Source organism: Dipodomys spectabilis, unplaced genomic scaffold (assembly GCF_019054845.1).
Source record: "Dipodomys spectabilis isolate Male_0828 unplaced genomic scaffold, ASM1905484v1 ptg000147l, whole genome shotgun sequence".
Classification (NCBI taxonomy): Eukaryota; Metazoa; Chordata; class Mammalia; order Rodentia; family Heteromyidae; genus Dipodomys; species Dipodomys spectabilis.
This window is the reverse complement of record NW_024870824.1, coordinates 9,390,781-9,679,138: the sequence shown is the minus strand read 5'-3', so window position 1 is coordinate 9,679,138 and position 288,358 is coordinate 9,390,781. Positions and strand designations below refer to the sequence as shown.

The window sequence follows — 288,358 nt, the reverse complement described above, 5'->3', positions numbered from 1 at the left end:
CTGAGCTTCTTTTGCTCAGGGTTAACACTCTATCACTTGAACCACAGCACCACTTCCAATTTTTCTGCTAGTGTGGTACTGAGGAACTGAACCCAGGGCTTTATGCATGGAAGGCAAGCACTCTACCACTAAGCCACATTGCCAGCACCAAATTTAGTATTTTTATAAAATTACTCTGTTTCTTAAGGTAAGCCAGCATTACCATTGCACGTGTCTTAACTGTCTTATTGCTCAAACTTTCTGTATCTATTTTTAAACTCAATGTATAACGCATAAAGCAGTGACCTTAAACACAGTGAACAGATGAAAAGCTACTCCTTTCTTTATTTCCTTTTTCTTTCCTTTTTTATTCTGCTGTGCTGAATTAAGTCCAAAGCTTCACACATGCTGGGCAAGTCCTCTCAGCTGAGCTCTACTCCCCTGCTCTACTCCTTTCTTAAAAGCAAGCATTTATTTTATAATCCCTCTCCTGACTCATTTTTACTACATCACTGGCCAGTCCTCTACGGTTTCAAGTCAGATCCTTTCAAAAGTGTTTATACTGACTATAGGCCAATCTACTGCAAATAGAAAAATTATTTTGTTTTTCTTCTAGACAAAGACTTATTATGCTGCCAAGGGTAGCCTTGAACTTGTGATCCTTTTGTCTCTTAGGTAGCTGAGATTACACTTGTATACTATCTTTCCTAGCTGAATTAGAAAAATACTACTATTGACATGTTAGCTTCTTGTCACTATAACAAAATCCCTGATATAATAACTTAGAAAAAAAGAAAATGTTTTTTCCCCGGCACTTGGTTCAAGATGTTCCAGTCCATATCTAATTGGGCATTTTAAGTGTCTGGCAGGGATGCTAAGTGGCAATGATAGGAGCTCATGGCAGACAAAACTGCTCATTTCATGGCCAGAAAGAAGAGAGATGGTTTGCAGTCTCATAATGCCCTTTTTGGGCACAATCCCAGTGACCTAAGGACCGCCCACTAAACACTGATTCTTAGAGATCCCCATCATTTCCCAGCAGACCCACCCATAACACATGGGCTTTTGGGAATGATTCATCCAAATTATACCAAGTAAGAAGAGGACCTTCCTAAAGTTAACTGACATGCTGGAGTTATTGGAACATGGGCAGCAGTCTACAAGAATCAAAATATGATCAGTGACATTGATTTGAACATGCAGTGGAAGAAAAAAAGTAATATTTTGTTGTTCTAAGCCACTGAAATCTTAGGGTTGTTTCTGCAGCAGAGCTTATCCTACCATGACTGATATACAGCAAAAGATAAAAAGTTTGGATGTGTTAACAGATACACTGGTGGCACTATGCCTAAATCCTTTCATCATGGTCTATAATTAACTTGTGAAAGCCATTGATTTAATAAAATAGTAAAATAAAGATACGAATCACAGTCAACATCAGAATAGCTTTAACAAATGGACAGACAGATTCAAAGAAATCTCTCCTCTATGCCATCATGAGAGTTTGTAAATCTGTATCCTAATTGGACTTCTCATTTGTCAATCCATCATCTCCAGCTCTCCCTCCTCCCCGGGCAATCTGCACATGAGTTGGAGAATTGGGGCTAACCTCAAACTGAGAACACCTTAAGAAATATCACCACCAACACCAAGAGTCCTGACCTGGAGGAGTTGATTATCTGTATCTCCATCTCCATAGAGGGAGGGCTCAAGGCCCACACCCAGCTTCTACACATCATCCATGTCTGACCAGCTTCTCCATAGAGGAATCAGTAGTGGATCATTCAGACATTTCTTTCTCACAGCTTGAATGGAATGTTATTCATTATTTTGATAAAGAACATGCCATCTAAATCCTATCAGTGCTCAGCTCCTGTAATACTAGCAACTCAGGAGGCTGAGATCTAAGGATCATAGTTCAAAGCCAGCCTAGACAGAAAGTCTGTGAGAATTTTATCTCCAACGAACCACCAGAAAACCAAAAGTGGAGCCATGGCTCAAAATGGTAGAGCACTAGCCTTGAGCAAAAAGAGCTCAGGGACAGCTCCCAGGCCCTGAGTTCAAGTCCCACAACCAAATAAATAAATAAATCCTATTAGTAAGAGTAATAATGATCATTTGTTGAAATTTGAATCTTTGACCTGAACTTTAAACACATCATTTTATTCAGTCCGTATACAATCTGAAGAGAGAGTGCATAAGTTCAAGTTCTCCAGAGAAACAGAGCCAACATGATCTAGATTGGTGCACAGGAGGGGATTTTTAGGATTTGGTATACATGATTGTAGAAGGTAAGAGGTCTCATGCTATGTGGTCTACAGCATAGAAACAGGAATGCTTGTGGTGCAGTATGGGTTTGGAGGTCTTAGGAACAGGGGAAAACATGGCATAGCTCTCAGTTCAAAGCCAACATCTGATAGAAGCAGAAGGTGGGGGTCCTAACTCTGGCAGAGGGCAAATTTATCCTACCTCCACCTTTGTGTTCTTTTTTTTTGGGGGGTCCAGTCATGGGGCCTGAACTCTAGGCCTGGACGCTGTCCCTCAGCTCTTCAGCTCAAGGCTAGCACTCTACCACTTGAGCCACAGCGCCACTTCCGGCTTTTTTTTTTTTCTTATGTGGTGCTGGAGAATCGAACCCAGGGCCTCAGGCATGCAAGGCAAGTGCTCTACCACTGAGCCAACTTCCCAGCTCCCACCTTTGTGTTCTGTTTATACCTCAATGCACTGGATGGTGTCTGCTCACATTGGTGAGAGTTAATTCTTACTGTTTATGGACTTAACTGTTAACATCTTCTGGAACACTCATCTTGGGCACATCCAGAAACAATACCAACTATTTGAGCATCCTTAGCTCAGTTAAGCTGACACAAAATTAACTATCACTGGCGGGATCTATTAGCCCCTTTTTATGGATTAAGAAAAACTGTGCTGAGTGCACAATCTACTCAAAAGGCTGAGATCTGGAGGCTTGAGACTTGAGACTAGTCCAGGCAGAAATGTTCATTAGACTCCCTCTCCAAATAATGAACAAAACCAGAGCTGAAGCATGGAGCACCAATCAGCAAGGGCAGGGGCCTGAGTTCAAACCCTAGTACTGAAACAACAACAACAACAACAACAACAAAACACTTCTTCAATGTTTAATGAGGTCAAAGAACTCACCTAAGGCCATCCAGCCTGGAAGTAGAAAGAATGATGCAAACATTTATGGCTCACACCTGCAATCCCTTAGCAGGTGAGAATGGAGGACTGCTGTTCAAGGTTAGGCTATGCAAAAACAAAGTTAGTGAGACCACTATCTCAAAAACAAGCCAATGTGCTGGATGCCAGTGGCTCATCCCTGTAAACCTAGCTACTCAGGAAGCTAAGATCTGAGGATTGAGGTTCAAAGCCAGCCCAGCTAGGAAAGTCCATGAGACTGTTATCTCAACCACCAGAAAACCAGAAGTGGAGCTGTGGTTCAAAGGGGTAGAATGCTAGCCTTGAGCCCAAAAGCTCAGGGACAGTTTCCAGGCCCTAAATTCAAGCCCCACAACCCAACAACTAACCGGAAAACAACAACAACAACAAAACTATCTGTGGTGATATACACCTGCAATTCTTGATACACGGGAGACACAGGTAGAAGAACTGTAGTCCAAGACCAGGACCAGCAAAAACAACAACAAAAAACAACAACAACAACAACAAAACACACAGATCCAATTGGAAAAAAAAAGAACTGGGAATATGGCTCAAGTGGTAAATCGTTTGCCTAGCAAAGCTCAAGACTCTTGATTCAAACCACAGTATGCTCCCCCAGCTACCCCCCCCACAAATTTGTTGCCTTTCCTTAGAAGAGACAACACACACACATACACAATTTTACTCCCGGTCCCAGCCACAGTGCCATAGCTCAGCTCCCACCCAAGATATAAGTATCAAGTTTTCCCTGTCTTCCTTTTGTTGCTAGTGACTCAATGACATCATTTCTGGGCTGACACTAACACTGCTCCACGTACTCCCTCGGAGACCCAGGCCTCTAGCACCTGCTTATTTCTTCCTGCCTCTGCAGAGAAAAGCCTGGGAAATGAACCCAAGTGAAACAGAAGAAAGTGCTCCAAGGAGAAAACCGCCCCTGGGAGAATCCGAAGTGATCTTCCTCTGATAATTCTGAGTGACCGACTAGTATCTCTGGGCTCTTTAGAAACTCTGGGGCCAAGGCAGAAATAGACACTGTGAAACCAAGATGGGGTGGGATCAGGGGCTCCCGCCAGGAAACAAAGGACAGGAAACAGGATTTCTTTTTTTCCAATGTCCAGAACAAAGCTGACGAGAAGTTTGGCAGGAAGGACCACCATTCCACAATGCAGTGGAAAAAGTAGTAAGAGCTCGAAAGTAAAGATAGGTGGGAAGGGATGAGTCACGAGGAGGGGAGGGGCGGCAGATAACAAACATTCACTTTCTGAGAACACTCACTTCCTATTCCTGCTCAACATTCCTGTAGTATTTGCCTGCAACAAGCCAAGAAGGGGCCAGAATTATGCTCTTTCACCCTCCTTCCCTCAGTCCATACACCATTGCTCTCTCTTTCTGGATACTCCTGACTGCCCTTGGGCAGGTGTTTTGTTTTCTATTGTTTTCTTAGTGTTTTTACATTGTTTTTATTTTGTTTTGTTTAAAACAAAGTTCACGATACTGTCTAGGGTGGCTTTGAACTATAGGTTCCTGCCCTAGTAGCCTATCATCCTACACCATCATATACCAGTTGTCTGTATTCCCTCTCTCTCCCTCCCTTCCTCCCTCCTTCCCTCCTTCCCTCCTTCCTTCCTTCCTTCCTTCCTTCTTTCCTTCATTCCTTCCTTCTTTTCTTCTTTCTTTCTTTTTTTCTTGTGTCCATATTGTGTTTGGGTCTATCCCTCTCGCTTGAAATTTTTGCTCTACCACTTGAGCCACAACCCCACTTCCAGATCTTTACTGGTTAATTGGAGGTAAGTCTCATGAACTTTTCTGCCTGGGCTGGCTTTGAATCATGATCCTCAGGTCTCGGGCCTCCTGAGTAGCTAAGATTTTAGGTGTGAGTTACAGTGCTTGGCTTGTGCTCTCTGTCACTGTCTGTCTGTCTGCCTGCTTGCCTGCCTACCTGTCTCTCCTTCCCTCCAATGCTTTTGGCATACTTAATTCTTTTTTTTTTCTTTTTGCTTATGTGGTGCTGAGGAATCGAACCCAAGGCCTCATGCATGCAAGGCAAGCGCTCTACCACTGAGCCACCTTCCCAGCCCAGCATACATAATTCTTTATGTGTAGATCTTATCTTAGATCTCACTTCCCAAAGTACTTTTCTATGGCAGAGTTGTTTACCTAGTATCCATTCTCCTCTCTGACTTTGGTGGTACCAGAACATACTACATTTTCCAGCCTCTCTTGCATCTAAAGGATGTCACATAACATAGTTTCTGACATGTACAGAAGTCATTAAATTGTACTTCTGGATGGCCATAAGAGGATGGCCAGTTCAATAGACAAACTAGCTGTTTGTATTTGGCCCTTCTTCCTTGTCCCTCAATAGATGGAACTCTAGCAGCCTTCTTATAAGCATGAGGTAATGGGTCATATTCTAACAATGGCAGATTTGATGTTGAGGAATTTTTACTACAACACTGCTCTGCTGCCTTCAAACTTTACATTCTCCAAGGGGAAGATATTATTTAATGAATTATTTAAACTACTGTTTCTTGGTTTCTGTTCCTCCAAGCCGAACTCCAGTTAAATAGCCCCCATCCAAATATGTAAGTATTTCATTGATTTCTCTCTCAGAACACAAAATCCCCTTTCTTTATAGATTTCTTGCTTTGTAACTTTTTTTTATATAAATGGCTTACTATTCTATAAGCTCAGGACTGGGAGTTGGTCTCCTTTGCTACTGCTACATTCCCAGCACCTAGAAAGGCAATTAATTTGTGACAGCCAAGGAATTCCCACCAATAGCTGAAAAAAAAGCCCTGTATGAATATAAAATGAGCAGGTAGGTATCTAAAGTCACTAACACCAGCATATCTGAAGAGACAAAGTGGAAAAATAAGTAGAACATGGAGAACAATTGGGCTGTCATCTCAAGTTATTTTGCTATTCTTCTACTCCCTGACTGAATTTGTATAAGAGATAAAAGCATATTTTTTTGGTTAGTCCTAGGTTTTGGGTTTCTTTTTGTTTTGTTTTGTCTTGTTAACTCAAGGCTTTAGACTTGCAAAACACGCACACACACACACACACACACACACACACACACACACACACACACACAACCCCACTATCTCTTGCGCTATAATTTACAGCCTCCCTACACTGTTGTTTTGTTTTTGTTTATGTTTTTAACAGGATCTCATGCTTTTTTGCCCATGAATAGCCTCCAATCAACAATTCTCCTATCTATGGACTGCTGGGTAGCTGAGATGACAAGCATGTACCTCCATATCCAGATTATTGATAGATATGGGGTTCACTAACTTTCTGGACTTGAACTATAATATTCTCAATCTCTTCCTTCCAGGTAGCTGGGATCACATGTATATTTTATGCCACTACATTTAACCAGTTAAAAGTATTGTTTTTTTTTTTAAAATATAGATGACCTAATTAAATAAGATAAAAGATAAACTAGGGTTTATTTTATTTTATTTTTTTATTGTAAAGATACTATACAGAGGGTTACAGTTACATGAACAAGGTAATGAGTACACTTCCTATTGAGCATTGTTACCCCCTCCGTTGTTTTCCCCCTACCATCCCTTCCCTCCCTACCTTCCCCGAGGTTCTTTTTTTTTTAAAATTTAAACTAGGGTTTTTGAATAATTAACTAGGGTCACTATTAGAGTGATAATGATTCTTGACTAATTCCTCATTCAAATAAGCAACTTCCCCAAGCTTGAAGCTTGTCCCTGGAAGACATTATGCAAATAAAATTCTCGCCTGATTTACTTATGTGGATAGGAAAATCATTACTATTGGAAATTGGACTTAATTCAAAAGCGGTTATCCTGGGACATATTTTCAAATTGTTATTTCTGTGGGAAAACATCACATGGATAAAATCTGTTTCAAAATGTGATTGCACTTATTCCCACGTCTCACAATAAATTTGTACAGACTGTGCATAATGCTCAAAGCCCACATCATGCACAGTTGGGCAGTGAGTGCAACAGTGGCCACATACCACTGCTCTGCAAGGGGACAATGCTTCATTTGGAAGGTGTGAGAACCCAGGGAAAGGGCTGACAGAGCTGGGACTGTGGTCTAGTGCCCATTACTTGCTGGTTGAAGCTACTCTCAAGCTTGCTAATGCCCTTGAAGCCTACAGGGTAGAAAGAGGAGCTACAATTGTGGCTTCCCAGAAAGCCTACAGGCCCAGAGATGCACAGTGTAGCTTTCAGGAATCCAGCCCAACACCAAGCAGGAAGTTCTGAAGAGCACAGAAGCCTTTACTGCAGCCCTTATGAGTCAAGGTCAACTAGTAAGGTCAGAGCAGATTTTAGATGATACATACTCATACTTATTTTTTTTCTAATTTTATAGTAACAAGCCAGGCTTTAAAGTTCCCTTCTATTTAGTGTTTAAGATGCTGGCTTCTAGTTGGTGGCGATACTATATAAATTATAGAATACATCAATTTTAATAACAGGTGATCACTGATTATACAGTACATTGAATAAGATAACTGTACAGATGGCATGCCAGGTGTACAAAAGAATGGGGAAATGACTGGAGTTTCAGAAACATGATGAACATTTCTACTTTGTGAATGTGTGTGTGTGTGTGTGTGTGTGTGTCTTGCTGGGAATTGAACCAGAGCCTTGTACATACTGGGCAAGCCTTCTATTCTGTACCCAGCCTTCTTTTTAGGCACCAATAGGAAAGTAGGAAATGGAGAAGGTGTGAACCCCACGCCAAGCACCTCACTAAGCCCAGATGTAGCGATGCTGCATACAGTGGGAGCTTGCACTAACCTTCCCCTAACTTGTCTGCCTCAAGAAGCAACACCAGCCTTCACAGAACATATTCCACAGTGGAGGGCTGCTGTGTAGACATCACAAAGAACAGGTTCCAGAAAGGACGCCTTTGCAGCAGTAGGAGCCAAAGCAAAGAGGAGGGCATAACTGTGCAGTCTGCCAGGATTCACTACTGGAGACCAAGAAAGCCACAGCATTAGACTCTCCCCTCCACCCCTATCTCCAACTCTACTTAGTTCACCACACTTCCGGAAGCACCCGGGAGCAGGAAGGATGGAGAGGAAGCAAACAGCTACAGAACGCTGCCAAGCTGCCCCCAAAACATGCTGTCTGGAGAGTCTGTCTTATTGTGAAAGAAGATAGAAAATCCAGATGGCTAATTTTTGGATTTTCAGCTTCCTCTACAGAAGTCACATTTTCCAGTTCATCCTAATCCTGTTAAGAGACAGATAGACAGACTAGTCAGATAGACCTCATTAACAAAGGTCAGCCAGGCAACTAAAGAATAGGAGTGACAACGGCTCTGAATTCTTGGAGTAGCACTGAGCTGTAGTGCTACTCCAAGTCCTGGGCTGCATCCAACTGTCCTACAGTCTCCAGGGACCTTCCACATCTGTAAGCACTAATCCGGATTGACAATGACATCACATTCAATTAAGGCCCAGTCTTAACTTCAGGAGCCACAGACCTGTGACAGGAAATGCTTGAGTGGTTGCTTAGAGAGCCAATTTCATTCAGACTTGAATGTGCATGTTGTTTACTTCTCTTAGATGCACAGAATATAACTGCAGTCTCTGCTCATGTTCTACTGTCTTCACACTGGGTTAGCCAAGCCTGAAAACTCAACCAGACAGTAACGGGCGAGGTGGTTAATCAGAAACACACTGTGGACTCAAGGGGCATGATGGATCCTGTGCTGGCTCTGCCATTCACTCTAACAAGAGACTTGGTTTAATTTCTATTGTGAAATAGCACTATAGAAGACAGGTGTGGCAGTGCATATCTGTAGTCTCAACTACCTGTAAGGTGGAGACAGGAGGATGTTGGTTCAAGTCCAGTCCCAACAAAAGTTAAGGAGATGCTCCTATCACACAATCTGGTTACAGTGGTTCACTTATGAAGAGGAAGTAGGAGGACAAGGTCAAAGCCAGACTAGACAGCATGAGGATCTGTAAAATAAAAAAAGAAAAGAAAAACTAAAATTCAAAAGGATTAGGAGTATAGTTAAGTGTTAGAACATTTGTCTAGCTAGTGCAAAATTCCTAAATTCAATTCCATTTCCATACTAGGGAGAAAAAAAACAACAGTCATACTCATTTCATGAAATTTCCATGAAAAATAAATAAGACAAAACTTTCAGCTTGGTGCTTGACACATGGTAGGGGCTTAAGCAATGTATGATTACCATAAGAGGTAGCTAGCTTTTTTTTTTTTTTTTTTTTTGTCTGGTCCTGGGGCCTGAACTCTGGGCCTGGGGCGCTGTCCCTCAGCTCTTCAGCTCAAGGCTAGCGCTCTACCACTTGAGCCGCAGAGCCACTTCCGGCTTTTTTCTTTTTGCTTATGTGGTACTGAGGAATCGAACCCAGGGCCTCATGCATGCAAGGCAAGCGCTCTACCACTGAGCCACCTTCCCAGCCCCAAGAGGTAGCTATCTTTATTTAGCCTGTGATGCCCTTCCTCACTAAGTATCAGCAGAGAGTATGATGAGGAAGTACCACAGAAGCCGAGACAGAGGCAGGAGTCAGCCAAATCTTACAAGGAGATAAAGAAAGATAGAAGGGTGCATTATAAGTGCTCTCTAGAAAACCAGAACTAATAGAATATGAAGAGAATAGAATATGAAGAAGAGGCTTATGGGAATTGGTCACATGATCCTGGAAAGCAGAAAGTCTTGCTATCTGGAGGACTTAGATAAGCTCAAGCCAAAGGCTGGAAGCTAGATGACTAAGTGGTCTAGTCTACTGCTGAAGATGTGAATTGGGGATGGGGAGAGGTGATGTTAATATAAGTTTTGCATTAGGAAAACAAGCAGGAAAAAAAAAAAACCATTAAAAAGTAATCTTTTTCCGCATTTTTGTTCTATCTGGGCCTGTTCTAGTTTGGATCTGAATTTTTCCCCAAAGGCTCAGCGAAGTTTTGTAAGTGTTAAAGACGTGGTCCCCGGCACTAGGGAGAAATGATGAAAACCTTAGGAGGTGGGACCGATTTAGAGAAAGTGGGTCACTAGGGGCATGTCTGAAAGGCCTTGGTTCTCTTCCTTTCTGCTTTTCACACTGTGTTTCTATCAGTGTTGGAAAGCAAATATAGGGCTTTCAACACATTGGAAGAAGTCCATCCACAGTGGGGAGGGTAATCTGCTTTCCTCAGTCTACTTACACAAACGTAAACACCCTCACAGACATACAGAGAAACAAAATTTCAACAGCATTCTGTGCCTCCCTTAGCTCAGGCAAGTTGACACACAATTCACCATCATAAATGGTAAAGAATAAGCCAGTTCACAGTATGGCTTTGAAAAAATCAGGTAATAATTAAGACAGGAAAAACCAAAGAACCCATCATAAAACATATACTTCTATTCCGGGACCCAGTGGCTCAGGCTTATAATCTCAGCTACTCAGGAGGCTGAGATCTGAGGATTATGGTTTGAAGCCAGCCCAGGCAGAAAAATCCATGAGACTCTTCTCTCCAATAAAGTATTCAGAAAAATCTGGAAGTATTGCTATGGCTCAAGCAGTACTTGAGTACAAGTGGTAGAAAGCAAGCCTTAAGCAACAAAGCTAAAGGACAATGCTTAGGTCATGAGTTCAAGCTCCAGTACTGGCACACATGCATGTATACATGCATGCGCAAGCATGCACACACACACACACACACACACTATTTACTTATCTGTGATAGATCTTTCTGTCTCTCTCTCTCTCTGTGTCTCTGTCTGTCTGTCTGTCTCTCTCTGTCTCTCTTTCTCTCTCTCTCTGGATTCAAGGAACAGCTCAAGTGTTAGAGAACCACCCAAGAGCAATGAAGCAGAGTAAGAGCTCAAGGCTTTGAGTTCAGGCCTCAGTACAAGAAAAAAATGTCAGAAGCCCCAGAAGCAAATAGTTAGTAGGCACAGGCCCTATCATCTCCAGAGGGTCATGGTGTTTGGGCACCACACCTGTAGTATAGGATTCAGCTTCTAGGACCTGCCTCCTGGCTATATGTATTGGTTACCAGGTGAGACTTAGAACCCTAAAAAAAGGCCTACTGAGTAACAGGACTTCCACAGCCTCCTCTTCCCCTCAGGGAGGGGACCTGCTGGGAAGAACCTGAAAGCTACTTCTGGAAACTACTTCTGGTGGGTGTGTGCTGCCAGAGAGGACTGAAGGCCCAAATCCAGACCCTCTGAATCACCAGACTTCCACACTCTCCTCACATACATAGGGAGATGAGCTGCTATATAATCTGTAAGTACTGGAACCAACAGGAAGAGGTCCTAGTTTCCTCCGTTCTCCCCCCTGCTAGTGCAAAACTCAGTGCTCTGTTTGCTCTCCACATGCCGATGTACTCAGTGGTTATCCTCATCTTGGATGCCTACCGCTTCTGGCAACCAAAATTGGGAACCCGCCTGGCCCACAGGCTCTGTGCAGTCAGAAGTGGCTCCCTATACAACAAAGGTTGGTGAAAGCACCATTCTATGGTGCCAACACCCCAGAACTATAGAACAAAAGATTCCAACTAGGTTTACTTGTTCTGAGCAGTGCTAGGGATCAAGTCTAATGCCCTAAGCAGGCTTGCTTACTAAGCTACACTTCCTTCAATCCAATGGTGATAAATAGCACCACATCTGGCCACTTCACTGTCCTGCCTGAACATTGAGAATCCCTCAACTGAAAGCTACAAGTGATTAAAACTTCCAACCAATGATTTTGCCTCAGAAGTGCAATTCAAAGCAGAAACATAAAAAATATAAAAAAATAAGGTAATGAACTCCTCCCATATACTCAATAACTACACATTAGTGATATGGATGAAATCCCAAACAATATATATTTTTAAAATTGGCTATAAGAATGATCAGTGAAGCTAAGGAAGACACAAATAAATGCCTAGATGGATTTCAAGAAAACTCAAAGAGCTGAATAAAATAAGATGATGCAGAACATAAACAGAATTCAATAAAAATAGAGAAATTCTGAAACAAAAATAAAATGGAAATTCTGGAAATGAAAATGGCAATAAGGAAGTAAAACTCAAAAAACAAGATATTGTATGCTTTGCTCATATGTGGAAGATAGATCTAAGTGATGTATGTATTCACAGACATGAACATATGAAAGCATACCTTTATACTAATTATGCATATGGATAAAGAGAATATGAGTCGGAAGGAGAAAGTGAAAAAGAAAGATAGAGGGTGAATAATTTGGAGATTCACTGCAACTGTATATGAAAGCAGCATAAAGAATCTCATTGGAAACTTTTGATCAATATGGGATGGGGGAGGGGAAAGAGAACCAGGCTCTGTTGGGGGAGGTGGACACTAGTGGGAAGGGACTGCGCTAACAAGGATGAAAGAGAATGAATGTGGCTGAAATAGATTGTTGGCATATATTAAAGTAGAACAATAAAATTTACTGAAATTGTATTAGGAAGAAAGGATGGGTCAGTAATGGATAGTAATGGAGGAGAACAGAATAAATGGAATACATTTTACACATGTGTGGAAATGTCACAGTGAACCCCCCTTGTATAGTTAATGTATGCTAATAAAGGGAAAAAAAGAACAAGATAGATCACAAGAAACATACCTGACTGGCAAAGGCAAGTACAGGCTTAGACTAAAAGGGTAGAAACAGAATTTCCAAGGAAGTAGAGTCTGGAAGCAAGCAGGCACAGCTGTGCTCATCTCTGATAATGCAGACTTTAAGCCAAAATTAGTCAAAAGAGAATAAGAAGGTCATTTCATATTGCTTAGGGGAGCTATCCATTTAACAAGAGAAGATAACTGAAAACATATACACACCCAATTTCTTGAAGCAAACACTACTAGACATAAAAATACAGCTAGATCCCAACACAATATCAGTGGTTGACCTTAATATTCTACTTTTGCCAAGAAAAGTCATCCAGACCCCCCAAAAAATAATCAAGCAGGAAACTTCAAAATTAAGTGACATTATAGACTAAATGGACTTAGCAGACATCTACAGAATATTCCACTCCACAGCTGCAGAATACACATTTTTCTCAGCAACCTATGGACATTCTTCTCAAGTAAATCTTAATAAATACAAGAAAATAGAAATCATTTCCTGTACGTTTTTCAGACCAAAATGGAATAAAACTAGAAACCAATAAAAAGAAAACTATAGAAAATATTCAAACACATGGAGACACTTGAATGATTCAAATATAAATGATCAATGGGTCATTACAGATGTAAGAGGGGAGGGTAAAATTCTGAGAATCAAATGAAAATAAAAATACAATTCACCAGAACCTTTGAGACACAGAAAAGGCAGTACTAAGAGGAAAGTTCATAGCTGCAAGTGCCTACATTAATAAAATAAGAGTAACCACATATAAACAACCTAACAAAGTACCTCAAGCTTCGAAAGAAACAAAAGCAAGCCAAACTCAAAACCAATAAATATGAAGAAATAGATAAAGGGAGAAATTGATGAATTAATGAATCAATAAAAACAAAAAATCTTCAAGGAGTACATTTTTTTAAAGTTACATTATAATAACCTGGAAAATCTAGAGGGAAAAGATAAATTTCTAGCCACATTTAACCTACCAAAATTGAACCATGAGGATATAAGCCATCTAAACATATCTATAATAAGAAATGAAGTTGAAGCTGTAATAAAAATATCCCAACAGATTCAGGGCTGAATTCTACCAGACCCTTAAAAAAGAACACCAATGTTCCCCAACCTATTCCATAAAATAGAAAGGAACAGAACACTACCAGACTCATGCTATGAGCCATTATTACCCTGACACCAAAACCAGATAAAGACATTACAAAAAAAGAAAATGATAGGCCAATTTCCTTGATTAACATACATGCAAAAATTCTTAATAAAACACTTGCATAGAAAATTCAGCAATGCATTAAATAAATTATATTGCCATGATCAAGTTAGTTTCAACCAAAAAATTTAATACAGTACATAAATAAAGGAAAAATGTAATACAGCACATAAATAAAAGGAAAACAGTAACACATGATCACATCAACAGATCCAGAAAAAGCCTTCCTTATGCAGAACCAATACAGTTTCCAGACAGCATGAGTCTCCATGGTCCATGGCCAGTCAACTATTGCTACCTCTGAACATTCAACTGGAAAACAACAAAGACCAGCCCTAAAGCAGTACTATGGTTTGAACCATTTCCCCTCTCATCCTCATTAACAAATTCAAATGCTGAAGTAAGTCCAAACCCCCATACCTTGGGATTGGACTGCATTTGGGGACAGATTCTTTAAAAAGGCAATTACATTTAAAGGAGATCATCAGGGTAGGCTGAAATCCAATTTGATTAGCATCCAAACAAAGACAAGGTGATCTGGATATAGACACAAACATAGGGAAGACAATGGGAAGACATGGGAGATGACAGCTATCTCCAAGCCAAGGAGTGAGCCTAGAAGAGATTTGTCCTTCTTGGTCCTGAAGAGAAACCAACTCTCCTGATCCCTTTGTTCTTGGACTTCTAGACTTCAGAACCATAAGAACCACTGCTGTTTATATCACCTGATCTGTGGTGGCTGAAACCAGGAACATTTTCCAGGAGTTTATAGAACAACCATTGTATTCAACATCACATCTGGCATGGGGACCTTTCACAGCAAAGGTACTGCAGGTGTGAGTCCATTAACATGGGACGCGCTGCCTGTATCAGACAAAAGCTCCAGACAGAGGTAGTGAGCCTCAGGGTTTGGGACTGGCCTTTCTAGAGGCACAGCTTAAGAATGGATGCCATATATCAGGATCCATTTTAAGCACCAAATCAAAGATCTCCTATGTCATCCCCAATAGAATGGATACACTGGTCAGAAAGCTGTGGGATAATGCAGGAATGATTTCATTTACAACTGTTCCTAATGACCCACTGAAGAACTTTATGTTTTCTCACCCCACAACTCTGGGTTCTACAAAGTGAGAAGTCAAGGTTCTCAAACAGGGTATACTCTTGTCCATTGACAGGAAGGGCTTCACTAAATGACAAGCCATGGCTGCTGTCAGGAACTCTGTGCCTAAGGCTCAGTAAACAAGGTGTCACCATCTTGGAAGAGGTAATAGACGTTGACCAGCTGGGGTTGCTTGTACACATGGAAGTGTGGAGGTGCCTGTGGACCCCTAGTGCCATGTGTTCAGGTGAAGTAACCCCTACATGGAACACTAAGGCTCTGATCTCGCAAAAATAAGGATTTGAGTCTCATCACCAGGCAAGCTGTGAAGATCTGTAGTGGTGACAACCAAAGGGTAGGGGAGAGGTGGGGGGAGGTGATTGGAATGTACAATAAGGAGGGGAGGGATATGTCACCATGGGTACCCTGAAAGCTATTGAAGCCCTGGGGGCTGTTGTCTGCGGGTTCTAACTTCCTTTTGGCACTCACCCCCAACCAGAGAAACTCATGGAAACTCTGGAAGAGCTGCTTCCTGAATATGTACAAACAGGCCAAGTTGTGGGCAAGTAGATTGGTTGTTGAAGCTGTGGGGATCCACAACTCAGGCATCTCTTCTAGAAAGAATCTTCTAGAAGGTCTGCCACTAGCTGCTCATCTCCATCTGCAGCATGTTCACGACTCCCCATAGTGATTCCTTGAGTCCATGTTATCCCCAAGATGCTTTGAGCCAGTGACAAGGCATGGCAGAACTGGAACCAGGCCATCTGACAAGCTTTATGGGTAAGCGCTGTGCTTACCTGCTCTGCCAGATGCAATAGGTTCCCAGAGCTGCACTTAGCTGGGATTTCTTCCTACCCAGTCCTCCCTCCATTTCCCTCTCTTGTCACAAGCACCGTAGCCCCCAAGGCAGTTTGAGGCTCTCTCTGACTACTCCCACATCCCTCCCTTCCTGCTTGTCTTTCCTGTTACAGCCAATAAATCTCTGGTGCTTCCAACACCATTTTGTCACCTGCTTCCTTGAAGGATCTGAATGGACCCTGTAGCCTTCTTCAATGGAATGGACAATGCTTCTGGAATATGCATGGCCTTGAAGGACAGAAATGAACTGAACACACCAGGCACTGGTGGTTCATACCTCTAATCCTAGCTACTCAGGAGGCTGAGATCTAAGGATCCTGATTCAAAGCTAGCCTGGGCAGAAAAGTTGGTAACTCTTAACTCTAAATACACACACACACACACACACACACACACACACACACACACACACACACACACACACACACACTTTTTAAAAAGCCAGAAGTGGAGCTATGGATCAAATAGAGCTATGTTTCAGAGAGCAAAAAAGCCTTGAGCAAAAAAGCTAGGGGACAGCACCCAGGCCCTGAGTTCAAGCCCCAGTACTGGCAGAAAAAGAAAAAAAAAGACAGGAAGGAAGGAGGGAAGGAGAGGGCAGGGAAGGGAAGGGGAAAGTAGACATGAATGAGAACTTTGAATTTTTGGTTGGTTCTCTGCAAAAGGATATGCACTCCAGCCAGGCACCAGTGGCTCATGCGTGTAATCCTAACTACTCAGGAGACTGAGATTTAAGGATCAAAGTTTGAAGCCAGCTGGGGCTTAGAGTCTATGGGACTCTTATCTCCAATAAAGTACCCCCCAAAATGCTGAAAGTAGAGCTGTGGCTCAAGTGATAGTATGCTAGCCTTAAGCAAAAGACTCTCAGGGTCAGTGCCCAGGCCCTGAGTTCAAGCCCCAGGAGTGGCACAACTGTACACACGCACCCGCGCGCGCACACACACACACACACACACACACACACACACACACTTACTTTTTTTTTTAAGCCAGAAGTGGAGCTATGGATCAAGTAGTAAAGTGCTATCCTTGGGTGTAAAGCTAAGGGACAGCTCCAGACTCAAGCCTCACTACTGGCACAAAAAGAAAAAGAAGGGCTAGGCACCGAAGACTAATGCCTGTAATCCTAGCTACTCAGGAGGCTAAGATTTGAGGGTGGTGGTGGTTCAAAGCCAGCTGGGGCAGAAAGGTCCATGAGACTCTTATCTCCAATAAACCACCAGAAAACCAGAAGTGGCGCTGTGGCTCAAGTGGTAGAGTGATTGCCTTGAGCTGAAGAGCTCAGGGACAGCACCCAGGTCCTTAGATCAAGCCTCACAACCAACAGAAGAAGAAAAGGAGGAGGAAGAGGAGGAGGAGGAGGAGGAGGAGGAAAAGGAGGAGGAGGAGGAGGAAGAAGGGAGAGAGGAGGACTGGGGAGGGCTGAGGAAGGGAGGGGAGGGGAGGAGAATGAGAACTTTTTATTAGTTCTCTTCAAATGGATACACACTCCAGCCAGTGGTTCATGCCTGTAATCCTAACTTCTCAGGAGGCTGAGGATTTAAGGACCACAGTTTGAAGCCAGCCAGAGCATAAAGTCTATGGGACTCTTATCTCCAATAAAGTACCCACAAAAATGCTGAACATGTTGCTGTGGCTGGTAGTATGCTAGCCTGAAGAAATAGAAGCTCAGAGACAGTGCCCAGGCCCTGAGTTCAAGCCCTGGGAATCTCTCTCTCTCTCTCTCTTACACACACACACACACACACACACACACACACACACACACAGACTAGCAGTAGCCCAAAACAGAGAGAAAAGAAAAAGAGAGAAGAGCACTTCACAGACTCTGTGAGTGTTATCTTCCCACATCTTGGAGTTCTGAGTGATGAGCAATAGGTTCAGTCTACAGGCACTTCCATAGTCTTTACTTCCTGTAGATCTTACAGAGAGTCTTGTAGCTTAAAATAGCGCTGATTTGCTGATGACTCTGAAGTTTACATGGCAAGTCACCCAAATGAGAAGGTGTGCTTCACAGACACAATTGAAAAACAAAAGATAAATCCACAGAATAGGAGAAAGCATTTGTGACTCAGATATCAATAAGGGACTTATATCCAGAATCTACAAAGAACTCTTCAACTTAACAATAAAGAGACAAATAACAAGCAGTCAAAGAAGTTGAACAGATACTGTTCTCCCAAGTAGACATGCAAGTGGCTGGATACGCATGTGAAAATGTTCACCTTCATTAGCCATCCAGGATGTGAAAATCAAAACCATCCTGTGGTACAGTTCCCACTTCCCGGGAAGGTTATAACACGAGATAGATAAGGGCGATGCTGCCTGAGTATCTGGTCAAACTGAAACTCTCATCCACTGCTGGTGAGAATGTAAAATGCCACATCTGTTTTAGAAAACAGTTTGGAAGTTCCTGAAAATGTGAGACACAGACTTACCCTATGACCCAGCGTCCCACTCATAAATATATCCAAGAAAACTGAAAACCTGTGTTCACATAAAAACTTGTACATGGATAATCAACACAGCGTTACTTATAATAACCCTAAGTGGAAATAACCCAAAAGTCTATTGACTAATGAATAGATACACAAAGATGGTTCATTCATAAAATGAAATATTGTTCAGCCATGAAAATGAATCAAGTACTCCAAAAAGATGGCACATACCTGTTATATGAGCACTTGGGAGGCTGAGGCAGAAGGATCGTGAGACTCTATCTCCAAAAAGGAATGAAGTACTGCTGCTTACTCATAGAATTCTCAGTGAAAGAAGCCGGAAACAAAAGGCTGTGCGCCATCTCATCCCACTTTTATGAAATGGTCACAAGAGGCAATGAATACAGAAGGAAAGTAGGCTGACAGCAGGGGAATCAGGGCAAAAAATCTGGGGAGTAACTGCAGTTGGTGTAAGATGTCTCTTGGGGTGATGGAAGCTTTCTGAAATCAGATAGTGGTGATTACAGCACAATCTCATAGATATACTTTATAAGGGAAATCGATGCTATGAGAATTATGTCTTCATAAAATTTTATGTAAAAGAAATAAATCACAGGCATGAGAAAAGACATTTCTATGTGGGCACACCATGCCTGCTCCCCTCAATTCCACATGGGCAAGCCAACTGGCTACTTGAAAATTCTATTTTGCATGCTGAAGAGGCATAAAAACTTTGCCATATCAGAAGCTGAACTCCTTGAGCTCTGCCTCCCCTGCCTGACTGAATCTCCTCCTCCTATAGGTTCCCATCCCAATAAATGTCAGCTTCATGCCTCCAGTTATATAGGTCAAAAACCATTGCAGGCATCCTTGACTTTCTCTGTGGCCTACATCCAATCCACCAACATGTCAATCCTTCTTATAAGATATTCACAAGTCTGGCCACCCCCACGTTCACATTTATCACCCAGATAGGAGCCACCATAGCCTCTTGCCTGGATTATGGCATTCACCTGCTAACCAACCTCCCTGCTTCTATCACTGTCTTGTTGACTCAACTATGTTTCTTAAAATGCCTATGTTGAGCCGACTCTACTGGTTCACTCCTGTAATACTACTTACTTGGGATGCTGAGGATGGGACGATAATGGTTCAAGGTGAGCCTGAGCAGAAAAGTTCATGAGGCTCCATCTCAACCCATAGCTTGTTACCCCAAGCTACAAAAGATGCTGAGATCAGGGAGACTCAAGTTCCAGCTCAGCCTGGAACACACACAATTCCATCCACCTCAACAGAAGAAGCTAGATATGGTTGTACAAGCCTGTCATCCAGCTATAAAGAGAAACATAAGCCTTCTGACCCTAATGTGTGCTGAGCAGAAAATGAGACTCTACCTCAAAAAAATGAAAAGCTAGAGGTGTGGCTCAGCAGCAGAGTGCCTGACAAGCAGATGTGAAGCTCTAAGTTCAAACTCCAGTTCTCCCAAGGGGGAAAAATAATTTGTTAAAATTCCAATCTCTAGTATCATAGAATTGTGACTATATTTGGAGAGGGGGGTGGGCTTTAAAGAAGTCATGAATGGCTCACACTTAATAATCCCAGATACTTGGGAGGTATAGACTGGGGTAATCATGATTGGAAGCCAGCTCAGGCCAAAAGTTATTTGAGATTCCTGTCTCAACAAACAAGCCAGGCACAGTGATTCATCTCTGTAATCCAGCTAGATAGGAAGCTGAAGGTAGGAAGAATGTAATCTGAAAACAGGCCTGGGCAAAAATGTAAGAAAAAAGTAACTAAAAGCAAAAAAGGGCGGGAAGTGTGACTCAAACAGGAGAGCTACTGAGCTCTAGTAGAAAGCACAAGGCCCTGAGTTGAAACTTCAGAGCAGTAAAACAACAACAACAAAGAAAAAAAATAGGCTAAAGCAATATAATTAGAGCCCTAAAGCAATCTGACTGGCATCTTTATAAAAGAAGGGAACTCGTGCAGAGACACGAGGAAAGACCCTGTGGGGACAGATGCGAAAGTGATCACCAGAAACCACGGAGAGGGGCAGCTCAGCGGCACAGCACTTGTCTAGCATGCTCAAAGCCCAAGTCTGATCCCTAGCACCATAGAAACAGACAATCACAACAAACAAACAAACAGAGAGACGCTTCAGAACAACCAAACCGGCAAGCAGCCTGGTCTCTGATTTGTCCCCTGCAGAAGTGTATTCTCACTTCTAAGCCTGTGAAAGCCATGCAGTCTGTGGTATATTGCTGTGGCCAGGTAAGCTAACTGAACCACTCCCAGTCTATTTCCACACAGCATTGAGAGTGATCTGCAGAGATCCATGGCCTCTGCTCCATGCTGTGGCTCCCATCTCCTCTAACCTTTCCAACCATCTCCACCCACACGGCTCAGCCTCAGAAGATGTGAATGCCTTTCCCTCCCTGCACTTCAGCCACACTGACCCTTTGGGAATCTCCTTCATAGCCACCATGCCCCTACTTCCCCCAGGCCACATGGCCTCTGCTCACACTGAACAACCATTCTCTCCCACACACCCCGGCTCACTTCCTCCCTCTCCAGCCGCTGCTCAAGTGTCACTGCTAAGCGATCACACCTGTCCTCTGTCCTTGGGTGACTTTCTGTACCAGGGGTACCATTTTGTTTTTCACTCAGCATTTACCAACCCCTGACATGCTATTGTCATACATGTTATTCATTACTTCTGTGTTGTTCCTCTCCTCTGGCTGCAGAGTTGCGTTCACAAATACAGTTCACTCTGTCTGTGGCTGGGACCTTATGTCTGGCATACAGTAGCTCAATACATGTGGATCACTTTTAATAAAGGTGATTAAAAAGGAATTGAATGCCACACTTCCAGCTTTTTTTCTGTGGTACTGAGGAATTGAACCCAAGGCTTCATGCATGCTAGGGAAGCACTCTACCACTAAACCACATTCCCAGGCTGTATGTTGTCTTCAATAGGTAGGTAGGGAAATTTATGCCTAAGCTTTGACTTGGTTTTGTTGGCCTTTGTGCCTCAATTTCCCCCTTTGTTTCTATTCATTTTATTAAGTAACTTTATATATATATATATAAAAGAGCTTATATATATTATATATATAAAGGCTCTTTTAATTGTGTGTTCCTGTTCTGGTCTTCCGGAGCGCTGGCTGATGTCTAGCTGTTGTGGAGATGGGAGAAATAACTGTGCATGCCTCCAGCCCATTTTGCTGAGTGGGTGGAGTTCCTGGGGGGGAATTCTTCAGAAGATTATAAACTCTCCTGAGGGTCTTCCCTCTGGAAGACCCCATGGTCACAGAGCATGGGAAATCCAGGCACTGGGGGAGACACATGTTATCTTCTTAGCCTGTAAAATGTCAGGCCAAAGTTGAAGGGAGTCCTTTAAAACATGCCTGCCCTGAAGGACACAGGGCGCTTTCTGGGTTAACTGCCTGGTGCCAGCAAATATGTGAACAGAGTGGCCATTGTCTGGCTGGCTGGGCCCAGGGAGAGAGAATGGCTCTGCCTCTCTCTTCACAGGGAAGAAAGGCTCTATGGGGGCTGGCATCACAGCCTGCCCTGAGCCCCCTCACAGAAACTCACCCCTGCTCCCTGTAGGCTGGGACCCTGCAGGCTGAGGCCTGGGCCCAGAGCCTGGCCATGGGAATGGGAGTTTCCAACTTTTGCTCAGCCAGCCACTGCCCTAAGGCTGGCAGCAAGAGAAGAGCAGCCTGGAAGGCTTCTGTGAGAGGAGAGTGCTTGCAGTAGCACATCTTTGCCATCACTGTAGGTCAGCCCCCAAGGCTGGGTGGAGTCAAGGTGAGAAGTTCTGTGTTTTTCCACTTTTTTTTATTGTTTTTATTGTTTTTGTTTTTGATCACCCGTGGCCTCAGATGGCATCACTTTCCAACTTCCTTTGCTTCTTTGTGTTAGGTTAGCTGGCACATCTCTCAAGTTCAGTTGAGGCAGGAAAACAGATCTCATGTCTGCAAGACAGAAATTCAAGCCTGCTCGTTCTAGTGCAGCAGCTTTCCAAGCATCACGCGTGGTATATCTATCTCGTTCATATGCAGCAATTCTTGAACTGGAGCTGCAGTAAAGGTCATCTGGTAAAAATGAAGCTTCCCCCGCCCAGGGCTCTATGTGTAGCATAGTGAGTCTAGGATGAGCCATTAGGCCTCATCGTCTTCTGTTTCTTGGCATTCTTGGGTTTGAACTCAGTTTGCTCATGATCGCTCAACTGGTGGTCTGCCCCTTGAGTCGTGCCTGCAGATTGGCTTTTGGATGTTTAATTGGAGATTTCCTGCTTGGGCTGATTTTGAACCATGATCCTCTAGGTGTCAGCTTCCACAGATGCTAGGATTATAGGTGTGAGCCAAGCCTGCATCTTTAACAAGTACTGGCAGGGAACGGGATGCAGATGGCCCGAAGACGGCAGTGTGCGAAACAATGACACAGAGGGATCCTGACTTAACAAGGGTCCGACCTGTGGATTATTTCTTCCTTCTTACCTTCCTTCCTTCCTTCCCATAGCTTCACTTACAGATTTTCTGGTGCTTAATTGGACATAAGAGTTTCTAGACTTTCCTGCCTGGGCTGGCTTGGAACCACGATCCTCAGATCTCAGACTCTTGAGTAGTTAAGATCAGAGGCATGAGCACCAGCACCCAGCTGACTTGCGGATTTTTAACTGGCTAGTAATAGCTAAGGTGCTACCCTTAAGATGTTTTTCAGGAGCCATAAACCACAGCTTTTAGCCAGCCATGAGAAGATAAGAGCTCAGCACTCTGCGGTGTGCTGTGTTGCTAAGTTGGGGTGTTCCATGTTCACGCTAAGGATATACATCACATTTTTGATGGCATTTCTGATTTGTAATAGGCTTAGGAGAATGTGGCCCTATTCTGATTCAGGGAATATCTGGGCAGGTATTTGGGTCTGGCCATGTATTTACTGAGAATTTTCAGTACAGTACATATGGTATTCACAAAAGAATCCCCCCCCCCCACACACACACACTCAGCTAAGCTTGGGACCCACTGCTGCACAAATGACATCGTGTGGAAACATATCAGCCCAACTTTCACTTTTGAGGGCCCCTCCCTTCCAGTTATCATCACTGCCAGGAATCAAGGCACACAGTCTGGCAAAGAAACTTTGGTGCAACACTTGCATGTGGCCTGGCAGCTGACGTGCTTTGAAAGGACTACAGCAATGGAAAGCATGCAATTATTTACACAGCTCTGCTCTCTCCCTGTGTCTCATAGGAGCCCTTCAGGTGGCCATCTGGAGCTCCCTACCTGCCTGGGGGAAGGCTGTTTGCTCTGAGTTCTTTGGGAGGAAGTAAAGGCAACAATGACAGCTGGCTCTGCCAGTCACCCCAGGGCCAGCATGGCTGGCCTACAGCATCACCACCAGATGGGCCCTCTGTGTGCTGTGGCTGAGTCCGCATGCACCTGCACACCATGATGTAATCACAGGATTCCCTGGAGCGCAGACACACTTTCAGGAAAAGTTACCAGTGTCAGTCTCCAACTCTGGCTGACTCAACTACAGGATCTGTGGTCACAATCACCTGTGGCTTGTCCCAAAGCCAGCCAGCCAGCCAGAGCTGCTCACCAGATGGCCTTCTACTTGAGAGCTGGGCTATATTGAAACCACAGAGAGCCTTCTCATCTACCCACTCTGCAAACACCAAACCTTGCTCTCACAGTGGGGTCACCTTACACTCTCCAGCTGCCACGGCTTGGTCCTTTTTTTCCCCCTCCTCTCTATTGGCCCATCTTAGGCAGCTTCCCGCCTATCCCATCCCCTGCCCTCCTGCCCACCGTGTGCTCATCAGACTCTTTCTTCCTCTGCCCCCCACTAGCCCCAGCAGCCTCTGACAGTGGCCTGGAACCTGTGAAATATGTGAAATACACACCTGCATAGTGGCTCAGCACCCTGCCCCTGGCCAGGTAGAGCCCAGATGTGCAAGGTGTCCTCAGGTAAACGACCAGAAGATGACGCTGGGCATAAAGGAGGCTCCTTTTGCCTCCTGGCAGAAGCTCAAGAGATCAGATGCCATGGTGGTTTCGAATTGAGTCAACAGGAAGGAACTCTGGAGGCTGCAATGAGCTCACCTGGAAGGGATGGCAACTGTTAATATAGATGGCATAGTCATTCTCAGCACCCTGGGGTGAGGCAGGAGGATGCTGGGTTTGAGGCCAATCTGGAGCATACATTGAATCTGTTTCCAAACAAATGAATAATAAACAGAGATCATGGACTGCACTCCCAGGGCTTCCAATCCTGTGGACAGGGGTAGTGACTGAAAACTTTTCTAATCATAGGAGGGGAGAAGACAACCACACGTTGAGAAACTTGGCTCTAACGTTCAGGGCTACCCTATACCTCATTCACATCAACCTGCCATTCCACAGAAGGAAAAATGGGGATCCCCTCTGGTGGGACTATCTAGCTGGTGGTTCAACCTTCCTTTTCTAAGCCTTTGTGAAGAACAGAGATACTCATGGATGAGTGGAGGGTGCCCCCTGGTGGTCCAAATGGAAAGCTGTCTGAGTTTGAATGCACTAGCCTTCCCCCTTAACAGTGCTGCCAGACTTTCAATTGGCCCCTGCCTGGACATTGGAGATGTTCATCATTCACTAGATGTGATCCAGGCATAGAGGAGGGGCTGAGAAGGTCCATGCAGCACGTGAGAGGTCAAACACTTGGCTCACACCTGTCCCAGTAGAGCAGAAATGACTTGTTCTCATGGCTTTGGGTGAGGAATGTTCTAGTGAACAGTCTAAGCCAGACATTCCTGTTAGAGAACACGCCTTTGTAATATAAACCAGAAGCAAATAATTTCACATGTTAGCAATGTTTGGTTTCCCCCCTCTGGCCTAGAATTAGAAAGCTGCCCAATTCATTGTGGGTCTGTGCAATATCAGTCTAGACCAGTTGTCACCAGCTGTCACCACCTGGTTGGCATGAAGCCTCAACCTCTTAGCTTGAGGTATCCAATTTGGGACAATATTGCTGTGGGACTCGCTGCCACCTACCTCCTGTGCTGGGAGTTGGTGAGCATGAGATAGGACAGGCTAAGTGTGGAGTATGTTAAGAGCACCTAGAAAGCTTGGGGAAGCCCTGAGCCTGAGCTCTGTCCCCTGAGGAGACTCAGCAGGCTTGGGTGGGCTCCAAGGATTTGTTCCTCCATTAACTTCCTACGGGGGGGAACGCCTTCTGTACCATACAGGTTTAGAGAGCTGTCAAAACTCAAGAGCCTCTAATTTACAGTGCTTCAACTTGAATGCTATTGATATTTTGACTTGAGAGTGTGTGTGTGTATGTGTGTGTGTGTGTGTGTGTGTGTGTGTGTGTGTGTGTGTGTGTGTGGTGTTGTAGAAGGCTGATTGTTCATTGTAGGACATTTCACAGCAGCTTCCCTGGCCTCTACCCACCCAGATGCTAGAAACAGCCTCCCCCTAAGATTGGTTTGGTTTTAGTTACTGGTGGATTCTTTTTCTTTTCCTTCCTTCCTTCCTTCCTTCCTTCCTTCCTTCCTTCCTTCCTTCCTTCCTTCCTTCCTTCCTTCCTTCCTTCCTTCCTTCCTTCCTTCCTCTCTCTCTCCTTCCCTCCCTCCCTCTCTTCCTTCCTTCCTTCCTTTTCTTTTATTTTGCCAGCTGTGAGACTTGTATCCAGGGCCTGTCTCTGAGCTTCTTCACTCAAGACTTGTACTCTACCACTTTGAGCCTCAGGAAACAGCACCAGTTTTCTGGTGGTTAATTGGAGATAAAGAGTCCCAGGCCTTCCCAGGCTAGCTAGCTTCAAACTGTGATCCTCAGATATCAGCCTCCTGAGTTCTAGTGGTAGATTTCTTGAGATAAGGTCTTGCTATGTAGCTATGTAGTGACCTCAAATTTCAAGGCTCCTGCCTTGGCCTCCTGAATGCCAGAATTACAGGCCTGCAATACCACACCTAACTTTCTCCCCCAGATTTTGATAATCTCATTATCAGATAGCCTTAGGAGGCAAGACTGCTAGTTTTAGAGAACCACTGCTCTAATAGTTGGGGCTGTTTTCCCTTTCCCACTTGGTAGACTGTGTCAGTATCTTCAGATGTGATACCATCTTGCTCTATTTTCTGTTGCTAATAGCAAGATAACTAAGGCTAGCTAAGTTATAAGCACATAGACTTACTTGACTCACAGTTTTGAAAGTCTAAGAGTAGGTGGTCCCAGCTTGTCTGGTACTAGGAAGGACCTCAGGTTACACCCTAACATGAGGGATGGCATCACAGAGTGGGAGCGCATGCATAGCTGATCACACGGCAAGAGAGGAAGCAGACAGAGCCAGGAACACCAAATGTCCTGTAACAACTCAGTCCTGTGACAATGAATCCAATCCTGTAGGAAAACACCCCTTGTGCCCCATGACTTTCTACTAGGCCATGCTTCTTAAAGGTCCCACCTGCCAGCACACCTCTGGAAAGCAAGCCTCAGCATGACTTTGGAACTTTGGATAAGAATAAAATACATTCAGGGCATCCTATTGCCATACAATATACTCTTAGCTCTTTGAATTAAAAAAAAAAAAAGGAGCCAGGCGCCAGTGGCTCACTCCTGTAATCCTACTTACTCAGGAAGCTGAGATCTGAGGATTGTGGTTCAAAGCCAGCCTGGGCAGGAAAGTCCATGAGACTCTTATCTCCAATAAACCAGTCAGAAAACTGGAAGTGGTGCTATGGCTCAAGTGGGACTGAAGAGCTGAAGAGCTGAGGGACAACTTCAGGCCCAGAGTTCAAACCCCATGACCGACAAAAAAAAAAAAAAGTAGGTAGCTTGCTTTTCTTGAGGGCCTACTATGTACAAGTCACTCTGTTAAAGGTGTGTGTGTGTGTGTGTGTGTGTGTGTTACTCAGGTTTGTACTCAGGGTCTTGTACTGGCTATGTAAGTGCTCTACTACTGAGCCACAGCCCTAGTCCTAAAAAGTTTCTTTTTAAATTTTGAGATGGGAAGTGAGACTGTGGCTCAAGTGGTAGAGCACTAGCTTTGAGGTGAAGAGCTGAGGGACAGCGCCCAAGCCCAGAGTTCAAGCCCCATGACCAACAAAACAAACAAATAAACATAAAAATAAAGCCTTGACATTTGAGATATGGACTTACTATATAGCCAGGCTGGCCTCAAACTTCTGGGTTCTAGCCATTCTCCTAGGCCAGTCTCCAGAGTGGCTGAGACTGTAGGTGTAAACAATGATCCCGCACCTATTGTAGGAGTTATGTGGCAGAGATCCCATGATAGGTGAAGATCCACGAAGTAGCAGCGTTAAAGTTGTTCTGTGCTATTATGGTTACTTACAGCTGCGTGGTAGATTTTCACCTATGGTGGGGTCTCTAGAGTATAACTCACGCAACAGATGAGGGATCACTATTTAAAAAACCCAAAAAACCCACGACACAGTGAAGTTGCAATAAGTGAACCACCATGTAGCCAGGAACAACTGAACTACTATAACTGGCTTCTGCTAACATTTTGTAAAATGTGTAATTGATTTTTTTTAAATTGTAGGCATATTTTTAATCCTTGATTTTGCACTTAGTAGTTTCCCCTTGCAGCAGATCTTAATTCACAGCAGCCTCATTTCAAGCACTCCAGAGCTGCCGGTGCTGCTGATGGTCACAGGCTGTACTTGAACCCAGCCTCTGCTGAGTCCAGCTGCTGCCTCTGGCCTTAATGTATAACAATGCTCGATACGAAATGGATTCATTACCTTGCTCATGTAACTGTAACCCCTCGGTACAGTATCTGTACTATATATATATATATATATATATATATATATATATATATATATATATGGAGAGAGAGAGAGAGAGAACAAAAAAAGACAACATGGCCAAGTTTTCCCCAATGTCCTTCCATTTCTGGCCACAAGTGGCCCCACAAACTGTCCTTGGAATAGTTCTATTTATGTTAGGATGAGGCCTACAGTTTTATAAAATTTGTCAAACAGAAGCACACCTCATCTGGTGGCCAGACGGTGTTGACTATTATTGTCTTTTAGTTCTGATGGCTTTTCCAGAACTTTCCAGCACAGCCTGTGTTTGTATGTGTACAACACAGTGCTTTCATCCTATCAGTGCTAATCACCAATGGGCACTGGGCCTCCATCACCCTCTTGTGCTGTGGGGTTTCCCTAGTGTTCACCCCCATCTGGGAATTATTCCACATGTACATTGCTCTCTGGGATTTCTCGCGCTGTCCCTAGTAAATGTTTCATGTCACTTAGGATCCCAGTTATTCTCTGAACAATTCTACTTTTCTCCACTTGAGTTTGGGTTTAGTGCTTGCTAGGCAGTAGTTCTACCACTTGAGCCATGGCCTCAGCCTTTATGTGTTTGTTATTTTTCTAAGAGGGCTCACTTTTTCCCTTGGGCTTGTCTGGCTGGTGATCTGTTTGTGCTAAATGAGATGACAGGCACACACTACCACTCTCAGCTTCTTATAGGTTGAGATGAGGGTCTCATGAACTTCTGCCCAGGTTAGCCTCCAACAGGATCCTCACAATCACTGACTGCTGAGCAGCTAGGATTAAAGGCAGGAGCTACTGCATCCAACTTCTAAGCAATTTTTCAATAAACCTTTAAGTCTGACAATGTTTCTTCATTCAAATTGTACAGGTATAAAAAATCAAGATAGACAAATACCAAACTCAACTTACTAAGAATTAACGACAGCTAACACTTTAACACCCCCACCTTCCCGCCCCCCCCCCCCAGCCGCTGTGAACAATTCACTAGGCACAGCACTAAATATACATTGTTTATCTCTTCTAGCAGGTGTGCTAAGTAGCTGCTGCATAGTCAAGGTTAGGCAACCACAGGGAATTTAAGTAACTCACTCAAGGTCACCTAGCTAGCAACTAGCAGAGCTAAAAACAGTTTGGAGGTCAGAGTTAACCTCTTTACCTCTACACGTTGCTGTCAGAAACATGTTTACACAAATCTTTGTTTCTGAATTTGTACAACTGTAGCTCCATGGTTAATACACCAAGCCCAGGACACCACAGGCTCCTCTTGCTTCCGAAGCAAGATGCCAGAGCCTCTCAGAATGTAGGGCTCTACTCCATCAGAAAGAATGACATTGCCCCATTTGTTAGGAAATGGAAAGGCTTGGAAAAAATTATATTAAGTGAAGTAAGCCAGGCCCAAAGAAACATAGGTCCCATGGTTTCCCTTATTTGCAATAACTAGTATATGTCTGAGTAAAGCAGAAAAGGTCAGATAAGTTGAGGTTAGGGAAATGAACCCTAAGATATGAATTCAAATGTTTTTTTCTTTCATGCGATTGTTTCTAACTTATTTATAAGATGATTTCTTTGTTGCTTTGTATGTCCCTCCCCCACAGTATAAGCCCTGCTTTCACTGTATTTGATGTTGGTATAATTTGTGGAGGGGAAGGGCAAAAACAAATCGTTTAAATAGGGATACATGTGGACCCATTGCAACAATGAGATGTACAAGTTGTTATGTCAAAAATGAACTTTACAACTTTGGTGTGGTGGTGGTGGGGGTAGGGGGAATGGGAAGGGATGGGAAGGGGAAACAAAGGAGGAGGCTACAATGCTTGCTAAGAAATGTACTCATTATCTTGCCCATGTAATTGTAACCCCTCTGTACAGTATTTTCACAATTAAAAAAAAAAAAGAATGTAGGGCTCTAGCCTTGATCTGTGGCTGATCAGAGATCAGTGCCAGCCGAGAGCAGAAGGAGAGGGCTGGAACCAAAGCTTCAGTGAATGGAGCTGGGAGGTAGAAGATTGTGTCTGGAGGGGAGGAGGGGGCAGGAGGAGAGCTTGCTTTTACTTACTGGTTTTGTTTTAAGGGTCAGGAGAGAATTAGGAGCTGAAGATCTAGGAGATCCCTGGGAGGGGCAGATGCTGAAGTAGCCAGGACTACAAAGGGTCAGGAGCTGTTTGAAGCCCCTGTTGGGTCAACAGTGTTTGCGGGCCCAATAGCAAAGTCTGCTGTAGCTGACTCCATTGCCTGTCAGTAACCTACAGCCATGAAAGATCCCCAGAGTCAGGCAGCTAGGAACACTGTTTATAGTCAGAAGCATCTTCCTTCCTTCCACACCGGAAAAGGGTTCTGACAATAAAAATTAAGGGTACTGTCCTTAATTCAGCTGGAGGGCCCCTTGTAAAAAGCATAACTTCCTATGCTATTTCCTGAGGAAATACAAAGCACATGCTTCCAGAATGTGTATTCTGAGCAGAGCGTTATGTGATGTGGTTTGATGCAAGGGACCCTAAGTCTGCTTCTATATTCAATTGTCTGTTCTGAGGCCTTGAACTATCCAATCACTTGCACTCCCTCCGGAGTCTAGTTAAAATGCCAAGAAGCAAAACAATTTCAACACCCAGACAACACCTGGGAGGCTGAGGCAGGATTGTGAGTTTGAGGCCAACCTAGGTTACATACTTTGACTTAGAACAAAAAAGAGAGGAAAAATAGAGGAGAGGGTGAGGTGAGACAAGGAAAGGGAGGAGGAGAAAGAGGAGGAGGGGGAGGAAGAAAAAGAAGAGGAGGAGGAGAAGGCAGAGAAAGAAGAGGAGGAGAAGGAGGAGCAGGAGAAAGGAGGAGGAGGAGGAGGAGGGGAAGGAAGAAAAATAAGAGGAAGAGAAAGAGGAGGAGGAGAAGAAAGAGGAGGAGGAGAAGAAAGAGGAGGAGGAGAAAGAGGGGCAGGAGAAAGAGAAGCAGGAAGAGGAGGAAGAGGAGCAGGAGGAGGAAGAACAGGAGGAGGAAGACGAAAAGCTAACATTCATTTTTATGGCAGCATTGATTCCATCCTCTGGCTGGATCAGTAGAAAAACAGAATGTTGTAGATCTACACAATGGACTATTATTCAGCCTGAAAAAGGAAGAAAATCGCAACCCTTGTCACTGGATAAACCTGGAAGAGATTAAGCTGGGTGAAATGAGCCAGACACTGAAGGAGAAATGCTGCATGATTTCATTTCTGTGAAAGGTCCTAAAGCCGTCCAATTTAGAGACACGAAGTGGGAAGATGGCACGTAGAACAGGAAGGGAGGGCTAGAGATGGAGGTGGGGAGACTAGAAATGACGAGTTTCCAGTTTGAGATGATGAGAAAGCCCCATAGTTTACACAACTATGTGAATGGGCTTCTCGCCACGGAACTGTACTTTGAAAACGGATTAAAATGCTAATTGTTTTCATTATATGGCTTCCAATCAATCAACCAATCATCCAACAAAACCCAAGTCCTTCAAAGGGAACTTTGCGTCCCTCCTCCCTATGGTCGTTTGTCCGGCTCTGTTTTGCAGTGAAGGGTATTTGCTGGGACAAGACTAAGGAGCTGGTATCACCCAGGGCTGGAGCAGGACAGTCCTGAGGTGCTGCCTTTTATTCTGCCCCAGCCTCCACCATCAGACCTGGAGCTAGGAGCCAGGTGAGTGGCAGAAGGCAGTATTCACACTCCCTTTTATTACTGAGAGGGATTGACTCATTATACTAGCATGGGAACACTCAAGGCAGGAAGGAATGACATTTTCCTGCTTCGCCAACTTGAATCCCAAGCTGAACCAATGCTATTTTTGTCCAATACGTTCTATTCTGTGACATGCTTTGTCAATGTTCTATTATTAGACAAAACTAGAAGAGTCTGCATTTTGTTTCTCTCCCTGCCAGCTCTCTCTCCCACCTTCCCAGGGGCTGGGTTGCTTTGGGCAGAAGTTGAATGTTAGCAGCTGAAGTTAAGGGACAGGGATATTACAGCTACCTGACTACCCACCTCTGTGCCAAAGGATCCCCAAAGTCAGTTCTCCCTCATTTGGAATGACATTTCTGCTGGCTTCATCCCATCCCAGATGGCATAGCTTTCACAGCTTCATTTCTCCCGCCTCCATTTCCTGTAAAGGAAGATTGAGTCTTGGCCAGCTACATTCTGGAAAGTTCTCCTGCAGAACATGGACACATGTGACATGACCACACGTGGGAAGGGATCTTGAATGACACTGTCCTATGGGTAGAGGTGGGATCAAACCTCCCAAAGAAAACGGACTATGCCAGAAGGGGAGAGGCTGGATAAGACCCAAGAGCCAGGATATGTTGAAATGGGGGCAGGCAGTTCAAGAGCCAAAGGAGATGTTGGAAATGAACTTTACAACTTCGGGGGGTGGAGAGGAGGTGGGGAAGGGAAGGGATCATGGGAGAACAACAAAGGAGGGGTACCAATGCTCATTAAGAAGTATACTCATTACCTTACTGATGTAACTGTAACCCCTCTGTGCAACATCTTTACAATAAATTAATTTTTTTAAAGCCAAAGGAGGAAGTTTGGAAGAGCTGCTGGGGGTCACTGGAGGACCTGGGAAAGAGACAAGAAGAGATCTTTCAGAAATGTAGTTGGTGCTCCAGATGGAATCCATCCCTGATCCTTTGGCATTTTTAAGAGCTCTCCATAAAGACATAAACTGGCTTCTAAACTATGTTTATTTGGTTTTTGTCCAAGATCGTGACACAAACTGGGTATCTAACACTTGCTCTCACTGGCTGGGGCTGTAAGACCTGAGCCATGGCTCCAGCCTCAAAACTATGCTTTTGTAGGAGGGACTGGAGTTTATTCAAAGCTTTGCAGATGACAGGGAGGCTAGAGGTGAGTAGAACAGTTCCACGGTCCCCCACTTCTGCCAGAAGCATCAACTGAGGGTCAGCTATTTTAAAACTACTATCCGGAATTGGGTGTGGACCCTACGTGTATTTCATTTGGCTAGTTGAGAGTTAATATTTTTTTTGGCTCAATATTGAAAATGGAGATTTCACATTTCAAAAGCCTACATTTCCTTGCCTACATGTCTTCAAAACATGGGGTGTCTGGCAACAGAAAGCCTATCCCACCAGGCCGACAGCAGCCCCATTTTCTAGTTAACCAGGACCCACCACTCCCATAAGGGCTGCACATGCGCAGACACATTTCTTTCCATCTGGAAATGGCTCACTACATGATTAAGACCTGTGCTCTGGCTGAAGACATTAGAAAAGCAGGAATAAAATAAAATAAAATCAGAGTCCGCTTGAAAACAGCAGAGTTAAAAGAAATAATGAAGATTCAACAGAGCAGTATCAGAGCATCAACCAAGGGAGGCAAGCCTGTCAATGGGCATTTGCTGCTCTTGAAAACCAAGGTGAATCATCACTTCACAGCTGGCCTACCTGGGAAGAGGTTGAAATCCACTGTCTACCAAAGGAGGGGGATGGGCAACCCTCCACCAGCTACTCAGGAGTGAACCTAAGGATTGAATGACTTGAAGCAGATGGGATTTTGTAAAGCCTCAGTCTAGATTAAATGAATTCAGTTCTTTAAATTAGATTAAGGTGATCGCCGGTTGCTAATATCCCCAGGTGCCGTGTAGCATCAATGTAAATGCTCTCTGGAGGAATGTAATAGCATATGGTAACATCCTACTAAATCTCACACTGCTTCTACTAGCAATCACTCACATACAATCTGAACACATAGGAAAATAACCAGGCACATATGGAAATAAGACAACATGAAAGAGATTCAGTAGAAACGACTGTAATAGAAAAAGTCCAGTTTTCTGCTGCTAGAGGCTAAAAGTAATTAAAATCTACTAAAAAGTGTATATTAGGAAGTGGAATTAAAATGTTACAAGGCTCTTGTATCATTACAGAAGAAATACTTATTAACATTAGACACTCATATTGTATTGTCTAGGATCACCTCTAAAAATACTAAGAAATATAACTTTGAACACAACAGAATTAAAAACTAAAATATTCAGCTACTCTAAAAGCAGACAATAAAAGAGAACAAAAGGGTATAGAGTACACAGGATACATGAAACTCATCGGGCAGAGGCAGGAAGATCTCAAGTTCAAGGCCAACCTGGATTACATAGAAACCTATCTCCAAAATAAATGCAAAAAACCCACAAAATTTCAGAAAAGATAATAGGCTTAAATTAAAATAGATTAATTACATTAACTATAAATGAACTACTTTGATTAAAAGTCAAAGGTAATTGAACTTGATAAAAATCCATACAATTTATAAAAAACAGTTATACAATTTATTAAAAAATCTACACAATTTAGTACAAAATCAAAAACAGTGTTAAAGTGTTGCAATTAAAGAGTAGATAAAAAATATTGACAAAAATTATTAGTATGTACATTGCTATCAAGGCAGACTTTGAGGCACCTAACGGAGAATGATGATGATAAAAGCTTTAACTCACTGGAGAGAAATGACTACAAAACTCACACACGCCTTACAATGTCCTTTCAAAATCATAAAGCTGACACTGACAAAACCACAAGAAGTAAATAGATAAATGAGTAAGGATAGATAGTATTTAACAAGATCAGCAAACTTTACTCTGTGGATCTATTTATACCATTTCCCCCAGTAATTGTAGAACTTTGTTTCCCAAATATTTATGAATTCCCATCTTCTTTTTTGGGGGGGGGGGTCCGGTCGTGGGGCCTGAACTCTGGGCCTGGCCGCCGTCCCTCAGCTCTTCAGCCCAACCACTTCCGGCTTTTTTCTTTTTGCTCACGTGGTGCTGAGGAATCGAATCCAGGGCCTCAGGCATGCAAGGCAAGCGCTCTACCACTGAGCCACCTTCCCAGCCTCTGACTTCCCATCTTCTATGAAAGTAATAGGAGTGTGGAAGATGGCGACGGGGCAGTAGGGAAACGCCACAGCTCTCTCCAACCAAAAAGAGAGTTCGAGTTCCAACCTTTAATCTCCCCAAGAGACCGACAACAACAAAAAGACGAACACTCAGAGAAAAACCAGAGGTGGAAAATAACAAAAAAAGAAAGAGAGGAAAAGAAGAATTTCAGAACAGAGAAGAGCGAAGACCCCTCCCCCAACCTTTACTGGCCGCGCGGCAGTGCGCCAAGCCGCCGGCCAGCCGGCCCGGCAGGGGCTGCCGGAGCCACAGAGACACAGGGGGCTGCTTGCAGATCACCAGGTACCGGATTGCAGAACAGCGGATCGCCAGGAACAGAGAAACCTACCAGCCGGGAGTCTCCAGGAGGATCCCACCCCACCCATCACTCTCCACCGGAGCGGAGAGGCTCCATCCCGCCAAAGCCGCCCGGCACCAGCAGCGCCACAAAGGGACCTGTCGCGATCGCAACGACCCGGCGGGGGGCCGCCCAACCCAGCCCGCAACCACCCCAACTGAACTCGGACTGCAACAACAACTGACGGACTGCAACAACAACTGACGGACTGCAACAACAACTGACGACCTACAGGGTGAGTACCCATCAGGGGACAGGGAATCCATCAAGGGAGACCAGAGCTGGAGGGAATCCCCAGACCCTGACCTAGACTCCCTACCCCAACACCCGGACCACAGGACCCACTAAAACTGGGAACTGTTCGAGAGCCCCACCAGCCGGTGGAGCACACTCTGCTGGCAAGGCCAGAGCAAGAGCGCCCCGGGAAGGGAGCTTAAATGCTCAAGCCAGGAACAGTGCCCCTGGGTCAAGACTACCAACAGTAGAAGAAATTTGAACTGTGTCCTCCAGGCTGCATAACCAAGGTGGTATACACATTAGCACAGGCCTAACGAGCGCGCTCCAGGCTGGGGCCGGAACCAGGCCAGGGGACCGGCGCCTGAACAAAGCAAAAAGGGTCAGAAGTGGGGCTGTGGCTCAAATGGTAGGGTGCCAGCCCTGAGCTGAAGAGCTGAGGGACAGCACCCAAACCTAGAGTTCAAGCCCACAACCAGCCCAAAACAAACAAAAACACATCAGGAGCCCATAGCAGACTCCAGTATTTGGGAGAGTGCATCCAGAGCATCTGATCTTCCCAAGAGCACCCGCAGGAGCAAACACAAGCAGTCTAGGCTGCTCAACCCTTCCAAAGGCGGGAATTGCTACAGCAGAGAGCTGAGAATCCTAAGTGAATAGCAGCTGGAAATAGGCTCCCAACAGAATCCAGATCAGACACAGACTCTCTCTACCAATAGAGAATCAGCAACCAAGCAAAGACAGACACACCAAAACAAGATTGAAGAGCAGTCTCCTGAACCCCCATGCGAAAATCACAGAGAAAAATCACAAGGTTTACCACTACCCAGGACAGCAAGCTCACCTCAAAAGCCAGCAGCCACGCAGGGGAGAGCCCCAGTGGGAGCAAAGCAGGAATGGAAGACAAAAACTACATCCAAGGGTTGCTGGAGGCAATGACTCAAGAAATAAAGCGAGAAATGGATCAGAAATTGAAAGAGCACAAGGATGAACTATCAAAAGATATACAGGATATCAAACAAAAATTGGATGCAAAAATAGAAGCTGCACAAACCTCAGTAAGAAGTGAGATAAACGCCAAATTAGAGGTAATGCATACTGATATCACCTCATTGAGAGGTGAGATCAGTACTCTGAGAACCAACATTGAATCCATAAAGGGATCCATTTCCATCATGCAAACCACAATAGAAGCCACGGTCAACAGAGTGAATGAAATGGAAGGTAGAGTGTCAGATACAGAAGACAGAATACACCAACTGGACCAAAAAGTGACAGATATGGAAAAATCACTCAAATTAAACCAAAGGGAAATTCAAGAGCAAGCAGATAATGCTAAAAAATTTAACCTTCGCATAATCGGAGTGGACGAAGGTGAGGAATTCCAGAGCAAGGGAATGCAACACCTATTTAACAAGATAGTCAATGAAAATTTTCCCCACCTCAAAAACGACCATCTTAACTACATCACAAAAGCTTATCGAACACCCAACAAGCAAGATCCCAGGAGAAACACTTCTAGGCACATAATAGTAACAATGATGGATCTGAATAATAAGGAAACAATCCTGCATGCAGCAAAAATGAAGAAGGAGCTATACTACAACGGGAAAAAAATTAGAATCACTGCAGATCTCTCCACACAAACAATGAATGCAAGAAAAGCCTGGGAAAGCACCATACGAGCCCTGAGAGCCAATAACTGCCAACCCAGACTGATATACCCGGCAAAGCTAGCATTCACATTCGATGGAGAACTGAAAACTTTTAATAGCAAAGAAAAACTAAATGAATACATAAACATTAAGCCAGCATTACAAAGAATTCTAAGAGGGGGGACACAACCTGAAGAAAGCAACCAGGAACTGGGACCTGCCCCAAACAGGCATTACTCAAAGTCTAACTGAGCAAGCACAGGAGGAAAGGAAAGAAGAAAAACTTAGGAAAACGGAATGGCAGGGACAACAATGCATCTCTCTATACTTTCTCTTAATATAAATGGGCTGAATTCGCCAATTAAAAGAAAACGAACTGAGGACTGGATCAGAAAACAAGACCCAATCATCTGTTGCCTTCAGGAGACCCACCTCTCAGCCAAACATACAAACAAACTCAGAGTGAAGGGGTGGAAAAGGATCTACCAATCAAATTCCCCCAATAAGAAAGCAGGTGTAGCTATCCTGATATCTGACAAAATAAACTTTTCATTAAAATCAGTACAGAAAGACAAGGACGGACATTACATATTAATAAAGGGAACAATCCAAGAGGAGGATATAACCATCATCAACTTATATGCCCCAAATATCGGTGCACCCAGATATGTTAAACAAATGCTCTCAAACTTACAGAATAAAATAGATCCCAATACGATAATACTAGGAGACTTTAACACGCCACTCTCACCAAAGGACAGGTCTACCAACCAGAGGATTGGCAAAGAAGCTACCGAATTAAGTGAGGCCATACTTCAAGCGGAATTAACTGACACCTACCGAGTATTTCACCCTAAAACAACACAGTACACATTCTTCTCAGCAGCTCATGGAACTTTCTCCAAAATAGACCATATCATAGTTCATTCAAGGAACTTAAGCAAATACAAAGGGATCGACATAATCCCCTGTATCCTATCTGACCACAGTGGAATCAAGCTAGCTCTCAATAACAAAGCATACCGCAGAAATTTCTCTAATACATGGAAATTGAACAGCACACTCCTTAACAAGGCCTGGGTAACAGAAGAGATCAGAGAAGAAATAAAGCATTTCCTAGAACTCAATGAAAATGAAAACACCTCACAAAGAAACTTGTGGGACACAGCAAAAGCAGTCCTGAGGGGCAAATTTATTGCCCTCAGTGCCCACATCAAGAGAATGGAGACAGACCAAGTAAATAATCTCATGTTGCAACTAAAACAGCTAGAAAAACAAGAAAAAATGGGACCTAAAGCTACTAGACGAAGCCAGATAACCAAATTGAGAGCAGAGATTAACCAATTAGAAAATCAGAAAACCATAACCAAAATAAACCAAACAAAAAGCTGGTTCTTTGAAAAAATAAACAAAATTGATGGCCCGTTGGCAAGATTAATTAAAAAAAGAAGAGAGGAAACCCATATTAATAGGATTAGGGATGCCACGGGAAACATCACAACACGTACCCAAGATATCCAAACAATTCTAACAGACTACTTTCAAAAGCTATACTCTCTAAAGGAAGAAAATCTGGCGGAAATGGATGCATTTTTAGAGAAATACAAGTTACCCAAACTGAGCAAAGAAGAAGTTAACCAATTAAATAAGCCAATATCCTATAATGAGATACAGGAAGCTATCAAAAGTCTTCCAACAAAAAAAAGCCCAGGACCAGATGGATTCACAGCAGAATTCTATAAGACCTTTAAAGAAGAACTAATACCCATACTCCTCAAGCTCTTCAGAGAAACAGAGAAGGAGGGAGCTATCCCAAACTCATTCTACGAAGCCAATATCACACTCATCCCCAAACCAGGCAAAGACCCAACCAAAAAGGAGAATTACAGGCCAATCTCCTTGATGAACACAGATGCAAAGATCCTTAACAAGATTCTAGCTAACAGAATCCAGAAACACATAAAAAAAATAATACACTATGATCAGGTAGGCTTCATCCCAGAGACACAGGGATGGTTTAACATACGTAAGTCAATAAATGTAATCCAGCATATCAACAGAGCCAAGGTCAAGAATCACATGATTATCGCCACAGATGCAGAAAAGGCCTTTGATAAAATTCAACATTCATTCATGCTAAAAGCTCTGGAGAAAATAGGAATAGAAGGAACATTTCTAAAAACAATAAAAGCCATTTATGACAGACCAATAGCCAATATTATACTTAATGGGGAAAAGCTACAACCAATCCTCCTAAAAACAGGAACAAGGCAAGGATGTCCACTGTCTCCACTCCTCTTCAACATAGTCCTAGAACCCTTAGCCAGGGCAATAAGGCAAGAAAAAGACATTAAAGGGATCCGCATAGGGAAAGAAGAAGTGAAACTATCCCTTTTTGCAGACGACATGATACTATACCTCCACGATCCCAAAAACTCCATCCCCAAACTTTTAGAAATCATAAGTCACTTCGGCAAAATAGCAGGATACAAAATAAACCCACAAAAATCAGTTGCCTTCCTATACACTGATAACGCACAGGAAGACAGGGAAATAAAGGGAGCAACCCCATTCACAATAACCTCCCAAAAAATAAAATATTTAGGAATTAACCTAACCAAAGATGTAAAAGAACTATTTAATGAGAACTATAAAAAGTTAAAGAAAGAAATTGCAGAAGACACTAGGAAATGGAAAGACCTCCCATGCTCCTGGATAGGCCGACTTAATATAGTAAAGATGGTGATACTTCCAAAATTAATATACAAATTCAATGCAATTCCTATTAAAATCCCAATGACGTACATCACTGAAATACAGAAAACAGTCCAAAAATTTATATGGAACAACAAAAGACCTAGAATAGCCAAAACAATTCTAGGGGATAAAGACAATATGGGAGGGCTATCCATGCCGAACTTCAAACTCTACTACAGAGCTATAATCACAAAGACAGCATGGTACTGGCACAAAAACAGACCCGAAGACCAATGGAACAGAATAGAAGATCCAGATATAAATCCACAGGCCTACAGCCAGCTGATATTCGACAAAGGAGCCAAAGACATACAATGGAAGAAACACAGCCTCTTCAACCGCTGGTGCTGGGAAAACTGGGCAGCCACATGCAGAAAACTAAAAGTGGACCCCAGCCTATCACCATGCACCAACATCAACTCAAAATGGATTAAAGACCTTAACATTAAACCTGAATCTCTGAAACTACTGCAGGACAGAGTAGGAGAGACACTTGAACTAATAGGCACAGGAAGGAACTTCCTGAACAGAGTCCCAGGGTCACAACAAGTTGGAGAGAGACTCGACAAATGGGACTACCTTAAAATAAAAAGCTTCTGCACAGCTAAATCTATCGCAACTAAGCTAGAAAGACAACCAACTAATTGGGAAAAAATATTTACCAGCAATATATCAGACAAGGGGTTAACATCCTGTATATACAGGGAACTCAAGAAACTAATCCCTCCCAAACCTAACAAACCAATTACTAAATGGGCAAGGGAACTAAAGAGGGACTTCTCAAATGAAGAAATAAAAATGGCAAAGAAACACATGAGGAAATGTTCATCATCCCTGGTGGTGAAGGAAATGCAAATAAAGACAACCCTGAGATACCACCTTACCCCAGTCAGAATGTCCCACATCCACAAATCAGCCAACGACAAATGCTGGAGGGGATGTGGAGAAAGAGGAACCCTATTACACTGCTGGTGGGAATGTACACTTATACAACCACTTTGGAAAGCAGTCTGGAGGGTCCTTAGAAAGCTAAAGATTGACCTCCCTTACGACCCAGTCATACCACTTCTAGGCATCTACCCTGAACAACAGGAACCAATATACAAGGACACGTGCACCTCCATGTTTATTGCAGCACTGTTCGCAATAGCTAGGATATGGAAACAACCTAGGTGCCCCACCACAGATGAATGGATCCAAAAATTGTGGTATCTATACACAATGGAATATTATGCAGCCATTAGAAATGACAAAATAATGGCATTTGCAGGGAAATGGATGGAGCTAGAAGGAATCATGTTGAGCGAGGTAAGCCAAGAACGAAGAGACAAACGGTACATGGTCTCCCTCATAAGTGGATGCTAAATCCAAAAGGTTAGTGATACGACAAAACTAACAGGACTTAAGAAACAAAGAACTCCCGCTCATCTGGTTGAACCACTACTAAATATCCTCATGCTGCTGATCACAAATATGGTATATAACATGTGAACACTGTTATATATTACAGACTGTGGTAGACAATTTGCTCCAGGGAAGTTAGAATGAACTTGTGACTTTGAAATTATGTAATCATTTAATCACAATCAAAAAAAAAAAAAAAAAAAGAACCTCGGGGAAGGGAGGGAGGGAGGGGATGGTAGGGGGAAAACAATGGAGGGGGTAACAATGTTCAAGAGGAAGTGTACTCATAACCTCACTCATGTAACTGTGACCCTCTGTATAGTAGCTTTACAATAAAAAAAAAAAAAAAAAAAAAAAAGAAAGTAATAGAACTACAATTCCCAACTTCTTTTAAGTATAGCCACATGACTTGTTTTGGCCAATGTAATGTGACTAAAAGTTACTTCCAGGTTTCCTGTTTCCTTCCTATTCAAACGTCCTTCATTGCCGGTCAAGATGGTTTACAGCCCAGCTTTCTAGCCAACCTTCTAATGGATGTGTCCATGTTGGTGAGGGAGGGATGAACCTTTGTGATTTTATGTCACTGAAACTTAGAAGTTATTTATAACTACACTGTAACTTAGCCTGTCCTGACTAAATACAAGTAAACACAGAGAAGACTTTGTTTCCAGGTGAAGAGGCAAGCTTGCTTTGAAAAAGTAAGTAGTGCTGAAGTCCCATTGAGTTCACCGTGTTCAGCTCCAGAAAGGTGGGTTGGGAAGTAGCGATGAGAGAAGCAGATTCCAGAAAGAGCTTATGAAGATTGAAAACTGGCTACAGCTAAGTTGTTGTTGGTTTTTGGGGTTTTTTTGGTTTGTGTATGTGTGTGTGTGTGCGCGTGCGCACCAGTCCTGCGGCTTGAACTCAGGGCCTAGGCACTGTTCCTTGAGCTCTTTTGCTCAAGGCTAGCACTCTACCACTTGAACCACAGCTCTACTTCTGGCTTTTTAATGATTAATTCGAGATAAGAGTCTCAAACTTTCCTGCCAGGGCTGGCTTCGAATCATGATCCTCGAATCTCAGCCTCCTAAGTAGCTAGGATTACAGGCCTGAGCCACCTGCACCTGGCTACAGCTAAGTTTTGAAGGGCCTTAGACTTAACAAAGCAATGGATGTTGCCCTGGAAGTTGAAGATCTCAAATCTGATGACTGGTTAAATAGTGATAGAGAATATTGGGAGAGAAACTAAGTGAAAGGAGGGAATTAGATAGAGAGCTATTGCCAAGAAACATAGCATAGCTTTGTTTGATTTCACTCCTTAGAGAAAGCAATTGTTAGACATTTGGTGAGTTTTTTTCTCTCCAGCAATTAAACATACAGGCACACACACACACACACACACACACACACACACACACACACACACACGCACACACACACACACACACACACACACACACACAAATTTCTTTTGTTTTCTTTTTTGGCCTAAGACCAGGACTTGAACTCAGTACTTGACACTGTCCTTCATTGGCTGGTACACTATCAACTGACCCACACCTCCAATCCCAACATAAAACAAATTTAAGACCACAAATAAGATTAGTCATACTCTACCTACTATTTTGAAATGCTTTTCCAATTAATAATATTTTCATAGTCATCTTGAAGAGATTTGCCTCTTTTTTTTTACTTGCTTGTATGCCATTGAACAATATTCCTTAACTATATAACCATTTCTCTATGGACATGAAGTTCTTTTCTTGTATGCCATTGAATAATATACCTTAATTATATAACCACTTCTCTATGGCCATGAAGTTCTTTTCATGATTAAAATAATGCTTTGGTAATATTAATACCTTTGAATAGCTTCCTTCTGCAGACATCAAGACTAGTTTTTCTATCCTTCCAATAGTGAAAATGTTAGACAGAAGAACAAAAGAACACAATCAGGCAGGCTGTTTGAGGTAATGATTTGGGGTAAGGTGTGCCTGATATGCAACAATTATGCTCAGAATGGTGTCTTGAACATAATGAACTTTCAGTATTTGTCCAATGAATGAGGGAATGAGGGAATGAATAAATGCACTATGAATTTTTATCCACTGGCCATATTTAGGCACCATAAATATGGCGATCCCTCATGGATCACAAGCTTTCTCAACCGCAGGGCATGGGGGTGGGGCAGATAATCCTTTGCCATAGGGTATCCTGTGCACTGTATGATACCAAGCAGAACTCCTGGCCTCACCTACTAGATGCGCCACGAACACAATTCTAGTTGCAAGAAGAAAAAAAAGTGGTCTTTGGAAATTGTGGTGTTTCCCTTGGGGGGAAAGTCACTTCTGGCTTAGATCCATTCGTTTATAAGTTGAATTTACAGAAGGACAAAAGCCCTTTCTAAAACCAACTCTATGAACATTGATTCTTGTTTTCCTTTATCTTCCCAAATCCAGTGGCCTTTCCTCTTAGGGTTTCTTGTCATTTCATAGAACTTCTTGGGTATTTTAGATTTGGTTTAGATTTTCTTCTTTTAGGGCCATTTTTCCTGACTTCCCCTCCAAGTTTAGGTGAGTTCTACTGCACACTGTTATAGAATATTCTCTATTCATCAGATAGTTTTCCACGATGGGGCTAATCAAACTGAATTATCCCATTGAATTGAATCATTATTCAATTAATCTGTTTCCTTCAGACAATTTCTTTTTTCTTTCTTTTCTTTCTTTCTTTTTTTTTTTTTTTCCAGTTGTGGGGCCTGAACTCTGGGCCTGGGTGCTGTCCCTCAGCTCTTCAGCTCAAGGCTAGCGCTCTACTGCTTGAGCCACAGTGCCACTTCTGGCTTTTTCTGCTTATGTGGTACTGAAGAATCAAACTCAGGGCTTCATGCATGCAAGGCAAGCACTCTACCACTGAGCCACCTTCCCAGTCCCTCCTTCAGACAGTTTCTGAGAAGAAAGTTAGGTAGGTTCTTCTATCGAGTACCCCAAACAAGATCTGACACATGGGCAGACACTCAATGAGTAGTTGGAGGGTAGCGGTATCACAACGCCTTAATTTTAACCAATACCCAACGTGGGCTTCAGCTTTCATTAATATTTGCTCTGTCCCTCCTGAAACAATTTTGAAAGACAATGTTACTTGTACACACATTTTAAAATCAGTATGTTAATTTTCATCATTAAGTTCATATAGTTTGAAGACGATGAATTCCAGCATGCTACAGATATTGGAATTTAAAAATCAAACTGCGCTGGTTACAGGTGACTTCAGGAGGCTGAGGTCAAGGTTCAAAACCAGCCCAAGCAGGAAAGTACAGGAGACTCATCTGCAATTAACCACCAAAAAGCCAGAAATGGAGCTGTGGCTCAAAATGATAATGCCAAGCTTGAGCAAAAATGCTAAGTGTCTTGAATTCAGGCTCCAGTATGCATATGCATACATGTACATACACACACACACACACACACACACACACACACACACACATACACCCCAAAACAACCAAAAAAACTATGACATTATTCTTTAAGAGTAACTATTATTCTAGAAAAATAAGGAATAGTGTGGTTTGGGAGGGATGGGTGAGAATGTTCAAAGGGGAGACATTGATCAAGATGTATTATATTCATAAACTTTTGTTGTTTTTGTTTTGTAGGTCATCGGGCTTGAACTCTAGGCCTGGGAGCTGTCCCTCAGGTCTTCAGCTCAAGGCTGCATTCTACTACTTGAGCCACAGTGCTCAAGTAGTACTGTTTATGTGGTACTGAGGAATCCAGGGCTTCATGCATGTGAGACCAGCACTCTACCACTGAGCCACCTTCCCAGCCCATAAACTGCTTGGTTGAATGACAAATTCCTTTGTACAAATATTTAAAGATAAAAAAATTAAGTAGCTATTATTCTGTTATAATTATTTCCAAAATTCTCTTTGATTTGTTTTCTACTACTGTTCAAGGTAAACATTAGAAAGATGTCAAATTTTTAAAGATGTTTAATGAGCTATTAGAGAAAGTTGAATTAAATGATCAACGGAAGCTATCAGTTTAGAAAATGAGATGTTTTTTACACTTGGGGGAAAGGCACCTTAAGAATTACAGGGTGGTAGGTAGACTCTCCTTTTATACTCTAGCGGAAGAATTATTAGGAACATAGATATGTTCTCAAACAAACCAGTTTTAGGAAAGAGTATTTGCAGGAAGGGAGTACCTGAAAATTAATTCTCTAATAATCTTGGTGTGCTGCTTGGAAACCCACTACTGGGTGTGATCTGACATAATCACCTGCAGAGGGCAGTGTTGGACAAGCAATTGGATTCCATCTTTGGCTCTTCCTCAGGGAAGCTTCAGAAAGGGCAATTCAGTTTGAATACAGTGCTACCCCAGCCCTCTCTGGCATGTGTATTTACATAGTGAATTATTCATAGAAAAATGGCTAATGAGAAAAGAGACCAGTCTCTATCCTGTACCTAAAAATCAAGACCAGGACCTATGAACATATGAAAACTTTTTGCTCAGCTGGTGGCTCATGCATGTAAATCTAGCTATTCAGGAAGCTGAGATCTGAGGATCACAGTTCAAAGCCAGCTGGGCAGGAAAGTCCATGAGACTCTTATCTCCAATTAACCACCTAAAAACTAGAAGTGGAGCTGTGGATCAAAATGGTATCAGGCTAGCCTTGAACAAAATAGTTTAGGGACAGTGCCTAGGCCCGGAGTTCAAGCCCTACCACTGACCAAAAAAAAAAAAAAGAACTTTTTCCTTTCTCCTCTTCTAGAACTGCATTTGAGAATGAAACTGAATGAAATGTGCATAAGAATGTTGCTTTTTCTCTTGGAAGAAAAAAAAAGTGAAATATCAACCATTTACAGTTCTAGGCTGAGAACTCAGCTCTGGAATGTTCAGGTCTCTTTGTAGCACTTTTGAAGGTGAGGATGGATGTGGGACATCTCCATACCCCAGCTTCCCTGGCTGTGAGGCAGGTGTGATGTCATCTTTATGGTAGGAAGGAGGGAGGATTCAATGAGGTTAGGAAAGAGGTCCAGCACGAGGAGCATTTAACAAGCATCTAGTAATCAGTAATTGTAAGGATGGTAGTAAAGACAAAAACATTGACTTGACAGTTGGTCAGCATGACTGTTTCTACTCTTATCATTCATGTCCACTGGGAGAATCAGAGTGAAAAAGAAATCAAGCCACTGCAATGTAGAAAAATGTACAAGCATAGGACTAGAAGCAGAAAGAGCGAAAGCAGAAAGGCATAACCATGTATTCCATATGAGACTCACCTGACTCCTCACCATTACTGGTACTTCCAGGGCTGAAATGTTGATGAGAATGCATGTATCTAAAACAGTACATGCGTGACTCTAACCTGGCAGCAGGTGCAGTGGCACATGCAATCATCTCAGCTACTTAGGCAGTAGACATTGGGATGCTCCCTGGCTCAAGGTCAGCCCAAGGTAAAAGGTAGCAAGACCTTGTCCCAACAAATAAGCTGGGCATTTTGTGTGCATCTATAATCCCAGCTATAAAGCAAGGATATGGGTGGAGGTTTGTGGACCCAGCTGCCTTGGGCAAAAATGTGAGGGCGTATTTGAAAAAAAAAATAACCTACCAAAAAAGGGAGGCGCATAGCTCAATTGTTGGACCCCAATACCACACGAAAACCTGTCTGCCTCGGGCACCACACCGAAGTCATTACTCTCTCCAGGACGTTCTGTCCTCTGTGAAACTTCAAAGGGCAGAGGATGAAGCAGTCGGACAAAGTCTGATGGGTGAGTGGCACTCAGAGCTTGCAGCCAGCCCCATCCCTCTGTCTCCATGGAGCCCGGGGGCCCCCCGGACTGGGTCAGAGCAAGGCCAAGGAGAGCTTGGATGAGATGCGTATCCTTTCACCTGGCCGTTGTCCAGCCCCCAAATAGCTCCTGTGTCTGGTCCAAAAACAAGATCACATGACAGGAGGAGAAGTTCGTCTGCAGCCGCTTGTCCTTGGACTCTCAGTGGGCACAGTAGTGTCCGCTGCCCTGTCCCCAGGTTCCCAAAGCCGGAAGGCCACCTGCCATGCTGCCCGGCTGGGGCGAGTCTGGTTTCACCCAGTCCTTCTCCTAGGGCTGCCTGGACTCCATTCGCAGTAGCAAGGCAGCAGGAGAGCTAGACCAGGGTCCTGGCTGCCTCGTGAGGATCAGAGTACCTCCGCTTCTGCCCTGCCTAGGGCGGTGAATGGGAGTTCCTTCCCCCGCAGCCCCCTGCCAGCTGCCCCCCCTTCCTGCCCCACAGCGCAGTGTGAGCACGGGAGCCGCAGCCCCACCCAGCCGGACCCCAACGCGCCCAGAGCCCAGGTGAGTGCTGGGTGTATCAGGTTGTTGCACCCTTCAAGCCTATGCTCTGTCAGAACGGCCTGTCCCCGGCAGGATCCTGCTACCCTCCCGGATTGGTGAGTGGCCGGCTTGAGTACAGTGGTGGAGGCTGGGGTTAAGGATTTCCTGGACTCCTTTCTCTCATTCAGAGGCTGGTGGGCTCCCAGAGAGAGAACGAGGTAGGTCTGGAGCTCAGCTGGGAAGCAGGAAATGAGGCTTAGCAAGTGAATTCTCTTTGCTGAGATCTAAGTGAATTCATTAGTCAGATCCCACTGCGGGAAAGTTAAGGCTTCATTTTTTTTTTAAAGAGCTCTGTATGCATAGGGAAGAAAAGGATTATAAATCCTGCAGGGTTTTCTTTTGCCATCTCTTCCTTCTTGGAGCCTTGCAAGCATACTGAAAGGTCCAAGAGCTTCTTATTTTGGTTGTGAATAAGAGGAATACAATCAAGGGTTTGGAAAGAGTTGCTCTGTGAGCAGAGCCAAAGGACAAACAAGTTTTGTGTCTTGATCTCTGCAAGCCAAGCCCATCCTATTCAGGATGTGTAAAGGGACCATGGTGCTTTTGCACATGCGCAGTTATCCCAGACACTGCTCCTGGGTTATGAATCACACATATCTATGCTACGAAAAAGTCTGTACTGTTCTGGTGCGAGCAAAGTCATCACTCAACTAAGTCTGCATTGTTTAGTGATCATAGGCCGAAGTTCAGTTTGAAGAGTTGTTTTTTGATCAGGTGTGCAGACATGTCCCACCTTGAATCTCTTCCCCCATCTGCTGCCAGGAAGACTTGCTGTTGTGGTAGCAATATGGCTGCCAGCAGCTCAGGGGACATCTCCCAACACCCAGCACAGAACAGGTGCATCTCCTTCCCAATGGTCCTCCATCAGTTCCTCTCAAAGTGAGTGTGGGCACCGTGCCCACTGCTGACATGGGATGTGATTATCATATCCAGTGTGGCAGAGACTGGGAGCAATGAATGGTGGCTGGCTCCCCAAAGGTACCAAGGTGCTTGCCTCAGGAGAAAGGGGCAGATGCAGGACAACTAAGGCCAGAAGTCACCTTGGCATTGCTGTTGATGTGATGGTAATGTAACTCCTCCCTTCCCCCTCTCCCCTCCTCCACCCCACGAGTATGTATTCATGACAGATAGTTTCCTGGGAAGGATAATTATTGGTGAAACAGGGGACTAAAGGAGCCTGAGGCTTGCCGATCCTGATGGTGGGAAGGATGCTTGTCACTGGCCCGGTCTCTGCACCACCCACCTGTCCCCAGCCCAGACCTCTGGGTGGCCTGTCTCATGTGGGTCTCCCTTCCCCTCATCTGCCCTCACTCAGTCTGTCTTCCTCCCTACTATCTTTGTGAACTCATCCTACTGGTCTTAGTCTGGTCTTCCCAGGCCTTTCTGTTGCTTCTCTCTGAATATGAATAGGCTTAACCATCAGGGTTACCTCTTACTTACTTTTTCTTTAAGAACTTTGTGATTCTCAAATTCTTCCCCAAAGTGAGGCATATATCCATGGGGAAAAGTAAGTTTTATCCTCAGCTCTCTCTGTGCTATGGTATGTAATAAATAGTAGCTGCCAAATAGGAGGGTTCAATTAATTGTCCAGTAGAAAATTTAGCTTTCTAAATAGCTTAAGGTGATGGTTAGATTACCCAAAGTCTTTAATCCTACCTTTAAAAGTAATTCAGTAACCATGGCACTGTGGTTAGGTTCCTGTGGGTGGGTACCTGGAAAATATCTCCATTGGTATCATCTTACTTATGGGGGGGGGGTGAATATGTTCAACACTTATCCTAGATCATATAGCAATTGAGTGTTGGTGTTGGGGTCTGAGTCTAGGCCTGCCTGACATTGCATTTCTTACGTCATTCATCATATGCATGCTTATCATGGCTGGGTTGGGATCCAAGCTTGCCTCTCTGAGCATCAATCACTACACATAGCTTGCCCTGCCTGCTGTCCAAACAGGGTGGCCACAGTGCCATGTTGGGAGCTCTCTTCCTAGGAAGGTAACTAGAAAATTCTCACCTCAGAGAAAACCAAACTCTTGAGCAAATGGTGCATATTTTTTTTATGCTATCTGTGTTCCCTGGTTACAAGCATGGGCCTCTCAGTGGATACAGTCCTCTGTATGATGTCAAAATCCTTGGTGCAAGCCCATCTTGCTGACTAGACTTGTTAATTTGCCTGTCTATCTGATTGGTGTCTTCAGAAGAGCAGATGCCATCTGACTTCTCTCATTTTATTCATCTTCATGACATTCTGATAGAGGGCCAGGAAGCTAGGTTTTTCTCCTTCTTTGTATTGGTGGCCTCACAGAGGCAAAAGAGACTGTTCTATCCCCAGATTACATAGAAGGTTCCAGATGAGATAGAAGCCAACTTGCTTTGCTATGAGATTATAATGGGTATATACATATATATATATATATATATATATATATATACACACACACACACACACAAATATATGTATATATACACATACATATGCATGCCTAAATAATATGCATATGTAAATACGCACACTAAGAATTGTTTAGGTAAATCTTTCAGAGAAAATCCACTGTAAGAGTTAAGAGAAGTGAAAACATAGATCTACAAAAAAAAAATCTGCACATGAATATCCATAACATATCCCAATCAGAGGCCAGCCTGGGCAAAAGTTAGTGAGCTGGGCATAGTGGTATGCACCACTTGTCCTGTCTATATGAGGAACATAAATAGGAGGATTACAGTCCAGACAAAAATATGAATCCTACTCAAAAAATCATTTAAAGCAAAAAGAACTCGGGACATGGCTCAAACAGGAGATCCCAAATCCAAACCATTATACAAAATAAAGTAAATAAATATCCCTCTGCAAACAGAATAAACAAACAACCCCTGCCCCAAACCCACTGCTACTGGAATCATTAATCTATCAACAAGTTGCTAAGGGATGTGGTACCACTCTGTCTACTCTGAGAAATTCATACCTTGTCTCAAGAGCATGGCCATAGTTTGCCAACATAATTCTAGGGGAGAGCCTATAGATGGAAACAAAAGAGGGCCCATCAATTCCTCCCCAGAGCCTAGACCAAGAAGATTCTCTTCCCATTGTCCTGAATAGACCATTTTTAAATATATGCTGTCAATTTCACCCTTCTAGGTCTTCAGAATTCCAACTTGCGCTTCAAAACCTGACTCCCATCGCAAGATGCTAAATCTCATGAACCAGTGTGTTGCTACCATGACTTTTCTCTTACTTTTCACCCTTAAAGCTCAGCAGGAATTTGAATAATAAGCTAGTGATCCAGATTGGCTCTGCTTGTTTTGCCAAATAGTGAGCTAATTTTTAAACTGGGCATGCTTAAACTGGAGTTAAATGGGATTGAGGCATCCTGAAATTAAACATGAGAAAAGTGTTTGCACATGTGTGCCCATGCATGTAACACACATTTACCTTTCTGGACTACAGGGTTACAAATCTCGCTAGATTTTTATGGGGTGTGTGTGACTCATTGCATGAGTCACTGGGCTTTCTACATATCATCGCCTACCTGGGGTCTGATCAAGTACATTCCAGTGTACCGAGGCTGAGTGGGACCAACAGCAGAGCCAGGCTGCAACAGGGAAGCCTGATTAATAATGCAGGGACCAGCAAGAGCGGTGCCACCTTTCAGCTTGAAGATCTGCAGACAGAGCAGTAGCTGTCACCAGCTCCCCATGGGCCTATAAAGCTTCAACACTTTAACAGCAGCTCTCAAGCCCATGAAGCTGATAAACCATTTTAGCTGACCATACTTGAGCCTTCCTGTCACAGACTGGGAGGTCCAGTATATAAATGCTAGCTGAAAAGAAAACTGCCAATACCAAGAAGAGTGGCCGGAAAAATGTAAAGATACATGCATTTGTGGCCTACGGGTGTCAGGTCTTGTTGAGACAGGGGGAGCTCAAAGTACTGCCACTGAGCCCACAGTATTAGCTGGAAACTTGCTGGAAACTTGTTAGACCTAATTAGATAGGTCTACCCATACCTGCTACACGAGAAAGCCAGCAACCCATCTGAACAAATCATTTAGGTGGTTCCAAACTACTGGACGTGCAACAATGAAGAAGACAGGCAAAGTTCAGTTTGCAAAGAAGACAGGCAAAGTTTCAGTGTGCATGGTGAGGGAGACAAAACAAATTAAGTACACATTTTGTGAAGATCAATTTCAGGCAGCAATAAGTTCTGTCAGGAAAGAAAGCACCAGGGGACAGTGTAGGCAGGAAGGAGGGGTTGATTTTGAACAGGTGGCCCAGGAGTCAGGGAGGAGGTGGTCTGAGCTGAAACCAAGACAAGAACAAGCCATAAATAAAAGTGTACATTCTGAGCAGATGGAACAGTGAATGCAAAGGCCCTGAGGTAGGTCAAAGGCCCTGAGGAGCAGTGTGCTTGTAGCATACTGAGGAAGAGGAGAACTTGGTGGTAAGCTGAGCTTTTGCTCTTAAAATAAAGCAATGTGATCTACCTGTTAGCAAGATTCTTCTAGAATGAACTACGGAGACTCAGAGGAGGGCAAAGAGGCCAGTCAGGAGAATGTGGTCACAATAATCCAAGCAAGAAATATTGGTGCTTGAATTGGAGCAGACCAATGTGCAAAGATTGGTTCCTCAGTGAAAAGCAAATAATGACATAGGTTGCATTGCTTAATAAACTCTCTTAAGCATACACATGTCCAGAAGTATAAAGACGTTTCCACTAATCCTCCTCTCTTAGAGAAGAAGGCTAACGAGGAGCATTTTCTACCTTTCTGTTTGTTGTGCTTTTCTATCACCAGCATAAGTATTCCTTTCATTTAAATACTAAGCGACTTAACAATGAAAATTTAGGACAAACAGGAATTGGAACAGCAATGGGCTGTCAACGTCAGAAGTGGCAGCCACCTTTGGCCTCTGCTGAGCTGTGCCCTCCCTAAAGCTTCTGGCCTGCAGGGCCCCACAAGCTGGACTGAGCTCGTAGTTATGAGTGACAGCAGAACAAGCCCCGCCTCCCTGCCAAGCCCCACTGGCCCAAGTTTCCATCCTGCAGCTCTCTTTGGGCAGCAAATGCAATTTCCGGCCAGTGTCTGCCTTACTTCCCAGTCCTCTTGGCAGCTGGTTCCCCAGGAGGCCAGGAGCCTCAGTGAGCTGCCTGATTAGGCATAAACAGAAGGAAATGCTTGGCTGGGGCAGACAGGGGCCGCAGATTTTGTTTCTCCTGTCAGCTGATTAGGGTTTGTGATGCCTGAAGGAGGTCAAATGTGATTAAGGAGAAGACTCAGTGTGCCTGCTGTGTGGTTCTCAGAACAGCACCATTTCTGTAAACAGGATGAATGAGGTGGAGGTTTTAAAGCTAATGTTGAATATCACAAGATTCAAGGTCAAGAAGCTGGGGCTTCTGTTATTTACACATTGCTTCTTTCATGTTAAAAAGTGAGATTTTTGTCACACACATGCCTGTAATCCTACTCAGGAGGTTGAAGTCTAAGGATTATGGTTAAAAGCCAGCGCAGACAAACAAATCTAAGACACCCTTATCTTCAACTGACCAGCAAAAAGCCAAAAGTGGAGGTGTGGTTCAAGTGGTAGGAAAGCAGCCTTAAGTTCAAGCCTTAGTACTAGCTCTTGTACACACACACACACACACACACACACACACACACACACACACACACACACACACACACACACAGAGTGAGTTTTGTGTGTGGTTTTTGGAGGCCTTGAGGGCAGAGTATTAAAACCACAGAAATTATGCCATCTGCTTTGTCACCTTCTAGAACATTTTTTTGTTTTTTTTTATTTTGATAGATTATATATATATATATATATTTATTTTATTTGTGAACATACTGTACAGAGGGGTTACAATTACATGGGCAAGATAATGAGTACATTTCTTATCAAGCATTGCAGCCTCCTCCTTTGTTTACCCTTCACATCCCTTCCCTGCCTCCCCCTACCCCCCCAACCTTCTAGAACTTTCTTAAGACATTTGTTTCTACTTTCTGGCACAGCTACTGCTTACATACCCTGCATGGAGTCTGTCTTTCAGGATGGGGAAGGAAAATGTCACCTCCAGCAGCAACCCCAGCATCCTGGGTTGTGGAGAGGGGCTCTGGGTGAGCCCGGGTGAGCCTCTGTGATATACACACCTACTAGAATTTTTCTTGGCCCTCAAAATCCATCATTTCCTTCCTTCTCAGATGTCCTATGCACCATGGTGGTACAGCTGTCAGAAGGCAGGAAGGAATTTAAAGTGGTCTCAACATGGCAGGAAGAAAGGATTTCTGTGGCATTAGCTGAATGGGTCCTATTACAGTGTGGGGGCTTCATGAGGGGCTTGGCTAGCTCTTTCTCTTTCCCAGAGACTCCTTCTGTGCACAGAGCTGGAGCAGGTGACTTCCCAGCAGTGATCTGAGTCCCTTCTCTAAACAACAGTACCGCCATCAGACAGCCATGTTAATTACCATGCTGTAGTACTTAATAAACTCAATGTGTATTATTTGAAAGATGAATCTAGATATTTGGCACAGAAGTTGGAATGCAGAATTTAAGGGATGTTAAAGTAAAATAGCAAAAGAAAAAGAAAGAATCTTGACATGAAGGGGAGTTAAATTTGGGGTGTGCACACCAATACTGGGACTTAATGCCAAGGACTGGTACACTCACTTGTTTTTCGTTGTTATTTGTGGGGGTTCTGGAGTTAAACTCAAGGCCTGGGTACTATCTCTAAGCTCTTTTGCTCAAGTCTAACACTCTACCACTTCAAGCCACAGCTCTACTTCTGTCTTTTTGGTACTTAATTGGGGTAAGAGTCTCACAGACTTTCCTGCCTGGGTTGGCTTTGAATTGTGATTCTCAGATCTCAGCCTCTGATAGCTAGAATTACAAGTGTGAGCCACAAGAACCTGGCCTCTCACTTGGCTTTTATACTCAAGGCTGATGTGTCACCACTTGAGCCACATTTATACTTCTGGCTTTTTGCTAGTTAACTTAAGAGTCTAGAGCTGGCTTTGAGCTACAATCCCCAGATCCTGAGCTACCAGCACCTAGATGTATTACAATAACTATCTTAATTAAAGAACTGGAATATTCCTTATTTTCCAATACTTAGACAATAACATTGCCAAACACTCAATATGCAGTAGTGCATTACAATGATTATTATATCACAATTAGTATATGCCAGTAGCTAGGATTATATTTGCTTAAAAGCCAAGTGTGTGTGTCTGTCTATGTCCACAGCTGGGAATAAAGGAGAAATGGAGTGCAATAGTAATATGCCCTTGGATTCCTGGTGCTCAGGTGCTGGTACACACGGGGACACATATGGTTGTCATGGTTCTGTGAGGATGCAGGGATATTGGGAGTTGGAGAGCCTGATTCCAGAGGAGCCCAGATCTACACTGTCAGGAATGGCTATGTTATGGTGTGGTCTGGGCAGATTAGAGAGCATCAATTTGAATAGAGAAAACCTGTTTTTAGTCACCTGGGTCTTTTTTTTTTTAATTTAATTTAATTTTATTTGTGAACATACTGTACAGAGGAGTTACAGTTACATGGGCAGGATAATGCGTACATTTCTTACCAAGCATTGCAGCCTCCTCCTTTGTTTACCCTTCACATCCCTTCCCAGCCTCCCCCCTCCCCCACTAATCCCAATCCTTCTCCTCCCCGCCCCACCCTACACCAACGTTGTAAAGCTCGTTTTGGACATGACAACTTGTACTTCTCATTGTTGCAACAGGTCCACCTGTATCCTTAAACAACTGGTTTTTCCCCATCTCCTCCACAAGTTATACTGACATCAAATATAGTGAAAGCAGGAGTTATACTGTGGGGGAGGGACATACAAAGCAACAAAGAGATAATCTTATAAATGTGTTAGAAACACATGCATGAAAGAAAAAAAACATTAAAATACACATCTAAGGGTTCATTTTCCTGACATCACATTATCTGACCTTTTCTGCTTGACTCATACATATACTAGATATTACAAATAAGGGAAACCATGGGACCTACGTTTCTTTGGGGCTGGCTTACTTCACTTAATATAATTTTTTCCAAGTTTTTCCATTTCCTAACAAATGGGGCAATGTCATTCTTTCTGATGGAGGCATAGAATTCCATTGTGTATATATACCACATTTTCTTGATCCATTCATCTACTGAGGGGCATCTGGGTTGGTTCCAGATCTTAGCTATGGTAAATAATGCTGCAATAAACATAGTTGTGCTGGTAGCTTTAGTGTGGTCTTGTTTGTAAACATTAGGGTAAATGCCCAAAAGTGGGATTGCTGGGTCATAGGGGAGCTCTATGTGAAGTCTTTTGAGGAACCTCCATACTGCTTTCCAAAGTGGTTGAACAAGTTTACATTCCCACCAACAATGAAGTAAGGTTCCTTTCTGTCCACATCCCCTCCAGCATCTGTTGTTGTTAGAGTTCTTGATTTTTGCCGTTCTAACTGGAGTGAGGTGATATCTCAATGTTGTTTTGATTTGCATTTCTTTTATGGCTAGGGATGTTGAACATTTCTTCATGTGTCTATTGGCCATCCTTCTTTCTTCTTCAGAGAAGTTTCTCTTTAAGTCTTTCACCCACTTATTTATTGGGCAGTTGTTTCCTTGAGGATTTGTTGTTGGGGGGTTTAATTTTTTGAGTTCCAAGTATATTTTAGATATGAGACCCTTGTCCGTTGTATGGCTAGTAAAGATCTTCTCCCAATCCGTGGGCTTTCTATTGATCTTGCTAGCTATGTCATTTGCCCTGCAGAAGCTCTGCAACTTTATGCAATCCCATTTGTCCAACCTTTCTTTGATTTGTTGTGTTTCTGGGTCTCTATTCAGAAAATTTCGGCCTGAGCCAAGGAGACCCTCACCTGGGTCTTTTGCTAGTAGTGCAGACTTGGGTGAACCTGGGCTTGCTTCTTTTGTTCAACAGGTCTTTTAACATCCTCAAAATGTCACAAACCAGCCTTATAATAAGAGAACATCTTGTTTCCAAAGCTGGATAACTTTCAGGTCTTATCTATCCATTGGCCAGCTGCACTATCTCTTTGTCAGAGACAAGGATGCCTCCCATACATCTTCTGATGGCCTTCATTTGAACTGCTGTGGCTTACTGAATCAAAGCAGCCAAATTCAGATCAAGTTCATTGTTGTTTCCTTGATGCATTAACTTTCTGAACTTAACATAGCAAACAAACAGCTCCTGGCTTTATCTCGTAAATGTCCATACATTTTCCACCCAAGAAATTCTATATTTCAACAAGAGATCCTTCCTCCCAACTAATGACATTGTAGTAGCCAAAGGGGCAGGTCCTGCACAGGACTGCAGGCAGTGCTAGCAAAGCCAGTTCCTTTCTATCCTCTCCTCACTGTCAGCCTGAGCCTCTTCTTTTCTTTCAACAGAGGAGGGGTGTTGTGTCTTCTAACTTTCAAAACTGCCCTTCCATGTTGTTATAAAGAGTCCTACATAAGGCATAATAATTCTTCCAGTGCATAGAAGACAAGAGGCCCTATAGAATCTTGCACACACAGGACTGTTGTTATGTTTTAAAGCAAAAGGATCAATCTCTTGAATATGTGGAAGGGCAGGCAGTTCATAAGGTTCCAGATGACAGGTTTGGGGAAGTCAGCTTTTTCTGTACCTATGTCCCTTCTGAGAGGTGCATGGTCAGAGTCAGGAGATGGCTCCGCCCTTCTAAAGATGCAAGAGTGCCCCCTAGGGGCTCTATCAGGAAATGATCAACCCTACCCTTCCTGTACCAACAACTTCCCCGTGGGAGAGATAGGAGCTTATTTCTTCCTTGGACAGGTCAGCGTCCAGCCCTCTATCTGAATCATCAGGGCAGCAGGCTGGTGACCACATACATTTACAACCCATTTGTACTTTCCAGGCTCAAGCTGCTGGGTAAGGAGGAACTCCACCAATGATAGGAAATTATTCATCATATTTCCATTATTCTCTTCAAAGACACCCCATCCTCACCCCACCTTCATTCTCCACCTTATAGCCAGAGGTATCTGTAAAGATAGCCTCCTTTCTTCCTGCTTCCATCCTGGCTAAGGTATGAAAACGACACCTAGGGCTCCCTGAAGAAATCCCCAGCCTTGATGCTAGCCCCAGCTGAGGACTCACCTGGTCCAGCAGAGACAGGCTCAAACAGTGAGTGGAATGTCAGGAATATTCTCCAGCATGCCCCTCCCCTGGCCTGGCAGCCACTGCCCTGACTGGCTTTGAAAAATGCCCTTTGAAGGGATGGGTTCTGGGAATGGCACAGACAGACAGACACCCTGCCCCATTCATGCAGACACCTACATCCTTATGGGAATGCCAGATGAGAGCACAGAAAAGGGCCCCTTTTTTTCCCTTGCAGCTTCTAAAGTCCACAGGAGCCACAACCTGCTGTTTCCCTGGCAACAAAGGCCTCAAAATAAACAGGATCCTGCTCAGACTGGCCAATAGTCCACCGGGCACAGGCATGTGCCCCTAGACAAACCACGTTAGAATAACACCAGGGGAGTTACTGCCACAGTCTGCTGTCTCTGCCTTACTCTCTGCTGGCCCAAGGCTCTGCCTTTCTGTATTGTACAGTTAGGAGCATGGACGGCCCTGGGGGCAGGGCCGTGGTGGTGGGGCATGGCACTGTGTCTAGGCAGGTCCCCTAGGCTGCTAAACAAGGCCAGAATCAGACCTAGAGCCCCGACATTCAGCTCCTTCTAACCTCCGCCTCCCTGCTCCCTCGAGCCCCCAGAGACTGCCAGCGGATCTGTGGCATGGTGCTTGGCGTCTGGCCAGCAACCTGATGTGCATGCCACGGCCCGTCCCTCTCCCCACACAGCGCTGCTGAAACGCAGAGCTTCAGAGAGCCGGCTTGGGGCTGCTGGAGAGGCAGCCTCCTCAGGGTGACAAGGATCCACACAGCGAAGGACAGCAGCTGGGTTCAGTTTCAGCCCAGAGCGAATGAGAAGCGAGGACGGCCCTGGCCTGCAAGCGCTTCAGGTGACAACCATGGGGTCTATGCTGGGGAGAAGAGCCAGAATGGAGGCCCTGTGTGCATGTGGGCACACATATGAAGCTAGTTGACCAGGAAAGGGAAAAGGGACATGGGCACCACAGGGTGTTTGAAGTAGGACATGGAACAGCTCCCCTGTGGCTGGATTGAGCCTGGTGTGGCTGGCGCTGCGGGCAGGGCTTGCTGATGGTGCAGACATGTAAAAATAGCACTTACACAGAGAGGCTGCAGAAACAATCATGGGCCATGCCACCCCGGTATCTTAACCACCCCACCGCCGGCCCCCTGGGATGGGAGGGACAGAAGTGCTCTGGGTTACTGAAGTGCTGGATGCTACTCTGGTGTTCGGTGGAAGCTGGAAGCTGTGGTTACGGAGGGTCAGGCTGGCACCATCTTGCTGTGTCACTCAGCCACCCCGGCTGCGTGGAAACGCAGCTGCACTGGAAAACCTGTCCACATAGTGGGAAGCTGAGATTTGGTCACCTCTTTGATATAAAAGTCAGGCTGGAATACCATTAGCTGGGTGTGTGCGCTCCAGGTTTCCATAGGGTTGTATTCTGATGTGCCTTGCATTTCCCTGCCCATTTGTTTGTTTGTTTGTTTGTCACAGTACTGAGGTTTGAACTTAGGGCCTTGGGCTTGCTAACAAGTGCTCTATCCCTTGAGCCATGCTTCTAATCCTCTTTGCTTTCATTACTCTTCTGAATGAGATCGCACTTTCTGCCTGGGCTAACCTGTACCAGAACCCTGTTTATGCTTCCCACATAGCTGGCATGACAGGTGCATACCACTTTCCAGGAGGCTGGGATGACAGATGTGAACCACCCCATACCTTCTGATTCTCTTTGATAATCACATCTCACCTCAGAACCCCTCCCACAGGCACTAGAGTGGCCAACCACTGAGCTCCCCACACCCACGTCACAGTACATACCAAAGGTAGGCCCAGTGCCCACACAGTAGCCTTGGAGAATTTCAGGCCTCTAGAAGCTAAGACAGGAATTTCAGGCATTTGGTCAAGTACCATTTTGTAGTGACCTCACCTCCCACCTCTGGTTCAAGAACTTCCTGTGTCTCAGCAATCTGAGCTTTCTCCAGCTGCTTTACATCCTCTCTCCCCCATTCTCTCCCTGCCTTTCTGTATTGGTGATCAACACCCTTCCTTTCCTTCTCTATAAAAAAGAATGCAGTTGGTGGTAGTATTAGCTTCCACTCAGAGGACAAGCCAGATTGTCTCCCTAATAGCTTTGAGTTTAAATGAGCCAGGCTGACTCTGACAGCCTGGGTGGGTAACTGGGGGGGGAGGGGGGATGGGATAGACTTCCTTTGGGAAGTGGTGTCCAGGAAGAGCTAGCTGCTGCTTGTCAGGGCTTTCTGTGAATAAGTGTGGATTTTGGTGGAGAATCTGATTCAAAGCCACAAACTCGCTTTGTTTTCCTTTGTGTGGGTCACTGAGAACTCCCAGGAAAGTCCCCTTTGGAGATTGTCTCCCTGAAGGCAAGAGCACCAGTTTGCTGGTGGAGGCTGCAGGGGAGACTGATTTGTATTGCTCTTGCCTTTTTTTAAATAAGAATGAATGGATATGCAAATGAAGTCCTGAACCAGAGGACGGTTAATATACAAAACTTCCCGTAAGAAAGCAATGAGGTTCCTGTCAACCCTCTCTCCCTGGCTCCAGAAAAGGGTTTAAAAGCAGGATCTGGTTAAGTGGGTTTGGGTTACAGGCTAGTGGTACCAACCATGATGCCAAAAGTTTCAGGGGTGGACATCATAAACGTCATCCCATACTACCAAGGAGATGGTGATGCCCATCCCTGCAGGCTGACACGCCTCCAGTGGGACTGGCTAGGCCATTAAGGGTGATTGATGGGTGATGGAGTTACAGAAGCAGCAGCTCCTGTCACTGCTTGGTGGGTACAGTATCCTCTCCCTTAGGCTGCTGTTGTCATAGCCATTTGCACCACAGATGGGCCCCACTTTAGGCCAAGCTAACATCTATTCGTGGCACATAGCTTGTGAGTGAATGAATATGCTCCTCAGGGAATGCATTCATTAATCAGCAAGTTTTCATCCAGCACCAATGACTGACTGGGTATCCTAATTCCCTGGCAACTGGATCCAATCAGCCAGAGAAGGGAGGGGACCTTCTGGGTGGGCAGGTAACATCGTGGATTGGGCTGAAAGAAGATAAAGGTCCTCAAGGCACAGCACAAGAACAGTCATCGGGGAAGTGATCTGACAGGAGAGAAAAGAAGGGAATAGCAATTATTACCATCCCTAAATCATGCTACTAAAGAGGAAATGTAACATGGTTACCTAAGTACGTAGATTCTGCCTGACATCTGGATCTGGACTCTGCCCTTGCTGGTTCTGTCACCTTGTGCCTCAGTTTTCTTATCTGTAAAGTGGGCTCATAGAGTACTAACCTTGTGGAAATGATCCAATGACTACCCTAGTGTAGTGCCTAGCTTACTGCAAACACTAGATGAGCCTTTGCTATTATCTACAGTCAAAGGCAAGATCTAAAGAGGCTGCTCACAAGTTCATTCATTCCAAAGACCAAAGTGACACTCTAGGAATGAGCACTAGTGCCACTTTCTGGTGCTTTTGCCTTGGCGTGGAGTTCTGTCTGGATTTGTGAACATTTGGAAGCAGGGAACTTCTGGTCTGGTCACCAGTGTTGCTCTTTCTTACTGTGTCCAGGCACTGGTCTGGGCTTTAACTGCACAATCCCCCTAAACAGTGATGCTGTTACAGGGGTGGGGACTGAGGCTTGGTGATGAGTCCTTGCCTATAGTCTGTCAGGTGGAAGAGCAGGTTTCACATCTGTGCTGTACATGAACTCTGTGCCCCTGATTGGGAGACTATAGTTCTCATGGGGGGCCTCAGACAACATGTCCTGAGAGGCAGGTGGAATGTGGTGACAGGAATTCAGCAACTGATAGATAGATAGCTAATAACTATAGGTGTTTTTTTTTTTTAAATATAGTAACTGGGGTTTATTGAACTCAGGGCTTTGTGCTTGGTAGGCAGGTGCTCTACCACTTGAGCCAAACCTCTAGTCCTTTTGGTTCTGACTATTTTTGAGATAAGGTCTTAATGCCTGCTCCAACCTAGACTGTGATCCTCCTATGAATATTTCCTGCCACAGGCATGTGTCATTTAGCCAGCTATTGATTGAGATGGAAGGCTTGTAAACTTTCCCCCCCAGGATTGGCACCCAAATCTGATCCTCCCACTCCTCCACCTCTGCAGTGGCAAGGATTACAAGAATGAGCTATTGTGTCCGGGGACAAGTGGTGATATTTGAAGACCCTAGAAAATAGGCCAGGATTTGGAAGCACTAAGGGCTAGTAAGATCCTAGCTTGTGTTATGGGCAGAATCCCAACCTTGAAGACCTACAGCCTTGGGAATGGGTTCTTTCAAACAAGACAAAAATATGGGCAATGAAGGACAAGGTGAACCTCCAGTTTCCCTGAGCCAGGCAATGGTTGGTCCCCAAGTACAGAAGAAATGAGGTCTGACAGTAGAGACATATGCATGGTGAGCACATTGGTTATCAGGACTCCTGACAACCCCTCAGGTTGAAGGTCAGTGTCACCTTGAACTAAGCCTGAGGTTAGCATGGTGTGACCCAGGTGGTAGAGACAGGAGGAATAGATGATCCAAAGTGAAGTGTCTCAGCACAGTGCAATTTACTGTATCATAAGAGACCCCACCCCTCTGAAGAGCACATGTAACATGAGCTGCAGAGATGAGGTTAAAGAGCAGCAGCTGGACTCCACCTATCCATGTGAAAAGGTGTGAGGGCCTGACTCAGGACGTGACTCATCTGCTCCTGCACAGACTGTGCTCTGGTCTACAGGTTCCAAGCTTTAATGTGAATAGAATCAACCATGGGAAAGCTTGTTTAAAAACCAGGCTCCAGGGCTGGGAAGGTGGCTCAGTGGTAGAGCGCTTGCCTCGCATGCATGAGGCCCTGGGTTCGATTCCTCAGCACCACATAAGCAGAAAAAGCTGGAAGTGTCACTGTGGCTCAAGTGATAAGCGCTAGTCTTGAGCTGAAGAGCTGAGGGACAGTGACCATGCCCAGAGTCCAGGCCTTATGACCATCAAAAAAAATAATAAATAAATAAATTAAAAAAAACAAGTTCCAGAGTGTCCTATGAGGAGTGACTCCAGGCTTCTGGATTTCCTGGGTACAGCCAGGGGATCTGGATGGCTTTAGTCCAGTCTGGCTCTCACTCTGACAGAGCTGTGTGACCTGTATCGGTGGCAGGTAGCCTTTTCTTGGTCATCACCTGCTTCTGAGCTACCCGTCTAGATGTTCATTTCATATACGAGCAACAATGCCACATTCACTGCTCACAGAGTTATTATATGCTAGGCACCATGATAAGCCATTGGTGCACCTTATTCTCTCACTAATCCTTCACAACATTAGATAGATCATGGTTAGAGACATTACAACCACATTTCACAAGTGAGGGAAAAGGTCACATTGCCTTGAACTGGGATTTGAACTCAGGACTAGAAGGGACTAGAAGGACTAACAGTATTTTCCTTCAGCCTCTTAAGCTTCATTCTTGTCTGTCTCATTCTCAGACTCCTAGGAAAGCTGTTCAGAAGATGGTATATCCTGCACTTCCCTACTTTATCTTAGGCAGTGAATTAAAGGTTGGAGAGGTGAGGGTTGAAAACAGGGTGTCACAGGTTAAATTCATATGATAAATGCACCCCTAGTCCCCAGAACCTAAGAATGTGACCTTCTTTGGAGAGAGGGTCTTTTCAGAGATAAACAAATTAAAATGAGATCATCAAGGAGGTCTTAATGATTCACAGTGACAGGTGCCCTAACATAAAGGGAGTTATTTATTATTATTATTATCATTATTACTATTATTATTCAGTCTGTGCACATTTGTAATGTGAGAGTGTTTCACCATGCACGGAGCATACTTAGAACAAATTTACCTCCTCCACCATTTTCCCACCCCTCCTTTTCCTTCTTCTCTACCAAAAGCAGCGTTAAATATATATGGCGAGAAGGGCACATGAAGATCCACAGGCCCAAGAGAGCAGCCCCAGAGTGGCTCCTTCCCTCAAGCTTCCTTGAATGAACCAACCCTGCTGACATCTTCAGTCTGCATGTCTAGCCTCCAGCCATAAGAGACAGGCTCCTGGCTTCATCCAACAAGAGGCCAGATTTTTAGGCTGCCCCACTAAGTCCTGGCTAGGTAATGCAGTTGAAGGTCAATACATTATACTAAAATTGTAGCAAATATATATATATTCTTAAACTTCTTGGGTGATTTTCTGTTAACTTAAATGGTGTTCTTGGGAGCTACGAGTATGCCTAAGGTCTAGATTACACAGAAACCATGAAGAGGGAGCTAGTAGTGCTGGTGGCTCATATCTGTAATCCCAGCTACTACAAACTCAGACCTGGGGGAATCATCGATGATAGTCACTTCAGACAGAAAAGTCCACTAAACTCCATCTAATTGCATTGATTAATAAATGAGCATAGGTGCTATTTATCAAGGCCTCTGGGACTGAAAGGGCATCAAGAGAATGTTCCTTCTTGTCCTTCTGATGAATTCCTGTCAGAATCTGACAAGGAAAGAGGGTAAGAGATGGGGACAGAGGTTGTGGGGGTGAGAAAGAATAGTCTAGAGCTGGGACCTGGGGTCCCACTGCAGGCTCACAGGCCCATAGGAGAGCATTTCCCCATCTTCTGAGAGCCTCACCCTTGTGGGCTTTGCTTCGTGGCCTTAGGGGTAATATTTCAGTCCTAGAGGAGCAAAGTACTCCTCTTCAGCTCTGGATCTCTGTGCAATCCAGGGCAGTGCAATGAAGAACAGCACCTTTCAAAGGATGTTTTTCCCCAAAAGGTGAACTCGGGCTGGGAAGGTGGCTCAGTGGTAGAGTGCTTGCCTAGCATGCATGAAGCCCTGGGTACCATTCCTCAGTGCCACATACACAGAAAAAGCTGGAAGTGGTGCTGTGGCTCAAGTGATAGAGTACTAGCCTTGAGCAAAAGAAGCTCAGGGACAGTGCCCAGACCTTGAGTTCAAGTCCCAGGAATGGCACAAAAAAAGAAAAAAAAACCCTAAGGGTGAACTCTCCATGTAGTTTGTCACACAAAACCTGTTACCAGTCAGGTGCCAGTGGCTTATGCCTCTAATCCTAGCTCCAGAGGACAGTGGTACAAAGCCAGCCCAATCTCAACCAGCAGAAAGCCAGACTGGAGGTGTGGCTTAAATGGCAGCGTGCCAACTGTGAGCAAGAAAGCCAATCAAGCAGAAGGCCCTGAATTCAAAACCCCCAACAACTGCGAACAAATGCTACTGGTTGCCAGTCTCTCCTGGCTAGTCTTGGAATATCTTTGCTGAGTACTGGAGAAGGAGAGTCCTCAGCTAGCTACCAGGAATGCTGATAGCTCCGGTTCCGACCCATCTCCCCTTGCCTTCCTGTTACTCCAGACAGCCCTATAGTGCTATAGTAGTGCCGCAAATTGCTCAAGAACAAGGGACTCTGTTGTAAGACTGTTTGGGTTTGAATTCTGGCACTCAGTGGCCATGTGACTCGAGTCACAGTTACATAACCTCTGTGTTCTGATCAGATTAATGTAATAGTGGCACCTGGGTCTTAGTACCATTGACAAGAATAATAAGTTAATGCAGGTAAAATCTCTACTATCTTTCAGAGCTATGTCAGTGTTAACTGTTTGTATCACACAGGGTTAATGTGTATTTGGAAACATAACGTATGTGAACCCCAAATGTTTTAATATTCTGTCAGTTGATAGCACATAGTATTTGCCCCACACAATATGAATTACTATTCAAACTTTGCAATAGGCTAAGGTTTTCAGAAGTCTTTATACAAATGAATTTGAACTAAAATAGAATCATGGCCACGGAGGTAACATGCTGCTGTTCCCGTTAGCCACTTTTTGTTCCAGCCCGAATTTTATCAGCACATGAATTCCTCATGTCAGGAACCTTGAACCAACTAGCCAAGAAAGCAATAGTCTTTGAAAGAGGGTTTAAGTGAGCAAGGTTTGGTGGCTCATGCCTGTAGTCCTAGCTACTCAAAAAACTAAGATCAGTAGGGTAATGGTTTGAGGCCAGCCCAGGCAGAAAACTTCTTGAGAACTTAACAGAAAAAAAAGCCACTTCCAGTGTTATGCACCTATTCAGGAAGCCTGAATAGAAGGATCATGGTTCAGGCAGGCCTAGGGCAAAAACCAAGACCCCATCTCTAAAATAGTCAAAGTAAGCCACAGTGGTAGCTTGGTAGGTAGGACTGTAATCCTACCTACTCAGGAGGCTGAGATCTGAGGATCACAATTTGAAGCCAGCCCAGGCAGTGAAGTTCATGAAACTTTTATCTCCAATTAATTAGCTACCAAAAAAGTGGAAGTGGAGTTCTGGCTCAAGTAGAGTAGAGTACTAGCCTTGAGCAAATGAAGCTCAGGGGCAGTACGCTAGCCCTGAGTTCAAGCCCCAGGACTGGCACATGAGTGCGAGCACACACACACACACATACACACACACACACACACACCAATAGTCAAACCAAAAGGGCTAAGGGAATAGCTCAAGTGATAGAGTGCATGCCTACAAAGCACGAGACCCAGCATTTAAAATCCCAGTACCACAAAAAAAAAATGTTTTTAATGATTAAAACCTTATGTCTTGCCGGACACTGGTGGTTCACGCCTGTAATCCTAGCTACTCAGGAGGCTGAGATCTGAGGATCACAGTTCAAAGCCAGCAGGGGTAGGAAAGTCGGTGAGACTCTTATCTCCAATAAACCACTAGAAAACTGGAAGTGGTGCTGTGGCTCAAGCAGTAGAGTGCTCACCTTGAGCTGAAGAGCGCGACAGTGCCCAAGCCCAGAGTTCAAGCCCTACCACTGACAAAAACAAACAAACAAAACAAACTTATGCCTCGACCAGACAGACACTTGTTGACCTTAGATATTCTTAACAAATGCTTTAAGAATACCCATCTTTTATTTCTTTTGCTCAGTACACACAAAAACTTTGGGATGGGACTGGAAATATGGCTTAGTGGTAGATTGTTTGCCTAGCAAGCATGAAACCCTGGGTTCAATTCCTCAGTACCACATATACAGAAAAAGCCAGAAGGGGTGCTATGGCTCAAGTGGTAGAGCGTTAGCCTTGAGCAAAAGAAGCTCAGGGACAGTGCCCAGGCCCTGAGTGCAGGCCCCAGGACTGGCAAAAATAAAACAAAAAACATAAGAAAAAACTTTGGGACTCCGACCTGGCCAGGAAGTGTGTGGTCTTTCGTTCATGGATTTCCTAAAGTTGTGCTCAATATCCCTGGGAACAGGGCTTTGGGCTTTGATCATTTGGAGACTGACTGCAGGGGTTCAAGAACTGCCTCACAGGTGACAAGCTACACCGCCATTTTGCACATCAGCTGCCTGATACCCTTGGGTAAGGAACTTGTCCTTGTCATCTTCCTTTTCCTTGTGTTGGGGGATGTGTGTAGGTGCAGTTAAGTTAGAAGTGATGCATAAAAGCTCAGATCATAGCTGATTCTCTTCCTACTTCCCTTCCTGTCCTTTCCACCATGGCCTCCTAATTGTCTCACCACCATGGGTGTGGAAACACCCAGTGGTGGTGGGTGTCTGCAGGGGCTGTGACTATTTCCTTGCACGAGGTGACCATGAGCACATCACTTGGCTCCTGAAGCAGCACAGAGCGGTGCATTCTGGGAAGGGGCCCAGCTTGTGGTCTGGAGGAGGGGTTGCTGGCAGCCTTTGCACTGGGCTTCATAGCTGGCGGCTCTCCTGGGACTTCAGACTGCTCACGAAGGCCTGAAGATTGATCTAGAAAGGAGGTGGACCCCTTCCAGTTCCACTCTGACCCTTCCTAATGCCTGCCTCCTCCCACAGAGGCCTGAGGGCTTAACACACAGCTGCTTTGGGGTGGATCCAGATGTACACAGTGCATGATGGGGGGGGGGGGATGTTTCCAAGGCAACGGTCCAATTGTTTCTAGTGACCCATTGGCCTGACCCTCCCCGCCTTGACATCCCAGAGCCAAGCCAAGCCTTTGGAAGTCATCTTTACCTTGGGAAGCTGGCTGGAGCCCTGTATGGTGGGAGGTTGGGATCCCACGCTGGATGGGCCCTGTGGGAGGTCAGGGGAAGGGTGGGCCAAATACAGCTTCATCTACAGCTTCATCGCCTCTGTTACCTCCAGGCCTTCCCTGCTCTTCTCCTTGCCAGAAGTCAAAAGAGATCTGTGGAGGTCCTTGTTCTAGGAATTGCCTAGGAAAAAAAAAGTCTCTCACCACAGCTGGCCCTAGAATAGATGCATAACCTATACTGGTTGCTTTTTAAGTCTTTTTGCCAGGTGTGGTGATGTACACCTGTAATCTCAATCACCGAGAGGCTGAAGCAGGAAGAGGTCAAGTTGAAAGCCAGCGTGGGTAGTAGTGCATGCCTGTAATCTTAGCACTTCAAGTTCAGGGGCAGCCTGGGCTACCTAGTAAACCCTGTTTCAGGGGGACAAGAAGCAGATTTCCATAGGGTGCAATGAGAGACTAAGTTCCGGTGAGTAATGGGGACTGTATGTGGGTCGAATGGTGGTCTGCACACACTCAGTATTTTCCTGGAGTCCAGATCCTTGTCGCCAGGCCAGACACACATCCTGTAGGCCGCCCAGGCCGGCTCATGTTTTTCATTATCTCTCCCCATCCTCATGAAAGGCTTCTCACCCCACCCAGGAGTTATTTTTAACCTGCACCGTAATGCTAGGGCTGCACCGGACACACTTGGCCTCAGCCCGCAGGCACTGGGCCCGGGAAGGGTCACCTTTCACAGGATGGTCTCCCCCTCTCCCTGCCTCCTCTCCTCTAGCATATATGAAGGATCTCCCCCACGAGGGGCCTGGGACACAGCAGTGCAGTGCTGGTCCCACACTTTACCTTCTAATGAGATAGAGTAAGGTTGACAGAGCGAAAAAACCAAGTGAGCCAACGAAGAAGGAAGTGAAATGCACAGGGATTGGGGCAAGATTCATGCTGCAAAGAGAGCAGACAAGGCCTGGCACCAAGTTACGATAAATGCCAGGGACAGGGGAAACTTGAACGTGGAGACCAGGAAGGGCATGAAATGCAAGAAGCAGGTGCAGACTCTCCCTCAGAGAACAAAAAGCATATGACAAGGCCCTGAGGTAGACCAAGAGCCTGGTATATTCTAGAAGGCCAAAAGCCCAGGAGACCAAGGAGTAATGGGGAAATGAAGATGCCAACATGCCCAGGGGAGGCAATACCCACAGGGCAGGCAACAACCCCGGGAGCAGAGCCCTGGAGCCACACGTTTATTTTGGCTTTATCCTGAGCACAATAAGACACAGGGCAAGCTGGAAGTAGGAGTTGGCATGTGATAATGGCATTTTAAGCCATCAAGGCATTTTAAGCTGGCTCTGGAGAGAAGGACTTACTCCAAACAAGGGGCAGGAGGGAAGGTGGGCCCATGGGTTAGGAGATGCACATGGGCAGAGTAGAGGTGCTGGTGGCTGGGGCTCTGGGAACTGTCCCAACTAAAACTAGGCTGGAGCATCCAGGAATTCACCTGCCACTGAACATTGTTCTCCCAATGAATACACAGATCTATGTCCCCTAATTTTAAGGCAGAATACAAGCCAAGGTCCCAAGTGGCAGGGCTGATCAGTAAAATCTACAGAGTTGAGATATATCTTGTTCCCTACAAATTTGTATTTATTTGCTTGTTTTCTTTTTTCTTTTTGTGCCGGTACTGGGGCTTAAACTCAGGCCTAGGAGCTGTCTCTTAGCATTTTTGATCAAAGCTGGTTCTCTACCATTTGAGCCACAACTGTACTTCTGGCTTTTTGTGTAGATCAGAATCTCTCAGTCTTACTTTAGTTTTGAACTGTGATCCTCAGATCTTAGCCTTCCAAGTATCTAGGATTACAGGCATGTGCAACCAGAACCTGGCTTATTTGCTTTCTAAACAATTAAGTAACTCTTTGTTCAATGTTTGCCTTCTTTGATTTTTTGAGATGCCTAAATACTCTCCCTCTCTCTGTCTCTCTGTCTCTGAGCACACACACTCTCTCAGCACACTCTCTCAGTGCATGCTCTCTCTCTCATATACCTTTACATTTTTTGCCTAGGAGATGAGGCCACTTGGATGAGTCTACTATTCTTAAGGGACTTTTTGGTCAACCACAAAATTCATTACTGCAGTAGAACTTGCTCTGACTGAATGAGCTCACTCATCTGCCAGACTCCAAGGTAACAGTGTGTGCCTAGCAGTGGCCCGGGCTCCCAGGAGAAGCACAGCTATGCTGCTGCTCTTTAGAGACAGGCAGATAGATCATGAAACAGAAAGACCAGAAAGATCCCACTGAGAGCCCCAGTACATGCTGGGAGTTGTGCTCTTTGGGTACTTCATTTGTGCCAACTTATGTAGTCCTCCAAAAGGTTAAGGAAGCTGCTGCCAGTCTTTGTTAATAATGAGGTTTGAACTCAGGGATTTGCCCTTGCTAGGTAGGCTTTGCCTCTGGCCAATTTCTGTTGTTGTTGTTGTGGCTCTTTTTGAAATAGGGTCTTCATCTTGCCTATGCACATGCCTCATAGCTGGACTGATAGGCATATACAATCATGCCTAGAATTTTTCCATTGAGATGGAGTCTAGGAGACTTTTCTGTGTAGGCTGGCCTGGAACCACTATCCTCCCAATCTCAGCCTCCAATGTAGTTTAGAATGACTGGCACACACCACTGCCTTTAGCTATGTGTTGAGAAATGATCCCACAAACTTTACTATCCTGGGCTGGCCTTGAACTGAGATCTTCTTGCTTTCAGCCTCCCAGGTATTAGCCATCTGGACCTGACTGGTTTTCCTCCTATTCTTCACTGATGATGGAGCTCAGGCTGGGAGAGCAGTGACAAGAGGTCATGTGGTAGAAGTGGTGGTGCTGGGTTTGGAGGCTGGCCGAAATCCTTACTACATGCAAAAGCTCCACTGCTGTCTGGCTCCGTTGCTACTGCGTGGGTTTTTGTTGTTGTTTTATTTGTTTCTGTGGTGCTATGGATTGAACCAAGGGCCTTACGCTAGTCAGGCTACATTCCCCTCCTTGCTGCACAGAAAAGACCAAAGGAAATGATCCCGAATATTAGCAGAGCAGGAGTGTGGGTAAATGTGTTGTCTTTTTCATTTGTAGCTCTTTCTACAATTGTTTTCAAAACACAGTGCCTGGTATATGAGAAATACTTGAAATCTAATGAAATTGATGACTTCATGAGTATATATATAACTGAAAACACTTTTTACAATAATTAAATTAGTAGACCTCATGATAGAACGATAAAATAAAAATTTAAGCATTTGTGTTTGTGTGTATGCCAGTCCTGGGGCTTAAGCTCAAGCCCTTGGAGACTGTCCCTGATTTTTTGTGCTCAAAGCTAGTGCTCTACCACTCTGAGCCAGTTACACTTCCAGCTCTTTGGGTAGTTAATTGAAGATCAGAGTCTCACAGACTTTCCCACCTGGGCTGGCTTTGAACTGTGATCCTCAGATCTCAGACCCCTAAGTAGGTAGGTGTGAGTCACTAGTGCCTGGCAATTTAAGAAATTTTAAGAAAATAAAATTTTACCCATCATCCAGTAGCAATCATTGTTAAAATATTGGTTAATATTGACTTAGACCTTTCCAGTTGTTTCCCTATGTTTCTGCCTATCTCTCTTTATCTACCCATCTATCAATCTGCACACCTATAATGTACATGTGTCTGCGCATAACAAAAATAATATTATATTATACTATACTATATAATTTGAGGGCTTGAACTTGGGGCCTCATGCTTGCTAGGCAAGTGCTCTACCACTTGAATCATACCTCTGGCACATTTTGCTTCCATTATTTTTCAGATAGAAACTCCATTTTTTTTTTTTTTTGGCCAGGCTAGCCTAAACTGTGATCCTCCTACTTACCTCTCTCTCACAGATGGGAATACACGTGTAAAGCACCATGCCCAGCCTTGCATTTACAGGCTTTAAACATACTTTTACACTTATCAATATATTGATAGCATTCCCAATTCCACTTAATATTCTTCTAAAGTAGAACTTCTAGGGGTGGCAGCACAGAATCCCTTAGTGCTGGATATACAGTTTATGGTTATCATTATGGATTAAAAAAATACGTATGCATAAGCGCCACCTTAGTATGTTTGAGTTGCTGTAACGAAGTACTATAGACTGGGTAACTTATAAAGGACAGAAAATTACTTCTTCCACTTCTAGAAGATCAAGGAGCCAGAATGAAGATTTAGTGGCTGCTGAGGGAGGGGCCTGTTCCCTGGAAGGAGCACCACCTAGTGGAAGGGTTGAAGGATCTCTCTGGGACCTCCTTTGTTTTTTTTTTTTTTTTTTTTTTTTAAATTTTATTTTATTTTATTTGAGAACATACTGTACAGAGGGGTTACAATTACATGGGCAGGATAATGCATACATTTCTTACCAAGCATTGCAGCCTCCTCCTTTGTTTACCCTTCACCTCCCTTCCCAGCCTCCCCCCTCCCTCCCACCCAATCATACCCCCCCTCCCCCCCCACCGACATTGTAAAGCTGGTTTTGACATGACTTTTTGTACTTCTCATTGTTGCAACAGGTCCACCTGAATCCTTAAACGACTTGTTTGTCCCCATCTCCTCCACATGTTATACTGACATCAAATATAGTGAAAGCGGGGGTTACACTGTGGGGGAGGGACATACAAAGCAACAAAGAAATAATCTTATAAATGCGTTAGAAACACATGCATGAAAGAAACAAAAACATTAAAATACATATTTGAGGTTTCGTTTTCCTAACATCACATTATCTGACTTTTTCCGCTTGACTAATACCTATACTAGATATTGCAAATAAGGGAAACCATGGGACCTATGTTTCTTTGGGCCTGGCTTACTTCACTTAATATAATTTTTTCCAAGTTTTTCCATTTCCTAACAAATGGGGAAATGTCATTCTTTCTGATGGAGGCATAGAATTCCATTGTGTATATATACCACATCTTCTTGATCCATTCATCTACTGAGGGGCATCTGGGTTGGTTCCATGTCTTAGCTATGGTAAATAATGCTGCAATAAACATAGTTGTGCTGGTAGCTTTAGTGTGGCCTTGTTTGTGATCATTTGGGTAAATGCCCAAAAGTGGGATTGCTGGGTCATTGGGAAGCTCTATGTGGAGTCTTTTGAGGAACCTCCATACTGCTTTCCAAAGTGGTTGAACAAGTTTACATTCCCACCAACAATGAAGTAAGGTTCCTTTCTGTCCACATCCCCTCCAGCATCTGTTGTTGTTAGAGTTCTTGATTTTTGCTGTTCTAACTGGAGTGAGGTGATATCTCAATGTTGTTTTGATTTGCATTTCTTTTATGGCTAGGGATGTTGAACATTTCTTCATGTGTCTATTGGCCATCCTTCTTTCTTCTTCAGAGAAGCTTCTCTTTAAGTCTTTCGCCCACTTACTTATTGGGCAGTTGTTTCTTTGAGGATTTGTTGTTGGGTGGTTAGAACACTGCTGGAGGAATATCAATACCAAATTTCAAACTCTACTATAAAGCCATAGTAATCAAAACAGCTTGGTATTGGCATAAGAACAGACCTCAGGACCAATGGAATAGAATTGAAAACCCAGAAATGAACCTACAGACCTATAGCCATCTAATCTTCGATAAGGGAGCTAAAACAATAGAATGGAAGACAGACAGCCTCTTCAGTAAATGGTGCTGGCAAAACTGGTTAACTACATGTAGAAAACTAAAGCTAGATCCTTATATATCACCCTGCACCAGAATCAACTCCAAATGGATCAAAGACCTTGAACTCAAAGCAGACACTCTGAAAACATTACAGGATGGAATAGGAGAAACCCTGGGTCTCCTTGGCTCAGGCCGAAATTTTCTGAATAGAGACCCAGAAACACAACAAATCAAAAAAAGGCTGGACAAATGGGATTGTATAAGATTGCAGAGCTTCTGCAGGGCAAATGACATAGCTAGCAAGATCAATAGAAAGCCCACGGACTGGGAGAAGATCTTTACTAGCCATACAACGGACAAGGGTCTCATATCTAAAATATACTGGGACCTCCTTTGTAAGGCCAGTCATCTCCCGTATGAGGATCCACCCTCATGATCTAATCACTCCCTAGAGCCCCCCTCTGGGGAGGCTGAAAGAATATGAATTTGGGAGTAGAGCTACAAACAGACGGCAGCAGCTACATTACTAATAATAAAGAAAAAATATATATGTACTCAGATACATAAGGGAAATCACACTTCGTTTTAGGGCCTGCTGGACATGGCAAATGGCGTGTTTCTTGTCTCTGTCCTTAAGAATCCCTGAAAGCTGAGGAGATGTCGCTGAAGTCCTTCCCACTGTGCAGGGCTGGGCATGGCTCACCTCCCAGCTATGCTCTTGGTGTCATTCTGCCACAGAGGGGCTTGGTTAGGAAAGAATTTCAGTTGTGACTACAATGTGGGTCTTGAAGTTAGACAACTGGGTGTCAATCCTTGTTCTGCCTCTTCCCAGCTGCATGACCACAGGCAAGTTTGTTTCTCTGAGCCTCAGTTTCCCCATGTAATGACACCCCTGAAGCAGGGTATAATGAAGAAAGTTGAGGCAACTCCCCTGGGCATTCTACCTCGTGGGGAACAATGTTTCAGGAAGTGTTTATTATTATCATTATAATGAAGATGAAAGAAGCTTTTTATCAGTCCTTTGAAAAATACCTACTCTGCAAGATCCAAGGAAAAATGAACTTAAACATCACTCAGAGTTCCCTCTGCCTATGTTACTTTTTTTTTCTGCTGCTGTTTTTGAAGAGTGGGCGTGTCAAGGTCTAAAATAGAGAAGACAATCTTTCTTTTCCTTTCTTACCAAGAACCAGGTTTGTTGGATTAAAGATAGGTTTAGACAATCCTGCTGGTCACAGCTGCCCAAGGAATGCAGCCTTCTTTTCCACCCAGCCAGCTGTGTTTTATAACTGTCTATCCTAAAATACAAACAAAGCAAGAAAAAAAAGAAGAAAGGAAGGAAAAGAACAAAGCAGGACCGTCTAGTCTTAAAGCTCTCGCTTTATTGAACAATACACAAGATGTCTAAGCTCTGTCAACCAGCCATGAGAAGAGCTGTCCTGACTCCTATATGTCCAGTTTGTTACTGTAGAGCCACTATGGCTGCACAGTGCTGATTGGCCAGCGCTGGGGATCAGCCACGAGGAGACATTTGCCTTACAAACCAGTGTGCTGGTAAGGGAAGAAACTGTAAACTCAATTCATCTCAACTGTATTGGAACCCGCAGGGAGGATCAGCGATGATAGATGATTAAATGAACAGATGAGTGTTGAAAAAACTTTTTCCTTCAGACTTAGCACGTTTGGAATGTGTATGGTCCTGATGGAACCATGGTGGGATTTCTTTTTTTTCTTTTTTTTTACAGGAGTGTTTTTTTTTTTTTAACTTTCTTTTTTTTTTTTATTGTGAAAATACTGTACAGAGGGGTTACAATTACATGGGCAAGATAGTGAGTACATTTCTTATCAAGCATTGTAGCCTCCTCCTTTGTTTACCCTTCCCATCCCTTCCCATCCTCCCTCACCCTCCCCACCCAATCCCCCCCCCCAAGTTGTAAAGTTCGTTTTTGACATGACAACTTGTACTTCTCATTGTTGCAACAGGTCCACCTGTATCCTTATTTAAACGACTTGTTTTTCCCCTTCCCCTCCACAAATTATACCGACATCAAATACAGTGAAAGCAGGGCTTATACTGTGGGGGAGGGACATACAAAGCAACGAAGAAATAATCTTATAAATGCATTAGAAACAAATGCATGAAAGAAAAAAAAACATTTAAAGCCGGGCGCTGGTGGCTCACGCCTGTAATCCTAGCAACTCAGGAGGCTGAGATCTGAGGATCGCGGTTCAAAGCCAGCCCGGGCAGGAGAGACCGTGAGACTCCTATCTCCAATAAACCACCAAAAAACCGGAAGTGGCGCTGTAGCTCAAGTGGTAGAGCGCTCGCCTTGAGCTGAAGAGCTGAGGGACAGCACCCAGGCCCAGAGTTCAAGCCCCACGACCGACAAAAAAAAAACCAAAAAACATTTAAATACATATCTTAGGGTTCATTTTCCTAACATCACTTTATCTGACCTTTTCTGCTTGACTCATACATATACTAGATATTGCAAATAAGGGAAATCATGGGACCTATGTTTCTTTGGGCTTGGCTTACTTCACTTAATATAATTTTTTCCAAGTCTTTCCATTTCACAACAAATCCTCAAAGAAACAACTGCCCAATAAATAAGTGGGCTAATGACTTAAAGAGAAACTTCTCTGAAGAAGAAAGAAGGATGGCCAATAGATACATGAAGAAATGCTCAACCTCCCTAGCCATAAAAGAAATGCAAATCAAAACAACATTGAGATACCACCTCACCCCAGTTAGAATGGCTAAAATCAAGAACTCTAATAACAACAGATGCTGGAGGGGATGTGGACAGAAGGGAACCTTACTTCATTGTTGGTGGGAGTGTAAACTTGTTCAACCACTTTGGAAAGTAGTATGGAGGTTCCTCAAAAGACTCCACATAGAGCTCCCCTATGACCCAGCAGTCCCACTTTGGGGCATTTACCCAAATGTTTACAAACAAGACCACACTAAAGCTACCAGCACAACTATGTTTATTGCAGCATTATTTACCATAGCTAAGATCTGGAACCAACCCAGATGCCCCTCAGTAGATGAATGGATCAAGAAAATGTGGTATATATACACAATGGAATTCTATGCCTCCATCAGAAAGAATGACATTGCCCCATTTGTTAGGAAAAGGAAAGACTTGGTGGGATTTCTTTAACATGTGAAAAAGCAGTTTTGGTGGCCGGGCTAACCTTGTCTGTTTCTAACAATAGGGAAAGTTCAGAAGTCTGTGTGTCTGTACAGTGTCTGTACATACTCAATATTTAAACAGCCCTAGAGGTCATAGGTGACACAGAGTATAAGGCATTCCAACACTGGGAATGTGCTTTGCTGTCATTGATCGAGTGCCTCCTGTGTATAAAAACCCTACACAATAAAAAAGTTGAAGGTAAAACATGTTTTCTCTCCTGTCAGAAGTTCAGCAAGGGGAGAGACAAGCCAACAGGAAGGAATGATATAATTGCCAAGCAAAACATGCCTTATGTGTCCAGGAAGGAAGGAAGGAAGGAAGGAAGGAAGGAAGGAAGGAAGGAAGGAAGGAAGGAAGGAAGGAAGGAAACAAGGAATGTAAGGAGGGAGGAAGGGAGGGAGGGAAAGAGGGGTTGGCTTTAGTGTAGAGGTGACATTTAACATAGGCCCAGGAGGATGAGGAGAATTTTAATAAGAAGATGATAAAGGCCTTCCAGACTCAGGGAACATCATAAGCCAGCGTGGGAAGACATGGAGTTCTTGTTGCACAACTAGGAAGTGGGACAGGCTAGAGTGGGAGATGACTCCTTTCACCCAGCTTTGGGGTGATTTAGATGTTTGGCTAAGGTTTTTAGAAAGTGAGACTTGAAGGCAGCCCTCAGGGTGAGGGGGGGTACACTGGGCTGGAGCTGCACTGCTGGGGGATAGGAAGCCGGCCATGGAGCTCTAGCATCAGGCTTGCTTTTTGTAGCTTAGGAAAGTGTGACCCTGTCCTGACTCCCCCGTGCTGAGATTCTCTACCCTTTCTTTCTCCTCCTGGTCTTCCTCTTCCTCCTCCTCCTCCTCTTCCTCCTCCTCCTCCTCCTCTCTCCTCCTCTTCCTCTCTCTCTCTCTCTCTCTCTCTCTCTCTCTCTCTCTCTCTCTCTCTCTTCCTTGAGTTAATCAGCTGCTTTGGGGGGGGAGTCCTCTAGGTACTGTGGGTTATGCTCCATGGTGCTGCTCTGTCCATTTCTCTCTTCAGGTTCATTCTTCTCCTCAAAGAGACTCCTTTCCTTACGCCCCCCCCCCCACACTCTTCTGTAGGGCCACACAGTCTAGCTTCTCTCCAGAGCTGCCAGGCAGTCAGTGGATGGGTGACTTCTCTTACTTGTCACACTGAGCTCAGCATTTGCTCTGCTTTGAGCTTCTTCATTCTCTCAGCTAATAGCACTCCATTCCTTCCTCCTCTGCCCCTGAATTAGGTCAGATTGTTCCTACACCAAATTTCCTTCATCCTCCTTTTCACATGACTTTAGAGCCATCCTTCCCAGTCTACTGCCATAGCCCAAGCTTAGCATCTTTTGTCTATCGAAAGACAGACATCACTGGGCATTGGTGGCTCATACCTGTAATCCCAGCTACTCAGGAAGCTGATATCTGAGCTCTCCTGGTAAGGAAAGTCCATGAGACTCTTATCTCCAATGATCCCCCCAAAAGCTAGAAGTGGAACTGGGGCTCAGAGCATGAGCATTGAGCAAAAAAAGCTAAGAGATAGCACTGAGGCCCTGAGTTCAAGCCTCAAAACTGTAATAAACTATAGTAAAAAGCTAGACACGTGTGAGGACAGGGACTGGCTAGGATAGAGGGTTGGGAAGGAAGCCAGCAGACCCTGGCTGAATTAGCATGGATATTAAGCAAGGTCCTAAAGACGAGCGAACTTTTCAGAGACAGAAATACAGTGCTCTTGGGTCTCTGCCCATCCCTACCAGACACCAAGATTTTCATATAAAATGTTTCCACAGTATTTTCCAAATTCCCCTTCTCAAAAGCTCTGCCCCAGTTCCACTCTTACTTGCATGCAGATAGAAGTCTGACTCTTTTGAAATGGAAACAGCATCCTTTAAGGTCCTCCACGAGCCAACTTCAGATCAACTTTTGCTAACCCACAGATCCACACAAACTCCTTTGTGTAAGATCCCAGGCCACTCCTGCCAGGGAAGGTGCCCTCTGCTTGCCCATCCTGGGCCTCCATTCATCTGATTCCATTATTCAGTGCCCACCTGGCTCCCTCTCCTTCCTCTTCCACCCCCAGTGCCTGGCACTTCCTTCCCAGCACTCTGTAGAATCTGATGTGGTTTTCTCATTTAGCTCAGATGCTCAGAGAGCATCTTCTTCCTCTAGAATAAGCCTAACAATAAAAATAGGGCTCAAGTTAGGGCTGAAATTAGGAGATGCTATGGAATATATATATAGTGCTTGGTTCTGGGGCTTAAATTCAGGGTCTTGGCACTGTCCCTGAGCTTTTGTTCTCAAGACTAGTGCTAGTGCCCTACCACTTGAGCCACAGTTCCACTTCTGGCTTTCTGGTGGTTAATTGGAGGTAAGAGTCTCACAGACTTTCCTACCTGTGCTGGCTTTGAACCTCGATCCTCAGATTTCAGCTTTCTGAGTAGCTAGGATTACTGGTGAAAGCCACCAGTGCTTGACTTTGGTGAATATTTTATTATTGTATACCCAGGTGCTATGCTGTGTCCTTTGTATGTGTTATCCCATTGCATCCAGGTCCCAGACTCTAGGCTAGGAAGTATCAGTTGCTTGCTTTCATAGACGAATAAACCAAAGTTCAGAAAGCAGAATTCACTTTCTGGATTCAAATCCAGAAAGCTTTACTTTATTCTCTTATTATATTTGTCCATGTTCATTCAGGGGGCAGGAGCCTAATGAAGAGAAACAGGAAAACCCAGGGCAGAACTGTCCCCAGCCAGGCTACAAATCAGTCACGGAGACCTGACAAATGCAGATCACTAGTGGCCACATCTCTCGCTTATTAACATGCATGTGGAGGCCAGAGTTTCCTAAGGAAAAGTAAACATCTTTGGCTTTCAGTAGCAAATGATTGGATGGCAGTTTGTTGAGTTGAAACTGGTTGGCTCTGTTTTGAGTAGCCTGCCTTATCACAGGGCCCAGGTGGATCTGGCCTCTCACCACTAAGTGCTTGCCTTCTACGCAGTGGCCACTGTCTCTGAGAGGTGTTACAAGGCACATCCTTAGGCTAGACTTTCCTTAGGTCCCCCCACATCCCTTCCCCACAGGCAGCCCTGGTGGGCTGCAGACAGACCTTTGTGAACATAAGTACAGGCAGGCGACATCCCAAGTCAGCAGGAACAGGGCTGGATGGGAAAATTGGGAAACAGAAAGGGAAGAAGAGCTGGATTCAGACAGGCCAGTAGGGTTCTCCCTCCATTCCTTCCTGAAGACATACAGGAGAGAGATGGGAATCGAGCCCTCAGAAATCCTGGAGGAATGGCGCACAGAGTCTGAGCCTCTCAAGCCTGTCAGGACTGTAATATGGGCCAGTAGCAGTAGGTGGGCAGCCTGCTCCTCTCTCCATACTCTGGGAGGGAGTAAGAGGTTGGTGGCAGCTGTGGTTTGATGAGCTCCACCAAAACTCATGGTGGAATATCAGCCTCACCAACCCCACCCCCCCAACCAGGAGGTATTCAGAGGTGAGACCAGGCAGGACCTGCAGGGGTGACTGGTTCATGGGGGCCTGGATGTGAATGATGGGTGTGTTGTCTCTAAGGCAGGTCAGTTCTAAACACCACTTTGGCTCCTTCTCCAGTACACTTCCATCTCCCCAGGTGATTCCCTGTACCACCTTCAGACTCTGACAAGACCAAGCCCTCCCTAGATGTGGCTGCTCAACCACCATCTCTCCAACCTCCAGAACCCTGGGCCAAAGAAACCCAGTCAGTGGTACTCAGTTATCACAACAGAATACAGACTCAGACAGTGGCCTACCCTGGCCTTATTTCTTTACTTGGTTTAGCATGTGTATAGTGCAGATACGTTTGCATGCCATGTTGTTCTCCATATCTTGGCTTAATCTCCATATTTTAGGGCACATGCCAGAGGATACACAGACAGACAGACCAATGAGTGAGTAATGTGTGTCTGGCACACCATGCTTTCTAGACTGATTGAACAATGCCCCACTGCTGCTGGACCTTATGAAACCCTATACCACCCCCATCCACCCCCAGCCACTACACTGTGCTAGGTAGGATATGAATTTTTTTAAGGGGCAGAAACAAATTTTGAGAAACTGGGACTTATTTGACTTGAACATCAAAGATAGATTCCTATTCCACAGCTCCCCAGGAGACCTTGGATGCTGGACCTACAGATCCAGCCCTATGGTAACAGGACTTCAAGGTTAAGTTCCATTTGACAAAGGCTGAGACCACTATCAAACTGAACTAAGGCTAGAGTGGCTTGTGAGACAGTGGCACTCCATTGGTAGTCAAAAGTTGCCGACCCAAGACTGCATTTTCCTAGCCTTGGGTTTAGTGCAGGGAGGTGGGCCAGGCAGAAAAGACAGACTGCAGAAGTGGGGGTAGAAAAGGGTTTGCAGACAGCCAAACTGGAAAAAACATTGCTCCATCTTCATCATAAGAAATGACAAGAAAGACCAGGAGGTAAGAAAAGAGCAGGTGAAGCTGTCTACTTGGGCTCCTCTCCCAGACTCTAGAAGAGAAGTTCATGGCAAGGCTGGGGAGAAAGCCCGAGCAGTACTTTGCGCCCTGGAGGACTGTGGGTGAGAAGGGTCTGCCAGTGTCTGAGGACACAGGAGGCTCAGAGAGCGTGAGTTCCCACCTCTATTGGCAGTGCTAAAGACCACCTCGAGAGAGGTGAGAGGCGTTGAGGGGAATCAACCCATTCTTCTCTTTAGACTTTAGCGTGTTCAGAAAGTTCTGACCAAGACAGGGATATTTGCTGGAGGAGATGAGCAAGAGTACAAAAGGAGACAGGAAGATGAGACAATGAAGGAGGCTCTGTTGGGGGAGACCTTGGGACAATCATTACCAGAGAAAATGCCAGCCAAGATTTGTGGTAGGCTTTTCCAAGGTGGAATGAGCCAGCCCTCTTTCCAAGGTAAACATTTCCTCAAGTAATACATCCACTAGGGAGCTGGCCTGGGAAGGGAGGATGGTGGGACAGAAGGGGGAGGGGAGGGGTGAAGGGAGGAGTGAGCCAGGGGTGGGGGAGGGGAGGGGTGTGGAGCTGGAGGAGCTGTGTCCCAGGTACTATGGCATCACATAAGGGCTGATTTGGTTCTGAGGGTGCTTCTCATGAGAGCCCAGGCTGTGTGGTAGGGCTTTGAAAGTCCTTTTGAAATAATAATAGTAAACACTTATCATAGGTAATAAGCACAATTTTTTTTGGTTGGTTGTGGGGCTTGAACGCTGGGCCTGGACACTGTCCCTCAGCTCTTCAGCTCAAGGCTAGAGCTCTACCACTTGAGCCACAGCACCACTTCCAGTTTTCTGGTGACTTATTGGAGATAAGAGTTTCACAGACTTTCCTGCCCAGGCTGGCTTTGAACCATGATCCTCAGATCTCAGCCTCCTGAGTAGCTAGGATTGCAAGTGTAAGCCACTCGCGCCAGACAAGCACAATTTTTTTAGATAATTTGTATCGGCATCACGATTGAACACTTACGCAAGCACCTCTGTGCTAAGCATTTTTTAATAACTGAGATGAGATCGGATTGTTGTTCCTATTGTAGAAAAGAGGAGACTAAGGTCCAGAGAGGTAAAATCATCCAACCCAGGTGTCCCAGAAAGTAATAGCAAAAGCAAGACCTGCCTTCAGCAGGGCTGATCCCAGGGCCTTGGCTCCTACCCTTCAGGGAAAAGGCTTAACCAGTCACCACTCACTGGATGCTATCCACTATATTTTATCAAACCTAAGGTACTACGTATATTGTGAGAAATGCCATCTTTTGTGAGCTTTGCCATTGTTTTTTGTGTGCTGTCCAGCCTAACGTGGGAGATGCCAGCCACAACAACACAGGTGTCTGAAGTAATGAAATGTTTTAGGTGTCATTCTGGGCTAGGAGCTCTGAATCTTAGTGACAGTTCATGCCTGCAGTAGCCCTCATTGTCATCTGACTTGTGCAGAAGAGGATAAAGTGGAGGTCTTAACACAGTGGAGTCTGCACTCATGATTACCTGGGCCTGTGCTGTGCAGAAACTCTCTGTCCTTAACCAGGCTACACTGCCACTGGGTCATCTGTTATTTGTTCTTCCTGCTAGCTGTCCCAAACATAAACACCAGAGTCCAAGAAAAAGGAAATCTTCCCCCAGGCCCCTGCCTCACAGAGCCCGGCCTCTCAATCTCCACACTAAGACTCAGGCATGTGTCCTTGCTTGTGAAGCCAGGCGACCCTTTCAGGCACATCTCAGAGGTCCGTTCCATAAGCTTCCTCCATCAAGGTCTTTCTCTGACCCAAGTCTCCCTTATCCCAAGCTCCATGGGTGATCTGTGCCAGGTTTGTCAGCATCATCCTTGACCTTGAACTTTACTCTTCCCACATTTCCCTTGCCTCTGCCCATATGTCCAGCCTCCTAACCCTTCCGTGTCACCACGCCTTCTTCAAAAGCCTTATTCACAGCTTAATCATTTCCTAGCACTGCTCATGCCCCTTTCTCAGGAAAGATTTCCTAGATGCCCTACACTTTAAGAGAAAGTATGGGGCAAGCACAGAGGTAAAGCACAGAGATCACCATGTAGGAAAAAGTCAATTGGCCACGTTCTCCTTTTGAGCCCAGGGCCTCCACCATCCACTGTAGTCTGGGGCATGGACGAGCTGCCTCTTGGCTGCTTACTGGCGTTGTCATGGTCTATCTCCTTGCCCTCTGCCCTCCTGGCTGGTCTCCTACAGTTTTCCATAATGAAGGAGGCAGTCATAGTCGATTAAATCTTCCCCATCTCTCAGACACCCCTGCTCTCTCCCCTCCCAGCCCCTGAGTCACTGTTTCCCGCCACACCTCTTCTGAAAGCCGAGAGATGAAGGATGGGACTTGGCACTCTCGTCTCTTGATTTTACTCCCTGTTTCAAGGAGACTTTCATATCACAACTTGGGAACGCTTCCTAACTGGCAAAGGCAGCCCATTGGAAATGCCTGTTTTCTGCCTGACCTCCTCCTCCTGGTCCACTCTCTTCAGAAACTCCTCTTGTGTCCTTCACATGGCCGTCTAAACTCAACCCATCTTCTCCCAAAAGCCAAGAGGAATTTTAAAACCACTTGTAGTTTATACACGTATATCTATGTCATACTGAATGTTAGATTCTGCTTGCTTCAGCATTCAAAGCATGAGATATGCTCAGTAGAGCTTTCCTTGGTTCTAAGATCCCTCTGGGGCTCATGCCTGTAATCCTAGCTACTCAGGAGGCTGAGATCTGAGGAGCTCAGTGCAAAGCCATTCCAGACAAATTCAAGAGACTCTTACCTCCAATTAACCATCAAAGAGCTGGAAGCAGAGGTATGGCTTAAGTGGTAGAGTGCCAACCATGAGAAAAAAAAGCTAAGCAAAAGGCTTGGAGTTCAAGTCCTAGCACGAGTGTGCATGTGCCCATGCATGCATGCATGCACACACACACACACACACACTGCCCTGATCCAGATATGTCAGCTGTATTCACTCACATTCTCAACACATGGACAAGGCTGAAGAAAATATGTGCCAAGGTCTGGGGTACAGATCATAGTAGAACTTTCCTAGTATGACCAAGGTTCCTTCCAGCACCGCAAAGAGATAAGAAAAGAAGACATTATGTGCTGAGTGAGTAAACAAGTAACTGGCAGTCATCCCTGAGTTATGTGTCTATTTAGGATGGGAGCTCCATGAGAGTATCTATTGGTTCAACAAATACTTACTAAGGCCTTATGATACATTCAGTTCCATAATAAGTATGATGGATATAACAAAATAAAAATACCCTAGCCTCTTGGAGCAAATCCTCTAATGGAAAATGCCATTAAAAATCATTATATTGTTGTCTAACAATATACTGGAGACAATCTTGAAATGACAGAAAGCCAAGCATTTGGGAAAGGGCTGGGAATGTGGCTTAGTGGTAGAGTGCTTGCCTACCATGCATAAAGCCCTTGGTTCAATTCCTCAGTACCACATACACAGAAAAAGCTGAAAGTGGTGCTGTGGCTCAAGTGGTGGAGTGCTAGCCTTAAGCAAAAGAAGCTCAGGGACAGCGCCCAGGCTCTGAGTCCAAGCCCCAAGACTGGCAAAAAAGAATTTGAGAAAGAGAGAGGCAATTACAGAATGAGATCAGCATTTCACAGCTCTACTGAAATATAACTCAAAGACTATACAGATCATCCATTAACACACATAATCTAATAGCACTGAGTTCTGCACAGAACCAGGCAATTATTTCCACTGTTCAATTTCAGGACATTTTCAACAACTTTAAAGAAAGCATTTACTACTTCCTTCCTACCTCTAGCTTCTGGCAACAGGGAGTCTGGGTGTCTATGGATTTGCCTGTTTTGGACATTTTATATACCTGGGACCATGTGATGGGATGCCTTTGTGACTGGCTTCTTGCTCATCACCTAATATTTTCAAGGCCTATCATGTTGCAACCTGTATTTCTCCCCTTTCCACGTTGACTAATCCACTGCATGAATGTACCACATTTAGCCATTCATCACTGGTGGATGCTCAGGTTGTTTCTGCTTTTTGGCTGTATGAGTAATGCTATAAACATTTTATATGACATGTGCTTTCCTTTCTCTTGGCTATATACTTAGGTGTGGGCTTCTTGGCTCATATAACTCTGAGCTGTACCATTTGAGGACTTTTCTTAAGTGGCTATGACATTTTATCTTCTCACCAACAATGGATGGATGGCCCAGTTTCTCCATATCCTTGCCAACACTTGCTACTATCTGCCTTTTTCATTAAAGCCATCTTATTGGATATGATGTAATAGAGTGTGCTCCTGATTTGCATTTCCCTGGTGGCTAAAGATGTTGAACATCTTTTCATGATAGATGAGAGCAAGTGTATTCTACTCATGAGGCAGCTATTGACTGGGTTCCCGGCACAGGGCCTACATGCCTTAGCGGGTCTGCGTGGTTTTTAACTCCCATTTTTGTTTGTGCTGGTCTTTCAACTTGAACTCAGGGCCTTGGCACTTTTCCTTAGCTTTTTTGCTCAAGGCTGATTCTCTATCACTAGAGCCACAGATCCATTTCTGGCTTTTTTGCTGGTTAGTTAGAGATAAGAGTCTCACAGACTTCCTTGTCTGGACTGACTTTAAGCTGCAATCATCAGATCTCAACCTCTTGAATAGGCAGGATTACAAGTATGAACCACCAGTGCCCAGCTAAGTTTATTTTATTTGTTCTTCTTGTTATTGTTGTTTTGTTTGTTTGGATTTTTTTTTTTGAGACAAGATCTCATTGTGTAGTCTAGGCTGGCCTCAAACTGGTGATCCTCTTACCTCAGTCTCCTAAGTACTGGGATTGAAGTTGTGCACCACTAAGCCTGTCTTTGTTGAATGACCATCACTCAGGTGGAACAAAAAAGTATGAGAAGGACACTAATTCCATTAGCGGTGGCAGGCCTGCAAGAGGAATGGTTGTATGCAGGAAACATTTTGCAAATGTGGAACAACGTATCTTCTCCCACCTGTGCTGCTTGTAAACCGTGTTCCCTTGCCAATCCCCTTCTTAAAGCAGGACCAAGAAGCCTATCACTAAAGCCAGAGTAGAGAGGATACAGAATAGACAAGACAGTTAGCCTTTATGATCAAGACTTGTGGAGAGAAGATTAGAACAATGGCTTGCAGCCCCATGTGAAATAGGGAGGGCATGGCCCGGAGACAGGTGCTGGAGCCTCTGACACCTGAGGGAGTGGAGGCTTTGCCCCAAGGATGGGGCTGACAATGGAGATAGGATGCTGTGGTGGCGGTGGCGGTGGTGGTTGAGGGTGGGGGAGGCTCGAGTCCTTGGATTGGCCAGGAGAGCCAAGATTGAACGGGTGCTCGCATGGTGCGTGGGTACGCACTGCAGCAGTTCCCACGTGATGCTGATGCTGAGTGGGAGCCAGACGCCCCTATAGGGTGACCCTAGAGTGCAGTCAGGGGCAGACCTCCTTGTGGAGAAACAAGAGCCCACAGCCAGCAAAAGCCAGTCAGCCAAGGAACCGCCCTGGGGCCCAGCCCATGCAGGAGAAACCAGCAGCCCTAACTTGAGTCAGAAAGAGTCAAGGGTGGGCAGATGACGGCAGGAACGAGGGCCTCCATGGAGCCTGTGCAGTGGATGCCAGTTCTTCTCTTCTGGGGAGAAGCTGAGTGACCCCCCCCCCCACCGACTTCTCTAGCAGATGCTGCTCAGTGGGCCAAAACTGGAGGAAGCAGAGGTGAGTAGAGTGTGGGAATCCTCACGTGAAGGAGAAGGTGTCTGCAGCAAAGTCTTGTAAGGAAGTTCTGACAGATGAGAAACTAAAAGGACTAGCAGCCATGTTGGCAGGGGAAGCTGGTGCCCCCCCCCCACCCCCCCCCGCGGCCTGGCTCGCACTGGTGCCTCAGCAGTGAGCCAACTTACCCAGGCCAGGGAGACTAGGTCAGATTCATATTGCAGTCTGTGGCTTTTAGAACTGGCCCTCGAGTCAAGGAGCGTGGGGTATGGAGTGGCAAGCGGCTCTCCTTTGACTAGAAAAGGAGTCCAAAGTGCATGTCCTCTGTCGTCTTTGTCTGGGATTCTTTCAATCATGTTAGGCATCGGATGAGATGGGCTAAAGCAACGATGCCACTGGTAGCCCCAGACTTCTGAGCCTGCACGGGTCCTGAATCTTCCCAGCATCCCACTGATGGGGAGGTGGTAAGGTTCCTCAGGATCTGGTGAGTAGCTGGACCAGCATTTGTCTGATCTAAGGGCAGAACTGGACACTTACCACTGAGGGACATGCCATGTGCTCTGCTCAAAAGTGGCCCTTAGCCTAGAGCTCAAGCCCCACGACTGACAAAAAAAACAGAAAAGAGAGAGAGATCGAGAGAGAGATCTTTCATGCTATTGTTTTTAACATATTTATAAGATTATGTCTTTGTTGCCTTGTCCCTCCCCCATGGTACAACCCCTGCTTTCACTATATATGATGTTGGTATATGTGGAAGGGAAGGGAAAAAAACAAATTGTTAAAACAGGGATACAGGAGGACCCATTGCAACAATGAGATGTACAAGTCGTTATGTCGTAAAACGAACTTTACAACTTTGGTGGGGGGTCGGGGGGGGGGGGGATATGAAGGGGTGGGAAGGGTAAACAAAGCAGGAGGCTACAATGCTTGATAAGAAATGTGCTCATTATCTTACCCATGTAATCGTAACCCCTCTGTACAGCATTTTCACAATAAAAATATATTTTAAAAAAAGTGGCCCTTAGAAGTCAGGGGTTCTTGGCTTATGTCTAGCTACTCAGGAGGCTGAGATCTGAGGATTGTGGTTCAAAGCCAGCCTGGGCAGAAAAGTCCACAAGACTCTTTATCTCCAATAAACTACTCAGAAAAAGCCAGAAGTGGTGCTGTGATTCAAGTAGTAGAGTTCTAGCTGAGCAAAGGGAGCTCCAGGAACAGTACTCAGGTCCTGAGTTCAAGCCTGAGGACCAGCACCCCCCACCCCCCCAAAAAAAATTGCCCTTAGAAGTGAGGTGAGATCTGGTTAAGAAATTAAGAACTGTGATTGAAAACAAAAAAAAATCCAAAAGGTGTTTTTTATTTGTAAAAGAAAAATACACACCCATTGCTCAACAGTGAACATGGCTAAGTAGAAAGCTGGCTTGTGCTCAAGGCTCAGGAACGGACCCCAGCCATACTCCCAATAGCACGCGCAAATGCCAACAAACTCAAGGCTACCAGCATTGATGGTTAGGGACAGGACTGTCCTGAATCATTACACTCAGCTCAGCTCAAACAGCACATGCTTCCATCCACCCATCCACCAGCCACCCAGTCCTGCACTTCACAGCTTGTGTGTGAGGAACCACGAACCCAGAAGACCAGGAAACTCTCTCTCTCTGAGGAGCATCCCCAGGGCACAATGCATGCAGATATCAGGACAAGGTTCTCAGCATCCTGCCACTCCCCTTCCTTCAGCACTCAGCTTACATGAGCTCCTCAAGGAGTCTCAACTATTGGCCTTTATTCTCTTCCTGGGCCCCTTTATAGTATACAAGTACAAAGTGTGTGTGTGTGTGTGTGTGTGTGTGTGTGTGTGTGTGTGTGTGTGTGTAGTCTGTGGAACCCTGCTACCATGTAGTACCATTCACAGAGGGACTGCAAGCTAAGAAGTTCAGACTTTGACCTGTACAATGTGTGTGTGTGTGTGTGTGTGTGTGTGTGTGTGTGTGTGTGTGTGTGTGTGTGTGTGTGTAGTCTGTGGAACCCTGCTACCATGTAGTCCCATTCACAGAGGGACTGCAAGCTAAGAAGTTCAGACTTTGGCCTGAAGGCAGTGAAAAATAAGAAAACTATTTTTTTTTTTAAATCAAAGGCAAGGCATAATCAGATCCGTGTCTGGGAGCACATGGCTGGAAATAGTGTAGCCAAGAGAAAAGAACTAAAGTATCAAGAGGAAAAGAAGCAGCAATGGCCATAGAAAGAGTTGAGGATTTGTTGCCCTGCATCAAAACATTGATAGCTAGGAAAGTATAATGGATATGCAGGTGCCGAGGAAGGTGGGTACTGAGGCAAAGATGCTTTGTACCACTGCCCTGTGAGAACACCTGCCACCCTCCTTGGGCGTGCACTTGCAAATGTCTAAGGAGCTTTGGGGAAGTGGTGGGAGCTGCAAATCTGCCAATTGGAGCAGAGGTCCAGGACAGGATTGGGAACAACTGTAGACCTTGTGGCAGACAAGGACCCTCGGGGAGAACATGGACGTTAAGAGAGAATAGGGAGAACAATGGAAGGGTAACACTGATCAAGATGCATCATGCTCATAATCTGACTTGTTGAACTGAAAACTACTTAAAAGTTTTTAAAAATATCAATCTAGTCTGTGCAACACTCTTACAATAAAATAAAGTTTAAAAAATCAATCTAGAGAGAGAGTGAGGAGACAGAGACAGAGAGACAGAGAGAGAGAGGACCCAGCAAAGGCTTTCCAAGGGTGGCAGAAGGAAAGAGAGCGGGCAAACACTAGGAAAGTGCAGGGAAAGAGGCAGAAGGGTTGGGGAAGCAAAGAGAGCGGGCAAACACTAGGAAAGTGCAGGGAAAGAGGCAGAAGGGCTGGAAGCAGTGTTGGTGAAATGAGAGAGATTAAAATCCTGGGCCCACTGGGTCTAAGACTCCACGACTCTCTGGCTGATACTCAGCTTCTGCTGTGCAGCATAGCCAAAGCCAGAGTCTGGACCTGTGGTGGTTAAAAGGGAACCAAAGATGGGAGTTTGAGGATAAATTTCCCAATTGGTACAATCAACTCGATGAAGAGCAACATCCAAACTGGACATGGTAGCGCATGTCTGTAAATCCCAGCTACGAGAGAGCCCCAGGAACAGGTAAGGAGGATGCAGTCAGAGGCCAGTCTTGGATAAAAGCAGGGCCTTAATTGTAAAGGTCTGGGGGTGTGGTTCAAGCAGGAGAGTGTGTGCCTAGCAAGTGCAAAGTCCTAAATTCAAACCTCACTACCACCAAAAGAAAAGAAAATCTCTACAACCTACCTCACAACTTTAGGCCATTATAACCCGTTATGGGAAGAGGTTGTGGGCTGGCTTGTCTATGAAAACCCCAGTGGGAGTTGGGAGAAAGGGTGCCCCAGAAGGCTGGGGCTGAGAGACTGAGAGTCAGGCAGGGCAAGAGAGCCTCAGAAAGGTACGAAGGATTCTTATAGTTGAGGGGACTTAGAGAGGAAGGAAAACAATAGATATTTAAGGAGAATGACAAGATCCCCAAGTAGTCAGCAAATACATTCTTGCCTCATTTCCAGAAGCTTCAAAAGCGTTTTTTATCTAAATAAAAACAATACTACAGTAATGAAATTAACCTTGAGTTCCTCCTGACATAGCTTATCCATTTTCTGGGAGGAAGTATTTATATCTACATGGTCATCTGTGATTCTCAAATTCAGCTAGGAGATAATTCCTTGCATATGGTCCTAGGGCTTCCTCTTTTTCGTCTCATAAATGTACACATCTGTCTAGTCACGGCTTGTCATTTGCATGGCTGTATAATTTATTTTATTACTCCATTACTGATGTGTCAGTGCTTCCAAATGTTTGCTATGACAAATGGTACTGTGGTAAATCTCACACACTTGTCTCGGGGCACTTAGACCTGAGTCTTTCTGCAGGACAAGTTCTGGACTACTGGTCTTACAAGCCACAGGTTCTGCAAATAGTGTGCTGTTGTTAAACCAGCCTGACTTCCTGTAACAGACTGGTATGGAAGTGTGAAGAAGAAAGCTTGTACACCAAAAACACTTTTTAAGTATTCCAACCCGAGGACCACATCACCTTCATCACAATCAAGATGTTGTGGGTGACATATCTATGCTTAAGTAGCTCTTAAAGAAATGAGGTAACACTCCACCACTCTGGGCCTGACTACCTCCTACATCCACAGTCAAAATCTGAAGATGCTGATTCCCATGGACAAATTTCATCTGTTAAAAGGGAAAATCATTAACAGATGTGAGGGAGAGCCAAAGTTGAAATCCATTCCATGTTTTTAGACATGATTATATTCCTGGGATTTTGTATTTGATATGTGAAATCAACAATTTAATTGTATTTCCAGAAGGCCACTTTTTGGTAGAGTTGGGGAAAGTATACCTCTTTCCTGCAGAGAATAGATAAGGCACCACACTGCTTCCACAGCGCCCTCTTCTGTCCATGGGCTGCACTGCACCAGTCCCAGTCAAGTCTACTGGGACAGTCTGATTTCCAGTGTTTGGAAGGTGGATCTAGTTCTTCAACACTAACATCAATGAACCTTTGATTTCTTCTGCTGTAGCCACTGAAACCCCATGATGGTCTCTGTCAGCATTTACATTATGCTTTCAAGTGACTCAGGACTATGCATCCTTTTTAGGAATGATTCCTTGGTGACTAGAGTATTTTTTCCCAATACCTTTCTTAGATCTTAGTTAAGCCATTGGCATTCTGATTACATTCATTAACTGTTGGCAACAACATAATTTTGGATTAAATGGAAAAGCTAATTTTGAAGAAGCCAACAAAGGACAAAAAAATTTATGCATCATTACCTAATACATTTGAGCAAAATATAGCTAAGTTGAGGTTTTCTGTCTTCTAGAAAGTTGTCAGCCTCATTTTACCTGTATCCATTTAGTGATACTTGCTGAGGACCTACTGGGTGCCAAGCAGTGTGTTAGGAGCAAGTTTGTAGTGAATGAGGCTTTCATCATATGGGATTCTGAGGTGAGGTTTGATTTTGTTCTACTCTTGGGGCTTGAACTCAGGGCCTCATGCACTTGCTTGGCCTTTTGGCTGGTGTTCTATCACCTGGGCCACAGCTCCACTGTTAGCTTTTCACTAGCTAATTAGAAACAAGTAGTCTCATGGACTTTTCCTTTCCAGGCTGGCTTCTCACCTTAACCCTCATATCTCAGCCTCTCGAGTAACTAGGATTATAGGTATGAGCCACCAGCACCTGGCTGGGTGGGGTTTTTAATGGCTAGGATTTTGGAAATCTCAGAGCCTCATGGTGGCTCCCTCGAGCCTCAGGGGTGGTCTTTAGAATGACCTGTTCATCTTCCCTGCTCTGCTATGCTACTGTTAAATTCACCAAGGTTAATCCTTCCAGCTCAGTTATGACTACTTCCTACTGTCTTACTTAATCCTCTGAGAACTTGTTCTCAGTCTGTTAGGTTGGGGAAGAGGAGACAGCATGAAAGAAAGTAACTTCCAAGTAACTTCTAGGAGGGCAGAGCTGAGGTCAGGCTCCACTTACATAGAGGGGCCTGGAGTTTCCTGACACTACCGCCCCAAACCCCGCTGGCTGAAGAACAAGCCTGTCCCAGTACCTGCCCCTCACCCTGTCCCTTCTCTCCAAGCAAAAGAAAAGCCCCTTCTTCTCTCTCTCTCATTCAAGGGCCTGTCTGCCAGAGAGATGGAGCCCCCAAAAGGTGAGGGAGGGACAGGAGTCCCTTCTAGGCAGGCCACAGCATTTAAAGAGTCAATAATGGCACTGGTGATGAGCAAGGCACGTCACGCAAGAAAGATAGGAAAATGATGCAAGGAGCCCCACCTTGGTGTCTTATGCCTGTAATCCTAGCTACTCAGGAGGCTGAGATCTAAGGATCACAGTTTGAAGCCAGCCCAGGCAGGAAAGTCTGTGAGACTCTTATAAAGTAGAGCTGTGGCTCAATGTGCTAGAGTGTTAGCCTTGAATAAACAGAGCTTAGGGACAGCACACAAGCCCTGAGTTCAAACCCCATGACCAACAAAAAAGAAGAAGAAAGAGGAGCAGGGGAGGAGGAGGAAGAGGAGGAGGTGGTGATAGAAGAGGAGGAAGAGAAGGAGGAGGAGGAGGAGAAGAAGGAGAAGGAGAAGAAGGAGGAGGAGGAAGAGCAGGAGGAGAAAGGAGAGGAGGAGGAGAAGGAGGAGGAAGGGAAGAAGAAGGAGGAGGAGGAAGAGAAGGAGGAGGAAGAGAAGAAGGAGAAGGAGAAGGAGGAGGAGGAAGAAGAGGAGGAGAAAGGAGAGGAGGAGGAGAACGAGGAGGAAGGGAAGAAGGAGGAGGAGGAAGAAAAGCAGGAGGAAGAGGAAGAAGAGGAAGAGGAGGACGACGAGGAGAAGGAGGAGGAAGAGGAGGAGGAGGAGGAGGAGGAAGCCACTGCAGCAGAAGCAGCAGCTGCCACTACAAGGCCAATGGCCATCCAATGCAGGGCCATTAGTTACTGATGCCTCGACTTACATTAAGCTTAAAGGGGCCTCACCTCTCTGGAATTCTCAGCTATAATATGAAGCTCCATCGGGCAGGCCACATGTCCTTCCAGTCTACTGTCTCTAGCTCTGTGAACCATTTATTCATTCTTCATACTACTTAGCTTTTCAAAACAAACAACAACAAAGCTACCATTCCAACTTCCAAAGGCAGCGGCCACCAACAGGATGTATTTTGTGAACTTGCTCCATCAGAAGTTCCAAAATGTCAGATGGCCCTTCCCAGATCACACTGGTCAACGAAATCCAGGTCCTTCACCAAATATTTATTGAGCTGAGCACTGTGTTACTCAAAGACCTGGAACGACACTCAGGAAATTCACAGACCCAGGGATGAGACAGATGATAAACAGACCGGCAAGCGTGGTAAGATGGACCCACAGGCTGCGTGCCCAGGCCTCTGCCTTCATGCAGTTATGTTCTGATGTTCTGGAGGGAGAGCCAGACAAAAATTGGAAAATTGTACAAATCAAAGTAGAAGTTAACTCCAACCAGTGCCACAGCAGATGCAGGAAATGCTTCAGTGTGGCTTCTGGGTGGAGGGTATGCGTGTGTGCAGCAGAGTCTAAGAGATAGAGCTGGGTGAATAAGCTGTATGGCATAGTGGGACAGTGGTCCAGGCATAGGGATGCATGTGCAAAGGAACTGTGGCAGGGCTGTACATAGTTCTTTTTCAAGGAACTAAACCAAGACTGGCTGGAGCACAGGGCCTCTGAGGTGAGCAGCACCTCCCACAGGAGCTGGCTGACCCAGGCCTTTTCTCCCCTTTGCTCATTTCCCTTCTGCACAAAGCGGGGTACAAAGAGTACTTGCCCAGTGGGGCGTGAGCGAGCCCCCTGCTTGCAAGCTCAGAGGAGCTGTGCTCTGCTGCGTTATCTGTCCTCATCTTTCTTCCCAGCCTGTGGGTGAGGCCTGCAGGCCGGCAGTTCACACTGCATCAGAGGGCTCAGAAGCCACGGAAATTAGCCTCAACTTCTGTAAAAGTTAACCACTGGTTTCTGGAGACATTCTGAATGAATGCCCGGCTGGCCAGCTGACCACAGTGCTCAAAACAACCACCAAAAGTGTATCCCAAAAGCCCATGAAGAAGAAGAAGAAAAAAAAAAACAACAACACCAAGACGGAGGAGGAAGGACAGAACCTTCCAAGAGAAGGCCATCTATAAATGGAAAATTACACCGAAGACAAACAAATCGTATTTGATGTGAGCCCATTTTTGACTCTGTCTGGAAATGCGGGGCAGAAGGAAGTGGAAAGGACAGGGAGTGAGCAGCTGTGCCTGGCAGAGGCTGCCTGCCGGGACAGGGCAGACACACACGCGTGTGTGCTGTGACAGAGCACGAGGAAGCCACAGCCAGCGGCCCAGGCGCCCACACCGCTGGCAGGATGCGCCCCGCAGACCCGGGCGCGCCTGGGGCAGCTAATGTGAGGTGACCCATGTCCAGCCGTGAATGCTGAGGAGAGCAAGGCCCAGAGGAAACCTGGGCAGCACTGTGGGCACCCAAGGGCACCTTGGCTTCCTCCAGTGGGGCCTTCAGGGTCATCCGAGAGTCAGATGGGATCGCAAGCCACCCATATCAATATTCTCTACGGAGCAGCCCCTACCCCAGCCTTCAGACCCAAGGCCAATATTGCTGTTCTACCACTCATGGCTGCAGAGAACTAGGGGATTTCAGAGCCTCTTGGTGCCTCATATTTCTCACTAGAGCAGAGGTACAACCTTATAAAGGCTCTACTCCACAATATTAACAATAGTAAGAGATAACATCTTTAGTGATGTTTTTACAGTGTGCAAACACTGTTAAGAAACTTCCTGGAGCCAGGTATTCTGGCTCACACCTATAATCCCAGCCTGTAATTAGGAGGCTAAAATCAAGAGATTTGTGATTTGAGGCTAATCAGGACAACGAGATAAGACCCTATCTCAACCCAAGAAAGCTGGGCACTGTGGTATGTGTTTGTCATCCCAGCTATGTGGGAAATGTAAACAAGAAGATCACAGTCCAAGGCCAAAAGCAAGACTCTCTTCAAAAAAATAATAGAAGCTAAAAGGTCTAGGGCAGTTTTCAAGAGCTTTCCTGGGAGATTATAATTCAAATATAGTCCTACAGCACGTAATGGCAACCACAGACCACGTGTACAATCTTATGGGATCTTACAGTTCCATAGATTATAAAGCCTAGTGACATGGTAGCCATCTTTGCCTGTGCAAATACATTACATGGTGTCTGCATGGCACTGTGGCCTAGTTGATCCTGGTTGTAGAACAATACATGTAGGTGCTAAGTCCTGAAGTCAAAATGTCTGGGTCCAAATCCCAGCACAGATCCCTTTCTGGGTACATGGTCTTGAGCAAGTACTGGGGTGGTTTGTTCACTGATGATCTTTATGTAACAGGGCTCCAGAAGGACCAAGTGCAGGAAGACATACTTAGCACTGAGCACTTAGAACCCAGCACTGAGCACTTAGGCAATGTTTTTGTTTGTCATTCTGATTGCCTCAGTGTATGCTTTCTATCTCTTCTCAAGTATAGCCCCGAAAATTGAATTAAAAAAAAGAGGTAAAGGGTCCACAGAATGGAATATTACTTGGTACTCGAAAGGAATGAGCAATGAGACTATGAGAAAGCTTTGAAACATCTTAGAAACACATCACTAAGTGAAAGAGGCAATCGGAAAAAGGTGGTACGCTGTTGACTTCCATATGACTTTCTGGGAGAGACAGAGCTCTGGAGGTGGAAGGGGGGGTTAATCTGGGAATTCAAGAGAATTATTAGGGAAAAACACCTATCTGAAGGATAAAGTATACCCTCTTGTCATTACATTTGTCAAAAACCAGAGAAGGTAGCCTGGCAGACACGGTGGCTCACATCTGTAATCCCAGCATCTTAGGAGGCAGAGGGAGGAGGATTGAGGTCTGAGGCTGCCTAGCCAGAGCATTTAACCTGATTTTTTTTAATGAACTAAAATTTAAAAAGAGTCAGAAGTGTGGCTCAAGTGGTAAAGAACCTGTGTAGCAAGTGTGAGGCCCTGAGTTCAAACCCCAGTACTGTCAAAGAAAAGTATGGACCTGGGGCAATAGGAGTTTCATGGATTGTAACTGCTATGCCTCTCTAGGGGGTGAGGAGTGGAGGAGGCTATTTTGGGGCCTAGAACTTGCTATTGTTTCTGCTCAATTTGCAGTGACCCTAAAACTTTCTCTCTCTCCCTTTCTCTCTCTCTCTCTTGCTCTCTCTCTCTCTCTTGCTCTTGCTCTCTCTCAAGCTATTGATTAAAAGAAAAAGAAATAAAATGTTAAACAATGCTGATCTTAAGAGACTCAAATTGTAGGCTCCTAGGGACTGTAGGATCCAGGAAGAAGGGGGTGAGGCTCAAGGGGAAAGGTCAGCAGGAACTCAGGGTATCTACCACTGTGTTTCTTGTTCCTCAGGAAGAACCCCCAGCCCTTACAGAGGCGTCCCTTCTTCTGCCCAGCCCCAGAAACTAACAGAAGGAAGTACGGAAGCCAGCATGAATCCACCCATCCATTAACACACTCTTGGCTCCTCAGTGTGTGTGTGTGGGGGGGGGGGGGGAGTCTGTATGCAACCCGTAGGGAGGGTGGGTGGGTGTTCAGCCACAGTGCAGGCTGGTTCGCCTTCTGACCTGACCTGGCAACACAGGAGATCCCCACTTTCCATTTTAATGCATTTCTAGAATTGGCATCTCTCAGCAAAGTTGATCCTATTTTCCCATGCGCACAGTAGCGCCCAGGCATTGGATATTAATCTGTGAGGAGAACGGACAGCCATCTCCAGCTCTTATGAGCCTCTGCTATAGCTTCAGCCTACAAAATGCACACCTATTGATCATAAAGGAATCAAACAGTAATGGTTTCGGGCATCTTTCTCACTGCCACCCTTACCATTTATTGGCTATGTAAGAAATCTGGAATAAGTAGGTTATAGGCCTTCCATGGCTGGCTCCTCACAGAATCCCTCCACAGAACATGCCATTCACACCATCATTTAGCAGATGAAGACATTGAAGGTCAGAGAAGTTACGTGGCTTCCCCAGGTTCACAAAGACACTGAAGGAAGAAGCCAGCAATTGAGGACATCGGAATCCCCAGGTCCTGGTTTAGACTGTTGTGTTTGCCTTTCTGCCTTCAGGAATTTTTTGACATATGTGTTGTTGTTGTTTGTCTTGAGTGGTAATGGATTTGAACTTAGGGCTTCAGCGTCCTACTGCTTGAACCATGCCCCCAGTCCTAGCCACATTATCTTGATTAATGCATAGACACCCTCTGTCCTGTGTTTTACCAGCACAATGTCACACACTGACACTGTGGCTGGCATAGAGAAGCTGTCAATCAATGTTGCTCTCCACTCCTCCCACCCATACACTCTTCAGTGATTGGCTGTTCCCTTTCTCAAGACGCCATGGGTCTGCCCAATGCCTTCCAAACTGTAGGTACCTAGTAATCATGTGAAGGTGTATCACAATATAGATTTCCAGGCCTGAGCTTGGAAGTTCTGCTTCTGATTTTTGCTTTTCATTAGTAACTCCGAGACATGGTAATCTGTATGTTTCCAAAGGCAATTGATTTTACTTGTTCATAAATGCCTGTGAAAATATTTACGTAAAAGTAAAAATGTCACCTAGTGCTGGTGGCTCACGCCTATAATCCTAGCTACTCAGAAGGCTGGGATCTGAAAATCAAGGTTTGAAGCTAGCTTGGGCTAGAGAAATCTGTGAAAGTCATGTCCATTTAACCAGCAAAAAGCCAGAAGCAGAGATGTAGTTCAAGTGGTAGAGCACTAGCTTTGAGGGAAAAAGCTAAGGGATAGCACCCAGGTCCCGAGTTCAAGCCCCTGTACCAGGAAAATAAACTATTTTGATGTCCAAAAGTATTTCTGTGTACAAAGATGCCCATGGCAACAGTGTTGGCAATGGGAAAAATTAAAAAGAGAATCAATGTTCAGGTCTAGAAATCACATGTAAGTGCAATTCTGGCTGTTTGGAATTTTCTTATAGTAACACAAGTTGTTACAAATGATAGACAACGATAAGCATTCGCTGCATTACAGGCAATTCTCCTCACTCCTCATCTGTCCATCTCTGAAGGCAGATGCATGGCCATTGCTTGGTCTTTCTGTTCCTTGATTTGTGCTGACAGTGTTCCTGACCTTGCTCCCTCCTCTGATGGTGGACCTGTGCTTTGTCCAAGTCTCCCCATGCTCAGAGGCCCTACCTTCTCTGCTCTCTTGCTTCTCCAAGCTGAGCTGCCACCCCCTGGACTCTGATCACCAAGGAGCACCCTGGGAAGATGCTTGATGCTTCTCACGACCTATATAAGCAGAAGCACTGCCTTCCTCTCGCTTGAGGGTCGCCCCAGACAGAGCAAGCTCAACCTGCTATCTCCAACACCACTGTTGGGAACAGAAGTTCTCTGAGGAGTCTAAGAGTCAGGTACCACCCTCTGTAGTGGCTCCTGAATGGACTTATGAGCAATGAGGACGGATAATCAGGGACCTAAGGAGGGGGGGCATTTCAGGCTGAGGGAATAACATGTGCAAAGCTGCTATGCAGATCCCTGCTTAGTGAGTACCAGGAAGAGAACAGAAGTCTTATGTGGGTACTGCATGATGGGTGTGGAAGGGGAGGAAAGTGATGAGAATAGGGAAAGACAAGAGCCTGCCTGTGTCTATGCCCAGGCATCCCACTACCAAAGCACACCTCCAGCCCTCTCAGGGGGTTTTAGCAAGCAAAGGAATGAGCTGACCTAAGCAACTTGCTCTAGAAGAAGCACAGTTGAAATGAGGAGGCAGGTAAGAAACAGCAGCAGCTCTGTATTCAACCATAATACTTAAATAAAGGAAGGAATAATTTATCAATTAAAAAAAAAAAGAAACAGCAGCAGCTCAGAGCATGGAGGAAGTCATGGAAGTCAGACCTGTGATCTACTGGGGAGACACTGCTGATAGAAGTTGGTTCTATGCCCAACGTATCCCCAATGCTGCGTAACCACTATATGAATTGACTTGACTGTTGAGCTCAGGAAGGTGAAAGATGCCTCCTAGAAGGAGCAGGGGTATTGAGGCTAGGAGACTTAACCAAGGGAAAGGAAACAGGAAGGATGGGGAAGCAACGGAAGGATGTGGAGGAAGATGCCTAGCCAAGAGCAGCAGCAGCTCCAGGCTATGATGAGGCTTTTATACACTGTATTGTTTACTTATCCTAATCACTCTGGAGTAGGTACTATTGTCCGTTGATTTTGCTCTGCCTCACAGAGCTAGTAACTTGAACAGCTGGGATTCTAATCCAGTTTTGTGCAATGCCAAGGCCCACATTCAGCCCCCTTCTGATATGGATTTGATAGCCTCCCTCTATGCCTGCTATGAGCCAAGGAATGGAATACCTCTCAACAGCCAAAGAATGAGATGCTAGGTAATGAGCTAATTTGGAGGTGTAGCTCCCAAGCCCTGGAGCTGAGCTATAAGAGAGTTCTCACTCTAAGCTGGAGCTGTCTGCAGAGCTGTGAATGCTGGGAGCCTGGAGGTATTCTCCATCCTCAGAGAATGCGCACTCCATTGTGTCAGTGCCACCTACATGGTTTTATTGTTTTTTGTTGTTTTTTTATTGTCTGCCTTTGCCATGAGTAACCACTTTCCATTTTAAGCCTGGAGCTTCAGGAGATGACCACATTACAGGCCAGGATTTAAAAGCTAAGCGCTGCCTGCTGGATTACTCACTGGCTGTGAGGCCCAGGCCAGCACTCAGGGTGCTGCTTCCACACAGAAGCCTGCAGGCAGTCTGCTGTATGGAGGAGTCAGACCAGGGGTGGCACCAGAATAGCAGAATACAGAAATTTCACTTCCTTTCCATGTGAAGCCCTGTGCTCTCCCGGGGTCCCCTCCTGTGTGCTAAGGTGGTGTGACTTGTTCATTCATTTGGCACTAGCTGAAGGGCCTACTATGTGCAGGTGTAGCCAAGAGCTATATAGCTTTAATTGTTGTGTACAGAAACCTAGGGGAATAAGCAGGAGATAATCATAAAACAGCATACTTAATAGATAAGAGAACCCAGAAACTTAGGGAGATTTGGAAAGTGACAGCAGACAGGACTCATGGCACAGCAGGTAGGCAAAAACAAGGAGGAGCTAGCTAGGTTTCTTAATTGTAAGCAACCAAAATTTACTCAAGAGATGGGAAAATCTAGGGTTGCTCACAGAGTCACTGGGGAAGGCATGGGGACCCCAAGTCATACAGCAGGAACAGTGCTTCCAGAACAATGTATCGTGTGTGTGTGTGTGTGTGTGTGTGTGTGTGTGTGTGTATGCGCGCGCACACGTGTGCATGTGCACTTCCTGGGATGAGGGGTGGGGTGGGGCTGCAGATGCTGGGCAGTCAGAAATAATGACAAATGTCCAACATAGCAGGTAGAAGGTGGGGAGGAGAAGGCTGTCTTAGAATGACCTAAGACATTCTGAGTCAGAAAAAGCAAGAGCCAGCTTAAAGAGAGCACAGACATACCAGGACTAGCAGGCTGGGACACAAGAGATTCCAATAGGAGAGGAGTTTACAATTTCAGGAGGGATTGTGTGCCATCTCTGCAGGGACCCAGCTGAACCAGCAGGTAAGTAGCAAAATGCGTTTTAAGTCTTTCCTTCTCAAAAGAGTGCTCCGGGGCTCTTCAGAAAGGGCACAATTCTCACTGCATGGATGAAGATTAGAGAGCCCAGCTAAGCCAGGGCAATGTTCTCCACCTGGTAGCTGGAATAGACAATCAAACAAGCCAATGATAATGGTAACAGTGAACCTTTAGTGCTTGTGCTAATGGGAGCTTACAGGCATTCTGCCATTCCAACCTCATAACAAGCTGCCTAGTTGCTGGCAGATGAACAGCCAGAAGCACAAATATGTTAAGGACTTGGCTAAGAACTGAGGTTGGCTAATGGTGGAGCTGGGATGCAAATATAGATCTGCTTTATTATAACTAAGAGCTGTTGACAGAGACATAAGAAAGTAAAGGTCAGATGAAAAAAATGGCCATCTGAGAAAGAGAAAGCAATGTTCTTCTATGTTAAGTGCATAACTAAGAAACTAGAAAGCCAGGTGCTGGTGGCTCAAACCTGCAATCCTAGCCACTCAAGAGGCTGGGACATAGAAGATCATGATTTTGAAGTCAGCCCAGACAGAACAGTTGGGGAGACTCTATCTCCAATTACTCAGTAAAAATGCTGGGTTGGAAGGCATGGCTCAAGTGGTAGAGTGACAACCCTAGAGCAAGAAAGCTGAGTTCAAACCTTGATACTGGCACAAAACAAAGGGACTAGAAGTCTAGTCCTTCAGCTGTCCCCTATCTCATAGCTCATCTTCAGATCAGCTATGAGAAACTGCCAAATTTATCTCAGAGAGAAAAGCCCTGTTTTCCTAGAGTGACTCGAGTGAGGAACTGTCTTAACTCAAGGTATTATTTATTCCTAGACTATCACAACAGGTATAGGTGGGTAGACAAATGGACAGATAGAAGGTAGATTGAAAAGATGATAGACATAGATAGACCTTTGATATATCTATGTGACATAGATACAGATGGACATAGATGATAGATATAAATGTAGATAGTATAGACAGACAGACATAGATAATAGATGATAGATATAGATGATAGGAGAGATGATAAGTAGATAAAATATAGGTTTATATGGGTAGTATTTTAAAGTTGCTTATTGAAATAAGATATTCTCTGGAAAGATGTAGAAAACATAAAGAAAACAAAAAAAATACTTAAAATCTTACCACGCAATGATGGATATGATAGTAGTTTGGGAGGTGTGTGTACTGGATGTGGGGGCAGGAAGGCCTGCATGCATGTGTGCCATTTGTCATCTCTTTTTCGAATCAGATACACTGGTATTGTCCTTTAAAAATCACAGTTCTTCATATCTGAAATTGTTATTGCCTCAATTGAGTTCTTTGGCTCAAGGGAAAATTGCATCATAATATTCAAGTTTACCAATTCCTAAATGAGTATCAGTGAGCTGAGCAGAGCATGATCTGGTACACAAGCCAGTTTATTCACATGAGTGGCAGAAGCCATTGAGGTTTCCTGGGTACACTGGATACCATGGGTGAGACGGTGCCCGGTCCTTTAGGAAGGACTTGACACCTTTCCTTATTAATATTTCTAGCCGATAAGAATTGTCTGTAAGATGTTTAGCATGATGAGCCTAATCGGGCAACCACTTATTTATGAGGAGCAAATTATTACCCAACTTATTCACTGATGAGAATCCTTTATGTACAACACTCAATAATGCCATCTAGACAAAAGAGCCGAAGAGCAGGTCTAGGGCTGCATTCCAGGTGCAATCTTCCTTCTGATTTCCCTTTCCCTAGTGTAGGGGTCCCCACCTCTTCCCACAACTGGGTCAGAGGCAATGAAAACTCCCTCCAGAAGCATTCAGCACTGGTTCTCCTGGGCATCTCCCCACACCATCCACGAGGCTCAACCAACACAAAGCTATGTCTTGTTCTGTTGCTGCCATTGTCAATTCTTGGCATACCAAGTACTACCAACCTCTTGTCTTTTCCCTAAGTCAGCAAGACAAAGCATTCCCAGCTTAGGGAGGCCTGTGGCTTCCCTCTTAGCAGCCCAGACATCTGCTTGGTGTTGGGAGTCAGGGGTGGGTCAAGACCTCTGGTGATGCAGCTGGATTTGCTAGTAGCAAGAACTCTACTTGCCTGTATGTGTCTGACCTCACAGAGCTGTTCCTAGTGTCCTTAAGCTGTTCCTCAGTCCAAGGGGGCAATGAAAATAATCTTTGCTTCAGCCAATGAGTTACAGCCATGAGGGACACAGATCACCTGGTTCTTTCCCTTCCTTCTCTGGCCCCAAGTAACCAAACCTTTTCCTACTGGACCATTCTCTGTCCTGAAGCTGGATGATGTCACATCAAACATACCCATTGGGTAAAGTCCCTTGAATGTCCAAGGGTCCTCTGAGAAAGGAGATGCTAGTCTTGCTCTTCCCAGAAAAGATCTTCTGTCTTCAGTTTTGTTAGTGGTCTGTCATGGGGCTTGAACTCAAGGCCTAAGCACTGTCCCTGAGCAATTTCCCTCAAGGCTGATGCTCTAATGCTTTGAGCCACAGCGCCACTTCCAGTTTTCTGGTGGTTAATTGGAGACAAGAGTCTTACTGACTTTCCTGCCCAGGCTGGCTTTGAACTGTGATCCCCAGATCTCAACCTCCTGAGTAGCTAGGATTACACATGAAAGCCACCAGCACCTGGCTACTTATATCTTATTCAAGCAGTTTTAAAAAAATTTTTTTTAATTAAGTTTTTTGTGTGAAAATACTGTACAGAGGGGTTACAGTTACATGAGCAAGGTAATGAGTACATTTCTTATCCAGCATTATTGCCTCCTCCTTTGTTTCCCCCCTACCATCCCGTCCCTCCCACTGCTCAGCTACACTCCCCCCACCCCTCCCATCCCCCCATCCCCTGCCTAAATTGTAAAGTTCGTTTTTCAACATAGTGTCTTGTACATCTCATTGTTGCAATGGGTCAATCTGTATCCCTGTATAAGCAATTTGTTTTTTCTCTTCCCCTCCCCAAATTATACCAACATCAAATACAGTGAAAACGGGGGTTATACTGTGGGGGAGGGATATACAAAGCAACAAAAAAAAAATCACATGGTACATTATAAATACGTTAGAAACAATAGCGAGGAAGAAAAAACCACTTGTGCCTCTATCTTGGGGTTCATTTTGCTTAACATCATCTTATCTGACCTTTTCTGCTTGTCTTAGACATATACTAGTTATTGCAAATAAGGGAAATCATGGGACTTATGTTTCTTTGGGCCTGGCTTACTTCACTTAATATAATTTTTTCTAAGTTCAAGCAGTTTTTGTTTTGTTTTTCCATACTTCCTTAGAGTTCTTATTTCCTTGCAAAAGTAAGTAGTTAATAATACTTGGGTCTGTTCCAAATATCAATTACTGCAACATACTTCTGTTCTAACTTTTTCCTTCTTGAAATTAATATGATTCCTTTATCTGCTCCATTTGCCAACAGAATGTCAATGGTAGTTTGGTTGCTTAAATAAAAAATGGCAATAACACTATGAAAGCCCTGGCATTTGTGTGGTAGATAAATCATAAGATTACATATATGAAATAATTAACAGGGTATAAAGTATAAATTAATTTAATTTTTTACATTATGTTTAATTCTACTTACTTGTATAAGGACCATACAGAAAATAACACTAGTTTTATATTTGTAGTAGTGATATCCAGTTTCCACTTAAAATGAATTTCGGTGTAATGCTAAATTCAGTTTCAAAAATATTAATAACACTGAGAGCCAGTGGTTCATGCCTATAATCATAGTTACTTAGGAGACTGAGAACAGTACTGTGGCTCAAGGCCAGGCTTGGTAGAAAAACTCTCAAGGCCTTATTTAAAAACAGCCTGCCAAAAAACAGAGAAGGAGTCTCTCAAGTTCAAGGTCTTGAATTTAAACCTCAGTCCTTAAAAAAACACAAACTGATAATGTTAAAAAGCCAGCTTATGCAGGAAAGTCTATGAGACTCTTATCTCTAATTAAATCACAAATAAAGCTGGAGGTGACCACGTGGCTCTAAGAGTAGCCTTGAGCAAAAGTGCTAGTAGTAGTAGCCTTGTAGTAGTAGCCTAGTAGTAGTGCTAGCCTTGAGCAAAAGGAACTCAGGGACAGTGCCCAGACCCAGGACAGTGCCCAGCCTCAGGACTGGCAAAAAACAAAACAAAACAAATAAACAAAAACCATCTAGATATATACATCTAATCGTTGGAGATACACTTCAGTGGTAGAATACATGCTTAGCAAGCTCCAGGACCTGGGTCGTTGAACAAAAAAACAACAACAAAAAAGTAAATGAATACCAGGAAACTGGATTTATATGCCTAGATTATGAGGTCAGATATTCTATCCATATAGACAATAAATCCCTTCAAAAAAGAAATAGGGGTAGAAAACTGACTAAACCCCAACTCAACTACTCAACCAAACAACAGAAATCTAAGACCAAACATGGACATTTGTGGCCTAGCGTCTCAGAAAGCATGCAAGATCAATTCCAGTGGCTTTTGACTACCACCCACCCCCATCAAGAGCAAAACAGCAAGATAGGCAGCTAGTCCCTATTGTTCGTCTCTCACATCAAAACCCTCCTACTTGTAATAGGTATGTCTCCAAGGTATTAGCCAGAAATCCTAGTTAATGAAGCAAGTACCAACACATGTGTGGCAAAAGTACACGAGACTTAATTCCTGCCCTGGAGCGGGAAAGATTTTCTAGGGAGGCCTAGCAGAGGATGCAAATAACTCTAATTGCAGGGTAGGATGCAGCGACCGCCACAAACGGCTACAGCCTACACGCACAGGATGCCACTGAGGGCCATGGTGACTCTGAACGTGGTAGGGATCAGGACGCGTCCTGATCAGGACAGAGGCCGCGCTGGTCCTGAAGGCCTTTGTCCTTCAAAATGATTATATATGAAGCCTGGCAGTCCCCCAAACTGCTGGATTACTGTGAGGCCCATTCTGGACTAACAACTAGAGGAAGGACCAGCATCCTGTTGGTTGTCCCCTAAAACATGCCAGCTCCTTATTCCTGAGGCCTACAAAACCCCCTCCAGTGGTGACCCTGGCAATATCCTGCTCATCCTCAAAAGTCTAATGTCACCTCCTAGGAGAGGTGCACATCCTTCCTTCCCATACCCTCCACCCCCTCCACCACCCACTGTTCATTTCAATAGGGGATAGGGATACTAGCACCATTTGAGATTTTCTGAATGTAGCTGTTCATGTTTTGAAAATAGTGTATGGTAATCCAAGGTAGGGCATTTGCCCAGGCTCCAGCCCTAGCACCTCACAAACCCTTCCCCCCAGTCCTACCCCCCCCAAAAAAAGGAGTAGCTCCCCTTGTAGGAACAAAAATAGACAATGAAAGCAGGAAAGTGGCATTGCTAATTTCCCTTGTGCTCCCAGTGTCTGATAAGACACTGATACATGTTGAATAATAATAACAGTCTAATTCCACCTCATCTCTATCTCAGAGATGAGATCTTAGATCTCCATTCTTGGTTGGATTGGTTTTGTGAAAAGGAGTCCTTAATTTTAGAAAATAAATAGGGTTGATTTCAGATTGATTTAATTAACCAAAAGACTCATGCTTGGGGTCATAAATGGAGAGTTAGTAGTCGATCAGGGGTCGGTTCCTGATGAGACCAGAGGCAGGACATGTGCCGCAAGCCAGTGGATATGATACACAGGACAGGGCAGGCCTGCACTCCTTCAACACATGACACATTCTTTCCCCAGATTTACTGAGCTATAATTGACAAATCAATAGTATATGTTTATGGCATGCAAGGCAATGTGCTGATACATGGGTACCTTGTGAAATGATTTCCACAATTGCCTAATTTAGATATCCATAAATGTACATGGTTGAGAACATTTAAGATCTATTACTCTCTCTTGGAAGTTTGAAATTATATCATACATGGCTGAGCCTGGTATGGGTGGCTCATGCCTGTAATCCTAGCTACTCAGAGGCTGAGATCCAAGTATCTCAGTTCAAAACTAGACTACATAGACAAATCTGTGAGACTCTGACCTCCATTTAACCAGCAAAAAGCTATAACTGGAGGCATGATTCAAATGGTAGTGTCAGCTGTGATCTTTTTAAAAAGCTGAGAGAGAACTTAAAGCTCTGAGTTCAAGCCCCAATACCGCCACACACACAAAAAAAATATATCACTATAAACAAGTGTCACCATGTTAATAGGGCTCCAGAATTTATTCATCTTAACTGAAACTTTCCACCCTTTGCTCAATATTACTGCTGAATGTGAACAGGAAGATAGATGAGTGAATGAATCCCGAGCAAGTAGCTGGAAAAAAATGAATGAATAAATGAACAAGCAAACAAACAAATGAATCTGGGCAGGTGGCCTCATAGTCTCTTCTGTCACCATATGCCACAGGAGCCTGAAGTGGGGGGCATTTGGACAGCCAGTTGACTCACCCCCTCTCTTCCAGGCTTTCCTGCCCTTGAACCTCCCAGAAGTGTCTAGTAGACATTTCTGTCTACTGTCTACTAGAGTTTGTGAATTATAGTAGCATGACTCAGAAATTCAATTCATGAAGTCATTCTCCCATTGCTAAGAGAAACATGGTCTGCCCAGTCATCTGTCCAGATAATAGGATGGAGAGGAATGGACAACAGCCCTGAGTGTCTAGCCTAGCCTAGAAAGCAGCAGGGACCCTGCCTACTTAGCTTGATGTGTCATCTTGTGAGACACTGCTGTGCCTCACTTTGCTAAGGCTGAAATCATGGAGCCTGTATTCCCATGACAGCATGTGAAAGTTATATTCCCTGGAATATTCGGTGATAACATAGTTAAATCGAAGCTTAGCCCATCCTCCAGTACCACACACTAACTAAATGCCACTGTACCTCTCTAAGAAGGCACCTGGGCAGGTGCTCCTGGACCATCCTTGTGGGGCATTTGAGATGCTCATGTGGCCTTTAGCCCACCATTGACCTCTATCAGGGGTCTTTCTTAGGCTACTGCTTGTGCTTTCTCTGCTTCTACCTGTTCACTGACACTCTACTCAGTTGCCACAGTGACATTTTAAAGCAGCAAATCATATGTCACTCCCAGGCCTTCATTGTCCAGTAATTTCCAGTCTTCAAACACCTTGGTGCAATCTGTCAGCTTCCCCAGCTACAGCCTTGGCTCCTCATTCATGATGGATTCTCTTCAGTTCCCTAATTGAACATGCTCTTTCCTAAAACAGGATCTTCAACCTGTTGCCTTCCTCCCCCTGGTCACTAGGGTTATAAATGGCCATGTCTCTAAGAAGTCTTGTTACCTCCTGAAATCTGTAGGTGGCTTACCATCTGGCTCCCATGATGCCCTGGGCTTCACCATTATAACACCCAAGTCATTGAGATGGATTTCTTCTGCTGTTCAAAGTGGGCTGAGGCCATTTGAGTCACAACCCTTCTAGTTCCACAGCCAGCAAAGAGCAGTAGGGTTGCAGCCCTGTAGCAGGCAACTACTTGCTGATGTTGAAGCTCATCATCAGACTATGTCGGTCAAATGTGGCTGCTCTGCCACCAGCTGCTGCTTCTGTTGCTTCCTTAGGTTCTTGTCTTAGTAGTATTTCAGCAGAAGGCCTCTGAAGTTCTGTCTAGATGAATGAGTCTAAGGGTTTTAATATCCTAGGCTGTGAATTTGATTGGCTGCCTCTATTATAATCGGGTGTTCTAGAAGGTAACTTTTTATTGGCTCCATCCCAGGACATTTCTGGTTAGTTGTTAGTTTCTAATAGGAAGGGTATCAACACTATGAAGAGCTAGAAAGAAGTAAAAGCAATACATTTTACTTCTTGCTAGAATCTCTTTTGAAACAATATTGTCTTGCTTGCATCTGATTTCTACTTGCCAAGCCAAGATACTGCCCAGTGGCCCTAGGTCCTGAGTAACTGACCCTTTTACATTCTAGATACTTCCATCTTCTATATCTCCTGTATCTCCCTCACTGGAATTTGAACTCTAAGAAGGCCCCACCAAGTTTACCTCCTTGCAATTCTGAGCCACCTGACTTCCCACTGGAGTGGGGTGAAGCATTTACCATGAGCTTGCTTGTGGTGATTAGGTCCAGGTTAATCAATCCATCAGAACCAGTTTCTGACTTAATTCAGAGAAATCTGGATCTTTCCACCAGGCACTACCATGATCATCAAAGCAAAGCCTTGGAACAAGCCAACTAAAGGCATGCTGTGTCAGTGTCCACAGATGGCCTGTGCCCCACAGAGAGCCTGCACCTCCCAAGGCAGAAGAGGGCAGGCAGGAGCCTCACTCATCTGGCCTCACCCCCTATTTTACTCCCTCCCCCCCACCAGTAGCAACAACAGTAATTCGGCAGAGGAAATATGAGTAATGGAAAGAAAGAGGAAAAAAATAAACATATCAAAATGGGCAGGGTCCCCTGGGCTACTGCTATGAAAGAAAACAAGGAAAGTAGATTTGGAGATATTTCTGTGACTTTGCTAAAAGGGGAAAAGCAAGCAAGCTGTTCCTTCCTTCCAGGCTAGACCACTTCTTTCTATCCTGATTCAGAGAAGACATTACACAGAGCAGGGGTGAAGGCAGGCATGAGGTCCCCCAAGGAGTCTTGGTAGGCATACAGTTCCAGCCCCACACAGGACACTAAGACTCCCACCCAGGGAGGAAAGCTCAGGACACGAGTGTCACCATCTTGTCTTTCCTGGGCTCAGGAACAAAACACTGAGCACAGATCTGAGAACTCCAAAAGCAAATGCTAGAAACCTTGTTTCAAGTGAGATGCCACAAACCAGACTCAGGACACATGGAAAGATGAGGACTGATCACTTCCTGGCAGAAGTAGGGAGAGGCAAATCCTATTTTACTCACTTAGGGTGAGTGACACTGGCTGAGCTGACCCCAGAGACCTGCGCTGGACTCAGCTGAAACATGGCGGTGGCAAAGGACTGTAAGAATGCAGTCTCAGCATTCATTGAGAGCTAGGAGTTTTACAGGGCATTACCTCATTTGCTCCTCTTAATCACCCTGCAAGGTGCGCCATCATTATCCTCATCCAATTGGTGAGGAAAAGAAGATTGCAAAGTCACAGGAAGTTAGTATAGAGCCAGAGTGGAAGCCAGCTCTCCCTAACTGGGGAATCTCTGGTTGAAACCATTATCACTTCTTCCTGCCTTCCCGATATTTATAATTAAATGGAAGAGCCATAAGGAAATCAAAAGGAAAAACATAAAGTATATAGCTTTATGAAGCCATGAGTAATCGACTTCTGGGCCTATCTGGTTGAGTGTTAATGGTAAGTGTCCTGTTGTGATTAATTATTCAGCAGGCTCTCTGTTGTAAAGAGTTTTAAAAGGAAAGTTTGTAATCAAAGGGACTATTTTCCCTACTCCATGAAAGGGTGGAGTCTGAGTGGTTTTGGAGAAGGCTGAAAAGTCCAGTTTTCTAAAGCCCAAACCTAGGAGGGAGGATTCATTATTTTATGAAGTATGAAATACATGAATTTGATTCTGTGCCAGGAGTTGATTACAATAGGCCATTGTTCCCTTTAAGGACAATGATCAATTTTGACCTCTATCGGCACTGTCTGCAGGCACTATTCTGGGAAAAAAACAAACAAACAAACAAATAAACAGAACCGAAAGGCTAAGCAACATGCCTGTACCCAGATCTCTTCAGCAAGGGGTCAAATCACAGCCAGAGCCCTGGTCCTGTGTCTGGGCTGTCTGGAGTATGAAGAATAGGGACAGACACAATTCAGAATGCTAATGAGCAAGAATTCTCAACAGTCTTCCATTTGGCTTGGTTGTGCCTAGCTAGCCTAACTTCACCTGGAGGCTGATGATCTTCTGCTCTCAGTGAGTATTTACTGGCCACCTTCAGCATGCTGTGCTCCAAGACATAGACAAGATCCCCACATTCAATAAGAGGAAGATGTGGTCCCCTCAAAAATGTGTGCCAATTAACTGTGGATCAAAAGAGCAATACAAAACATTTAGAGATGATTTTGCACCAGAGTCATCACTATTTGGAGATTCGTGGAGGAGGCAAGCTTTGAATGGGGCCCTAAGTGGAGGATGGATCAAATGCCAGGAGAGATGATGCAAGAACCTATTATGTACTTTATGAGGAGATAGAAGAGAGGAATTTGAAGGCTCCAAAGACAAAGTGATAAGAATACAGAAATGCTAGTCAACCTAAATTTGAGTATGACATAATGTGTGTGTATATATTTATATGATAATTCAACATGTGTGTACATATATATGCGTATACATACACACATACACATGCACATGTCTCTACAAATATGTACAACTATTATGTATCATTTAAAAAGAAAGACTAGCCAGGTATGGTACATATCTGTGATTCCAGCTACTTGGGAGGCAGATATAAGAGAATCAAGGTCTGAGGCCAGCCTGAGCAAAAGTATGAGGCCCTGTGTGAAACAATCGAAAGCAAAAGGACCAGGAGTGTGGCTCAAGGGGTAGATTGCTTGTGTGATGCCCTGAGCTCACTGCCAAAAAGAGAAAGACACAATGCGATCTTGAAACCAAAGTCAGCAGATCTGAAACTTGCCAATTGATTTCTCTTCTGCCATGAAGAGCAGGGCATATAAATCTGACAGGAAATACAGATAAATCAAGGAGTGAAAATGGAACTTAAGCCCATAACAGGTAGAGATTCTCAGGTGTGTGTGTGTGTGTGTGTGTGTGTGTGTGTAAAATCCTTCACAAATGGGCATGAGTTCCCCACTAACCCCACCACGAAATATCAGCTTTTGTCTGAAGGCTGGGGAGAAAGAGGTAGATAAACATGGCTTCTGCTTCAGTCTAATAAGGAAATCCTGCAAAGTCCTCCTAAAGAAGTAATGGCCTGGTGTACACAGATGACTTTATCATGTCTATCTGTGAGAGTGACAACAAGTAAACAACCTTAAAGTCCAACAATAGTGGATCAGTTAACAGAGTTCCCATAATGAAATCCCATGTAGTCATTACAAGTGGACTGAGGAAAAATTCCTAATGTGTTGAGTAAAATCAGATTTTACACACACACACACACACACACACACACACAAACAAGCTAGGCACCAGAGTTCACATCTATATTCCTAGCTACTCAGGAAGCTGAGATCTAAAGGACTATCACTCAAATCCAGCCCAGGCAGAGAAGTCCAAGAGACTACATCTTTAACCAGCAAAAAGCAGATGGCATTGCTCAAATGGTAAAACACAAGCCCAGCAAGCAAGCTGATCAAATATGAGCCCTACGTTCAAACCTAAGTACCAGCAAAAAAAACCCCAGATATTATATATAATTATTTTATAACATATATAAAGATATAAATAAAAATAATATATAAACACTTATATAAATGCATATGAGATTCAGAATGATGATAGATGATTGACAGATAGATAGACAGACAGATAGATAGATAGATAGATAGATAGATAGATATGGTTGTCCTTTGTAAAAGTTAATTGAAGTTTATTCTGGAAAATAGAATTACATACAATCGTTTTATTTGTTTGGCAGTACTTGGAATTGAGTATAAACCCTCATACTTATTCAGACTTGAGCCATACCCTGGGCCTCTTCCTTGCTTTTAGTTTGTTTGCCAAGCTTTTGCCTATTGACAGTCCTCCTACATAGCTAGGATTATAGATGTGCCACTGTGCCCAGCCCCACAATCTTTAAAAACTTGTAATTGTTATTTATCTGTATTTTCTAGTTTTTCTCTTCCTCCCATATATTAGAGGGTTCCTAAGTGGACTGACTTCTCCTGCGTATTCCTGAACCCGACATAATAAATACCAGCTTTCTCTTCCTCAGGTATGGGCTATGTATCCCTGGGGTACAGCATAAGTTCTAAACAGAACTAAGGCAATAACTTTCAATAACACTGCCCAGAGAAAGGGAGCCCCATTTTAAGTCTGGCTCAATAATTTTGGTTATTGAAAGAATGCTCTGGTTCAAGATATTTAAGATTTCAACTCCCACAGAAGAATGTCTGTAATCTGAAGGGCTCTGTGACATTGGCAGTCAGTGATACTGTTCTTTTCATGTAATGTATGACTGTCTCTCAAGAAAGGCTTTTCAATTAGACTAGAGAGATAAAATTTCTTTTAAATAATTAAATGTAAGTAAACTGCTTGCCAGTCACGCAAACAAGGGAAAGATAAGGAATCAGGTCTGAGGCTTGTGCGCAATGTGGAAGAGAGTCCATCTGTGTTGAGGTCATGGAAAGAGGACTTAGGCTGAGGACAGGACCACCTCCCCTGTGGTATCGGTGTGCACCAGAAACCCCACAGTAGCTCCCATTTCTGTCATCTTTCCTTCTGAATATATAGCATAGAAATGATAAATGAGCAATCGGCTCAAGTGAGGACCTGGCCAGTAGGGAGTACAATTCAGAGCTGGGCTGTGAAGCCGCCCAGATGAATCCTGCTGGGAGAATGATTGAAAAGGGAGGCTCCTAAAAGCAGATACAATTTCTTTGCAAAGCTTTCCTTGAGGAAAAAAGGCCCTTGCACAGGAAGAAGGTCAAGTCTGGTCTATTTTTATAAGAGCTTTTCAAGTGGTTAGTGGGCTGATTTCCTGTGGTTCCTGGGAATTCGGCAGCAAGTTCTCAGGAGGATGTTGGTGATAGGAAACAGGGAACCTGATGAGTGAGAATCAATAATTATATCTATATTTGCCTCCCTTTTTCCCATAAAAATAATCTGGGAAGAAAACACGTGCTTTAGAAGAGCAACATTCATTCCAACAGAGAGCGGAAAGGGACTTGAACGTCCCTTAGTGTGAGACAGAGTCCTCAAGTCAAGAATTTGCAACCTGAAATTTTCATTAATTCCTTCCTTCCCTTTCTCACTTTAACAACATAAATATTCAGGTAATTCCTATGGGCCAATCCCTGTTCAGAGCAGGGGAGGAAGTGAATTAATACAGTTTCTGCCCTCTAGGAGCTTACAGTCTGAAGGAAGAGAAATGCCAAAGAAGGCTCAAGGTGATGGATGGATAATTAATTATAAGTGGTACCAGGTGTTGGGAGAGAAAAAAAACAGGAGGTTAACTAGAGAACAATGTGGGAGGGGAGCTCACATTAGGTGGGGAGAACTGTGGTAAGCTTTCTTGGATAAAATGACCCCAAACAATAAGTCACAGAGAGGCAGACCCCCTGCCTGAAAACGCAATACACATAATAAGGGTATTTTTCCAAATCAAGTCCATCAGGCTCCCTACATAATACGAAATCTTATACCCTGGTAATTTATTCCTATTAGGATAATTGTGCAATGCAACACTCACCCATGTAGTTTGTACAAGGACAATTTATAGGAGAATTATTTCACCACTGGAATCTTGAAAGTTCAGGATCATGAAAACATTGGGAAACGCTGTCTTCTGTCAGCTTTACTCCAGGGTCTATCCAAAGATCTAGTTTACAGAATTCCAGAAAAGCTCAGGAACCTGATATAGTGAGAAGGTGCAGGGCATGTAATAGATCTTTGGCTGTCAGAGAAGAAACATGTGCAGAAAGATAGTGGCACTGCGAAGTATGACATCCTTCTGACATCTCTCCTTCCCTCTGTTGATCTGCTCTCAAAGGCCAGCAATTTCAAGTTTCTCCAGCTTTTTCACAAAGCCACACCCAACCTACTAGCTCTGTGATGTCTCAAACATGACAGAGGGCAGTGGACACTGGGAAAGATGAACGGCTTTTTAAAAGTCAGATAGAAAGACACCAGCAGGGAGGAAAACCATGCAGAGCTGGAGGGCTAGAAGCAAACTGTGCTTTGAGCTGCCTGCCAACACTGAAGTAACCTTCTGTGAGAGGCCTCTCCTGACAGATGAGGGCTGTGTCTGGGCTATGGGCACCTACCTACCTTCACCGTGTTTCTGAGAAATGGCATTTTGACTATAACACAGGCCTTCCTGGAGACATGAGATACCAGGGGCAGACTTATCTCTTAGGCCAACCTCTTGGCTCCAAGAGTTCAACTCATTTCCAAATGCTCTCTTCAGCTCCAACACCAGTTCTTCCCCCAGGGCCTGTGGTAGAGTTCTCTTGCTCCATCTATTTTCCCATAAAACCCATCCAGTTATTGCCAATGGCCAGTGTGTGTGAGGACCTGTAGAGAAGCAACAACCCTAGGGATCACTGGACCTTGACAGCCATTGGCAGCATTGAAAAGGGGCAAACAGTACAAATGGGAGAATGGTCCCTTTGGCTATTCACATGGGATCAAAAAGAGTTGGCAAGGACATGGAATGTCTAAAATTAGCCAGAGTCCCTAAAAAGAAAGAATGCCGGAGGGGACACGTTTTATACTGCCCTAATGCAGTCTCTGCAAAAACTTGACTCTGGAAGGCTGGCACCAGGGCAAATGATTCTTTTCCTCCTGCCTTTGGCTGTGACACCCACTGAGTCCCTTTATAAATCCTGAGTCTCACTTTCTGTAGGATGCTGGAAGCCTGTGCAGGATGGAGGTCTCAGTCTTGGTGTTAGCCCCCTTTCAAGATCTAGAATAGAATCCAACGTGTGAACAGGCAATATGCATTTACATTCCTCATTCATATCCAAGTACCTTAAACTTAAGCCACACACACACACACACACACACACACACACACACACATACACACACACACACACACACACACACACACACACACTGGGTTTGCTGGTCTTGCTTCCAGAAATGCCTGGATATATCCATCTGGCACAAGTGTGAGTTTCATCCCTTCTAGTTTGAGTGTTCTGAGTGAACTGGAGCAACAGAGAGGCAACACTGAAAACTAATGTCTCAGGATGAAGGGGTTGCTGATTGGCCAAGACACAGATTTGTTTTGGTAAGATGTCTGGCCTCTCTTTCTCACAGTTGTCTAGGCTAGAGAAGAACAGCTGTGTTCATGCAGCCTAGAGGAAGTCAAGGAACACAGGCTAAGGAGTAGACACTACATGTATGGCGTCTGCTCACCAATGTGGTGTCTGCACGGTGGCTACCCAGCAGCGCTTGTTTGATCATAAAATGTTCTTAACCCAATGGCCTTAAACATTCAAATAAAATCAACCCATTATGACACCTGTTCTAATAAGCAGTAAAATGATACCTGAAAACAATTACATTCCAAGTCCTTCCGAGGCCTCATTCTAGTCCTTCTACATGGCACTATCATGGGACTGCTACTCTTCCTTCTCTTTTTGGTGGTGTCAGGAACACAGCAAACTCAGGGCCTTGTACACACTAAGCATATGCTCCAACAGAGCTACATCCCAGCCCGAGAACTGTACTCCAAGCAGCTCCATTTTACAGATGAAATGATGTGCTAGTCATGAAAGCCAAATCCAGTTCTCTGAGTCCCAGACTGAGAGAGCTGCTATCTTTTAAAGCATTTCCAATCATCGGAGATTAAAGCTAACCCACTGCCCAGGTGGGCTTTGGTCCTCTATCAGCCTTAGGAGTGGACCATCCACTGCATGCAAGTTGTGGAAACATCTGGAGGAGACATCACAATGACCATCAAGAAAGCACTGGATGGAGTTCATACCCCAGGACCAGAAAAAAAAAGTAGCCAGGCACTGGTAGCACTGGAGGCTCAGATCTGAGGATTATGGTTTGAAGCCAGCTCAGGAAAGAAAGTCCATGACTCTTATCCCCCCAACAAGCTACTCAGAAAAAGCCAGAATGGGAGCGGTGGCTCAAGTGGTAGGCTGCAAGCCTGAGCAAAAGAAGCTCAGAGACAGTGCCCAGGATCTGAATTCAAGCCCAAGACTGGCACCAAAAAAAAAAAAAAATGAAAAAGAGAAAGCAAGCAAGCACTGGGGCCAGAGAATGGTGGCTCATCCTTGTAATCTTAGCTACTCAGAAGGCTAAGATCTGAGAGTCTCAGTTCAAAGCCAGCCCAGGCAGACAAATCCAAGAGACTCTTACCTCCAATTAACCAGCAAAAAGCCAGAAGTGGAAGCGTGGCTCTAGTGTTAGACTGCCAGCCTTGAGCAAAAAAACTAAGCAAGAGGGTGAGCCCAGAGTTCAAGCCCCCTAGAACTAGCACCAAAGAAAGGAATGAAGGGAGAGAGGAAAGCAGTGGCCATCACATCATGGTGGCTGGGAGGACCGTCGTCAGGAGAGGGCTCTCTAAGTTCAATGAAAGCCAATGCCTTCTTCAACTCATTGTCAAAGCTACTATATAATTTACACAGGCTGCTGAGATAAAAGAACAGAGATGGTGAATAGATAGATACTCTGATTCTCTTTTCACATTGATTGATTCATGGTTGTTAGAGTCAGGAAGCCTTGCCTTCAGATCTTAAATTTCAGCATTAAAACAAGATAGGGTGTATGATTACATAGAAGCCTTGATTTTATTCATTTATCTTGTAGCTCCACACCCCCTCACTCCTACAAAAGCAATGTCTTCCCAGCAAAATTTCTTCAAGGATCAATTCATGGATATAGCATGTATTTGACAGTACCAGGTACACTGTACATGTCTGAGAGACAGTTGCTATTATTTATGGACATATTTATTATTTATGAGTCTATCCAAAGCAGGCTATTGGGTAATACATGATAGGACAAGCCCTTGGCATTTGCAAACTGATAACACACACATACTTTGAAAGACTGAGTTTAAAGACTGCCATAAATTACCTAGGACAAGAGAGGGGGAAAGAGTCAGCAAATAGACATGGTCCAATAAGCTGGAAAGTCGGCTCACTTGGAGAAAGGAATGTCTTCGCTGGACTGGGTCTGGAGATTGTAACTTGCACAATAGATTAAAAAGATTTTTGGAGACACATCAGTGAGGAAGGTTAAAGGAGGAGTGGAAGGACTTCAAGAACCTCTGCAGTACCACTTTACGCTTGGCTTGACGCCTCAGCTTTTAATGCCTCAATCTGCAGAAGGATATTGCTGTTGAAGATGTATGCAGGTCTTCATGGCTGAGAGCCTGCAGAACCTGCTGGAGTGGGGTGTATCATTAAAGCTAAGAGAGCCAGGGCCAGCTTAGCACACTGCTATGCCAGGCAGCCTCTGCCTTTCCTCTTAAAGCAGACGCTATTTTTTTGCAGGCAATTCAAGGAATTCCCAACTCTTGAGTGGATTGAGAATAGATCCTGTGGCGGGGAAGTGTTTGGGGGTGACTGGGGGTGGGGGTAGGTGGATAATGCACACAATGAAGAATAAAAGATCTTGAATTGGGTGAAAAAAGAAGGAGCTTTGGCAGTGATCCTTAGGGGCTGTGTGTGTGTGTGTGTGTGTGTGTGTGTGTGTGTGTGTGTGTGTGTGTGTGTGCGTGCATGCTCTTCACTGAGGAGTGTGAGGGGATGGGGCTATTCATGATGCATCTGGATTAGACCAGCAGCCCTCACATCTTAACAGCTACACTTGGTCTAAACATCTACGTCTGTCTTCTCTGTGAGGAGCTGGATGAATCAGGTATAGTTACATTTCAACTTCCTTAAAGGGAGAAAGTGATTTCTGTTACTAGTCCAAACTCCTGTATCTGAAAGACCTCATGATAGATGTTTCAGAACCTAGAATTCTGGGGATTTGGGAAAGGTAGTATAATCCTAGCTATTCAGGAGATCTTGAGGAGGGTGAATCAAAGCCAGCCCAGATAGAGAAGTCTACAAGACTCCATCTGCAAAACCATCAGTAAAAAGCCAGTGAAAGCTTGACTTAAGTGGTAGAGTGCCAGTCAAGGGAATGTAAGGCCTTTAGTTTAAGCCTTGATACTGACAAAAGAGAAAAAAAAGGCAGAAGGGAAGCGGAGGAAAGATGAGAAGAAGGGAGGGGAAGGAGGGGACAGGAAGGAAAGGAAGTGAAGCAGAGGGGAAGAGAGAGGAAGGGGAGAGAAGGGAAGGGCAGGGAAGGGAAGGAGCATTGCTCATTTATCATATGGAATAACTCAAATGGAGTTAAGATCAGTTCTCTAGAGTCAAATGGGTGAACTACTCTGCATCTGCACGAGGTGATTTTCCTTTGCAGTTTTTGGCTTGTCTGTTTTACTAGTATATTAACACAAAGTGAGACAAATACTTGAAATTGTCTCTGGACAGTTTGGATCAGGTTTAGTCATAGTCTGAGTTATGAAAGAACTAGTTTCAAAATATTTTGTATTTCAGAATTGTGGAATGAGATTGTTTTTCTTCCCTTCCTTCCTTTTCCCTTTCCTCCTCCCGCCCCCCCCCCCCATCCTCTTTTTCCTTTTCTTGTTTAGCTTTCTAGGATATCTGCTGCATTCTGCCAATGGCTGGGTAGACATGATTGACATCTAATGTGTGATATCTTGACCTCTCCCAAATATTTGAATCTGGAAGTGTGGGAAGAGTTTCTGCCCAGTGACCAGGCTATCCTCTAGAATCAGCATACTCCTCTAGGAGAGAAGTCATCCTAAGGCAGCAAAACATGCAAACCATCACGAATGTGCCATTCGCCTAAGCAAGTGATTATGTATGTAGGCAATGATTAAAACTTTGATCTCATCCCTTATACAATGGTATTGTTCAAATATCACAAAGTCCTACTAAAGTTAAAATTCAAGTTTGCCCAGGTGGTTGACAAAAGCAACAACAGGGCCATGTGCGTGGACCCAGGGAGAGGCTCATGCATTGTCACATAATCCTTACAGCAACTGTACAGGAACTACTTTAATGGAGCTCCATTCTGCAGATGGAGAGTTGAGACTGTGCAAATGTATATTTTATTTGTGAATGCCCAGCCAGGTTATATGCCGGAGCCTAATAATAATGCCTGTAATCTAACGATCAGAAGACAGAAAAAAAAAAAACTTCAAAAGGCCTAGTTTATAGCATTGATTAATTTCTGTGGTATAAACATTATCACCACAACTGATTTCAAGATACAAATAGTTTGACAGTCAGCAGCCAGATTCCTGAATATGTGAATGACTGGCTTCCATGAACTTGTAGACTCTGCCTCCTACACACCCCTGTCAAGCCCATCCCAGACTCAGGTCCACAGTTTGTCACCCACTTTAGAAAATAAACTTCAGCTCATGGAATAGAACTGGCATGGGGCAGCAGGGGGATCTACCAGCCTGAGCCAGCCAGGCCGCTTGCTTGCTTCAGACCCAATCTCAGAGCACTGAGGGCAGAGCCAGAGAAACACAGACAGCAAAGAGCACAGCGTCTCTCTGTCTTCAGCCAAAGTCTCCTTCACCAAAGGGTGTGAGGTAGGTTCCTGTCAGCCTGACGCGGCTCCCTGATAGAAACAACAAAACTTGGGAATTTTTTTTTCCAGGCTCTAAAACTCTTAGTCAGATAAGAAAATCAGAGGAGACTGAAGGTTCTCATCTTTTCCTTTCTGAGATCCTTAATTGTTATAGCACTTTTTAAGAATTAAGGAAATATTTGTTACAGATGGAAACAAGGGTTTGGGTCTGCTATTAATCAAAGGGAGGGGTTCCAGAACAATCCGAATACAATTAAAATACATGGAAGACTCTTGTCTGAGCTCCTCTGTTAAACCTATAGGATGCTCCTTCCAATTAGATCTCTTGATAACATGTTCCCACTGGAATCCCCTAAGAAGAGATTGACCTGTGGGAGTCAATCAACAAACAAGTGGAGAATAGTAATGATGTTTAGGCATTTGACAAGTGCTAACGACAGAACTGCTGTCCCAGGGCCTCTGAGACTAATGAAGGAGACAGTCAAACGCAGTTAAATTACATTCACTCACTCACTCAACAAATATTTGCCAAGTGCCCATTAGGTGCCAGGCATTTTGCCAAGTACTGGATACCATGGTGAGCAAGACAGATTAGCTACTACCATGGAGCTAACCATCTAGTCACGAAGAGAGACATTAATTAAATAATCACAGGAATGAATGTGTAATTAAAGACTGATGTAAGGACTCAGAAGATATGTTAATGGTCCTATGAGAACTGGAGGAACCTGACCTAATTATGGGGAGTCTGGAAAGGCTTTCTTCAGGAATTGACAATGGAATGAAGATTTAATCAAAAAAAGTAACTAACCAGGTGGGCAGGGCAGAGGGAAAGAGGAAGGGTAGAGCTCCAGACAATGGGAAGCGTGAGAGAGCATCTTAGAGCGGAAGGGAGCACCCCAGCTTGGAGAGGGGACTTGGTGGGAAATGAGGTGAGGGTAGAAGCAAGGGCTGGGCCTCTGAAGTCCCACAGACCACGGCAAGGCTCCAGTCTTTAATCCAGGGCAGTGGGGAGCCATGGGTGGTCTAGGCAGAGGAATGCAGGTAGCATTTGCACCAGCACCCCAAGAGGCACAAGGAAAGCAAAGGCTGAACTGGTGTGTATGTGTGTGTGTGTGTGTGTGTGTGTGTGTGTGTGTGTGTGTGTGTGTGTGTGTGTGTGTGTGTGTGTGTGTGTGTGCGTGCGGTGTGGAGGGGTGTGAGCAGACCAGAGGTGGAGAATGTGTCCAAATAGGGCTTTCTGGAAGAGAAAATATCTGAGCTGAATTATTGGAGGGTAAGGATGACTTAGCCCAGCTACAGCGGGTGGAGGAGACAGGGCGGGGCTGGGAGGTAGTAACCAGGGTTACTGTGTGAATAAGAAAGGGCGGTTAGGTAAGAAGAGGCCACTAAGAGAAAAGGTAACAGAGACAGAGACAGATGGTAAAAACCTCACTGGTCATGGTAGGAGTTTTAGTATTTATCCTGAAGGCAAGCCGAAACCCACAGATCTGGTCAGGGAGAAGAGAAGAGCCTGCCCTGCCCGGCTGTAGATCCCAGGTGAGCAGGGCTCAGGTGACACCAGGGCAGCAGTGAGGAGGGAGGGGACAGGAAGGTTTCAGGAGATATGAAGGGGCATGGTGGCCACCTGGCAAGATAGGAATGGGTTCTTCAAAGAACAGTCAGAATGACGCTATTTCTACTGGGTCGAGTTTTGCCTTGGAGGATTTTGATAAATGTATCATGAATTCTTGAGCAGAATGGAGTTTGTGTTTTTGTTGGGTGCTGGTCTTCTTACACATTTATTCAGTTAAACTTGCTGGCTGTGAAGTTCAATCTCCTACCACCTCATTGACATTTTCTGTTCGCTTTACCATTTAAGACAGATGTATGAAAATCTCCTGCCGTCATCAGACATTTGACAACTCCTCTTTAGGTATTTGTCAACTGTATGGAGATATATTTGTCCATCTGTATCTTAGGTATTTCAGGCTATGTTACTGGGTGTATACATGGTTGAAAATTTTATATCCTTCTTTTGGATTTTTCTGTTTTTCATGATGTACTAGTCCTTTTCTATTTAATCATTCTTTTAGCCTAAGAGTTATTTCATCTGGTATTAATATAGCCATGGCAATGTTTAATTATTTTTATTATCATTCATTTGTTGTCCATTTTTCTCATTGAGACAAGGTTTCACTCTGTTGTCTAACCTCCAACTCTTGGACTCAAGCAATCTTCCTGCTTCTGCTCTCTGTGTAGCTGGGACTACAGATGCACCTCACTGGACCTGGGTTACTTTTTTTTAAAATTCTTTTACTGTTATTATAAAGGTGATGCACAGAGGAGGTTACAGTTATATAAGTTAGGTAAAGAGTAGATTGCTTTTTGGACAGTGTCACCCCTTCCCTCATACTCTTTCAGATTTTTCCTCCTATGACCCCACCCCCCATAAGTTATATAGTTCCTTTTCAAAATAGTGTCTAATGAGTATCACTGCTGCATTTATTTACCCTTTATCCCTCCATTTCTATGCCACCCCTGACCCTCCCAAAGACAGATAAACAAACAAGACAAAAAAGAAAGAAAATGAAAGCAGCAACAAAGAAAAAAAAACCCTCTTGTTTCCATTTCCTGGACTGGGTTACTTTTTAACCTTTAACTTTTAACCTTTCTGTAACCTTGCATTTTAAATATATCTCCTATAATCAGAGTCTAGATGGAATTTTTAAAAATCTAGCAAAAAATTTGCCATTTTTCCCTTACTGCAATTACAAACTTATTTGGGTTAATTTCCTACTTTTCAGCAGCACTTTCTTTTTTCTATGCTTCATCTCCCTATTCTGGTTACTTTGGATAAATAAAAACTGTTCTACTAATTCCAGTTCATCTCCCTCAGCCTTACTACTTGCTAGTTTGGAACTGATGCATTCTGTTGTTTATTTTACTGTTAACTATGTCTCTGAGGAAGAATTAAGAGTTTTGAGTGATGGATGGCTTTATAGAGACAGGGAGAAGGGCTTAGATCTGAGTTTTGCTTTATATATACATCCGATTACTGCCTTAACAGACCCCACACATTTGACTTTGGTAGTGTTACATACCTTTCAAAATGCCCATCTGGGCAAGTGTTCTGTATCACCTAAGAGACAGAGGTCAAAAATAAATGTCAGTGTCTGCTTTCCCTTGACTTTTATAGCCATCTTTTCTGTGCACTTAAGTCACAAATGTCTCCCAGAAATAGCAGTGTCACTTCAATCACTACTGATGAGCTGAGAACCGAGTCTGAAAAACTAACCTGAAATCACTCTTATATACACACTGTTTACCTTCTTCTCTGTCATCTTCTCTGCTTTGTTTGTGGCTTGACTACTGTAAGGAGGGTCTTGGCTAATTTCTTTTTTTTTTTTAATTTTATTTTATTTTATTTGAGAACATACTGTACAGAGGGGTTACAATTACATGGGCAGGATAATGCATACATTTCTTACCAAGCATTGCAGTCTCCTGTCTTGGCTAATTTCTAATGTCTAATTTGAATGAATAGGAGGACATGAGAAACTATTTTCACATCAGTTGAAAAATCATCTTAAACAAATCATTTAACCACCACTGACCTAGAGATACCAGACCAGGCTTCAAGGAGTTCAACAGGAGCAACTGCACCACATGCGACACCTTTCAAATTCTTATGTAACTCTCATGGTCATTTAACCCTTTCGAAAACCCTGAGGCAGTAGGTAAAGTGGAGATCATTAGAGGAAAGGTTACTGAGGAAGGGACCCCGGCACTTTCCCAGAGCCAATAGGCACACAGTCAGGACTGTGCTGAAGTTGTGTGATGCTGCACATTGAAAAGTGACTGGGATTCCTGAGGAGGAGTATGAGTGTGTACTTCCTGCACCACTCCTGCACGTTCGTGTGTTCCTCTCATTTTGCTGTCACTGACACATCAAGAAACTCCTCTGGCTTTTCTTAAAATCTCCCCATTGCCCCAAATCTCCACAAGCTGGCCTTGATGCCATAACAATGACCTGCTGTCTATAGGGCTTGAACTCTGTCCCCCACCACACAAATAATCTCCTCCCCTGATGCCCATAAACAGAAAACAGTAATGAGAAGCAGAGCTCATAAACTTCCGCTGTGCTTAATGCCTGACTTCACTTTGTTAATGGATTCATTCATTAGAGCAATTTGTGTAAATGCTCAAGGACTTGCGATGGCTGCTGTCTCGTGGTTTTATCATGTCATACACTTCCTTTACTCCTGTCCTTTAATTAACAAAGGACTGGCAAAGAGCTTTGGACCAACCACTGCTCAAATTTAGGTCAACTGTAAATAATTTTTTTAAGGGGGCATTTCATGCCCGTGGGGTTTTGGCTGATCCATAAAACCCCTCCCATAGCTACCAGTGCCATACTGATATCAGATTTCTTTTTTGGACTTAGACTGTGGCTCAGTTTTATCGGTACAAATATGAACTGAAGGGTTCATAAGAGTTCAGTCACTCCCATGTCTGGTCGTCTTACATGGGGGAGCAGGCAGAGAACAAAACTATGACCTGAACAAGTGCAGGATGTTCTGTGGTATCTACTCAGCACTGGCCAAGGTCATTTAGCTGGTGAGGGCTGCCCAAAGATGACGTCCAGGCTGCATGGCCTAGTCATATGCATGACTATGAGCACTATCGTACTCTTTGGCTTTAAATACAGTTTGTAGAGTATAAGTGAAACTTGTTTTGTAGATCCCTGGAAGTCGGGTTCTCAACCAGTAGCTGAAACTGAGTCCAGTGACAAGCCTGGGTGGCTATAGCTTGGAAATAAGGTGCCAGAAAGATTCAGATGCCAGAAGCAGATACAATGAATAGAGGCTTCCAATGTGCATTCCAATCCTTGTATCCAGAGTGGTGGCATGATTTGTGAATGAGCTTCCTGTGAGTGCTGCTCACTAGGCTGTTCCAGGGTAGGCCTGGACAGGAGCCTCCAACAGGGAACACAGGGATTGCGTGGTCTGTGTGAGGGAGGGATGGGTTTCTCCTGGGAGGTTTGGTGTCTCACTGCAAGGATGGCAGGGCCAGGGGCAGAAGCTGTTGGTGGAAGCCACCAGCATTTAGATCACAAGTGAGAGACTATTTGAGGCAATGGGCACAAATCGCAGGTTCCTCCCAGTATTTCAGTACCCACAAATCCCTTCACCTTTCACCAGTTAAAGGCAAATGAGAGCTTTGGGTCCACAGACCCACTGTGAGGCTTAGCTCTACTACTTCTAGCCATTGACTTTGGATTTATCCTTTATATATATAGAGATTTTTGAAATGCAGTATTCATAACCAAGTTAAAGGATAAGGTGTTATCTTACAAGTCCAGAACATGTTGATGCTGATGACCATTTTGATGATAAATCCACTTGATAATCCCTATGTACAATTAATAGCTACTCACTCCAAGGTAAAGTCTTCATATTAGCTTCCTGTTCTCTTTTTGGTATCTTTCTTTTCCAGATTTCGTAGTCACCTGCCCTTTCTTCAACTAAATGGTGGGCAAGTACATGCCTTAACATTCTAACATCCATTAGATTTAATTTTTATAAACTTAGAGATGATAGTACAATTTTACACTAGTAATATAAATGCATATACAGTGGTATATACAGGGTTAGAGGATCATAATATATAATATATAATACAGTAGTTTGCAGGTTAAAAGACATGCCAATGCCAGTGGCTCATGCTTGTCACCCTGGAGATTCAAAAGGCTGAGTTCTGGAGGATCATGGTTTGAGGCCATCCTTGACAGAAAAGTTTGCTAGACTCTATCCCAAAAACAACCAGCAGGGCTGGGAAGGTGGCTCAGTGGTACAGTGCTTGCCTTGTATGCATGAGGCCCTGGGTTCGATTCCTCAGCACCACATAAGCAAGAAGAAAAAAGCCGGAAGTGGAGCTGTGGCTCAAGTGGTAGAGCGCTAGCCTTTAGCTGAAGAGCTGAGGGACGGCGCCCAGGCCCAGAGTTTAGGCCCCATGACCGGACCCAAAAAATAAATAAAAACAACCAGCAAAACACTGAACTGGAGGCATGGTTTAAGCATAGAGTGCTTCCTAGCGAGCACAAAATCTTGAAATAAATAAAACCCTCTCACTTTAAAAAAAAAAAAGCCTCATATTAGGATGAAAATGGCCGGTGCACCAGGACAGGTGGTATGAGGTATGAGGACTGTGAGAGGCCATGGAACAAGCAGGATCCAGGTGCAGTTGGCACAATGATCTGACTCATACAGTTTCCTTTGGCATTGTGTTTGCCCTTTAAAACTCCTCCCAAGATGCTTCTCTGCCTCCTTCTCCAGTTCAGGCTCTACACCTCCTCATTCACCCCAGATATCTGGTCCATACTTATCCCTACTGTGAATTTTGCTCACAGGTAACCGCCTGTCCAGGTCATCTGGGCTCTCTGCTGTGCCCAGGCCTGGCAGTCCCTAGTCAAAACAGTGTGAGGGTGGAGGGCAGTCCCTCAGTGCTGGTCTCTTGGCTTCTGTGGGTTTCAGCCAGACCCTGGGTGTTATTTTAGAGCCACTTTGGTGTTTAATTTGAGGATGTGTAGGGACCAGAAGGAGGGAGCAAAACATGATTTTTTTTCTCTCCCTGTTGGCCAAATGATTCAATCTGAAGTTCTAAAAAAAATGTACCACTTAGTCCAAAGCTGTGACCAATTAGGAAAAGAGAAATGTCTCGCAACCCCTCCCATACCAAGGACCATGCTTCCCTACCCACCACCACCTCACAGGGGCATTCACTGTGCATCACCTGGGCAGTCAACCAGGAACACTGTGCCTAAGAGGGCCTTCTCTTCTACAAAGTGTCTGTCACGCCTTTGCTGGAAAAAAAAAAATCTTCTACAAGCCTGTGTAATTTCTTACAGTCTTGAGAACATCGTCACCCCTGCCGCCAGCCACTGCTGAGCCATGGCTGAAGGGGAAATCACAACCTTCACAGCTCTGACGGAGAGGTTTAACCTGCCTCACGGGAACTACAAGAAACCCAAACTCCTCTACTGCAGCAACGGAGGCCACTTCCTGAGGATCCTCCCAGATGGCACAGTGGACGGGACAAGGGACAGGAGCGACCAGCACAGTAAGCAGCCATCTGAATTGTCCCCTTCCCCTTTCTGGGTCTTCCTTAGTCAAGCATGGGAGGAGGCTGGGCAGCTCAGGACTGGGACTGGCTTCTCCAAGGCTCTACACAGCCAAGATACAATCAGAGATCAGGCAACATCTATGTGCCAAGGGCCTGGGTTTGGAAACCAGCTTGCTGCGGGTTACCGCTTAACTATCGCAGGTCTTAAAGGGGTTTTCTGCTGACCTGCCATGACTGGCTGCCAGTGTTTAGTTGTTGCATTGTTTTCCCTCTGAGTTTCTGTAACTAATGAAAGATTTGGCTGGCTGGATCCATGATGGGAAGAGCCAGGAAGGCAGGGATGGTAAATCCTGCACAAAGATGGAGGAGGGTGGGAGGGAGAAGGAGGGGGGTTGCTCAGTTTCAGCTTAGACTCTCCAAGTTAGGTTTCTTTCCACTGGGCTTGATATGCAAAATCCTAGTCCATAACCGCAGTCTTACACATCATAAACTACGCAGCTTTCTCCTCCACATAATCAGGCAGGCATGGCTGTGGATAAATAGGAGGGGTAAACTCATTCTCCAGACCCTAGGGAGGCCAGGCAGGGGGGCCACTGAGCCAAAGGCTGGCTTTCCGTGCAGTCTGGCTCCTAACACACTGCTGAACTGGAGGTATGGCTTTGATCAAGTGTAGAGACCTCTTCCTTCTAACCAGTACCTCTGGTATAGGATGTACCTTTGATATTTGGACTCTGTGTCCTACCACAATGTTTCAGATATTCTCTGAGTGCCATTAAGCCATTGTGTGTAGTAGAAAAGCCAAAAGTCAGATCTGGCCCACACTTAGAAGGGGGGCAATTTCAAGAGTTCAATGTATCAAAAATCACAAGAAGTGGGATGAACTCAGAAGAGAGGACACAGGCAGGAAGTGAGCTTCCATGGACTGGCTTGAAGATGGAAAATGTCAATCACTGGCTTTGACAGGATGGCTTCTATGCTCAGTCCTGGGCTGTGTAGCAAAGGTTACAGGATTGGACAATGATGCTCAAATGCACAGGTAACTGGGATGGATGTTAACATTTATGGAGCAGGTAACATTGCCCTTTTCTCCTCTTCTGCTACTGCCCATCATGCAGACCTAGGGGTGAGCAGAAAGGCTGAGCTGGCAGTTGCAAGGTTTGTTTACCTGGCTTTGTTTTGATTGTTTTCAAAATAAGTCTCCTGCATGTGTGTGTGTGTGTGTGTGTGTGTGTGTGTGTGTGTGTGTGTGTGTGTGTGTGTGTGTGTGTGAATGCATGTGTGCATGTGTCTTGGGACTTGAACTCAGGGCCTGCGTATTTTCTCTAAGATGAAGGGTAGTGCTCTAACAGTTGAATTACAGCACTATGCTGGCTTTTTTTTTTTTTTTTTTTTTTTTTTTGCTGGTTAATTGAAGTCTTATGTACTTTTCTGCTTGGGCTGGCTTAAATTGTGATACTCAGATCTCAGCCTCCTGAGTAGCTAAGAGCTTAGCCTCCTTTTTACTTTTTACTTTTTTGCTTTTGACTCAATGAAAAACACATTAAAATTACATTACAAAGTAGATTCTACTTAGAACATCCAGCACAAACAATATTAACTGTAAATAAGTGGTCTTAGCCCGCTGTGTGTGTGACATGATTCCCAACTTATGTGTCTGCTTACACAACACAGGGGAACAAGCTTTAAATTTTCAGAGTTGTAAATATTTCTAATACGTTTGATCAATTTTCTGAATCAATGGGAGAATGTTCTAGGTTCGAGGATCCAAGAGGAAAGTCAACCTTGGTGACATATTCCCTGAGACTAAGTTGATGCTGCTACTTCTGCTCCTCTCTCCTCTTCTTCCTCCTCTTCTTCTGGACAATACTGACTGGGGTTTGAACACTGGGCTTTGGGCTGGCTAGAAGACACTCTACTACTGAGCTATGCTTCCAGCTCTAAGCTGGTTCTTCTGAGAAACCTTAAACTCCAGGGAAATAAGATACTAAAATTATTGGGATTTCTATACAAATGCCACATTCCTTCATTGTTGCCATTCCATCACGACATTGCACACTGGATCTGGGTGCATAAGACTGGGACAGCTCCTGAGGTCTGCTATAGATTTGGTTGCCTGATTTAAGATGCCAGGAATCCTTGAAATTGCAGCGTGGTGTAGCTGCAGGAGTGTGGGTAAAGATGTAGGCATCTGAGTGATACTAAGCTGCTTGCCAAGTGAACTTAGGTAACTTATCAAATCTTTCTGGCCTTAATTTTCCTACTTGTAAAATATGAATAGTATTACATGCCTCGGGTTGCTTGGAAGGATTGAGTGAGATAATAAAAAGTGAAAGCCCTTTGCACAGCGCCAGCCTGGTCCAACAGTAACTGCTCAGCACATGGTTAATTGCTGTGATCCTCAAGTTTTCTATATAGTCAGGCTGAGTGTGGTGGCACACACCTATGATCCCAGCTACTCAGGGGATAGGAGGATCACGGTGCAAAATGAGATTCCCCACTTGAAAAACAAATTAAAGCAAAAAGAGATAGGGCATGGCTCAAATGGTATAGTACTTACCCAGCAAATTCAAAGCCCTAACTTCAAACACTAGTACTGCCAAAAAGAACAATTATAGGGGCTGGGAAGGTGGCTCAGTAGTAGAGCACTTGCCTTGCATGCATGAGGCCCTGGGTTTGATTCCTCAGCACCACATAAGCAAAAATCAAAAAGCCAGAAGGGGTGCTATGGCTCAAGTGGCAGAGCGCTAGCCTTAAGCTGAAGAGCTGAGGGACAGTGCCCAGGCCCAGAGTTTAGGCCCCACGACCGGACCCAAAAAAAAAAGAACAGCCGGGCGCCGGTGGCTCACGCCTGTAATCCTAGCTACTCAGGAGGCTGAGATCTGAGGATCGCAGTTCAAAGCCAGCCCGGGCAGGAGAGACTGTGAGACTCCTATCTCCAATAACCACCAGAAAAACCGGAAGTGGCACTGTGGCTCAAGTGGTAGGTAGAGCGCTCGCCTTGAGCTGAAGAGCTGAGGGACAGCGCCCAGGCCCAGAGTTCAAGCCCCACGGCCGACCAAAAAAAAAAAAAAAAAAGAACAATTATAACATATTTCCATATAGTTACTGTAACACATGGAAATGAAATATGATATTAAAGCATATCCCTTGTCTTCACTGTGCCCAGGAAGGGCAGAGGTCCAAATCTGGGCTTTAATCCAGACCTTCTCTGCAACCATTCATGGTAACCTATTATTTGATTACTTAGGAACTAAGCGGGGAATAACAGAACTCAAAGTGGGGTAGGTAAAGGCAAACACCCTAGATTTAGGGTCACACCTGCTGTGACACTTTCACCTTTGCATGAACTGCTCTACAAAAGTAGCACCAAGTCACCCAGCCAATGACTCTTCCAATCTTTTAATCTTACCAAGACTTGGTTTCATTACCCTGTCTGCCTCAAAAGGCTGAAAAACATTTGTTAAGATGCTGCCAGTGAGCAGTGTCCTGGGCAGAACATACTCCCTGAGCGTATATTGCCCTCTTCTGTCCAGTATTGGTATTGCCACAGTCCTTCTGGACCTCAAGGGTCCAGACATGTCCAAGCATGGACAGTGTGATCTGTATGCACAGTCTGGAAAAATGATGGCTCTGTTGCTTTATCATTAGTCCAAGCATGACCTAAGTAGAAAGTCACACTCTAAAACTTCCTTCAGGAGTCCTAAAATCCACTATGATATTTAGCTAAATAAAAAAAAAAATGTATAGCTTAGATCTCCACAAGGTAAAAACAACTCGTTTTTACAGTGTCTCTTTGCCCTCAAACTAGTTGATCTATTATAGGAAAAATGAGGATGTTTTTCAAAATTTTCCTTTCTACCCCCTATAAAAGTGAGTTTCCAAGAATTTTATTGGGGCATCAGCCTCTGGGAGATACTTGTGGACCAGGCACTCCAAAAAAGACCTGTGTGAAATGTGTCCACCAGTGGGAATTACTGCCCATAGAGATGACTGGCCTGTCCACCACATGTTAAGCCCCAGCTGTGGGCCATTACCCACACAGGCTGTGAAAACTCATGGTGCTGTCAGTGGCATACAAGGAGAGCTGCAGAGTCCAGGGCCTGGGGTGCATTTTGTGACAGTAGACCACTAGTCCTGAGCGATGAATGTGCATGTCACTGTGAGAGGGCGGGTCCTGGGAATGATGACAGGACCCATGGGACTCAGCGTGTGAGGAGGAGTACCTGGAAAACCTTCTGATACTCTGTGCCATTCGATTGTTGCACTTATTTCTGTGATTATTCAGTGGTTTTCTCTTGCACTGAACTGCTGGAGGACAAGGATCTTGCTCTTAATGCTCAACCCTGCAATTCTATGTCCAGCATGTGACCTGTCACTTGGTAGAATGCCAGATAAGCCTTCATTTGATAAGTGACTGAATTGTATTGGTGGCCCATAAATTGAACCTCAACAATATGGCTGAGGAATACCCATTGAGCACTGATGTGTCCCAGCATTGTGCCAGACTCTCATTTCCTCAACAACCATCACTTTGAGAACACTGAAACTACCAGGGATCCCCCCCACTCCTTGTGGGGACCGAATGGCCACAGCAGCGCTTCTGTTTCCATAGGAAGGTCCTCTCTCCGTATCTCACCCTACCCTCAACAATGACGCAATGACAATGGTTCCACCCCATTAACTGAACGTGTTGGTGCCCCGCAGCCTGATGTGTAGGTCAGAAGGATGCAGGCATAGGACCTATCCCTGCCACTTACTAGTTCCTTGTCTCCTTGGGACAGCTGCTCCTTCTCTGTATACCTCCATTTCCTCATTTTACACATTATAACATCTTGTAGGAAAGTAGATATGTGAAATGTGATAATATTTGTAAAAGGGCTTAACATGCTGCCGGACAGGAGTGCTCAAAAATGACATTCATCATCACCATCATCATCATCATCATCCCTTCCATTGAACCGGATCTTTTTCCACCCTGTTCAATTAAACTAATGCTATGCTTGCTCGCTTGTGGGGGACTTTTCCCCAGCTTCTCTGGAACAATCTCGGAACTCTCTATGGGCTTGGCACAGAGCCACCATGTTCCCTGTCTCTCCCGCAGCAAGCCCTAACCCATCTAACTTCTCTAGCAATGTGGAGATGAAGCTCTGGGTTTGATTCCACTTTCTGTGGGAGTTCCCTCCCTGGTGAAGCAGGGAGTGGGAGTCACCAGACTTAGTCCTCAATGGGATTAATCACTAGAATAGCCTCAAGCGGCTAATGATATAAATGTTCCCAAACATCTCCAGCCTGCAGCCTCCTTCTGAACCCACAGTTCCTGGGCTCCCGGGCACACCAATGGAAACATTCTTGGGCAAAATGTATGCCAATCAACTATTGTAACATGCAGCCACATCCTAAAAATACTCAAGGAGTTGTTCATCAAAGGGATCCTGCTTTGTAGCCCTGAATCCAGGGCAGATTGTTCTCCCATGAAGAACAATACATTGTTTTGGGGGTGAGCAGACTGGTTTGTTCTGACTCAACATGAATAGCAAAGGTACCTATCAGGTACCTGATAGGTTCCCTATCAGCTGGGGCTCAAAGTGGACAGGGCTTTCAAAATGCCCACAGTGGACAGAGCCACATTTCCCTGCAGGGCAGGGAACTAACTAACTCAGTTGCCTGTGCTGTGTTTGCCTGCTGTCCCTTTCTCCTACCTCATTTGACAAAGAGCTCCTCAAACTCTGGACTAAATCAAAAATTTACCTTTTCATATGTAAAAAATATCAGATACTTTTATAAGTTTTAAGAAAAGTCTTCCACGTATATGTATGCGTGTGTGGAGTGTACACATTCCAAAGCAATGAAATATATTTATATTCCCTCAAATCCACGTTTTCCTCTTCTCTGTCTTTCTTCAATGTTTGGCAGAGCCTGGCTGGTGGTTCCGTGTTAATTATAAATGCCACTGGCATAAAACAACCTCCCTGAGTTCTGTACGAGGCTGACCTCACTTTGGGTAAACAGGGCCAAGGACGGGAAGTCTCCAGCCCAGAATAACCCCTGGTTTATAATCTCTGCAGCCTGTCCGGGGACGGAGTGGGTAAGACAGGCTTCTGGGTACAGCCACCCTCTTAGCTGTCCCACCTGAACTGTAACCCTAGCTGTACACATTCCCCGGACTCACACACAGGCTCAGTGCCCCAAGTTCACTTCTCTCAGCCCGCACAGGCTGCAGGCGCGTGGATTTTTCTTCTTGGAAAGTGAAGGATCACATGCCTTCTTGTGCACAAACGACCACAAAGATCCAGTGGAACCTTGTAAAACAAAGGAGAAAGTAGATGTAGACTTGCAGCCAGGTGGGTCCCCTCCAAAGTGTTAGGCTCCCTTACAGAAATGCCCAAAGTACACAAAAGCCCATGACGGAATGGGGGTGAGGAAGGTCCAAAAATAAACACAGGACAAGGGAGGAAGGATTACAAGTCACAAAGGTGAATTCACACACTTCAAGTTTTTTGATCATTGATTCTGATATATTCTCGATCCAATATACCCTAGTGTGTTCCTTAAAAAATGACAAAATTTACCTGTGGATATAGCAGAAATGCCTTAATGCTAGAGCTTAAGCTTAATAAGAATGAAGCCCTGGAACTGAGGGGGAAAAGGGTGAGAATAGGACTCTAGATTCTACTGGAGATCCTTAGGGTCACAAATCTACCAAGCAAATGCTTCTACCCCTCTGCAAGTATATCTTACAATACTTTTTCAATTTCTCTGAGAGATTTCTATCTACCACTAGAGTACTGGACTTGAACTCAGGATCTGGATACTGCCCTACAGTTCTTTTGCTCAAGGCCTAATGCTCTACCGCTGAAGCCATACTCATCTACTTCTGGATTTTATTTTTGTGTTTTGTTTTGTTTTTGAGCATGCATTTTATTTTTTTATTGTAAAGGTGATGTACAGAGAGGTTCCAGTTACATAAGTAAGGTAATGAGTACATTTCTTTTCCCTCCCTCATTTTCTCCTGCTCTCCCTCCCCCAAGTCTCCCCCCATCAAGTTGTAAAGTTCATTTTTAACAAAGTGTCTAGTGAGTGTCAACGTTATATTTGTTCACCCCTTGTTCTGCTGTTTCTGTGATTACCCTTCCCTTCCTCAAATCAGATAAACATATGTACAAGACCTACGGTACAGATATAAAAAACAGGGACAACAGGGCATAAACCAAAAAGGGGGGTGAGGAAGAACGGTAAACAATACATGATAACAACCTCTTGCTTCCATTTCTTTTTTTTTTTTTTGGGTCCGGTAGTGGGGTCTGAACTCTGGGCCTGGGCGCTGTCCCTCAGCTCTTCAGCTCAAGGCTAGCGCTCTACCACTTGAGCCACAGCGCCACTTCCAGCTTTTTTCTTTTTGCTTATGTGGTGCTGAGGAATCGAACCCAGGGCCTTGAGCATGCAAGGCAAGCGCTCTACCACTGAGCCACCTTCCCAGCCCTTGCTTCCATTTCTTAGAGTGCATTTTGATTAGCTTCATTTTATTTGGTTATATGCACCTAGCTATTGAGCTATTATGATCCTCTACTAAGAATATCCTAGTCATATTCTAGTTATTACAAATGAGGGAAACCATACAGCCTGTGTTTCCGTGGGTCTGGCTTGCTTCACTTAATAGAATACTTCTGGATTTTTGGTGGTTAATTGGAGATGAGAGTCTTAATAGCTTTGCTGCTTGGGCTGACTTTGAACTATCTTTCTCAGATCTCCATTTCCTGAGTAGCTAAGATTACAGGCATGAACCACTGGCAACTGGGTTACAGTACCTTTTCAAAGCTTGAGTTCCAGTCTGTTAAGTCAAAAGCCACTGGCCCCATTTCAAAACTTGCGAAAAGAAGGACCTCAGGAACTGAGGACTTGTCTCATTTTCAGCAAGAACTTGCCTCTCCTCTTTGGGAAGTGTAAATCACTGTCTCTGCTCACAGACAGCAGTCCTGGGGCTCCCATAAGGAATTCAGAAAATCCTTTCCACCCTTGCCCCGGGGGATGACCTGGCAAGGTGTTGGGAGGGGCTAAGAGGAGAAAGTGCTGCTGCTTTTGAGACCCCACCCCAACCTACCTCCCCAGGACTCCTGGATTCCAAGAACACCCAGCAGTAGGGATACTTAAATGTGGGTCTGGATGCAGCTTGAAGCCAAACCAAGCTGAGTCACAGAACATCTCAGGAGTCACAAGGGATGAAGTGAGGGTCCTGGCTGTTTCTAAGTGTCACTACCACCCCAGAAAGGCAGGAAGTGTTTCTAAGTGTTACTACCCCACCAGAAAGGCAGGAAGGAGAATTGTGGAAAATGGTAAATCTCTGATGAAAAGTTTATTTTTTAAAAAAAAGCTAAAACAAAACCAAATCAAGCCCACAAACAACGTGCACAGCTCATGAATATGTAAATGTTAAAATGTGTACTAGATACAGACCAAAGACTAGCAAACACCAGTAACTCCATTACCCAGAACTAGTCTCAGAATTGAATTGGATTTAAAGAAATAAAGCCTGAGGATGAAGAAGACATTCCCTCCTTCCTTGTCTCCAATCCTAGTCCATATGAACCTAATACAGTTGCGTATTTTATTACATACATATTCATGAGCTATGTCCTGCTTGCAAAATCTATGTGTAGGAAACTTAGCCAGAAAGCAAGCCTATAAGAAGGAGCTATAAAACTTGGTTCGTGCTTTTTTTATACCATTTTCATCAAGGGTTTATTATATTTTCCCACCAATATTTTTCCTGCATGTTATCATCTGATTTTCTTTGAAATAAAAAACAAAAATGAAGGGTGAGAAGAGACAGAAGAGGGGGGGGAGAAAGGGAGGGAAGGGAAGAGAAAGAATGTTTTTATTATAGGTTTTGTACTTTTGTTTACTTATGCTCAGAATCAAGCAGGGACGGGGGTGTCTTGTTTTTCTATTATTTTATCATTTGTGGGCTCATATGTCAGTCTCCCTACCCATGAGCCCTCAGCAGGTCCTGCCCTGCTAAAAGAGGAAGGGCTAAGCTGAACTGTTGCAACCAACACCCCCCTCATCCCCAGCCACAAACACACACCCTTAAGGCCCCTTTCCCAGGCTCTCTCCTTCCTTGTTCTTCCTGAGACACAGCTGCAAAAGGATACAGGCCTGAAGGACTGGCATGAAGTCACACAGACAGTTGAAAACCTACTTCTCTACATGAGCAGCTCATGCCAGGCGTGCTTCTGCCTGCCAGCCCTGCTTGCAGGAGGATATATGCTCAGGGAATGTAGCCAGAAAGAAATCCAGTGAAAATGAGCTATGAAACTTGGACATCCTGGAGAAATAATATTTACAGAGGAAACTCTTGAGACAAACTCTCACCAGAGCAGCAACCCTGGTGTCAGGCAGGCCCTCAGCTCATTTACCTGTGAGGCCTTTCCACAGCAGTAACTGGACTCTGGGGACAAGTCAACTCTTCTTAACACATGTATGTGACCAAAGGAGACAGATCAGAAATGAACCAGGAGACCAAAAGCTTTCCAAAAACATCTTCCTTCTCTACCTAAAAGGACCTGTCCATTATATTTCTGTGGTACTCAGAACACATTTGACTAAATGCCTATATGGGACTACAGTAGGTGGGAGGAAAAATCCCAGGCACTAACCTCACTTGTTCCATGGCTTCAAATGGGATCCTGGAGGACCGCCCACCATCTTGAACACATCTAGTTTCTAAGTAGGAGAGTATGGCTTTGGGCCAATCTATCCCATAACTAGAGCCCAAGAGGTCATGTATAGGAAAGAAAAGAGAAGGTACTGAGAGAACTCACCCTTGGCTTGGGTCAGGATTATTCTGATTTGACTAAAACAAGTTTTCACCAAATTTTAGTTCCTCCCCTATAGCTTGGAGCTGGTGCCACCTGTGCAGGGGACTTGGTGAAGAGCAGACAAGGTCCCATTTGCACAAAGAAAATGACAGGATTGCACTGGCCACTAGTCATTTTCTTTTAATCCTCCAACTATTATTTTTATTGAAAAGGAAATGAAGGGTGGATAACTTGCTCTACGATTATGCAGCTAATATACAGGTAAAATTGTTCATTCCTGCTTTTTAAAATTAACTTCTTTTATACCAAGGCAGAAATCAGCATGATGCTAGGAACATGTAAGTGATCAGTAAATGGTTTCTCTCTTCCTTTGGTCACATCTAAATAGAGAATTACACTTGATATATATATATATATGAAAGTTCTCAAAAAATCCCTTAAGTCCAATAAAAATGCAAGACATTTAAAACAGCTTTATTGAGAAAGAATTCATGCACAATATGATTCACCCATTTAAAGTATGTGATCGGGCTGGGAAGGTGGCTCAGTAGTAGAGCGCTTGCCTTGCATGCCTGAGGCCCTGGGTTCAATTCCTCAGCACCACATAAGCAAAAAGAAAAAAGCTGGAAGTGGTGCTGTGGCTCAAGTGGTAGAGCGCTAACCTTGAGCTGAAGAGCTGAGGGACAGCACCCAGGCCCAGAGTTCAGGCCCCACGACTGGACCCAAAAAAATAAAAATAAAAATAAAGTATGTGATCTACTTGGGGGGGGGGGGGTGTCCTCACAGCTTTTCTTTTTTATTTCCTTTCTTCCCTCCTCTTTCTCTTTCTTTTTTGTGTTGGTACTGGAACTTGAACTCAGGGCTTTGGGCTCTTGCTTAGCTTTTTTTTTTTGCTCAAAGCTGGTACTCTACCATTTGAACATTCCTCCACTCCCCTCACAACTTTTTTTTTGTCAGTCCTAGGGCTTGAACTCAGGGCCTGGGCATTGTTCCTGAGCTTCTTCACTCAAGACTAGCGCTCTACCACTTTGAGACACAGCACTACTTCTGTTTTCTGGTGGTCATTGGAGATAAAGAGTTTCACAGGCTTTCTTTTTTTTGTGGGGAGGGTCCGGTCGTGGGGTCTGAACTCTGGGCCTGGGCGCTGTCCCTCAGCTCTTCAGCTCAAGGCTAGCACTCTACCACTTGAGCCACAGCGCCACTTCTGGCTTTTTTCTTTTTGCTTATGTGGTGCTGAGGAATCGAACCCAGGGCCTCATGCATGCAAGACAAGTGCTCTACCACTGAGACACCTTCCCAGCCCTCACAGGCTTTCTTGTTTATGCAGGCTTTGAACCACAGTCCTCATATTGCAGCCTCTTGAGTAGCTAGGATTACAGGTTTGAGCCACCCGGTGCCCACTACAACTTTTCTTAACAGGGTTGTACAACTGTTTCTTTCTATAATCAATTATAGACTACTTTCCAAAAGAAACCCCACACCTCTCTATCACAATTCTGCCACCTCCTTTCCACCCAGCCTGGCTATCTACTTGCTATATTTAGAGATTTGCTTATTTTATACCTTTCAGGCAAGTGGAATCATGAAATATGTGAGCCTTCAGCTCACATATTAAAGTTTATCCATGTGACAGCACTGCAGAAAACACGATTCTGGGCATGTAGCCTTGCTGTTCAGTGTATCTCATTTCAGAAGCTATTGGGTCAGGAAAGAACTGATGGAGAAAGAAGCCATTACCTCCCCTTGTACCAACGAAGAGCCTGTGGCTGAGAGATTAAGCAGTCTGGCCAAGGTTGCCTGGCTCAGTCTAAAGTTTACAGTTCCCACTTGAGTCCCATCTTATTCTGTGCCACAGATCACTAATGGAAACATGATTGAGAGAGAACAGCTTACTGATGAATACCAAGAGAATCATCTCTGCCAATATTAGCCTAACATCACCCAACAAACACTGACATCTAACATTTATCCAAATACGGCCTGGCCCCTTTGTGCAGGGCACTGTGTGAGGAGCCGCAGTCAGGGGGAAACAGAACAGACAAAGATCCCTGTCCTTGCTCTCCTCTCTGCTTCCTAGGGACAAAAATCATAAGTGAGTAAACCTCTAAAGAATAAAACCGTTGTATGTTGAATGCCATAGGAAAAACAAGCAAGGGGCCGAGAAAGAGAGAGATGCAAGGAACAGGCAGGGAGTTGGCAGGGGCAGTGGTGGGGAAGGGGGATCACAAGCACTGATATCCAGGCTGAGGCCTAGAGGAGGAAGAGAACCAACCTGGTGAATATCTGGAGGAAGAAGGTGCCAGAGGACATAGCATGTGCAACGATCCTGGGGCAGAGTTTGATGTGTGTTGAAGAGCTAAAACAGGTAGAATAGAGTAGGTAAGTGGTGTGATTTGATTGGTGTGATTGAGGCTGGAAAGGGCAGAACTCAGCTCCTGATGGATACTCTGCCAGCAGTTCTCTCATGACCATACTCTCAGAGCTAAGTGAAGATGGAGAGACCAGTCAGAAAAGAGATGAGCAGCTTCCTACCTTCTTATAAAGTCAACAAATTCCACTTACTACAGGAAGTTAAAGAGGTCCTGTGTCTCTACAGAAGATTTCCGAGGACCAGAGCAGTGGGCCTTCACAAGGGTGATGGAACTATGTCTCACCTACGGGAATAATCAGACAATGAGGAGACAAAGGGAAATGAGACTGAGAACACTGGCATGTCTAGGAGGAAGTGATTAAATGGTTGTGGCATAACCAGATAATGCAACACAATTTAACTGGTGTAAATAGTTCTTGGGACAAAACTAAAACTAAAAACTAAAAATCAAGATGTAGAACTATTTGAATAGCAGGTTATTATTGGTATATCTCTTTGGGGGGGAGGGGAAGAACTTGGGTTTGAACTTAGGACCTCATGCTTGTTAGGTGGATGTTCTACCATTGAACCATTTGAACCGCATTTCCTGTCATTGGTATATCATTGGAATACCCCATCATGGGTATAAAAGAGGAGGGATGGTGTGTATTTGGCCACATATGCATAAAAGCTCTCTAGAAAGATCCACATAAAATGTATCCTGATGGGCTCCTGTTTGCTCCTGTTCTGCCCATCCTTCTCAAGGACAAATGTGTCTGGCGGGGAGGGGGAGAGAGGAAGGGACAGTATCTTATCTGCTCCTGATGTTCAATATCAATCTGCCAAATAGTAAGAATGGGAGCAGGAGAGGAAGACATTTTGCTCTCCATACTGTTTCCAAGTCTGAAACATGCACGTGGATTTCCTGTTCTAAGAAATGACATTCAGAGCTTAAGGCAAGGCTCGGCAGTGTAGCATCTGTATAGCAAGCAAGAAGCTCTGGGTTCAAGTTCTAATGAGAGAGAAAAAAGGAAAGAGGAGGAGACGGGGGAGAAAGAAGATGGCCATGAGTGATGTAGACCTGCCAACCAAAGCCCTGTGATCCTGCCCACCAGGCCCCTTTGCCTTTGGTAAGCTGACTCCAGAAAAGCAAAGAAGTCTCCTGTCTTCCCAGTACCTTAGACATTGCCTATGTTCCCCATCTAGATTTCACTTCTAATTCTATTGGTGGTTATGACCATCCATGACAAAACAAACTGTCTAGAAGAGTCCAGAATTAATCCTGATTCCATCAATCACCTCCCTCCAGAGGATGAATGCGGAAAAAGGATAACTATCAACTGAAGCTTGACCTAGTTATGCATCCAGCACTGGGCAAAGCATCCTGGGAGTATCAACCATGCAAATGTTAGGCTTGGGCCCAGTGGAGCTCACAGTTCTTGCCATCAGTCTCCAGGTTTCTCAACCTAGATGGCAGACTCCTTGGAATGAATGCTTCTTTGTTGAGGGGCTGCTCCATGCATTATGGGGCATTCTGCAGCAGCCCTGGACTCTGTCCACTAGATGCCAGTAGTACCCTCCACTACTGACCAGTTGTGACAACCCAAACTGTTCCCAGACATTGCCAGATGTTCCCTGGGGACAAGGTGGCCTCTGGTTGAGAACAATTCATAGTTGCCTGTCCAGGAAACCTGGTAATACAGTGCTGTCTGGACCAGAGGTTGGACATTCACGGAACTGCCTTGTGGGTAAATTCTCTCCATCTCATAGACAGTAATCTAGGTCCCCAAGAACTTCTGTCTGGGACAATCTCAGATTTTAAAGAACAGCAATCTGTCAGTAAGTCTCTCCCATGTCTAGAAGGCACAGGCCACACGGTGTCTTCCCCGATGCACAGAGCAAGCCAAACACTAAGTAGAACATACAGCAAACTGGCCAGCTGCCTGCTCCACAGCACCCTAAGATGGCTGGGGCTGACACAGCCAAGGAAATGAGGGATACTTCCTCCCATGATTATTTTTCCCCAGCAAAGAGGGGCGGGGGGAGAGATCCTGGGCAGGCACACAAGGGGTGGCTTTGTAATAAACAGGATGGACAGATGGATGAGACAGTCAGAGTTTCTTCTCCTCTCAGGAACATAATTCCTCTTGGACAGCTTTCTTTGGAGGGCAAAGAAAAAGAGACTCTATTTTCTATGTTTTGATTCATTGGAGGCTCATCCTGAAGCTGTGTGAAACGAATGAGCAGAATTTTCCATGGCCAACTGTCGTGGCTGCTGGACTCTATCAGTAAAAGCGTGGTGTTTATTTACTTTTGCCTGTGTTATTTTTATTCCAGTTCAGCTGCAACTGAGTGCGGAAAGCGTGGGGGAGGTCTATATAAAGAGCACCGAGACTGGCCAGTACTTGGCCATGGATGCCGACGGGCTTTTATACGGCTCAGTAAGTATGAACCGACCTGCCTCCAGACAGAGCCAAAGTTTGAGGTTTCCAGAAATCTTGTTACACTGAATGATGCAAACTACAAACCATCAATTAGTCTCTGTTTGTTATTTTTTCCAGTAGGATTCCTACCTTATTTTCTTTGCCTTATTTTCAGCATGAACATAAAAGAGTTTCTTGGGGTACTCTCTGGAAATACTCAGAGCATATTATCTTGGAGACAGAGAGGAAACATTGATTGATGTTTTGATACTTCATTGGGCCCTCATTTCAGAATACCTAATCTTCATTCATTCCAAATCCTTCTCGAAACTACTACATGTGTGCTTTGATCCTTTTCATAAAAATTGCAAGAGTCTTGGAGTCAAATAGTTTATATGCTAGGCAAAAAAAGTTTGAAAATAATCCCTTCTATTCTGGGAGGACTTGGATCGCTTTAAAAAGATAAAAAAGTTTACCCACCAAATTCAACATGCATCAAATATTTCCTGCATCTAAGCACTGTTTTAGGTACTAGAAGGGATATAATGAGCCCTAATGAGAAGTATTTCATTGTTTCCTCAGGAGCAAAAGCTCTCCACATTGCCTGCTCAGTCTTTCTCCATGTCAGTGCTTTATTTAGGTTTGACTCAGTATATCTTAACCTTTGTAAGAAAAGACCAGAAAAAGAGGAAGTCTGATTTTGCCCCCTTGCTATTTCTACTAACAGATTTAATGCGGGAGGGCCAGACAAGGTGGCTCATGCCTGTAATCCCAGCCACTCAGGAGGTAGAAGTGAAAGGAAGGGGGAGGGGATCATGGCTCAAGGCTAGCTGGGGAAAAAAGTAAGACTCCCCCCACCCATCTCAATCAATAAGATGGTCATGTATGCCTATGATCCTAGCTACGCAGAAAACATAGGAAGGAGTAACTACACAAAATGGGATGGCAGTATGGCTCAAGTGGTAATGTTTGCCTAGCAGACACAAAGCCTTCAGTTCAAACCCCAGGACTAGATTTAACTAGAGAGAGGGTAGAAATCAACAAATGCAGGACTAACAATTATTTCTGGATTCCAGTGATCCCTTCTCTGTATCCTAACAGCTGATAACAGGCTTAGGATGAAGTTCATGACCCAATCCAAACTGTCCCCTTCTCTCCTTTTATGGAGAAGTCTCAAAAGGTATCACTTGGATCAATGGCCGAGGGACAAGGCAGCCTGGGAAATCCTAGATGGAACACAGTTCAGTTCCACCTACTGAACACTAGGGGTCAGGAGATGGAATCAGCAGAGTCCTCTCATATTGCCAGTGCCAGGGACTTTAAGGGGCTTGGAGCAGTGACTGCTAAGTAGAAAACAGAGGGGTTTTTTAAGGCAGTTCTTCCAAGTGGTCCGTAAATCAACCAATAACCAACCCATCCGTCATTCGGTCTTAAACTGGCAGCTGCATCTCATACTGCTGTCATTTTGGCAAGGCCCTCGCCACTTGGAGCTCTACCTATGTGGATACAATGGGCAGTGATGGCCTCCCACAGGGCTTGCCAGGAGCACTGTCTGGTGCACCAGAGGCTGCAGGGATGGTGGCTCTAAGACCAACCAGTTGCTTAGAACCCCTGGATTTTCCTGGGTAGCTCTTTTCTCCCTTAAAATCAATTCTAAGGTTCACCCTAACCTGATCGTACAATTACATGAAAATATTCAAGCTGAACTCCCCAAGCCGTTTCCTTAAGGCTCCAGGGAGTCTTTCTCACTACAGTCCCAGCCACCATTGCCGTTTACCCAAAATGTGATCTTAATATATTATGTCTAACAATCTTTGAAAAGGATATATGGAAAGGAGATTTTTGTTTTCATTTTGGTAGTACGTGGGTTTTTAACCCAGGGTCTCATACTTGCTAGGGTCTACTGCTGAGCCATGTCTCCAGGTCTTTTTTATACTGTTTATTTTTAAGGTAGGATCTTCCTTCCTGCCCAGGCATGCACTTAGATTGCTTTCTGCACCAGATGAGATGACAAGAATCATCACCATACCCAACTTCTTTCCCTTGACATGATGTCTGAGGTACTTTTCTGCCTGGGCTGACCTGGAGTCATGATTCTCTCCCTATCAGTCTCCCATAAAGTTACAATGACAGGTGTGAGCCTCTGAGCCTAGCTAAGGATTGAGAAGGAGTCTTGCAAACTTTACTGTCTGCCCTAACCTCAAACTACAATCCTCTCATTCTCAGCCTCCCAAGTAACTAAGATAACAGGTATGAGTCACTAGTGCCCAGCTATAAAGCATGTTATTAATTAATTAATTAAAAAGTTGAGGCCAAATAGAAAAAAATAAAAAAGAAGTTGAGGCCAGCCATTAATGCTTTATGCCTATAATCCTAGCTACTCAGAAGGTTGAGATCTGGGCGATCAAGGTTTGACATCAACCTGGGCAGAAAAGTTTGTGAGACTCTGGCTCCAAAATAATCAGCAAAAAGCTGAGCAGAAGGCATAGCTCAAGGAGTAGATTACCAGCTAAGCAAGCTCTGAATTCAACCCCCCCCCCAAAAAAAAACAGGAAGAAGGAAGGAAGGAAGGAAGGAAAGAAGGGAGAGAGGGAGGGAGGGTGGGAGGGAGGGAAGAAAGAAGGAAAGAAAGAGAAATATTGAAAGTCTGTATAAAAATATGAATACAGTTATCTCTGGGGAAGTAGATTTTCTCCAGTGAGTACATGTCCCCTATGTAACTGAAAGAAAGCATACTAAATATAAGAAAGAAAACAGCTACACTAGGCTGAATCAACAGCTGATGCCCAGGCCCACAGCACTGCAGCAAGCACATAGTAAGTGCTGACAAATCCTGGCTGAAGGACCTCTGAGCTGGCTAGCCGACTCAGCCATGACTCAGCCACCTTGTGTGTCAGCTGCTGCGGTGTGACAGAGACACCAGGTGGGGACTGTGACTGTCCTCACCTTCGTCACTGGACGCAGGCCTGATGCCCACGGGGGAGTGTTGTGGGTGAGCTCCCTACAGGGGACTAGCAACCCACACAGTCCAGCCCCCTCCTTCCACCCTGACAACGTGCGTGTGTGGACTATTCGTGTCTGGTCTGACTTCCTCCTGACGCAGCAGACTCATCCAATTTAATAGTATATTTATATCCCATCTCCTTCTGCAAGCAAGGATCTGAAGTGTCTCACCCAGGTGTCATTTCCCTTCACTGTAAATGAATAGGCAGGAGACTTCCGGCTGCAGAGTTTCTTACTAACAAAACTAAAAGTTTAGGGCAGAGTTCTGGCCTAGCAGAAGCCTGCTTCCATCCCCAGCAAAACAACAACCAAAAGAATCAAATGGACTCACTCCTTTGCACTTACCTTGGTGAGGCTCTGTAGGAGTAAATGTAAGGCCGCCATGATTCCATCTCTTTTTTACTCCAGTAGGACTTAGAGCCTAATGGGATAAACAGGTTCATGTGAATGAGAATTCTGAGCACCAGGACTGAAAACCACAGGAAAAGGCATTGCTGCCATGTGTGGGGTTGGGGATATGATAGAGATCGTGCGCCTTGAAAAAGTCACAGTCAAATGTAGTAAATCACAGGAAGACTAATATATAATATATAATACAGAACATGTATTCTAAAATCAGGACAAACAGCAAGTTCCCCTATTCTCTGATAAGTGAACTATATGGAAACTACCGATTGGTAGGTACGACTGCACTATTTAATGTTCTGGCTGTTGTCAGCTTAATAGACCTGCAGCTATGCTTAATCTACAAAAGGATTATCCTTTGTCCACACCACCTGCCACCTTGCTACAGCAGAGAGCTTGCTTCCCATTAGTTGTCATGAATTTACACTGGTTCATCTAGCTCCTAGTTTGTCCTAAGGGTAACACCCTGGAAGTGAACTTACTTGGTCAAAGATGAGGCATGTTTTAAATCTTGGTACAAATGCATACACTGCCCTCAGAGAGTTTCTACCACATCTCAGCCACAGTGCACAGAAGAGTCCTCATGAGGCTCAGACTTGTAATTCTTTTTGATCTTGAAAGATATGATAGTCAACACATAATACACAATTCTTTAACTTGCATTTTTCTTGGTAGTAATATTGGGTATGTCTTTTAAGTTGGTTGTCCAATATTAAAAGAGCAGATACACCATACCACTTTGATAATATTAGGAATCATATCCATAGAACCTTATCTACTGTACATGTACATAAAAAGATGAGGGGAAGGCAGTGTTCAACAACTGTTAACAGTCACCTAATGATTGTCCAGCACATGCAAGGCCCTAGGTTTGATCCCCAGCACCTCAAAAGAAGACTTCAAAGAGGAAGAGGAAGTGGAGGAAGAAAGTATAGTTGACTATATTTAGATGGTGGGTTCTGAGTTTTATTTGGTTTTATGTTTTCTTCTTTAATGATTTTTTTTTAGACAAAATCTGCCTTTGCAGCTCGGGTTGGCCTTGATCTCAAAATCCTCCCTCCTTAGTCTCTGGAGTGCTAAGATTACATAAATGCATCATCATGCCCAGCCTAATTCTTTTTCTAAGAAACAAAAAAAGTTATTTTCATTTGAAAAGTTATTTTAGTTCTAGGATATGTCTTAGTATGAACTTTGCACAAGTATTCATGTTTATAGCTATATTAAAGTAAAATGGATATTTTGAATGAAAATCAGCAGGGTGGAAAGGAATTTTCATAGGTTTTTATTTCTTCTTCAAATCCAAACTTGAGACACCTTTCCTCTTAGACTGTACCACCACCACCTGGATTACCTGTCTGGAATGTTATTCTGTGGACTGCTGTAGGCCAGGGCTCCAAAGAGATGAACAGTCCATCTACCCTGAGTGCTTACAGTCCAGCAGACTCTCCCAGCAGACATCCCAGAGTCCTGAGAACAGTAAAGGCAGGACTGCTCACAGTCACAGCAGGTGCATTCTGCAGGCTCATTATGTTCTGGGTACCTTTCAAACTCCTCCTGCCCACTCTGTGAGATAAATTCCCTCATCCCTATTTGCCTGAAGAAGAAACCCAGGCCCAGAGCACTTGTAGTAATTTGCCCACAGTCATAGCTAGCTAGTGAAGGGAGAAGGAAGCTTTAGAACCACTCACTGATTGTTCTACCCTCTTTTGGATTGATCTTTTTAGCAGACACCTGATGAAGAATGCTTGTTCCTGGAGAGGCTGGAAGAAAATCATTATAACACCTACATAGCCAAGAAACATGCTGAAAAGAATTGGTTTGTCGGCCTCAAAAAGAATGGAAGCTGCAAGCGTGGTCCTCGGACTCACTATGGCCAGAAAGCAATCCTGTTCCTCCCCTTGCCTGTCTCCTCTGATTAGAGATCTCTGCCCTGGGTGCTAGGCACTCCAGAGGAGCCTGGAGGGGTCCTCAACTCATTGACCCCCCCCCCCACAAATGTTCTCTTAACCTTGGCTGTGCTAACTCCCAGCCCACAGAGCCTGAATTCGTAAGCAGTGCGCTTCTAAGTATCCAGCCCACTTTTCCCGCAGAGCTCTTTACCCTGGCACAGTTTGGAACGGAGGACCACATAGCTTCAAGGGGTCAAGTGGCTGGCCAGTCTGGGTGTGGGTGAGGATGCCAGGTGCATCCAGCACCTGCTACAGGCTGAGCCTCTGAATGAAAGGCAGGGCCAGATGAAGTATGTTCAGGGGTCTGCCATACCACCCCCCCTACTGAGTAAACCTTGGCTGACAGCCCCAAAACATTTGGCATGACCGCCTTTTCCCTATCAGTATCCTCTGAAATACTAGCAGAGACACTGATAATGAAGTTAGAGGGGGCAGGATTTTTATGAGAGAAACAGGAACTGAGAAGTCCCTCCTCCCGCATGGGAGGGATGTCCAATGGGAAGGGAATTACATTTTGATGGATGACTTAGAAGGGTGGCTTTCAGGGCAGCCTCAGTGAAGGAATGGGGGAAGGCTACAGGGAAGCAGAAAGAACCTCCAGCCTGGGAGTCCCTGCCAAGCTTACCCATCAGCAGAAAGCCGGATAAGGCCAGAGCCCTGCACAGGGCTCTTGATAAAAGTGACATCAGATGTTGAGAAATTCCTTTGGGTCTGGGGAATGGGGGTGGGAGTGAAAAGAAAGAAAAGGTACCAATGGCAGGGGAGATGCTGTCCCCTCTCTGGGATGATGTAAGAAGCAAGGAACAACCCAAGAGCCACGAACAATCAGGGGCTTTGGAACCCTAACATAGAGCCTCCCCACCCCAAACTTTAATATTAATACAGAATATGCAGGGATGCAGGGATCTGGTTTGAATACGGAACGTGACTTGGTGAGGCTAGGGTAGAGTGTCTACATTTCCAACAGGTTTGCTGGTCCTGTAGATACTGCCTTCCCACCATCCCCATCTAGCTTTAGGATAGCTTCTAAAGAATGATGTTCAGAGGCAGGCGGCCCAAATCCTGACCCTCACCTGCCTCAGTCTCCCCATAAACACACATCCAGGCAGTCCCCTAAACATCCAAGTAACATCCATGCTAGTTAACGCTTCTATTAATAAGGAACATGTTTTAAGGTGCTTTGGTCCAATGCTTCTAAAATGCCCACTTAGAAAATAGACAAAAAAAAAAAAAACCTTCAAAGACGTTAAGTAGCTTTTCCCAAGACCATTTCTATTACCATTACTCGTATAAGTAGGCTTCCTTCTCAATGTAAACTTGATCTAAGTGGCTAGCAAATGTCATGTAAAGACTTTTAATAGCATTTAAGCTTATGTTTGCTTGAAGGCATTAAACTGATTAGCATTCAGCCACCAAGAATGATGATAGTAAGATATGATGGACAAGCTCCTTAGCTATCTTGTATACTCTCTTTCATGGTACTGTTCCGTATCTTCTTTTGGCATGGAGACTTCTTACGTGTGATACAATAAGTATGGATAAAAACTGAGAAGTGTTAGCTCATATTTGGAATTGAAGTATTCCCTTAAAATTGCATTGCCCTATTTAGGATGGAAGGCAAAGAACAATTTGGAAGTTCAAAGTGATTGGGCAGCTGAGGAATTGAGCTAAGTTGACATTACATTACATTCAACAGTATTCTGCTTGCAAAACGATATCATAATTTTTCTTGTTTTTACAACATGAATAGGACAATTCTATTTTATTTTAGTAAGTCTTTGCGGGCAAGCTGGGTATCGCAATGCACTGTGGCTTAACAGATCTGCAGTGTGAAGATTTGGCCAGTAAAAGGTATCCAGAGAGAAAATGAAGCTATTTATAAGGGTCCATAATTTTTAGTGTATGAATCAAATTCAAGTATGACATTGTCCAAGAAAAATGAAATACCATTGCTAACAGGTGAGACAGAGTCTGTGATTTCAGAGACCCAAAGCATTGTCTTAGACTGGGCCAGCCCAGTCACCATCTGTGGATTTTCTCAATGGATATTACATGCCCACTCTGTGTCCAGCATTGTTCTGGGGCTTGGGGCTCTGGAGACCGTCCCTGTCTGTCTGGTTTGCTGCTGTATCCCCTCCCAGGGCATTATATTTGTGATGAAAGAGGCTGTACAGTCATTTCTTTCAGTCAGCTCAAAATATAGACCTTGTATCTTACTGCTGAATAGACCACAAGTCTCAGAATGTCAGGTTTGGAGGACTTAGTAATCCCTAACATAAGCCACCTCCTAACAGTGACAGAGGACATGTATGACAAAGTCCCAACACTTTAGCCTTGTGTCAGCTTGGGCTTGTAAAGCTTGGGCTACTTTAAATCTGGAAATGGCCTGTCAGATCTACTGAAGAACTGGTAGGCTACTCAGAAGACTGAGATCTGAGGACCACAGTTCAAAGCTAATCTAGGCAGAAAAGTCCATCAGTCTCTTACTTCCAATTAACCAGCAAAAAGCTGAAAATGGAACTGTGGCCCAAACGTTAGAGTGCCAGCCTTGAGTGAAAAAGCTAAAGGGCAACACCCGGACCCTGAGTTCAAGCTCCAGTACTGGCCCCAAATCAATCAATAAGTAAATAAATAAAAAGTGGCAGGCACTCCCCCACAGTTTCAAACTTAGAAACATCCCATTGAGTTCTCCCTTAAGCCAGTCTTGCAGCCATCTGCCTGTCACGTGCCTCTTGTGCATTCATTTCCAGGCTGATTGTCATGAGGTGCCCAACACTCCGTACGAAGTGTGAGGAACATATGGCTTTGGATTGCTGGCAATGCGGAGGGGTGGAGTGGGCTGTTCCTTCCGTGGCCAGCAGTGTGTATACACAAAAAGCTGACGGGTGCATCAGCTGCCACTGAGAGGAGATGTTTTGAGCTGGAGGCAATGGAACCCAGTCCTCAGCCCTGGAGAGCATGAACAAGCCAGACTCACAGGCTGCCAGGCAGGCTTCCAATGAAGATGATGGCAGACACTTCACACCTCTGTCCCTCTCCCTACCTTCCAGATATTAATAAATGCTGCACAAGCTGATGACACCTCCCCACGTTTCTGAGCCTCCTCTTTCTACAAAAGGGCTTTTGCTCAGCTGCGTGGTTTTCTGCCCCTACCACCGGACATGAGACTTCAAAAGCTAAAAGAAAAGCTAAGGAAGACACTTTTTTGTTCATGGGGTTTGGAAACATCAAGCAATATGGGTGACTACTGAGGTTTCTGGTAAGGAAATAGACCCTAGAAATTTGCCCCCTCAGGCACCAAGCCCAGTGCTTAACTCGGATCCTTTTGTTTTACAACACAGATCATGGGACTTAGGCTATTATTGTTGAGCTGACTAGCTTCTGCCTGAAAACAAAATTTATGAACTGGAAACAAAATTTAAGGCATTTGTGATCATGTTATGTCAATATCAAAAGGCTGTATCTCTGCCTCTCAAGATCACTGATATGGGGAAATGATCTACTGCATCAGGGCGTATGCTGACTTCTTAGAAGGGAGTACTCTGTCACTTAGCACAGCACATGTAGATCCCACATGTGTGTGCATGTACTCACACATGTGTACACACACATGCTCCGGAGCCACCTGTCAGAGAGTAAACAGTTCAGGCCTACCACAGCAGAAACAAACAACTGGGAAGCATGGATTCACTCTCCTAATTCCATACCACAATTAATCCATCCTTTTCCTTCTAAGTGGCATTTTTCTATTTTTTTTTTTTGAGCTTCATCTACATTTCTCATTTTAACTCAGCACATTTATACCCTTACGCATACAGCGGAAACAAAATCCATTCACAAAACTGTACAAGAAGCACTTTGCACATTCTATGACATGCCACTAAAAGGTATGGGTCAAGCATCAGAGGTCCCAACATCAAGAGTCCTAAACCAGGTTTGAAAAACACTGGTTCAGAGCAACCATTCTCCTTCCCAGAGACCAGTGAAGATTGTGAGCTATGACTTTAGTGTTTTTAAAGACATGGTTTGTTCTTGAATAAACAGGACAAGGGACATCCTGTTAGCCAGGCACCATCTGTTCTAAGGTTCAGTGAATTCTCTTAGCCTGGTTTGCCACTAATTATGTGAAATGAATGTAACAGTGCAGACTCCATGAGCACCCACTGCAGCCTCCAGTCCTGCTCGTAACAGATTTCTGCCCCTGGAAGCCCTGGAAATGTAAGTACTCTCCTTCTTGCTTTGGAATTCTCACATCTCACACATGGAGTCTTGAGGTCATCCCCTCACTAGCTCCCACCACTTGACTTCATTCATCTTTCTTGACCCCTCCCAAATTTGTAAGACATAAAGAATCAACTGAAACTGGGTGCCTGTGGCTCACGTCTGTAATCCTGGCTACCTAGGACTGCAGTTCAAAGCTACCCCAGGCAGGACAGTCCATGAGACTCTCATCTCCAATTAACCACCAGAAAACCAGAAGTAATGCTGTGGCACCAAAGTGGTAGAGCTCTAGCCTTGAGCAGAAGAGCTCAAGAACAGCGCCTAGGTCCCAAGATCAAGCCCCATAACTGACAAAAAGAAAAAGAAAAAAGAAAGAAAACAAAAGAAAAAAAATCCACCACTAGTAACTAAAATCAAACCAAACTGCCATCTAGGTACGTAGAGACTAGCGATGCTGAGCCAAGAAAAGATTGATAAACCTAGGTCATCTAAGCATCCTCCCAGCTTCCATCACTTTCTGTAAATTACTCTCCCATCTCCTGCTTAAAAAATAATAATTTAGCCGGGCGCTGGTGGCTCAGGCCTGTAATCCTAGCTACTCAGGAGGCTGAGATCTGAGGATCGCGGTTCAAAGCCAGCCCGGGCAGGAGAGACCGTGAGACTCCTATCTCCAATAAACCACCAGAAAACCGGAAGTGGCGCTGTAGCTCAAGTGGTAGAGCGCTAGCCTTGAGCTGAAGAGCTGAGGGACAGCGCCCAGGCCCAGAGTTCAAGCCCCACGACCGACAAAAAAAAAAAAACCAAAAAAAAAAAAAATAATAATAATAATAATTTAACATCATGACAGTAATGCAGCTTGTACAGAGATTGAACAGTCCCTATCTTTGAGGAATCAGCTAAGAAAAGGAACTTGATGCCCTAAAGGTTTGAGAGAGTTACTCTGGCTGAGAACTGATGTTTTATGAGCCAACCAACATGAAAGCAAAGAGCAAAATGTAAACGAAGTTTCAGGCTCCTGCTGAGCTGGCTTCAAAGCTCAGATCTCAGCCTCCTGATCAGCTAGAATTACAGGCATGAGCCATCAGTGCTTGGCTAACAAGTTATTTTTTTAGAGCAATAGTGTTACTATAGGAATATTTAAGCTCAATTGGTAGTAGGACTTGAATGTTCCCCATTTCTGAAGTATGAGGGAGGATTTCTTTGACAACTGTTCAAATGACCTAATGGCTAGTAAAAGTGGCACACTACTTTCCTAATCCACCCCCCAAACCTGTCATCTCTAACGCACAAAGAAATTTCCTCTGCCATTCCACATAAAATTACTCCAAAACTCAGCCAGAGCATATGGATCTAGAGATGGGGAATCCAATATTGGGTTTTTCAGACTCCAGTGATTCTATGATCTTCTGTCAATCTTTGAGGAAAATGTATGACATGACTATTGGACTAGTGGACTCTGTCTGCAACATCGGAACTACTTTGGCTGACATATTAGCCATGACATACTGCGTTGTTAGCTTTCCATCCTAGTCATGAAATTAGAAAGAGAAACCAGGGCACATACTGACTGAAGTTGTATAAAATGCATATATAAAGAGACCCAGATTTGGGGTCATCTGATGACTGATATTTTTATGATATGGGGAGGAGATATTTCTTAAATTGTGCCTTTCCCCTTTGCTCACCACTATCACCTAGGCTAAATGTATACATCTGCCCACTGAACACTGGTTTCTATTTTGTGACATAAACAAGTAAAAGCTCATTCTGGTCTTGATGGACTTTTCTCTCCAGCTTAATGAAGGGTTGGGCACTCCTTGTTTGGAACCATGTGCAATGGAAGGATCTGATTCACTTGGTTCAAGTGAAGATGTAGACAGACAATTAGTGCATATTGTCACAAAAACATACTTTCATATTTTCCTGTTATAGGTAAAATACATTTTTCATAGTCTGGCCCAGAGAGACATAAGATTAAACTGTGGCATTTTTTTTTACTGACATCTTTAGCAATTTTTTATTTCCCCTAAACTGGTTGTAGGAACGGTGTTATATATATCTTCTGTGTGGACTGGAAAAGCAAGACTATTCAGAGTCTCAGGAATATCAAGTGTTAAGAGCTTGGTAATTTCCTGTGGAACTGAACAGAAAACTCCATGGGTAGTCTCAAAATAGAAAACATGCATTAGGATTGGCACTGTTGACCTGGGAAATGGTATAGGATTCAGGACTGTCCAGGATACAGAAAGAAATAAAAATTCAATTTTTAAAAAGCAAGGCAAACCCAGGAAGACTGTGCATGGAGGGCAGCTGAGGAAATCTGTCTCCCCATCATGGGTGCTACTCAGTTCTGTTGAATAATATTTAATGAAGGAAAAAGAAGAAGTGGGTTTTGAAATTGCTTGAACATGTGCAACTCCCAAGAAACTTAGACATCTGGGAAGTGTTTGATAGAGCAGAGGCCTCTGGTTGAATAAACAGGAAACCAGCTACTGGTGGCTCATGCCTGTAATCCTAGCTAATCAGGAGGCTGAGATCTGAGGATCACAGTTCAAAGCCAGCCAGGGTAGTAAAATCCATGTGGTTCTTATCTCCAACTAACCACCAGAAAAACAGAAGCAGAGGTTTAGCTCAAGTGGTAGTGCCAGCATAAAGCAAAAAAGCTGAGCAAGAGCTCAAGGCCCAGAGTGCCCATTACTGGTATCTACCCCCTTTCCCTCCCCCACAAAAAAAAAGAAAAACAAAATTTTTTAATACTACTTTAAAAAACATTTTCACTGAGATTTTTCAGCAAGCTTCCTTCAGCATGCTGGTGTCACAGTCTAGATGCAACTTATTGGGAGATAGTTAATGAAACTCACCAGAACCTGTACCAGACTATGTCTCCCATAGGAAGCTAGGTCACAGAAAAGTAACAGAACCCAAAAGAAAAGCCCCTTCCTCTTCCTAGTCAGTGCCTGTCTAGCACCCTCTACCGACAAGCCTTTCACTGCACTCTGCTGCAGAGGAAATGTTTGCACCTACAAAGGCTCCAAGGACCTTGCCACAACAAACCAAAGCAAAGAGATTAAAAAGCAAGAAGGCAGTAAATTCATATGGCATAAAACGATATGGATACCGTGCTGGACATGAAGTATTTCAGATGAGAAACTGGGATTCTTTCTCTCAAAACTTATAACAATGGAAAAATCCCTTCATGAAAATGATTGGTTCTTTTGGCTTTGATCCTCCTCCATCAATCAGCCTTGAAAGTGCTGGGATTTCAGGAAGTCATGCAATACTATGCCTATGCTAGGTTAATAAATATTTACTAAAGCCAGATATGCATCAGGCCTGGTGGATACAATGACGTAACAAAACAAAACAAAAAAAAGCTTTTTTTTTTTTTTTGGTACTGAGGGTTGAACTCAGGGTTTCACACTTGCTAGCACTACCACTTGATCCATGAGCCATGACCCCAGACCATTTTGCTTCAGTTATTTTTCCAGTAGGGTCTCAATTTTCTTCCCTAAGCTATTCTTGGACTGTGATCCTCTTATTTATACTTCCTGGGTAGTTGAGGTAACAGGCATGAACCACTAGGCCCAGCTTTTTAATGAGATGTGGGCATCTTATGAACCTTTTGCCTGGGCTGACCTTGAACTCTGATCCTTCTGATTACCACCTCCAGTGTGAGTCTACCATATCTGACCACAAAACCAAACAAAAACCAAAACAAACCAAAAAAATCTACCTCTCTTTCTGGAGCTTGGTAAATCATTATGGCTGAATCCATTTGTATACTGATTCCAAAATAATTCCTTTCCACAAATGCCTATTGCCTGATCAAGATGCTTCTAATATAAAGGAATTAGTACTACTACATAGATTTTAATACATATTAAAATAAATATGCAGCTTACAATAAAATGAATATTTGCCTGTCATGTATCCTACATACACATACCATACTTCAGGATGTAATTCATATAAGAGATCACCTAGAGAAATATATCCAGTGTCCTCAGACTCTAACAACAGCAGGCTTTAATTTACTCCAGAACTTCCTTGAGCCAGATATGATGGTGCGTGCTATAATCTCAGCAGTAGGGAGAGTGAGGGAGGAGGATCAATAGTTCCAGGACAGCGTGACTGTTTAGGGGACTCTGTCTCAAAAATAATTTTCCTGTAGAAATAAACTGACATGTAAAGGGATAGGAAGAGTGGACTAAGTGAAGAGACGTAGAGGAAGCCTATGAACATCCTAGATGCAGAAGCATGTGCCAAGACCCTGTGTCAGGAGAGAGTTGAACCCTAGTAGAAAGTAAGAGGTGGGGGAACATGGTATGGGAGGCTGGCCAGAGAGGCAGGGGCCAGGACTCAAAGAGGGAAGTTGGCAGACTCCATCCTCCAACATCTGCAGATAACCAAGTAGAAGTTACATATCCAGAATCACTCTCTGTCCGCTCACAGCTGAATTATAACACTTCCCTAGACCTTCCGCCAAAGAACACAAATAATCAGTATCAGCATGCATGTTATCTGGCCCAAATTCAAATCTGACAGTCTGTGAAATGTATTTCAGACTGGAAATTGCGGGGGGGGGGGGGGAGCGGGTAGGGGTTGAGATTACATTTGCTACATATTTAGATGCTTCACCAAGGTTTCTGTTCATTTCCTACAGCAGGTAGAGGACAGGAAAAACGGCTTCTTGTTTCAACAAATTCCCTATGGGCAGAAGGATGAGCAAGGCTTGCCAGCAAAGCCAAGGGGCAGGGTCAGCACCCTTGACCATGTATTTGCATCTCATTCATATTGAAAATATGGCACAATTAGCTTCTTACCACTGTGTTCCCAGACACTCCAGCTTCCGTGTTTCTGTGCTTCTGTCCAAATCTGGGTATCCAAAAAAGAATGAGGCAGCTTAACAAGAATCACAAACCAAAAGCCACAACCTTCACAAGACAGGCACACAGAGGCAGCCTAGAAACTCCTCAGGCTCAGTGCCCGTCTCAGAGTTGGGAAGGAACTGCTGGAAATGTCTTCATCTGAGTATGAAAACAGATCGTATAAAGCTATTTACACCCATCCCAACAGCCCATAATATCCTTCAGAATGAGCTTCCAAAAGTCCTAAGGTGAAATAGCAATCCACAGAACAAAGAAACCAAACAAGCAAGAAGAGCCCAGAGCTAGCAGACTTTTGGTACTCCAAACTCTGTAGATTCATTTTAATAATCACTCAGAATTGGTCTGAGTTCTTTCTTCTAAATCTGTATTCCTGACAACTAAACAAAAGAGACAGTTCCTGAGTTCCTGTTAGGGGGGAAGGACTGGAACAGCCATTGAGGAACCTATGAAGAAGGTGCTATTTTGAGGGGACCACCTACCTAAAGAATGTGCTACAAACACAAATCATTTAAACACAATGTAGGGGAGTGCAAGAAGAAATATGGAGAACAGGCTACAGGAACACAGCTGAGATGGACAGTTCTGCCCAGGGCATGAGGGGAGGCTTCCCAGAGGAATTGAAGAGGCGAGAAGATGCATGGACTGAATGTTTATGTACTCCTAAAAATGTACCTGTTGCTAGGCACCAGTGGCTCACACCTCTAATCCTAGCTACTCAGGAGGCTGAGATCTGACAATCACAGTTCGAAGCCATCCCAGGCAGGAAAGTCTGTGAGACTCTTATCACCAATTAATCACCAAAAAGCCAGAAGTGGAGATGTGGCTCAAGTGGGAGAGAGGTAGCCTTGAGCAAAAATGCTCAGAGACAGTGCTCAAGCCCTGAGTTCAATTCCCCAGGACCAACATGCTTATGTATTTGCATGCATGCATACATGCATGAGCACACTTGAGCGCGCGCGCACACACACACACACACACACACACACACACACAGAGATACTTGCTGAAACCTAATCACTAATATAATGCCCTTGGGATGTGGTTTTTGGGAGGTAACTGGGGTGGGTATGGGATTAGTGCCTTAGGGAAAAAAAGACCTCAAAGCCAGGCATAAGTGACTTATGCTATGTGGATGTGGAGATCAGGCAGATTCAGTTCAAAATTAGTTCAAGATCAGCAAAAAGTGTTTGAGAATCTCATATCCACTACTGGGCACAGTATCATGTACCTGTCACCTGTCACCCTAGCAACACAGGAAGCTGAAACTGGGAAGATCATGATTCTAGGCTGGCCTGGATAAAACTGCTCATGACACCAACTCAACAGAAAAATCTGGATAGAGTGGCATATTCCTGTCATCCCAACTGTAACATAAAGCATAAATAGGAGGATCATTCTCCAAGGTGGCTTGGGCAAAAAAGCAAGGCATGGTCTCAAAATTAACCAGTGCCAAAAGGCCTACTACGTCATGATTCAAAGAGTAAGTAGTGCTTGCCTGCCTGCCAAGTGCAAAGCCTTAAAGTCAAATACCAGTACAAAAAAAAAGGAGGAGCCGAGTATGGTGGTTCATGCCTGTAATCCTAGCAACTCAGGAGGCTGAGAGCTGAGGATCATGGTTCAAAGCCAGCCTGGGCAAGAAAGTCCATGAGAATCTAGTCTCCAATAAACCCCAAGAAAACCAGAAGTGGCGCTGTGACTCAAGCAGTTGAGTGCTCACCTTGAGCTAAAGAGTACAGGGACAGTGACCAAGCCTAGAGTTCAAGCCCCATGACTGACAAGAAAAAGAGGAAGAGGAAGAAGAAGAAGAAGAGAAGGAGGAGGAGAAAACCCCAGAGAGAACCCTTTCTCTTCCACTATGTAAGGACACACTACAAAGTTTCAAAGACCTTTATTATAGTTAATGAAAATACTCATTGGCCTAGCAATATGTCTTTCCTCAGTTCTGCATCAAAAGCAAGATCACTTTTTATCATCCTGTCCTCAAAAGGATTTGGGATACAAATCTACATTACATGCTTGGTTTAAGAATCTGTTGACTTACTGTATTCATATTCAACTGTTTTGTTGAATGGCAACTCCTTTGTACAACTGCTTAAATATAATAAAAATAGTTTTAAAGAAAGCAAAAAAAAAAATTGTTCATAGTAGCAAGGTGCCTGTGGCTCATGCCTGTAGTCCCAGCTACTCAGGAGGAAACTGAGATCTGAGGATTGAACATCAAAGTCAGGGCAGACACTTATCCCCAATGAATGAGCAAGAAAGCCAGAGTAGTATGTGCCTTAAGTGGCACAGCGTCAGACTTGTGTGAAAATGTTAAACAGGAGCCTGAGGCTCTGAATTCAAGGCCCCACCATGGCAACACACAAATTGTTCATGGTAAACAAGTAAACATCAAGTAAAAGTAAGCAAAAGCAAACAAACAAAAATTGCACATTCAATCCCCCAAATCCAGGTGAAAGATTTTTCCATGTTTACGGCATATCTAATCACCGACTCATAATCAAAAATTTACTTAGGAAACTTTGAATGAGTCAGCAGCCATGAGAAATGGCATCTTTACACCCCCAGAACGTCAGAGAATGGAGCGGTTGGATATTGATTGACTAGAGAGCACAAAATAAGTATCTGTACAACGCTCAAAGACATTTTTTTAAAAAAACCTTAAATGTGAGAAGTATAAAATCTTTCACAAACATGGGCAGATTTAATTTAGCAAAGAACCAAATGGAATCTCAACTGAAAAAGTAGACATACTGGAATTATAATCCCAGTAAATGGAACTTCCTAGAATGGCAGAGTGGTCATGAAATCCTCCCACAGACAAAATGATTAAACACAGGATATAGAGTTCTTTTCTTTTTAAGAATGAGTATTAGAAGACACTGGAAAGAATCCAGAAGCAGTCAGAAGCTGGAGGAAAATTCAGTCTCAAAAACTGACACAGGAAAAGGTGAAAATTTTGGATTTATATCTTGCTGGCCTGAGAGTGATATCCAACCCTCACAGCAACAGCTGAGAAAAGTAGCCATGGAAAACCATAGTCTTACCACTAAAGGTGTCAGGGATCAGAGTTCAAGGCTGAAAAAGTAGCTAGAAATTCACAGGAAAAGTACTGGCAGCAGAAAAACCACAGAAGAAGTATAAAACCCTGAGTATAAACCCTGCCCAAATTCCTGGCCAGAAGCTACCATATATGTGGTAGGAGAGCCTAAGGGACGTGGTTTAAAAAAAAGAAAAAGAAAAAGTGAACAGAAAACCAGAAAGGAATCTGTTCTTGAATAAGAGTTATGTGTGTTCATTGCCTCTTCCTTTCATTTTTTTAAGTAAATTTCCCAACCACAAATAAGGCAGGTAGTAGAAAACTCAATCTCATAGGTTTGAAATGTTAGAGATATAGAGCTCAAAATCTGCCCAAAAGCTGGAAAACTGGAAGAACGAGCCTAAATGGAACAAGAAAATCACAAAAAGAGACTTCTATCCTTACTGAAACCCTTGGTTAACCCTAAAACAACACAGAAATAGAGAAAGTACTCAAAAGACTTGGCAAAAACTATAGCAATGAAGTCCTGAGAACAGAGACATCGATCCCCATGCATCAAAAAGGGGACAAAGTTTGTAGTTGGTGTCTAGACACATTAATTGCCTTCTAGATCAAAAACCCAATAATCCGTGGAAGAAAACAACAGACTCACAGGCTGCCATAATGTGGATCTAAAGAGTCCAACTTTGAGCCTGAAATTACTAAGAAATGCAGACACAGTAAGTGTGTTTCATACTCCAGGAAAGACAGCTGAGAGAAACTCACTCCAAGTGATTCCAAGTGTCAGATTTAGCAGGCAAAATCTTTCAAGCAGTTGCTATAAGTGTGTTCAAAGACTTACAGGAAAATATGAAATGTGTTTACATGAATAGCTAGAATAGAAATGAAAACATAGAAGCAAACAAAACAGGAAAGGCTAGGACAGGGAACATACTGGGATGGCAGGAGAGTCAATGAATGTGTAGACAAAGTGACAGAAATGCAAGATCCACAAAACAGAAATGATAAAGACAGACTATAGAAAAATGAAGAAAACATCCAAGACCTGGAGGAATGATATCCCAGTGTTCAATATGCACATCACTGCCACTCCAAGAAGACGAAGAAGGAGAGAGAAGACAAAAAAGAACTGCAGAAGCATGTGATATAAATTTCCCCAAGAGGCACAAAGACTTTCTAGAAGCCTTGGAAATGTCCTGCCTTTGGGTATGAACATACACATCCAGACTCACCTACCTGCATACTATAAATAGAAGTGTATAAATTGTATCTAATACCTTGTTTGGAAATGGTAAAGTATACATCTATGAAAAAGTCTAATGTACAGGTTAAGTGTTATATTGGCAAAAATCTGAAGATAATATGAATCAGAAGAAAAACAGTTCTGATGACATTGCTCCAGAATGTTCCACAGACAGATAGATGAGCCAGGCAGAGGCCAGAAAAAGATATTAAACAGATGGAGTGCAATATAAGAAAAGAGAGGGAATGTGGGGAGATTGGGGAGAAGGAAGGTTAAGAGATTATCACTGAAAATATTTCATTGAGTTGCTTTTCTTTTTGGTAGTATCAGGTTTTGAACTCAGAGCCTCATGCTTCTTGTGAATGCCCTTACCATTAAGCCACACACCCCAGCACTGACTTTCGCTGCTAACGCAGAGTCACATTCCTGTCTAGGCATATGCATGGGCTTGGTCTTGATCCACCTATGTTAGGGTTCCAGGTAAGCAGGATACCAGACAGGCACCACAGTGTTTTTCTTTGGGATCTCATGGACCTTTTTCCTGCCTGGCTGACCTTACACCTCAATCTCCATACTTTCAACTTCCCACGTAAAACATTCCAATTATGATGAAAGAATCAGAAGGCTCAGGAAGTAGGTGGATCCTGTGCACCACATCCAGATGGTCACGAGAAGAAAGAACACTCTAGAGAATACATTAAAAGCAGCTTAAGGGAAGCACCATTACCTGTGTGATGGCATTGACAGCAGCAGCAGAATTTCAACACAATAGGACCTAGGGGACAGAAGGCTCTGTACTTGGAAAACTGAGATAATAATTCTCTACCTCCCCCCGCACTTGGTATAGCATGACCAACTGGGAGCCATTGTTGAACTTCCTGTCTGAAGCTTTCTCTTTACTTTTCTCTCTCAGTCTCTCAAAATATGTCCAGTGTCAGGTTGTTAAAGGATTTCATCTAAAGTAAACAGTGTTAAGGTGCTCAATGGTATAGTACTCAATTATAATATTAATAAAAAATAAGCACAATATGTAAAACTAGGAATAAACAATTTCTATATGTAACATTTACATAACTATGAAATATAAACAAATATTATATATGCATATGTGGTTGGTCTACAGATCAAAAGCAAAGTTACAATGCCAATTAAGCCCCAAAACAGCCGGGCACCAGTGGCTCACACCTGTAATCCTAGCTACTCAGGAGGCTGAGATCTGAGGATCATGGTTTAATGCCAGCCCAGGCAGAAAAGTCTGGTGAGGCTCTTATCTCCAATAAACTACTCAGAAAAAGCCAGAAGGGGTGCTGTGGCTCAATGGTAATGCACTAGCCTTGAGCAAAAGAAACTCAAGGATGGCACCCAGGCCTTGAGTTCAAGCCTTAAGACCAGTAAATTTAAAAAAAAAAAATGGAGGGGGGGGCATAAGAAATGTGTCCGAATAGACTGTCCTATCTGTGGATCTATTGATAGACATGTGGGTTGTTTCCAGGGCAACATGCTGGGTTCTCTGACATTGGTGTCACCAGTGTAGCTGTGTCACTGTGGAAGGCAGCATGTTCACTCAGCATGAACCAGGGTCTGTCCCTGTCTGTGCCAAAGCCCACATGTGCCGTGGGCCAGAGCCTCACAGTCCTGTCTCTCTGCCTGCTGTCCTGTAAAATGGAGATCACAAGGATCCAGTCACAGGCTGCTAGGACCTTAGAGGCAGAACATGAGAAAAACACGTGTGTCCTGCATGTACAAAGGGTTTTAACTTCCAAGTGTTTGTGCAGTAATGGGAATCAAATCCAAGACTTTACACATCCTAGGCTCTCCATTTCTAGGCCTGTACCATTCTTTTGAAAGGCTCATCCACTTAACATGATACCAAAACATTCCATTCAAGGAAAAGCTCCTGATGAAAATAGGACACACGAAGCTGTCCTACGCTGCGCCGTTCCCCACTGTGGAATGGAGCCAAGCTCCAGGCTCTCAGCTTTAGCTCGAGCCACTCAGCACCCACCCACCTCACATCCAGCACCTTCTCCTTCAGCGTCTCTCCGAAGCTGGGATCTGAAGGAGTGTGGCCAGATGGAAGCCCAAGAGAGTGGAAGCTCCTCCCTGAAACACCACGACACCTCCCACTCAGATTTAACAACTTCCTGGAAATAAGAATTTGAAGCCAACAGAATAGCTTGGCAGGGGAGCCTGAGGCTTGGTAGAAGGCTACTGCAGGATGCTGGTAAAATGAAACAAACAAAAAAGGAAGGGGGGATGGCTTATTTTTTTTAGGGGGCAAAAGAATGCTTGTAAACTGTCCAAAATATTCCACTATGTATTCAGTCTATGAAGAGGACAAACCCCAGTGTACAGAATAAAAACCTTATCATTGTAGTTTTACCCCTAGCAAGTTATGATAGCAAAGGTTGAACTGAACTTCTACCTTTCCAATGTTTACCTGGGAAATTTAATAGCCACGGTGAAGGGGAAACTTTTAATCTATGGCAATACAGGGATGAGGTGAGGCTCAGCAGTAGAGGGCTCGCCTAGAAAGCACAGGCACCAGGTCCAATGGCAGCATCACATATCCAAATACACAAAAAGGAGGGCTTCCTTTGCCTTTCCTAAGGCTATATATGGGTGGGCAAAGAAAACTCACATTAATACTGTAAGGTCTGCCCCCAGCCACACAGGCCCTGTGCAGATACCTCCTTATCTCTTGGCTAAGTTTCTGCCCAGTATCTGTTACCTAGGTAACTGGCACACCTGGAAGCAGTTACCTCCTCCTCCTGCTAGGTAATATCCTGGGCAGCCTCTGATCATGCCTCCCATCTGACCATAGGAGGGTCCCAGGTCTTGAGGTCACATCCAGATGTGGCCACACCTTTCCTCCACCCGGCCACACCTCTTTCTGTCCCTGGCCTAGATAAGTCCTAGCCTGGGAGTAGATCTCCTTTTTTCGGCCATGCCTCTCCACCACGCACAGTGGGGGCAGCAGTTCGGTAAATAAACTTCTTTTCCTGCCTGAATAGCACATGGTATTTCTTCATGGGTGACCTAATGAAACTTACCGACTTAATGTATCTTACAAATACATCATTGAATTCAATGGCCAGACTGGTTCTTTGTCAGGCCCAATGGCTCACATTTATAATCCCAGCTACACAGGATAGACATCAGGAAGATCATGATTTGAGCCAGACCAAAAACAAAAAAAAAGTCCCCCATCTCCACCAGCAATCTGGGCTTAATAGTATAGGCCTGTGGTTCCAGATAAGTGGAAGGCCTAAGTAGGAGGATTGTAGCACCAGGCCAGCCCCTGACAAAAAGTGAAACCCTATCTACAGCACAATGGGCTGAAGGTAAGGCTCAAGTGGTAGAAACCCTGCCTAGTAAGCATAAAGCCATTGAGTTCAAACCCTAGAACTTCCAAAAAATAAATTAAGTGTATAAAATTTATATGTAGTTGGCTACGGGTATGGCTCAATGGTAGAACCACTTGCTTAGTGCATACAAAATCAGACATTCAATGCCTACTGTGGGAGAGAGGGGATTGTCTGTGACGTCCTTTGTCACAAAGGTATATCCTTGAAGGTTTTGTGGTTCAAACTACTGCCAGCTTCCCTGCAGGCAGAGGGAGATGCTGAGCTTTTCTGGGTGTGGATGGTTGTGCATATAAATCAAGCAGACCCTGCAAAATGTCAAAGTTCCTCCTCACTTGGTACTTCTTGCTCATATCTTCAAGTCTCCCAATGGTTTGGCAAATTCTGGTGACAAAGCCAGATAAAGCATATCTTGTAAAGTGCTTATTAAAGTTCACTTCTCAGGCTGGGAAGGTGGCTCAGTGGTAGAGCGCTTGCCTTGCATGCCTGAGGCCCTGGGTTCGATTCCTCAGCACCACATAAGCAAAAAGAAAAAAGCCAGAAGTGGTGCTGTGGCTCAAATGGTAGAGTGCTAACCTTGAGCTGAAGAGTTGAGGGACAGCGCCCAGGCCCAGAGTTCAGGCCCCACGACCGGACCCCCAAAAAATAAATAAATAAATAAAGTCCACTTCTCAATTCAAGCAAACCATGGCACCACAGCCTGAGAAAGCGTGCAGAAAGAGGTGAGCTAGTGAGGGGCTTCTTCCTGCCCCACTGCCATAGGTCTACTTGCCCTGTAAGCACACTGGGCCTGTTGGCAGTAAATGAACAACAGTGACAACAACAACAACAAAAACAAAAAAAACAGAGGAATTCCTCAAATCCTTTGAGAAGACAGAGAACAATGACCAGATTCAGACAAAATATGGAATGATGAAACTGAAATCTTCCCTCCCTCATCAGCTAAATTGAAAGGACAGAAGTGGCAAAAGAATAGGAAACAGGAATTCGAACAAATAGATGTATGTCAATTTTCACAGTGGCATTATTCACAACAACCAAAGACAGAAACAATCCAAGTGTCCGTCAACGAGGGAATTGGTAAATAAAGTGTGGGGGTTACATATAATATTATTCAGCCTCAGGAATGAAGTGCTGACAGATACTGCAACATTAGATGAAATAAGCCATACACAAAGGATCAAATACAGTATGAATCCATTTGTAAGAGGTATTCAGAATGAAGAAATTCATATTTAGAAAGAAGACTGGAGGCTGTGGGTATGTGGGGGGAGAGGAAGAAGTTATTGCTTAATGGTTACACACTTTCCATTTAGGATGATGAAAACGTTCTGGAAACAGAAAATGGTGCTGATTACACAACAGTGTGAATGTAACTAATAATGTACAGTCATGTACATTTTGCACAGTTCACTCATACCAACAAACTATACACTTAAAATTCTTAAAGAACAAAGGTCATACCATCTATAATTTTTACCACAGTTAACAAACTTAAAACTTTGCAACAACAAATCACTCGAAACCCAAATGTCTTTCAATAGGTGAATGAATGCATAAATTAGTGTACCCATAGGCTTTTTTGGAATAGTCATAAGAGTGTTGATGCTTACAACTTGAGTTGATCACAAGGGCCTTACACTGAGTGAGAGAAGCCATTTTCTAAAAGATGATCTATGATCCCGGGTATGTCACACTCCCCACATAGCCTTTAGGAGCACAGAAATCATTTTGGGGAATAGACTATGGAACTATTCTGAACTCTGACTGTAGTTAAAATTCATCAGAAATTTTAAAGTTTATTGTTATTATTAAGGTGTTGTACAGAGGGGTTCACTGTTTTATAAGTCAGGAGACATTTGTTTCTTGGACAATGCCATCTCCTTCATTTACCCCCTGTTTCCCCCTCCCATTCCTGGCCACAAGTTGATAGTTCATTTTCCACATAGTGTATACTGAATACGATGACTGCATTTGTCCACTCTTCCTCTCTTCCTTTCTGCACACCTCTCCCTCTGCTCCTCTAAAAAGACCACCAAAAAATCAACAGCTAAAACAGCACCACCAACACCACCAAAAAGCTGTTACTACTTCCTGGTATTCATTTTAATAAATAGTATTTTAAATGTTCAGAGGAGTTACACCTTTGGGTTCCTTCCCTAAGGGTAATCCCCCCTTTACTCTTAGGGAAGAAACCCAATGCCTAATAAAATAATATACACACTGAAATAAACGTTAAGGTATGGAAAACAAGAGACTTTTTATTGTTGTTTTAGTTTTTGATGATTCTGTCTTCTTTACCTTATGTATGGTGTATTCATGTGTATATCTTCAGGAGGGTGGCAGGTGGGGCAGGGGAGAACAAAACTCAAGGGGAAAGGGGGAAAAAAGTGCAGAGTGGAGTGAACTACACAACTAGTAGGTGAAGACAGGAGAGAAGGTCTAGGAGAGAGTAGGGGAACAGAAGACACCGTACAAAATGAAATCTACTCATACCTGACTCATGTAATTGCAATCTCTCTATACATCACCTCTATAATAAAAATAAAGTTAATTAAAAATTTTAAATGGTATCTTCCTTTAGCCTGTGTGTGTGAATGCCTGGAGTCCTGTATAAGTTATCATGCCCTGTATATTTTAGATCTAGCTTCTACATATGAGAGAAAACATGACTATTTGTCTCTCTGAGCTTGGCTTACCTCACTTAACATGATTTGTTCTAGGTCCATCCATTTCCCTACAAATGACATAGATTATCCCTTCTATTGTATGAGTAAAATTCCACTGTGTATATGTACATTTTTTTGACCTACTCATCTACTGTAGAGCATCTGGGCTGTTTCCATAACTTGGCTATTGTGAGTGTGCAGTAATAAACATGGACATGCAAGTATCTTTATGGTATCCTGACTTGTAATGTTCTGAGTAGATGCCCAAGAGTGATATGGCTGGGTCATTGGGAAGATCTACGTTTAGTTATCTGAGGAACCTCCAAACCACTTTCCAAAGTGGCTCCACTAGTTTACATTCCCACAAACAGTGCCATACGGTTTCCTTTTCTCTACATCCTTGCCAGTATGTGCTGTTGTTTGAATTCTTGATGTTGACCACTCTAATTGAGGTGAGTGAGGTGGTGTCTCAGGGTTGTTTTGGTCATAGCTAGGGATGTTGAGCATTTCTTTGTAAGTTTCTTTGCCATTCTTACTTCTCCTGAGAAGTCACTTTTTAGCTCCTTTGCCCATTTATTGATTGGGTTATTGGCTTAGGGTGGTAATTTTTTAAGCTCCTTGTATATTTTGGATATTAGGCCTTTCTTGGATATATTGCTGGTAAAGATCTTCTTCCAGTCTGTAAGCTATCTTCTAGTTTAGTAATTATGCCCTTTGCTGTGCAGAAATATCTTATTTTGATGCAATCCCATTTGTCTAGTCTCTCTTCTATTTGTTGTGCCCCTGGGACTCTTTCAAAAAGTTCCTGCTTATGCCTATAAGTTCTAATGTTTTTTCTACTCCATCTTGTCGTAGTTTTAAAAATTTTTTAGGTCTCATGTTGAGGTCTTTGAGATCCACTGTGAGTTGTAGTTGGTGCATGATGACAAACAGGGCTCCAATTTTAATTTTATGCGCATGGATGCCTGTTTTCCCAATACCAATTATTAAAGAGGCTATTTTTCCATTGTACATTTTTTGCTCCTTGTCAAATATCAGATGACATTAAGTATATGACTTTATTTCTAGGTCTTCTAGTCTGTTCCATTGGTCTTTGAGCCTGTTTCTGTGCTACTACCCAACTGTTTCTGTTGAGGTCTGAGATTGTGATACAATCAGCACACTAAAGCCAAGTTGCTAAAAAAATAAACAAAAATGAAGAAATAAAATAGAGTAAAAGAAGAAATGGTAACAATTGATCTCACCAAACTGCTAAGGCTCCCTATTTTCCATGAATTTCTCTAGCTCTTCAAACTGCTCACTTCAAATTACTTTCGGGAAAACATGTCTTATAAATTAATAACCAAGGATCTGCATTTCTATTCCTAGAAGCAGTTCTTTTTCTTGTATCTCATCCATCCACACGGAGTCACAGTTTGTCTGTCTAGCTTGATGTTTTTCCTGGCCAAAACTTTTTCACTTGGGAAAAGGAAATGTGACTGCGTCACAGTGATAACGTGCACAAAGTCCTGGGAAATGCTTGAGAACACATCCATCATGACCCAACAAGGGAACTCTCAGAGTCCTTCCGCTCTGTACAACTCGGAAATGAATATTCTCAAAGTAAAGTGTCCTGACAGTCCCTGAAAATCTGACTCATGACACTGGGGTTTGGAAATACTGTGTTCCTCAACAGGTCCCCAAAATTCCACTGATCAAACACAAAAGAACCACAGGAGAATCTGCACCCAAACACACAGTCTACAAGAGAAAAAATGATAAAAGAAAGCTCCCAGCTGTATTCCGCTTCTCGGATAATTCATGGCCCTTTGGCTGCTCTGGCCTCTGGAAGTCTCTGGAAGGTCCGGGACATTATTTATGGCAGCTACAGGCCCTGGATGAGAGCTGAACATACCAAGGAGAGAGATTGAGTGCCCTGCTTTATCTCATGTGTACTGCCTCACCTCTCTTTGCTGACTCGGGGTGTCACCCAGGGAAAGAGTATTTTACAAGCCAGCTATTCATCAGGACTGTTAATTATAAAGTTGGAAGTTCTAACACTGCAGCTGGTTTTGCCATCTTCTAACACTTCATTAACCTCATCACTGATCTGCTGGAGGCTCAGAAAAGACTGTGAGACCCATCTTTGCTAGGTTCACACAGAAAAGGAAACACACACACACACACACACACACACACACACACACACACACACACACACACACACACACACACACACACACACACACACACACACACACACACACACACACACACACACACACCCTCAGGAACACAAGTTTGCCAGGTCAAGAACCAAAAAGGAAGGAAAGACAAGAAGATCTACTAGTTTTCCTAGATTCAGGAATATTCACGTTCACCCAAAGGAGAAAAGAGTAGAATAAAATAATAATCAGTGGCTCATTTTTCACAGGCCTTTTTAGTAAATAGGAATATGTATCCCTGCTCTTTCCAAAGAAGACAGCTAAGAATAAATAGCTAGGGAATTGAACTATACAGTCAACCAAAAGCTACACATTTTATGAATTTTGAACTGAGCCCAAGTATTCCTTTTTTTACTCAACTGTAAAACTAAACTCACATTTGAGATATATAAATAAACCTTAGAGATACAGTTCACACTGAAATCATGTCCATTTATTTTCTATGACTGGTGAACTGAAACATACTCACCTAGCCAGACTGACATTTTCTTTTTTTGTTTTGAAAGTCTGTCTCTAGCATCATGGAAATAGGAATAAGAAATTAGTCTTGGAGCAAGGAATTCAAACTTCTCCCACTCCTGGTGAGATGTAAAGAGGGAAATGGGCCCAAGTGGTTCCATGAACTTCAGGGAAAATACTCAAAACTAGGTTTGCTCTGAGACTATGACATCTTTACTTGTCTACAGGAATCAAGAAGCTTCCTTTACTGCTTTGCTGAAACAAAAAGTTACAGCACCTATTTAAAAAAAAAAAAACAAAGTAAGAAAACCAAGAAGCCAAAGAGACTCTAAATCTTAATATTTTCTTTGGTCTAGAACAAGGTAGCAGGGCTACAATACTGCTACTCTATCACTCCAATCTCTCCAGAAGGTCTAACAGGTATAGTCGTCTTTGTGAACTGAACAAAATGGAAGAGAGGCCCAAAGTTGTAGACAGGCAAGACCAGATAGTTCATCTTATCTAGTTAGGAATAATTGTGCCTGTGGACAGATCACTAGACAAGACAAGCAGGAACACCAATGTACCCGGGAAGTTGCTGTTTTCTACTTCCTGTGGAGCAGACTGTGAGCAGGTATATGGAGCAAAGTCTGATCCCTAGAGAGCAATGGAGGGGCACAGGCCAGCCCACTGCCTTTCATATCTTCTAGAATCTCTTAATTAACATTTCTTCTTTTTCTTTTGTATAACAATCTGTTTTCTGTCTCTCCTGATCTTTCTTGGGGGGCTACAGCTGCTCTTGTGCCTTCAAAAATACTTCAAAACTCATTCTCAACTGCTTCCTTTGGGTGATTGGACACTGGATGCTCTCCACACATGCTTAAAGTTGTCTTCTTTCTCTCTTTGTTGTTGTTGCTGCTGCTGCCAGTCCTGGGGCTTGAACTCAGGGCTTGGGCACTGTCCATGAGCTTCTTTTGCTCAAAGCTAGCACTCTACCACTTGAGCCACAGTGCCACTTCTGGCTTTTTCTGTTATGTGGTAGTGAAGAATCAAACCCAGGGCTTCAAGCATGCTAGGCAAGCACTCTACCACTAAGACACATTCCCAGCTTCAGTTCTCTTTCTCTTCAGCCTCAAATCTGCTCCTTCTCCTGCTAGCATCCCCTTAAAATCCTAAGCTCCGAAGCAAGAATTATTTCAAAATGGTTCTTGTGATACATTATTAGACTCAAAATGAGCAGATATCCAGCCACAGGATAATCACAGGATGATAGTATACAAATGTACCTGCTCACCTTAGGTAGCTAGGTAGACAGGTATGGAGAGGGGAGGGTGAAGATGGTTGTTTATTGAGATGAAGTTTCCTGAAGGTAAGAAATGCTCTCTAAATGTTGTAGAGACTATCACACAATTCTCTACGGACTCCAATGACTACCAGTATTTAAACTCATTGTGGTTGTTTGAAAACCTAATCTATGGGTTACATAATAGGTTGAGCTCAAGTATACAGAGGTTTTCTCAAGACTTTAGCAAAGTGATGACTTTGCTTTCTTTAGCAAAGTCAACAAGCAGTTAAATAAGACCCAGAGTCTTCTAGAGAATGAGAACAACCTTGCAGAAGGGTTAAGTTTCCTGCTGTCTAAGTCTTGCCCCCTGGCTTCCCCCAACTCTGACTTTTAATTCCCTTCTTTGAGGGTATTCAGCTGTGTGTGGCCACAATCTCCAAATGCAGCATAGACAAATCTCCTTTCTGTGTTCCCACACACAATACCAACAAAAGGAGCAGGTCTGTTTCACATTCTATTTCAAGACTTAAAACCTAGACATAATCATCAACCTCTTTAACTGTCCTCTTATAAACAAGGAAACTAATTTATAGTTATTTTTTATTGGCTTTCTTAATGCTGGGAGAGTGAACCTAGAAACTCATGCTAGGCAAATACTCTACCACGAAGCTACCACTCTTAATTTCTCATGTATAATACCCCGAGATCCAAAGTTCGGGAAGAGTAAATGAAGGCCCAATACCACAGAAAAACTGCTTTCCTCCATCTAAGATTTGCTCCTCCTTGGCTCTATGTTATATGATCGCCTAGTGCCATCTTGTCCCCTTGGCTCCTAGGAACTGGTTTATCTAAGTATATTGTTTTATTCAAGGTCAAACTCCAATTCCTCTAACAAGTGAAACAGTTTTCATTGTAACCTTTCCACTTGGTTCTGGATTCTCATCTAAGCAACATAATGAAGTTGCCTCATGATGAGAACTGACATCATAGCAACACCACAAAAACCCATAATTTTGGTAACTTGTTCTAGACTCTCTAGACATCTACAAAGAGACTCCCAAACAAAATGGGGAAAGAGGCTGGCAACATTCTCAGTACTCTAAAATCTCAGTCATGTTGCCACTCTATGTATGTGTGAGTATATGTGTATGTATTTAATGTATTTACATATACACGTTATTCTTGCTATAGCCGTAAACCCCAAACACCCATAAAATCAGGGGAATCTACAATGCATTGTACAGGAGCCTCAGTCCTGGCAAAAAAATTCATCACACTATGGGTTTATATCCTGGTCCTGTTAGTTAATTATGCCCACCTTTGGTCCTCAGATCCACCCATACCTGAGCTCCTCCCAGCCCCAGAGTTCCCACCTTACAGCTGGCCCCTCCCTCTCTCCACCCAGACCAACCTAAGCACTCACCTACCTCACTTCCTGCCCCCAGAACCACCTGCTACCAGAATAAGGACAGGTGCAATGTGCTCCCTCTCCTGGGAAATATGGCCTCTCTAATAAACCGTATAATAATCTTTCTCCTGTGCCTGCTTGCCTTCACGTGGTCCTCTGGGATGGATGTGAAGGATTCCTTTCAGGTCCTGTTAGCCAGACCTCCAGAAGTCTGATGGGTGGGTCAGTTCAGGATAGCTAGGCAATCACCCTCACTCAGTAGCCATTTTATTTGACTAAAGACCTGAAAACCTCATAAAAGTGATTTTCAAGCAGCCTGGCTGTCTCTGAGGGATGGGGATGAGAGACAGTATCCAGATTAGTAAGAGATAAGTGGTTGATGGGACACTATATTATGTTTAAGATTTCCATTCTAGAAGTTTATGTAGGAGTCTAGGTTTTCCTTGGTTGGCCTTTAAGAGTGTGTTTAAGGGGAAAATGAACTACTTGTTGTTTGTGCCAGTAGTAGGGCTTGAACTCAGACCCTTGAGCTCTCGCTCATTTTTTTATACTCAAGACTGGTGCTCTACCCCTTGAGCCATAACTCTACTTTGGGCTTTTTGTTCACTAATTGGAGATAAGAGTCTGATTTGTCTAGGCTGGCTTCAAACTCAGATCTTCAGATCTTAGCCTACTGAGTAGGTAGGATTACAAGCATCAGCCACTGGTGCCTGGATGAAAAGAACTTTAACCTTTGCTTCTGGTTCCTTACCAGGAAGCACAAAAATTCTTCCTTCTCCCACATTCCACCCTGGCTAGGCCTCCATTTTGTTTTTGTAAAAATTTCACTCACTCACTAGCCCTTCCTATCCCTGGACTCTTGAGACTCTACCAAATCATGTAGAGAAGGCATAAGGAATAAAGGCTATGCTTCATGCTGAGGAGACAGAAGTAGCCACTCAAGAGAATGGCTGAAATTCTTTGCAAGGTAAGAGTTTATGTGTATATTATTTGAAGATCTTGGCTCTATAGGTAAGCCATGTACCAAACAAGAGTGAATAATAGCTGCTCAGCCACAAATTCTTGAGAGTAATGTCAGGGGCACTATGAAGGACAACCCTGGGCCTCTTGGGCAATTGACCCCAAGAAATGGCCAACAAAAACTGCGTGTCAATAGCAATAAATATCCCAAACATACCTCCATTTATATGGTCAGTATTCCTCTAACACTCAAACCAGACAAAGACATCGTGAGAAAACTACCAACCTTGTGGCTGGGAAGGTGGCTCAGTGGTAGAGCGCTTGCCTTGCATGCATGAGGCCCTGGGTTCTATTCCTCAATACCACATAAACAAAAAGAAAAAAGCCAGAAGTGGTGCTGTGGCTCAAGTGGTAGAGCGCTAGCCTTGAGCTGAAGAGCTGAAGGACAGCGCCCAGGCCCAGAGTTCAGGCCCCACGACTGGACCCCCCCCCCAAAAAAAAGAAAACTATCAACCACTATCCTTCATAAACATAGATACAAAAATCCTTTAAAAAATTTCCAAATTTATTCTAAATTCAGGAAAAAGGACACTACGGTTTATTCATATAATGGAAAACTACTCAGATAATATGCATAACATGCATGAAACTTAAATATTCCATGGAGTAAAAGAAACCAGACAAAATGTACATGTGTGTAGAAATGGATGTTAAGTATGATTAAATTTGCATGCATCTCCTGAAAAGACCAATTAATGGAGCATTATAGAAAGCAGGTCAGTGGTTGCTTGGGACCAGGTGAAGGTTGAGTAGAACAGTACCATGGAGACTTTTGGGGGTGATGGAATTGTATATTCTGATCAAGGTGGTAGTAACACAGACATACAACATTTTCAAATCTTATCAAAATGGACCTGAAACGAGTGCATTTTATTATAAGTAAACTATGGCTAAATAAAAACTATGATTTGGGTCTGGGAAGGTGGCTCAGTGGTAGAGCGCTTGCCTTGCATGCATGAGGTCCTGGGTTTGATTCCTCAGCACCACATAAGCAGAAAAAGCCAGAAGTAGCACTGTGGCTCAAGTGGTAGAGTGCTAGCCTTGAGCTGAAGAGCTGAGGGGCAGTGCCCAGGCCCAAAGTTCAGGCCCCACAACTGACAAAAAAATAAAACTATGGTTTTTTTTTTTTTTCGTCTGAAATCAAGCATATCTGAGGGGGGGTCCTAATCTTTAAAAAGTTGTACCAGTCAGTGGAGTTAGCCCCCAAAGAGCTCTGATCTCCAGAAGAAAACTGATGTTTAACTCTAAGGAGTTTCAGATATGGCCACAAAGGAATCTTGAGAAAGGTGTAAACCACATGAGCTCATTAACCAAAATCATGAGCACCTTTGACTATCCAATAACTTAAGCACAGTACCAAAATTCCATAGCACAATATCACTTGATGGTCCAAGAGCTCAGCTTTGAGACTTACAATATTTAAGGTTCTTTCTTCAAGTTCGGACTGATTTCCTCTTTGGTTTAGCCAAGCTTTCTTATGAGAAGCCTTTAGAAGTTAAGCACAGCTTCCAAAAGGCAATCAGTATGGAATGTGGACCTCAGTCCTGCAACCACTAGGGACTGCATTCTTTCAGCCATCTTGAATGGGCTTGGAAGTCCTGTCTTTTCCCCTAAACATTGGGAAAGGAGCTTGTTTAGCCCTGCAAACCCTTAGTTTGGATCTCTGAGCGGCAGATGAGAAAGGCCAGCTATGAAGCACAGTTTCTAAAGCAAAGAAAAAAATTGATATTGTTCATTTGATGTTGGAATTCACTTTTCAGACTCAGTTGACACAGACTTATCCTTTGAAATTCCAATTGAAAATTGCTTTACATTTATAAATGCATACAGTGCTTATATTTACAAGCCAAGGGCTTCAAAGAGTGAATATATCTCTCAATGCTTAGCTCCTTCCTGGACAATGGCTTAGATAATAAGAGAGGAATTATCATTGCCTGAAGATGTTAACAGCCCTCTCAGTATGTCTGTTCTGATATCCTACAACCTGAAGGAAAACTAAACAGGCACCATGATTTTTTTAAGCCCATCAAAATAGTAAGAAGTAGACAAGTTTTCATGTATTTTCTTTGGGTCATTCCTATTGGAAGCTGTACTCATTTGGTTAATGGAATATTCTTGATTCATTACATGGGCTCATTTAAGGAAAGAAGCCACCAGCAGTGTGTGGGATGTGAAGCCAGCTGACTCTCCCTTGCATAGTCTCTAAAAGTAGTACCTTTTCAACGGCCCTCACAAATAGTACGTTGACATGATGGTGTTATAGTCATGATGAAAGATGGAGAGAGAACAGCCAGGAAAGAAGGCTTGCCAGCTTCAAGAGAGAGGAAGTTCAAGGGTGGGGCCTTGATGAGGTACCTCTCTTGGCTCTTTGGGATAAGCACGTGGATGGTGAGGGATAATGGCCAACACAGGCCCGGCCTCTAGGCAGCGCTAGGAGCAGGCATCATGGTGTGTACACCACAGCTGCCTTGAGTATGCATAGTCCAAAAACCATCATAGCTCATGGCTAGGACCTTTATCTGCATGACCTCAAACAAGGGCTCTTAATCTGTATCCCGCACCTCTGAAATGTGAGCTAGGCAATTCATTAAGTGATTCACCTGACTTACTTTAATCCTGAAGAGTCCAACATCTTTGACAAGTGCTGGACTGTAAGAAGCTCCTGGTAGGAACTTTCAATTCCAGGAAAACTAAATTCTATTCAGTGAATATAATGGACAAAAATTAATTCAAAAGTCCTAGAAAGGTCCACTTACTTCTAGCAATATTTAATACCACATAATTCTAGTACTGCTGTAAGGTAAATCATCCCCAAAGCCACATTTTGGCCGACGCCATATTGGCCACATAGTGGATGGTAGGGTCTGGCATCTTGTCTTCATGCTAGGGGAAGGAACCCCCAACCCTCATCACCTGCCTCCCAGGTAATGGGCATGCCTGGACCCCTGGAGGCAGGGGCAGGCACTTGGCTGATAGGTTACTGAATCTGTCAGTCCAGTGCCTGGGACTGGGAATTTCCTGAGGATCTGCCCTCTAGCTGACCTGTTTAGGCCTGGACAGCCTAGCAGCCAGGACTCCATGCCACGTGTGTCTCCATGATCGTGTCCTGTCTCCTATCTCCTGGCTCATCTCCAGGCATCATTGAGTCCCAATTCAGCTCTCCATTGGAGCTGAATTGGCTTGTTGGTATTGTCTTTGTTATTTCTTTCCTCTTTAGCATGTTTCCTAGCTGTGTTATGTGTATTTGCGTGCTGCAGGCCTTTGTAACAACTGGCGGCCTGCAGCCTGTTCACTGTATAATGAAGACTCCAATATTCTATATTTTAAAATGTGGCTTCTGGGATGATTTACCTTACAACGTATGGTGCCCAATGTGGGGCCCCAGTGTCAAGTAGGGCATCTAGGGTTCCTTGAAGCTGATGGTCTTGGTGGGCCGGCTGTCATGGGACAGAAACTGCTACAGGGGAGGCGTGCCCCCTGGGAAGTTCCAGGGCCCTGTGATCTTTCCGTCACTCTGATAGCCAGCTCCTTGATGCCAGACTTGCCATCCAAACATCTTTTTGGAGTCACTTAGAAATCTCCTGAAGTAAGTCTCTGTTTCTCTGTCCTGTACTCTGTCCTATATTGTGTTTGTATGTTCTTCTGAAACCTGGGGACTGGTCCATTTGGAAATTGAAGAGGATAGGAGAGCAGACGTGTTCATTACCCCACCCTTCCTCTCAATTGACAAATCTGAGAGGTTCTGGTGGTGTTGAGTGGGAGAGGCTCATGGGGCAGACTCTGGTACTGTGGAGAGTTTTGCAACTTCTGTGTCTCTCATACAGTAGGGAGTTCTGGATAAGGTTTGTGTTGGAGAACCGACTCATGGTGGGAGAGGCCCCAGCTCAGCTGCCTTTTTCTGTTTGTCTTGGTCTTGTCTCTCTTGTGTTTGGTCTTGTGTCTTTATGGGGGAAATCAAACCTGCTATGTGCTGTACCCCCCACTTTTGCAAGGAGGCATTTGGGAGTGTGCAGGCAGCTGATGGCCTGGTTCAAACAACTAGCTCATCTTAGCAGTTTAAGAATTAAGTGCTCCTGGCTAAAGTTGGTGAAAAAGTCAGGCAAGCCTGTGAGCTGGGAGATTAGCTTCAGGTAACCTCTCCCTTTTTCCTTTCTTGATGGTATTCAAAAGGTCAGTTGATGTGTAAAATGCTCTACACTATTGGGACAAAACTGGTCAAGTACTGGGTAGGTCAAATTTGGGCACCTGGGAACCCCCACCCAGTACTCTTCAATAGAAATACTTGATGTGCTAATATGTCTTGGTAGAACTAGCTAGAAAAAGTAGACCAGCAAAATAATTTGTTAAAATTTTGTCTTAATCTTATCTTAATCTTGGTCATCGAGAGTAAAATTGGCAACAACAAAAAAAAAGATCTCTTGCCACTAAGATTCAGGAAAATTTATGGCTGATATTCATTTTGCACACTTTAAGATCTGTGTGCACAAAAAATGTATGTATGAACGTGTAAGTTAAACTGCAGTTAAACTTCAAGAAAGGTCAGCAAGTTTGGATATTACCAAAAGTTTAAAATGGTTATTGCATTTGTTTTTAAAGAACTTTAGTTGAAAGATTTTGTAAGGATTATTTAATTTGGAAACCAAAAATCTGATGTTTTGATGCATTGTAATCAATTATCTGGCTTAGCAAAATCCATTGGAAACGAGATTATTTCCCACCACTGCTAAAATTTGGGAGTGAGTGTTAGAATCTGGATGTAAAGTTTTGTTTACCACTATTAAAGACATGCTTCTTCTGTGTGTCTAAACTGCTTGGTTTCTCAGTCAGAGGTTAAGAGAGACAGGAAAATTTAGGATAAGGCTGTGTGCTTATCTTCAGGGGTGAGGGGTGCTCTGGAAAAGGTTCAGCTCAGGGGCCCTATGCATGGTGGGACAGGCCCTGGGGGAGTTCACACATGGTGGGAGAGGGTAAGCTGGCACAAAAGCAGTTCATGTTCTAACCCTACAGTCAGATGGGGTGTATGCCCATTCTGTAGGACTGGCCAATTGGCCCATCTTCGTCCTGTCTCTTTTCCATGCAGATGGACACTGGAAACCTGATAGTAAAAATTGGTGTTGTAATATTTCTAAAACTGCCCCTTAGGATGTATTTAAATTGAAAAAGTTTTAAAGCAGCTTTAAATAGTTTATTTATGTGATGTAATTTGATTTCTATGCTATTTTTGCAATTGGATGTATTTTTTAAAAGGACAAAAAGATGCTAAGTCTAGATTCTTGGTACAGTGTTAGTGCTTGTAATTCTTGCATTAAGAAAAACTGCTGATTTCCTAACCATAACTCAGACTGCAAAAAAAGAAAGAAAGAAAGAAAGAAGGTGTCCAGTTTTTTAAAACAAATCTTTGGCTGAGAGGGTAGTGGGTGTGCCGTGTTCCAATGGGGCATTTGAATGCAAATTAAAGTCACTTTAGGTAAAGGGATTAAAAAACTGGTGTCCTCTTTGTAAAAATTGGGAAGTACTAAGGGAGTGGCTGGCCTCCCTGACAAAGTTTAAAATTAAAATTGTCCTGTTTCTTTAAATTAGGATTACCAAAATGATTGTTTAATTGCTATTCCAGTTTTTCCTTATAGGTTTTGTAAGGTCTGCAGAGGGACACCTCCCTACTTCTTGGCTTTTTCTGCCCAGTATCTGTTACCTAGGTAACTGGCAGATCTGGAAGCAGTCACCTTCCCCTCCTGCTAGGTCACATCCTGGGCCACCTCTGGACACCCGCCTCCCATCTGACCTTAGGAGGGTCCCAGGATCCAGTATGGCCACACCTTTCCCCCACCTGGCCATACCTCTTCCTGTCCCTGGCCTAGATAAGTCCTGGCCTGGGGTGGGTCGCCCCTTTTCAGCCATGCTTCTCCACCATGCACGGTGGCAGCAGCAGTTCGGTAAATAAACTTCTGCCTGAATAGCCCATGGTCTCTTCATTGGCTACCTAACGAAACCTATCTATTTAATATACCTTACAGGTTTTTGGTAACAGTTTCCAGCAGGCCCACAAGTTTATCAGATGTTGGCTCTTAATAAGTTCCAGGTCAGGGGTTGGGAAGGTGGCTCAGTGGTAGAGTGCTTGCCTCACATGCATGCGGCCCTGGGTTAAATTGCTCAGCACCACATAAGCAGAAAAAGCTGGAAGTGGCACTGTAGCCTCAAGTGGTAGAGTGCTAGCCTTGAGCTGAAGAGCTGAGGGACAGCGTTCAGGCCAAGAGTTCAAGCCCCATGACCAATAAAAAGGGTCCAGGTTAGACCATGCTTATAGAACTACTTCCAACGACCATCTTTGTTGCTTTTAATTGGAGTAAAGTGGCCATATGTATAAGACTTATTGATCTGAAAACTGGTTCAAAACCATCATGGGCAGAGAAAGGTCCCTGAGAGATTGTCATTTCTAATCCACCAGCAAGTGCTGGAAAAGTGGAATTGCTTTGGAGCTCAAAGTGGCAGGGTGCTAGCCTTGAGCTGGAGAGCTGAGGGACAGTACTCAAACCCTGAGTTCAAGTCCAGCAACCGACCAAGCAAAATGCCAAGGGTGCATTTATCCCAGCATGGAGAAAGGTACTCCTGGGACCCTGGTAAATGATGGAGCATCCTGAGGCAGCAAGCCATTGCTCAGATGGCAGAGGGAGTGTCAGATCCTGCAGTCATTTGTGTGTGGCCTTTCAAAAGTTGGTCAGAGCCAGGAGGTCATGGGAAGATAGTCTGTAAGCATGTCTAATGTCTATGACTATCTACCTTGTAAAGGGACAGGAATTTGCTAGTCTCTGTGATAGTAGTAAAAAGCTAAGGTTGTAAAATATAGGGACTAGTTTAAAATACCAACTCCCCTGTATTTGTTAAAAGGCAGTAACTTTGGGGCTGGCAGCAGCCACCTAAATTCACATTTTTCAGGAAAAAAAGTTATGGACCTGAGATTGGATCCCTATTGAGATCTGTCTAAAGAACTACATAGGTAAGTTAGTCATTGTTAGGGTCACTAGAGATCATGTTCCTAAGTCAGACAGAAAGATGACTTTGCAAACTAGAGTGCTAAACAAGCTACACTGCTGTAGCCGGAGAAAAGGTCTGTGCATTTGTTAAAGGTTAAGTGTTGTATATAATTTCCAGTTTGGAGTAAAATATTCCTAATAACATCACATCCTGGCAACCCGTTGGTAAAACAGGCTAAGGCTATAGGTTCCTGACAGGGTAGTCTCAATGCCCCTGAGTCAGCCTGAAGAAGTTCTCTGATTATTTAAAAGTTGTTACCTTGGTAAGTTACCCAGGAGGAGCTACTGCCTAAATTGCCTTAAAAATCAATGGAGCTCCAGCCTGCAAGAGTCAGTGTACAACCAGGAAGGAAGTGGGAAATTTCACTGAAGTCAGACCTTAGGCTAAGCTTCTTTAACCAGTTTGTGCAGAAATGGCAGGTACCTCAGCAGGAGGTGTAACAATCTATGCGAGCCGCTGGGAGACATTGCTGCTGCTGTCCAGCCCATCTTGTCTAACCTGGAGATTCCTGTTTGAGTAAAGTTCAAAAACAGCCTGGGAGCATCTGGAGGAGACTACATTATCATTCTGTGGTCAAGTGGACTGGACTCCTTGCCTGACTCCATCACCTGCAGCTGATACCTATTTTAGATCTGCCTAACCTAAGACTTTGGTTGCAGGACATTCTTTTGTGGGATGTAGATTTGTAAATCATAACCTGCCTGATATGGGAAAGTCAGGGCAAAGTCCTCTGACTGTATGGGTACCAACTATATGGAGCCAACTTTTTTTTTTTTTTGGGTCCGGTAGTGGGCCCTGAACTCTGGGCTTGGACGCTGTCCCTCAGCTCTTCAGCTCAAGGCTAGCGCTCTACCATTTGAGCCACAGAACCACTTCCGGCTTTTGCTTATGTGGTGCTGAGGAATCGAACCCAGGGCCTCAGGCATTCAAGGCAAGCGCTCTACCACTGAGCTACCTTCCCAGCCCCTAGAGCCAACTTTTAACTGCTGGAGACTCCATTAATTACAGGAGTAAACAGCCTAGGCAAAAATTTGGCCCTTTTACAGAGAAATCAATGATTTGATTTCATGTACATAAGAAAACAAGGAGGAAATGAAGAAAGGAGGCCAGGTCTGGCTGGCGCCATATTGGCCACATGGTGGATGGTAGGGTCTGGCATCTTGTCTTTACGCTGGGGGAAGGAACCCCCACCCCCAATCACCTGCCTCCCAGGTAATGGGCATGCCTGGACCCCTGGAGGCAGGGACAGGTACTTGCCTGAAAAGTTACTGAATCTGTCAATCCAGTGCCTGGGACTGGGAATTTCCTGAGGATCTGCCCCCTGACTCCTGGCTCACCTCCAGTCAGCATGGCGTCCCAATTCAGCTCTCCATTGGAGCTGAATTGACTTGTTGGTATTGTTCTTGTTATTTCTTTCCTCTTTAGCATGTTTCCTAGCTGGGTTATGCGTATTTGCGTGCTACAGGCCTTTCTAACAACTGGTAGCCTGTTAACTATATAATAAACTATATAACTATAATATAATATTCTATATTTTAAAGTGTGGCTTCTGGGGTGATTTATCTTACAACAAAATACTGGAGTCTTTATTATACAGTTAGCAGGCTAAAGGTAGCCACTTGTTACAAAGGCCTACAGCCCCCAAATACATGTAATATAGCTAGGAAACATGCTAGAGAGGAAAGAAAGAACAAAATACCAACAAGCCAATTCAGCTCCAATGGAGAGCTGAGTTGGGACACCATGATGACTGGAGACAGGACACAAGGCACATGGCAGGGCGTTCTGGCAGCTGGGCTGGTCCAGGCCTAAACAGAGCCCCAGGAGGGGGCGGATCCACAGGAAATTCCCAGTCCCCATCATTAGACTGACAGATTCAGTAACCTATCAGCCAAGTGCCCACCCATGTCTCCAGGGTTCTGGGCATGCCTCTCACCTGGGAAGCAGGTGATGGGCAGGGGCGTTTCCCTCCCCCAGCATGAAGACAGATGCCAGACTCTACCATCCACCATGTGGCCAATATGGCACTGGCCAGACCTGATCAGCTTACTTCAGTACAACCCTAAATTCAATAAATTAAGTTTTTTTATATTGAAATTGACATATGAATACATTGAAGAAAAAATATTTTGTTCAAACACTGGCATTTTCTATTAATGATCCCCAAACACGGCCAACAATTGTACAATACTCTAAGAGACTTAATATCTAGATTGATTTCTTTTTTAGATAAAAAATTATGACACTATTTGCAGATCATCTGTCACTCCCCAGGCTTTGGTCTTCCTACCTGCCCTTCTTGCTTCCTGACCTTTTTTTTGCATCCGTTGTGGAGCTTTGAACTCAGGGCCTAGGCAGTTGTCCTGTACCTGTTTGTGCTCAAGGCCAGTGGTCTACCACTTGAGCCACAGCACCACTTTGGGGTTTTGAGTAGTCAACTGGAGATAAGAGTCTCATGGGGACATTTTTGCCTGGTCTAGCTTTGAACCACAATCCTCAGATCTCAGTCTCCTGAGTAGATAGGGTTACAGGCATGAGCCACAGACACAGGGCCCTGCCTTTTATCTTAATGCCCGTTCCATACTAAAATGGCCAAGTAGCAAAGGGGTAGGGACTGCTCAACCCTGCAGGTACAGAGGAAACCCTAGAGATAAGATGATTGAGGAATGGCCCCTCCCTTCACTACCTACAAACAGATACAAGCACAGGAAAAATTATGAGTTTTTATTTCCATTAAGTCCAATATTCTTTCCAAGAGCTTGCTTATACATAGGCAACAAAATTAATTTCCCAGCCATGTACCAGTGGCTCATGTCCGTAATTCTAGTTACTCAGGAGGCTGAGATCTGGAGGATTGAGGTACAAAGCCAGCACAGAGAAGAAAACTCAAGACCCCATATCCAAAATAAAACTCAAGAACCCATATCCAAAATAACCAGCAAAAAAGCAAGGCTGAAGGCATGGCCCAAGGGTTAGAGTGCCAAGTGAACAAGCAAGGTGAGCAAGTGTGCACCCCTGAGCTCAACCCAGATACCAGCCCAAATAATAATTCCCAACCTGAAGTTGAAGGCATCAAGTTAATTGAAAAAATAGTAAGGTGGGAGTTAGGTGTTCCAAAATGAATTAGCCTCCAAAAATAGGAGCACAAACAACTCTGTCCAATATTTGATGCTTACGTGTGAGTTTTACCCTATAGTATCATAAACAAAAGTTAAGCATTCACAGGAAGGCAGGAAAAATCCTATAGGCTCTGCCATTTCCCTGTTTTGTTTATTCTACCCCAGAAAGAGGGGCACAAAGTCAGATAAATTCCTGTACTCTAGGGGCTAAACTTTTTTTTTTTATTATAAATTGTACTTTATGTTAAATAAACAAACTTTGTAAAGTACTTCCATTTGTTGAGGAAGAATGTAAATCTGGACTTAATGGGCCTCAGATGTCCTTTGGGGCTGTCTGAACTTGACCATGAATGGAAAAGTCCGAAGCTCTGGAAAGTATTAGTATGTGGCTGTGGGGCTGCGTAACCAGACTTGTTTCTTCATTTAGAGATGAATTCTTTCCTCTGACTTCAGGAACTTGGAGGGGGAACTGTAAGGCTGCCCAACAGGAAGCAGGAGGCAGGTGAGGAGAGCTTCTGATGTCTCAAATATTCAAGAAGCAGGAGTCCCCAGCATTACCCAAATATGTCAGTTTCCCTGGGGATGCTACATTCTGTGCTCACTAGTCCATCCTGTCCTCCAGAATAGACAGTCATCTAATAGGGCCCTCCAGAGAAAAGAACCTGCTACTTCTCATCTAAGACATGAGTACCTGCAGCACAGAGCTGTGGAGAGAATTCAACACTTAGAGGATGCACTTGGCCTCTTTCTATCAGTGCTCACTGCTTTGATCTGTAGGCTCAAACGTTTCTGGAACAGAAAGGGGATGGATGAACAGATTTTCTACTTTCACCTGAGAATCTAAGACTTCCACTCTATAACTATTAAGTTCAGGGAAAACAAAGAACACAGCATCTGATTGTTAAAAATAATGTGGTTCCCTGGTCTATAGCCAAGAGTCTGGTTAACTGCAATGTACCAAGGTCTCTTAGCATCTTTGTTCTATATGGAGGTCATGGTAGATATTAACAAGGGAGATATCCAGGAGAAAAGTTATAAAATTCCTTTGTCTCACCTTTACAACTTTTCTTTAAACCTAAAATTATATCAAAATAATGTATACAAATGCAAATTTCTGCTAGGTGCTGGTGACTTACATCTGTAATTCTAACTACTCAGGAGACTGAGATCTGAGGACCACAAACAGAAAACAGCTCAGGCAAAAAAAAAAGTTCATGAGACTTCTGTCTCTAATTAACCAGGAAAAAGTCAGAAGTAGAACTGTAGCTCAAGTGGCAGAGAACTGGCCTTGAGCAAAAAAAAAACTAAAGGACAGTGCCCAGGCCCTGAATTCAAGCCCGACTATTGGCACACACACATACATCAAGCCAGGTATAGGTGGCGGTGGCTTACACCTAAAATCCTAGCTGCTCAAGGCTGAGATGGTTCAAAGCCAACCCAGGCAGGAAAGTCCCCGAGACTCTTCTCCAACTAACCAGCAAATAAGGAAAAAAAGGAAGAAGAAGAGGAGGGAAGAAAAAAGGGGGGGAAAGCCAGAAGAGCTGTGGCTCAAGTGGTAGAGCACTAATCTTGAGTAAAAAAGCTCTAGGCCGTGCCCAGGCCCTGGGTTCAAAAAATTCTTTTGAAAAACAACAACAACAAAACATGAAATGCACAACGACAGCACAGAACAGTAAAAATACAAAGGCAACAGCCAAAGACACCAAGTATTTATGGTCCACTCTATGATCCAGCCAAGCACTGGCCACCCTGAGACTGAGGCCTTGCAACAAGTCTATGACCTGGGTGCCAGTCTCTTTTCAGTTGTTGGATGAGGGAACTGAAGCTCAGAGAGGTTGAATAACTGTCCTGAGGTCATGGATCTGGTAAGGACAGAGGTAGGATGAAGCCTTAAAGTAAATAGCTAAGAGTTTCTCTCCTGTCACTCCAGACCACCTGCCATTTCTCCTCTGTTCTACCATTTCTTCTCCGCAAGATGAGGACTTCTTCCTTGAAAGGTAACCCAAAGGGACAAAACAACTGATAAAAGAGAGGAACAGTGGGCTCTTCTTTAGAAAGAGGGTAGGCTGAGAGGTAGGTCCTATTTCTTCTCTTCTCCCTCTGCCCTACAGCATTTAGAATGATTAAAAAAAAAATAAGAGTTGATCATGGCAAAACTATAGAGAAGGTTTCCACCTCTCACTCATGGAGAGTATTAACTCTGTTCATCCAGTCCTAGAACAGGAGAACCCTGATTGCCCTCAGAACTTCTTAGGAGTTATTGTAGAAAGAAACAAAGGCCAGACACTGCTTAGCAGGCAGTGGGCTGCTGAAGTCCTCCATCTGGGAACTGGGATGAACAGAAATGGTAAAAGGGATCAGGAAGGCCTTGAGGTGATGTGGTGACTGACCATCCCTACCAGGCTGTGGAGGCTGGAGAGGTTTCAAAAGCATCCTAGGGTCCTAAATGTACATGAAGCAGACCAGCTCCTTTTCAGGGCTCAGTGCAGGTCAATGGAGAAATGCTGAAGGTCCATATTAGGAATGTTTTCAGCTGCAAGAAACAGGAAACATGAGCTATGGCAAAACTATAAGAACATGTATTCCTGTGTGTGTGTGTGTGTATATGTGTATACATGAGTTGTTAGGCGTGGAACCCCAAATATCCCACATGCTATTCAAGTGCTTAATACTAAACTACAAGCCCCAGGCCAAGATATTTTATTATCATTTTTTAATTTTATATGTCAATTGTACAATGGACTGTGTATAAGATATTCAACTAAGTTCACCCCACACACATAAAAAATCTTTTGTCCCCCCCCCCCCCCCGCCCACATGCTACTATCCACATTCAAATAAATTACATTCCTATCATCTATTTTTAAGGTCTAGACTCCTTGTATAAAAGCAAACATGCAATATTTGTCTTTTTCAGTTTGGCTTATTTTGCTTAACAATGATTTCTAATTCCATCTATTTTCCTGCAAATGACATAATTGGCATTCTTCTTTGTGGCTGAATAAAACTCTAGTATATATACACCCTACATTTTCTTTAACCATTTGTTGGTCTTGGGGCACTTAGCTAATTGGAGGTATCTCAATGGCACGTTGACTTGCATTCCTCAGTTACATATCTACAAGTCATATGGTAGTTCTATCTTAGTTTCATAAGAAACCTCTATACTACTTTCCATAGCCACTTTACTAATTTACATTCCCACCAATAATGTAGGGTCCCTTTACCCCTCATCCTCCAGCTTTGGTTGATTCTCTTTTTTTTGTTTTCTCTTTCTTTTCTTTTCTTTTTTTGTTGTTGTTTGTAGGGCTTGAACTCTGGGTGTGGTCACTGTCCCTTAGCTCTTCAGCTCAAGGCTAGCCCTCTACCACTTGAGCCACAGTACCACTTCTGGTTTTCTGGTTGTTAATTGGAGTTAAGAGTGTCACGGACTTTCCATGGGCTTTGAACTGTAATCCTCAGATCTCAGCCTCCTGAGTAGCTATGATTACAGGTGTGAGTCACCAGGGCCCGCTTGTTGATTATTTTCATAATGATAGATATTCTGATTGGGGTGAGATGGGAATCTCGATGATGTCTGATGTCTTGCATTTCTTTTAAGGTGTCAAACATTTCCTCATGTTTTTATTAGTCACTTATACTTCTTACTCTGAAAGCTGCCAAAATATGTCTTTTTCTTAACAAGAAGGCTGGAAATGAAAGGTCTATAGATTCATTCAACAACTAAGGGATGTGAAGTTTGCAGGTTTAATTATTTATGTCATAAAGACTTCTTGTGCTCATCTACTTTTCACTTCAGAACCATAAAACAACCACTTAAACTGACCAAAGCTCCAGCACCCCAGGAGGCCAGAATGACAGATAAGGAGATAAATGATCTCTCTTTACAAGGGCTGACTGACAAAGCATCTCCTAGATCTCCCCTTAGGTCTCACTGGCCAAATTGGGTTTGGTCTCTGCTATGAGCTGAATAGATCCCAAACAAATTCATATATTAAGGCCCTAACTTCCAAAATTTCACATGTGGCTGCATTTGAAAAGAGAGCCTTGAAATAGGTGAGAATGAGGCCACCGAAGCAAGCTTGAATCCAACATGCCTTCTGTCCTTTCAAGTAAGGGAAATTTGGAGGGGAAGGGGCAGAGACACCAGAAAGCCATGGAACAGAGAAGAGACCACCTAAGAAGGTAATTGGAGGTCACCTGAGGAACCGGAACTGCTAACACTTTGATCTTGATTTCCAAAACTGGAAGAAAACAAATCTCTGTTGTTCTGTCAGTAATACAGACCCCCTGCTGCAGGAGAGACTGTGAAGAGGAGACCTGGGAAAAGAAGCTGAGCAAACACATTGAGCACCTCAGGCTAGGCTCTCTCATCCCACACAAAACCAGTGTTCTTAGCCAGAGAAGGGTCTGGGAGGGGATCTTGGGCAGGTGACAAAACACAAGTCCTCCCCCTGCAACTGAGTAAATGCAAGGGGGGAACCCAAGTTGTACCTCAGTAAGGATGAAGTGGGAGAGTGAGCCTTATTCTCTTTCCTCCTGGCAACACTGGATCTACATCTGAGGGACTTCTGGAAAACAACTTTGTTTCTTAGATAAATGAAAGTCACATATGCATTCCTAAATGTGGGCATCCTACAATGTTTTCTGGTGTTCCGTTGCAACTTTCAACTATTCAACAACTATATCCTGACTCAGTTAAGCAAATTTCCAATCTTCTTTTCATACATTTCCAAAGCCCTAGGAACCCACAGTATATTAATGAGTTTACACACAACACACACACACACACCCTCTACAAAGTTAAAGAGATGACATTTCCCATACTTCCAGAGGGGAAAGACCATAGAGTAGCCATTCCTGTGGTCCCACAAGCACAGGCTTATGAAAGTGAAAGAGGGAAATAACAACTGTCATGGACCATCTTTATGCTTTGTTTTTGGCAGTACAGGAATTTAAACTCAAGGCGGGTGCTCTGTTAATGAGCTACATCCTCAACCTCCAGGGGTCCATCTTCACATTTCACCAAGCCTTATCAAACACTTGTTCCCTTTTGACTTACTTCAATTTCAAATTCTTTTCTTCTGTAAACAGTTACACACATCAGGAAAGATATTATTAACAAATAAATATTTTCTTATATTAAGATATTTTATTTTTTAGCCCGGTGCCATTGGCTCAGGCCTGTAATCCTAGCTACTCAGGAGGCTGAGAACTGAGGATCTTGGTTCAAAGCCAGCCCAGGCAAGAAAGTCTATGAGACTCTTATCGCCAATAAACCACCAGAAAACTGGAAATTGCACTGTGGCTCAAGTGGTAGAGTGCTGGCCTTGAGCTGAAGAGCTCAGAAACAGTGCCCAAGCCCAGAGTTCAAGTCCCATGACTGACAAAAAAAAAGATATTTTATTTTTTAAGTACCAAGAATAGGTGGATTTGTTAACAAATTATGAGAATAACTGATTAGGTATGTAGGAAATAAATTTGTACTTCTATTGTATGTGATTCTTTTTTCCTCAAAGATTTAGTTAGATTAAGGATTTAACTGCAAAAAAAAACATAAAAGAAACCACATTTAAGGAAAAACTTAGTTTATAAAAGGTCTTTTAAGCAGGTTCAAAAATGAAAAATAAGAACCAGTCATTGTGGCTCATAACTATAATGTCAACTACTTGACAGAGATAAAATTGCAGTTCAAGGCCAGCCAGGGCAAAAGTTAGTAAGGCCTTATGTCAAAGAGTAAGCTAGGCCTAGTGGTGGTTCATGGCTGTAAATGCCATCTCCCAGCAAGATAGAGTTGGAAGACTACAATTTGTGGTTCGTTCTCTCTGTCTCTGTCTCTGTCTGTCTGTCTCTCTCTCTCTCATACCACACACACACACACACACACACAATCTCCTATAAGACAGAAGTGTCAAGACCCTACTTGAAAACTACAAAAATGAAAAGGGCTGGGGATGTGGCTCAAACAGTAGAATGCTTGCTTAACAAACTCATAGGCCCTGAGTTCAAAGCTTAGTCCCATCAAAGGAGAAGACAGTGAGAAATGGGTGCTGAGAGTGGGTTTTGCTTGATATGACTCAGAGTTTGATCCCTAGCACTGAGGAAAACAAAACAAGACACATTTTTTGAAGTATTTTAGTAGCAAGCTTAGATCTATGTGTTGCTGGGGATCTAACCTAGGACCTTGTGCATGCTATACAAGTACTTTAACATTAAATTACATCCTTAACTCAAATTTTTCCAGTGTTACATGAGGAGAAAATCATAAACAAAACAAATGAACACCAAAGGGTAGGAAGGATAAGGTCTATAATACAAAAGGAGTAGTTTCCCTTTATACAAAGATCTCCAGTCAATAATATGCAAACCAAATTACAGGAAAATGGGCACATCTGTATGAGTAGTAAATTCGCAGGAAAAAAGTAATTATTTGGGGATAAGATTAATTAGAAGCCTATGCTTAAGTAAATATGCCTCTAATAATGAAAATTGCTTTAAAGTTGCCAAATTTAGAAGTTTAGGTGTATATCTGTGATGATGACAGCAATCAGGTATCCACATAGTTAATGGAGTTTAAATTGGCATAACCATTGTGTGTGTGTGTGTGTTTTACTGGGGATTGAACCCTAGGTCTAGTGAATGTTAGATACACACTCTACCACTAAACTACAACTGCAACCCTGACATAACCTTTTCTAAAAATCTTATTTATTAGCATAAATAGTGATGGTTACAAATTGGATCAAATTCAGTCCACCTATCTTACTCATTCTGAACTGGTTTCCCTTTTTAAACAGTTTTTAGTTGTTTTCATTGAGCTATTTTCATTCATTCCCATAATGAACTTCTATAATACTCAGACATACATCCTTTCCTCCTGGCATAACTTTTTTGAAGGGCAATATCTCAAAATTTCAGTCTTCCAGATACTCTTTAAAGGAAGTTATTCCAAAAACATAGGATATGAGTACAGATTTGGAACCCTTACTATGAATGTTGTAATAAAGCAAAATTAACCAAATATTCATTATTAAGAAATAAATTAGATACATCGGGGCATTCATGCAATAGAATATTGTGTTGCAACCACTTTTTTTTTTTTTAATGAGTAAATCTAGATTTCCTAAAGTGACAAAAACCCAAAATGTGCTAAATGAAAAATAGCAAGCTGTCCAAGATGGTTTCGCTGGGGTGGGGAGGAGGTAGTTGAATACTTCGTATGCTTCTATCTGCCTGGAACTTTGCTGGAAGGATGCTCAAAATGCTGCTAACTGGTTCCATCTGGAAGCGAGTCTGTTTGAAATTTTTAGTGTGGTTGTGTATTTCTGTCGTAATAAAAAAAAATATACAGTTAAAATAGAAAAACCTCCAAGCTGGGAAATTCCTCAAATGGGGAAAATTAAGCTTAAAATGTTCAAACTGATGGCTTCCTCCGAAGAATGTGCTCCAGGGTATCCTGGAGAAGGGGGTGTCTCTCAAATGAATCTTTTGAGAGCTCAGTTGCCGGTGGAATTCTCTGGAACTGTCCTGGATTGGGACAAGGGGCTAGAAGAGCTGGGGTGGGCCCAGGGCTCTGCACCCCACAGACCCAAACCTGCGGGGTACCATTCCCCTCTTTGGGGCCTCAGGGGGCGCGCACCAGCTGGGGAAGGGAGGGCAGGGGAGAAGAGAGGAAGGGATGGGCTGGTAGGGGGAGAAGGAGGGGACAAGGGCGACATCAAACGGGCCCGGGGCACCGCTGACCTCCGGGTCGCACCTGCGCTCCCGGAGCCCACCCGGGGCGCCTGCGCTGGAAGGCAATTGTGAGTGATTTAGGAAATCGGTCCGGGGCGCGGGCAGGAAAGGAGCGATTAAGGGCGAGCCGGAGAAGAGCGGCTGCCTGGGGAATGAGCGCATTTGGGAGCCAGGCAGGAAGGGGGCAGGAAGCGGCTCTCATAAAACAATCTGACAATTACGTGTCAGTGGAGAAGGGCTCTGGAAATGAGGGGCTGCGCGGCGCACTCCCCGGGCCCTCCCTCCGCCCCGTGATTTCCTCCGGACCCCGCCACGAGCTCAAAGAGGAAATGATATTTGGGGCCAGGTGTTTTGTTCCTCCCCATTTGGGGTTCAACTTGGGACTGCGATCGTTCCCGCTCCTACGCGGAGGGAAGCAGTTCCCAGGCGCCTTGGTAACAGCCCGGGAGGGGCTGGGCCGGGAGGCAGCCGCCACTGAGGTTGCCCACAGGGGCTTCACCTGCGCACACTCACAGCAAACCCCACCCCCCCCCAGGATTCCCAGGCCCAGACAAGGTCACTGACTTGCCCTGGGTGTGACCTAGGGTTGGTACAGCGAGAATTTGAACCAAGGCATTCTGTCGCCAAAGCCTTGCATTCCAAAGAGCAGCCTGAATCACAATTTTCTCTCTGGATACAGAGGAAAGGTGTTCTATGTGGCCTGCCACCCAGACACAGGGCTGCCTTCTGTCTGCAGGTATCACAAGACCCCACCCCTGCTCCTGAAGATTAGAATACAGGCCAGGAGCTGGTGGCTCTCGCCTAGGATCCTAGCAACTCAGAAGTCTGAGAACTGAGAATGGAGGTTCAAAGCCATGCTGGGAAGTGGAGCTGTGGCTCAAGTGGTAAGAGTGCCAGTCCTGGCTGGGGTGGGGGCGGGGAGAGAATGAGATGAGAGCACGTGAGAGTATGAGGCCTGGGAACATCAAGCTCCATTCTGGGCACAAACACAACATAATACAGGCATAGTTTTCAGATACTTTTGCCTTGACATGCTATCATACTTGCTCAAACCCTGCGGGCCAGAAGTGTTTCCCAGCCTCCATCTTTGACACAGTCCTGGCAAGCCCAAACCCTCCCTTGCTCCTAACCCTAGTCAGAGGGGATCTCCTCCTTCTAAAAAGGGTCTGTAATGTGAGGGTTCCCCCAGGGCACCTGAGAGGACTTGGGGAGAGCCATCAAGTTTCCTGCCCCTTACTAATATCAGCGTCACCTCAAGTTGGTTTGCCTTTCTGAGGTTGTCATGAGAACTCAATGAAACAACCTGCCAGACTTTGCATCCACTGCCTGGAAGAAATGAACATTCAGTACATCTTGGTAGACCTGTTGACTGAAGCCAGTCCTGCAGGCTCCAAGCCTCTCTGGCTAACAAAGCTCTCCCAGTGCCCAAGAATGCTACTTTTCCTCCTACCTCAAATTTGTGATGTCCTAAATCACCTTAATTTTCATGTAATGAATCAATCATACCTGTTAACACAAAATGACTTCTGTCACAAAATGACTGTATGCTTCTTAATTATTTGTGAATGTTAAGAGGGATAAACAAGTTCAGGTCTCATCTCTGTAACATAGCCAAGTTGTGTGTGTGTGTGTGTGTGTGTGTGTGTGTGTGTGTGTGTGTGTGTTACTGGGGCTTGTACTCAGAGCCTCACACTCTTGCTCAACTTTCTCACCCAAGACCAACAGTACCCACTTGAACCATACTTCCAGTTCTGGTTTTTGCCAGTTAATAGGAAACAAGTCTTCCCAGACTAATGGCTTGAATTGCTATCCTCAGATCTCAGCCTCCTGAACAGCTTGACATTTCTGAATTTTTAAACCATAATTTCCTTATCTGTAAAAATTAAGTCTATAAAAATAGCTCGTAGCCAATCAATAACTTACTATCAAATGAACAATGTAAAATTGTTATGCATCTGGACTGGAGGCATGGCTCAAGTGGTAGAATGCTAGATTTAAGGAGAAAAGCTGCAAGGCAGACACAGATGTATACATACATATATGTATGTATACATACATGTGTTTATGTGTACATATACATAAACGTATGTTACTATTTGGACTTTAATTGTCACAGTACAAATGAACATGCATTTTGATTTCTGTACATTTTGTCTTGTATGTAAGTTATCTGTTTGGGGGAGAGTAAGGAAGACCACAGGGTAAGGAGGAACAGGGCTGGGAATGTGTCTTAGTGGTAGAGTGCTTGCCTAGCATGTACGATGCGTAGCATGTTCGATTCCTCAGTACCACATAAACAGAAAAAGCCAGAAATCGCACTGTGGCTCAAGTGGTAGAGTGCTAGCTTTGAGCATAAGAAGCTCAGGGACAGTGCCCAGGCCCTGAGTTCAAGCCCCAGAACTGGCAAAAAAAAAAAAAAAAAAAAGAAAGAGAGAAAGAAAGAAAGGAAGGAAGGAAGAAAGAAAGAAAGAAAGAAAGAAAGAGGGGCTGGGAAGGTGGCTCAGTGGTAGAGCGCTTGCCTTGCATGCACGAGGCTCTGGGTTTGATTCCTCAGCACTACGTAAGCAAAAAGAAAAAAGCCAGAAGTGGCGCTGTGGCTTAAGTGGTAGAGCGCGCTAGCCTTGAGCTGAAGAGCTGAGGGACAGCGCCCAGGCCCAGAGTTCAGGCCCCACCACCGGGCGCCCCCCCCCCCAAAAAAAAGAAAGAAATGGTAGAACAAAGGGTGAACAAATGCAGCAGTGATACTCACTAGACATTATGTTGAAAATGAGCTATACAACTTGTGGGGGAATGGATGAGGAGGGAAAAAAAAGAGAAAATTAGAGAAGAGGTGACACTTTTCAAAGAGAAATGTACTCATTGCTGAACTTATGTAACTGTAACTCCTCTGCATAGAACCTTTACAATATAAATAAATACATAAAAATTGGACAAGAAAAATGGATTATAGTCAGCCAAGGGTGGTGGTACATGCCTGTAATCCCAAAAAAGTCAGCCTGGGCTCCATGGTAAGACCCTGTCTCAAAAGCATATGATCCTTCACTTATGGGATAAAATGAATACACAAGCAATCATTAGTACAGTCTGAGTTAAGTAAAGCAATGCTTATGTCCTATTAGAGTAAATGTTTGGATGAATTGAGTGCTGAGTGGAAAAGGAACCATTCAAATGCCTTCATTTCCTGCAAATATCATTGAGAAACAAAAGATAGGGGAAGAAAGGGGAAGTTTTATATCATCTGCTTCAACAAAAGAACCTCCCAGCCTATATCTTTCTAGAGGCTTTTCCGGGGTGAGGACCTCCCCTTATCTTTTGGGCAACATTTTTACTAGTGTCTGTAAATTCCTGAAAAGACTGCTCAGTAACAAACATCACCTCGATGTTCTAGGTTCTCTGACATTTACAAAGAGAATCCCTTTAGAGCCTTGTTGGTTGCTAACCATTTTAAATCTTATTTTATGAGCTGGGTACTGGTGATTCATGCATGCAATCCTAGTTACTATCAAGGCTGATAGCTGAGGATCAAGGTTTGAAGCCAGCCAAGCCAGAAAGTCTGTGAAACTCTTCAGAAAACCAGCAAAAGGCCAGAAGTGGAGCTGTGGCTCAACTGATAGAGTATCATCTAAATAAAAATGCTAAGGTACAGTGCCTAGGCTCTGAGTTCAAGTCCCAATATTGGGGCACAAAGCATAGTATTTCATGTAAGTTTATATATTCATTTTTCACAATCCCTATCTCTACTGGCTGTTTTTACTTTTTTGGTCGGTCGTGGGGCTTGAACTCTGGGCCTGGGCGCTGTCCCTCAGCTCTTCAGCTCAAGGCGAGCGCTCTACCTCTTGAGCTACAGCACCACTTCCAGTTTTTCTGGTGGTTTATTGGAGATAGGAGTCTCACGGTCTCTCCTGCCCGGGCTGGCTTTGAACCGTGATCCTCAGATCTCAGCCTCCTGAGAAGCTAGGATTACAGGCGTGAGCCACCAGCGCCCGGCTGTTTTTACTTTTTATAATCACAATCTTGCCCTGTGTCCTATATATATCAGACTCAAGGAAGTTCTTGTTCCCTAAAATATCTCCTTCTCCCTTTGACTTTGCAAACCTTGATTATAGTATCCAAATAACAAATTTAAAAAGCCAGTAGGGGGCAGTGATGGGGCAGGGCTTGCTGGGAAGGGAAGGGCTGGTGGTTATCCTAAATGACTTCAAGACCAATAGAAAACATTTGGATTCAGCCCAGGAGAGGGTGCTACCTACTTCTAAGACAACTGCTCAGGAAAGCCTGCAGAAGGCTGGGCTAGAGCTCCCGCCTGCCCTCACATCAGTGCTTTGGCCCTGCCCCCTCCTTTCATACAAAACTCTTCTAATTTACATTGACAGAAGGCAGGAGTCTAGGGAGCATTTGAATATCAGTAGAACAGAGTCAAAAAGGACACAAAGCTGTTGAGAGTCCAATAGAGACTCTCCTTTTACTCTAAGCATTGACCCAGCAGCTCCCTGGACATTGGGGATAGTGCACCAACCCCTCTACCACCATCCCCACTACAGATGCTGTTTATCCAAGGATCTGAGAACACAGGGGGAGCTAGGTGCTTAGAGATCACCTAGCTTATCTGGAGAATGTCTCCCAGCACCTACATAAGGTTCCTTTCTGTTTCTAACAATATTCAAAAGTTCTTTGCCTTTGCCTTTCTGGTAGAACTGCCTCTGTAGAGCCTGGATCCACAATACTGAGCTTCAGATTCTTTATAGAGTCCTTCATCCTTCTTTTCCAAATCTTAAGTGAGTTCCCTCATTCTCACGCACCTGTTCATATCCATATCTTAAACAGGGACTGATTATATAATAGCATAAGATAGAACTTCTGTCCCAAGTGAACTCTATACAACATAAAGTATGGCCGGGCACTGGTGGCTCATGCCTGTAATCCTAGCTACTCAGGAGGCTGAGATCTGAAGATCAGGGTTCAAAGCCAGCCCAGGCAGGAAACTCCATGAGACTCCAATAAACCACTCAGAAAACCAGAAGTGGTCAGTGGCTCAAGTGATAGAATGCTAGCCTTGAGCTGAAGAGCTCAGAGACAGTGCTCAGGCCCAGAATTCAAACCCCATGACCGACCAAAAAACAAAACCAAAAAAACCCATAAAGTTTGATATTGAAGCAGTTAACTGAACCTGTTTCTCATTTGCCTTTTGAAAGGCCAGGTATCCTGCTATTTCTGAAGAAACCAGAATTAATGAGAAATAAGGGCATAGAGAAGCTGGGTACTGTGGCTCATATCTGGAATCCTAGCTACTAGAGAGGATGAGATCAGGAGAATAGTGGTTCCAAGCCAGCAGGCAAAAAAAGAAAAAAAAAAGAAAAAGAAAAAGCAAGCCTCTGTCTCAATGGAAGAACCTGAGTATGGCGTTGTACAGCTGTCATCCAGGAAGTATAAAATAAGAGGATCATGATCCAGGCTCAGGAAAAAAAATCTAAGACCTTAACTAAAAATAACTAGTGTAAAATAGGGCTACGGGGCATGACTCAGATGTACAGTACCTGAGGTTTTTTTCTTCCAGTTCTGGGGCCTAAACTAAGGCCCTCAAAGTCTCAATTATCTTTTTCACTCACTTTTGGCAGTCTACCCCTTGAACCATGCCTCCAGTTCCAGCATTTTTTTTTGTCGGTTGTGGGGCTTGAATTCTGGGCCTGGCCACTATCCCTGAGCTCTTTAGCTCAAGGCTAGAGCTCTATCACTTGAGTCACAGCACCTTCTGGTTTTCTGGTGATTAACTGGAGATAAGAGTCTCAGAGATGTTCCTGCCTGGGCTGGCTTTGAACCTCGATCCTCAGATCTCAGCCTCCTGAGTAGCTAGCATTATAGGCATGAGCCACTGGCGCCTGGCCAGTTCCAGCATTTTTATGGCTATTTGGAGAAAAGAGTCATTTGGATTTGTCTACATAGGCTAGTTCAGAACCTGGATTCTCACATCTCAACCTCTTAAGGAGCTAGGCATGAGCCACTGGCACCCCTCTGGAAGATTTTCATAGGGGACTTTTAGGGAGTGGGACTGGGGATATGGAACACATTCTCCTGGACACACAGTCTTTTCACATGTCTTACTTCTAAGATGCTGCAACCAGCCCCAATGAGTGGTAGAGCCTCCTCACCTGCCTTTATTCATCCATATCTGCAGTCCGACAGACAGAAATATAAGCGTGGAAGACACTGGTGTACACAGGTCACGTCCCTGTGGCTGAGGGAGCAAATGAACCCAAGTCATGTTAGCTAAGAAACCACATTCACCTTTTGATGCTCAGTAGTTTGGGATGCTCATTGCATTAGGCTTTTAGGAAAAAGAGGTGGACGATGACTGGAGTGACTAAAGATTTCAGATGTTGACAGGAGGAACACATGCAAAGCTCCTGGCCACAGAGAATGACTATGGAGCACGTCATGGATGTCTAGATCACCCTGATCTTAGCTAGTACATTAGTTAGGATTAGGATCAGCTGGGAGAACTAGAAACCAAAGTTTATTTCTCTCTGATATGAAAGGTCTTGGTGACAGTCAGGGTCCCGCAGCTACTCCTGCTCTCTGGTGGTTCCAAATGTATGACCTCAGCCAAGCTGGAATGTGCATTTAAGGTAGCTGGACAGAAGAAGGCATGAGGAAAAGGGAGAAAGAGATACATTTAGTGCTTCTCAGGTGGGTTTTCTCGGGATTGCCACAATGCAAACGTACTTGCAATGGCCAGAACTCAGTTCATGGTCTCTCTAGTTGCAGAGGAAGCTGGGAGATGTAATCTTAATGGCCAAATGGCTTAGGGCCCAGCTTAATATGAGGAGTGCTGTTATTACTTAGACAAGTGAAAGAATGTATCTACCTGATTTATATAACTGTACCCCTTCTGTACATAGCATCTATAAGAATAATTTTTTGAAAGTTCAGGACAGCCACTGCGAGATGAGTACTGACTTCCTGTAACATTCCTCTAACAGACTCTCTACCTCCAACCAACTTTCTAAAGTTAGTTTTTGTGCCAGTACTAGGGCTTGAACTCAGTCTAGATGCTGTGCTTTAGTTTTTTTACTCAAGGTTCATGCTCTACCACTTGAGCCACATCTTCACTTCTGGCTTGTTGCTGGTTAAGGGGAGGTGAGAGTCTCGTAAACTTTTCCACCTGGGCTGGCTTCAAACCTCAGTCCTCAGCTCTTGACCTCCTGAGTAGTTAGGATTGCAGGAATGAGCCACCAGCACCCAGATATAAGGTTTTCATCCCACCATGTCAGCAAAGGACATATACTCCTATCTACTAGGTTAGGGAAACATTTAGGGAAAAGCTTTGCTAAAACATTTGCATCCAGAGATGGCAAGACATCCTGGAATTCCATTCACCTGCACTTCTCTTACCTCTGCCCCCCGGCCCTAGAGTCTTCAACATAATGGATAGGATACAGTAAATACTAGGGACAGGAACCATGTCATTCCCACAATGGCTCCACAATAAACGTCAATGGAGTGCAGTGATGTAATTCAGACACTATTTCCTGTGAATGAGACAATATGCCCCGGAATAGAATGTTATTTATGTTATGGGAAAAGCCCGTGGGGCTTCAGATTTAGGTTCAAGGAAAAAGGAATTCACTGGCTGATTATACTGGTCCCTGAGGACTCAGGATAGGAGAGTTAGCAGTCATAAAGGAATTAGAGCTGCAGAGGTTCCCAAGATGGGGAAGGACTAGACCCTGGTCTGAGCAGACAGAGGCTGGCTCTCTGGACTTCAGACAGGAGGCTCATTAAGCCTCTGCACAGAGGGGACCTGAAGTCTTCTTGTGCTGGCCGTACCTCATATTTACTGCCAGGCTTCCCCAGACAGGGATGGCTCTTCAGGAGGAACAGAGTGAGAGTCATTTTATGTTTCCTAGCCTGCAGGCTTAGCAGTATGCAGTTAAAAAAAAAAGCCAAATGTCTAAGCTCTGATGTTAAGCCTTCATGTTGTAGTCTTCTGTCTTGTTAAAAAAACAAGACTTTATGGTTCTTCAATCAACAAATAGAACTGGGCACCGAGATAAAGGAGAGGAACATTACCAGAGCAGCAACAGACTAAACAAGGCCCCTGCAGGTGACTCAGGGGTCGAATCTCAAAGATCTGGCTGACTTGTCTGGGAGAATTGCTCCAGGATTACGGATCTGTGATCCCTGAAGGTTGAGCATCTGTTCAGCCTGACACTGACCCTGCGTGGTCCCATTCCTTTGGGACATGGCTAGTCAGAGCCCATGGTCACCCTGTCAGGGAAGGTTGTAAACTTGTCCTTCGGCCTCTGTGCAACTGCCCCATGGCTTCTTCCCTACAGGTTCAACAAAGCTTCTCAAACATAACACAGTCCACTTTCATGGTCTCTCTATACCTGCCCTCCCCCCTACCCGTTGTCTTCACCTCTAGTCTTCTCCATCTTACTAAATGGCCAGGGTATTATTCTACAAAGCACTTAGTCTGAAAGCTTTGAACCATCCCTGGTTATTGCTTTCACACCCCACTTCCACATCATCAGCACTTTCCCATGGCTCTGTGGGAACATAACCAGAATCTTAGCCCTTCCCATCTCTTCCACTGGTCCAGTCTCCTGTCCACTCATCCTGGATTCCTGAAAAACTCCCACTTGAGCTCACTATTCCCCTAGCCCACCCATCCACAGCAGCCCGAAGATGTACTATAACCTCAGTCACAGCACTTCTTGGTTCTGGACCTCCAAGAGATCTTCACATTTTGGGTAGAGTAACAGCTGAAGCTTCCTCAAGCCACTTAGCTTCCCTCACTTGTGACTGTCTCTTCCATCTTGATCACTGGCTCTGCCCCTTTGCAACAGGCCAATGAAGTAACCTTCTTGGGGCCTTTACACTGAGTACCACTCATAGCTCTACCTCAATCCTGCAAGGGTAGCCAACACATACACATACACACACACACACACAGACACACACACACACACACACAGCCTTAAATTGCTGCAATGCCCCCTTATTGGAAGTCTCCATGAGTAGCTCTTTGCACAACTTGACTCATCTTCAAACTACAGAGTCTGACTTGATAGGATATGTATTTGTTTTTTACTGGCTCTCCCCCTGGAATACACATGGATACAGCATTTTTCTTATTGAGAACAGCATCCAGTACAGGTATATACATTGCACAGTGTCTGCTTAAAGTGCAGGATAAGGCTAAATGAACAGCAAAACCACACACATACAAGCCACCTGTTTGTACACAAATGACACAAGTGTGTGCAACATCTTTACTTCATAACTAACCTTTTTAAGAAAGAAAGAGAGCCTGGCACAGTGGCACTCCCCTGTGATCCCAGCTTTCAGGAGGCCAAGGTAGGAGGATGGCCAGTCTGGGGCTAGCTGGCTACATAGCAAGACCTATTCTTAAAAAATTAAGGGCTGAGGCTGGGAAGGTGACTCAGTGGTAGAGTGCTTGCCTCACATGCATGAGGCCCTGGGTTCGATTCCTTAGCACCACATAAACAGAAAAAGCTGGAAGTGGCACTGTGGCTCAAGTGGTAGAGCACTAGCCTTGAGCTGAAGAGCTGAGGGACAGTGCCCAGGCCCAGAGTTCAGGCCCCACAATCAGACCCAAAATAAATAAATAAATAAAAATAAAATAACCAGCAAAAAAGCCAAGCTGGAGGTATGGCTCAAGTGGAGGAGCAAGCACAAGGGTCTGGATTCAATCCCCAGTACTGAAAAATAAGTAAGGAAATAAATAAATATTAAGTACTGAGAAAGTCGTTGATTGGTAAAGGGCATAGTAGGCAAGCACATGGTCCTGGCTCTAAGTTTAATCCTTAATACTGCAAAAGAAAAAAATGTGGGAAAGAGAATTTTTTTGTCAGATAAATGAGGCAAGCAAATCATTTAAAGAGCATCTACTATGCCTCAGCTTCTATTCCAATTCTAGGGTATCAAAGCAAGACTTGCAAGTGCACAGAGGAGCGATAGATGTATAAATTGAATTCAGTGGGTAAGAATAACATAATTTCAACTAGTAATTAATAATGTCATTATGCCAGGCACAATGGTTCATGCCTATATCTTAGCTACTTACTACTTACAGGTTGGAAATCAGGAGATTTGTGGTTTGAGGCCAAACAAGAAGGAAAGATCATAAGACTCTATCTCAGGCAATTAAACTCTAGTCAAGGTGGCACATGCCTGTCATTAAAACTACACAGGAAACATAAATGGAAGGACCACAGACCAGGTTGGCCCAGTCTGATTCATTCCTCCCACAAAAAAATCATGCATTTAGATAAAATATTATTATATTTCATACATAGCATATTAATACACATTGCTTATCTTAGAGCAGCTACTTTATTTTACACATTTTATTCCATGGTAAGCTACGCTTTGTCAAAAAGAGTTATTTGTGGCGGGGCAGTACGGCTTAGTAGTAAGGTAAATGGTTAGCATGGATAAGTCTCAGGGTTGAATCCTCATTACAGAGGCAGAAAAGACATTTGTTGCACACAGATTTAATACTTGGTATTTTCTTTGTCATATGCCTTTAAATGCCTTCCATTCTTTCCTTGAATCCTTGAATCTCGGTGGCTATTTCAGTGCACTGTTGAGAAGTTGCATGCTTTTATGTTAGTAGAGTTGGTAAAAATTCCATATGGGTCCCTCTGTTCACAAAACTGAATGAAAACACAGATTCCCTTAAAGTAAAAATAGATGTGATTGGGAATCGCAAGGGAAATGTTTCTTATTCGTGGAGCATTCAGCTTCTACTGCTATCCCTTATGGTGAGAACCCACACTGTCATTCCAATTTCCTATAAACTTGGCGGGACTGAGTGTCCATTTGGAATTGTAATAGTCCAGATTTAGTTGAGGGAGGAAGGAAGGAGTCATTGCATTCCACCAAAAACTTCTCCAGTGGAATCCCAAGAAACTTCAGCTTAAATGTCAGTATCCCAAAGGGAAGTGATGGCTCTAGCTAATGAGTTTACCTGATTAATAACCCATAACCAGTACTGGCAGGCTCTCTCACCTAGCCTTTCTTTGGCAACGTTGCTTGTTACAGCAAATTCTGGTTCCTGCATTAGGTTTTGTTCTGTTCTGTTTTCTCCAAATACATAGATTTTTTTTTCAGACTAAATACTCCAGGCATTTCAGACTGGGTAAAAGTTCTAGGATGTAAGCATGTGTACTTTTGCTGTTTGTCATTCACCCCTGCAAGCTTGCTGATTTCCAATGAGAGAATTGCCAGGAAGGCCATCAACTTGCTGTCCCTGGCTTAATCTGCTGTCACAGTCAGACAAAAGGGCCAGGCTCCCACAGGGTAGGGAGGCAGGAGATGTTTCTCCCTGGCTTTGAAGTGGCCTAGGGAGAGGAATGTCACGGCTATGGAAAGGCTTGTGAAGGCTGACCAAGCCCTGAGTCTGGGCCTTCTACTTCCTTCTCCTCCATTTTTGGTTCCAAAGAAGGGATTTGCGTGCAAACAGCTGCATTCCACAAGCCAGTCATTTCCCCTTCCTTGTGGGAAGGCACTGTGAGGATAGACAGGAAGAAACACACCTCTTTGGAAATCCAGGACTGTGGGAGAGCTTCCTTAGACCCTCTGTCTCTTCTTCTGAGGTCTCCTTTCTCTTCCTTAATACAAATCATTCATCCTAGGCTAAAGACATGCTACTTTCCCTGCCAAAATTATCTAAAGCTTTTTTTTTAAATTGTTATCCATTTACTTTTGAGCCACTAGGGATGGAACCCAGAGTTTTGCACGCGCTAGGTAACACTCTACCACAGAGAGCTGCTCCCTGGCCCGGAAGGATTTAAAAATTTCCCTTTCAAATTTCCTTAGTTCCAAGGAATTGATGTCTAAGCAAATCCTTGGGAAATGAGAAAAAAAAACTTAGATTGTTTTCAAATGCAATAAAGCTTTTAATGAACACTAAACTTAAGAACTGCTTGAACTGACAAAATGTTAGCAATTGTAAGCATTTAAACATTCACCAATTCAGATTCCGTGCATTTATGTTTATATATTGGAAAAATACATTCCTATTTTGCTATACAGAGATAGATATCCTATGCATGATTTCGCATACAAAATATATGTAGATTTTTTTTTGGATTTAAATATTGCCATAAATAAAACCTATTGGCTCTGAGCTCTGGGTCTATTAAGTGGAACGGAGATAGTACATTGGAAGTTAAAGTCCTATGAGAACAAAAATATATAAACATAAAAGGTTTGGCAAAGCCAGGTTAATGAGTGGATTAACATGACCAGGAGGCCAGTTTGGCTGAGGCGCCATTGCTAGCTCCTGAGAGAAGACTGGTGTTCTCTCTCTTCTCCAGCCTGGCCATAGGAAGCCATAATCTCACCACAGCGGGTTGTATTTCAGCCCTGCTCTCTTTCCCCAGGGACTCTCCTCCAGGCTGTCCTTCCTAAATCACTTGAATCTCATTTCTTCTGCAGCTGATTTTTTTTTCAAGATGTTAACAATTTCTATGGAACCATCTGGATGTTATTAAGAAAGTGTCCCGGGTCCTCTGAGGCAGCTGGCTGTGGCCTCTTGCCTTGTTTCCTGTGTCCTGGATGTCTTAAGTTGACTTTCATAAGAAATTTGGAATATTAGCTTAAAAAAAGAAACAGTCAATATTTTTCAGACCTTGAGCTCTTGCAGCTTAATTTCTCTGGTAGGGACTTTGCATTTGGAGTTCCCATCTTTGGCCCCTGCTCTGGGAAGAATGAAGCATGTCTGTTTGAAAAACAGAAGGCATCAGTGGTCAGGGGTGGACCAGAAATCCAATCTTCCCCACCCTCCCCACTTAGCCTCACAAAACCTTCCTTATGTGGCCGCTGTTGTGCAGCCATTGCCACACCACACTCCTGATCCAAAAATGAGACCCCCAAAACTCTATCCCAAAGGAAACCCTATTGGTTCAGCCTTGTAGGGCTTTCTTCTACCATCTAAGGAAAAATAATAGCACACAGGAAAAGTAGGAAGAAAGAGAGAAAGATAGACAGAAAGAGAGGGATGGAGGGAGGGAATAAGGAAGAAAGGAAGGAAGGAAGGAAGGAAAGAAGGAAGGAAGAAAGGGAGGCCATGCAGATGGCAATGATTCCTTGGGTAAGTGGAGTAGCGTGAGTAGGTGGGAAAGAGGGGATAGGCAACTGTTTTGCTACCTACTAACCATGGGCAGCTAGGACCTAAGCTCCCATGGGTCCTCCATTTACCATTCAGATTTCAGTGGGGTTCAAGGTATTGGCCCACCTCATTTCCTGTTTGTAATCAGAAACCCCCAACTAAGGTTAGGGTTCAAGCCTTTGATCATTTGAGTAACCACTGAAAGTCCAACCTTTCACCCATAACCAATCACATCTCATCCTCCTTCGATTTCATTCGTACAATTAACACTGGGGAATTTTGGTTTTGTGGTGCTGGGCATCGAACCCAAGCTTCCTGCATGCTAGGCAAGTGTTCTACTAGCTATGCCTCCAACCCCTCTCTAGGAGATTGGAGTCCCAGCACCCAATGCTGAAGTCACACAATAGGTTCTGTACAACCACTATACTTTGAGACACAAGCACTGAATGCTCTTCCCAGAAGAAAGCCAGTCTGCATCTCCTCTGTGATGCTGATGGGACCAAGAGAGGTTCTGAAGAACCACATACAATTTATCCAAAAGAATTCAACCTCGGGCAGAGAAGGTGGCTCAGTGGTAGAGCGCTTACCTTGCATGCCTGAGGCCCTGAGTTCGATTCCTCAGCACCACATAAGCAAAAAGAAAAAAGCCAGAAGTGGCTCTGTGGCTCAAGTGGTAGAGTGCTAGCCTTGAGCTGAAGAGCTGAGGGACAGTGCCCAGGCCCAGAGTTCAGGCCCCACGACTGGAACCACCCCCCTCCCCCCCCCAAAAAAAAGAATTCAGCCTCTCCTGCTTGATGTGCAACAGACACCCAGTAAGTGATCCCCCAGCCCAGTAGTTTTCTTTTGAAATAGTTGAGGCTCAACAACAACAACAAAAAACAAAAACAAAAATGACAATAAATCCCTAGGTGGCTTTTACCTAGACCATCAATTATTAAAATACCATCACATTTGCTTTCTCCCCGTACATTTTTCTCTGATCCATTTGAAAGTAAAGTGCAAATATCATGGCATTTCATCCTCAAATACTTTATCCTTAAATAATCTCTAAATATTTCCACACTATCATTATCACAGCCAAGACATTTACTTTGAAAAGACACTACCTAAGAGACCATTCATTCATATCTCCCCAATGGGCCCAATAAACCAATATCCTTTATAGTGTTTCAAATAGGTAATTCACATACCATAAAATTTTCCTTCTTGAAGTGGACAACCATCATCACTAACCCCAAGTCATTTTCATAGCTCTAGAAGGTATCCTATACCCACTAGTAGTAAGTTCTTCTCCCCCACCTCCCTTTGGCAATCACTATCTTCTGTTTCCATGGTCTTCCCATTTGGAACATTTTACAGGAGTGTATCACATAGACTAGATTTAGTGACTCATACCTGTAGTCCTAGCTACTTGGGAGGTAAAGATAGGGAAGATCAAGATTCAAGCTAGCCTAGGAAGAAAAGTTTTTGAGACCTCTACTCAACCTATATCTGGGTGTAGTGGCACACACTTGTCACCCAAACTACATTGGAGGATTGTGGTAGCCTGGGGGAAAGAGTCTGGAAGACCTCATCTCCATTGGAGGTGGTATATGCTTGTGATCCCAAGAAGTAGGAGAATAGTAGCTCATCTGTGTTCCTGAATGGTGAGGTCCTAACTTAAACAGTAAGAACAGGGCTGGAGGCATGGCTTGGTGGTAGGTATCATGCCAGCCTAGCAAGTGTGAGGCCTTAGTAAAGAAAGAAAAAAAATGCTTGAGCATGAGGGTAGCTGTCTTCCTGGCTATGGGGGAAGGGCATATAGAAACATCAGCAGAACAGGTCAGCCCTGTCATAAAGGGAAGACCCTCTTCAAAAAATTAACAGGGCAGCCAGGTGCTGGTGGCTCACGTCTGTAATCCTAGCTACTCAGGAGACTGAGGTCTGAGAATCGCAGTTCAAAGCCAGTCTAGGCGGGAAAGTCCATGAGACTCTTATCTCCAATAAACCACCAGAGAACTAGAAGTGGCACTGTGGCTCAAGTGGTAGAGCGCTCGCCTTAAGCTAAAGAGCTGAGGGACAGCGCCCAGGCCCAGAGTTCAAGCCCCATGACCGATAAAAATTAATTAATTAATTAAAAATAAAAATAAACAAGGCAAAAAGAACTGAGGGGAGGGGTCATGGCTCAGATGGTAGAGTAGCAAGCACAGGCCCTGCATCCAAATCTAAGCAGCACCAAAAAATAAAAATAAAATACAAAGAATACATCATGTAATAAGGGTTCTTTGTCTTCTTTCCCTTAGCATAAAAGTGGTCACATGTGTATCTGTACTTTATTGTCTGAAGATGCATTGTATGAATATATATATATATATATATATATATATATATCGTATTTTATCAGTTTGTCAGCTGTGGGATTTAGATTACTCTATAGCTTTTTTTTCTTTAATCCAATATTCAATCAAAGGCTACACATTGCATTTAGCAGTGATGTCACTAGTTTCTTTTGAGAGTCTACAACATTAGTTCTAGATCTTGAATCCAGATCCTGTAACATTCACCCTGTATTTTTTTTAATCTTAAGTAAAAATACTGGGTAATATAGGTTGATAGTTTGGGAGATGTCCTCAAAGATCTGCCAGTTTCCTGTTATGTGGTATGGTTGGACTTGTTGGCAATGGCACCACATTGTGTGCCTCTTCTCCCACCCATCAGCCTGTCTCATCATCGCTGAGGTGAAGTCCCATCATTTGGTTGGATGGGATCTACCAGACCTCCCATTGCAAAGACGTGCAAACCAAGAAACAGCTGGATCTGCCTGCTAGCTTCACCTCACTTGCTCTAATCACAAAACTAAAAGCAATATGTTTTCACTAGCTGGGCATAACAAGTCTGCTAATAAAGATAAGGCCTCTGGTGTATGGAACAGTCATGTTGCCCAAATTGCTTTGTAGGAATTTGGTAGTTCAAATCAGTTGAAACCACTGACCCTTCACTTGAGCCAGTGCAAAGGTCCAGTTGATGGCCTTCTGACAACAGAAGACAGTGCATACACAAAGCACACTAATGCCACCATTTACAAAGCTCACTAATGCTACTATTCTCTGAGCAGGCCATGAAGGGCCATGAAGTTTGATGACGTACACAGACTGCTTTTCCTTTTCTTCAATCACCCTTCCGTACTCCTTGAAGCACCACATCCATTTATCCCATAATTACCCTAAACCTTAAACTTGATGAAGTAGATTTGAAGTATGATCTCTCTGCTCCTCATGTCTGCCTTCCTGGTGAATGAACTATCTCTTTTTCAGTTGATTGTCATACCACGTGATGGATAAATTGGTCTTCATTCAATCACACAGGATTTTTTTCTTTAGGTAATAAGAAGTAATATTAGTCAGGCGCCAGTGGCTCACACCTGTAATACTAGCTACTCAGGAGGCTGAGATCTGAGGATCGTGGTTCAAAGCCAGCCCAAGCTGGGCACTGGTGGCTCACACCTGTAATCCTAGCTACTCAGGAGGCTGAGATCTGAGGATTGAGGTTCAAAACCAGCCTGGGCAGGAAAGTCCGTGAGACTCTTATCTCCAATAAACAACTCAAAAACCGGAAGTGGTGCTGTGGCTCAAATGGTAGAGTACTCGCCTTGAGCTGAAGAGCTGAGGGAGAGTACCCAGGCCCAGAGTTCAGCTCCCACAACGGACAAATATGTATCTCTCATGAGAAATGCATGCTAACATCATAGTGTACTTATTTAAACTAAGAAGAACTCAATGTCTCTAGGAAATAGAGTCTTTTTTGCAGGGGGTAGAAGGGAGACTAGGTCTCACTATGTAGCCCAGGCAAGTTTCAAACATGCATCTTCCCACGTTGGTCTCCAGAGGACAAGGATTACAGGCATGCATCACCACACCCAGTGCCACGACATCTGTTTAATTACACTGATCCAAAAGAATTTTTTAAAAATTTCAAATGGGTTTCAATCAACAACACTATTTTTGTTCTTTCTGACACCCAAAGTGTCTCCAATTTGGAAAATAGGGTCTACTCTAAGTTAACTTAACTGTCTTTTCAATATGTTCCTATCACTGGGTTTCAAGCACGTCTCTGCTTTGTGACTCCAGAGATAGGGTAAATCCAAGTCAAGAGTGTTTTTCCTACTCTTGCCCAGCCATCTGTACTTTATTTCTAACCACAGGATTTTTGGGGGGCGGGTAAGGGGGAAGCACATACCAAGCAGTTCTCTAGTGGGCACCAGCTCAGAGTCACTAGTCTAATTTAACTTTCACACTTGTACCTGGAACTAGCATGCTACCCCTCGGGTGAAGGGCTCAGCCGCACAGAACAGCTTCAGCAGAGTGAGTCTCATTGGCTGGTTATAAACTGGGATCCCTACAGATACCTTCCTTGAGTTTCATCAGTTTGCTAGGGCTGCTCACAGAACTCAGGGGAAACATGCTATGTATGTTGATATTTATTACCAAGAATACAAATAAGCATCAGATGTTATAGCGTCCCCAGAATAGGAGCTCCTGTCCCTTTGGAGCTGGGACACCTGGATAGATTCCTGTTCCTGAATGTTCCCCAAAGCCAGTATTTCCCCCACCCCCAAAGTCCCCTGGGAAGGCTTCATTATATATTCAAGGTTGATACAATCATTGGCCAGTGGAGATCAATCTTCCCCCTCTCACCTCCCTGAGGCTGGGGGGTTGAGATGAAAAGTTCCAACCCTCTAATCACATTGTGGTTGGTTCCCCTGGAAACCAGCCCTCATCCTGTGGTTATCTAGGGACTTTCCAAAAATCACCTCATTAACAAAAACTCATTAATTCTTTCCGCCCTACAGTGGCCTGGTGTGGGGCCCAAGAATCTAATTTTTAACATACTTCCAAGAGACTGTGAGGCAGGCGGTTCACAGATCATACGTGGAAAAACTCACGTAATTAATATAAAGCTGATTAGAAAGATGGTAAACTCATGCTTAACAAATCACTTTGGTGTCTTCCCTCTCCATTTCTCTCCCTTAACCTTTTTCACATAAACATAGGAATATGCATATGAGTGTACATTTGTGTATATCTGTATGTGTATTTGCACGTGTGTGTGTTCACATGTGTATACACACACGTGCATGCATGCATGCATGTATTTGGGGATTTTTGTGCCCTTACTAGGGCTTGAATTCAGCACTTGCCCAGCTTTCTTGCTTACAGCTGATACTCTATCACTTAAGGCACACCTCTGTTTTTGCTGGTTAACTGGTGATGGAGCTTCAGAATTTTCTGCTCAGGCTGGCTTTAAACAACGATCCTCCAAGACAACTATGAAACACTGGGGCCTAGTTTAGATATGTTTTTTGAGCTGAGGGTTGAACCCATTGCTCAATTCTTTTACTATGCTACACTCCTAGCCTTCTCTCTGTCCCTTCTTAAAAGTTTTTTTTTTTTTTTTTTTTTTAAGAAAACAAAGCTTACTATGTGACTATGTGACTAACTTCATATTTACCATATCCTCAAATTTGTGATCCTCCTGCCTCAGTTTCCCAAGTACTGAGATTACAAATGTGTACCACTACATTCAACTCTCCCTTATCTTTTTACATGCTTTTTCTTTCTTCTTTTCTTTCTTTCTTTCTTTTTTTTTTGGGTCCGTCGTGGGGCCTGAACTCTGGGCCTGGGCGCTGTCCCTCAGCTCTTCTACTCAAGGCTAGCGCTCTACCACCTGAGCCTCAGTGCCACTTCCAGCTTTTTTTCTTTTTGCTTATGTGGTGCTGAGGAATCGAACCCAGGGTCTCATGCATGCAAGGCAAGTGCTCTACCACTGAGCCACCTTCCCAGCCCTTTACATGCTTTTTCTTATTCATCCTTCGTTTAAAACGAAGGGCATCCCTTTGCCTAAATGTCCCTTTGTCAGGTTCACTTTCCTGTGAACAGTCAGCCTCTCTTGTTGCCTGCTTATATCCCATTCTGCATAGCAGACAGCAACCTGATCGTGACATAACTTCAATTTCTAATTACATACTTCACATCTTCCCTCCTAGTGACATGGAAGCACCCAAGGGCAGTAACCAGGCCTTGCTAACATGCCCGGTGCCAACACAGTACCCCCACATAACGGCAGTCAACAAACGTCTGTTGAACAAAGGCACACATGAAGGAATTAAAAGGAATACTGACTTTACTACTAAACAAAGATGGAACAGAATGCAGAATTCATGAATAATGAATTCAGAATCAAGTTCATTACCAACATGAATAATTGGATATCCCACTTCCTGTTCTCATCATCTTTCCCAGGGTCCTTGCAAAGATAGTTTGCATAGAGGAAATTGCACTTTTAATGACAAATTTGGGGACAATCTGCTCAGAAGAGGCAGGAATTCATAATGAAATTACGGCCTCTGCTCAGGCCTCTCCTCCCACTTCCCTCCCTCCTGGCTTCAGATGTCAACTTCTGCTGAGGTAGTATCCTCTCCTCAGGCCCTCCCGCCAGCAGGACAGCGCAGGGGAGGGAGCAAGCTTCCCTTGGGCCATCATTAATAGTGTGTGCTCCCCAAGATCCATGTATTTCTGTTCATCCTAACTGGGGCTCTTAAAGCTGCTCTACAATTTAACCTCAAGCCAAATAAGCAATGGATTTTACAACCAGAGTTTATGCTCATGTATTTATGACAAAGCAGGAGGTAAGGTTATTTTCTTTTCAGTATTTGCTCCTTTAAATTAGCTGCCTACTCTGTCTGGTAAAACAACTAACTCATGAGCAGGAGTGGCAACTACCTTAAGCTTTGCAGAGCTTTGTGGTAACCCTGAACTTGATGTTTACAGCATAGCCCTAAGTACATGTGGATTCTACCCTCCCTACCTAAATGGAGTCCATGTAGTGTTTTTCCTCCAGGATACTGGTCTTAGCATTAATATTTGGTTGAAAGGACAAAGACATCAAGAAGTTTCAACTCGGGCTGGGAAGGTGGCTCAGTGGTAGAGCGCTTGCCTTGCATGCTCGAGGCCCTGGGTTCGATTCCTCAGCACCACATAAGCAAAAAGGAAAAAGCCAGAAGTGGCGCTGTGGCTCAAGTGGTAGAGTGCTAGCCTTGAGCTGAAGAGCTGAGGGACAGCGCCCAGGCCCAGAGTTCAGGCCCCACTACCGGACCCCCCCCCCCAAAAAAAGAAGTTTCAACTCTTTCAGTTTTAGCTAGATTGCAGAGCATCTTGGTATAAGAAACCTACATGTCTCAGAAGTCATTAGAAAAAAATACATGGTGAGACTTATGAGTCTAGTCAATCATATTTTATTGGGAAAACCTGTTTGGTTTTGCCCTCAATTTAGAAGAAGCAAGGATTTGCGCCAGGAGTGCCTGGCACCAACACTGGGTATCAACCTGTACAAAAACCCCTTTGGAAGCAGGAGAGCACCATGGCTCCCTCGGTTTGATGTTTGCTTCACCATTCAGTAGCTGATAGATGGAGGTCATAGGACTTTGGCTCGGAGCTCAGTTCACTCAACTATAAGATGGAGATAATAATACACCTTGGGAATAATCATAGACACTTTGGATGATTGTCCTGGAGTTTGTGATGAGTGAGACAATCTTCATTCCACCAATGATAGTAATAAAAAGAGTAAGAATGGTAGTAGCAACCACTAACATTTACTGAGCACTTACTCTGTGACGAGAACTAGGCTAAGCATTTTACATCAACTACTTTAATCATCAAAATAATCCTTTAAGGTTGTATTATTAATTCCTCCACTTTATCAATGGGGAAACTGAGGCTCAAGATGATTACCCAATAGCACCAATGCAGGCAACAATGAGCCCAGCATTTTAACCTATCAGTCCAACTGTGAATCCCAAGCTTTTAGTATCTATTGTTCATTTAATAAAGTTCTTAATCATTGGAGATGGGTGGGGGTGTCTTGGAAACAAAGAATTGGACACACTTTTAGTGCAGAATTCTCTGTAGGGTTATAATACGGTGAACATGGCCAGCAGGGACTGAATATGATGTGAATTAGTAAAAAGTATGCAGTCAGGGAATTGCAGCCTATACAACTTGCAGATAGCAGCATAAATTGGTAAACCAAAATCTGCTTCACAACCAGAAATAGGGGAAGGAGGATCAAAAAGAATGAAGACAGAAGGACTAAAGAATGAGAAACAGGATGGGGACACTAAATCTTTGACCTCATGACCTTATGGGAAACAGAAAGGAAACCTACCAGTCAGCCATCTCAAGGACTCTAATTCTCCCTATTTACCTCAAGCCCAACCTCTGTAATGAGGTATGCAAGATGGGGAAGATGGACTGAAGGCCTGTCGTCCTGTAGCATGTCTATGCCACGTGCTCTTTCTCCACCGTATTTCTTTTCTAATAAACTTTTCTATCATCTTGACTGATATTCATGTCTTGTCTGAATCCTTCTCTTACCAGATGGAAGGACTGAGGGTCAACATAACTGCCCTAAATTTCTGGTAACATATTTGGTGTGTTGTCCAGAAAGCTGGAGATTAAATATATCTTCTTCTGACATGGATCAGTGAAAGGTAACAAAAGGATAAGCCCTCATCTCTAAAGGCTTAGGAGGGGCCAATGAGATAGGCATGGAGAAATAAGTAATCTTTCACTAGGCATTTCAAGTCTGCAGTAGGGATGAGAGGAGAGAGAGGGGGGAGGGGAGAGGGAGAGAGAGAGAGAGAGAGAGAGAGGCAACATGAACACCACACCCAGCATGCAAAAGGAAGGAAGAAAAGAAACACTAAGGCTTATCATGGAGCCGGAAGCTGGAGGCACAAAGCTGGGAGCATGGTGGCACAGGGAAGGGGCAGAGAAGAGGTAGGAAGCTGGCAAGGCCTAGATGTCCATAAGGCCTGGAAGCCATGTTTAGGGTTTTGCCTGCATACTATGTATGTGTGTGCATCGCTCCTGTGTTTAACTCAGAATCCTGTACTTATATTCAGCTTTCTTGCTCATAGCTGGTACTCTACCACTTAAGCCATGCCTTTTTTTTGCTGACTAACTTGAGATAGAGTCCCTTGGGCTTTTCTGTGTGAGCTGCCTTTGATCCACAATCCTCCAGATCTCAGCTTCCTGAGTAGCTGTACAGTGGCATGAGCCACTGGTGCCTATTCTGTAATGGCAACTGCATGGAGTAGAAACTCTGAAAGGCAAAGGAGTTCATTTAAGCCTATGACAGATGTGAGGCAGAGCCAGAACTGGGATCCAAGCTTGTCTCACTGGATAGCATGTTTCCTTCGGCTCTTGAGGCAGGAAGATAGAGAGTGAGGCAGGAGCTGAACATGAGACTCAGGAGATCAGATGATGGTTGGGCTGTTAACTGAGACAAATATGAGCAGGTGCACAAGAGGAAGTGCTCTGGGCTAAACACCTGTGAATGGACATGCAGGAGGTAACTACAAATAAGGAAAAAAAAATCCTTCCAATGGTAGCTAAGGGGAAGGGTGAAATCAGAGACAGTCAGTAAGAAGAGAGCAGACCTGGCACTATAGGGAACCCTGACTATTCAAGACAGAAGTCAGAAAAGGGAATTGAGAAAAATAGGCTGAGACCTGGCAGAGGCTGTGGCAGGAAGTCAAGAAGGAGCAGGGCTCCGGAACAGCAAAGTGGTCACACAGTATCATCCAGCACAGAAGACAAGAAAGAAAAGAATGAAATGTTCCCTGAACTCACACTGAGCACATCACCAGGGACCACGGTGAGAACTCAATGAACTCTCCCCTCCACAGAGGTTGCCTTTAGAAGAGACAGAGGCAGCACAGCAGCTGGAGGAAATGAGAGGCCTCCAGAGACTTCTGCTGGTCTGTTTTCACGTGTGACACCGGAACCCTTATGGAAGGGGCAGGGTCAACAGAGAAGGAAGGCCTAATCAATAAGGCAGGGAGAGGAGAGAGAGAGAAGGAACAAGGGAGAGCAGAAGAGAAGGAAAGAGGAGGAAGAAAGTAAAAGAGGGAAAGAGAGGGAGAGAGGAAGAGAAAGCAAGGGAGAGAGAAAGAGAAGACCAAAAGTCCTGGGAGGCTGCAGGATGGAAAGACGAATAAGGGCAAGTTACTAACAAGTACTTAACAACTTAATTAATGAAGACATGAGGTTTTAATTAATTGTTCTATAGGAGTTTAATACAGATGAAGAGAATAGAGGTGAAACTTCAGAGACAAACGTGTGTGTGTGTGTGTGTGTGTGCCTAAGAACCTATTAAATGAAATAAAAATACTATTTCAAATTGATAGGGGAAGGATAGCTTAGTCAACAGCCTAATTAGGTCTGTGAAATTACTTACAGGATAGATACACAATCCAGTTGACTAAAGTATAATATACACAGGAGTGAGACTCCATGGAGTGAAAGCTCGGAACCATTAACAGACACTAACAAAACAAGTATCAGGAAGCTGAAGCATAGTTTGAATGGAGTGGGGGGCAGTAAATGTAATAGGAATGGGGGACAAATAATACTCTGTGTACATATGTGATAAAGGAAGCAGGAAACGTGACATGCGTCCAGGGAGAAGGGGTAGAGGAGGGAGAATGAAAGAAGGAATGACTGACCAAGAAGCACTGGACACACAAATGATCATGTTAAATGGCTAACCCCCTCCTACAACCATCTGAAGATTAGGAAGTTAAAAGATAATAATAAATCTATAGGAAAACAGCTTCTAACTTTGTTGTTTTTGTTGCAGAGCTGAGGATGGAAACCAGGGCCCTGTCCATGCTTAGGCAAGTGCTCTACCACTAACTATCCCCAGCCCTAGATCTTGACTTCTTTTAATATACCAACATAAATTCTAGATGGACTAAAGGTTTACCTCCATGACATGCAACCATAGATGAAGATGTCAGGGAAATGCTGGGTAGCATTGTATAATCTTTCTTTAAATGTCTGTATGTCCCAGAGGGACTCAGAGTTCACCTGCCTGCTGGAAGTGCACTGGTCTTCAAGGAAGAGCTGGACGGGTCACTTGTGTGGCATGCACAGGAGGTGAGGGAGAGGCAGGTGTTGGTGAAAATGGACTGGGCAGCAGTGAAAGGTGCCCCTGAAGATCCTGGAGCACCTCATCTGTTTTATGAGGCTAATTTCACCAATAATAAGTCAACTAATGAGTTATTCAGAGAAACGAGGTATGGTAGCGAACACTTATCATCCCAGTATGTGGAGGCCGAAGCAGCGGGGTCATGAGTTGGAGGCCAACCTGAGCTGTGCAGTGAGATCTTGCCTCAAAAAAGAAAAAAAAAAAAGAAAAGATGAATCAAAACTAAGAAAATTATTCAGAGGGTTGCTTCTGGCAAGATATTGGTAGTGACATACATAATCTTTGAATCTCCCTCAATCCCCACATAAAATAGCAAAACCACAAGGTAAGCACAGAAGACATTTACAGTACACTAATATAATAATGACACCTGCACACCCAGGTTCATTGCAGCACTATTTACAACAGCCAAGATAAGGAAACAGACCAAATGCCTCACAATAGATGAGTGGATCCAAAAAATGTGGTATACCTATACACAAGGAAATTTATACAGCTATTAGAAAAAGAATATAATTATGTTATTTGCAAGGAAATGGGTGGAACTAGAGCAAATCATGTTAAGTGAGGTAAGCCAAGCTCAGAGAAACAAATGGTGCATGTTCTCTCTGGCATGCAGAAATTAGAACTAAAATACACTGGGATGTGATAAATTATACAGGATTCTAGATACAGTGAGATTAAAAGAGGATACTCTTAGGAGAGAAACACAAAGAAGCAATGTCTATGTGCCTCTTTATATTTATATCAAAATGAACTCGAAGATGTGGAAACAAGAGTTATTTTTTGTTTTTTGTTTTTGATTATTCTGTCCTCCTTTCTTTATGTATGGTGTATTCACATGTATATCTTGGGGGGGGGAGGAGAATAGAACTCAAGGGAAAAAGCATGAAAAAGTAGAGCAGCAGAACTCACTAGACATTGATGAAAGTGAACTATACAACCCGTGGGTGGAGATGGGAGGGAGGGACTGGGAGAGGGATCAGAAGATACTACAAAAGGAAATGTACTCATTACCTGACTCATGCAATTGTAATCCCTTTGTACATCACCTTTATAATAACAATAAAGTAACTTTAAACAATTGTCATGTAATCGTTTTTATAGATAGTAGACAATAATAAACTCTTAAGAAATGATGCTGTAGGTTTCCTCTAGACAGAATATCTTAGAGGGTAGCGAGCCAGCCAGACATTCTTTTCTTTTTCAGGTCCCTGAGAATGTTCCTGTATGATTTTTCTGTTGTTCCTCTCCTTTCTGACCACGGTACTGTCCTTTTTGCTTTTAGTGTTTTTCAGGTAGGGGTTCAGGGTTTCCCTGCCCCCAGATCATGACCTTGATCCGCCTACCTGCTTCCAGTATAGTTGAAACAATAGGCACATACTACCATGTTCTTCTTTCTCCTCCTTTTCTTCTTTTTATTCACTCATTCATTCATTTAGATGGCGCTCTGCCACTTGAGTCAAGCCTCCGGCCCTGCTTTTTTGCTGGTTATTTTAGAGACAGAGTCTCAAGGTTTTTTCTGCCTGGACTTGCTCTGAATCATGCTCTTCCTGTTTTAAGCTCCTGAATAGCTAGAATTACAGGCATGCAAACCACTGTTCCGAGCTAAGAATTTATTCTTTTTTTTTTTTTAATTAGTCGTGGGACTTGAACTCTGGGCTTGGGCGCTATCCCTGCGCTCTTCAGTTCAAGGCGAGCGCTATACCACTTGAGCCACAACACCACTTCCAGTTTTCTATTGGTTTATTGGAGATCACAGTCTCACAGACTTCCCTGTCTGGGCTGGCTTTGAACCATAATCCTCTGATCTCAGCCTCCTGAGTAGCTAGGGTTACAGCTGTGAGCCACCCACACCTGGCTCAGAATGTATTCTTTAGCTTTGCTTTTCTACAATTGTATTGTTTTCTTTGGGCACAGTTTTCTTTGTTCTTAGCCAACTTGGGAATCACCTGGTTTTACGAATGATGTGTATGACTTTTACTAAATATGAGCCAAGTATTTTTTTCTAGTCTTTTTATCTATGTCAGGAATTTCAATTAAATTAGACTTTTTTTTTTTTTTTTGGTCCGGTTGTGGGGCCTGAACTCTGGGCCTGGGCGCTGTCCCTCAGCTCTTCAGCTCAAGGCTAGCGCTCTACCACTTGAGTCACAACGCCACTTCCGGCTTTTTTCCTTTTGCTTATGTGGTACTGAGGAATCGAACTCAGGGCCTCAGGCATGCAAGGCAAGCACTCTACCACTGAGCCACCTTCCCAGCCCCTAAATTAGACTTTTAAATATTGCTCACAGGTCTAGGAAACTCTGATATTTTTTCTTCTTCTGGTGTGTGTGTGTGTGTGTGTGTGTGTGTGTGTGTGTGTGTGTCTGTGTGTGTGTGTGTGTGTGTGTGTTGTTGTTGTTGTTGTTGTTCTTGTTGTTGTTATTGTTTTTCCCTAGTACTCAGGGCATCACAATTTTTGCTTGGCTTTCTTGCTCATATTGGCATTCTACCATTTAAGTCACATCTCCTTCTACTCTGCTGGCTAAGTTGAAATGGAATCTCTTGGATTTCCCTGCTAGTCCTGGTTTTGAACCTCAATCTTCTAATAACAGCCTCCTGAGTAGCTAGGATTACAGCTGTGAGCCACGGGTACCCAGTTCTGCTCACTTTTAAAAAATATTTTCCTCAGCCAGGCACCAGGAGCTCATGCCCATAATCCTACCTACTCAGGAGACTGAGATCTGAGGATCATGGTTTGAAGACAGCCTGAGCAGGAAAGCTTATTGAGACTCTTATCTCCAATTCACTATCAAATAGGCTGGAAGTGAAGCTGTGGTCAAGTGGTAGGGCCAACCAGCCTTGAGCACAAAAGCTCAGGGACAGCACCCAGGCATGAGTTCAAGCACTTAGGCCTGGCACCAAAAAATTTGTTTTTCATATAGTCCTTAAGACTTCTACTGAGCCATCTTCAAAGTTGGGGATTTTTTTTTCAGTTATCTCTAATTTCCTATTATATTCATCTAGTGATTCCTGCCTCTCCACCCCCACTTCCCACCCCCTATCCCCCCCCGCCCCCCCCCCCCGCCTCAGGTACTGTATTTTTCAGTTCTAGAAAGTCTATTTAGTTCTTGTGATAGCTTCTCTTTCTCTGCTGAGATTTCCATTCATTCATCATTATGAGCATACCTCGTATAAGTGAACATAAAATCCTTGTCTGATAAATCCAACATCTGGGTCACGTGGGAAGTGTCCAAAGACTGACTGCTTTGCTTGCAGTTTTCTTTGTACTTATGCTACTTGGCAATCATTGAGTTGTCTAAATTATTAAATATGTGACTTTCAGAGTGTGAACCATTCCTCTTTCCTGTATTCTCCTAATCCTTTCTCTGTTTCTTTATGTGTCTAGTAATTTGGGATGGTACCACGGAGAGTAAGACTGAAATGTAGAGCCTTTGGACTCTCAGCATTGTTCCAGCTAGTTTTTATTTTCTCTTACTCCATTAGCAACTGGACTTGATTGACTTTGATTTACTAACTTGAAATTCCATGTTCTATTTCCCCTGCAGCACTGGCAGCTGATGGCTCTGCTGGATTCTGCACACTGTCCTCCAGCCCTGCAGAGGAAGAGACTGCCCCCTGCACACACCGTTGAGAGACCAGTCTTCATTTAGGACAGAGTTATACTTCAAGCTTTGAACAATTCCCATTTCCCAAGTGAAAACACCATTCCACCCATGTCTGCCAATTCTCCAGTCCTTCTGGGTAGCTGTTTATCTAATTCCCCCCCCCCCCCCCGCACCCCCGAGTTGATAGTTGTTATCTGTGTGAGGGGTGGTGTGCAGGGAGTTAGTTTGTAATTGGAAATGTTCCATTAGAGCTTTTTAAGTGGGGGAGTGAGGAGAACTTGGTTTCTTAAGAGATTATTTTGGCTGCTAAGTAAGGAGATCAGTTTTTATCAGGAATCAAAGGTGGATACAAGGAAAGCAATTAGAAGGCCACTACAGTAATCCAGCAAAGAGGTAGTGATGGCATCTACAGGGGTAGAAGATAGGGAAAGAAGTGAGCAGGGAATCCAGATTCAAGTAAGACGGGAAATACAGCCGTCTTTGCTAAAGGACCAGACGTGGTGTCTGCAAAAAAAGGGAAATCCGGGAGGTATCTAAGTTTCTAGCCTGACAGGTGGATGAGCCTTTAATGAGCTTCAGAAAAGTCAGGAAGAAGCCAGCTATGAATTCAGAAGGCCTAGAGTCTAAGGCAGAGGTTGGAGCTGAAGGAACATATAATAGACTATATATAATGTGAAACAAAGTGAGATTTTTCAATGTGTGGTTGAAGAAAGTGACGATGAGGAAAGGTGGTGTTAAGGACAAATACTTGCTTTGCCAAAATTTAGAGGTTAAAGCAGGGAAGGAACCAGCAAAAGAAAAAGCCAAGAAGTCTCCAGGAAGCAAGGAGGAAAAACTGAGGAGAAAAAAAAAAGTCAAAAAGAAATGAGTGGACTGCTGCTGTGAGCTAGAGGAAAATGAAGGAAGAGAAGGGCTAGTGGCTCTACAATGTGGGAAGGTATCTGGGAAGGAGGGTCTGAAGGCCTCATGAAGCAGAAACAAAAAAGGGCAGGTCATGATGGTGATTAGGAGAAGGTCTTGAAAACATGCTGCACGTGGGCAAAGAAATGGTTCAGTTAGAGGATGTGGACTACATTCTGCAATCACCAGGACACCTTGGCATACCAGGGGACTCCAGTATTTGTATGGTGTGAACTCAGCTGGATTCATATGTAGCTGCCTATTCTAGACTCCTCTTCTTACTCCATAGTTCTGTAAAGAGAGGCCAAGGATTTATTTCCCTATCACTAACACAGATAATGACTTGTTACTTATGTAGTTATCAATGGGAACAAAATCCTACTGCTACCTGATTATCAACAGGCACTTTGAGATCACAGATTTCAAGAATCTATACTTAACACCTGTATAAAACTGTTACCTTTAATATATAGGGCAAACACCCTGTGTAATGAGGATATTTTCACTGGGTGAGAGATCAACAATCAGCAATAAATTATACCGAACTTTCTGGAATCCCCAGGGGGATTCTGTTCTGTAATAAGAAAAAATTGATATCAAATGCTGGTTGAATTTGGTATCAGATTTGGCATGCTTAAATTCAAATTTGTCATCTTCTTAATGTGAGCTCTCTTTCTCTCCCCCCTCCTCTCTGTTTCTTTGGCAACACTGGGGTTTGAACTCAGGGCTTATGCTCTTACAAGGCAGATGCTCTATCACCTGAGCCATACTTCCAGCCAGTTGTATCTATTCTAAAGATAATACATGAGCTTGGCAGATATAGCTCAGTGGTAAAGCACCTGCCTAGCATGGACAAAGTCCTGAGTTCAATCCCTAGCACCCTGTCCTCAACAGAAACAGAGATCACAATCATATAGTTTTGTGTATTTCAGGCATAATTAGTGTCATGAATACACCTGACTTTCCTTTGTTGTATTCCAGGATTATTCTATACATGTAACTGTAGATGATTTTTACTATAACTGCCTTCAGGTCCACTCTAGCATTGGAAAACTGCAAGTACAAGTGACCCTAACTGACCTCCATATCTGTGTAGTAGATATGAAGAGACTCTACCCTCCCAGGTTTTCCAGCCTCCAGGGATCACTAAATTGCATAAACAGGTGTCCATGCCAAGTCCAAGAGGTTAATATTGAACAATTCTATTTTATCTGTGGCCAGAGAGGCGGACACAGTGTTTTCAACACCAGGCAAACACACAGAAAAGCATTTCCTAAGAGCAACCAGGGAGATAAGTTAGAGAGAGGCACACCTATTTGAAAGGTGATTCATTTCTAGGGATTTTATCCTAGTTTCCTAACAACTGGTTTTATTTGTCCACATGAGTCATTCTTTGTCAATCTGCTTTTCTTAAGGGAGTCAATAAGAATCTATCTAAACGAAGATAAAACTCAACTATTTGATTTTCTTCTAAAACCTATTAGAAAGGGTAATCCTCACCAACTAAAAAGATGGGCTGATAATGTAGCTGAGTGGTTGATGTCAGCATGTACAGGGCCTCAAGTTCCATCCCAGTACAAACAAAAACAAAAAAGTAAAACATCTGTTTTTTGCTGCAGGAGCTTGAACTCAAGGCCCCCAGCTCTCATTTTTTTTTTTTTTTTTTTTGCTCAAGGCTGGTACTCCTCCATTTGAGCCGCACCTCCAGTTCTAGACTTTCGGTAGTTAACTGGAGATAAGAGTCTCATGGCCTTTCCTGCCCAGGCTGGTTCTGAACCACAATTCTCAGATCTCAGGCTCCTGAATAGCAAGGATTAGAGGAGTAATTACAGCATCCAACAAAGAAAAAGTGCAGAGACAGATAATCTTTGGTTTCTAATAATTATATGAAGAGGAATTTATTCAAAGGCCAGACTTCCCATTGTTTTCCTGCTATTTTTTGTTGTGTTTCTTTTTCTGAATCTGGAAGTTGCCTGAAAATAAAGCAACAAGAATAGATATTTCCTAATGATTTGCATGCATTTAGTATGTTGTTCTAACAGCCAGAGTTACCATATATTAAACTAAAAGTATACTTCAAAGAAAAAGAGAAAACAGTGCTGCTTTATGCAAGTTTAAGAAATAAATAATTCAGGTAGGCCTTGGCATTTGCATTGAGTTTTCCCCTGAGTTCAGGGAAGCTGATCAACCCACACCTTAAGTGTAGCTTCTTCTGTGCCTTTTTAACATTTCAATGAGCAGATGAGCCTTTGTTGCTCCCAGAAACCCACACACACTGACCACACACACACACACACACACACAGTATGAGAAATCCAATCTTTTTGCATCCAAAACAGAAAAGGCTGGCTAGATCATGGTGCCAAGGAGTCTAGGCATCCCACGAAAGAGCTTAGATTGTAGACTACCCACTTTCCCCTGTGTAGCCAAGGAAACCACCTCTCAGGTTGGACACTCATGAGAGAATTATTAGTATTTACATTGTCTTCCAAATTGTAAAATTCCTTGCCCATCTCCAACCACAGTGAACAACACATATGCTACATGAGATGGAAAAATTGTACATAACTGGTGAGAAATAGGCAAGTTCAGCAGGAAACCCACAGGCACTATTGATCTTTCAGTTCATCAGATTCCCTAGACTTCATTTTTACTAGCCTAACAAATACTATCTGGCTCCCTTAAGCAAATTAAGGTGTTTACTATGATTGTAGAAGATTGAAGATTAGGACTTTTTCCATTTTCATTGAAAGATAGATGGAGGTCCTTCTACTTATGGGGAGAAACATGTATATAAGAGACATATATATATATATATATATATATATATATATATATATTTTAACTATGTCCCCTAGATAACATAACATATGGAGAGGGTACAACTCTACATCCTGTTATTGCTAACAGTTTTTTTAGTGTGGTCCATAAGGCTCTTGCCACAAAGTTCCCTGGTCTGTTTACTTAAGAAGTACAAAATCCTGGGCTGGGAAGTTGGCTCAGTGGTAGAGCACTTGCCTTGCATGCCTGAGGCCCTGGGTTTGATTCCTCAGCACCACATAAGCAAAAAAGAAAAAACCCAAAAGTGGCGCTGTGACTCAAGTGGTAGAGCGCTAGCCTTGAGCTAAAGAGCTGAGGGACAGCGCCCAAGCCCAGAGTTCAGGCCCCACGACCAGACCCCAAAAAAAAAAAAAAAAAGTACAAAATCCTTGCCGGGTGCCAGTGGCTCAGGCCTGTAATCCTAGCTACTCAGGAGGCTGAGATCTGAGGATTGTGGTTCAAAGCCAGCCTGGGCAGGAAACTCTGTGAGACTCTTATCTCCAATAAACCACTCGAAAACCGAAAGTGGCAATGTGGCTCAAGCAGTAGAGCACTCGCCTTGAGCTGAAGAGCACAGGGACAGTGCCCAAGCCCAGAGTTCAAGCCCCATGACCGACAAAAAGACAAAAAAAAAAAAAGAAGTACAAAATCCTGACAGACATGGTAGCATATGCCTATATTCCCAGAATTTCAGAGGCAGAAGCCAGAGGATTGTGAGTTTAAGGCCAGAGTGAGTTATGTAGCATATCTTGTGAAGAAAGAAAAGGGAAGATAAGGGAAACGGAAAGAGGAGGGAAGGGAAAGGGAAAGGAAATCCACTATATTACGCAATCTGGGTGTGAGTCCTGAGGAATCTACATTTTGACGTACTCCCTGACCATTCTTAGGTGCCCCTGAGACTGGTCATCACTAGCACAGAATAAAGGTGGAATGTGAGCTACAGTGTTGAGCCTTTTGGAATGGACAGCCCATTTCCTTCATACACACCCCCTTTTTGGTCGGTCTTGGGGCCTAAACTCTGGGCCTGGGCGCTGTCCCTCAGCTCTTCAGCTTCAGCTCAAGGCTAGCACTCTACCACTTGTGCCACAGCACCATTTCCAGCTTTTTCTGTTTATGTGGTGCTGAGGAATTGAATCCAGGGCCTCATGCATGCAAGTCAAGTACTCTACCACTGAGCCACCTTCCCAGCCTATCACCCCTTTGTTATGCAGTTTCTAATAAGAATACTGAATAAAGGCAGAATTCCTCCATGCATGGAGCCAGGACAACTGATCAACCATGTGGAAAATGAAAACTCAATCTCTACCTTACAACATATACATGATCAAGTTTTCATCAGTGAAAAATCTAAATGTACAAAACCAGCAAACTATTACCTTTAGAAGTTCAAAAAGAAGAAGTTTTTAAAAAATACTAGGGGAGGGAAGGATTTTTTTGAACAAGTTATAAAAAGCACTATATATATATATAAATTTTAAAATAATCTTGTAATATGAAAGTATATGGAATTTTGATTCATATTTTTTGGTAATAGTGGTACTGGAGTTTAAACTCAGGGTCTGGATCTTGCCAGGTAGGTGTTCTACCATTTCAGTCACATTTCCATCTCTAAAAAGACAATTTATAGCCAGGCAGCAGTGGCTCATACCTGTAATCATAGCTACTAAGGAGGCTGAGATCCGAAGATTTCAGTTTGAAGCCACCCCAAGCAGAAAAGTCCATGAGACTCTTATCTCCAATTAACCAAGCAAAAAGCTGGAAGTGGAGTTGTGGCTCCAGTGGGGTTGAGCAAAAAAGCTCAGGACAGTGCCCAGACCCTGAGTTCAAGCCCCAGTATTGGTACAAAAAAAAACTCAAAACAATTTATTAACTTGGCAACATGAAAAAGGAAGGCCAAAAATACAAAAGATAAGCAACCAAGTGGGAGTAGACACTTGGAACAAAGAGATCTGATAGACTATTATCCATACTTTAAAAAAAAAAAAAGACAAAATCCCTGTAAGTCCTGTATGCAGGGCAGCTCTCCTTGGACTGATCCAGTTCTTCTGTCTCTCATGTCCTTCAAGTAACTGTAGAATGAGCTGGGGATTCTGAGCTAAGGAGGCAACTAGTACAGCTAAAGTAAGCCCTGTTCCCGTCTCTCCTTAGAAACAGAATGTCCTCCAATCCTAGTAGGTCATGTTGCCCCAATGTATAAAACCCAAGCCCAGCTGCTTTCTGGGGGTCCCTTCAATGCAGGGTGAGAGGGACACACACACACAGGTGAGACTTGCCTGTCCTGGGCAGCTTTTCTGAGCTTTGAGGAACCTGCTCATAATGGATCTTAGGCTTCTGTGGTTCTCATTGCCTCTCTGCAAACAAGTGTGCATCCTGAAATCAGCTGTGTGAATGGGGGCCCTGTCTCACTAGATTCAGACAAGTTGGTATCATGAACCTGCTTCACATTATGATATACAGAAAGAGGGGAGGTGGGGTAGGAGGGGCATACTTAATCTTTTTCAAGAAAGATGGCAGATGCCGGGCGCTGGTGGCTCACGCCTGTAATCCTAGCTACTCAGGAGGCTGAGATCTGAGGATCGCGGTTCAAAGCCAGCCCGGGCAGGAGAGACCGTGAGACTCCTATCTCCAATAAACCACCAGAAAACCGGAAGTGGCGCTGTAGCTCAAGTGGTAGAGCGCTCGCCTTGAGCTGAAGAGCTGAGGGACAGCGCCCAGGCCCAGAGTTCAAGCCCTACGACCGACAAAAAAAAAAAAAAAAAAAAGAAAGATGGCAGAAAGCAACAAGACTTTTGGAAAGGCTAACTCCTATAGGATTTGGCCAAAGCAAAATATGAGAAATATTTATGTGTGTAAAGTGGACTGAAGATGCCTAACAGCCACATGGGTTGATAATGTAGATAGGAAATAATGTGGTTGTTCTACAAACTATATAAGTCAGCCATGAAATCAGCATCAAGAAGATGAAGAAACACTGAGGATCCTTTGTGATATCTTGAAACAACACATTTGGTCCAGTCATCTACTGTCAAACACTGGAATTCAAATAAATCACATTCTGCAACCCAGGGGGCTTAACTTCTCCCAGGCATACACACGTACAGCAGAAAATTTCCCTGGGAGTCATAGACAAAAGGCCATTAGGTTAATACAAGCATCTCATTTTCTGGAAATCTTTGACAGGTATACCCCACCCCAGGATGATGATCAACAGATTCCCTTGGCCTAGAGTGTCTCTATGGAGATAGTCTCTACCACTTAAAAGCAGGTTCCCAGTGCCAAAGGAAACTTGCTCCTTAGGGATTTTCATTCTCTAAGAGAGAATGAGAATGGGCTTCTTATATGAGAAAGTCTATGCACTTGATAAGCAGCTACAGTCACTCAGCAAAAATTGGGGACCAAGGGGCTATCTCAGAACTTGGTATCATAGCAGGATACAGGAATAACAGACCCAGTTTTCATGGAGCTTATATGTGGAGGGCACGGATTGGGGAGGGGATCAAAGATAAAGGAGCAAATATATCCATCAGATGACTTCAGACGGTGGTCAGGGCCTACAGCTGAAGGCTGTAGTCCTTAATGATCCATAGGGTCAGGTGCATTTTAGAAACCCTGGTGTCACAGGTCTGAGAAAGTGTCATTGGATTGCAAATCAGAGAAGTCAGCACCTAGAAACCTGGTGGCAGAGGTTTCTAAGCAGAAGTAGGGACAGAGAGCAAATACCCTAGGGAGGAAATGAGCTCAGAGGCACTTAAGGATCAGAAAGCACGTGTGCATGGCTGCAAAGATGCAAGAGAGGTAGATGCTGGTGGATGAGGTCAGAGAAGTGGTAGGAACCAGGTCAGGTAGGGCTTTGACTGCGGCTGAGTGTGGCTGTTATTCTAAGTCAAAGAAAGTCACTGGTGCCTGTGGCTATGAGGGTATGGTAAGCCATCTCATCCAGGAGGCTGCCTTACTGTCTGCCTCTGATTTGGTCCCCCTCAAAAGGCCACGCATCTCTTTTTCATCAGGGCCAAGCCCAAAACACAGAATCATCACACCCCAGGATGTGCCTCAGTGGAGGGAACAAAAGCAAAGAGGCTGACTCAATGCCAAGGCTTTTGCTTTGGTCCCCATGCAGCCCGTGCACAGGCTGGCTCATCTCTATGGGAGATGTGTGGAATCTGACATAATGGTCGGCCCCCTGCTCCCCCTTGACCCCACTTCTTTGAGTTCACTGCCTTATTCGAGGCCCCATAAGAAGCAGCAAAACTTTCTATTAAAAAAAAAAGAAGAAGAATGAAAGAAAGGAAGGAAGGAAGGAAGAAAAGTAGGTCAAGGCTGCTCTGCCTGGTAGCACACGAAGCGCTGGGCAGACTCCAAAAGCAACTCTCTGCTCCCCTCGGAGGTCTCCATTGAGCAATCTGAGTGATGTCAGTGCTGAGGGCCTCCGAAGCTGTGTGATTTCTGAACCTGACCTCACCCGTGGTTTTCCTGGTAACTTTTAAAAAAACCATTACTTCCTGCCCTGTGCTTTATTTATCCCACATGTTTATTTTCTATACCGTCTATTCCAAAACACAGCTCTGTGTGAGTTTCCAGGTCACTGTGTCCCATCAGGGCAAACTCAACAGATGTGGGATGTACTGAAAGATAAAAGAGGCCATGACTGTCATGGCTAAGCACAGTGCCACCCACTGCAGGGCTTCTTGTTCAGGGGCCAGCCAGGGAAAGTGTGTCTATAATTTGTGCTATCAATCTTCCCTCTCTGAAGGTCATGCTATGGGCAGGGCAGCATCTCCCCCCCCCCCCCCCACTGCTATAGTCAAGGATTTCCTCACTGACATGTATCACCTAAGAGTGGACGTCAAAGCCATGTCCATAGATACCTGAGAAACTTGCTTTCTTTTTTCTTTTCTTTCTTTTTCCTCTCTCTCTTTTTTTTTTTGAGGGCACCAGCAATTTCCTTCATTTAATTCACTCTCTGGGTCTCCTGGCATGGTCCACTGTTGCTATGGCAACAGGAAACCAGCAATGCCGCTTTCTGAGGTTAGTGTACCCTGTGGCCCACTGCCCACAGGCCTCTGGGACTCAGCCCATACTGAGCCAGCCACTGCCACACCCTTCCCCCAGCACTGGGCACTGCCACAAGACCAACAGCCAATCCAAGTTTTAGGCAAGATTCCTTCATTCCTCTATACCAGATCCCAACACATTCAAAAAGAAAAAAAAAAAATCTCCCTAGAAAACCAAACGCCAAACCTTTGAACTCTGCTTTGCTAAAACTCAAATTCATCTTTCATGCTTCTGAAACCACAAGCTGAATTTGGTTTTTAACTGTGGGCCAATTTCTGTGACCTCTTCCATGTAGGACCTTATTCTGCAGTGTGTCAGGGCACCTCAGGACTATGAGCTTGGCATACACCATGTGCTAAAGATGCCATTCCGAAAATGTTAGCATGTGGGCGTAATCCAGGGACAAGTCTTTGCTGTGCTCCCTAGCCTGTGTGGTTATTTTAAATGATGGAATACTAAGTATTAATGGAATACAGCTTCTGGCTCACAGTAGGTCCTCAACACAGATTCCCTAATGATTAAATAACATTTCCTAGTTCTACATCAGACACTGTATTATTTGGACACATCTTTCTTAGCTTTTATAATAAGATTATTGTAAGATCTAAAAAAAATCTAATTCACTCTACTTAAAAGGTGCTGTCTTAAAAGTTTGATGTATATTAATTCAATTGAGCCTCTTGACAACCCTGTAACAGGGTCTAAAAAGGTTATCTCCATACCCTTATCCTGGGAACCTAGGGAAGAGAACTTGGTAGAGAAAAAGGATCTTTACAGATATCATTAAAGATATCAAGACGACATTATCTTGGATTAATCAAGTATATCCTAAATTTAATGGCAAGTGCTTTATTTTTTGGTGTGGGGGGAGGTTGTGTCTTTTGTTTTCTTTCTTTCTTTTTTAATATGTGTCAATACTGGGGTTTGAACTCTGGGCTTGAGTTTTGCCTTTGAGCATTTTTGCTCAAGGCTAGTGCTCTACACTTGAGCCACAACTCTACTTTCAGCTTTTTTGTGTACTTAATTGGAAAAAAGAGTCTCATGGACTTTCCTTCCAGGGCTGACTTCAAGCAGTGATCCTCAGATCTCAGCCTTCTGAGCAGCTAGGATTATGGGCATGAACCATTGGCCTGGTGATGTGTTTTTATTCACAGGAGAGAAGAGGGAACACAAAGAAAATGTCGTGTGAAGATCAAATAGAGAATGGACTGATGCTACCACAAGCCAATGACACTGAGAGGCACCAAATGTGGGAAGAGGTCAGGGAAATTCTCTTCTACAAACTGAGGCAGTATAACTCTCCAATACTTTGATTTTCAATTTCTGCCTTGCCTACCTGTGAGGAAAGACACTTCTGTTGTTAAGCCATCTATTGTGAGATAATTGGTTATGTCAGACCTAAGAAACAAACACAATTCCTGCATCAGCTTTCCCAAAGAAAGTAAATGCAGAGGGTAAAGTGACTTGCCATAGTTCAGACAATAAATGACCAACTAGAATTCAACCCCAACCAATCTGTCACGAAGTCCTTTAACTACTACATTCATCCCTAGGATATTTACTGAACAGCTAGAAGCAAGACAAATATCTCTATGAACCTTTTGTGGACATTGATGTGGGAGGGGAACGGGGTGGGGGGGGAGCATAATTTGCCTAAGTTAACATAGTTGTCAGAATTGGGATTTAAACTAGAACATCTAACTCTAGAGCCTGCCCAACTCGTGTGTGTGTGTGTGTGTGTGTGTGTGTGTGTGTGTGTGTGTGTGTGTGTGTGTGTGTGTGTGTGTGTGTGTGTCGGTCCTGAACTCAGGGTCTACCTGTTACCACTGAGCTTTCCCCCACCCACCCACCCAAGGTTAGTGCTGTACCACTTGACCCACAGCTCCAATTCTGGCTATTTTTGGTGTTTTAATTGGAGATAACAGTCTCATGGCTTTCCTGCCTGGGCTGGTTTCAAACTGAGATCCTCAGTTCTCAGCCTCCTGACTAGCTAGGATTATGGTATGAGCAACCAGTGCTGAACTGTCCCCCTTCATCTTGAATAGATTCCCTTGTTAGTGGGCTTCATGTCAGCCACCTTGGGATGACAGAAGGACAAATGTGACTAGAACTACATGGAGACTGAGGCAAAGGCTCGCTTCTGCCTCTGGAGCCAGGCTGAGCCAACATCTGGGGACAACCCAGAGCAGCTGGTGGACATCAACACCACCCCTCCAGATTGAAGGCAGTCTAAGACATTTGACCTCACCCTTGCAGCACCAGGGGCAGGTCTGCTCCTGAGTTTGCCATAGAATAATCTGAATTCCACCTGGAAAGCAAAATGACTTATTAAGTGAAAGCAGACGTCATCCTCTAGGACCCAGGGCAAAAAATCTGTGAGTGGTGCATCTGTGCTTTCAATGAAGCAGAGATGCAGTGTCCTGGGATTTCCCACACCTAAAGACAAACACATTTGACAGGATGAAGGGCCAGAATGGGCCGGAAATGTGGAAATGTGTTTTTAACTTTTTTTTTTCTTCTTTGGAGAAAAAAAATGTATGTATGAAAAAAAGAAAGAAAGTGGCTTAACCTGGATAAATGTGGTACAATTTCCTTTTTTGAACTGAATTGTAACAGAAAATGCAAAGAGCAAAAGAGAAGGGATAAGGAAGATAAAAGAAGCACAAGGAAAGGTGGGAATTAAAAAAAAAAAAAACAGAAAGAGAGAGACAGAATAGGAAAATGGAAGTGATGAGGGCCAGGGACACAAGATAAGGGAAATGAAGTCAAGACGGTGACTAGAGGAAACACAGACAAGAGAGATCTTGTTTTCTGTGTCCATTTTCCAAATGACCCTCCACCTGGAGCTCTGGCAGCCCTCCCATGGCCACTGCTCAGGGGCCTCTCTATCAGTCCATTGAAGAGGCAGGAGGCTATCAGTTTACAAGAAGAGAGGAAGCAGAGGAAGAGGAAAGAAAGCAGACAAATTACTAAATGAGGAAGCCAATTACCCAGTGTACCATACTTCAAGCTGTCAGCAGGCTGCTATTCCTCAGGCACCTTTGGGCAAAGTGGGCCTTAGACCTCTAGACTTCACTGCCATCTGGCCTCTCCAGTGACACAATCTAGACAAGACTTCCCCTAGCACGTTCACATCAGATGGCCAGCATCCTGAAGGAGACCTTGCTAAATCAGAGGCCAGTGCTACACAGTCACTGAGTCACCAGAGCTATGCAAATAACACTGCCTGGGAACTACTTTGGCTCCCTGCTTGAACATCTACAAGGTTCTCTGCCTTCTCAAGCAGCACTAAGCATAAAAACCCAGCAGCCACAGACATTTGCTCAAGTCATAAAGCTGAGGAGAATGCAAGCTGGAAGACCTTTTGTCTACTGTGTGGAAGGCAGCTTGGCATTCAGTATCTTCATTTATGAAAAAATCTTTACCTGCACAAACATCCTTACAAATATTGATGCTGAAGAAAATAAATATGCCACATGATCTAGCCATATTGGCCAGCAGGATATGGCCATACAACTAGGTGTGGAACAATTAGGTGTGGGACAGAAAAAAGTCAGGCAGGACAGACATCCAAATGTCTAGAAAAGTGTCCTATCCGTCAGGGGCAGATTTTACACTGCAAGAAATACAAATTAGATAAAAGAGCTGCAGCATGGAACAAAGAACAGCACAGTTTGGAACACTTCTCATTTTGTGTGTGTGTGTGTGTGTGTGTGTGTGTGTGTAACACTGGGGTTTGAACTCAGGGCTTCATGATTGCTAGGCTAGTGTAATAACATGGAGCCACACCTCTTGCACTATTTCTGAGTAGGGTCTCAGTTGCCACCTGGGTGCATTCCTGAAGTGTGATCCACCTTTAGGCTTTCCATTAGTACCAGGAACAGGGCCACACCACTGTGTCCAGTTTCATCTGTGGAGACAGGAATCTCATGGTCTTTTCTGCTCAGGCTGGACTGGAACTGTGATCATCCTAATCTTAGCCTTTCGTATAGCTTAGAATGACAGGCATGCGCTGCTCCAAACAGCTATAGGTTGAGAAGGAGTCTCCTAAACTTTTCTGCCTGGGGTAGTCTCAAGCTGCAATTCTCCTGTACTCAGCCTCCCAAATAGCTATAATTACAGTTATAAGCCACTGGTGGCCAACTCAAACATTTCCAGCTTGAGTAACCAGCCAAACAAACACAACATGGACCCTTCTGAGAAGTTTAAATGTATGATTCAATGTTTTCTGAATGAAGTCGTGTGACATGGTTGGCAAAGATCCTCAAGGAAGGGGCAAGGTCAGGTTTGCAGTGATAAGGTTGCTCAAAGGGCTAAAAGATGCTGGGGTGGAAAAGATGGTTCAACCCACTTGTCTCCTCCCCAGCATTGTGCACATCTCTGTAACCCACTCTCCTTCACAATACAGGGCCCTGGGATAACCTGCATAGCAACCAATATTACCACTCCCTTTCTTCAAGGTCAACTACCTAGTCACGGCCAGCACATCTCTAACAGTGTTATGTGACCCCTGGGTCACAGGCATCTATCACCGAAGGGACAGTGCTGAGAGCTGAGACTACCCACTCCAAGTTTCTTGGGGTAAGACATCTTTTTTTTTCCTTTTTATGATACTGGGGATTGAACTCAGGACCTTGTGCTTGCTAGGAAGGAGCTCTGCTTCTTGAGCTAGGCCTTTGCTCTGGCTTTTTGCTTGTTTACCTGGAGATAAGAGTCTCTAGGATTTGTCTGTCCTGGCAGGTTTCAAACCACACTCATCAGATCTCAGCTTCTTGAGTAGCTTGGATTGTAGGAATGAGCCACTTTGGTGCCCTGCTGGAACTGTTTTGAAGAGAACCATGTCTTGGTGAAATGGGAGGCAATTTCCTCCTCTCTTTCCTAAGCTTTCCCCGTTGGTATCATTTTCCTGTGACATCCCAGTAAGCCTCTATCGCCCTTCTTCCCGTTCTTTTTCACTATCCTTTCCCCAGTTCATGGTCTGTGTTCATCTTTTCTACACTCATGCCCATGTCCTTGATCAAATTCCTCCCTGCAACCTTTCAATGACCAAAAACTTTCAGGTAAGAATGACATTAACCCCTTGCCCAACCTTTGCTTGTGTTTTCCTTCTACAAATAAGCAGGGAAAAAGAAATGCAAGCTTTCCATGTCAACCATTCAACTCAATCCCCCTGGACAGAGGCAAGGCATGTACCTAATTTACAGCATAGAAAGTTCAGGAAAAGGCAAGAATGCAGTTTCTGCCTTAAGGACCCATCTTCACACCACAAGGGGAAGGAAATCCTACCTTATAACCATTAACCTATTCTACTGCTTAACAAGAAACGGATTTCCTATGAGGCTGGAAACTGTGCACGCATCAATTGGGTTGTATAGCAAAGAACCCACAGGCCGTAGTCAATGTCGTCATATTTCTAACCATTTGGAGCTGGGGTAAAGTGACCTGTCACAGTGGTTTCCTTTTTTTTTTTTTCTTTTGTAGTTTTCTATTTATCTTTTCAAATTATGTTCCACAGTCATGGCCAATGTGTGTTTGTCCTACCAACTCACCTTCAAACTCTGCCTAAAGATTTAGATCAGATCAAGAAAAATAGCAAGCAAAACAAAACAATCCAAGCCACTAGTATAACACAATAGTTTCTGTGAGCTTTAGGTGCTTCAGCCAAGGCAGAGGACAAAAACAGAAAAGGAGAGAGGAAATGGCTCCACCTTGACATCTCTCATGGAGGACCTCATCAGCTGGCTGGAAGTATGCGGACAGATGATGTTAACTCTAGGAGTCAGTGTTATTGAAGCCAGGGCTGGGTGGGCCGGGCTGGAAATGTCTCTTCAACCTCTTTCTGTTCTCTTAATTTGTGTAAAGTGATTTCTCAGAATATTCACAGCAGCTGATATAACAGAAAGGAAAGCATTCTGAAGACTGAGCCCTGGCATTTTTAGCAACTCAGCCTAAGTCACAGGCTTCGCTGGTCATGAGTTCTGTCCTTTCTAACTGCCTTAGCTGGTCATCTCTGTGACTTGTCACAGACATCCATCCACTTTCAGACTTCAGAGAGAGAGTCAGGGACCTCCCACACACAACATGCAGTTCCTCTGTGTAAGAAGGGGATTCTGAGTTGCTAGAAAATCGTGCCTACTGTAGGTCTTTGGTGGTGAAGCAAGAACGTAAAGGCATCTAAAGGATTCATGTACAAAGTGAATAACTAAGCACACAGGGAAGGGAGCAAGGGACACCTGTTTTCCACCCACGCTACCCCAGCTCTCTTCCAGTTTCCTGTCTGGTGTTTTCTCCAGAATGCTCAATAATGCAGTTTTCATCATGGCTGGCTCTGAGCTCTGGATACCTGGCCTGGCACTCTGTACACACAGCCTCACTGGTCCTCAGCACATCTATCATCATCAGCTTTTTACCACAGAGAAGCCCTGTTGCTTAAAATTTGTAAATGCCTCCCTCCCAGGTTACAGTTGGTAAGTGATGGCATCAGACCTCCAACTGATGCCTTTCAATCAGAACTTAATCAGCAAAGGGAGAAAGAAGGCTTTAGCCCTCATGAAGGTACAACAGAGAAGAACATAGAAAGGGGTGAGAACTTGACCTTCAAGGAAGCAAAGTCAAGCTACATCTAATTGCATAGGAAACATGCATATATATATTATATCATATAGAATATGAAATTCCCATATAAAGGAAACTTATGAATACATAGATTATTCACTGAATCCCTGTGAGGGAGAAAAAAAGCTATTGATTTATTTAGTAATAGAATGTTGGAATGGCCTTCTTTGAAGGCTTCTAGGCTGGAACATGAGAGATAAAGATACAGGAATGCTATAGGCTTGTGTGCTAGAAGACTGATCCCCATTGTGTCAATGATGAAGCCTTTCAGATCCCTTGGGTCCTGGGGGCACCACCATCACAGGGAATTAGTGCTGTTTTCTTGGTGAGTTTGTTCTTGGTTATAAAGAAATCACTCTGGCCCAGAGGTTCTCCATCCCATTGATAGCTAGGTCATCCCTGTCAGAATGCCAGTGCCACGCTCTTAGTCTTCCACAACCACAAACTTAATAAGCTTTCCAGTTTTGGGTTTTTTTTTTTTACTTTTTGGCAGTATTGGGGCTTGAACTCAGGGCCTTCCTGTTGCTAAACTGGCAAACTATTGCTGAGCCACATCTCCAAATCCACTGTTTATTTTTAAGATGGAGTCTCACTCCCCATCCTGGTGTGTACCTGAGAAATTTAACTCTCATAGTTCTGGAGGCTGGAAGTCTAAGATCAAATGGCCACCAGGCTGGGTGTCTGGTGGGGACGGTGCTCTGCCTCCTACATTGCAAGGTATGCTGGTTGCTCACCCAGCAGGAGGGGTAGAAGAGATACTCCGTGCTATCACCTCCCAATATCACTGTAGAAAAATACATCGTGAGATGTAAAACCCAAGATGAAAAGTACTCCCCAGCCCTCAGTGAACATAGCCTAGAACATTATTCTGAGGTTTGTGTTGGGATTTCACAACCATAGACACATCCTTAGGTTCTGCTTCAGCTATGGCTGAAGAAGAAGACATTACACATCATCCAGGTGCAGTTCTGGTCTCAGCGTTGGATCTCTTCTGCCAATGAGCACTCTCCTAACCATGGTTCCATTTCCTTCTTCTTGGATTTTTCATAAAGGCTTAAGGATCTTGCACATGAAACCCAGTTTCTATTAGTTTTTTTTTTCTTTTTTTTTTTAATCCAGGCTGTCTCCAAAAGCAAAAAATTTAAAACAAAACAAAACCCAACAGCAAGGAACCTCAATGAAAGCTGTTGATCTCCAGGGGATTGACTGGAAGCAGGCAGAAAAGAAAAATCAATAGAGAGGGCTACCAGAGCAAAACATAATATGCACATCTGAAATACAGTGAAGCCCCTCGGTGCAATTAATATACACTAAAAAGAAAAGAAAGAAAATAACAAGAGTGTAAAACGGGCTGGCATGGGGGATGGGAACCAACCAGTTGGAAGGGAGAGGATGAATCAAGAAGGTGAATGAGGATGAATATGGTCAATGTAGCTTACTTCCATGTATGGAAAGAGAACAATGACACCTGTTAAAATTGTTTAAGAAAGGAAAGGGAAAGGGATGGAAAGGGTGCATGCATTGTATGCATGTATGGAAATGTCCGTGAAACTCCCCCACCCTAGCACAACTAATGCTCGCTAATTTTTTTTATTGTAAAAATACTGTACAGAGAGATTACAATTACATGGGCAAGATAATGAGTACATTTCTTATCAAGCATTGTAGCCTCCTCCTTTGTTTCCCCTTCGCATCCCATCCTCCCCCCACCGTCCCACCCCCCACCAAAGTTGTAAAGTTCGTTTTCAACATAACGACTTGTACGTCTCATTGTTGCAATGGGTCCACCTGTATCCCTATTTAAACGATTTGTTTTTTCCCTTCCCCTCCACAAATTATAACAACATCAAATACAGTGAATTCCAGCTGCTTGGTGAAGATTTGGTAGGCAGCAGGTTCTCTTGGGAGAGAGAGAGAATTTGTGGGTAAAGGGTTAAACATCAACGGATTTCCCTGGAAGACCCTTCCTACCCTGTTAATGGAGCCCAAGCGCAAATCTTGGCAGGAAAGTAACATTACCTCATGACAGGTGTAGCCTGCCTGCTGACTGCACTGAACTTACCACAAAAAAACAAAAAAAAATACAGGGACATGGGGACCATTTCAGGACACAGTAGGCCAGGATAGATTGCTTTGCACAGACCTCTTCTGGATGAAATAATTCCCTGTAAACACTTCCTTGACCTGCTGTCCGGATAGCCTGTTTCCAAGGTAATGGCTGAGGCCTGGGGACACAATAGACATCATCAGGGGTCTTCCAGCGATGTAGTGGCCAGAACAGCCTTCTTCTAACAGAGCCATTGCTCCTTCCAGCAACCTCTACTAAATAGCCCTCATGGTACTCGCTCCCATGGTGCTCCCATACTATAATATCATTCATTGTTTACTTTCACTGACTGAAAACATCGGGTCATAAAGTCAAATGTCTATGAGAGCCAGTCAGCCAAGACAAATGACCAAAGCAGTCTAGATGTCAAGCGGAGTCCCTGCCTGTCCAAGGAATGGCCACTCCCAGCTCAATTTCAACCTCAGGATGTTTATGTGGAACTGAGCTCTTTGCAGAGCTCCTCTGGCTGGCATTTGGTCCATGTATAACATCCTAATAAATGTCAGGACGGGCTGGGGAGGGAAGGTTGGATCCCATCCCCCAAGAGTTATGTCCACCAAGAACCTCACAATATGACCTTATTTAAGAAATAGGGTCTTTGCTGGGCACTGGTGGCCTATACCCATAATCCTAGCTACTCAGGAGGCTGAGATCTGAGGATGGAGGGCAGTCCCTGAGATGCTTATCTCCAATTAACCACCAAAAAGGGAAGCTGAAGTAAAGATATGGCTCAAGTGGTAGTGTGCCAGCCTTGAGAAAAAAAAAAAAAACTCAGCGACAACACCCAAGCCCTGAGTTCAGGCCCCAGGACTGACACACATAAGAAGAAAATAAAATAAAAGGGAAGGGGAGGGGGAGAGAAAGAAAGAGAAAGAGAGAGAAAGGAAAGAAAGAAGGAAAGAAAGAAGGAGGAAGGATGGAAAGAAAGACAGAAAGACAGAAAGACAGAAAGACAGACAGAAAGAAAGAAAGAAAGAAAGAAAGAAAGAAAGAAAGAAAGAAAGAAAGAAAGAAAGAAAGAAAGAAAGAAAGAAAGAAAGAAATCACATACATTAAGATGAGGTCAGGCCATCCTACACTGGGATGGACCCTAAATCCAGTGTGAATGGATAAATGGATAAAAAAACTTATGGATACAGAAGGCCACATGCAAGTGGAGGAAGAGAGGGGGAGATATTATCTGTAAGCCAAGAAATGTCAGGAACAGTGTTGGCAACCGTTAGGAGCTAGTGAGGGATATTCAACCATCCATCTGAGCCAGCCTACCTTCCTTCCCTCTTTCTTTCCTTCCTTCCCTCCTTTTTTCTACATTTTGTTTATACAAGAGCAAAATGTTTCAATGCAAGAGAACAAAAACAAACATTCCATAGGTGTCTATTACATGGACTCTCAACTGAGCAATCACTAGGGCCTGAAATCTATTCTGGCCCCTTTCAACCCACTCTATACTCCTGCCAGAGGGTGCTTTGAAAACTCCAATCAGACATGGTCATTCATCTCTCTGAAACCTCTTAATGATACCTTACTACTCTTCAGACTCAAATCAGGAGTCAAGCCTGGTGGCACCTACCTGTGATCTTTAGTACTCCAGCAGCAGAAATAGAAGATCAAGAGCTCGAAATCAGCCTGGGCTACTTAGTAAGTTCAAGGCCCTATTCAACTACATAAACAGAGAAATAAACGCAGCTAAGGGGTTCTAGAACCTGGAATCTGGGTTTGAATCTACATCATGCCAGGCATAAGTCAAAGGGGAACAGTTTTGGACAGGAGGATAGAAGAGGTTACTCTTCAAGGTTTTGTTTTTTCTGGTATTTGAACTCAGAGCTTCATGCTTGTTGGGCAAGTGCTCTACTACTGAGCTCCATCCCTAGCCCTTGTTTTGTTCTGGTTATTTTTGGGACAGAGTCTCCTTTTTTTTGCCTAGGCATGAGTCTGGACTGAGATTTGCCTATTTTATGTTTCCTATCATAGGATGACAGGTGTGTGCCACCATGCCCAGCTTCGTTCACCGAGATGGAGTCTTTTCTGCCTGGAATGGTCTGAAACTCCTGTTCTCAACCTCTCAAGTAGCAAGGATATCACAGGCATAAGCCACTGTCTACCCAGCCAGGAAAGCTACCTTTTTTACACGGAACACTTTACCTTTTTTGGAAGTCATGTTTCTACACAATAGCTTCCCACCTCTCATCAGTGCCTTGTCTAACTTTTACCACTTGTTCTTAGAGAGAGGAAATTCCTCAGCCCATCCCCCAAAGCTACTGACTGTGTGAATGGGTTTTTGACCACTACCATTAACTAGACACTGATAAGAATACAGAGGATACAGAACAACATCCCCACCTCTGTCCAAAGCAAAGAATAATCTAGAACAAAGTGACAGGCATGCCACAGTTGAGAAACCTTGTTCTAGACTATTGCAATTCAATATACCATGGGTCCTGTGCTTAATTCATAGACATCACACCACAGAGTGATTCAGGCTAGTTCAGTCTCCGCCAACCAGTGCCCTTCTTTCAAAAGAAGAACCTGTAACAACAATCAATGTGTTTTGAAACTTTGTAGATCACACCACAGTTTGCCCAGATCCATACTGAATCACATCTTCATTCCAGGCTCTACACTTCCTGGTTCTGGCCACTGTCCTGGGGATGGAACCCCAGAGCTTGGAGGAACTGCAGGCCCATTCAGTGCACACAGAAAATTTGTGGTGAATCAGTTCAACCTGCTTTCACAGCAATTTGCAGGGACCTGTTTATTGTTCTGCTGCTTGGCTGCTCCAGAGTTATCTACAGCCGAAGTCTTACATTTATTTGTAGAGCAGAAGAAGGTATATTTTTACTCTCACATCCCTTCCAAGTCCCTGAATTAAATTAGTGTGAACTTTCCAAAATAAATTCACCTTTGAGCCACAACATAACATGGAAAGTTCCAGCCTAAAGAATACCTTGCTGGAAAGTCAGAAGAAAATGAAAATGAGGATTAGTATGAATATTTCTCTATAATATCAGCACTGGTAGTTATGAAGGCTAGAATATTTGCTAATATAAAAGAGTCTCTTACAGGGCTGATGTATGCAATCCAGGATTAACTTTCAGTTCCCTTCTAAGAGGAAAAAAAAACCAACTGGAAATAAATAGAATGGAAAACATAGCACATGTGGATCTAATTCTGCCCATGTCCCTGGTTAGAATGCAAGGAAAGAATGCTTTATCAGGATGAGAAAAGGGGAACAATGGCTAATAGGAAGGAAGACCTTTGATTCTTTCCCTCCACAAATGTGCTTTGGTGGACGTGACTATGTCCTGATAGCATCTGTCAAAAATGATGGCCTCCTTGGGCTTTCCAACAGGAAACACTTCTTGTAGCTCTTGCCAATTTATAACATAGATAGAAAGGAGGGCATTTGGAACTTATTTCCACTCCTAATACTTAATGTGAAAAATTACTTACCAAACACCTCCAACCCCCTAGGAAATTCAAAGTCCAAATGATTCTGAGGCAGGTACCTCTTCAAAATGTATCCATAGCCAGGCACTGGTGGCTCACGCCTGTAATCCTAGAAACTCAGGAGGCTGAGATCTGAGGATCATGGTTCAAAAGCCAGCTGGGGCAGGAAAATCCATAAGACTCTTATCTCTAATAAACCACTAGAAAACTGGAAGTGGTGCTGTGGCTCAAGCGGTAGAGCACTTGCCTTGAGCTGAAGAGCTGAAGGACAGTGCCCAAGTCCAGAGTTCAAGCCCCACAACCAAATGTATGTATGTATGTGTGTGTGTGTGTGTGTGTGTGTGTGTGTGTATATATATATACACACACATATATACACATATATACATACATCTCCACAGCTGTAATCCTAACTTCTCCTATATAAGGCCCAAATACAGTAAGGACAATGCAGTATAGAACCAGTGTGGGCCTGGAGGTTTAGCTCAGTGATAGGGCACTTGCCTGGCATGCACAAAGCCCTGAGTTCCATCTGCAGCCCAGAGGTAAGGGCAGAAGGTTTACCAAACTACTGAAGCAAAAGCAAACAAAAAAGGCAAAATGCTTACAGAGCTAGTGGGCCATTAAACAAAAAAACGAGGCTAAGTATGGTGGCTGACTGATGTAACCTTAGCTACTTGTTAGGTGATGGTAGGATTGTAGTTTGAGATGGGGGAGGGGAGAAATTAACAATTGTTTATGTCAAAAAAAAAATCATGTGATACATGGGAGGTGGGAGGTGGGAGGCATAGGCCAAAGGATTGTGATCCAAGAACAGCCAAGGGCAAAAATGCAAATCCCTATCTTTAAAATAACTGAACATAAAAGGGGTGTTGTTCAGGGGATATAGCACACAAGACCCTGAGTTAAAAACCCTAGTACTATCAAAACACAAACAAGAAGAAAACTTTTCAGAGCAGGATGTAATGGTGCTTGCCAAGAATTCCACCATTTAGGAAGATGAGACAGGAGGCTTATGCATTCAATGCCCTAGCATCATAGTGAAACACCATGAATGAACGAATGAGGCAAATCAGGTGCCAGTGGTCATGCCTATAATCCTAACTACTCAGGAGCCTGGAAAGTTGATGAAACTCTTTTCTCCAATGAACCAGCAAAAAGCCAAAGTGGACCTATGGTTCAAGTGATAGAATACCAGTTTTGAGTGAATAAGCTAAAGGATACTGCTCAGGCACTGAGTTCAAGGTCCAGTATAGATCCCAGTAACAAATAAATGAATAAAACCACACAGTCCTTCACCGGAAATGAACATGAAAGGTGGAGTGAGGAACAGATCTAGTATAGCAGGAGTCCTGGAAGCTCAGCTCAGTGTGATCTGTTCCCCACCCACCCAATTCTCTTCTTTCTTTCCATGCTTGGAGACACATGGAAAATTCCATTTTTTAATGTGTTGATCCGATGTCATTACAAGCTTGTCATAAGACGTGGACAAGTATGTACTCCTATATTAACTGTCATAGTCCACAGAGGGGGAAAATAACTACTAAGAGGTGTGATTTGATGGCTGTCTTCTATTTGCACTTTCCTTGATTCTGTATTATTTGCATTTTTACTACTCAAAAATGCAGGGGGTTTTGTTGGCTTGTTTTTTTTACTTTTAAAAGACCAATGTTTTGCCTTTTCACCCTTTGGTTCATTTTTTTTCTTTTAGGTTGTATATTGGCAGATGGAAGAGAGATTCGGTCTTCTTCCTCTTCACTTACAGTTGATCAAATAATCACATATGGATGTGGTATTGGTCAACACAATGCAGATATAATAGAAGCTATAAGGGTTCTATGTATTCCCCAGTCTGCACTTTTCAATGGCGTGGTCTGTTCACATGTAGGATACACCACATCAGGCCCAGGGCTGATTCTGTTTCCTAGGCAAAGATCCCATTCCCCATCATGGGATCCTACACCTTTCATCAAAGACACCCCATTATGAGAGGAAGCAGGACAGGTCTCCCATTTGACCAACCTGTAGTGGCACAGGCGACTAGAACTGTTAACATTCAAGGGTTGGGGATATGGTTCAAATAGTCCAGTGTCTGCCCAATAAGAGCAAGATTCTGAATTCAGACTCTGAAAAGCTATAATTCTTGGTTGTTTTTAAAAAAACTAATTAAATTCATAGTCTTTAATGAGCATTTGCATTGGGAAGATATCTTTGAAAACCTCTCCATCAGCAAATGCATGTTATCACCAAAAGACCATCACTGCCTCAGCCATAGGGCTGAGTCCTATCGAAGTAACCTGTAAGAGAGCAGTCAGGCAGTAGGGGCTTCCAGAAGCTTGTGTTCTCTAAAGTATCCTTAGCCTTCTCTCTAAAAAGCAGAAGGTAGTTGAAATGGCTGCAAACTTGGCTTTTTCCTGGCCAGCTCTGAAAACTAATATTCCAGAGACTGTGCATTTTATCTTACGGGCCACATTTTCAGCGGGGCCCAAGACAGAAAGCTCATTTGGATTGGCACAGGCTTGGAACAATTTTAGAGAAAGAAAAATTGAGCAATCTTGGAAGAACTCCATATTCTTTTTTAAAAAAATTTTAAGTTCTTCTTGAAAATGAGTTAGGACTTTGAGCAGGAAGAAAGGTTTAGAACAGCAGTCCCTGGGTGAGTTTGGAGAATGTTAACCACTGTCCCTTTTCTTATAGATTAGCTTACATCCCTGCAAAAGGAAAGTGCATGTACTTAACTTATGCAATCACAAGGAACAGTTCATTAACAGTAGTAGTGCCATCAGCCAGATCCCAGAGATATTCGACTCCACAAAGTTACACCAAGGCAACAAGAGCCCAAAGGGTCAACAATGGGTTGACTGGACATTCGAGAAAGTCATTTGTTTAACTAAAGTTCCCCAGTAAAAAGCACAACTTTCAAACCATTGAAAAAAAGAAATTTCCATACACATGGGCACTAGCCAAAGATGTAAGCATTCTTATGCCAAGTAGACCCACACAGACAAGGCTAGGTTAAAAATGGACAACAGTCTGTGATTTCTGCATGCTGTTTAATGAGGACAGCACAAAGCAGACAAATGGATAAGACAGAATCCTAGTTTAATCAGATAAACAATGATCCTAATTTAATAAGATAAACAATCCAAGATTACACTTTTTTTTTCCTGTGTGATTGACTAAGAGCTAGGTGTGAAGGGATAAACAATGTGTTGCTACCAGGGCTTAAAGCACCTTACACTGTCCACAGTAACCAGTCCACATTTTTTTCCTTGTAATTCTGGGAGAGCTGACCAGTGTTAGGGAGCTCAGGATGCAAACAAGATAGAGCACGTGTTTTAAGGTCCCCAAGTTCTGAGGGCTCTACTCCTTCACCAAAGGAGAGACAAGCCTCCAAGAGAAATTGACAGCACCGATCTTTCCCAAGCAGCTCTGCTCTGCATCCTAGCAAGAATGAAAGCACCTAATACTGTCTACAGTAACATACTCATATGGGGAGGAGTAGCAAGAGAAGAAGAGAGAAGTAATTTAAAAAAAAAACAAGAGGGATATCTAGGTGCCAATGCCTCATACCTGTCCTACACATTGGAGGCTGAGATCTAAAGATTGTGGTTCAAAGCTAGCCCAGGCAGGCAAATCTATAAGACTTTTATCTGGCAAATGGCCAAAAGTGGAGGTGTGGCTCAAGTGGTAGAATACGAGTGCTGGTCAAAAAAGGCAGGCCCTGAGTTCAAGCTCCAGCACTGACATTTTTAAAAAGGCGGGGGACGGGGTAGCTGGGAAGGTGGCTCAGTGGTAGAGTGCTTGCCTCACATGCATGAAGCCCTGGGTTCGATTCCTCAGAACCACATAAACAGAAAAAGCTGGAAGTGGCACTGTGGCTAAAGTGGTAGAATGCTGTCCTTGAGCAAAAGAAGATCAGGGACAGTACCCAGGCCCTGAGTTCAAGCCCCAGGACTGGCAATAAATAAATAAATAATTGTTTAAAAAGAGAGGAAAATTGTTGGCTGAACCATTATAAAATACTGGGCACTGGGCACAATACTATGGGAAAGTAAGACTAAAATTCACAACAATTGAATAGGTATATGGAGAAGAACTAAAAGTCAACATCATGCTTTGCTTTCAGGATGAAACCATAGCTCGTTTTCTTATAACAATGGCCATGTGGCATCTTAGAACTATAGAATATACAAGAGTCTTTACCTGTAATCAGTACTTTTTAACAACACACTCCTTACATAAAGAATGACAGCCTACTAGTACCAGGACTTGAACACAGGGCTTCATACTTGCCCAGCGTGCTTTCTCACAGCTGATACTCTATTATTTGCACCCTGCCTCTATGCTGGCTTTCTGCTGGTAACTTTCGGAGATGGAATCTCGTGGACTTTTTGGACAGTATAGTTTCAAACTGTGATCTCAGCTTCCTTAGGAGTTAGAAATACAGGTGTGAGCCACCAGTGCCTGGAGAGATGCATTTTTTTAAATCAGAAGAAGACCAGCAAACATGTATGCATTCTGACTGTAGCAGACACAGTCTAGGGAATTCCATCTGTACACACAAATAGGCGCCAAGGGGAACTGTTCCCTCTCAATGACCTATTTCCTCAGGCACCTGGTGGTCTGAGGTTGTGACCTTTCCAAAAGCTGGAGCCCACCACACCAGGACTACAGAGTACTAAAACAAAGAACTCAAGCCAACCTCCACAGACAGGTAAGAACAGGTACGCTCCATCCACCCAGATGGGAGCAAGATGGGAGCTTTCTCGATCGTGGGCCGGAAACTGAGCAGGAAAAGAAAACATAAAAGAAATAAAATATTAAAAAATGTAAATGTGAAGGAAATTGTAAACAGCCTAAAGCTCCTCTCCCTCCGGGAACAGCTGTCTCTGTAATCCCTGGAGGAGTCCTCCCTTCGATCTCCCTTCCTTCCTTCCTCCCAGTCTCTCTCTAATAGTCCCCTTGTTCCTGCTGGACAAAACTAGCCCTTTGTGGCTGCTCTCAGAACAACATTAAAAACAGGAATAGGGAAATTGTAAACAGGAGGCTTCTGGCCTACAGGCGAAGACACACACAGGCCTCTGAGGCCTACTTCATGCTAAGCAAAGAAACAGATCTTTGTTGCTAAAGGGATTAGGACTGCGGGACTCGGGAGGCACGGCAGAGATATTCAGCTGGCCTGAGCAGGAGCTTTGTAAAGAGACACCTCCCTGAGAGGTCTGCAAGAGAGCGGAAATCATTCATGCTCTTTACACAATGGGTAATGTGATAGTGCTGGAAGGCGGCAACGGGCCTCTGCTAAGCCACAGTCCTATCTCCTTCAATGGTAAATTCTTCTGCAGCTAAATAGATGGTGCTATAATTACCTTGGCTGACTGTGTGTGCGTTTGTGTGTGTGTGTGTGTGAGTGTGTGTGGGATAAGAGATGTCTTCTACTTTTAACCCTTGAAGGGAGGACATGAAAGGACCATCCGAAGCTGGCGGCAAAGACTTTTCCAATCAGCTCACTGATAGTCTTTGACTTTCTAGTGTTAACATGTGTTAGCTAAAAAGAAAACAAAAAACAAAATAATAAGGAACTCTGTCTGCACCTGAAGACACCCATGACCACTTGGTCCCCACAGTCCCTAGCCCAGGATAACTGCTTTCTTCTATGTCTTTGTTCTGAAACATTTCCCTAATCTGCCTGCCTGGTTTCTATCGATCTGTGCCTGCTTGTATCCACTGCCTTCCCAAGTTGGGTGTGTGTCCTCCCTTGGAGGTCTTCATGGTCCTGGGCATCTTTCTCATGGTATTCTCTATCCGTTTTGAGACTCTGTACACCTACCTCCCCCAGATAGGAGCCTTGAAATCTGTGGCTTATTCATCTTCAAATCCACATTGCCTAGGTCTTAACAGATATTCCGGGTTGTGCCTGGAAGAGAGCAGGATAGTGGATATTTGGGTGTAGGAAAATTCATTCATGAATATTCTGAGTGAACCCAAGAAAAATTTACCCATCAAGGAGAAGAGCAAAGGCTTCTCCCCACAAATGTTCTACAACTTGCTGAGGAGCCTGGCTCTACACACTCCTTAGTTAGGGAAGGATCCACCAGTACAAGTGATATACTCTTCTGGTTTCTAGTGGAAGTCCTAATTGTTAATTATAGTGTCAGCTGCAGACCAAAAACTCTCACCCAGCATGGTGGCCCACACCTATAAACCTACCTACTCATGGAGGATCATATTTTGAGTTCAGCTGGGGTACAAAGCTAGCAAGTCTCCATCTCAATCAGAAGTTGGGTATGCTGGTGAATGCCTGTCATCCTAGCTACACAGGAGACATAGGGAGGAGGGACTGTGGTCTGAGATTGTCCAAGGGCAAAAAATGCAAGACTCTTCTTTGAAAAAATAACTAAAGCAAAAAGGGCTGGGTATGTGGTTCAAGTGTTAGAGCTCCTGCCTACCAAGTGCAAGATCCCGAGTTCACACTCCAGTACAAGAAAGAGAGAATAGAGGGAGGGAGGATGGGAAGAAGCAAGGAAGAAAGAAAGGAAGGAAGGAAAGAAGGAAGGAAGGAAAGAAGGAAGGAAAGATTTAGGTTAGAACTACTAAGAAACTCTTTCCCCTGGTGCCATCAGGTCATCCTGGAGGCTGGGAAATTCATTCTCCAGAAAGTATGGTTTCAGATAGATGGGAAAATTTGCAGAAACTTCATTGAGAAGAGTTTGTTTAGAAGGCAGAAAGGCAAATAATATGGAGACTGCAGTAACCATGAGAAGGCTGCTGTCCTTTTCCCCTGATGCTGTCATATATCTGGGTCAAGCTTGTCTGTGAGCATGGCCTTAGGCATCTTTAATTGGTTCTCTCTATTGTTCAGTCATCTCTCTCTCTGGATTACCACTCTTCTCGACATTTGGCAGATGGAACTTGCTCTTACATTATTAACAATACTGCCTATAAAAAGCAGTTAAGTATGGAAGCATGAAAACAGCACTGAAGCCAGGATCTCTGTCTCCAATCCTACCACCTATTCAATCATCCATTCAACCAAATGCTAAGCACCTACTATGTACCACACCTGAAGATTAAATCTACTATAAGACCCAGGTACCTGTGGCTCACACCTTTAATCCTGTCTACTCAGGAAACTGAGATCTGAGAATTGTGGTTTGAAGCCAGCCCAGACAAGAAAGTCTATGAAACTTATCTTCAAACAACTACCAAAAAAGCTGAAAGTGAAGCTGTGGCTCAAGTGGTAGAGTACTAGCCTTGACCATAAAAGATCACAGACAAGGGGCTGGGGAGGTGGCTCAGTGGTAGAGTGTTTGCCTTGCATGCACGAAGCCCTGGGTTCGATTCCTTAGCACCACATAAGCAGAAAAGGCTGGAAGTGGCACTGTGGCTCAAGTGGTAGTACTAGCCTTGAGCTGAAGAGCTGAGGGACAGTGCTCAGGCCCAGAGTTCAGGCCCTACAACAAACAAACAAAAAAAGATCACAGACAAGCCAGGCGCTTGGTGGCTCACGTCTGTAATCCTAGCTACTCAGGAGGCTGAGATCTGAGGATCTGAGTTCAAAGCCAGCCCAGGCAGTAAAGTCCGTGAGATTCTTATCTCCAATTAACCACCAGAAAAAACTGGAAGTGGTGCTGTGGCTCAAGTGGTAGAGCACTTGCCCTGAGCTAAAGAACTCAGGGACAGTGTCCAGGCCCAGAGTTCAAGCCCCATGACCAACAAAAACAAACAAACAAAAAAGATCACAGACGGTGCTCATGCCCTGAGCTCAAACCTCAGGACAGGCACAAAAACAAAAAAAAACAACAACAACAAAAAACCGCACCATAAGAATCTGCACAGAGCATTCGGAAAACATCAGGATAGTAAATGCCAAAGAGCTTTAAAAAAAAGTCTCCTGAAAGAGGGGAGGACTTAAGCTGGGGTCTGAGGGCCCATACTTACAACCTTACTCAGAAGGATGGAACTTAGAGGATCACAATTTGAAGCCAGCCCCAGCAGAAAAGTCTTCAAGACTCTATCTCTAATTGACTGGCAATGTGCTGGACAGGAGGCATGGCTCAAGTGGTAAAGCACCAGCCATGAACAAGTAAGCTAAGCAAGAACAAGAAGTCCTGAATTCAAGTCCTGGTGCTAGCGAAAGCAAAGAGGTGGGGAGGGGGGAGACTTAGCCTAGAAATCAGATCAAAAAGTGAAATAACAAAGTTCATAAACATATTGGGGACAATTGAGCAAATTTGAGTATAGACTAGGGGGTGGTCATGGCATTGAGGTTATAAAGAGAATATCTGCATTTTCAGGAAACTCATATTGAGTTATTATGGGTAAGCAACCATGATGTCTATAAGTTACTTGTGAATAGTTCAGAAAAATATGCCTGTGTGAACCTAAGTATGGGGGTGGGGAGGGAACAGAAGCAATGCAGTGTTAACTAGTGAGTGGACTGAAGATGTATGAACATTCAATTTTCCTACTTTTTTCATTTTTTAATAAGTTTATATAGAGGGGTTACAATTACATGAGCAAGGTAATGAGTACATTTCTTATCAAGCATTGTTGCCTCCTCCTTCGCTTTCCCCTACCATCCCTGCCCTCCCATCTCCACAACTACACTCCCCCCATCGACTCCCACGCCCCCAGCGCCTCCCAGCCAAAGTTATGAAGTTTGTTTTTCAACATAGCGTCTTGTACATCTCATTGTTGCAATGGGTCCACCTGTATCCCTATTTAAACAATTTGTTTATTCCCTTCTCCTCCCCAAATTATACCAACATCAAATACAGTAAAAACAGGGGTTGTACTATACATGGGGGAGGGACATACAAAGCAACAACAAAAAAAAATTGCCCTATAAATACATTAGAAACAATAGCAAGAAAGAAAAAACACTTGTGTCCTAAAAATTTACAAAAATAACTGATTTGGTAAACTATAAATGCATTTTAAAAATACATGTTTTGGGCTAAATACTGCACTGTAAAAAGAAAGACAGGTAAGTGTAGTGGGAGATTCCTGGAGGGAAAGGTACAGCTGGTGAAGAGAATTTGGGGGTGGTTGCTAGCATGCTGTAGGGAGCCAGGGACCACATCGATGTTGTCCCCTTCCATTATCTCCACTCATCGAACTGCTTCTGGCATTTGCATGTATTTGTCAAATGAAGGAAGGAGTTAACCACATCATTTACCCAGGGAACTACAAGCAGATCATTCTAGAGCAAGCATAAGGTTTGGGTTATGGAGCGAAAAATAATTCAGCTGTAGAGGCAAGGGTCTGGTCATGAAGGCCTTTGTATATTCTGCCAAGGTCCTGGGACTGCATCCTGTGGGCACTGCAAGCCCCAAGCAGGAGGCATCAAGAGGGACCACCCTGGCAGTCAGGTGTCCTATGGAGGCAGGCCTGGAGGCAGGAGACTAAAGGACCAGCCTGGATGCCTTTAGCTTCCTTAAACCCAAAGCTATAACTCCTATTGACTGAATTGATCAAGAGATGGATTTTCCAACATGGGTGTGAGCTCTAAGACAACAGGCAGCAGAGGTGGTTGATGTGTTACCCAGATTCCAACCCTCCCCTCTCCATTCTCATAGAGTTGGTTCTGCCTGTAGGCTCTTTCCTCATCTCCAGCAGATGGTAACAACAGTTCCCAGAGAGACATCCAGCAGCAGGGACAAAAGTGAGCTGTCTCTTCTGTATGTCTGTCTGCCTCTGTCTCTGTCTCTCTGTCTCTCTGTGTCTCTGTCTGCCTCTGTCTGTGTCTCTGTCTGTCTCTGTGTCTCTGTCTGTCTCTGTGTCTCTGTCTCTGTCTGTCTGCTCTCTCTCTCTCTCTCTCTCTCTCGCTCTCTCTCTCTCATTGTTGCTGGGTTTTGAACTCAGGACCTCACACTTGCTTGGCTTACTTGCCCAGCTGGTGCTCTACCACTTGTGCCATGTCTACGGCCCAGATGTTTGCTGGCTGATTGGAGATGGAATCTGACCTGGTTAGCTTCAAACCATCATCATTTGGGTCTCAGCTTCATAAGTGGTTAAGATTACAGGCATGAGCCACTGGCAGCCAGCAGTATGTCATTTTCTTAGCAAGGAAAATTTTTCCACAAAATTTTCTTCCTATCCCACTAGTCCCATTGGGTCATGGTTCTGTTCCCAAACTAATTACTGCCAAGAGACTAAAATTGCATGCTTGGCACAAAATGATTTATACATGGGTAAAGTCAATTTTGATATATTATCACTCAAAACCCTTTAGAGGCTTGAGGTCTTGGCCAAAAGATGCTAGAAGCCTGGGCTATGATGGTGTTTACAGAGACATGAAAACAGATTCAAGACTTATTTAGAAAATACTACTGTTGACATCACATTGTTGAGCCACAACATCACAAATAACCCTTTTTGCAAGCCAACCGTGGATGGAGCTCCATCTGTAAAAAGACCAGTTCAACTTTTCAAACGTTAGCTTAAGATTTCCATTGACAAAACAAGTCTCTCACACAAGTCTTCCACCTCTTGCAGTTGGATGCATGTCTTCTAGTAACAAGTTTTCCCAGTTCCTCTTACATGTCAAGCTAGTTATCCCAAGGACAGGAATGGCTAGTTAGACAGCATTTATAATGCTTATTGTCTTGAGCATTGCCAGAGAGAAAAAAAATGCAAATCTCCATCAGAATCCTTCAATGTTTTCACTATCTTGTGCTAAGTCAATAATCTGATCTGAGACAGTTCTCCAAGACAAACAACACTGAAACAATGTTGCCTTGGTGCTAACAACCCCTAGCAGCCACCACACACTCCTCCACTAATGGCCCCACTCCACAAGGTCTCAGCTTCTTGACAAGCAGCTCACTCACTACATAACTCATCTGAATAAGGATGTCTCTCCTTGTCAGTAGGCCTAGTCAAAGTGGTACCAGATTCTGTAAGAGAATTGATTTTACTCATGTGCATTTGACCTCCCAAATCATTGAGCTAAGCATGTTCTGAGCTTTTTTTCATTATCACCAGAACATTTTCACAAATTAGACACACAGGTTTAGCTTCGATTTTCACACACACACACACACACACACACACACACACGAAACAACACTTGCCGGTATCTCTCATTGCATCAACTTTTTCCTGTGTGTGTGCACACACAAGCTTGAACTGGAGCTTAGGACTTGAACTCAGGGCCTCAAGCTCTTGCTCAGCTTTTTCTACTCATCGTTGGTACTCTAACTATGCCTCCAGTTCCTGCTTTTTGCACTTTAATTCAGTCTCACAGATTTGTCTGCCTGGGTTGGCTTTGAACCACAATCCCCAGATCTCAGCCTCTTAATTAGCTAGGGTGACAGGCATGAGCTACCAGTGCTTGGCTTTATAATAAGTTCCCCTTCCCCCGCCCCTGTCCATTGTGGGGCCTGAACTCTGGGCCTGGACGCTGTCCCTCAGCTCTTCAGCTCAAAGCTAGTGCTCTACCACTTGGGCCACAGCACCACTTCTGGCTTTTTCTGCTTATGTGGTGCTGAAGAATTGAACCCAGGGCCTCAAGCATGCAAGGCAAGCATTCTACCACTGAGCCACCTTCCCAGCTCCCTTTTTTTCTTTTTGTGCCAATACTGAGGCTTGAACGCATGGCCTGATCACTAATGGGACTCTGCAACCTGGGACTCAGGCAGGCCCCAAAGCAATGGACTGCCTCTGCTTCCCAGTGTCACAGCTCAAATCTTGTACTATGGCATGAAAATTCCATAGTCCTGGCCTGCAGTGCTCATGGGACTGTATAAGGCTGCAAGGCTTCCATCTTCTTTAACCCCACACAGAAGCCTGAGGTACAGGTAAAAGCTTTACAACTACCTATTTGTTGTTCAATTGCAAATGTAGTGTCCAAATTCACAGGGACATTCTGCCTTGCTGGCAGAGTAGCATCAACAGCTATTCCCATGTACTTTGGTAGGCAGTGGTCTCTCTTCTCCTTTCCCAACCCACACTTTAACCCAAGTTCCTAATAATGCTTATTCAGATCATCTCTTCTGAGTTTTAAGAGACAAGAAAGAAACATATCTTTAAAAAATAATGAGACCAAGACGGGAAATACATGGGAAGACCACTATCTCAAGTGAAGTACTTAATATTTAGCTGTTATTAAAATGTTCATGTGTTAGTTGGGTGCAGTGCCTCAAGCCTGTAAGCCTAGCTACTCGGAAAGAGGAAATAGGATCACAGTTTGAGGACAGCCCAAGCAAGAAAGTTCCTGAGACTCCATCTCAACCAATAGCTGGGCATGGTAGTGTGCACTTGTCATCCCATTGATGCAAGAAAGCACATATGAAAAGATCTTAGTCCAAGCTGGCTCAGGCATAAAGTGAGACTATGCCTCAAAAATAACCAATGAAAAGAGGGCTGGTAAAGTAGCTCAAGTAGGTAGAGTATCTGCATTGCAAGAATAATGCCCTGGGTTCAAACTCTAATACTGCTCCTCCAAAAAGTTTTCCATATCTCTGATTTTAAAAGTAACAAAAATCTGCAGCTGATATTGGACAAAGGAACCAAAGTCATACAGTGGATTCTTCTTCCATAGTTTCTTTCTTCAACTACTGGTGCTTGGAAAACTGGGCAGCCATATGCAGAAAACTAAAAGTAGACCCCAGCCTGTCATGATGCACTAACATCAACACAAAATAGATTAAAGACATTAACATCAAACCTGAAACTCTGAAACTACTGCAGGACAGAGTAGGAGAGACACTTGAACTTACAGGTACAGGCAAGAACTTCCTGAACAGAGTCCCAGAGTTACAACAAATTGGAGAGAGACTCAACAAATGGGACTACCTTAAAGTAAAAAGTTCCTGCACAGTTAAAGACATAATTACCGAACTAGAAAGACAGCCAACTAATTGGGAAAAAAATATTTGCCAGCAATATATCAGACAAGGGCCTAACATCCATTATATTCAGGAAACTCAAGAAATTAATCCCTCCTAAATCTAACAAACCAATCATTAAATGGGCAAGGGAACTAAAAAGATATTTCTCAGAAGAAGAGATAAAAATGGCAAAGAAACACATAAATGCTTGCCTTGCATGCACAAGGCCCTGGGTTCGAGTCCTCAGAACCACATAAGCAGAAAAGGCCTGAGGTGGTGCCATGGCTCAAGTGTTATAGCACTAGCCTTGAGCTGAAGAGCTGAGGGACAAAGCCCAGGCCCAGAGATCAGGCCCCATGACTGACCAAAAAAAATGAGGACATGTTCATCATCCCTGGTTGTAAAGGAAATGCAAATAAAAACAACACTGAGATACCACTTTACCCTACTCAGAACGGCCTATATCCTAAATTCAGCCAACGACCAATGCTGAAGGGGATGTGGAGAAAGAGGAACCCTATTACACTGCTGGTGAGAATGTACACTAATACAACTACTTTGGAAAGCAGCCTGGAGGTACCTCAGAAAGCTAAATATAGACCTCCCTATGATCCAGCCATACCACTCCTAGGCATCTAGCCTGAGCAACAGGAACCAGGATACAAGGACACATGCACCTCCATGTTCATTGCAGCACTGTTCACAATAGCCAAGATATGGAAACAACCCAGATGCCCCACTACAGATGAATGGATCCAAAAATTGTGGTACCTATGTACAATGGAATATTATGCAGCCATTAGAAAGGACAAAATAATAGCATTCACAGGGGAATGGATGGAACTAGAAAAAAGCATTCCAAGTGAGGTAAGCCAAGAACAGAAAGACAAATGGCACATGGTCTCCCTGATATGTGGATATTAAATCCCAAATGCAAGGAGATATGACAAAGTAAACAGGAATCGAGAAACAAAGGACCTCCACACAATTTGTCGTATCATTTCTAAATGACCCCATGTTCTTGACCACATATATGGTGTGTGTGTGTGTGTGTGTGTCGCACGCGTGCACGTATGCACATCTGAGGGAAGCTAGTAGGAGGACATAGAATCAGAGGAAAACAAAGGAAAATATACAACAGAGGGACCCATCAGCTGTACTAGACATTGATGAAAATGAACTAAGCAACTCTAGGGCAGCGATGGGAGGCAGGGAATGAGAGGGAAAGAGGGAACAGTACACTAAGCAAAAGGAAAGAAATGTACAGATCACCAGATGTGGAACAAATAGTTGTATTGTCAAAGCTCATAAAATTCACAAACATTATAGAACATGATAATGACAATTTGCTTTGTGAAGGTTAAAATGTGTTTGTGACTTTAACTATCATTATCTCAAAATACTGTGAAATTTGTAAATTTTATGTAACCACTTAACCTCAATAAAAATTATTTTTTAAAAGTAACAAAAATATGGTTACAGCCCTTGCAGTGGAAAAATCAATAATCTCCCATTCTTTCTGAAAATTGGAGACATGAAAATATAATCTAGGCAGAGAGGTAGGCTTGCTGGCATTCTTTTACCTGTTTTGAATTATGTGGTTCAATCCAGCACACAGTTCCCCAGAGGAGGCAGGCATCTTCTTCCTTCAAGAGCATGCTAAACACCCATCTGTCAGAAACAATTTGAGGGTACTGAAGGGTAGAGATGGAGAACAGAACAGACCCTCCCATGAGGTTGCTGTCTGTGCAGAACAGCTCTGGCTCTGCTCGCTGTATGTACTCATTACCCTTGATCAATGGCGTCCTGAGCAGCAGGCAAGGCCACCCACACTGGGGACACAGAAGTCCATGTCCTCAAGAAGCTTGTTCTCTCCTGGCAGAGCCAGATGCCCAGACTAACCACTCCAGGACAATACTACATTGTGAGAGGAGAATGCCAATTAGAGCCCCAAATTCCCTTAGTGGAGGCTCTCCTAGGGACCTGGGGCTTCACTTGGTTAATGCCCTGGAGGAAGGCATTTCCTTGGTGTTACTGTTGGTGTTCAAGGTCACCACAGTGGTGAGAGGCAGAGCTGAGATTTCAAACTGGGTTGCACCAATTCCAAAGTCTGTGCTTTACCACAGAACTTTTCAATACTGTGTTTTTAATATAGCTTTTCAAAATGCTCCTTGCTGAATGCCATTTATTGCTAGTTATTGATGCTTCTTTAAGTCAATATATCAATTTTACTGGATCATAAACTTCAAAGGCAAGAAGGGCATCTGCTTGAATATTCTGAGAGTGTGTGCATAATTTTTCGATGAGGCATGACTCTCCAAAAACATGATGTTCAAGCAGACACCTGGAAAAAACTGGGAGCAGTTCTCAATGGTAGGGTAAGAAGAAGCATCTAAACCAAGGGCTCAGAAGGTGCATAGATCTCGCATCAAGAGCAAGCATAAAGAATAAAGTCTTCACCCTCCCCACACCAGCATTGTATCTTCTTTTCTCTGCTTTACTTGTTCTCCACTATTTGACATTATATTTGGGAGTTTACTTCTTTACTATGTATATCACCAACTTTGAACTCTTTAAGGACCTGGGCTTAGTCTGTCTTCAGTACCCAGACTGATTTGGCATGCAGAAGGAACTCACCATATGACTGTTTAGAAATGTATCACACATTGCTTCTGATGCTTCTTGTTTATCATTCAACATTTACCATATATAACCATGGAGATACATTACTTCATTACTCACAAAAACTCTGTTTGGGTGGGCACTATTATTGCCCTACCTTCCAGAAGGTGAAACTGGGTTTGTTAACTCATTTCAGATTAGTCAGCCAGTAGTGCAACTGGGACATACACCCAGACCTTTATCCAAAAGATGGTTCTAATCTTGCTGAGCCAGTTGTAGCCATCATGGGGAAACATACATTGAAAGCCCTCAATATAGCCATTAAATTAAGTACAATTAGTTCAGAGGAAAGGGCATGCCCCAAAGATATAACCTAGAAATCAGGGACTATGTCTACTCATTACTTGTCTTGGACTTGGTAGCACACTGTCGGTTATCTTCATATCCAATTTGCTCTTATTGGGGAATTAAGAATATGATACTCCATCTTGCAGGGCGCTGATGGCTCACGCCTGTAATCCTAGCTACTCAGGAGGCTGAGATCTGAGGATCGCGGTTCAAAGCCAGCCTGGGCAGGAGAGACCGTGAGACTCCTATCTCCAATAAACCACCAGAAAACCGGAAGTGGCGCTGTAGCTCAAGTGGTAGAGCGCTCGCCTTGAGCTGAAGAGCTGTGGGACAGCGCCCAGGCCCAGAGTTCAAGCCCCATGACCGACCAAAAAAAAAAAAAAAGAATATGATACTCCATCTAGAAGCTACATTTCCCAGACTCCCTTGCAGCTAGGTTGGCTATGTAATTATATACTTATACAACTGTGAGTTGAAATGTGCCTAAAGTAAACTCTCAAACAGAAGTTACTTTTTGGGATTTCCTCTCTCACTCCCACTGGTGTGGGCTGGGATACAGACATGGAGCTGTGCCAGGCTCACTGTATCAGTAAGTACAGAGGGTAAAGGGAAGATAAAAAAAAGATAGAAGGAACTTTAATCCCTGAATGATCTTGTGGAGTACACAAGTCCCTGGCTGCTGTGATAAGAGCAGAAAGAAGAACCAATAGAAGCTTTGAGAGTACAGCACCAAGGCTCTTACACAGACTCAAGCCAAAGACACTGGCTTTAGTAAAAGTAGCTGTCTCTGAAATGACCAGGTTTGGTCAAAGTTGGATATATTTTGAAATAGGACCAATTAGATTTCCTGAAAAATTCTGTATTCAAATGAGACACAGAGAACAAGGAACAGGAAGACAGAAAGGGAGAAGGAAAAGAAGAGGGAGAAAGAGAGAGAGGGAGAAAAATGAGAGGGAATAGGAGATATCAGAATGACTCTTTTTGAATGAAGGACTTGGAAGGATGGAATAGCTAAGAACTGAGGTGGAAAAAAATTCAGGGTTGATCCTATCTTTGTAGAAAGAACAGGAGTCAAGTTTTGAAGATGCTTAAGAGAAGAAGTATCAGACCTGGATTTGAAGTCAGGACTGCCTAGACTTGAATCCTGATTCTGACCTTTGAATCCTATGTGCCTGGTCTCCTCTACAGAACTAGAACTCATCTCGTAGAACTAGTAGAAGGAAGAAACACATGCATTCCAGACTTTCTTCGGTGCTATGTGAATCTTCAAAAAGGCTGAGAATATCTGAGGTCAGGAATATCTCTCCACGTCTGCTTATTCCATCTCAAATAACACTAAGCTCCCGAGATTTTTAAATCAGAGATGTGGCTGTCTGCTGTGGTGTGGGGACAGCTGGGAGGAAGCTTTCAAAGCAGGTGGTTTAGGCATATAACCAGAACATTTTCTTCACCTCAGATTCCTGGCAAAACAAGGCTTATAGTTAGAAAGGAAAGATTTTAATTACCAAGCCACCTGTCCAGCCATGTGAAGCTAGTCTCAGTCCTCTGACTGGTTCCCAGTGGGCAATGGGGCATCTAGGGGACCATGCTCAGAGTCCCTAATTCCTTTCACAATTCACCATGATGCATAATCAGGGAGAAACAGGCTCCCATTATGTCTCCCCTTCCTCATTTGTTATTAAGGCTGGAGACAGACGTTGAGGGTTAGAGTCAGGAAGAGCCTGAATTCCATTCTTCCCTTTCATGTGTTCAGGACAAGGCATCACCCAAACACCAAATGACTTTATGCTCTCCAAAGCTAACTACATTCCCTTATTTCCAAGATAAACCAAGATAACTTCTTTTGAAATTATAAATTGCCTATTGACTCTTTTAGACTGACAAATATATGAGACAGAAATTGTCTATATTCAATTCTAAGAATAAAAATCAAGAGAAATCCATAGGAAGGAAGGAAAAGAGGAAGAAAAAGATGGAGGGAGGGAGGGAGGGAAGAGAAGGAGGAAGGGAACAAAAGCAATATAAATAGGGATATCATTTGTTTAGGCCATGTGTAAACATACTTTCCAGCCCCCCTCATCCCTTTTCTAAGGAACAGGCAGGACCACAGTTGAAAGCAAGTCTAAGAGACTGATTCATATCCATGAAAGCTGTGTCTCCTTTCTGAGCCCATGGCTAGATCACCCTTCACTGCCTTCCTTGTGGTGAGCTATGGCCTTGTGATGGAGCTCTAGCTAGAGAGATGTGTTAGTGACACTTCCAGACCCCTGAGAAGTTCCCATGCATCAGGCACTGTGCCCTTCCTTCTGTGTGACCCTGACAGCTCCATGTTGAGTTGGCAGAGCCATAAGATAGAAGGAACCTGGGCACTTGAATCAAACTTAGAGGCGAACCACTTGCTGACTAGAACCAGGTGGTGTTCAGTTCATTAAAAGCTTAAATCTTTTTTTTTTCCGGGTCCGGTCATGGGGCCTGAACTCTGGGCCTGGGCGCTGTCCCTCAGCTCTTCAGCTCAAGGCTAGCGCTCTACCACTTGAGCCACAGCGCCACTTCCGGCTTTTTTTTTTTTTTTTCATTTTGCTTATGTGGTGCTGAGGAATCGAACCCAGGGCCTCAGGCATGCAAGACAAGTGCTCTACCACTGAGCCATTTTCCCAGCCCCTTAAAAGCTTAAATCTTAATCCATCCCCAGTCACACAACCTCTCTTAGACAATACAAATGCTGAGGTTTTGCAAGACCACATCAAGAGGGTCTAAGTTAATGGTTACACTCTTAACAATTAACATATTAACCTGTTTGTCATAATTTGTAAGGAGAAATTACCTTTTCAGTCTCATCCTTTTGAGTTGCTCTTTACAAAGAGTACAGAATTTCATAAAATGTCATGGACCAAGGACAATGGAGCAGGCCCTAATTGGAGAAGTTAGCTCATTGGCTGTGAGCACCATGAGAACAAAGATATGCTTCTTTATGTCATAGGGCCATTATACATGCTGTTTCCTCTGTCTGAAATGCGATGGCCCTCCTTTGTCACATTGGATCCTTTGCCTAGTTATTCCCAGCCCACTTTCAGACCCCAGCACAAGCATCCTTCAGGGTCTCTTACACTCTGAGTATGAGGTATTTTTCCTTCTGTGTAATTTCACATTCAGTGCTGGTGTTTGTCTTCACAGACCTTGTCTATCTGAACTGTCTTATTTGGATGTGTGGTAATGCACTGATTCCCACAACCCTTACCAGGGGCCCTGAGTGTCTAATGCACGGCATTTCCCAATGCCTCCATCAACCTATGATCCACAGACACTCTTGAATGAACAAACCAGTGCCTCAGAAGTCACTATGCACATATTTGACCAGTAGATTTATCAGCCAGCCTGACTACTAGGGTTGCCTTTGGTCCATTCATATTCTAATAGGAGAAAGAAAAAGAGAGAGAGAGATCTGTTAGTATAAGTGAGGTTCAAAAGCATGAAAAAGGTACTAATTATGCAGAATCTACAAAAGGAATCTACTCTTTATTCTTCTGCCTGGTAAGTGTGTACAGGTTGCTTTGTCTATTCAGGATACCATTTCAGTTAACCTAGGGAGATACTATGACCAATAAAGTAGAGGTCCCTGTCCTCAAACAGTGTAAAAATCATGTCACAAGAGAACAGTTAAAGCAATGATAGTGACTATGTTCAGGTTTCCTCTGTTTCCAAGGCCTTTGCCCACCCCACCAGCAAGGCTAGTCTGAGCAAGGGCCCAAGAAAGAGAGGATAAGACAGGGAGATAACTTCTTTTGAGTTGCAAAGTTTACTTCCTGTTAGAAATAGACAGACTCTGGTCATGAACACTTTGGGGGGAAAGGCTTGGTAAGAGCAGAGTAACCTTGCTGTCATCCATCTTTAATGTCTTCCTCCCCTTCCCCAACATCAACTCCCCAAAATCAATTCTTGCAAAGGATGCCTCCCTGTCTCCAACTCATCTCTGAGTTCACACAACTCTTTGGCACTCTCTTCTGTCACAAGGGCATTATCCTCCCCATTCATTCTTTTTCTCTCTCTTCTCCCCTTCCCTCTCCCTCTTTCCTTTCCTCTCTTCCACTCTTCCTCCCTCCCTCTCTCCCTCCCTCCCTCTCTCTCTCTCTCTCTCTCTCAACCCCTTCTCCTGGTACCAAGATTAGAATTCAGCTTTTTCAGTCATTGCTGGCACTCTTACTATTTGAGCCATGCCTCCAATCCAGCTTTTTACAGTTATTTTGGAAATGGAATCTTAAGGACTTTTCTACTGTTATTTCTCTGGATGGTAGCCTCCTGAGTATCTAGGAACACAGGCATGAGCTACTGGTGCCCTGTTTTAATTCCGCTGTTAAAATTCCCATTTTTAAGCTGAAGAACTGAGACTAACCAGGATGGCACACAGTGAAGATTCAAAACTCAGATCTTCTTCACTCCAGATTCAAATACTTTTCTTTTGGCTGGTCCTAGGGATTGGACTCAGGGCTTGGGAGCTGTCTCTGAGCTTTTGTGCGCAAGGCTAGTGCTCTACCACTTGAGCCACAGCTCCACTTCCAGGTTTTTTGGTAGTTAATTGGAGGTAAGAGTCTCATGGACTATCCTGCCCAGGCTACCTTTGAACCACAATCCTCAGATCTCAGCTTCCTCAGTACCTAGGATTACAGGCATGAGCCACTGGTGCCCAGCTCCAAGGCTTTTTCAACAAGACTACCCAACCCTGCTTCTTCTATGTGGAATCATTGTTAATACATGAACTGGAGGGACTTCTCACCATTTGCCAGACACATACACCCACCTTGTTCTCAGCCAGGGGGACATGTGACACCATTTCAACCAATTCAGAAGTTGACCTATAATCCTGATGTCCATTCATGGCTTATGGCTGCTTGCTTACAATGGTCAGAGATGTACCAGACCTGCAGCAGATGCAAATATATCAAGACACAACTGGGCCTGAGTCTTCCTATGGCTGCTGGAACTGTCCCTAGATCATGAACCCAACTGCAGCAGTGAACCATCATCCACAGGTCTCCTTTTACCAGTAATACTACAAAATTTATCTGAAAGCAAAAAACACCTTTGCTTCAGATGTTACAAGAGACTCTCACAAACTCATTCAGGACTAATCAATTGTTCTTCTAAGATCTGTTCATATGGCTTTACAAATGAAGCCTGAATACTGTTATTTGATTAGGGGTGCATTTGAGAAGCAAGGATTTAAGTGTCAGACCAACAGCATTTATTCCAGATTCTAGGCCTACATCCTCTTTAATTTATATGAAACTTGGTTTCTGATGGCATCAGCAGCCAGACTTCTCTTTCCAGTGGATTCCCACAGCTCTCCCCCTCCACTTCCCTGTCTCCTGGCTAGTTTCTGCACTGACTTTCCTGTGTACCATTCTCTTCCCCACTCAGTGCACCACAAGCTGCCTGAGTCCCTTCCAATTTCCTACAATGGAAGCCCTGTTTTCCAAGATGGTTATTTGGAGACAGAGTCTCGTGGGTTTTTCTGCCTGGGTTGACTTTGAACTGTGATCCTCTAGGCTTCAGCCTCTTGAATAGCTTAGGCATGAGCTGCCCTGGGCACTCAGATTTGTTTAGTCTTTATTCAGCTTTACTGAAGTATAATTGAAAAATGCAATTATATGTATTTAATTAGTAAATGTGATGATGTGATGCATGTATCCATTGTGAAATGACAACCACAGTCAAGTTAATAAATAGATCCATCACTCCACAGTTACTTTTTAGTTTGAGGGTGAACATGCTTAAAGTCCACTCTTAGCAAATTTCATATGTACAGTATCATTTGTGCAGTATGATATGGTACAGTCACATCAGACTCTGTATTACATGTGAGTACTTACCCAGCTTCTAGCTGAACATGTGTATGTTTTGGCCAACATCTCTCCACCTCTCACCCCTAACCTCTTATCCCTGGCAATCACCATGCTACTGTTTTTGAGTTAGAATATTTTTCCTAAGTCTTGAGTTTTTACTCTAGCTTTGCCCGAAGTGCTGAATGAACATAAAGAATGTGGAAGAGCTCAGCCTCATGTCTTCTACCTTTTCCTTCCACGGTTGGTCAAGCAAAACCAGGTCACTTCCAGCTGCTTGCCTGGAGGCCTCCAGCTCTAGTCCGTCATGGATTTTTGAGGACAATGAATCTACCCTTCCTGCTTCTCCACAGCTGCTGGCCCTGGTCTATGAAGGAAATTCCACATCCTTCCTCTCACCAAGATAGACAGACAGACAAACAGTGCACTGTGGGGCCAGGCTGAAGGATAGGGAACAGGAGGGCTTCTGGCCACTGAAAGGGTGACTGGCTGTTAGGGTGCTGATTGCATTGGGGAGGATGGGGGTGTCAGACTTCTGGAAGGACATGACCCCAGAGTTCCTGACATACCACTCAAACCAAATGTCTGCATTCCCGCCTTTCCTTCTCCCTCCCTAGCCCCCACTCTGTATGAGACTCTGGGCAGAAGAACACATGGAATTGTTAAGCTGCCCCAGCTCACTTCCTCACACTCCACCCCCAAAGAACATTCTGGAAGTTGTTACGATGCTTGAAGAAATGCTACAAGCAGAATTTTTAAAAATAGTAACAGAGCAGAAATTTATACCTTAAACAAATCATTCCAACACCAAATCATTCCAACAGATGGGACTTAAAGCATTTATTATCCTTCTCTGGTCTGGGATTTTTCAAACACTGCATTTCCAGCCATCCAGGCTGGGAGCAGTTTGACAGTACCTCTCTGATCAATTACCTGCTAATTAAAAGACCTCAGTGGGTGCTGGAGGTAGCAGCTTTGCATAGGGACTTTAATTACAGAGCCCTAGTTTTGCCAAGAAAACACAAAGGGCTTTCCTGGCTGGATGCTGAGACTTAGCATGCACACATGGCCTGCACAGGAGGGGAGACTGAAGAGTGTAACCCTAAGCAGGAAGCGGGGTTTCCCCCCCCACACACACACACACCCTGTAATCTCCAGAAGTAAGGAGAACAAAGGGTGTCTTCAATGGGTAGGGAGCAGCTGCCCTGGCTACATCCTCTGTCCGGGTTGGTTTTGGACTGGAATTATTTTCTTTTCCTCTTCTGACACAGGGATTTGAACTCAAGGCCTCACATTTGTTCAGCTTGCTTTCTTAGCTGGTGCCTTACCATTTGAGCCATACCTCTAGTCCTGGAATCTTGCGGACTCTTCTACCCAGGCTGGCTTTGAACCTATGATGCTACAGTCTTCAGCCTCCTGAGTAGCTAGGATAATAACCATGAGCTTCTGGTACTGAGTTCAGACTGACTGAATTTGTTCATGCTCCTCTGGCCTTTCCTTAAGTTTGGACCAGAACTTCATTTCCCTTCCAGATTTCACCAGGCCTGGGGTAGCCCAGTGTTAAATTTTGGCTATCCAGAATGTAATACCCTGTCTTCCAGTCATGCCATCCCAGAGTGCTGTGTACACGGTGGAGGCACGCTACCCCTCAAGAATCCAGAACAGGACCATGGAGCCCAGTTCTGTAGACCTATCAGCACAGCTTAACCCCTCTGCCAGTGTTTGGCTTGACTCAAACCAGCAAAATTACTAGGACTGCCAGGTTGTGTGGCAGCCCACATTTAGTTGGAATGTTAGAGTAAGTTGCAAATAAAGGTGACATCAGTAGCTGTGCTGTATAGTCCCAGGAAAGTGAAGACAACCCAAACAAAGAGAACGGAGAGAGAAAAACTGAAGCACTGCATTTGAAGTGCTGGATCAAGCCATTCCTGAATACATCCACTTACGACATTTTTTTTTTTTAGCACTGTAAGCCACAAAAGCCCTTTTATATATAATGTGGCTCTAGTTAGGCTTCCTAGCACGTTGCAACCTAAAATCATCCTATCTTGTAGAAATAAGAAGGAAATAGAAGTAGGTAGAAATAAAAGGAAAAGAGTTAAAAACAACTGTCTGAATCTCCAGAGTTCCAAACAAAAAAGACACTTGCTGTAGTATATGTGGAGGCCTAGAGATCTTGGTCCAGAATTGAAGAAGTCCAGAACTGGAAGTGATCTTAGGGACAAAACTTCCTGTTCAGCCATCTTTGCTGATATTACCTTAAAAAGTATGTACATGAAGATCCACAGAGGAAACCTTCACATAGTAACCAGGACAAAAACTCCTTTTCCTGTGCTGCCCTGTGTGTGCTTAGGCTCAGTAAAAAGCCTTCCTGACTGACTATAACAGGTCCTGGAATCTGTAATCTCTCTCTCAAACCTGCAGCTAGCAAAACAGTCTTCTTTCTGTAAAGCAACTACCTCTTCCAATCTGCCTGCATGGCTTTCACCTTCTATAACAATTTCTTTCCTTCTCCCAGGAAATTCATACTAGCTTCTCACATCTTCCTATGTTGCTCCAAACCTTTTCTTAACTTAATTCCTGCCTACAGACAGGTCAGAATAGTGGACTGTTCTTAAGATACTATCCACTTCAACCATCAGTTATCTGTCCATCCTCACCCATCCTTTTCCTCATGAGTAGTTCAGGTGCATCAAAACCAACTGAAAATGGCTTACAGTCTGTCTCTGGCCCCTACACACACATACACACACACACACACACACACCTCTAAAATCAATCTCCCAACCAAGTTATTAGCATCTTCATGACAGATCATGTTTCTTTGTAGATCTCACAACCATATTCTCTTCCTCCTTCCTTCCTTCTTTCTTCCTCCCTTCCCCCCATGCCCTTCTTTCCTCATTTCATTCTTCCTCTTCGTTCCTTCCTTCGTCTCTTGAAAATCTCACTCTGTTGCACAGGTTGGTTTCAAACTCTGGGCTCAGTCTCCTACTCCTCAGTCTCCTACTTCAGTCTCCCAAGTAACTAGATGACTGATGTATGCCACCACATGCATCTTATTCATTTCCTCCCCCGCCCCTTCTTTTTGGTGGTACAGGGTTTGAACTCAGGGCTTTGTGCTTGCAAGCCAGGTGCTCTGTCACTTGAACCTTCAGCACTTTTTTTATTTTGCTCTGGTTATGTTTTGAGATAAGAGTCTCCCTTTTGCCCAGGCTAGCCTGGATCATGATTCTCCTATTTACAATTCCCAAAAGCTTGGGATGACAGGCATGTACCACCACCCCCAGCCATGGCTTACCTGAAATGTTTTTTAAATGGTTCAGATGGTAGTAGAAAATAAGTCTGATTGTCTATTTCTTGCCAGCTCTTTATATGACATGCTCGATTATTTTAGCTTCCTGTGACTAAATTCCTCCTATTTCTATGACAGATGAATGCCATTTGCCAGTGCATAATGTTAGCCAAATTCTGGAAACACACAGATGGAAAGCTTCATGTCAACGTGAAGCAAGGTTATTATTCTTTGGAACCCAGTATGCAGTTGGCAGCCCTCAAGAACTACAATGATTATTTTTATATTCCTTTTAGAATATCTTAGGAACTTGCAGGTCTTCAGAGAGAAAGCTGTGGGGGTTTGGATGAGTTTCACAAACTCATTTGCTCATGGGTCCATGTGAAACCTTTTATTAGAATGGAATGGGAAGGTGGGAAGCTGATTCAGGATGTAAACTAAAGGAGCCATACCTTAAATGTATGCAGCCTTCCTTTCGCAACAGTCTGCAACTGCTCACATCTATTATTTGACCATCCACCTCTTCTGTTACTTCTAGTTATCCTGGGGAGAGAAAAACCAAAAAGAAAAATGAATGGAAAGATATGTACTATGGGAGCCAAGTCTAGGCTTCCTGCCTTAGTAGCATTATTAACATAACTCTAGTTAGATTCTTTTCTCTAGAAGTCTCTCTTCTTCCTAGCTAGATTCCTACTGTAATTCATTATGGAACCAAAAAATCCAACCAATCTACCTCCCCAGCTGTACTTCTTTACTCTCTTGGAGCAGCAGCTCGTGTACCTTCTTACATGCCCTCCCCTGCTTCCTCCTTGTCTCCCAGCCAGCATCCCATCTGCACTGTGTTCCCAGGATTCTCTGAGCTCTGGCGTCTCAGGAGGCCATTGAGAACACAGGGGAACCAACCTGAAAAGTGGAGTAGTAAGGGTCAGCAGGAGCATGTTGTTTTTGTTGTTTTAGTTTTAGGGTAGATCGGGCAGTACTGCAGTCTGAACTCATGGCGTCTCGCTCAGGCAGGCCGTCTATCCCTTGAACCACCTTTCCCAGCCCTTTTTCTGTCTTTACTTTTCACATGGGGGCTCATGCTTCTTGTCTGAGGCAGGCTTCAGCCCTATGCCTCCTGCAGAACTGAGATCACAGACATGTACCACATCACCTGCCCTTCTGGTGGGGAGTTTTATTAGTGGGAAACAGGTGTCAAGGCAGGATGCAGAGAAACTCAGATTTCAACTATACAAAGGTTCCTGCTTGCAAGTGGCCTTCAGTAGCCCTGGGTGCTGAGGGACCCATGTGAGGGACTCATGGCTCATTTTGAAATGGTAGCAATAGGGAAAATGGATGTTTCCTATTGTATCATCCTGGGCCTCCCCAGCCCTACCCTGGGACTTCATCTCCCAGGTTAAGTATCAACACCTAGCCCTGGGCCCACACCTGCTTTCTGGACACCCAAAACTCAGGTGCAATTTTCTCTAGCACACTGGGATCTGTGGGCCATCTAACACTAAGCCCTCTGTGGTACCTTCAAGAAAGGCAGATTTTTGGACCTGCCTCAGAGATACAGGTTCAGGGGGACTGTATTGGGAGTCTGGGACATTAATGATCTCAGTCACTGACTCCAAACCACCACCAAATGTGAGAACCACCAGTCCAAATTCCTTCAATATGTCCCCAGTGCTGCTGAAAGAACTTTCTGCCATCTAGACTGGAACAGTCATTTCCCTTTATAGGGGAATGGTCCTGTGCTTTTGTATCTGTCTTCTTTTTAACAATTGCACCATCCCATCTGGGTTTAGCTACTTATACATGAAATATTATCCAAGCTTTCCAAACAATCTCCTCCCCAGTTGCCTTCCAAAATGGGACTAGGTTACATGGGAATAGGTTACATATACAGAGAATACCTGGTGTATAATAGCTCATATCTGTAATCCTAAGTCTACTGAGAGATGAAAATTAGGAGGATTGAAGTTGAAGGCCAGCCCAAGCAAACAGTTCATGAGACACCATTTCAACCAGTAACTGGGTGTGATGGTGTACTTATGATCCCAGCTACTCAGGAAGCTTCAATAGAAAGATCTTGGTCCAAGCTGGCCTAGGCAAAAAGTAAGACCCTATTTGGAAAATAAAAGCAAAAGAGGTTGAGCACATGGCTCAAGTAGTAAGAGTGCCCCAAGTTCAAATCCAGTAGTGCCATCAAACAGGACGATACAAGAAACAGATATCCAAGCTGGCATTGGTGACTCACATTTGTAATCCTAGCTACTTGGACAACTGAGAATAGTTGGATGGCAGTTTGGGAACAGCCTAAGCAGAAAAGTTCATGAAACCCATTCTTGCTGATGCAAAGGTATGCACCTGTCACCTCAAGCTATTTGGGAGGCTGACATTAGAAGGATGGTGGAGCTCAGGAGACTCTTTAGAAAGCTAAAATGTGATGGTACATGTGTGTGCACATGTGTGTGTGTGTGTGTGTGTGTGTGTGTGTGTGTGTGTGTTATCCCAGTGGTAATAGGAGGCTAAAATGGGCAGATCATAGCTCACTGGTGGCTGGAATCAGATTCTATCCTACAAAAAAGTAGCCAATGAAAACCAGGGCTTGGAGGCATGGCTCAGCTGTATCCTACTAGCCTAGTATAACAAATCCCCTAATATTGGGAAAGGGGAGGGGAGTTGTTCAATTCTTGCACCACTGCTATACTCTCTTTGCTGATTGGGGCATTGTATACAGAAAATTCTACAACAGCCCAACAATTTCTATGAGCACGATATGACAGGATGACAGGGCTAGAACATGTATTCCTTTTTTATTCTTTTCTCCCTTTCTTCCTTCCACCCACGTAACTTAAATATCTCTACCATTGCTTAAAAACTCCCAGTCATGTAACTTTGGCCAAAATCCACTGATTGCACCTGCATTCTATTTATTTCCTTCTTTGTGTGTCTGTTCTTTCTGACTAGACAAAGGGAAGTGAAAAGCCCTGTCCTGTCATAGGGCCCAAGTTGTATTGCTTCAATGTGATAATCAGGCTTAATAGTCATTAAACATTTGCCATGATGAAGCCAATCATTGCCAGGTGTTTCCTTGCTTAGCACTTTCAATAGCCCTCACTGGTTGGCAGAGTCATCCTTTGATATCGGAGAGGGATAGGTCCAAGCAGCCCTTCTGCAGATGCTCAAGTCCCTCATACAAATGTATTTGCATATAGCCTAACAATGTCTTCTCATATACATTAATGCATCTCTAGATTATTTATTATAGCCAATATTATTAAAATGTAACTAATTGTTATACTACATTGCTTAGAAATAATGACAAGAGAAGAAGTTTGCCAATTTTGTTTTCAACTCTTTTTCATACAGTTGGTTGAATCTGTGATTTTGAAGACCTTGGGTAAGGAGGACAGAACTATTTGTGTCCAGTTTTACAGATTAGAACACTGAGGTATGGGAAATTACAATTAGCCTCCAGAAAACACTCTGGGCTATCTGATCTGGGTCTAGGAATATAATCATTCTGGTACTCTATTCCTATTGCCCAATGATACACAGTAATGTTCCATACTGAGGCTTCCTGATAGAAACTTCTCATGCCAACAACATCCTCAATTCCACATTCGCTACTGACTTGAGTCAACCTACTGGAAAGCAGGTGGCCAGCCCCAGAACCCTCGTCATCTGTTCCAATTCAACTAACCCTCTGGCCTTTGCTGACCTAACTCTGTAGGTCCATTTGCCACATGGCACCCCCATATCAAGCTGACACTTCATTTCAGGAAATATATGCAGTCTTCATGTCTGGCTTCCTTATGAACATTCTTGCCACATCAAGCCAGGAGCTCATTTTCCCCAATATTTCCTCCATAAACGTCATCCACGCTGTCTACCCCAAAGCTCTGCCTCACACTCTTTCATCCTGGCATCTGAACCACTACAGAAACATGTCTCCAAGCATCCCTAGGGACTTTCAGTCCCCACCACAGAATCTCCATGTGGGCCTTTCACAGCTTCTCCTTTGAAAGTCCTCAAATCCCCCAGTAAACAGTTGTCTCTTCTCAGTAACTCTATGTGGACTCTATTTCTTTGGTCTTTGTCCTTCTGAGCTTTAAAACCAACCAAGATTTGAGCCAAGGGACAAGGTTAATTAATTGGCTGTGGCATGTCACTTGTTCATCAAAGCATCCATCTAGCTCCCCATTTTATCAGGCTCCAGGCAACCCATTGTAGTACTGACCCCATCTTGGTGATAACTGTCCTTCACCCCATGCTTACTTTAGTTTCTCATTTTAAGTAGGCTTTTCAGCTATCTTGCTTTCCCTAAACCCCACACATCTGGAACCATTCACAGAGTGGTGGTTGAAATTTCCACTAATTCAAATGGAATGTTAAGGATGAAGGCCACTGGGAGGCCCTTCGCTTCCCTCAAGTTGCTGGACAAGAAGTTTCACTCGACGAAACGCATGTATCAACAAGCATCCTAGAGGGTTCCCACTGGGGGCAGAATCCCAAAGGAGGGGCACTGCCCAACTCTGTATATGGTAGCCTGAGGCAAGAAAAGACACCACAGTCAACACTTTGAACTAAATTGTGTCCCCTCAGAATTCACATGCTAAAGCCCTAACCACAATGAGACTTTATCGAGTGAGGGTGTCTTGGATGAGAACAAAGCAGGGAAGAAATCAATGTGGAGTTCAATAGGGCTGATGTCCTTAAAATAAAACAAAGTGCTCTCTCATGGTGAAAAGGCACTGTCTCCAAGAAGAGAGACCTGACCATAAACGAATCATGCTAACATTTTCATTGTGGACTTCTCAGCACTGTTAACTGCTGCGGCCAAACTGCCCATGGTCTCCCATTACAGCAGCCGGAGCTGAATATACATTCAACCAGCTCTATGGCCACTCGCAGCTAAAATGTTCACAGGATATCTTCCTAGCCACTGTGCGTGGGGAGGGTACAGACATCAGGAAGGGTACTACTGGAGAGAGACATGGGGAAACAGACTCATTTGCCTATCCATTCCTTACACTACCAGTAAGCATTTATGGAATGGCTATTATATATAAATTATAAGCACTTCTCAAATATTATACATTTCATCTTTTTTTTAATAAAGTGGCAGAATAGATATCTAGAGCGATACACACTAAATGAAAGTAAGGGTCATCTCTGTACTAGAGTCAGGGGAAAGGGCAGAAAAAGAGACAAGGAAGTTGGTGAAGGCACGTCCATGAATGTAAAGTCCTTTATTATATCCACTTCTGAAAAGGAAGAATCATTTGCTCACGTGTGTCTGCTGAACAAAAGTCAGGTGCAATATACAGGGACAATGGGTCTCCTTTCCTATTTCATAGGCCATCCTAGGTGTTTGCTCTGGGACATGGGAACCTAAACTTTGAGGGTGCTAAGAGGGGAAATGGCATTTTCCCCTAGCATACAGTAATGTGGAAAAACTGGTTGCTGGGACACATGAGTCGGGCCAGAGCTCAGTAGCGGGTTCTATGGGAAGATTTCAGTGGAACACGATATGTCACTGGAGCCTCAGGATACTGTGGAATAAGGCCCAAGTTGGAGGCAAGTGGGAAGCCATATAGACAAGTGGCTCTGAAGTATAGATGGTTCAAGAGACTTTAGGTAGCCTATGGGAAAGGAGGCCAAAAGTAGTGTCTAAAGTTCCAACACTTACAGGGACACTACACCCTCAAGTATATGGTATTTTGATGCTAGACAGACAAGGACCATGTGGTTCTTGTACAGACCCTAATCTCCTGAAACATGCAGGAGTCTTGGAGAGAAACCATAGTGCCAATGCCATGCTGAGACTTGGCACAGCATGAAGAACAAGAGCACAGGCTCAGCCTCCAGACGGGCTGTGTTCAAACCTGGTACCACCAGTGAATAGGGTAAACTTCTCCTCACAACAGTGCTCTCAGCTGAAAAGTGAGGATGGTGCAGGTACCCTCAAAAGGCATTCTGGATGGGGCCTGGTCCCAGGAGAAAGGTGAGAGCTGAAAGAAGCCTGATGTATCAGAAGACAGCCACTCACACAGAACTCATCCTTCTGACTTCTAGAAACAACACAGCTTGCGTCCACACCTATACCTGTGACATCTCTGTGTTGATCTTGAGATGAGGGAACTTGGCCAGAGTAAATGACAAAGATGCAGAGGAAGCAGCCATTTTTCAGCACACAAACACACACACACACACACACACACACACACACACACACAGAGCATTATCTCTTACTGATATGCTGAGTTCTCTAGATGAATCCTGAACAATAAAATCCCAGAAGTGGTAACTTGAGAGTAAAAATAAAGCTGCTCTCCTTGTCAAGAATGGTCACGTGGCTGGGTGCCAATGGCTCACACCTATAACCCTAGGTACTCAGGAAGCTGAGATCTAAGGATCGTGCTTCAAAGCCATCCTGGGCAGGAAAGTTTCATGGACTTATCTCAAATTATCCAGCAAAAGCCAGAAGTGAAGCTGTGGCTCAAGTGGTAGAGCACTGGTTTTGAGCAAAAAAGCTAAGAGACAGTGCCCATGCCCTGAGTTCAAGCCCCAGTTCTGGCATAAAAGAAGATAGAAAAAGAAGAGAGAAGAAGATCAAGTATCCAAGGGCTGAATGTAAACAACAAGATACAGTCAGTTCTCATTATTTGTAGTAGTTACCTTCTACAAAGTCACAACAAACTCTGAATTTGTAACTACTGAACCACTACCACTAGGAGAAATCTGAGATTGGGTTCTTGTCAGCTTCCAATCAAAATTTTTCAAGATACAGTCAGTTCTCATTATTTGTAGTAGTTACCTTCCAGAAAGTCACAACAAACACTGAATTTGTAACTACTGAACCACTACCACTAGGAGAAATCTGAGATTGGGTTCTTGTCAGCTTCCAATCAAAATCTTTTCATCAACTAATCAGTAGAGAAACTTGCTTTGTATGTGCTTCCCTTTAAAGGGGCATTGTTTAATACATCTCATTGGTTTATAAACGTCTAGCTCAGAACCAACAGCACTGTCTGTCATGTTTACCTAATAAATTTTCACCAGAAGGCAGGTCACACCATCCTACCCCGTTCTTAAACTCAGGAACGCTACACAGCACTGTGCTTGGGACTATTTTAAACAGCAAGATCTTTCCCAAAAGCACAAGAAATATAAACATAAAGGCACAGGAAAGACTGCCAAAGGCTACTCAGTGAGAGCCGAGACACGAAGGCAGAGTGTAGGGTACCTGGTTGCACCTAAGCAGGAATGGTGTGCAGCGGGTGTTGGGCAACTCTAGTTTGCCTTGCTCTGAGCAAGACCTGAATGACCACAAAGCAACAACTGAGAAAGCAAATATGGGATCTGGGTATTTTTAAATGCTTGTTTTCCAAGCCTTTGAAAGGAAGTGACTTTCTCTCCTATCCCAGATACTGCTTTCCTTCGTTTGAATCTGCTCCCACCAACCTCCCTTTCCCTTCTGTTCTTTCCCCTTCTTGGCCCTCTGAGCCATGCAAGACCTTCTCAGCTTCCTGCTCTGTAATTTCTCAAGGAGATGGGCAGGAAGCCCTGGGCTTGAAGAGGGAGCCAAGCCCGTCTGTGGAGAACACCAGGATGCTGGAACAAAAAGAAAGAACTGAAGATGATTCTGCAACTTCCAATTTCATAAATCTAACAAATACTAAGGAACTTGCTTGAGATAGAGAACGAACACAAGAGACATAAATCTCAGTCCTGAAGTAATGCTATATTTTCTAATTTGTCTAAAAATGTGTCTAATGTCTACGCGTCGTTTCATAAATGTGAGGTACTCACAGTATCCAGATGGTACATGTGTTTTTCGGCACACACGGGTATAGAAAAGAGCAACTTTGGCTAAGTCACACACAAGGAAGTCACTAAAGAATATGTAGTGATTCATAAAATTGCCATACCAACCAAAGACCTGGGGGTGGTACTTCTACAGCCAGGAGCAAGCAGAAATTCACTCCAGACTCTCAATGGTGGAGGAACCCCTTGTGGATAACACTAGACTCTGAACTTCATAGCCCTGACTTGGCCTCTGCTTCTAGAACATTCTCACCAGCCATAGATTCAGATGTGGCCTTCATCTCCACCTTCACCAGCATGGGCTCTGCATGAGCCCTGCTTCTGCTGAGAGTCAGGAGCATGTGTTTCTGATGAGTGAGGTCTGCGTGAGCCATGACTCTGTGTTCTTGCTGCCAGGGTGGGGTGGGGTGAGCCTGTGCAACCAAGGATGGTTCCTGCGTGGAGAAATGACATGATGTTGCGATCCTGGGAGCCATCAAGAATAACAGCTGTCTGCTGCCATGTATTGGGAAGGGTTAGAATAAGGACCAGTAATGACTAAGTGATCCTTAAGCATTTACACTGTGTCAGGCTCCATGCCAAATACTTAACATGCTTTACAGTGCTTAAATTACACAGCAAATATGAAATGGGTATAGCAGAGAGTTTCAGAGGAAAAAGAGTTCACTAGCCTGCCCAAGACTGAAAATCTCCCAGTAAACAGAGCACTGCATGCTAAATGTGAAAACAGCCTAGGTTCAACCTGGGTCCAAATTTCCACCTGTCCACTTGGGAAGACTGACTTAAACTCCTCTGAATCTCAGCTTTCCTGTTTATAAAAGAGTCCCAGCGGAAGCCCCTCCGATCTAGGATTGTTGTGGAAGATTGGAGATATATGCTTACTAGCTTTCCAGGTGTATACGTTTTTTATTGTGAGAATACTGTACAGAGGAGGGGTTACAGTTACATGAGCAAGGTAATGAGTACATTTCTTATCAAGCATTTTTGTCTCCTCCTTTGTTTTTCCCCTTCCATCCCTTCCCTCCCATCTCCACAACTACACTTCTCCCCCCCTACCTCCAACTCCCACCTCTCCTCCCCCACCTAAATTGTAAAGTTGGTTTTTCGACATAGCGTCTTGTACATCTCATTGTTGCAATGGATTCACCTGTATCCCTGTTTAAACAATTTCTTTTTTCCATCCCCCTCCCCAAATTATACCAACATCAAATACAGTGAAACTGGGTTATAACGTGGGGGAGGGACATAAAAGCAACAACAACAAAAAATAACGTGGTACCTTATAAATACGTTAGAAGCAATAGCAAGAAAGAAAAAACCACTTGTGTCCTTATCTTGGGGTTCATTTTGCTTAACATCATCTTATCTGACCTTTTCTGCTTGTCTCAGACATATACTAGTTATTGCAAATAAGGGAAACCATGGGACCTATGTTTCTTTGAGTCTGGCTTACTTCACTTAATATAATTTTTTCCAAGTCTTTCCATTTCCTAACAAATGGGGCAATGTCATTCTTTCTGATGGAGGCATAGAATTCCATTGTGTATATATAACACATTTTCTTGAGCCATTCATCTACTGAGGGGCATCTGGGTTGGTTCCATGTCTTAGCTATGGTAAATAAAGCTGCAATAAACATAGTTGTGCTGGTAGCTTTAGTATGGTCTTGTTTGTGATCATTCAAGGTAAATGCCCAAAAGTGGGATTGCTGGGTACTAGGGGAGCTCTATATGGAGTATTTTGAGGAACCTCCATACTACTTTCAAAGTAGTTGAACAAGTTTACATATCCACCGACAATGCAGTAGGGTTCCCTCCAGCATCTGTTGTTATTAGAGTTCTTGATTATAGCTATTCTAACTAGGGTGAGGTGGTATCTCAATGTTGTTTTGATTTGCATTTCTTTTATGGCTAGAGAGGTTGAGCATTTCTTCATGTGTTAATTCATTTTTATTTCCTCTTCAGGAAAGTTTCTCTTTAAGTCTTTAGCCCACTTATTTATTGGGAAGTTGTTTCTTTGAGGATTTGTTGTTGGGGGATTTAATTTTTTGAGTTCCAAGTATATTTTACATATGAGACCCTTGTCCATTGTATGGCTAGTGAAGATCTTCTCCCAATCTGTGGGCTTTCTATTGAGCTTGCTAGTTATAGTTATGTCCTTTGCCATGCAGAAGTTCATGGCTTCATGCAATCCCATTTGTCCAACCTTTCTTTGATTTGTTGTGTTTCTGGGTCTCTATTATGAAAATTCATGAAAGAAAATTTTAACTCTTGGAAAATTTCCATTTTCCCACATCACAATAAATGGTACAACAAAGAGTTCATCTAGGACCAAGCAACTCTCAAATGTATTTTTTTTTTCAGATTCCTGGGCTTGAACTCAGGGCCTTTGCTCTTGCTTTGCTTTTGCACTCGAAGCTGGCACTTACCACTTGAACCATATCTCCATTTCTGGCTGCTTAATGGTTAATTGGAGATAAGTGTCTCTTGGAATTATCTGCCTGGGTTGACTTCAAACAGTGATCCTCAGATCTCAGCTACTCAGCTGAGTAGCTAGGATTATAGGCATGAGCCACTGGTATCCAGCTACATTTTGCTTTTAAAAAGATGTATATACAGAATAACAACTCATATCACTCAGTTATATGAAAAAACAATCTATAGAAATAATGGGGATAATGAGCAGATAAGATTGCAAATAAGCACAATGAGGTGCCTCTACAAAACTCCTCAAATGACTAAATAAAAGACTGACAACATCATGTGTTACAATGGAAACTCTCATACTTTGCTGCTGAGGATGCAAAGAGGTACAGATACTACAAAACCAACTACACTTGCCAGAAAACCCAGAAATCCTATACCTAGGTATTTCCCCCAAGAAAAATAGCAACATTTCTCTAAACAAACCTATGTGTCAGTGCGCACAGCACATCAGCCAAGCGGCACCAGGAACCACTGACCTCTCTCTCAACAGGTAAATGGAGAAACATCCACAAGTTATATCCATATGGTAGGTCACTATAGATACATTCAAGTTAACAAGTTACTAAAGCATGCTGCCACTTGAAAGCATCATAGCAAGTAAAAGAAGGCAGACACAGAAAAACTGCCTACTATGTGAATAAATTAATATTACTTTTCCAGAAAGCAGTGATTTAAACACAAACAAACTACAAATTGCTAAGAACCAGGAATAGAGAAAACTGCAAAAAGACATGAGAATGTTTAGGGAATATGGAAAGACTCGTTACTATTATTGGGGTAGTACTTTAAGACTCGAGTCAAGCCAGGTGTTGTAGTGAACACCTGTACTCTAAGCACTTAGATGGCTGAGCCAGAAGGAACTCAAGTTCAAGTCCAACCTCAAAAAAAAACACCCCACAAAAACATATTATTTTTTTATGTTGAATTGTACACTAAAAAATTGGTTTTAGGGCTGGGAAGGTGGCTCAGTGGTAAAGCACTTGCCTTGCATGCATGAGGCCCTGGGTTCGATTCCCCAGCACCACATAAGCAAAAAGAAAAAAAGCCGGAAGTGGCGCTGTGGCTCAAGTGGTAGAGCACTAGCCTTGAGCTGAAGAGCTGAGGGACAGCGCCCAGGCCCAGAGTTCAGGCCCCACGACCGAACCCCCCCCCCCAAAAAAGTAGGAGGGCTGTGATCCAGACTAGCCAGGACAAAAGACATGAGACTCTGACAATTAATTAAAAAAAAACAAAAAAAAAAGGAGCTATAGTCATGGATCAAGTAGGAAAAAAAAAGAAAAAAAAAAAAATTGGTTTTACTCTTACACATCTATGTTCATTGTTGCACTATTCACAATAGCCAAGTCACAGAAACAGCCCAAGAAAATGTGGTACATATACACAATGGAATTTTATTTATCCTTTAGAAAGAATATTATGTCATTTGCAGGGAAACGGATGGGTCTAGAGCAAATCATGTTAAGTGAGGTAAGCCAGGCTCAGAGAAACAAACAGCACACGTTTTCACTCATATGTTAAAGCTAGATCCAAATACAAATATGCATAATGACATATGAAGGGATCTATGCACATATCCACAAACAAACTGATTAAAAGATGGTATACTTCGTGGAGAAATTCAAAGGCATAACTCTTCTGAACAACTAGTATACTGTTTATCATAACAAATACCAGGAAGTAAAAACATATTTTAGGGGATGAGCAAAGGAACAGCATAGAAATGGAGGGAAGAAGGGTGAGCAAACGTAGTCACTACAATGTACATTCTGTAAAAATTTAACTATGTAACTTGAGGATAGGAGGGAAGAAATAAGGGAAAGCAAAGGAAGGGGTGATACTGACCAAGAAACATTGTACTTATAACCTAACATATAAAATTGTAACCCATTTCCACAACTACATAATAAATAATAATAATAATGTTTTTAAAATTAGTTTTACTGCCTGAAATTACATCTCAATAAAACTGACACTATTTAAAGTATATTGAAATCAGTAATTAGGCCAATGAGCAGACTGCCCATTGGGGGAAACACTTCCAACTTCTGTATTTAAATCATCTTTTAAAATATTTATCTTGGTTTTTATTTTATAGCATGCATAATATAGTCATATATTTTAAATATACATAACAAATAAATGTTCAAACACTTAGGTACATGCTCCTTTTGTTTTCCCCCTCAGCAATAGAGAAGATCTAGTTAAATCATTGGTGACCTCAGATTTACTTGTGATTAATTTAACAGGCAGAAGCAGAGACCAGAGTAAGGGGAGGTGAAAAGTAAGAGTACACACAAACTTCTCCAAGATAACTGTGAGCAAGAAAATATATATCAATTGGGATGGTGGAGCTAGGAAAAGGGAGCCATTTCAGGATATATCACTTTAGTAAAGGTTGAAAGATGGGGCTGGGAAGGTGGCTCAGTGGTAGAGCGCTTGCCTTGCATGCATGAGGCCCTGGGTTCGATTCCTCAGCTCCACATAAGCAAAAAGAAAAAAGCCAGAAGTGGCGCTGTGGCTCAAGTGGTAGAGCGCTAGCCTTGAGCTGAAGAGCTGAGGGACAGCGCCCAGGCCCAGAGTTCAGGCCCCACGACCGAACCCAAAAACAAAACAAAAAAACAAACAAAAAGGTTGAAAGAAAGGAGTCAGGAAAACAAAACAAAACACAGACTGATCATATAGTTGAGAGAAGAAAGACTGCAGAAGAAGGTACCCAGGGTCTGCAGCCAGAGATGGTTCTAGCATCCCAATGAAGGATGGACATTGAGCCAACTGCTGGTGGTTCACACATCAGATCTCAGGAGGCCAAGGTCTGAGGATTGATATTGGAAGCCATCCCAGAAAGGCTCTTACCTCCAATTAACCACCAAAAAACTGGAAGTGAAGCTGTGGCTCAACTAGTAGAGCACCACCCTTAAGCAAACAAGCTAAGGGACAGCTCCCATGCCCTAAGTACAAGCCCCAGTACACACACACACACACACACACACACACACACACACACGCGCGCGCGCGCGCACACACACACACACACACACACACACACACAGGCTAAAACAGTTGATGTTCTGATTTTTTTATGGCAAGCCTCTTGTCCATGAAAAAGACAGGTGGGGTTAGGGTCGCAGTCTTTGGAATAACCAGGCAGGGAAATAACATTTGGAATGCTTAGACTCTCTTACACTTTGGAAACAGCAGCTATGCTTCAACCATCAAATTCTTTAATGACTACACAGTGGCATTCCCAACCCACATCTCAGCCAGTTGGCAGGGGTCAACTGCTTTGCCTGAGGGAAACATCAGTGCCTGCTAATGCTTGCTATAGCACTGATGGCCCAGGAAGCAGAAGGTGGGGGGATTTAAGTAGAAACTGGTGAACAAGCTAGATCTCTCGCTCAGGCGAGAGTAATTTATCCACTACCCACAAGGTCTTGGATCAAGACTTGCACTTGGCCTCTGAAGCTAATTTTGGTCCTGCTGGTGAGTGCTGACCTGGGTGCTGTGGCTATGTGGGTGGGACCACCGGGAAGTAAAGGAAGTGGAGTTGGTGACTCGTTTAGGGGCCTGACTCACCCAGCATCATGGGAAATGGGGAACCTCGGTAGTGGTGGCGCTGTCTCTGAACAGCAGGGGTGGGGGAGGCATCATTAGTGGTAGTGAATGCTTGCCCAGCATTTTGCTCAGGCAGGCCCCAGGGCCTGCCCACACCATTACCATTTGGGTAATGCTAATTCCCTCTCTCAGATTCAGTGAATTGGCCTGAGAAAGGCAGCAACTGAGCTTGAAAGATACAGTTCCTCCCAAACCATCCATGGGCTCCCCTCCCTACTGCATGCAGTAGGGCTCACAGGCACTGAGGCAGAGCTGCTAACTCCCTTCTCCTTGAATGTCACTGCAAAGCATCTTCCAGATGCCTTTGGGGCCACAGGGGATGCTCCGTGTAACAGCTAGCAACTCTACCAACTACTCTCCTCTACCGTTTAGTGGGTGTGGTTCAAAGGGTACGAACTCTATCCCAACTCCCCCGAGAAGGTGGCACCTGGCTAACAGACAAATCTCTCAGCCATAACAACTGCTTCAACAATGGACAGATCTCCAAAGAGATGAGAATCTTTGCCAAGAGTTCTGTGGAGCCACGGTAGAATTGCTTATCTCTGTTCATGTCAAGGAGAGCATAAAATGTAAGCAAAGTTACTGGCAACATTTTTTTCCCTCTGTGCCAGTAATGGGGCTTGAACTTAGGGCCTCACACTCTAATCTGGTTTTTTCAAGGCTGGAGCTCTACCACTTGAGTAAGTAATGCCTCTACTTCTGGCTTTTTGCTAATTAACAGGAGATAAGAGTCTCTTGGATTTGTTGGCTGGGGCTGGCTTCAAACCTTGGTCCTCAGCAGCCTCCTAAGTGGCTAGGATTATAGGTATGAACCACTGTGCCCAGCTTCTGGCAGGTAGGGGTGTGTGTGTGTGTGTGTGTGTGTGTGTGTGTGTGTGTGTGTGTGTGTGTGTGTGTGTGTGTGTGTGTGTGTGTGTGTGTGTGTGTGTGTGTGTGTGTGTGTGTGTGTGTGTGTGTGTGTGTGTGTGTGTGTGTGTGTGTGTGTGTGTGTGTGTGTGTGTGTGTGTGTTTTCTGGGGCTTGAACTCAGAGCCTGGGTGTTATCCCTGAGTTTATCTGCTCAAGGCTAGCTCTATTTCAGCATTTCAGTAGTTAATTGGAGATAAAAGACTTATGGACTTTGCTGCCCAGACTGGCTTCAAACAATGATCCTCAGATCTCAGCCTCCTAATTGCTAGAATTACAGGTGCCAGGTGCCTGGCTCTGGCAGTATTTTTAAAGGCAAAATTAAATACCCTTCATGCTAAGAATGTTCTCAAATATCTTTGTGTATACTATCTTGTTTAATTTTTTTCAATCTCCAGTCTTGGGGATTGAATAAAGGGACCTCAAACATGCTGCATAAGCACTATACTACTTGAGCTATACCCCAAACCCTATACTAGTTCATTGAATTCCAACATCATAGAACTCAGTGAGTTGTAAGTTCTATTATAAGAGGTGACACAGTTTAAAGGCCAACAATACTGTAAAACCAGACTGCCTGGGTTTGATTTTTCCATACTTACTAGCTGCATAACAGGCGATGTTTAAACTTTTTACACCTCAGTTTCCTCATCCAGAAAATGGAGCTATTAATAGCAAATATTTTATACAATGTTGGGAAGATTAGTGAGTCTGATATGGAGTATACTAAGAAAAACACTAAGCACTCTTAAGTACTTACTACATGTCACCTATGACTTACTACCACCACCACCATCATCATCATTTAGAGTTAGATGATGATGGGTTCAATCCCTAACACCATTAAAAAATAAAAAGTTGGGGATGTAACTCAGTTGTAGAGATAGAGCATTTGTCAAGCATAAGTAATGTCCTAGGTTTAATTCCCATCAAAGATATGTAGATTGGTGGGTAGGAAGTAGATAGACAGACCAGACAGACAGACAGACAGATATAGATAATCAAGACAAGAAAACTGATAGCACAAACATAAGAGACTTGTCATAACTGATGATGGACTTGGACTTGGAATTCAGCTGTTTCTGGCTCCAAAGAGTTTGAAACCATCAAACAATTTTTCCTTTGCCTTGGCAACCCTAAGGGAGAATCTGTTTGAAAACATAAAACTAAAGAATAGGATGGAGAATTGTCTGAGCTCAGCCGTGGCAAACATCAAATCTTCCCCTGGAGTAGCCAATAATATTAATCAACAAAATTTCCTTCTTCTCAATCCAATTTGAATCAGGGTGTCTGACCCTTATATTTGACATTCCTTGTAGAGTCACTCAGATTTCATCCCTCTATCTGCCCTTATAGATTGGGCCTAACTGGCCCCAAGAAAAAAGCTATAAAACAATCTACTCATAAGCCTATTCATTTTGGGGCCACCCTCAAACACCATGTACACTGCCAGGCACTGTGTCAGTTCTGGGTGGGTTGGGCTTATGCACTGCAGTGTGAAAATATCAGTGGAACTCCACCCAGTAGAGCAACTATGGTTCTCACAGCCTCAAGGCAGGATCAAGTCAGATGGAAGCCTCCGGGATCTTATGAGCTATGACAGATCTTTTCTAAGCTCTGCATATTTATTACTATAGCTAGAAGCTAGCTCGTCTTTAAATGGAAGAGGTAATGGGGAATTTCTATAGAGACTAAATTATTCATTTCCATTGAACCACATAAGCAGCATTCAATCTCCATCTCTGGACACAGTCTGCCCAGATCAAAATATTCGATCGAGGTCCAAACAGGAAATGCAGACACAAAATGAGTGGCTTAGAACTGCCAGGGTAAAGCTCACCACCAGCAAAGTGGCTTGTTTCCCGTGTCCCAGAGAGCCGGGGAGGGCTAGGAATACTTTTGATTTTTACATCACAAGTGTCATAGAAAATATACAATGAAAACCTCAATGATTCCTCAGAGAGTTCACCGCCCTCCCTCATCTTTGATTCCCCTGCCTCCTCTCCACATCCTTTGAACTTGTAAAAAGACACTTTGAAGGCATGTCATAAAGCAGTTTTTCATTCATGCTCCTCTTTGATGATCTAGCTTTTTGTCTGAACTGTAGCGTCCACAGGATGTCGGCTGGGAGAGCTGAAAGCCAATACTGACAGGGAACCGCCAACTGAGGAAGAGTCCGAGCTGTTTGTCAATGGCAAGGAGGATGGGGAGGCGGGAGACAGACCACAGGGACCCAGGCACAGTTTCTAGCCTTTCTTCATGTCTCATCCATCAGAGCAGCTACTCCCAACAGGGCGGAGGGTACAGAGCCCAGTGACATCTCACGCCTGCAAAATGCTGTTCTGTGGCCTTTCCCTCCTGCTACGACCACAAACAACTAGCGCAGTCGGCTCATCCTCAGATGGGGGCCATAACCTCCCTCCAACTTGGTTGTCAGCATTCTTGGTTTTGATGTTTCCAACTTCCTCTGTTCTCCCAGGTGAAAGATTCACTCACTGCAGTGGCTAGCTAGCAGGTCACCAGGAGTGGGAGGCAGGTCTGCAGACACTTCCTTTTCCCACTGACTAAATGGTTGAAAAGCAGGACTTTTTATAGAAGGCTAAAGAACTCTAAGTCACTTGGTTTCCTGGGGCTGGGAGAGGGGAACTGCAGCAAGAGCAGGCAAGCCTTCTCTCAGGCTGAGGGCTGCAGATCCAGAGGAAAAATCGATCCTGCCATCTTTGCTGCACTGAGCCTGATCAGGGAAGGGAAGGGACTGTAGACAGCAGTCAGCATCTGACTGCAAATGTGAAAGAACAGCAGAATCCATTGTTCCCAAGGGTTCCGGTGTCACCAGGGAGCATGAAGAACTCATCTGCTCACAAGTATTTACTGAGAACATACTAAGTCCTAGAAAAGTTAAAATTAGCAAAATAGTCTCTGCTCTGAGCTAACAGTTTAAGGAAAGGCTAGATGTAAAGGAGTTCTACTTGTGTATGGTTATAAATTAAGACACATGTCTTAAAAGAACTCAAGTATCGAGCATAATGAGAATGCTTCACATAGACTCACCATTTACATATGGGGACAAGCAATATGGAGATCTAAGCATGGACCCGTCAAGCTGGGACCTGCCAGGAAAAGGGAGCAAGTGAAGCAAAGTGTGGAACAGCATGTTATGCAGAGGGAAGTGTGTTTTCTATAAAAGAAGGCATGTAAAACAGTCTGGCTTACAGTGAGTTTCCTTACATTATCTCCACTAAGAGCTGTTGAATAATAGGGAGCAGAGAAAAACAAAAGAGGGGGTAATCTGATTACAATATAATAAACGTATGTGCGAAATACCACAGTGAAATCTCTTTGAACAATTAATATACACTAAAAAATGACAAGAATACAAAACAGTTTCTGTTGGGCGGGTGGCATGGGGCAGAGAGAGTAAAGGAGAGGGATTGTGGCTGAAGTACTCTATATACAAATATGAAAATTGAACAATAAAATCCGTCAGAATTGTTTCCAGAAGCACGGAGGGGAGGAAGAGTGATAGAGGGAGCGAATTTTATTAGGATACACTTGTATGCATGTGTGGAAATGCACAATGAAACCCTCATGCAACTCCTATGTGCTAATTTTTTAATGGTCCAGCTTAAGGAAGGAAGGAGTCAATAGTAAAAGCAGGGAGCCAGTCAGACATAAAGACTCAACAAATGTGTGCTGAGCCCTACAACATCCCAGATGTTAACTAAGTCCAAAACCAGATATTAATAAGGCTGCCAATGGTTCAAATTACAGTGCTGAGAAGAGGAAGGACAGCACCACTTTACACTTTTCTAGAAGATGCAGATCACAAGCCTCAAAAGATAGAAAGATTAACTCTGCCTGGGTTTACCCAGACAGAGATCACCTGTGGGTGCCCACAGGTAATGACACAATAGAGTCCTGTGAGGAAGAGCCCACATCCCTGTGCTGGGAATTCTGGTTCACTGTGACAAGGGATCTGCAGGTGGTCTCCAGCAACTCAGGGGGGCCAGCTGAAACTCAGAAGGTCATTCTTTCATGTGACCTACTGGTTTATGACATGGAATTTTTGCTGGCTTCTTGTCCCAGCCCTACTACTCAATCACTGGGCCCAGAACTGAACTTCTCTGACCCTCAGTTGCTTGATCTCTATAATAAAACAACTAGGGCTTTCTTGACAGGGTAGTTGTCAGAATTAAGAGGGCATGGGAAAGGCACTGGTGGTTCATGTTTGTGTAGTCCTAACTATATAGGAGGCTGAGATCTGAGGATTGTGTTTCAAAGCCAGCATGGGCAGAGGAATCCGAGAGACTCTTATCTCCAATTAAACAGTAAAACTTTGGAAGTAGAGATACACCAACCTTGAGGGAAAAAGCTCAAGCCCCAGCACACACTCATACACTCACATACACACACAGAGAATGAGGATATGGGATGTACATGGCACATAGCAAATGTCAGCATGAGTACTATAGCTATTGCCACTGTGACATAGTCCACCCTAGGCTAGAAGCCCTTGGTTTAATGTCATTTTCATAAATCACAGAATTGCAAGCCAGGCAATAAAGTGCTATTTGCAATCCTCTTCCCTAGATTCAGTCATTGTCAGAGAAACCAAGGCACAGCTCAGCAACTACCCGGCATAACCCCAGTACTTCAAAGTCAGGAATGTTCATTTGGGAGAGCACTGAGACACCACAGGAAGCAGGCTGCAGAAGGGAACAACTGGCTGAATGAGTCCCACAGGAATTCCTCGGAAATATCTTCCATTCATAAAGACTTGGTGAATTTTCCATTGCAAATATTTAATAGCGAATTGGGCTCTCTCTTCCGCCTCTGTCAGTGGAATGCTCAAAATAATTTTAATATTAGCCTAAGCCAAGTAAAATTAGGAAAATAAATCTGCCACATTTCCTTCCCTTTCTCCTCTCTTTCCCTCTCCCTTTTCCTCTCCCTCTCTCTTCCTCTTTTTTTCTTTCTCCTTCTGCCCCCTCCTCTATCTCCTCTCCCATCTCCACTTCTTCTCAATATATCCCCAAATTCAACATAGCAAAAATTCAACCATGTAAACTCTTTAGCAGCTCAGCAGTAGATCTGCAACAGATGGCCAGGCTCATCTGCTACCCAGCTAGACATGCCATGACTCCAGGCAAATAAGATGTGCTTTAGGTCTCATTCTTCTGTTCCATAAGGCAGGAGGGTAAGGTCTGACTGTGTGAATATAAGGAAACAGTATAGGTAAAGCATCAAGCACAGGGAGGTTCTGTTGAGGGTTTGTCTGCTACCTGTCCTATTCCTGCCCACCATCTATACCACCCAGGGAAAGTGTGGGCCAACACTCTCAGGGGACACCAGCAAGCCCAGAATAAAAACATCATTGACCAGGATATGGCAGAGCGACTTGTGATCCTCCTTGGAGAGTCAAGATGAAAGGAAAGATCTGTATGGAATTCAGAGAAACCACCAGAAACCCAGTCAAACCGCACCAACAGAACTGCCTCCCTTTGTTCTCAGAGTTTCCAATCCCTAAGTCAGTGTTGGCAATGAATTAAAATTGTAGACTTCTACAGTATATTCAAGGACAATTCTAGATGTTTTCTTTTCCTTCTTTTTCTTCTTCTTCCACCTCATCTTCCTTACTTTTCCTCCCTTCTTATTTTTCCCTTCTCTTCATTCTTGGTCTTCAAAGCAAAATCAGACATGCAGCCAGGCTAAAGAGGAAGGAGACTCCAAGTCTCTCTACTTCTTCAGTCTCTTCTCTCTTCTCTTCCCTCACCACATGCATGTACATGCATACCACACTGCCACACACACACACACACACACACACACACACACACACACACACACGAGTCCTAAAGCATTACTAAAAACATAGATCTCTCTAGCTTGTGCCAGAACCACTACTAGACTAAAAACAATCATGACAGCAATCACAGTTCATGAACATGCACTCTGCACCAGACACTGGGTAATACATTTCCTATGCATGGAGAAAAGGAGTGATAGAGGCAGAGACTGAACCAGTCTGATAAGCCACTGACAGTAGTTTGAAGTGATTTAAACACATCCCCAAGCAGCATCTACCTTAGGAAGATGGGTCTACAGGACATGTCAGTTGACACAGGAAGAAGCATAGTTGTTCATACAGAAATAATCAGCATAATTCAAGTAAAAAGCAATGACTATATACAAAATCTGACATCTTGTTTTTCTTTAAAAATTGTATTATCTTTAGGCATAGTAGCATATCCCTAGCCACTAATGAGGCTAAGCCAGGAAAATGTTTGAGATCAGAAGTTTGAGACCTGGGGTCTAGACATGTGGGTCAAGTGCTACAGTACCTACCAAGCAAGCATGAGGCCTTGAGTTCAATCCCTAGGACCACCAAAAAAAATTAACAATCAAAAACATATATAAGGGGCTGGGAAGGTGGCTCAGTGGTAGAGTGCTTGCCTTGCATGCATGAGGCCCTGGGTTCGATTCCTCAGCACCACGTAAGCAAAAAAAGAAAAAAGCCAGAAGTGGCACTGTGGCTCAAGTGGTAGAGTGCTAGCCTTGAGCTGAAGAGCTGAGGGACAGCACCCAGGCCCAGAGTTCAGGCCCACGACTGGACCCCCCCCAAAAAATGTATGTATGTATATATATATACATACACACACACACACACACACACACACACACACATACATGTGTGTGTTTGAAACCAGCTGGGCAACAGAGTGAGACCTGATCTCAACTAAGTAATTCCAACTGTCTGTAATCACAGCTACTTAGGAGGGAGAAGCAGGAGCATCTCAAGCTCAAGGCTAGCTCAAGCAAAGTTATGCCAAAACAAAATGCAGCCAGCTGCCAGTGGCTCACACATCTAATCATAATTACTGGCTGCCTAGCCAGGCAATATAGAAAAGCCCTTGAGATTTTTTTTTTTTTTGGTCGGTCTTGGGGTTTGAACTCTGGGCCTGGGCACTGTCCCTCAGCTCTTCAGCTCAAGGCTAGCACTCTACCACTTGAGCTACAGCGCCACTTCTGGTTTTCTGGTGGTTTATTGGAGATAAGAGTTTCACGGATTTTCCTGCCCGGGCTGGCTTTCAACCTCGATCCTCAGATCTCAGCCTCCTGAGTAACTAGGATTACAGGCGTGAGCCACCAGCGCCTGGCGCCCATGAGATTTTTATCTTCAAAAAGCTAGAAGTAAAGCTGTAGCTCAAGTGGTAGAGCACTAGACATGAGCATAAAGCTCAAGGGACAGCACCTAGTCCCTGAATTCAAGCCCAGAAACCAGCACACACACACACACACACACACACACACACACACACACACACAGAAGGTAAGATAATATTAATAGCATCCTCCCATCCCTAACATCTTTAGGAAAGTGTCCAAAAATAGCTGGACAGCAGCCAATTTTTCAACTAGTTTACTCCTCTCTTAAGTAGTGCTAGGGATCAGGCCATATGCTTTGAGCTCAGGTGAATGTTTCCCCAAATCTAGTAATAAGCAAATGCACCTCAATCTTGCTACTAGCTAGTCCTGCCTGAGCATTGTGAATTCAATTGATCAAAATAAGGAGAACAAATCTTCAAACAATGACCTGGCTCCCAGATAAACAAATCTCAACACAAAAACATAAGATACATGAAAAAAGATGACATGATATCCCTAAAGCCAACAATTACACAATAATGTATACTCATGTGATTAAGTGGATAAAATCCCAAACATTTCAAAACAATATTAGTATGAATGATCAACAAATTAAAGGGAACAAAAGTAAACATCTAAGTGAATTCAAAAAGAATACAAATAGCTAGTAAAGATCTTCTCCCAGTCCGTGGGCTTTCTATTGATCTTGCTAGCTATGTCATTTGCCCTGCAGAAGCTCTGCAACCTTATACAATCCCATTTGTCCAACCTTTCTTTGATTTGTTGTGTTTCCGGGTCTCTATTCAGAAAATTTCGGCCTGAGCCAAGGAGACCCAGGGTTTCTCCTATTCCATCCTGTAATGTTTTCAGAGTGTCTGCTTTGAGTTCAAGGTCTTTGATCCATTTGGAGTTGATTCTGGTGCAGGGTGATATATAAGGATCTAGCTTTAGTTTTCTACATGTAGTTAACCAGTTTTGCCAGCACCATTTACTGAAGAGGCTGTCTGTCTTCCATTCTATTGTTTTAGCTCCCTTATTGAAGATTAGATGGCTATAGGTCTGTAGGTTCATTTCTGGGTTTTCAATTCTATTCCATTGGTCCTGAGGTCTGTTCTTATGCCAATACCAAGCTGTTTTGATTACTATGGCTTTATAGTAGAGTTTGAAATTTGGTATTGATATTCCTCCAGCAGTGTTCTTTCCGTTGAGGAGCGTTTTTGCTATTCGGGGTCTTTTATTGTTCCATATGAATTTTTGGATTGCCTCTTCTATTTCCTTGAAGAATGAGGGTGGAATTTTGATAGGTATTGCGTTGAATTTGTAGATAGCCTTGGGAAGTATTGCCATTTTCACGATGTTAATCTTTCCAATCCAGGAGCATGGGAGGTTTAGCCATTTTTTAAGATCTGTGTTGATTTCCTTTTTCAAGATTTTAAAGTTTTCATCATAGAGGTCTTTCACTTCTTTAGTTAAGTTAATTCCTAGGTATTTTATTTTTTGTGGGGCTATTACAAATGGAGTTGGAACTCAAAAAATTAAACCACCCAACAACAAATCCTCAAAGAAGCAACTGCCCAATAAGTAAGTGGGCGAAAGACTTAAAGAGAAGCTTCTCTGAA

At 43.8% G+C, this 288,358-nt stretch overlaps 1 protein-coding gene across 8 annotated transcripts; it reads left to right on the top strand.

Moving 5' to 3' along the window:
* Positions 1-47,459: 47,459 nt before the first annotated feature.
* Fgf1 (fibroblast growth factor 1) lies at positions 47,460-160,203 on the top strand. 8 transcript variants are annotated; one of them, XR_006149301.1, is made up of 5 exons: positions 58,563-58,843; positions 127,290-127,501; positions 142,007-142,110; positions 147,225-148,910; positions 160,190-160,203. XR_006149301.1 is itself a non-coding variant. In XM_042692170.1 (4 exons), exons 2-4 carry the CDS (start codon positions 127,333-127,335, stop codon positions 147,417-147,419), a joined length of 468 nt encoding a protein of 155 aa, XP_042548104.1. In that variant the 5' UTR covers positions 47,460-47,803; positions 127,290-127,332; the 3' UTR covers positions 147,420-149,692. The 8 variants fall into 8 exon arrangements, 7 of the variants coding, with proteins under 7 accessions (XP_042548104.1, XP_042548103.1, XP_042548109.1 ...); XM_042692170.1 differs by lacking the exons at positions 58,563-58,843; positions 160,190-160,203 and adding an exon at positions 47,460-47,803 and having other exon boundaries at positions 147,225-149,692; XM_042692169.1 differs by lacking the exon at positions 160,190-160,203 and having other exon boundaries at positions 147,225-149,692.
* The last annotated feature ends 128,155 nt before the right edge of the window (positions 160,204-288,358 follow it).

Excerpts from the sequence above, each read along its gene's own strand:
- Fgf1 (XM_042692170.1), top strand. The coding sequence starts at position 127,333 with ATGGCTGAAGGGGAAATCACAACCTTCACAGCTCTGACGGAGAGGTTT. Across the intron at positions 127,502-142,006 it reads GGACAGGAGCGACCAGCACA|TTCAGCTGCAACTGAGTGCG; the intron begins GTAAGCAGCCAT and ends TTTTTATTCCAG. Across the intron at positions 142,111-147,224 it reads ACGGGCTTTTATACGGCTCA|CAGACACCTGATGAAGAATG; the intron begins GTAAGTATGAAC and ends TGATCTTTTTAG.